The sequence below is a fragment of the Diabrotica undecimpunctata genome, chromosome 5, assembly GCF_040954645.1.
Source record: "Diabrotica undecimpunctata isolate CICGRU chromosome 5, icDiaUnde3, whole genome shotgun sequence".
In the NCBI taxonomy this organism is placed as follows: Eukaryota; Metazoa; Arthropoda; class Insecta; order Coleoptera; family Chrysomelidae; genus Diabrotica; species Diabrotica undecimpunctata.
In genome coordinates, this window is record NC_092807.1 from 11419320 (window position 1) to 11666572 (window position 247253).

General features: G+C 33.3%; 5 protein-coding genes across 9 annotated transcripts; 3 read left to right on the forward strand and 2 right to left on the reverse strand.

The window, feature by feature from the left end:
- Window positions 1-75807: 75807 nt before the first annotated feature.
- On the reverse strand, window positions 75808-168378 carry Nep3 (M13 family metallopeptidase neprilysin 3). Of its 5 annotated transcripts, none has more exons than XM_072531464.1 (13): window positions 168230-168378; window positions 112631-112867; window positions 106887-107118; window positions 105602-105823; window positions 101525-101688; window positions 97087-97257; window positions 95826-95974; window positions 94226-94392; window positions 93960-94142; window positions 92732-92893; window positions 88414-88686; window positions 88081-88268; window positions 75808-81399 (listed from the first exon to the last, which is right to left on the reverse strand). In XM_072531464.1, exons 1-13 carry the CDS (start codon window positions 168239-168241, stop codon window positions 81223-81225), a joined length of 2337 nt encoding a protein of 778 aa, XP_072387565.1. In that variant the 5' UTR covers window positions 168242-168378; the 3' UTR covers window positions 75808-81222. The 5 variants fall into 5 exon arrangements, with proteins under 5 accessions (XP_072387565.1, XP_072387563.1, XP_072387564.1 ...); XM_072531462.1 differs by lacking the exon at window positions 168230-168378 and adding an exon at window positions 159793-160054; XM_072531463.1 differs by lacking the exon at window positions 168230-168378 and adding an exon at window positions 140963-141087.
- A 5776-nt stretch (window positions 168379-174154) lies between these two features.
- Window positions 174155-192380, forward strand: LOC140441050 (15-hydroxyprostaglandin dehydrogenase [NAD(+)]-like). The gene is made up of 5 exons (XM_072531467.1): window positions 174155-174309; window positions 182148-182274; window positions 182324-182430; window positions 185952-186289; window positions 192105-192380. Exons 1-5 carry the CDS (start codon window positions 174211-174213, stop codon window positions 192253-192255), a joined length of 822 nt encoding a protein of 273 aa, XP_072387568.1. The 5' UTR covers window positions 174155-174210; the 3' UTR covers window positions 192256-192380.
- Window positions 192381-192604: 224 nt separating this feature from the next.
- Window positions 192605-234115, forward strand: LOC140442082 (uncharacterized). The gene is made up of 11 exons (XM_072533154.1): window positions 192605-192791; window positions 198454-198580; window positions 198630-198736; window positions 199851-200188; window positions 203480-203626; window positions 208704-208844; window positions 214842-214944; window positions 220945-221071; window positions 221136-221242; window positions 230153-230487; window positions 233902-234115. Exons 1-11 carry the CDS (start codon window positions 192693-192695, stop codon window positions 234041-234043), a joined length of 1773 nt encoding a protein of 590 aa, XP_072389255.1. The 5' UTR covers window positions 192605-192692; the 3' UTR covers window positions 234044-234115.
- On the reverse strand, window positions 209527-212038 carry Sirt4 (Sirtuin 4). The gene is made up of 4 exons (XM_072531466.1): window positions 211810-212038; window positions 210722-210924; window positions 210304-210522; window positions 209527-209909 (listed from the first exon to the last, which is right to left on the reverse strand). The coding sequence occupies exons 1-4, from the start codon at window positions 211982-211984 to the stop codon at window positions 209598-209600; spliced, it is 909 nt and encodes a 302-aa protein (XP_072387567.1). The 5' UTR covers window positions 211985-212038; the 3' UTR covers window positions 209527-209597.
- Window positions 234116-241231: 7116 nt separating the features above from the next.
- LOC140442083 (uncharacterized) lies at window positions 241232-241963 on the forward strand. Its single transcript, XM_072533156.1, has one exon. It carries the CDS (start codon window positions 241232-241234, stop codon window positions 241961-241963), a length of 732 nt encoding a protein of 243 aa, XP_072389257.1.
- The last annotated feature ends 5290 nt before the right edge of the window (window positions 241964-247253 follow it).

Below are 247253 nucleotides of genomic sequence, written 5' to 3' on the forward strand. Positions count from 1 at the left end.
CCGCCAGGTAAAAAAAATTAACAAAAAAATTTATTACAACAAAACTAAAGCCTTTTTGGCATTTAGAAGTGCGTTAGTTAGGTAGTTGTGTGTTAGTTAGAAAAAAATTAATTTATTTATTATAATAAAATTAAAACATATTTGGAATTTGATAATTCGCTATTTAGCTGGCTCTACTCAAGTTACTTTGAATTAAAAAAAAAATGAAGAAAATTGCTCAATTGGAAGCTGAGAAAATGCATTTTTTTATGTATACCGATTTTTAACTTTGAAGTTAAACTTTCTTCAACCTATTTTTTTTTAATTTTTGGTATTTTTATACCAAATAATCGCTCAATACCGATTGTTTTTTGTTGTGTACTGTGTATATAGTGTAGAATGAAATATATATATTATTTAAAAAATACTTTATTTTAATATGTAAGTACAATACTAAAAACTATGAATCTTAACCCTCAACCTTCTGCCATCCGGTTCTCTCCTTCTTTTCTTTTCTGTTACCATCTGTAATACAAACTTAAATATATGCATCAAATATAACATTTTCTTCCTTAACAATGAATTTCTTTACAAATTCATTTTTACAATAGGTTTACTACATATTCTTGGAGATCTACGTAAGGTAGGTATAACTTTGGTATCAGAAATTGAAAATTGTCCAATAGATTTATCAAATAAATTTTTATATTGTGTAAACAATTGTTGTAACTCCTTTTGTAACCTGTATCGGTTTGTTATTTACTTTCAAACTAATAATAAATTTATCTTTTGAATTAGTTGAATGTACATTTAAAATTTCCTCAACAGCACTTATGTTTTTAGTTTTCAAACAAACTTTTTGTAAATGTCCTCTTTTCTTACAAAAATTACATACCAAATTGTTCTTTTTACATTGAGTGGCTAAATGAGAAGCATCCCCACAACGATAACATTTACCTGTTTTAGTGTTTGAACTAGAATGTGTAATATTTGTACTTGAATTTACATTTTAACTTGTATTAGTATGTTTTTTACTTTTGAGTTTTGAATATTTTGAGCAATGTGATCTAGATTTATTAGATTGTAAAAAATTAATTGAATTATTGTAATTTAATTGATTACTGTTCTTTTCTGATCGTTTCCAAACTACTGGCAATCTCTACCGCTCGATCCAAGTCTAGATTCCTTGTAGGATTGTAGACCTTCTTGAAAACAAGGAAACTGTCTTTTTCAGGTTCCAAAATAGCTTTTCTACAATACAATATTTCTTGTTCTTATATGTGCACTATTGTATCTATTTTCTTGATCATTACCTAAAAATATACATATATACATCTAGTGCACTGATTCTAAACATGCCAGTGGGGGATGGCTTCTATGCATTGTATTATAATCAGTGTATAAGAGAGAAAGTTTTTAAGTTCAACAACAATACCCATAATCTCCCTTCTATGACCAGAAAGAGCTACAATTCATTTAATGGAGCCTGAATAATGAAAATAAGTCTATACCTGTACATTTGAAAAATGGGCAATCCCATAAAAACTGCTTATATTCTTATAAAGTAGCATACAATATTTTTTGTTTAAGTTAATGCACTGAAGAAATATTGTAAAATTCGATTGGATTTTAGATATAATTTTATCACGAATATATGGCTTTCATATACGTTCCAGACGATTTTCTTCTACAATGTGATAAATAAACTCTAAAAATTCTTCAACTTCTTCATAACAGTCTAACATTTTTTTATTGTAATTAGAAAAACTTAATAATATATATTGGAAGTGAATTGGAAAAAATTATTATTCAAACATAAACCACAGTATAATACTGTGCATAAACAAACAAAATTAGGTTAGAATCGATATGTGAGGTTGTCCAATACTGATTACTGGATTACCGCAAGGCCGAGACAAGCAACCAAAAAAGAAGATATATTTGGTGACTTTTCTAGTAACTTTCTTGGGTGTGAACCTGTCTTTTTAGTTTACTCCTCCTGGTTAAAAAACAGAGTATAGACTTAAACAAGGGTGTGGGTCGGTATAATCATGGAATAAATTCTTATACTAAGTATAAATTATATCTAAGTTATTCCATATTTATTATTAGTGATTTTGCCTATACCTGATTTATTCTGAGTATAAGTTTTATACTTGGTTTATTAGTTATGCTGTAAAATTCGATATGTAAATATCTTTCCCGCATGTTTTTTCTTTCAAAGGTAGCACTGTTAATAATTTTTCTTTAGCCAACATATCAAGGAATATAATCCGGATGAAAATACTTAACTGGGCACTATCAATCATATCGATGGAGTCTTGATAGCAGATTCCGTTCTCTTTAGAACAGATTCCTCTTTTCCAAAGGGCACTAGATGGCGCCAGATAGGGGGACAGGGAATGTCTTTATAGTAGGTTTGCTCATAGTTAAACTAGATTACATTAGTCAGTGAATAACTAACGGGTTTTGTATTAACCACCATCTGAAGAGTGAAAAATAGCGAAAAACGTGTCATAATGACAGATTTGACGGGATATAAATATTCGTATCGTATAATTATAATAATAATCGTATATTATTTTCAAATAAAAATATATACTTATTTGGATCCTTTTATAAACGTACTGACACGTATTAAAGATTGTATTGGCCAAACCTCGTACAATGAAACGTTGATTTATTTTAGTAACACCAATAAACCTAAGTTAATTTTTGTGCTGTTATCATAAATTTCTTCGAAAAATTCTTGACTCTTGGTCACGTATTTTTAGTGCAACGGGAAAATAATTTAAACCATAAATTCCACTAGTAAAGAATATCTACGCTTGGTACAATGGATAGGGACTTCATTTCAACTGAATTATTTTGGAAATGAGACTGGGATAATCTATAAAGTTGGTAGCCATTCTCTCTCAATATCTCATCTGCGAAATTCGCCCTATCGATTGTCCGAAATGGTTCTATTAAGTCTCCACATTTGTTTAATTGAAAAGTTATGTATTAGACTAAAAGGATTAAATTCGTAACTGTTTGGAAATTTCGGAGTTTGTGTTTGGGAAAAAATGGAATTGCGAAAATCGGTGGAAAATTGAAATCGGGGCAAGAAGTGGGGATGGTTAAAAATGTCGTTTTTGAAATAAATTTCGATGAATGTTTAGCTTGGAAAATTAATCGTAATGAGTAGTAAAACATAATTGTAAAATTAAAAGTTGTGTAAAGACTTAAAAATATGAAAACAAGGCAGACAAAGATGAAAGGAATTGCTTCTTCCACGAAAAGCAGAGCAATACCAAAGAAATTAGGCTGCGTTCTGTAAAATATTATTATTACATGTATAAAGCAGTAAAACAACCTTCTTCTTATTGCGCCTTCTCCTTTCGAAGGTGAGCGATCCAAATGGTAATTGTAGCTTTTAAAAAGATGAGCTATCAAATCATCTCCTCAGGTTTTTCAGCCACTAATTCTGGAGTCTTCCTACTGAACTTTTGCCCTGTACGGTATCTTTTAGTATGATTTGGAGTAATTCATATCTTTCACCTCTCAACACATGACCAAGTATAGTAATTTGCTGTCTTTAATTAGTCTAGTAATTCTTTCTCTTTACTCAAGCGCCGAACTACCTCACCGTTGGTAACTTTTTGTATCTATTAAATTCTCAGCATCTATCTGTATATGTACATCCCAAAGGCATCTATTCTTTTTTCTGTTTCAGAGTCCATTGTCTAACTTTCACAGCCATACAGCAAAACAGAAAACGTAACATCTGATCATTTGGATTCTGTGCTCTATACTAAGATCTGATCTTATCAAAAATGGTTTAATGTTCATGAATGTTTTCCTGGTTTGTTCGATTCTTAATAGAATTTCTTTTTTGGTTTACACTGACTAATGATATTTGCTCCCTCATATTTTATGAAAGTTATCTGTTTGTTGTTAAATTTGAAAATACTAAAATTTTAGTTTTGGAAACATCTAGACGTAAACCGAACATTTCACTATGACGAACTACTGCATTTATTAATTTTGCAGTTCTTTCGCGATGCTTGCTATTAGGACGGTATCTTGATTTTACCTTGGACCTCGTCTAATGCTTCTTTGAATATAAATTTCGAATACAGATTAAATAATAGCGGTGATAAAATGAAACCTTGTCGCGCCCATCGTCGGATTTGAATATCTTCGAATGTTGTATGCTATATTTCCATTGTTGCTGTTTACCATTCAATTACTATGGCATAACAGAGAAAAAAGGAATTAAGAGAAAGACAATAAATATCTATACTGGTAGAGGCATCTGGCAATGTAAACAAACAATTGGATTATGTACTTTTACTCGAAGAGACACTCAATTGTTTTTTTTTTCGCGTAGTTCCGTAAACTTACTTTGTACCTCTAGGTACTCACATAACGAGCGAAAACGTTAATACTCACAAAAAAGGTAGCGAATAAGATTCGTGTGACTCAGATGGCCATGGAGCGCCAGATGTTGGATGTCTCACTAAGAGACTGAATTCCAGACGAAAAAATACGTCGTATAACAAAAACAATAGACACCATCGAAAAAATCGCGTCGCTAAAATGGAATTGGGCAGGACATATCGCCAGATTATCAGATAACCGATAGACAAAACGTATTGTCGAGTGGAGACCAAGACAAGTAGGAGATGGAGCAGAGGACGCCCACCAACCAGATGAACTGACGACCTGAAGCAGTAACTGCTTGGCAGATGGGAAGAGCTGAGGGAGACTTATGTCCAGCAGTGAACGCATACAGGTTGATCATGGTGTTGATGACTTTTATACTTAAACTGACATTCAAAAGTAATTAGTCGTCCAAAAAGTAAAGAACGTTTTAGTATAAAAAAATTAAAAACAATATCAAAACAAAACTTTATTTACAAAGTCACAGTACCTTAGGCTACTTTCAATGTAGGTGCCTTGGTTGTCAAGGCATTTATTGTATCGTGGAATCAGCTTTTCGATGCTAGTGTTGTAGTCTTTCACCGCTAAACGTCTGAGCCAGGATACCACTTCATCTTTGAGCTTATTGTCATTTCCAAACTCCTTTCCACCCAATAATTTCTTTAGTTTTGTAAACAGATGATAATCGGAAGGCCCGAGGTGTGGGCTGTATGGAAGGTGCTCAAAATTTTTCTATTTACCAAATCTCGCAAATTTATTGTTTCTCCAATAAAACTCTACGTGGCATAAACTCTACACGGAAACATTTTGCGCATTCAAAAATAGAATCAGACTTGGCTACGACTGGCTAATAGGACTTAGCTCACACTGCTGCGACAGACAAGGTGACTGGCGCGCAAGAAGTTGCTAAGGTGGGGGAAAGGAGCAGCGCGTGATGCGCAATCGGTTTTTACGTTCTGGACGACCTTCCTATTATGATGGTTATTCGTTTTTATCCTTTTTTGCTACAGATAATAAAAAAATCGTCATTTTGGAACTTATTTTGTTAAATATTATTTTTATGCGACTAAATCACAATTGATTGTTATGAGAATTACACTGTAAAGTTATTCACAGAGCCTTCTTTCAGTGCGTCACAGTTTTTCGATATCTTTTTAATGCATTAAGTTAGATATGACGGAAAAAGCGGTAGTTTTCTATAGCCAATCAATTACGCGAATTACGAGCATTTCACGTAAAACTGTATCTATGTTGGCCATCCTTTCGAAATGTCAAAGAGTGAAGTGATCGTTGTCATTCAGGTCAGTATTTGACATTATTTCACAGCGATGTGCATTATTTTGTGTTTTGGATTATTTATTTTTTCATTATATTTTCAAAATATGTTAAAAATGCCAAGATATACGGAAAAGGAACAAGTACTGATACTCGAATTACCTAACTATTTTCAATTAGAATAGGAAGCTGGACAAACTTTATTACCAATTTCTGCTGCTCGTTAAGTAAGTTTAAAATTACGCTGAAAATAAAATTGTTTTACCTACTGTTTATTTCAACGTGTTGCTGTGGCGTTGGAATTTCTTTGCCAACTATAAGACTGTAAATGAAGGTATCCAAAAAGATTCTGATTATTCCATTACAATGAGCGAATCGTCATCACAATGAGCGTCTAGACACAATGAGACGACTTAACGCCTTTGAAATGTGGACCTATAGAAGAATTATGAGGGTTTCCTGGGTAATTAGAGTTACGAACAATGAAGTACTGAGAAGAATAGGTAAAGAGAAGGAAGTTGAACTAACAATTAAAGAAAGAAAGCTACAGTATCTCGGACATGTGATGAGGGGCGAGAAGTATGGCTTCCTGCGACTCATAATGCAAGGAAAGATAGATGGCAGAAGAAGCATCGGAAGAAGATGAATTTCATGACTTTTAGACCCCATATATCATACTCTTCAATTAATTTTCGTGCCATATAGTTTAAATCGTCATAATCTTGAGCCATTATTACTTGATCGTCTGCAAAGTTAAGCGTATATACCATAGTATTGGTGAGCGGTATCCCCATTGTCCTGCATTTTTATTTCCATCTTTTTAAAGCACTTTCGAGGTATATTTTAAATAAAGTGGGAGACAAGCAACATCCTTGCTTTAATCCTTTTGATGTTATAAATCCTGTTGTTATTTGTGTCCCTGCTTTTATCTTTGTTATTGGTTGGTTGTATAGCACTTCGACGGCTTTTATTAATTCTATATTAATATTCGTGCTTTCCATTGATTGCCACAGCTTCTTCAGTGGAATACTGTCGTAGGCTTTCCGCAGGTCGACGAACAACATATGAATCTCTTGATTCCTTGCCATCTTTTTTTCTATTTTCTGGGTTAAGGAGAAAATGTGGTCAATAGTGGAAAGTCAAAAGAGAAGGAAGTTGAACTAACAATTAAAGAAAGAAAGCTACAGTATCTCGGACATGTGATGAGGGGCGAGAAGTATGGCATCCTGCGACTCATAATGCAAGGAAAGATAGATGGCAGAAGAAGCATCGGAAGAAGACGAATTTCATGGCTCAAGAACCTGAGAGAATGGTTTGGATGCAGCTCAAAACAACTTTTTAGAGCTACCGCCTCAAAAATTAAAATAGCTATGATGATTGCCAACCTCCGTAGAGGAGATGGTACCTGAAGAAGAAGAAGTCTTGAACCCAAATTGATAATAAATAAATACCAACATGCCATCAGGCATATTGTAAAAGCATTACAATAGGTTAGTTAAAATATTTTATCATATTTCTGAAAGAAAGGACATTTCTTTTAAAAAATTGTTACTGACAGCTAGTTGCATATATAAAATTATGTAGAAGTGAAAAGTGATTATAAAAAGAATACTACTGAATTAAGTGCCAAACTTAACGAGGTGGGTTAACTTATTTATAACATTGTAATAAAAATTTAAGAATCTAGTACTGTGACATATAGCGTTAGACAAATTCCTAATACCAAAAGTTAATACAAAAGTGTCTTAACACTTTTTCTTTGATCGTTTTAGGTGAGCATGTGACTTTCAATACCCTGAAAGAAAAGCTAGAGGAAGTGGATGAGATTCAACGTAGAGTTTTAAAAAAATTAAAATTCAGATGGGTAAATTATAGTATTTCTAACAGAAAAAATTTAATGGAACAACTACATGTGACCTTAAAAAGACTCTAGTTTTTAAAAGCCCACAAATAGAATGGAAGCGATTTATATCCCTTAAAATCACGGCAAATTATTTAATTGTATAACTAGAAAACGAACTAACCATGCTTGTATTATATACTATTATAAAAAAAAATAAGTGGATCGTTTTGTTCATATTTTAAATATTTCCATATTTATAAATTTAATAAACAATTTTGTTTACCATTAAGTCCATCTTGCATTAAAAGTACTAGTTTAATTAATGCCATAAGCTTTTAACCTCTGGCTAAGTACGATCCTGACATTTGTCAGATTCGACAATAATTACATGAAATAATTCTCGAAACATCCAATACATTATGTGACGTCATAATTAATGACGCACTGAAAGAAGGCTCTGAGAAGGACCATACATTTTTTGACTACACGTTTTCAAAAAATATTATAAATTAAGAAATATGTTAACTTATAGATATTTATCTATTGGCGCATTAGCGTTTTAGCAGCCAATTTGAAATTTTTGCCATGTTTTGAGTGGAATTTTGAGAGGAAGATAAATATCAAATTCTGATCTTTCTATGCTTACGTAATTAATTATAAATGATGTATTAATAAGAATATACCAACATAAACGAGTTAATAGCAAGTCAGAGGCACAGTTCTGGCATTGAGGTTTATTTCCTTTCTTCTACATTTGCTGCATAATGTCAAATGACCACTGCTCTTGTATTTGTTCTTATATCCATATTAGGGTTTTCAGATAATAAATTCCCCACAGACCAGGTACTCAAATTATTTAATAATGTGGCTGCGATTGCATCTGAAACTGCACTTCATAGCTGGGGTTTTAGAAATGGTGTTTCAGTGTGTAATACATTGTTTTGCTTGGATACTCTTAATCTACTTATATTTTTTTCTCCTCCAGTGCACGGAGATGAATTACCTCAAAGTTATATCATAGAATAACCGAACACACATAAAAGCGACACAACGGTCCAAAAGCGTGTAGCATTTTTGTATACGCATGCCCGATTCTGGTTGTTTAACTGTCAAAAACACGTGCTTATTCTTTAATTCTGGTTGTTTTCGATAGTCCGTAGGCGTCTATGGTAAATACTCGACACAACAAGTGCATTTGACCATTTATATAATTTATTTATAGTTAAAAGGTTATAGTTAAATATATAAGTTTATAGTTATAATTTATAGTTAAAAGTTTAATTTATATTTAAAATGTCTGGATATATTTGTGCGATTCGCGGATGTTCATCTGTGACAGGAAAAGGAATAAGTTTATTTAGATTTCCTAAGAATAATAACAGATAATTACTATTGCTTTGTAATTATTATTAGTTATTACATAATAGTATTGGTTTGACTTTCGAACAGTAAGCTGACGCCGACGTGTCTGTCCGAGCTATAAAAAATAAACTTTGATCTGCCAAGGGATAGTTCAAAATGAAAACATTAAATTTGGTGTCAGTGCTATTTCTTTTATTGAAAGACGCAAGTCTCCGAAGGCTAAGGTCAAAAAATCAACAGATGGTGGCCGGGTGTCAGCGCGCTCGAAGACAACAATACGAATATAGTATTTTTAGGAAATAAAAATATATAGAGGGTTTTATACACGAGAATATTTGATTTAAGAGCGTAGGCGCAAAATTTCGGGCAAATTTTTTTTAAATGTATTCATTTTTTTCGAATCCTGAAAAAACTAATAAGTATTTTTGAAAAATTTAAACGCAGAATGAAAGACCACATTATTACTGAGGGCCAAAAGTCCCCGAAAACTTCTATAATGTTTATTTTAATAAGTTACAGGGGTGAAAAAAAAAAAGAGAAAATTTAGTGTGATTTTTAATTTCAAATATCTCATTCAAAAAAACTTTTTGTTTATTCTAAGGGACTTTCGGTTCTCGGTAATAATGTAATCTTTCATTCTGTGGTTAAATTTTTCAAAAATATTTGTTAGTTTTCTCAGGATTCCAAAAAAAATGTTAAAAAGCATTGGCCCGAAATTTTGCGCCTACGCTCTTAAACGAAACAAAGAAATTACTAAAATGCTCAAACTAAAAATTGTTGGAAACATAATTAGACCGATAATTGGGAAAATCTTAAAATTATTACAACAGAACAAGACTTCAAAATTCCAAAAACATGGTTGCAAATAAACAAACTTACATTAAATTATGAAAAAACTAAATAGGTACTCATCTACTTTTTGCTATATACAAAAGTTTTCTGCCAATTTTTAATTCGTTAAATATAAATAAAAAAGATCAAATATATGGATCGAAGTACATAAAATATTTAGGAGTTTTAAATGGGAATTACAAATAAAAAATATTAAAACTTTATTTGTTGCTTATCTCAATATTTAGTGACATTTTTGTGACTTGGGAGAAAACTGTAAATTTATTAAGATTAGATATTGACAAAAGTTAAATATTTCATTACTTACAATATACTTAGAATATACTAATACTCTTATAGTTGTAAGTAATAAAGTATTATTTATAAATACAGAAAAAGTTCTTTGTTTAAAATTTGTTCTGTTAAAAATTTGTAGTGCCAAAGTGTGGATAGAAGCTTGCAGACGAGAAGATTTGTTATTCAAAATGGATTCACTTTATAATAATTATAGGATTTGTGAACTGCATTTTGAAGATAATGTTATTGTAAAAGGAAATAAAAGAAAAACATTGGCGCATGACGCAGTACCTTCAATGATCTTTGTTATTTATATTTAACGAATTAAAAATTGGCAGCCAACTTTTGTATATAGCAAAAAGTAGATGAGTACCTAATTAGTTTTTTCATAATTTAATGTAAGTTTGTTTATTTGCAACCATGTTTTTGCAATTTTGAATTCTTGTTCTGTTGTAATTTTAAGATTTTTAGTAATTTCTTTGTTTCGCTTAAGAGCGTAGGCGCAAAATTTCGGGCCAATGCTTTTTAAATACAATCATTTTTTTCGAATCCTGAGAAAACTAACAAATATTTTTGAAAAATTTAAACACAGAATGAAAGATTACATTATTACCGAGGGCCGAAAGTCCCTTAGAATAAACAAAAAGTTTTTTTGAATGAGATATTTGAAATTAAAAATCACACTAAATTTTCTCTTTTTTTTTTTCACCCCTGTAACTTATTAAAATAAACATTATAGAAGTTTTCAGGGACTTTCGACCCTCAGTAATAATGTAGTCTTTCATTCTGCGTTTAAATTTTTCAAAAATACTTATTAGTTTTTTCAGGATTCGAAAAAAATGAATGCATTTAAAAAACATTGGCCCGAAATTTTGCGCCTCTCTGTGTTCGGTTGTTCTCTGGTTATATCTTTATAAATGGATCGATACCAAAAAATAAACTCAAAAATGAAAAACAATTACATTTAATATTTTAAAACCTATCCATTCAGTGTACTTGTGTTTCTAAATAAACTACTTTTCGAATATTCTGTGGTTAAACAATTTTCGATTCAGTGGATCCGACTCACCATTACCGTCCCACCGATAATCATTTCTAATAAAAACGTCCAAAAAAGCTCCGTCTCCAAAATGTTATGTGCACCCTAAAAGCAATTCTCCTTTTTTCTATTTTCGCCTGAGTCGTCGAAGAAGGAACTCGGACCTGTTGAGGAATTGAGGATCGTGTCTAAGTGGCCGTTAACGAGACTTTTCGCGTTCGACAAACTTCAAACGGAATCACGGGTGACGTCGAAGATCGGCAACAGTGTAAGCGAAAAGAGGCGGCGTGACAATTTTACAACTGGGTAAAATAACACCACTTGAGATTTTTGGGATTTTCAAATACAAAATATTGTACATTTATAAAGAGTTATAAAGAGAGTTTATAAACATTAACAATCTTAAAGAAAATAAAATGCTCTAAAATGCTTTTGAGCACTTTTGATAACATATAAGAAACGTTTCATTCGTTTGTCCTCAACTAAAGCATCTTTTGGAAAATATTTTCTATTTGACTGCATGGTACCACAACCAAAAAGTTTCACTGATAACAATCTTTTTAGCAATGGAAGAGTGGTAAAAAATCTATCAAAGAATAAACAATACTCAAACCCCCGAAACTTCCGAGAAGACTTAAACAACGCTTTCTCCCAAAGTTACTTCACTACTTTTTTTTACTTTTCCCCTGATAGATTTCAAATCCCAAAAAAAAATCCGGTAACAACACAGTTATTGACCCACAGTTTAAAATCTTGTTTGATTATTTTCAAAGGCATGTACTGTTTTAAACTGCTTCTGCCCTTGAAATCAATCATGCTGTTCCGAAAGCGCGTGATTTTAAGTTGAAATTAATTATTAGCGCGCGAAATAATAAATAAGCTGGTAAATTATGTCCACGTTTATCAGCAGAGCGGGAAGACATTGTTTTCATCCCTTCCTTAAAATATTCAGTACCTTGGTTTGAGTTGTACACACGTGTGTTGCAAAATTTGACATGTAAAAAATTTGTAATTTGATTTGAATAAGTATTGGTTAAAATAATTGTACCTTACCTCCTTTGATTTATATAGCAGTGAGTTAGAAAATTGTCACCCAATTGTATAATTTAGCATAGATCATTGGGGTCTATTTTGTAGTCTATTTTGTAGTTTGGGCTAGTGAGGCGTTGCCCAAAGTTTCAAGACCAGCAGATTTGCTTCAAGTTCGAGTTATTGAGAAGTTCTAGGAATACCTAGTGATCACCAGTCATCATGGTATACATTAGGACTGGTAGATATAACAGAACTTTTTAATAAACATTTTCAAAAAGTTTTACATCCATAGACTTTCGATTTATCTGATAATCAATAGACTTCTAATTTATCTAAGTTAGTAGAATTTCTTAATTAAGCATTTAGGTTCTCTTTTTTAGTTTAATTTTTTAAATTTTGTATGTTTGTTATTTTGGGATAATTAAACCTGTACTTAATCAACTCATCTACTATTTTAATCTTACTTAAAGGATTAGATAAACTTTTTACCACCTATATGGGGTGTGATATTCAACAAAAGCGTTGGTGAATAATTACAGTCCACAAAGTTCATTGGGAACATTCTATTTATCAACAAATTGTAAATTTAACCCCAATTTGTCCACATGCTTTCATCTATTGACAAATTTTGACTGGAGAATAAGGCTTCGTGGTAACTTTTATTCAAAGCATCTATCAGAGGTCTAACCTTACATAATTTATCAAAATGTGCCTCGCCTTTTTTGGCATTTGGCTTTCAAAAATCTCATAATTTGTAAAAAAAAGAGATTTGCAATCCTCGAAACAAAAAAAATTTCATCTGTTGACCAGTATAAACGAATTGATGGTAAAATATGAATTCTTGTCAATATCAAAATTCCAAGAAATGCTTTTAATTCTTCTTCATACAAACAAAGTTAAAGATCATTTTTTATGCAGCGTATAAATTTGACTGCTTTACAATGACTGCAAATATTGGACCTAAGAAATTTAGAAATATTTTTATGGTGAAGATAATTTCTTTTTACCCAATCAAGTACCTTCTGAAAAAATTGTGCTACTAGTTAGCGATGCCGCTTCCTACATGGTTAAATCTGTTACTAGTTTTAAGACTTTTTTTCCGAATTTGATTCATTGTACATGCTTAGCGCATGGTTTAAACAGGGTGGCAGAGAAAGTTAGACTCGAGTTTCCAAATGTAAACACTTAATTCAACAATGTAAAGAAAGTATTTTTAAAAGCACCATTGCGAGTAGAAGTATATAGGGAGATGCTTCCCGATATCCCTTTGCCACCGGAACCAGTGTTGACTAGATGGGGGACGTGGTTGAATAGTGCCATATTTCTTGCAAATAATTATATTGATATCAAAAATGTTATATCAAATTTTGATCCTTCCGGTTGTATTGCTGTTCAGAAATATCAAAATATTTTTAGTGAGAATTCTGTTCAGAATGAATTGTCCTATATAAAAGCAAATTTTGACATAATTGTAAACTCTACTACAAAACTAGAGAGTCAAAAATTATCTTTAAATGATAGTATTTGCATTGTTGGTTCTGTCAAAGAAAGAATAGTTAACCTTTCAGGGACAATTGGAAAAAAAAATTATGATAAATTTAGTGAAGTTTTAAACCGGAATGAAGGCTTTTCTTTATTGCAATCAATAAATAACATAATCAATGGAAGCTTTAACGAAGTTATTAATATGGATCCCTCGCTAGTGTCAAATTTTAGAAATCTACCTCAACTGTAGTTCCAAAAGGTTTATTAAAATGAAATGTAGACATCAGCATAGGGTTTTTTTCTAGTTTTGGTGAAACGAAAATCGTAATTTTTGTCATTGTCTTTTGAATAAGAGCTACTTGTATCAGCGCTATCAAAATTTGCGTGTACATATCATTTTTCTGTTATATTTTCGGGTAAAGCGCGCTGTTGTAAGCGCTGTTTTCAGATCTATTGAATAAGTGCTCGCGCATTTAGACACAAAACGTTTACAATATCTGACTTCCGCAATAAGGTTTATTTAACATAAGGAATACAGACATTGTCATCTTTAAAGTACGTGGTTACATATTTAACCAGAAAGAGTTTGCTAAAATGTTAACAATTCTTGTCTGACTGTTAAAGGGTTAATCCATATTCCCCATCTTGTAATTACGGGTTCTGGAGGCAAACTTACATCTGGTAATTTTTCTGCTAATTTATTCTTCTTCTTAGAGTGCCTGTCCGTTCCGAACGTTGGCGATTATTCTGGCTATGATGACTTTGTTGGTTGCTATACGGAATAGCTGTGTTGAGGTCTTTCTATACCATGCTCTCGGATATTCTTCTTCGTCCTGGGGCCCTTTTTCCTTTAATTTTACCCAGAATGCATTGGAGTAGCTCAAAAGTCCCAAGTACTGCAGCTTGCGGCCCTTCACGATGTTGACCAAATCCGCGGTTGTGTTCATCTTCCGTAGTACTTCTTAATTGGCGACTTTGTCTCTCTATGGTATCGTCAGGATCCTTCTGTATAACCATAGCTCAAAAGCCTGAAGTTTTGATAGAGATTCCGCCATCAATGTTCACGTTTCTACTCCGTACAGAAGCAATGAGTACACGTAACATTTAAGGAGCCCTATTTTTGTTTCTAGGGTGAGGTCATGGCTCTTGAACACAGAGCTCATAGTCAAGAATGCACTTTTTGCCTTTCCGAAGCAACATTTAATCTCTTGGGTATTGTTTCACGACTCACTATATAGTGAGTTCCACTTGTTTCCGTTGTTTTGTTCATTCAGTTTTGCAGCCCTTCTATGGTATTGGAAAACACTATTGTATCATCTGCATACTGCAGGTTTAGACTCCAGAGTTTTAGCAGACTCCATTTATTGAGATGCCTTCATTAATATCTTTTAGAGCCTCTTCAAAAATGTGCTCCGAGTACAGATTGAATATAAGTGGTGAAATTATGCACCCTTGTCTCACTTCCTTTAAGATTTTGAGCTGATCTGTATATTCTCCATCTATTCGGAGCAACGCTGATTGATTCCAATATAGGTTAGCTATTATTTTTAGGTCTCTTCCGTCAATCCCTGTCCTCTTTAGCACTTCATTCATCATTTGTTCATGCCTGACTCTATCGAAAGCCTTCTTGTAGTCAATAAGGCATGCAAAAACATCACAGCTGACATCTCTACATTTCTGAAACAATACCTGCACGTTAAATAAAGCTTCCCTCGTACCAATGGCGTTCACAAATCCAAACTGATTGGGCGCAATTTGTTCCTCGTATTTCCGGTAAATTTTTTTGTGGATGACCTTTAAAAACAGCTTCAGCAGATGGCTCATCAGGCTTATGGTAATTTATTGACTAAATTAAATTCACTTCTGCTACGCTGTTTATGCCATGTAGAAGGCAAGTGACGTGTACCAGATTTGGATAAAATATTTTCAAATTTTGTCCTACCTTTACCATATACGGAGCAGCACCTGATAAAAATATTAAAAAACTTTTATTTCCTTTGGCAAAAAGAAAACAGTGAATGTTTACTGAATGAAACAGCTTACAGCTTTGGTTTTCTCCAGTTGTTTTACAGCAATTAAATAAGGTTGTCCTGGTTCATCCTCTTTTAAGGCGCCAACTATAAGATGCACCATATATCGACCACATGCATCTGTACTTTCATCGACAATTACGTAAAATTTGTTATCGCTTAAGGAAGCTTTAATTTCCTCAATTACTCCGTCATACAATACATTCACATAGCCCTTTCTTAGTGTTGCCTCGTTAGAAATAGTGATGTTACAATATTTTTTGCAGAAATTGTCTAAAAATGTGTATTTTTCAATTATTTTAACGGAATGTTTACTACTAACAGAGCTTTATTCTTGTTCAGTAAAAATATATAGTGCTTGTTACCTTGAGTTGGAATCGACATATTAACAATGGAATTTTGTATTGCCTTCTTACTTGATTCCTCGAAATAAACGTTGTGGCGTACGCCTTTGGCAAATAACAAGGTTACGAGTAGGGCTGCCTGGGACCGCGCGGGGCTGGATTACCCCTTAGGTTGTGATAAGACCCACATTATGCCTCCTCCGACTACTACTAGCGAAGAGGAATCGATATCAGACGTTACACGATGCGAAAATCGTTTTTCCCTTTTTCCTTACGGGCTAGAGGAATGAGAAAATTGAGGAAAATGAAAAAGTAAGCAGGCGCCTATCTACAAGAGTGCCAAAGTTAAACGAACTAACCAAATAAAAAATAAGACTTCAGAGTGTTCACTCGACACGAAAAAGTTTAGATGAGCTTGTAGCAAACTCTCAAATTTTAGTAATGGTGTTCTCGTGATATTCTAGAAGTCAATCTCTTTTTATATTTTACGTAATTCGACGAGGTTTGTTGTTTATACGTCACTGAGTTCTAAAAGATTTGAAGTAATTCAATATAAAATCAAACCTTTTTTGTTGTGGATTTCAGTTGTTTATTTTTTTTGGTGGTTAATCTATTAAAAAACTAGTTTCATCCTTGATGTAGAAATAACCGAATATAGGTAAAGAGAAAAATATACCCACGTTGAAATGAAAAAAATATATGGAAGAGCTCTTCGACGACGAAAGAGGAAACCTACAAGACATATCTTTCGAGGACAGAGAAACAAATATAGAAATTACAAAGGAAGAAATATTGTATGCACTAAAGAGCTCCAGAAACGGAAAAAGTCCGAGGCCACATCAACTGCCTATTGATATCATTAAAATAATAGAAAATGAGTACATGAGTACATGAAATTACAAAGGAAGAAATATTGTATGCACTAAAGAGCTCCAGAAACGGAAAAAGTCCGAGGCCACATTAACTGCCTATTGATATCATTAAAATAATAGAAAATGAGTACATGTATGTTCTCTTAAAGCTCTTTAATGAAATTTATTAGTCGGGTGACATACCTAATGATTGGTTCACCTCAACATTTATTTATCTGGCAAAAAGAGAAATGTTAGGGAATGCACCGACCACCGCACCATAAGCCTGATGTCCCACACACTTAAAATGTTTTTAAAGATCATCCATAAAGGCATTTATCAAATACTTGATATGGATATTGAAGAAACCCAATTTGGATTCCATAGAGGCGTAGATACCCGTGAAGCTCTCTTTGCATTCAACGTACTAATCCAGAGATGCTTGTATGTGACCAAGATATGTACGCCTGTTTCATAGATTATAACAAGGCTTTCGATAAAGTCCGCCACAAAGAGCTAATGGGCGGCCTCAAAGCAAAACAATTACAATACAATGACCTTCGAATTATAACAAATCTACATTATAAATAGCAGGCACACATACGCATTAATGAACACACATCAGAAGAGTTCGAAATTAAAAGAGGAGTGCGACAGAGGTGTGTAATGTCACCACTGCTGTTCATTGCATACTCTGAAGAAATTATGAAAAGAGCTTTTGAGGGAGAAACAGCAGGAATAAAAGTCAATGGAACCCCAATTAACAACATTAGATATGCGGACGATACTCTCATAATAGCAGACAACCTCCAAAACCTCCAAAAGCTAATGAACAAGATACTTGAGTATGGAGTAGAATATGGATTATCAATAAACATAAAAAAACTCAAATTAATGATGAAAGCCTGACAATTAACGGTAAAACTTTAGAACAAGTTGAAAACTACGATTATCTTGGCACAATAATTAATCACACAAACGATTAATCCAAAGAAATCAAAGTTCGAATAGAGGAAGCACTAACAAACTTCAATAAAATGAGAAAGGTACTTTGTGCAAGAGAACTAAAATTAGACTTGAGAGTTAGGCAAAAAGTTGGAAGCATTTGACTGTGATTATACAAGGGAAAATCCAGGGCAAGAGAAGTGTAGTAAGGAGAAGAATCTCATGGATGTGTAACTTGAGGGAATGGTACGGATGAACATCAATCGAACTATTCAGAGCGGTAGCATCTAAGATCAGAATAGCCATGATGATTGCCAATCTCCATCGCGGAGATGGCACGTAAAGAAGAAGAAGATGTGATCTAGATTACTAATAAGTAAACTTATAGCCCTGATACACTATGCTCGTAGGTACCGTTGCGCAGTCCTGGTAGATTAATGAGCGAGGTCGTTCATAGAGGTGCGAAACACAAGAAAAATAGATACAAAAGACCAAAAAGAACTAGGGAAGAGAGCAACTCTTCCAACAAATGGATGCCACTGTTTTTAAATGTTTGAATCCCAAAAAACAGAAATGGGATATTCACAAAACAAAGAGAAAATTGCAAATATCTTTAAAATAAAAGATACTAAAATTCACTATATCAAACTATATTCAAAAATATTAAAATTACAATATTAAAATTAAGTAAATAAATGTCATATGTATAAAGCATATATAATATCAATAAAGTTATACATCATAAACAACAACTGTCTTACTAAACTCTGACTATTTATCTGCTGTCTTCTCGTTAATGGATTAACCCTGTTGAAAAATGTAATTAAATTTAAATATGCAAAAAGAACCAAAAATTTACTGTCTGGTTAATCCACCTTGGTCACCTCAAAATAGCTCGGTGGGTGGTCTGAATAGACAGTCAAAAAATTGTCGTTGTGAGACAATTTTTATAAAAATTAGAATCATATACTGAATGTTCTTCAATCTTTGATATCTTGTACCAATTAGACCACCGTTTTTTTTGGTTTTACAATCCTTCTTAGCATAAACAGAAAGAAACATACCAATCAATATTATCCTCCTCCTCAGACCTAATTCCTTTTGGTATGTGGTGACACCATCAGGTCTTTACAGTTTTTTCATGATTTCCTTCCATCCTTCCCTGTCCTGGGCTAGTTGTTCGGCTTCAATCTGGAAGAACAAACACCTAAGGCAAGACACAAAAACAAGAATCTATAAAGCAGCATATAGACCTATATTAACATACACGGCGCGCGGCGGAGACAAGACCTGTCACATCTAAAACGAGACGACTGCTAGAAACAACAGAGATAAAAATACTTCGTCGAATATCAGGGAAAAGTCTGTCGGACAGGGAGATAAGCGAAAACATAAGAAGAGCATGCAATATAGAAGGATAGAAGACATAAATTGAAACAGGGTTGGAACAAACACATTAGTAGAATGGCAGAAGATAGGATAGTACGAATAGCACGAGCTAAGTCACCAAATGGACGAAGAAGTATTGGCAGACCAAGAAAAAGATGGTGCGATAATTTAAACAATTTAGGAGGCTAATAATGAAGAAGGAACGGCTTTAAAGCCTACATATAAGAAGGAAGAAAAAGACAATGCTTCCTATTCCTATTGACAATTTGGCCCGTAAATTTTCATTTTATATCTTATCAGTACCCCTTCCGTAGGGTGTATAAAGACCATTATAATATTCTGCCATAAACAAGCTATATTCCAAGTAATCTACATAAATATAGGCAGTGTTTTGGAAAATTTGTTTAAAATACCCCAACATAGAAGAATTTAATTCACATTTCTTTATAAATAACACAACCTCTTTTATATTATTTTATCCTATTTTTCAAATCGAAAAAATCCGTATCCATACCGCCATCACAGTTTGTTTCACCTATATTCGACAGGTGGCTCCTTAAACATCCATTAATAATCCCCGAAACTTTTTCTTTTCCTTTTCTCACATTTACAAATCACCTTTCAAGCTTCATTTCTCCAGCGAGACGTTTGGACCCTTCCCCGTTTTTCGAGCAATGTTAAATTAAATAACGAAATTTAATAAAGCTTTTTCTCTTTGCGAGAGAAAGGTTCCTTCGACACGACACTCGGATCATTTATGAACTGAAAGTCTAAAAACGGGGAACGAGAGATTTAAATAAAAACAAGAAATTTCACATTTCAAGAGTTCTTATATAAATGACAAATGAAACCGATTTAGATTTTGTCAAAATCTAAATATTATCTGTTTACGTTATAATATATTGAGTTACATATTTATAAAAAAAATATCAAAATATGCCATGCGCAGATCAAAATAAGTTGTAAAATAATTAATTAGTATAAAAACAATTATTAATTACTACAGATTTGTTCTTAATGTCCGTTGAAAGGCGTATTATTTTCATATAATAAAACGTATTATGGATTGCCTATGTGTGGGTGCAATAAAAGATACGAACGGACAAGAACAAATAGGTAGAGCAAAATAAAAAAACATTAATCCGTATGCAATTAGCAAATGAGGTAATTAAGGCAATACAATTAATACTTCTAAGCCTCCACATTTATGTTAAAATCTGTCACATTTTAATACCCACTCGTCATTCGTAAGTTTCAAGATCTTTAATTTCTCCTGTTACCTTTGTAAGTAATGTAAAATGTTATATTTCCGTTAAATATGACGTATGAACCTTTCAAAACAAACTGCTTTTAAATTTTCTTATGTGTTCACATAATCTGTGTTTATAGATAATAAAATTTAATGTCATTACTTGGACTAATGCCCAAAAAAATTGTTTTTATTGTTGATCAAGTAGTATGATATTATTTGACAGTACTTTTAAAATGTGTCAAAAGTATTAAAATTGCATAAAAATAATTATGACAAGTAGACGAAAAGCATTTCTCCTGACCCGAAAACCTTTACAACGGATACCTTCTCTAAAAAATTCAGATCTAAACGACTGCAACCCAAGACGATATATATGTGGTATCGAAGACGATGATTTTATATTTTCGAAGAAGATAAGGGCTAGTGATTTCATCGATCAAAAATATTGGACGAAGGAAGATATTTGTTGCGGGTATATTTATAGAGGAAGATATGACGAGGTGCTTGTTGATAGAAGATATCTTCGACCATGCTTAGCAAGAAAACTAACCTCACTCAAGGCTCGAATGAAAGAAATACAATTTAGTAAAATATTATACTGAGTTTGTTTTTATGTTCATGTTAAAATTTAAGTTGATTAAAATAATACAATAAAGTTTTACTTGTGTTAATACTTTAATATAAACTATTTTTTTTGTTATTTATCTCACTTTTGTTCTCATTCGACTAGTTCATTCTTCTACTTTTCCCTGCCTTATTTATAAATGATTATTTCTTAAAGATTAATGAGAAAGGTGTGTTTTAACAAATTTTTTTTTAAATTGAAATAAGGGTCATGGAATTACTTAATTTGAATTTAAAAGATGTTAATATATTTAATATATTTTGAATTTAATATATTTTGAAATATCTGTTACAATTTTTATTTTAAATCTTTTTTCTACATCGTACAGATTGTAAGAGGGAGGATTTTAGGGGAAAACTGAGGGGTAGGAGTGATAAACCTTTTTTATCTCCTTTTGTGGAGCCACAATTGACATTCTTAGCAAAATTCAGTTGTTCGTCTCATTTTTGAGAGATCAAATCTCTTACTACTGGACTAAATTTTTTACAGAGTAAAGAAATTTAATTTAATGTCTAATCGAAGAATAATTTTACAATAAACGAAATGCCATATTAGATATACAGGGTGTTTCAAAAAGGTATGTCATAAATTAAATCACGCATTCCGGGGACAAAAATAAATTGATTGAATCCAACTTACCTTTGTACAAAAGTGTACACAAAAAAAATTGTAGCCCTTTGAAGTTACAAAATAAAAATTGTTTTTTTGCGTTATCTCCTAAACTACTTGACATTTTGTAATAAAAATGGTCATGTTACTTTCTTGTTCTGAAAGCATTTTTCATACAAAAGAAACAACAAAATCTAAGAGCACAGAAAAATTTTAAGGGGGGTGTGTAGCCCTAAATCCCACCAAACTTTTGAGTACGTTCAAATCAAATGAATTTTGTGGCATCATTAGTTTAACACATTATTTTTAAAACTTTTTGCCTTTCCACTTCCACATCATTTTTCCGAAAAACTAGTTTTTTCCTAGTTGGCCATAAAATTGCAATTGGTTTCTACGGATAAAATAATTACAAACAGTTCCATCAATAATAGTTAATAATTTGAAGCTATCATTTATTGTGTGAATAAGATTAATATTAAAAATTTTGATATTACGATGGCCTACACATTTCAGGAAATGGCAGATATGCATTTAACTTTGGGTAAGTTGGATCAGATTAAATTATGATTTCAATAAACTATTGGGAATATCGTAGGTGAATGTCAAGGAAATAGTGCAGCATCCGCAAGGCGTTATGCAGTAAAATACCCCAATCGAAATACACCCGATAGACGATTATTTCCGACCATTACATTACCGAAACAAGTACATTCCAACCCCAAGTTGCTGGCAATAGTGGTCGTCCAATAATGGATGCAACTGATGAAGATATTTTAGAAATCATTGAAGAAGTCCCTGGAACAAGTACAAGGGTAATAGCTGCCCAACTAAATGTTCCTCGCGTAAGGGTTTGTAGGCGTTTGAAGGATCAGCTGCTTAAACCCTATCACTTAACAACGGTTCAAGAGTTATTGATTGAAGATTATCCTAAAAGAATTGGATTTTACGATTGGTTGTTAATGGAAAAAACTCGAAATGTTAATTTTATTTAATATTTTGTTTACCGACGAGGCTACCTTCAGTAGAAATGGAATAACAAACCATCATAACGAGCACATTTGGGCCGACGAAAATCCTCACGATAAAAAAACGACTCATCACCAAAAGACTTTCAAAGTTAATGTTTGGGCAGGAATTGTGGGTAACAATCTAATAGACCCGGTATTTCTTACCAACAATTTAAATGGTGATAATTATTTGCAGTTCTTGGCAAACGATTTACAAGAGTATTAGGAAGAAGTGAATATTGCAATAAGGCAAAATATGTGGTTTCTACAAGATGGCGCTCCACCGCATTACAGTAATGAAGTCCGGGAATACCTTTGCAGGCAGTATCCTGGTCGGTGGATTGGAAGGGGTCGTGACGCACCTATTTTTTGGCCACCCAGAAGTCCAGGTCTTAATCGCATGGAATTTTGCTTTTTGGGGTTTATGAAAGAGAAAGTGTATTCTGTAACAATAGAGGACGAACAACAATTGAGGGTTAGAATAAGTGAAGCTGTAAATCAATTTCGTCATGATTTTCGTCAAAAATATGATTTTTCAGCTCATTCGGTTTTTCTTACTAAAACGATACCGAATGTGTATTGAAGAAAATGGGGATCATTTTGAACATTTATTGTTATATCATATTTATAGAGATTGTAGGCATTTTTTGTACTTGTTAATTCATTTAAGCCATTTATTTAGTTGCACGTAATTTTTTATGATTTTTATAGGTAATGAAAATGGCCGTAACTCAATAAAAACTGTTTTTTGACAAAAGTGATAAGAGGCAAAAAAATTTTAAAAATAACGTGTTAAACTAATGATGCTACAAAATTCATTTGATTTAAACTTACTCAAAAGTTTGGGGGGATTTAGGGCTGCACACCCCCCTTAAAATTTTGCTGTGCGCTTAGATTTTGTTGTTTCTTTTCTATGAAAAATACTTTCGGAACAAGAAAGTGACGTGTCCATTTTTATCACAAAATGTCAAGTAGTTTAGGAGATAATGCAAAAAAACAATTTTTATTTTGTAACTTCAAAGGGCTATAACTTTTTTTGTGTACATTTTTGTACTAAGGTAAGTTGGATTGCGTGATTTAATTTATGACATACAATGCAAACAAAATATTCCTCCTACTTTCTCCTGACTGGCCTACTTCTGACGTCATTTAAATCCCCATTTTGTGCAATGTGATTCATCGATGTTAATGTCTGACACCGAAGGAGAATTGAAAAACCTAATAACTATTTGAGAGATGATCGCCAGGCATTAAAATTTTATGGAACGAACAAATTAAGAGGAAATTGAATCTACTGACATTTGATACCATTTAACGCGACAGGCGTGATTTACTTTTCTAATAAAACTGTTTTATGTAATGAGATATTTTAATGTCTCCAAAAGGACTGAAATTGGAAAAGGTATTTGAATGTTTGGACAAAGATGAAATCTTCTGAGGTTTTCTGATGGCATTGTTTAATCACAGGCTATTACAAGATACAAAGTTTGTGTGTGGCCTTACGACTTAGTCACAAAAAAATTGGATTAAGGATAATTTTTGGATGAATTGGAAAAAATATTACAAAACACACTAGTAGATAAAATTAGAGAAACAAATCAAAGAGTACTAATAGCAGGAGACTGGAAAGTTAGAATATTAAATGGTATAAACAGAGAACCGGAATACATGGTAGAACACGGAGAAATGGAAAGAAACGGAGATAGAATTATCCAAATCTGTATTGTCAATAATAAGAAAATAGGAAGCAGCCTATGGGAACAACTAATAAATCAAAGATATACCTTTATAGCTGAGGAAAGAGGAGCATGAAGCATCATAGATTACATAACATATTCACAAGAGCTGAAAACGATAATAATCGAAAGAAAAGTAATAAATGAAGCAGTACTGAATACACAATATAGACTAGTAATAGCGAAAATAATAAAAACACCAGATATTCAAGTAGAGAACATACAGTATAGCAAAGGAAACTAAATATAAACAAAATAAGGGACATCTACCAAAATAAAATAAATAAGACACTACAGACATACGAAAAGATTAAAAAGAGGGCTTGCTAGCCCTCTTTTTAATCTTTTGGTATCTCTGTAATCTAATCATTTCTAAAAATGGAAAAAATTAAACGAAGTAATAATGAAAAACAATAACGAACCAAATGGTGGATAAACTTAGTAAACGTGCAAAAGAAGCAAGGAAAAGATAAGTACAAACAGAGGACTCAAAGGACAAAAGACTATATAGCAATCAAAATAAAATTGCCAAAAGACACGAAGATGCAGAGAGAGAAACAAAAATCCTGGTAGGAATTTGGAAACAGCTTAAATAAAAGTTATAAAAATGACAGTAGACACTTTTGGAATAAGATCAAATCAAAAAAGAACAGAAGTTACGATATAAAAGATAAAAATAACCAAATACAACACAAACCACAAGAAATGGTAAGCCTGAAAAGAGGATTTAACCTGTAAATTTCAATTAGAAAAACATAAACATAAGCCTGAATTCAAATGACAAATAAAGCACAAGGAAAGAAGAAAACAGGACATGGAGAATAGAGAAAGAAGAAGTCATCGAAGTAACAAAAAGAATTAAAAACGGAAATTCTGGAGCAGAATTTGAAATAGAACCAGAAATAATGAAATAGATGGGCGAGGAAGCCATAGACTTGTTCTGGATCATATGTAATGAAACATTCAAGCAAAATAAGATATCAGAACATTGGCAAAATACTCTTATTTTACCAATTTATAAGAAAGGGGACAGAACTAACACCGGGAGAAATATAGAGCAAACTGCAGTTGCAACCTAAGGACCGGATAGAGGCTACTTCTCAGAGCCAGCAACCACAATTGGGAGTCTTACATTGCCATAAAGTCAATCTGTTTAAAACTTTAACATTATATAAATTTATCAGCAAATATATATATATATATATATATATATATATATATATATATATATATATATATATATATATATATATATATATATATATATATATATATATATATATATATATATATATATATATAAGAATAAGAAAAAAGAAGTACTTGTGACTCGTTTGGAACAAATATATAACTGTTTTGGATGGGTTGGAGTCAATAATAGGGCTATTGGTTAACTATTTTTTTATTCTCGAGCTTTCAATTGTGTTTACAATTATTATCAAGAGCTAAAAAACAAAATACTTACAAGGTTGAACTAAAAAGAAAAAACAATTTTTGTTAACTTACCAAATAAAAATTAGTTTGGTAAGTAAAAATCACTGCTTACATGTTCAAAATATTTAATACAAAAATGTTTTTATCTAATAAATGTTTCTCTGAAAAAATTTTTATAATTTTGAAAACATTTTTTTTAATATAAGAATAATTGAATTTATAAATAAGTTCAAATAGCAACCAATTACAAATAGCCTCAATGTCATAAATGCCAACATAAAATTTTTATTTTTGACAATTATATTGCCAAAAGTAAAACTTCGTTTAAACATTCTTTTTTGTTTAGTAACAAAAAGAAGAAGATTTATTCACCCTTGACAGATGTCTGAAAGAATGTGATAGATATATGGAGAATTAAATATGACATTTTACAAGTTTTATATATAAATCATAAAGAAAGAATATAATTATAAATTTTGCTTAAATTTTGAATTTCAGATCTTTTGTTTAAACTCATCATTTTTGCTAATACAAACCATTTCCAAAAAAGTCCTTTTAAATTTATTACTTTCACTACATAAAATTTTAATGTTATCAAAATCCATAATATGGTCTTTATCGATTACATGTTCTGCCAAAGCACAAGATGGTTTTTTAATTCTGCAATCACTTTTGTGAGAAATAATGCGATTTGAAAGATTTCTTCCGGTCTCACCAACATATTCAGCCTCACACTGAGTACAACTAATGCTGTATACTAAATTCGTTTTTTCAAATTTGTCTATAGGATATTTAGTTTTAGAATATAAAGATGAAATAGTTTTGATGTTCTTTGTTGCTATTTTTATATTGTCAATAACCTTTAGTGTTTGTATTAATTTAGGTGTTAATGATGGTATAAAAGGTAGTGAATGATAATAGATGTTCTGATTGTTAGATACAATGTTTTGAGATTGAGCAAAAAATGGTGTTAAATTATTTATATTACCAATATTAGAAAAAAGCATCCTATGTAGCATATCTGGAGGATAAGAGTTTTCAATTAGAATATTTTTTAATAACTGAAGATCTTCCTGTAGATAATCTGGATGAGAAAGTTTTAAAACACGTTCTTTTAATCATGTTATAAGGTTCATTTTCATCTTATTTGGATGGTGAGAGTAATAGCTTATAAATCTATTACTACATATGGGTTTTCTGAACCATCTGGTTTTCAACATATTGTCTGTATTTCTTACAATTCTCATGTCAAGGAATGGTAGAGAATTATCTACCTCTTCCTCAACTGTGAATTGTATATGTTGATTATTACTGTTGAAAATGTTGACTGTTTCATGAATTTTGTGTTTAGGAAGTGCCAAAACTAAATCATCTACATATCTCTTAATAAAAGGAATGAAAAAAGTGCAATTACTGATACAATCACTGATAACATCATCCATGACATAGCTACTTAGAATGGGTGAAAGACTAGATCCCATAGGACTACCAAAAATTTGTTTATAAAATACACCATTAAATATAAAAATATTAGAATCAAAAACAAAGTTGATAAGTGTTTTGAAATGTAATAAGTCAATATTAGTGTGTTGTGAAATCTCATTCCAATGTTTTTCAACACTACTTATGATTAAATCTAAAGGCAAATTAGTAAAAAGAGATGTTACATCAAAACTAACTAAAACATAATTTTGTGGTAATTGGAAATTATTAATGAAAGAACTAAAATCAAATGAATCTTTAATGTAAAAATTGTTGTTTAAATTATAAGCATTAGTTAAGATGTCAGTGAGGAGCTGTGCTATTGGTCCATTAGGAGGGCATAAAGATGAAACAATTGGTCTCATAGATAAAGTTGGTTTATGTATTTTTGGCAGAGCATAGAACCGTGGAGCAATAGAATTATAAATTTTGAGCTCTTTTGCTTTTTTATTATCAATAAATTTCTTTATGTTTAATTTAGATACTAGACAATTTGCTTTTTGTTGCAAAGTACAAACAGGACTCCTTCTAAGTGTAGTGTAATACTTAGTATCATTTAAGAGTTCTCCAGTTTTTTGTAGATAATCCTCTTTGTACATTACAACAGTTACGTTACCTTTATCGCTTTTAACAATATAAATTTCAGGATGGTTTTTAAGAAAAAGTTTAGTTTGCATATAGTATTTATTTAAAAAATGATCTTTGACTTCTTTATGCAAAAAGTTTGTAATAACGTTTGTACATTTAGATCTAACAACATCCTTTTGACTATCATTAAGTGGTCTGATTATTGATTCAATATCAGAAAGTAAATTAGGAACTCTAATATCAGATTTGGAAGGACATAAAGAAAATTTAGGTCCTAATGCTAAAAATTTTTTAATTTCAAAAGGAAAATGAATAGATGTTAGATTTTTAAACCATTTTTCTTGAAATTTTATCTTATCAAAAGCTTCTATTTTTAATTTATTGAACTTATTAATTTGTATTTTTTTGATTTTATGAAATTCTGTGTTGTATTTAATTCTTTGTCTACGATTAAATTCATTAAATGTGTGGAAATTTAAGATATTGTAGGCCTTGGTACGTAACTCATGTAATTTTCTTTCAAAAAAGTTTATATCAGCAAAAGCGATTTTAATTTCTAAATTAATAATATTTCTTCCAAACCTGTCACATAATTTCCAAGCATCATGGTGAATATTCCCAGTCCGATGATGTAAAAGGGAATTTACATTAACTAGGTTTTTTTTTTTATTTTTTTTATAGTTTTTTGATTTTTACTTACCAAACTAATTTTTATTTGGTAAGTTAACAAAAATTGTTTTTTCTTTTTAGTTCAACCTTGTAAGTATTTTGTTTTTTAGCTCTTGATAATAATTGTAAACACAATTGAAAGCTCGAGAAAAAAAATAGTTAACCAATAGCCCTATTATTGACTCCAACCCATCCAAAACAGTTATATATTTATATATATATATATATATATATATATATATATATATATATATATATATATATATATATATATATAATAAATTGTCTTTATTTAGTCTGTAAAAATTTACAAAAACGAGATACATGAGGCGAAATCTAGCTAGAGCTACTCCACTTAACTTCAAGTTTACAAAGTTAGTTTGAAGGAAGTAGAAAATGAAAAAAGTGATTTATAATTTGACGTAAATAATAATATAATATTGAAATGATAGAAATAGTCATGTTAATACTAGAAAAATAATATAAAGAAAATAATTTGTGATGTTATGTGATAAATAATATGAATGGTAAAAATTCAAAAATATCTAATGGTATCAATAACAACAACAATATACTATATAACAATAATAACGTTACTGCGATTGTAGTAAAAATTTCTTATAATGCCGCTTCATGAAATCAAGAAATTTACCTCTTAAAGGCTATAGCGGGATAAGATGGTCAAAAGTGCCCCCGCACCGATCAGCACCGCGACTTGTGTTTTCAATAAACCATATAAAACATGACTTCATACAAATTTTTATCTTCCCAGTGCCCATAGAACTTCTTAAATCTAAAAAAGAAGCTTTTTTCGACTTTACTTTTTTCTGGACGCAATTTTGCTTTAAAAAAATCTGAAAAAATTTATGAGGATGAATCTTTTGAATACAAAATAGCCTGATTTTTTTCAAATTTTTATCTTGAAAATTTAGCTCAGGAAAAATCATTGAAATTTTCAATCATTTTTTAGGTTATGGTTATAATTTTTGGCTAACTTTTAAATAGTAATTTTTTATGTATTTTTTTTTCGTTCTTTTAAATGGCCGAGGCAGAATTTTCAATTTCTAAGCGGAAAGCATCGAAAAATCAAAAAAACCGTTTTTTATTTATTTGCACATAACCTCAAAACTCAGTTGATAATTCAAAATTTTTTCCTTCAAAATAATAATAATATTCTTGTAATATCGAGGTGATCCTAGAGATATATCACTTTATGCAATTAACAAGTCAAAAATAGAAATAATGCTTAGAAACAGTTTTTTAAATTTTTGACTATTTAAGAAAAAAAGACAAGCGGTATAACAAAATTGAAGGGTGTGATCAAAAATACGCGGAAATATGATCATTAAGCTACTAGATTTTAAGGTTGTGAGCCAATTAAGTAAGATAATATTAAAAAAACACGATTTTTTCGCAATTTTAGAATTTATAAGTTAAAAATGATTATTTTAACAATGATGATTTATAGCCCATAAGAAAATAGATGAAAAAGCATACATCTAACTATTTGATTTTGAGGTAAGGTAAAAAAAAGTGCGAAAAGGATAAAAATCGTGGTATTTTCGAATTTTATCTTTATGAAAAAGTTAAATGGAGACTTTTACAAAAGAATGTGATAATGTGGAGGAAAAAATGTTGAATTATCAACTGAGTTTTGAGGCTATGTGCAAATAAATGAATGAATAAAAAATTTAAAAGTTAGCCAAAAATTATTAACGTAACCTAAGAAATTATTGAAAATTTTAATGATTTTTCCTGAGCTCAATTTTCAATATAAAAATTTGAAAAAAAATCAGGCTATTTTGTATTCAAAAGATACATCCTCATACATTTTTTCAGATTTTTTAAAGCAAAATTTAGCCCAGAAAAAAATAAAGTTGAAAAAGGCTTTTTTTTGATTTAAGAGGTTCTATAGGCTCTGGGAAGCTAAAAATTCGTATGAAGTCATGTTTTTATATGCTTTATTGAAAGCACAAGTCGCGGTGCTGACCGGTGCGGGGGCACTTTTGACCATCTTATATAGCTATAGCCTTTATTGTTAAACTATTAAACACTAAAACAGCATTTTAAGTAAACGATCGCTGGAAAATAGCTAGTCTATATCTTGGCAGCATAAGACTATGAGGATATCTTAGATCCAGATTATGAACATCTCCACGAAATACTAATTTGTTCCTTAAATAAATAGGATTTGACGACAAAATAATTCGATATATAAATGAAGCGAGGTGATATTTGTATAAATTATCTATGGTTAACCATTGAAGTTCTTTTATATATATATATATATATATATATATATATATATATATATATATATATATATATATATATATATATATATATATATATATTATGTATAATTTTGTAGTGAATTAGCTGATATGCGGTCTGTTATATATAATTTGTAAATAAAACTCCTTTACGTCACGTCTCTATATTACAATAATTGTTTGTTAGCTTCATCAGGAAAAAAGAATTAGGAGTATTTTTAACATTTTCTTGTTCAAAACAGTACTGTTCTGTGCAGTGTGTTCCTGAAAACGGGCATGGCACTGAAAGAAGAACTTTGTTTTATTTAATTCAAGATAACGGGGCTAGGACATCGCTGTATCATCGCTGTAAGCTGATATTATACCAATACAATATTTCAAAATATTTCAGAAAATATAAGTAAATCGCTTTTGTTATTTTGATATTTTTTGCCTCTGGACGTGTAGAAACCGCAGTCACGAAACCATCAACATCAACCCGTCTCCCGAAACAAACTTGCAACTTTGTAATCCTAAAGAAAACCTTCTTCCGACGGGAAAACTGACAAGAGATGATGCAATGCAACCGAAAAGTGCAGCATCATCCGTAAAAGATGTCACTCATCTAGTTAGACCGACGAGTCGTTGATTTGAATACTTGTGTGCGGCAACCGTAACAGCGTTCCCTGATGGAAAACACGTGTCAGGGAGTACACGGAATATGAAAAATACAAAAGAGTTGAAACAAGATGAAAAGATGTATGAAAAGCCAAGTATGAAAGTAGTGAAAAGTTCTCTCTGCCGTTTCTTAATAAGAATATATTTCTCGACAAAATTATTGCACCAATAGCATTACCTTAGTATTCGTGATAATATTTAAAAATGTAGCTTTTATAGATATAGAATTTTTTGACGATCGATAATTCCGTTAAAGCATACTTATATTTTTATTACTTTTCATTAATACTGCAAGATTAGCTACAAGAGCGGTTTCGCTACAAGAGAAGTGTTATTTGACATCCAGGTTAGTACACAGACATGTCGAGATGTAAATGTTGATGTATATGCCTGAATTAATTGCTATTTTGAATGACATATGTCTGGATGGATGAAATTAAGTTTCGGCCATTATGAGACGGTTCGACAGGGATGTGTGCTCTCTCCGCTTTTGTTTAATTTGTATGCAAAAAAGATTTTAAGAGAAACTCTGGAAGATAGAGCAGAATGTATAATTGCCAACGGAGTAGTGATCAATAACTTATGAGACAGTTTTGTTGTGATTGTAAAACATTTGCTGATGACACAGTTTTGCTAACAACGGATAAAGATGATTTACAGATACTTCTGTCAGCGATAACAGATCGTAGTAAATACAACCGAAAAAATGTAAGATTACCCATGAAGGATCATATCAATGACTCATTTTGTATTTGCTGCCTTTTTCTATAAATAACAAATGTTTGTTATAGAAAACGACAGCAAATACAAAATAAGTGATTGATATGACCGTTTATGGGTAATCTTTCATTTTTCCGACTGTAAGTGGGCTTGAAAGTTAATGCACAGAAGAACAAAGGGATAGTCATCAGCAATAGCTGATACAGCGTATATTCAAATAGCGTCTGGTTTGCTCTAAATAGTTGGACAAGTTCTTCCCCTGAATTATTTCATTATCCTTATTAATGACCTGGGTTTCCTTGTAGAAAATAACGATCAGTACACAAGTCTAAATCCAGTCAAAACCAGAGTGACTCAGGGTAGCGTACTTGGACCTGTTCTCTACTTAATTTATACAGGTGACCTTCTGGTGTGCAATAACATCATTACAGCAATGTACGCAGAACGGCTTCGGACCAACCTTAACAGGATACAAATTTGGCTAAATAGGAATAGAGAATTAAAGTATACGAGGGCAAGTCAGTTCTTATAATAATATAAAGTTCTCAGCAATTGCAACAAAATGATCATGTCAAATATCTAGGCGTGTATTTCGACCTATAATTATTGTGAAAGGAACACAGAAAATTAAACGGAAACAATTGGGTCTCAAGCGAGCTCAGTAGCGTCTACTGGTTAATAGGTAAAAGAACACAACTCACTCTTCAAAACAAAATCTTAGTTTTACAAATCAGTTATAAAGCTGGTGTGGAGATAAGCGTGAAAGTTCAATATAGATATTTTGGAGGGATTCCAATCAAAATTTCTCCGCATCATTACAAATGGACCTTGGCATATACCTAATTCTGTCATTACTCCTGACCTTCAAATGAAAGTTGTTACGAAAAGATTATATCAATAATGATATAGTTATTGATTTATGCATTTGTTTTATTTTAATTAGGTAAATGTTTATTCCATTTTTTATAGGTACATCCCAAGCTCATAAATAATTTTTGTTAAAATTGTGAAATTATGTGAAATTGTCATACGACACTTGGGAGACCTGAAAAACTCTAATTTTAGGTCGCATGACGACAATATGTTTTTAGATCGACAATTTAATTTTATTATACAGATCACGACATTGTTTTATTGACCATACAACACAATGGCAATCGCTGTGACATGCTACACGTTTCCACCTCTATATTCATTTCACAGTAGGTACGAATTGTCGTAATTGTCACATTCACATTAAAAATTTCAAACGAAGTTCTGAAAAAATAAACAAATAATTAATAAAATGCCTATTACGTTGTATACCGTCCAAGAAAAAGTGCAATTTATAACATGGTACTTTCAGGATCATTCGACACGCGAAAGTAATGAACCACGTGTTAGACCTGTCGATGAGGAGCGTCATAACAGGGATATTGATATTTGTGCTTTTGTGGAAGTTAGTAAACCCTGCAATAGTGTACAAATTGCTAGGGAAGTTAACGTGAATGCTCGAACTGTCCAGCGAGTTCTCAAAAGGAATGGTCATCACTGTTTTAAGATACAACCAATGCAAGAACTGTTTCCAGAAGATAACTTTAGGCGGATGGAGTTTTGTGAATTTATGTTAGATAAACAGAGTGAAAATGTACACTTTTTAAAAAATATTTTATTTTCTGACGAATCTTCATTTTCATTACATAAAAAAACACAATCCATCCGTTGCAAGGTATTATTCTCGTAAAAATAAGCACCTCAGTGTTACAGTGTGAATGCATCCGCAAAAGTTAAATGTTTGGACTGGGATGTTGGTAAAAAAAAACAAATCGATATTTTGGACTTAAGACCTTTTTACTTATCAGTACAGAATTGATATAGGTATGGGTTATATTAAATTTTACAGAAACAAAATACAATTCATACAAAACAGATCTACTTAAAAAATAGTTTTAATATTTACTTTGTATCTCAGTGTAACTATAACTTTACTACTGTTTTGAACTTCCTCATTATTTTTCTTAGTGTACTAAGTAGTGTAACTGTCATTCTCCCTCCGAAATTTCTGTCCTACAACTACTACTACTATCGGTTTACAGCGTTCTCCGACGCCTTCCGACTCCTATCCGCCATTCTTCTCTATTTAACCATAGGCCTAGAGGGATTTCTCTTTCCTCTAGTTCTTTTTCAATGCTCTCTCTCCAGCTTCTTCTCGGCCTTCCTCTTTTTCTTCTCTCTTGTGGTGTCCACGTCATAATCTGTTTCGGAATCCTGTCATCTGGCATTCTCTGTACATGGCCGTACCATATTAACTGTTTTGTTTTTATGTCATCAACTATTGTATGCTTGACTCCCATCATTTCTCGTATTCTCTCATTTGTTATCCGATCTCTTCTTGATTTGCCTGCTGCTCTTCCCCAGAAGTCCATTTCTGTTGCTAGTAACACTTTCTCTGTTTTTTGTTTCATTTGCCAAACTTCACTGCCATATGTGATTACACTTTTAAGTATGGTGTTTTATATAAGTTGTTTGTTCGCTTTAGATATTGTTTGGTCCCACAAAATGCCATTCATCATGGATATGGCTTTTCTACCCTGTATGTTTCTGTCTTTTATAGCAGCATCGAGTGTTCCATCTTGAGTTATCTTCATACCCAAGTACTTGTATTCATCACAGTGTCTAATTTCTACCTCATCGTCTAATATAATGGACTGCTTTGTCCCCCCAATACACATGGTTTCAGTTTTCTTAATGTTGACTTCGAGACCCCATTTGTTATATTCTTCTATTAGCTTTTGAGTCATGTAACTCACGTCGTCATGATCCTGAGCAATCAGTGTTTGGCCATAAGCGAAACATAAGTTGTACAGTGTAGTCCTGTCATTGAGATGCCATTACATTTTCTTTTCTACAGCTTTAGTGCTTGTTCCAGATAAATTTTGAAAAGGGTAGGCGAAATACAACAACTCTGCTTTAGTCCTTTCGTGACCTTAAATCCTTCAGATATCCTTGATCCAGTTCTAATTTTTGTAGTCGTTAAATTATACAGACTTTGAACTGCTTTGATAAGACCATGATTAATGTTGGTTTGCTGTAGGGTTGACCATAGTTTACTGAGGGGTACACTGTCGTATGCTTTTTGTAAGTCTACGTACACCAGGTGAACTTCTTTATTGACGGCTGTTTTTTTCTCAATAACTTGCGTAATAGAGTACAAGTGGTCTACTGTGGATCGCCCAGCTCTAAAACCAGCTTGCTCCTCTGCTTCGTAATCTTTATAGTCATTTTCTATTTTGTTCTTAATACGTTTCCCATACATCCTACTTAATGTGCTGTTTACCGCAATTCCTCTGTAATTTTCACACTGATCCTTGCTGCCTTTTTTGTGGATAGTTGACATGATACATAATTTCCATTTTTTTGGTAATTCGGCCCCATTCAAGCAGTCTTGAAAGAGTTTTCTTAACTGTTCCTGGAGTTTGTCCGTGCCGACTTTTACTAATTCTGCAGGGATGTCACCGAAATTTCTGTCCTACGAACATCAAATATACCGACAAAGCTTTCGCTTCTTCTTGGGTGGTGTATTTTGTGTTTTTACCATTCTTCTGACAATTTGACTGACTGGCCAGTTGGTTGTTAAAACTAGTGCCAATAAAATACACACACACACACACACACACACACACACACACACACACTCATACAATTTCATCATATGTTCTTACATTTTGAACCTTCCTTGGACCTCTACAAATATTTCATAATTAAAATTAGCCAAATCGATCCAGTCGTTCTCGAGTTGTTACAAAAAGTTATAAAAAAATTAAATGACGTTTGTTAAACGTCATTTTATTTTGATAATAAGTGTATATGTGTGTATATTAAGGTATACCGCAAGGTTGCTGCACGGATCTCGATATTACGCCTCACGCTTGATATTATTTCGGGCACGTTCAAAAACATATAGGCATTCCTATCTATAAGAAGTATTCATTTCAATACAGTGATTAACACATAGTAAAACTAGATACTGGATACAACTGAAAAGTTTGACAAACAACATATTAAAAATAAGTCACTTCGCCAATAAGATCGGAAAAAGCTTTTGCCGGTCGCTAACGTCCATTTTACGATATTAAACAACAAAATCTGATTTTCTGGAAAAAAATTGGTCGTTCTTAAAAAACATTTTTCGTATACTAGAGAATTTTTAATAATACTGAATTATTTTCACCTATATTCAGTTATATGTATATTCGAACAACAACGCTCTTTACCAGACAGCTGTTCTTTTTCTTAACGTTCCTTTTCCTGTTCGAGGTTGGAAATTATTATGCCTATTCTCGGTATATTTACAGACGTTCTTAAATATTTAATTGGGGCTCATATTAAAACATTCCGTTACATTGCCAAACCGAGAAATTCTCCTTCCCCAATTTTCTTTGAATTATTAGTCTTAACATTGCAGTGATTATTTGATTTATTAGCAAAAGTACTTTGTAGGGGCAACAAGAATGGGACATAAGGACTGATTTAAGATTCTGAAAATATAAGAGCCTTCTGAAATGAATTTTCTACTGCTATTTTAATAGCTTGTGCTTCTGCAGAAATATGAAGCAGAAGTCAGGGATACAATGTCGTTCTATACATTTATTAATTACCATAAAAATGTAGACCAGGGGAATCTTGCGTTTATCTGATTCTTTCAATTTGGATTTCATTATAGCGTTATTTAAAACTGAACGATTTTTATACTTGGGAAAAATAGGAGCTGGTTTTAACTTAAGTGACAAATGAAGGATATTTTTATGTGTGCTAACGATATCATGTTTGTAATCTTCGGTGTTCAGATTCAGCCATGAGAGGAAAACTTTTTCTTTTTCAGAATGATTTCGTTAGATTTTCTGGACGAAGCTGGATATATGATCGATCAAAAGCATATTAAATAATTCAAATTTTATATATATATATATATATATATATATATATATATATATATATATATATATATATATATATATATATATATATATATATTGTTGTACTTTTGAATGTCCATAAGCAATAAAAAACCGATATACAAATTTTATTACTTAAATAAAAATTAAAATTGTTGATATTTCATAAAGACACGGGCATATAAATTTTCAAACATCCTGTATAAGACAAAATATGTATTTTAAGTTGTTCGAAGAATTGTTCATTAGGCCTCAGAGACAAGACTTTCAAATATTATCGATAAGAAATTTAAATAAGTCGGTTATTGTGGAATGGATTTACCCGGAATAAAAGTGTATATAGAAAGTGTTGGAACAATAGACCGGGATTTGCGGGGGTTTTTCTCCCCGAAAGATTATATCGGTAAAAGTTTATTAACAAAAGACATTGAATTGAGAAACAGGTATCGTTTGTAGCTATTAGTAAGAAATATTTGTAAAGCAGATAGATTTAGTTAGAATAATTAAAGAAGGTTGTTTTCTGGAATTACCCGAATGACGTTTTATAGAGAGAGTTGTTTGGTAATGATATACGTCACAGAGGTGGATGATTTTTATTGGTCAAGTTTTGAATGCAAGGAGGTGGCGGTTTTTGGCTATGAGAGAGGAGAGAGAAAAAAAAGTTGGTTAGTCAGTTTTAGTCGTCCAAGAAGGAAGGAGCTTTGTGATTTGTGTTTGTTTGAAGTTACGAAGACGAAATTTACCGGGTGTGTTTATTTGCTGTGTAAAAGCTGACCAGTGTGAGGAACGGGGTACAGAGAGATAGAAAACCAAAGGGTATAAGAATTTTAATAGCAGACGAAGCCGGAAACATTTGGAGTTGTAAACAGGCGCGGAGATTGGCTCAAAGGGAGGCTACATAGACTAACACGAGTTGTTGGGTTGCAGATACAGTGACAGATAGGAGAAAGGTGTACGTCATCTGGACCACAATAGGAGCAGAAGCAGAGAAAGGATTTTTTTGTTGTGGCGTGGCCATAGAATTGCAACGGCAGAGAAGGAAAGGTCAGTCAATTAAATTGAATAAATAATAGAGACAGTTAATTTTGCGATCACTTAAAAAAAAAAGAATTATAAAAAGAGCTTAGTTATAACACATATTAAAAATCAATGTAAAATAACATTTGGGTCCATGATAGAAAACAACTTCTCATATATTTAAAGTTAGTATATTGCAAATATTACAGGATTGATTGTTATATAAAATTTCATTAAAATAAAGGACATCTAACATATAGTTCAGTTGAAATTCTATGTATTTTATTCAGGTCATATTACCTATCCCGATTAGGAAGCCAATTGGAAAATATTTTGAATCCACGATCAAAGGTAAATAGTACAATTTAAATAGCCTGAGATTGTAATTAATTAATGCTGATTTATTGTGATTAATTGGAGATTAGATCATTTAATAAATGTAGACAGGATTTTCCCTAAGTAAGCAATATAATACAATTTAAATAGCATAACAATATATATATATATATATATATATATATATATATATATATATATATTTATTCAGGGATTCTACAGTATTCACTGCCTTCCCTCGCTCAACCGTTTCCATCTCTCTCTGTTGTTCCATTCTCCTTCTCCAACGTTTAGGCCTCTCTTACTCATGGCGTCGTCTACTTCGTTCCTTCAGGATTTTCGAGGTCGTCCTCTTTTCCTCCTTCCTATGAGGCTCCATTCAGTTATTCTCCTTATCCATCTGCTGTCACTAGTTCTTCTTACATGTCCATACCACTTTAGTCTTTTTTGTTCTATATATGTTAGTGTGTATGTTTCTATTGATGTTCTTTGCTTTATTTCGTCATTACTTCTTCTATCCATTCTTATTACTCTGCAGCATCTTCGCAGGCATTCCATCTCTGTTGCTACTATCTTACTGCTGTTTTTCTTGTTTATGATCAAATTTTCAGCCTCATATGTCATAATACTTCGCACTAATGTTTTATAAATCTGTGTTTTTGTCTTCATATTTAGGTGTCTATCCCAGCATACTGAGTTAAGTTGTCGGATTGCTGTTCTTATTTGTCCTAATCTTTGTGTAATTTCTTCCTCTGTTGCCTTTTTCGTGATTATAAACCCCAAGTATTTGAATTTATCCTTTCTTTTGATTGTTACGTTGTCATCAATCTGTAGATCTTCTATGTCTTCTTCACTTGTAGATAGGTACTCTGTTTTCGCGAGGTTAATATCTAGGCCAGCCTTGGTATATTCTTCTTGTAGTTTCTTCATCATGTAGCTGAGGTCGTCTTGGTCTTGTGCAATCACTACTTGATCGTCTGCAAAGCTTAACGTATATAGGTATTCGTTCCGTACCGGTACTCCCATGCCTTCGCATTTTCTTTTCCATGTAGTTAAGGCTTTCTCTAAGTATATTTTGAATAGGGTTGGAGATGTGGAACAACCCTGCAGGAGCCCTTTTGTTGTGGTGAAGTCTCCTATGATTCTTGTTCCCATTTTAATGGAAACTTTATTTTCTTTATACAGAGCTTTTGTAGCTTCTATGAGTTCCGTCTGTATTTCTAATTTGTACATTGCCTCCCATAGTTCTGACTTCAAATTTAACCATATGTTTTAAGGTCAAAAACTTCCTCCGAAGGAATAGGAGGTTCTTGAGCTTCGGTCAAAATGACAAACTTTTCTAAGTTTGCAGGTACAGCAAGCACTAAGTGATATTGGGCGATAGGAATTTTGATCGTCTTTTTTTTATTATATTTAGGGATTGGAATGTGGCCTTCTTGGCCAGGCCAAGAGCAGACAAACGTAATAGAGGAAGACCACCTACACGTTGGGCTGACGACATTAGGCGTATCACCAAAAATTGGCTACAAAGAGCACAAAATCGTAAAGAATGAAGGAGTTTAAGGGAGGCATATGTCCAGCAGTGGACGTGATAAATGAAGGCTGGATGATGATGAAGGATTGGAATTATAGTTGCCTGCGACTATAGATCAGGAAACTCATGGTGAATAAAAATATTGTTAAAAATATCAATATTAGTTTTGCATTCAGAGGAAGAAAAGAGGGTGGATGTGGATTATAAGGTCGTTTGCTACGTGTTGATATACAGGATAATTCTCAAAATTAGACTGAATCCCTATTTTTTGTGTTTGTGTTTGAAATTATTGGGTTCTTTGTTGGCATGGAATTGCAGCAGAAGAGATCAAGTTCAATAGGAAGTTTGTTAGAATTTTTACAACCGATAATTTGTTGATTATTAAAAATATGTCTCAAAGCGGATTAAAAAATACACCAATTTAATAGAACAATCATCGCGTAATTTATGCACATATATGGCCATATTTTTTTACGTAAAATAATGATATCACAAGATTGATTACTTAAAAAAATTGTTTAAACTAACTAAAGTTTTACCTTATTTTATTTTACCTTATTGATCTGCAATTCCACATAGAAACATTTTTATGTTATTTTTAGCATCACTAATTGAATTAATTGTTAATTATTAATGTCTAAAACAATATTTGTTCTTTTCAATGTTCGATTTTCATCATTTTCTAGAAATTATCATTGACCTATTCTCGACAACTTTGTAATGGGTATACAGATGCGTTCAGTGTTAGATATGCACCAAATAACAGTTTTTAGAGTCACAACAAACAAAGAGAATGTACAGTTATCGTCTAAATGGTCATTTTCCCATGACGACTACACATTGTACTGTGTATGGAAATCTCTCTTTTTAAGGTAAACACAAATTAATACACATGTACCTACTTAAATAGGTACTTTTTTTATTTTAGACCGTCTTGTTACACGGAATGGCGATATTTTTAAAACGCCAAGCTTACTGTACAGTTTATGTTGTCCTGGGTACCATTTTAGAATGGGAGAATCGGTTAAATAAACTGAAGACCATATTTGATTTTTAAATTCGCAAACATTGGAGCTGGGATGGTTGGTTATTATTAGACTTCGGCAAATATGCAAATAAAAATGTAGGAAATATGCGCATAAATATGCACGTGTTTACCCGAAAATATGCAAATATTTTACAAAATATGCATACAAATAAATAAAAAAATCGTAAAATAGTAACAATTCTATTTAAAAAAAAAGTGTACATAACTAAATATTTCCTACTATTCATTAAGACTTACATTTATTTTAAGTAACTACATCATTTTTAAGTATGAATAAACTTATTTAGAATTATGGTAACAATAAATGACCAAGTGGTGTCCAAATTTTCTAACAAAAACTTGTGGCTTCTGTCTGAGTACATATATTTATATATGGAAAAACTTCGTTCAACATCAACTGATGTAACCGGAGCATTTTTCAAATTAACCAAAACATTTTGTTCTAAATTAATTGTTTCCGAAATATTTCCAGCTAGAACACTGACTACTTCAGAAAGAATATGGTAACCTTTATTTTTTTCCATAGTAGCTTCAAATTTTTTTAAAATATCTTTTCCAATATTACCTCTAACGTTCCGATAACATGACGCAAATTCTTTTATTAATGCTGTACTTTCGAACAATGACAGTTTTGGTGATTCTAACTGAGTAATTGTTTTTTGAACAAAACTAAAATTTGATTTTATAAATGAAAGTTCTTGTTGAAGCAAGTTACTCTGAAAAGTTTGTTTAGAATCCAAAAGAGATTGGGAACTTTCATCTGTTAACGTATCAATTATGTTCTTTATTTTAACAAAATGATCTGCATAAAAATTAGCTGCTTCTAACCGTGTTCCCCATCGCGTTAAAATAGGTTGTGGTGGAAGAGGAATGTTAGGTAGCATTTCTTTATAAAGTTGAATTCTTATAGGAGATTTAAGAAATACTTTTTTGACACTGGATATCATGGTATTTACAAGAGGAAACTTTTTTCGTATTTCCTCTGCAAATCTGTTTAATCCATGCGCTACACAAGTAACATGTATTAAATCTGGGAAAAATATTTTTAAATTTTGTCCTGCTTTCACCATATAAGGAGCAGCATCCGATAAAATAAGCAGTAATTTATTAGAAGGAATAGTTGTCGGAAGAAAAAAAGTTGCTAATGTTTCTTGTATAAAACGCGAAATTGTTAAAGCATTTGTTTTCTCAAGTTGCTGGCATGAAATAAGATGAGATTTTGGTAAGGTATCTTCTTTAAGAACACCAATCAATAAATGAGCAATATACTTTCCTGAGGAATCAGTGGTTTCGTCTACAGATATGTAAAAATAATTATCTGCAATTTCTTCCTTAATATTAATTAACACCGACGAGTATAGCCCGTTCACATTATTTCTTCTTAGAGACCGTTCACTTGGAACATTAAGTTTGCAATATTTTTTTAGAAACGAACTAAAATTTACATTTGCTAATTTTGAAAGCGGTATGTTTGCAGACACTAATGCGCGACACAAGTCTTCATTAAAAGTTTCTTGCTCATCTAATTTTTTTGAAGTAGATTGGAAACATTTAGCCATTGAAGTTTGATGTTTTCCTCATATTTTTCCTTTTTTTGCAATGTGTGAAGCAGTTCTCACATGTTGGTCTATCTGAAATTTCTTCTCACATGCTATCTATAAATAAAAATAAAAACCTTTATTTTAACCCAACCTTTAAAATATAAAAATATACAAGGTGTTTTTGGTTAATCAAATAACTGGTTTGAAAAAAAAAACACTCGCTAAGTGTTTTAAATGCAGTATTAATCCACAAATTAGTTTTTGTTACTAACCATTAGTACATCATATAACTTATTTTAAAATTCAACAAAAGTTTTTTTTTTTTAATTCAATTACAATAAAAATAATTGTGTTTTAGAATAGCTGACTTCATAAAAAAAGTAAAGGTGAAAAATTTTTCTAAATACACACCATTGTATTGTACCATGGACAATTTTTTCTCACTAAAGGAAGCTATTTTTCATTTAAAGACAACCTACGAGTACTAAATTTCAAGTAAATACATTTATTGGTTTTAAAGTTATTGTTGTTATTAACTAAAAGAATTTATTTTTTTTTAATTTTAACACCCTGTATCTCGAAAAGTAAATAAGTTTGACCCCTCATTAACTATATCGTTTTGTTTAATTTTTCTAGAAGTATCTACAGTCAAACGTTGTAAGTGTCATTTGGAAACACCCTGTATGTATGAAATATTAGATATTTAATAGAAAATATTAGATACTTACAATTTTGCCACAGACTGAACAGTAGATTTTTCCCATATCCATAGACAGCTCTTTATAAGGTTTAATCCAAGTTGAAGCACTGGATGTTTTAGGCATTATAAAATCACAATCATCCTTTTTGTTACGCACAACGAGTGTTTACGCTTTGAATATCAAAACAAAAATGATTTACAAATCTGAGCATCAAATTAGAAATGTTTAGGTACATAATTCAATAAACTGGGAGATTTTGGAAAATCCCTAAATTAGGAACAAAACTATTAGCCGTTTATCTGCTGTTAAGATACAATAAATTGTAGATAGATTTGGGGATACTTTGAAATTGTAAATGTTTTGTACCTGTAGAGATTACGTACTTAGATCATTTCTTGATTAAAATGACTACAAAATTTTATACAAGAATTGAAATAAATTGGTATGTTTAAAAATTTTCAAATACAGTATAAAAATCTGAACTTTTATGCACTTTATGCAAACTTTTATACAAATATGCCAAAATGTAAAATATTTGCATAAAATATGCACAATATGCAAAATATGCAATATGCATATTTGCCGAAGTCTAGTTATTATAATACAGGGTGTGGCAAACATAAACAGATTCGTTAAATGATTGCAATATTCATAAAATTATATATTTCGTTCAAATCGATGAACATCAGTTCTTAGTGTATTTGCAGAATTTACAAAAAATTGACTTGCAATTTAAATTAAGAATAATAACGAGTGCCTCCCTAAATTAGCTTTCTAAACCATCCAACTTCTCCAGTCGACGGACTTTCCCCGTTCCTTTCATCTCCGTCTTGTTTGTACTAAACAAAAAGTTTGCGATTTTAAAGTATATAAAAACACTCATCGTTTTCTCATTAAAATTCGAAATTTTTAATTAGTTTTTTTGATTTGTTGTTTCAGGTGCTGTCTTAACTGAGCGCATCCAATTACAAGTGGCGAAAAGAGCGATCTAAAAAAATCCTGCGGCTGACGAGAATGGACGTCTCGACGCCAATTTGTGGAGCGTTGAAGGGAAACATCAACGTTACGAAGCTCGAGGCAGATTTTTGGCAGGCTTGAAATTTTGCCCTCCCGTTTTTTGTACTGGGTGAGCAAAGTTTCAGGTGTGTTAAAGGTGTGCTCTGTGTCTACTGTAGGAAAGCTTTGTCGATTTGTGAGTATAAAAGGATAGTATCTTTTAGAGGACATCAACCGGATGCTTCCAATTTTAACATAAGCAAACATATCAATGGTTAATTCGTTTTTCCACTTAGTTAATCAACTTTAGATGTCTCTAATCTAAGACATTTTGGGTTGTAGGTAATGGTTAGGATAGGTCTGTTATTCAGGTTTCGGTAAAATTATACAGAATTATAAAGGCTGAATTTATTTGCTGTTTTGATATTGATTGTATTTTTGTATTTACAAGTGGTAGAAGTCGAAACTGGTTAGGATCGAGAATAATTGCTAAAATTTAACTGTAGAGGTAGGCGCGGCGCTTGTCGAGATCCGTAACCGTTACTTATAATATTTATATTTATAAATACTTTAATTATTTGAATAAGAAGAAAGATGGCGGATGGTAAGGTTGATGAAGATGGTAAACGAAAAACAAAGAGGAGATAGACATATTTAGTAGGAGCAGAAAAGTGAGCCGAACGCCAGACAGGTCGAAACCAACAACGAATGAAACCAGCAGCCAGAACGAAATGATGGAACTAATGAGACAAATAGCAAGCGATAATAAAAAGAAAAACAGGGATCTGGAAGAGATAAAAAATACAATGGGTAATATGATTGAGGAACTAAAAGAAATTAGGAAGGAAAATAGTGAATACAAATTGCAAATGGAAGAAATAATAAGAGAAAATAAAAATCTAAAGAAAGAAATGACAACGATGAAACAAAAAATAGATAAAATAGAAATAGAATCGGAAGCATGTCAGAAAGAAAAGAAGAAAAATAACCTAATAATGAGAGGCTTACCAATAGACACAATAGAAGTAGAGCAACTGGAGAACTTGATAGAAACAAAAATGGGCGTAAAATCGGAAATAAATAGGGTACAAAAGATAAATGAAACAATGTGTGTTATCGAATGTAAAAAATTCGAAGATAAAATGAAAATACTGAAAGCCAAGGGTAAACTAATAAACTATAAGCAACATAGAGTATATATAGAATGTGACCTAACATTAAAAGAGATAGAGATACAAAGAAATCTTAGGAAGATAGCAGCAGATGAAAAGACTAATGGGAAAAGGACAAAAATTGGATATGGTTTCATAATTATAGAAGGCATTAAGTGGAAATGGAATCAAAAAACAAGCCGGATAGAAAAAATAACATACAATACAGAACCAACTGGTTCAAAAAACTAGCTGAAGAAAACACAATGACGGACCGAGAAACAAAACAGGCACAGAACAGGGACATGAGCAGATCTAAAGATAATAACACAAACGGAAGTAAAAACAAATTGAAGTACAACTTAAACACAGAAAAGAACAAAACAATTTGGAAAATGGCATCATGGAATGTGAGAGGTATAAATGGGAAGGAAATAGAACTGGGGGAAGAAATTAGAGATAAGAACATTGAAATAGTAGCTATAACAGAGACAAAGAAAAAAGTAAAAGGATCAATAATATTAGAAAACGGAATGTTACTAATATACAGTGGAGTGGAAGAAACGAAGAGAGCTCAGGCAGGAGTAGCGTGCATGATAAAGAAGGAGAGTATCAACAAAATAAAAAATTGGATATATTACAACGAACGTATACTAAGAGTAGACATTGATATGGATACAGAGGAAACCAATACAAACCTAATCATATGTTATGGACCAGATGAAGACGCAACAAAAAACGAAAAGAATGAATTCTGGGACAAATTACAAGAAGTGATTAATGATTGTACAGAGAAAATTGTTATCACAGGAGACATGAACAGCAGAGTGGGGAAAGAAACAGAAAAATGGAACAATGTCATCGGACCTTATGGGGAGGACAAACTAAACAAAAATGGAAAATTACTACTCGAATTCTGTCTAGACAATAACCTGGTGATTATGAACACACACTTCCAACATAAAAGGATACACAACATCACAAGAGAAGTCAAATCAAGAGACGAACAATCAATTATAGACTATACTATAATGCAAAAAACAGAGAAGAACTGGATAAGAGACGTAAGGGTAAAAAGGAGTTATGAAATTGGTAGTGACCACTATCTACTAGAAACCACATTCAAAAGCAAAAGAAAAGAAATAAAAAGAAATGAGAACATAAACAGAAAACACAAAGAAATAATAAAAATTTATAGCCTAAGGGAAGAAACAACGAGAATAAGATACTCAGAAGGACTAGAGAAAGAGATGGACAATGAACATGAAATAACAGAAACAATAGAAGAAGAATGGGGAAAATTTAAAAATGCGATGATAAAAACAGCTAAATCAATATGTGGAACCACAAGAAATAACAACAGAAGGAAACGAACATCTTGGTGGAACGATGAAGTGAAAAGAGAAATAAAAGAAAAGAAGAAATTATGGAAAGAATACATCCAAGACAAAACACAACAAAAATATGAAAATTATAAGAGACAAAGAACAAAAGTTAAAGAGATAGTTAAGAAAGAGAAAAAGAAAAGTTGGGAAAAATTCGGGGAAAAGACGGAAGAAAACAGCAAAGAAAACGTAAAATTATTTTACAGAACACTGAAAAACCTAAGAAGCAACAAAGAAACGAAACTGAAGCAAATAATGAACAAGGAAGGAACAATAATAAACGACGATAAGACAATAATGGAAAGATGGAGGGAACATTTTCAGCTGATACTGAATGGAAATCAAGCGAATACAATGGAGAAGGAAAGCCACAACAGGAGAGTATCCATGAGAAACACGGAAAATCCAGAAACTATAGAAAAAGAAGAACTGGAAGAAGCAATAAGAAAGAAAGATTGGAAAAGCACCAGGAAGCGATGAAGTAGCACCAGAAATGATGAAATATATAGGAGTAAAAGCAAAAGAAAAATTGTTATACATATATAACCTAATAAATAATTAAATACATTTAAATACACAGTTTTATGTTAGACATATCGCTCTATAGTTCTCCCAGTTGGTTTTGTCCCCTTTCTCATAAATTGGTAGAGAATAAAATTATTTTCCCAATCTTTTATTATTTTATTTTGTTTCAATGCCTCATTACATAATATGATCCAGACCCAGTCTATGGCTTCCTCACTCATCCATTTTATCATTTCCTGTTCTACTATTCCATCTTGCTTCCTTCTTTCTCTATTCTCCATGTCCTGATCGGTTCTTTCATTGAACTTGATGTGTCATTTTAGTTCAAGTTATCCCCTTTTTATGGATCGGTGTAATCCATCCTTCTTTCCAGCTTTCAGGTATATTATTTCCATTTAGATATATATTAAAAAGTTCTGGCAGCATATTAACAAACGTTGTTATTGCATTTTTCAAGAGTTCAGCGGGGATTTCTTCTGGTTTATTGGCTTTTTTCTTTATGGTTTTTATAAGTTTGGGGGCTGGGCACTCTCCGATGTTTATTTTGGTTCCTTGGATTTGATATCTTCTGGGCGTTTGTTGGAAACATTCAGGCCTAGACTCTTGTAGTTCTTTTGTGCAGGGGCTTTTAAATACATTGATGCTGATGGTTTCTATGTCTGTGGTATTTATGTCCTCCCTCCTTAGGTTTCGTATGAATCCCCAAGCCTACGAAGACTTGCTTCCACCTAGACATGATCCTACTTCCCTGCGTTTTCGTTCCCATGTTTGATTTTTATATCTTATAACCATTCATTTAAAAATTCTTTGTTTATTGCGGTATTGGTTTTTGTTATCTACTTCTTGGGGGATGAGCCATTTGTGATACGCTCGTTGCTTTATCTGTTAATGTTGTTCTAGTTCATCACTTCTCAATATGCTCTTTTTTGTTTCTGTAGGTTTGATAAAGCGCTCCTTTTGCGCACAGATGCTATTTTGGGCTCAATCTCCTCCTTAAATCCACAATTATATCGAGAAATACAAAACTAAAACTATAAAACAATAATACGCCCAGTCCTAACATATGGTTCAGAGACCTGAACTCTAACAAAAAGTACTTAATAAAACCTGATAACTTGTTAAGCTGTTTGTCCGGGCTGATAGGTCGTTGTCTTCTGAGATTAGTTCTCAACGTTTCGCCAACACTACGTGTTGGCTTCTTCTGGAGAGGTTACTGCTTCGCTTGTAAGCTGAAACTGACGCCGCGTTGTGACCCATTGTTCGGTTTGTCGTATGTTGGATGTCTTCGTTTTGGATGCTTTTGTTGTCCTGCTTTAGGCTTTTGCCTCTTCAGGACGTGGTTTGTTTTTTGTTTTTTGTATTGGCACTGGCGTGTTCGTGGAATCCCTGGTGTTTGTGTTGCGGTGACCTGGTCGTCGGAGGAGCGCCTGGACAATCAGAGGTGAAAGGCAATGGTAAAACGGTTCTTTTCAGAATTTTTTTGATCTAAAAAAAATAATTAGTATATATGTGAATTTGAATTTACTGAGTTTATTAATTGGTAAATTAGTAACTGTATGAACGCGGTGCGAGAGGGCAGCTGTGGCTGGTACCTCTGCAAATAGACAGGTATCGTTGTGCAATGGGATCGGGAAACCACAGAAAACTGGTCCCCCCTGTCTAGAGCAAGCTCGAAGTGAGGTGGCGACGGCGATAGTAGAGGTATCAATGTATTCATCAGAGAGTTCGTTGCTGGCGAGTGCCAGTAAAATAGCGAGTAGGAAAGGGAGTTTGGGTTTATGTCTTCTGCTGAATACATTGCCGATGGATGAGCAGGTATTTTTTAGGATGCTTTGGACTCTGGAGGTTTTGGCCCCGGATGGTGCTGATTGTGTAACTCCTGCTCAGAGAGCGGAGCCTCTCATTGATGGGATGGATATTCGACAGGTGATGTATTAGGGCGGATGGGTAATCGTGTCGCTTGTAGTTTGCTCTACGCAGGATTCTCCTCTCCAAAGCAAGCAATCTTTTTGTGTTGTGGTCGGACAACATAGTATAGATATTGGATCTATACTCGATGACCGGCCTGATAAAGGTTTTGTATGTGTGTATGAGTGAACGTGTATGTGTTCTTCCGAATTTACCACAACGAGCATTGAGTAGTCCGAGTCAGCTCCTGGCCTTGTTACAGGCTTTGTCCAGATCGATTCCGTCGGTTAGATTCCAGTATATATCGAGTAAGCCGTGTTGTACTACGGAGGCCATATTTATATTTTCTACTCGCCTCCTTTTCACTGGTTTCGGCGCGAGGGAGCGTTTTGTCGTTCGTAGCTTTTATTTTTTCGTGTTCTGCGGGAAGGGTGTTTGTGGATCTTAATATTGGTATCCATGTTTTGTTAATTTTTAGTCCTTCTATCCGATTAAAATCATTTGAATGCTTATATATTTCCACCGCTTCCCGATATAACGTGGGTAGTCTTGTGATGTTTTATCCAGCATCTACGTTTCTTCAAAGAGTATCCGATGTTCTCCGCTTCCCAAAGCGTGTTCGGCAACGGCAGATTTTTCGATATGTCCTAAACGACAATGGCTTTTATGTTCGTTTATCCTTGTGTTTGTGTGTCTTTTCGTGGTTCCCACATATACCATTCCACATGTGCATGGTATTCGGTATACTCCGGCCGTTGCTAATGGGTCGCGTTTGTCCTTCCCGATCTTAAACAGTCCTTGATTTTCTTTGTAGGCTTGAAAATGTCTTTACATTGGCTTTTTTAAGTATTCGCCCAATTATGTCTATTACACCCGATATATAGGGCAAGAACGCTTTGCCTATACATGCTTTTTCTTCGTCCTTTCTTCTAGAAACGTTGTTATTCGCTTTATGTATTACTTTTCTGGTATAACCATTAGAGGTGAGCGTTTTTTCAATATGAAGAAGTTCACTTTGCAGATGCTTTGGTTCACAAATTCTCTTCGCCCTCTCCGCCAGAGTTTTGATGATATCTTGTTTTTGGCCTGGATGATGATTTGAGTTCCTGTTTAGGTATCTGTCCGTGTCCGTATCATTTACTAATACATCTAGGAATGCTAGTTGTTAATCGTTCTCTGTTTCCATCGTAAATTGAATATTTGGATGTAGTGTGTTTATATAAGACAGGAAATCGTTTTTCTACTTCGTGACCCCAAATCACAAAAGTGTCATCGACGTATCTAAACCATACCCTTGGCTTGTATGCTGCCTCCATTACCCTCTTCTCTAGATGCTCCATGAAAAGGTTGGCTACGACCCGGCTTAGTGGGCTTCCCATTGCTACTCCATCTATCTGTTCATAAATCTGGTCTTCCCATGAAAAGTAGGTGGTAGTGAGGCAAATACGGTATAATTCCACCATATCCTTGGAAACTAGTCCCTTAATTAAATTCAGAACATCTTCTAGTGGAACTCTTGTAAATAGGGAAACAACATCAAAGCTAACAAGAATGTCACGTTCCTGTAAAATTATTCCTTTGATCTTCTCGATAAAATGGGCGGAGTCTTTTACAAAGGAATCGTTTTTCTTATGTGTGCTATCAGATATTTAGCCAGGCTGTAAGACGGAGACCGTATGGAGCTCACAATAGGGCGTAGAGGTACATCGTCTTTGTGTATTTTCGGTAAGCCATACAAGCGTTGTGAGACTGCTTCGCTGTTGCATATTCTTGGCTTTGTATCCTCTGGTATGGACGAAGATTTTATAAGTCTATTGATTTTCCATAGGGTGACTGCTGTGGGATCTTTTTTAAGTCTTTTATATACCGCAGAATCTAGAAGATTTCGTACTTTCGTTTTGTAGTCGGTTGTCTTCATTACGACGGTGGCGTTTACCTTGTCTGCTGGTAAAATTACCAACATTTTTCTCTGCGTTTAACGATTTGATGGCATGGATTTCTTGGTGACTCAGGTAATTTTTCGGTGTCTTAGCTTTAAATTGATATAAGGTTGAATGCTCGAATAAATTAACTTTGAAAATTAAAGCCAAATATCGAGCACAATTTTAATAATCAAATCTTGCCCAAGTACTTTGGCTTTCTACAGCATCATCAGGGGCATTTCGTCAAATTTGGGCTATCCAGAAAGCGCAGAATGTAATAAACATGAAATTAAACATAAATTGTACATAACACTACACTAAAACTGTTTGTCCTTGTTTTCAAAAACATTTAGTTCCAGAGGGATATTGTATAATTTTGTAAATTTTGTGTAGTCCAGAACGACTCACGTTCAATAATTCACGAACATCACCATCGTTAGTTAAATAGCGTGACGTAACTTGTGTATATAGATGTACATATACGCTGCTCTATTGTTCTTATCGAGCTTTCATCAATCATCCGATGAAAAGTGGAAAATGATTGATTGTAGCCAATATTTACACATTTTAGTATTAGTGCATGATGAATAAATGCTTTTTATTATTCTTCAAGGTCGATAACAAAGATTGATTTAAAACGTATAACGTACAAGAGTTTTTGAACAATTTATCATTGGATAATGATCATTTTTCAACATTAGGATCTTCAACGTCGCTGTTTCTGCAAACTAATGGCGTTAGTTTTGTTCGTTAAGTAACGTAGAAACGTTGATATGGAAAAGCATCATTCAATAATAAAATAATGAGTAATAAAGCTCGAAATCTTGTACAGAATAAGCTCCATTATTATGGATATATATATATATATATATATATATATATATATATATATATATATATATATATATATATATATATATATATATATATTAAACCTAGAGCTAAGATTAATATTATTACAGGAATTAACCCTTCGGTATACTGGTGATACTTTGATACACGTAAGAATGGGTTGGGTCTGAGAAGCCCAAAAATTAAACTAAGAATTTTTTATGTTTAATTTTGTAACGTCAGATTTGCGTTGCATATATTAGAACTACTACTAAAGACAACTTACATACATTAAAAGAAAATGAACTTCTATTATAATATAATATATATTATATATAATACTAAAATTAAAACTATAAAAGAAATTACGTAGGACAATATGGCCGATGTTTAAAAAACACTTTGTATATAACTTATTCAGTCATTTTATGAATGCATATGCGACAAACAGGTACGGTATGTTCCAAGCAAATACATTTTTACAATAGTGACACATGTATCGAGTTTTACGATCTCTACAAAAAGCACAACGCCCCCTTTTATTTTGCAATTCCGCAGGTGCTTGTACTGGTCCAACACCACTGAGTTTAGCAGCAAGCTCTCTTATATCTCGTGCCAAATGAGGAGATTGAGCTCTTTCTTTTATTTTCTCCATTACTAACTGAAGACCTAGTTCTTTTAAAAAAAATCTTCTAATTTTGCTTGTGTTTAGATCCAGTTTGTTAGTTCTCTGTATCACAAATGCATTTATTTCAGCAACATCTAGCAATCCATAAAAGATGACCATGGGCCAACGTTTTGTATTTCTTGCGACAGTATAGGAACCTCGAAGTTAATCAACCGTGTCCACACCACCTTTTGTAGAGTTATAGAATGTTATTACTTCAGGTTTACGTTCGTCACCCGTTGTCGGATTGATTTGGTCATACATGTTTTTTTGGATTTGGTATATAAGACAATATCGTCATATCTATGGTAAATCCAAACATAGTTGATTTTGGCGGTCTATTGTTCAATAAAAATTCGGTTGGGATATACCTTTTGTTTTTCCGTAGTATGCCTACAATTGTTAGACTATGATTTGTCAGTAAGTTTTGTGCAACTTCAATTGATGTAAACCAATTGTCCATTGTGACATTCCGGTTGGATTTGGAGATGGTTTGCAAAGCTGCTCAACCACATCGTAGGCTGCAGAACTGATAAAATATGGACATGGTGGTTGTGTACCGGCATAGATTTCTAATTGATAAGTATAGAAAGTGCGAGAATCCACCAAAGAATATACCTTCAGACCGTATCGGTCCGGTTTGTTTGGAAGGTATATTCTAAAACTACAGCGACCTCTAAAGCCTAAAAGCATTTCATCGATAGTGACATATTAGCCAATGGTATAATATTTTTGAAAATTTTCAACTACATCCTCGAATACCACTCTAACTGCTGCAAGCTTGTCTACTTGTTTCCGTTAGTCCCTTGTACGAATATAATCTAGGCGTAAGCACTTCATAAGAAATCTAAATCTGCGGAGAGCCATCGTTGCCGGAAATATGTCACTGCCCATACTATTTTTTTCCCAAAACTCAAAAATTGAAGTTTTACCTCCACGGTAAACTCCAGCTAAGTAAAGCAGGCCAATCAGAGCTTTTAGTTATAATTTTGTCATTAAAAAACAGTTTCCAACATTGCGTTTCAGTTATGCAACTTTTCGCTTCGCGAATAACTCCAGGAAGTTTTGTGATGATATTTTCTCGTCTAGTTATAACATTTCGTGATCCGCATGTCTTATTCCATTTCATTCCATCTTTGGTATTGTAATAAAGGTGTTGGTTTGACCCACCTTGTGGAATACATTCTTGTAAGTTTAGTTCGGTGTCTGATAAATAGAATTCAGACTTTGAGTTATGATTACCATCTTCATTTTCTAATTTTCCAACAATAGACTCATCGGAATCTGAATCTTCATAATTTTCTTCCTCGACTTCCTCGTAGAGACATTGCAAACGTTTTACCTCTCCTTCGTAAGAATACATTGTTTTGCTAAGCTCTAAAAACAATGCACTGCAAATTTTGTTTTGTACTTTCATAAAAAAATACTTACATTAAGTAACGGGTTTGGTCTGAGAGAACGAAAACAGATATAACATCGACACTATCGCTTCAATACGCATTAGTAACTGAGGGATTATAGCTGGCCATGACGTCGAAAGGTACCTAGACCGCCAGGAGCGTACTTAGACTCGCTGACCGAATAGAGATATTAGAAAAACTGAATGGGCCCGACAGACCCAACCCGTGCACCACATGGTTAATATTAAACTCAACAGACTTCCGGGTTGAACCGCGTCGATTATCATTACGCCGAGCTTTCGACATCACCTTCGATATCTTCTTCAGGGGTTCCGAGGTCTCAGTCTCCCGAGCCCTCAGACACTACTACACTAATCAATAAATCAGTGCATATGGAAACCCACCTTTAGACTCAAGGTGAACTTATCAACGTAAATGTACCAACGAAAGAGATAATCACTGATCAGTAATGCACTGATTATATTGGCGATAGTTTAGTGGCACGTGAAAACAATTCGTATAACTGGCGCCAGTAAAAGGGCGCCAGTAATCCATGCGCCAGGAAAGCAAAAATCAGTTGTACTTATTGGCGCCAGTTCGCGTTTTTAAAGCGTAGTTTTTGTAATCTCCACTACAACGTCAAAATTTAAATGCTCGAAAGTATCAAGAAAATGGTCGACAAAGGAAATAAAGTTTTTAGAGGTGTAGAAAGAATATAATAGAGGAATAGAAGCCAAAAATGTTAATATCACTTAGAATTTTACACGAGGTGGTATGGCATCTCTGGAATCATTCTCAGATGATTCAAATATGCTTCCGGATCTTCATGAGCTAAACTCTTTTATTAAACTATTAACTGCCCCTAACGTACTTCGAGGTGATATCCATGGACAGACCTCATGGTCATGGATCCTTCGGTTGTATGACCCAATCATGGGTCCTTGCTTAAAAAGGTTCGCAAATGCTTGCATAATATTCATTTAATGTACTAATTAACTGAATAACGTCTTGACCTGTTGGCTTTCTGTTATTTCTAAACTTTTAATACTTTTGTTTTTAATTTTTATGGAGTTGGCACCACTAGTTCAGATATGGCAACACTGCCGATTTAATGTTATATGAGTTCAAAATATTTAGTCATAAGACTGCAGAAAACATCGATGTTGTTCATGAAATACGACTGTAGTTCCCCAAATATAGAACTCACCCAGTATTGTCAAATTATCAAACAAAATCAAAACAAATGAAACGCTTGCTTAGCAATACCATCGAATTGATTAAATCGTTTTTTAAGTTCCCGGCAAAGTAACTGTGCATTAGATAGTTTGCGGTGATCCACTGAATCAAAATCGGCCAAAAAAACTGTCCACAATTTATAATACTAAATCGAGTGGTTGGGTTCCGCACCGTGAAACCATTATTCAACAAAAACGACGGAAATTCACACGAGAATAGATATTATATACCGGGTGCCAAAAACGTAAAACTAATCATTTATCAATTACAATTTAATTTTACAAATAATTTTAAAAACAGTCAGATTACAGCTCGAGGCGTAGTTAGAGACCAGCTTCTTTTTCTTAGGGTAGCGTCTTCTTTTGAAGACTGCTCTTTCTTTTACAACTGCTCTAAAAAGTTGATTTGAAGAACAATTGAAATATTCTTCCAGATTATAGAGCCAAGGCATTCGTCTTGCTTCAACTAACATCACTATGTTTTCCTAAAGTCTTTCACTAAATTATAACTTACAGAAGCTGATATTTTGTCCCCCTGATGACATAAAACTAGAGACCAGAGACCAACAACACACAGCTTTTCCAACGATAAAAACATACATATTTCACTGTATTTTCTTTTAGAAACGGTATATTTTAACATAACGCATATGAGCACCATCCATAAAAAGGGAGATAAATCGAAACCTGAAAACTATAGAAGAATTGCAGTTACTAGTAGTATTAGCAGAATATATGAGAAAATAATAAAAAATCGAATAGAAGAAGAATACCAAGATATGGAAGCCAAAAAAACAGGCTGGTTTTCGTGCAGGTCGATCTACAATAGACCATGTCTTCTCTATTACTCAGATAATTGAAAAGAAAGTTGCTCGTGGCCAAGAAGTCCATCTGACGTTCGTAGACCTTAGGAAAGCATATGATAGTATCCCGCTTGATAAATTATGGGAGGCACTGGGGAAAACCAATATAAATATAGAATTGATTGAAGCAGTAAAAACGTTGTACTACCAACAAACAATAAGAATTAAAACAGGAAATCTGATAACACCGGGATTCAAAGTGACTAAAGGACTAAGACAAGGATGCTGTATATCCCCAACATTATTCAAAATATACCTCGAAGCAGCACTCAACAAATGGAAGAAAAAATGCACAAATATGGGCATACCACTAATAGACTTAACTTTGTACACTCTGTGCTTTGCGGATGACCAGGTCATCATCGCAGAGGACTCTGAAGACCTTAGTTACATGATGCGAAAACTATTAGAAGAGTTTACAGAGTGGGGTTTGGAAGTGAATATGGAAAAAACTGAGTACATGAGTATCGGAGGAGATCAACATAACCTTCTCGTAGAGGAAAATCAAGAGATCAAACTATGTGATAACTACAAATACCTAGGAGTAAAGATCACTCAAGACGAAAAATTAGATGCAGCCATTAAGGAACGAAATACACAGGAAAGGAAAGGCATAGCCTTACTAAACAGCGTACTGTGGGATAAAAACATCTCTAAAGGCAATAAAAGAAGAATATACAACACCATAATAAAAAGTATCACAACATATGGATGCGAAGTGTGGCCCCTAAAAGACAGATCAGAGAAAATGCTTAGAGCAAAAGAAATGGACTTCTGGCGCCGCTCGGCGGGAATCTCCAGACGCGACAGAATAACAAACGAGAGAGTCCGAGAAATCATGGGGGTTACACATAATATTGTTAATGACATCAAAACGACACAACTCAGATGGTACGGACACGTAAGGAGAATGCCGGAGAATAGAATACCAAGACAAATTCTTGAATGGCAACCAAGAGGTAGGCGAAGACCAGGAAGGCCTAGAAGAAGTTGGAGAGAAGGAGTTGATAAAGAAATCAGAGAAAGAGAACTGGAGGACGATCTATGGAACGATAGAATGAGATGGAGATTGGAAATCGGAAGACGTCGAAGAACGTTGTAAACCGAAATTATATATATATATATATATATATATATATATATATATATATATATATATATATATATTTTAACATTTTCTTCTGTTCTCCATTCACAGTTTAGACTAGAGGCAGTTCTGTCTTCAAAGGTTAGGTGTTATCCAAATTTTTGTTAGTCTCGCTAGACTTTTAGGTTTGTACAGTAAATTTGCCACTGTAAAAGTTGTTTCCATTTTTTATAGTTTCTTATACAGGGTGTTTACACAATCACAGAATTACACATATTTACACAAATTACAATCACAGAACTATACAGGGATAGCACTACTTACCTAAAAAAATTGGAAATAGACTATCAGAGCCAATAAAAGTAACTAAAGGACTAATACCAGGATGCAGTATGGAAAAGCCACTGCCAGGGAATGAGAATACCCATAGAAAATGACGTACTCGTCTCGTCGAAGGTTTGAAGTGTTGCTAGACGATGATGTGGAAATCAAACAAGTGGAAAAATTTAAATATTTAGGTGCACTCGTTAATAAGAACGGCTTGGGACAAACCGAAATTAAACACCGAATTAATCAGGGACGTAAAATTGTAGGACGTGAGAACTCCTTATGGTGAAATCGCAACATTTCCAAAAGGAACAAAAAAAGAATAGGGCAAACCATGCTTGAATCAGTTCTTTGTTATGGCTCTGAAGTATGGACAATTAATGTAGACTTAAAGAGAAGATTGTTGGCAGTTGAAATGGATTATTTGAGAAGAAGTGCTCGAACATTAAGGCTGGAAAGGAAGACCAATGAATCTATAAGAAATAACATGAATGCTACAGAATCGAAGTCATTGACAGAATAGAGAGAAGAGGTTTAAATGGTTTAGACATCTATTGAGAATGCCTGACGAACGTTGGCCCCAAAAACTTCACACATGGAAGCCCTCTGGAAGAAGAAAAAGAGGTAGACCTCGACGCTCATGGAATGAAGGAATTAGAAGAGCGATGGAATTGAGAGGTTTGGAGGAGGAACATGCCTTGGACCGGGAGGATTGGTGGAGGAGAACGGAAATACGGCGATAGCTGTCTCCAAAACGGAGAAATTTGCATCAATAAATGAATAGACAATTTAAGCCTAACAGTGATGTGGAGCGATCTAAAATTTTAACAGTTAATCAGTAGGATGAAAGTTTAGTTCGAGTTGCTATTAATTCTGAACTAGTGGAGCCACAAAAATGGATGAGCGCTACAAATAGCAAATGATGCCAAAATCAGAAAGTTTGTTATTGCTGCGTTGCAAGTTTTTGAAGACAGTGAGACAGGAAGACCAATGAAGACTTAGTGGGAAATGTTAAACCAGGATATGTCTTTGAAGGAAGTTGATCTTGTGGAGAGACAAGATATAAACTTTTGGATACATGTAATTAGGGACGAAACCAAAGATAATGATAGTGTTCCATGTAACTTTTTATCTATTTCTAGTTTTTTTTAATGAAAAAGGTTTCGGATGAAATGAAGTATTTGAAAAAAATAAAAATTGTTTTACGAATAGACAAATTGAGAAATGAAATACCTAAATATTATATTAATGAGACAGTTTATAGACAGCACAGTAAAATACTTATTAAGTGAACATGGGAAGCAAGATTAGGGAAAAAAAACAAGGCGGTTGAGAAAACATTGAAGTCGAAGGGCAAAGGGCTTCAAGCTAAAGAACTAGCGGAAAACGGAGAAGATATTTGATATTCTAGTTAATTTTATACAATTGTCTACAGACAATTTAAAACTATTCCCTATCGGTGAAAAAGATTGTTATATGTTTTGTGTTTTTAGACGTAAAAAAAGAATTTGAATTTACAGACTCAGTTTTTTATCAAACTGTTAATCCCCTCATCATAAATACTCCTATTAATATCTCTTTTCCATCGAAACCATTTGCTTAACTATATTTTACAGAATTTCCTCCCTAATAGGAGGAATAATATTAATTTTTACTATTATAGAAATGTTTTCCGCTCTTCAAGCCTATTAAACATTCATCCGTCGGATATTGTACGGTCGTCGCTGCATCAATTCGCGTTATAGACGAAACAATCATTTTAAAATAAAATCCGATATCCCTTCTCAACATTACGACCGTCTACCAAGTCTCTTTTCTTCTTCTTTTTCCTTTTATTTTCATCGGCCGATTGCCAGCCGCAATGTCGAACCGCCCTTCAGACCATCAGGGGCGCTACTAGAAAGATAAAAAAGGGTAATTAAATATGAAGAAGGAAAATATGTATCTTTAACTTCTTATTTATTAGTTATTTAAGATTATTTATTTAAGATTAGTTATTTAAGGCGCTTAAAGAATGCAGGCTAGATTATAGATATACTAAATTATTATACAAAATATACCTGCAGGCAACAACCACTGTCAGATTACATACTAACAGTAATCGCATAAAAATAGAACGGGGGGTTAGACAAGGAGACCCAATGTCACCTAAACCTTTTAATACGGTGCTAGAACATGCTTTGAAGAATTTGGATTGGATGACAAAGGGAATAAAAATAGATGGAGAATATCTAACCAACTTACGTTTCGCCGATGATATACTTATAATAGCTGAAGATCTAGGTATGGCAAGAGAGATGGTACAGGAACTCGTTGTGGCTACAGAAATTGTAGGTTTAAATATAAATATCTCGAAAACAAAAATCATGACCAATTTGGTACCCAACCAGAACATCAGTATTGGTGGGAAAGAAATAGAACTCGTAGATAGATATAAATACCTGGGACATGAAATTATGCTTGGCAGGGATAACCAGACTCATGAACTGAAGAGAAGAATCGGCCTTGGGTGGGCAGCATTTGGAAAACTGAGAGAAACTTTTAAAAGTGAGCTGCCCACATGCCTAAAGAGAAAGGTATTTGATCAGTGCGTCCTCCCAGTCTTGACGTACGGAGCAGAAACACTTACCTTAACAAAAGCAGCAGCTACCAAACTGAGAGTCACGCAGAGAAGAATGGAGCGGTCCATGTTGGGAATAACTCTGCGAGACAGAATAACCAACGAAGACATCAGGAGAAGAACCGGAGTGACTGACATCATCGAGAAGATAGTAAGACTAAAATGGAGATGGGCAGGACACATAGCCAGAATGACAGATAGGCGATGGACAAAGAGGTTATTGGAATGGAGGCCAAGGGAAGACAAGAGAAGCGTCGGTCGACCACCTACAAGATGGACTGACGATTTAAGATGACTCAATAAAAACTGGATAAGAGCGGCGCAAGATAGACGGGGTTGGAAACATGAGGAAGAGGCCTATGTTCAGCAGTGGACTCTTGCGGCTGGATGATGATAAGATTATTTAATCGATGTTGGCGTTTTTTTTAAATATTTAGACGTTTTTTCCCTATGTTCTTTGGTGTGTAACTGTTTTCACTCTAAGGATTTTTAAATTGTCGCTTGAAGTGAGCGTCTTAGTCTTTGCCTGTACTATAAAACTAATAATATCTTTCAGTGTTAGCTAAATGTTGCTATAAAGGAACATGGGTGTGCCGTTTTCCTAGAATGTATATTTATCTTTAAACAGTTTGTGTGTATGGGTATCCTTTAGTTGGCATGACGAGTTGGGTCAATACATTTAACTACTAGATCTTTTTTTGCTTAGCGACACGGTCATATTTGCTCTATAGTAGAAGCCACAGTTAGAATTTAGTGCAGGTAAGATAGGCAATGTGTTTCTTACGAGAGAACGGCTGACCACGTTGCCGGTTTGCCTTGAGCGGCACATTAGGATCGGATTTAAAAATCATAGCACTGGAATATACGCGCACACAACAACGGTTGTATACGGTTGTATAAATGATTATCATTATTGTTTCAACTAAAGCATGATTCAATCATCGATGTATAAATAAGAGAGTTACATTGTCGAACTAAACAATAACATGAAGAAAAATACTATAAAAAAAAGTAAAATATATCAAACACTCACTGTCAATATTTATCAATTTTCAATAGCTTCCATTGTGAACACATTCTTTGCGAAATAAAGATCATTATAAAATTATTAGGAGAAGCGAATCAGTTTTAATTTCCATTATCCACGCAAAGCAAACATGTCTCTTTGTCGATTTGAGTACTGGTCATTAGACCAAAAACTTGTTGGGAAAACTATGGAAGCTCAGTTCTATTTCATTTTCGCAAGCGAAAAGAAGCCGTTGCCAGTATCTGTCGTGAATTTCAAATAGAGTATGACTCTTAGTGTGCAAGTAAAACGTGTGGTGTTAAATGTATTGAACTATCATCTGAACTTAAAAAATGGTGTCAGCTTGACTATTACTGTGGAAAAAGTTTCGAAAATGTGCGGTGTGAGGGTTCGCAAAATTTATGACATCCGCGAAGAGTCCCAGCAAGGCGAACTGAAACCGGTCAAAAAAGGAAGAAAAGTAGTTTCCAGTCCAATTCACCTGAAAATAGTTACGATGAAGGAGTGAAATCTCAAATAAGGAAAATTGTCCATGATTTTTTTTGTCGACAGCATAATGAACAGAGTGAAGGATGATGAGGACCTACCAGCTTTTTCAAAAACCAAATTTCGTAGGCTACTAAATGACAGAGGTTTTGAATATGGTAAGTGGTCGAGATTCGATAATGATGAAAAGAAAAGATATCATATCCGGGAGACACAAGTACCTCAGACAAATAAAAACGTTGAGGAAAAAGAATGATGCAAACCTTGTTTATACCGATGAGTCTTGGACTAACATGGGTCCTTCAGTTAAAAAAGAATGGAGGGACACAACGATCAAGAATCCACAAAATGCCTTCTTAAAAGGGCTTTCTACTGAACTGAAAGATCCAACCCAAAGAGATCCTCGGTTTATTCTTCTTCATGCTGGAAGCGAAACTTGGCATGGTCCAAATTATCTTTCTTGGTCAAGAAGGGAAACGTAGCTGATTACCACGACGAAATAAATGGGGATCTATATGAAGAATGGTTTGAGAAGACGTTAATTCCAACCTTGCCGAAAGACAAAGAAAATATTGTCGTTTTGGATAACGCGTTACCACTCCCAACATTTTCTTCGAGGAAAATTACCTAAAAAGTAAATTACTGGATACTGCGGCCGCATCATGTATAATGTTTTGTGAGACTATATTTCTTCTCGTCTGTATCATTATTTTTGTTTTTTCTGTGTTAATTTCCAGACCTAGTTTTTTTTATTTGCATTTTTAACTCTGCGTATGTTTCCTGTGCTCCCGTTGATGTTTTACTCATACTATTAATATCATCGGCATAAGCAGTAGGTCAGTAAGTTTCCTCGTCCAGTTTGAATTTGCCTAACCGCATACTCCAGTGCCAGGTTAAACGAAGTTGGGGCCAGCCTATCTCCCTGCTGTAGTCCCTGCGAAATTTTTAAAAAGTCTGTCCGGTGTTTTGTATTCGTACACATACCTGAGTTTCATCCATTGTGGAGTTTGTTCCTTTTGACTGAGTCGTATGCCTGTTTGAAGTCTACAAACACGTTGTGAACATCAATGTCATGTTCCCATGATTTACTCAAGATCTTTTGACTGTAAATATTTGATCCAGTCTCGATCTTCCCCGTCTGAAGATCGTCTGATACTCTCCAATAATATTTTCTGCTAGTAGTTGGAGCCGCAGGTTTTAATATACGTGAGGAGTTTATATGCTGTACATAGTAGAAAAATTCCACGGTAGGTTTTGCACTGGAGTTTGTCTCCTTTTTATAGATCGGGCATACTATACTTTTCTTCCAGTCGTCGGGTATGTTCTCATCTTGCCATAGATCTTTGATGAACGCGTGGATGTGACTTGCTAGGTGGTCGCCACCTACCTTATACAATTCTGCTGGTATTTCGTCAACTTCTGGGGCTTTATTGTTTTTCTGGGCCCTAATAGCTTTGAGAACTTCCTCTATGGTTGGAGCTTCTACTCCATTCTCTACTTCATTCTCTTCTACGAAGTTCGTATCCATTTCATCTTTCATGTCTACTTGTGTACCAAGTAGGGTCTGAAAATAATGCTTCCAGGTTTCTGTGACTTTCTGTTGGTCACTGATTATTTGCCAACTTTCTTCTTTACATAGATTTGTTTGAGGTTTTTTTCCACTTTTTTCCCTCTAATTTCGTTGTTTTTGAAATTACCTTTACTATTTTTTCTTTTTGTCCATTTTCATAGGCTTTTTTTTATTTCTACATATCTTGTCTGCTTTGCGTCTGCGTCTTCAAATAATGTTCATCTTTCCCGTGTTCTTGTTATATACATTTTGTGTGCTTCATTTCTTTCCTCTATTGCTTGTCTGCACTCGTTATCAAACCACGCTCCTCTTCTCGCCATTTCTGCCAGTACTGCTGTTTTGATATTATTCCATTTGCCCTTTATGGAGTGCAGTTGTAGCGTCCTTAACTCATTTGTGACTTATTCTTCAAACTTCTCTTTACATTCCTGAGTCTTCAGTTTTTCCAGGTCCAGTTTGTTATTTCTTTAATGTCTTTGGTTTCTTTCTTTGTTAACTATGCATCTAAATTTAGTTTGGAGTAAAAGATGATCTGATCCACAGAATGCTCCTCGTCGTCTTCTGACATCTGAGATACTACTGGCTGCCCTTTTGTATATCAACATATGGTTGATTTGATTGGTTCCATCTGGTGAAATCCATGTCACTTTGTGTGTGTCTTTATGTGGGAAGCATGTGGAACATATATCCATGTTTTTACTGGTGGCAAAATTTATCAAAAACTCCCCATTCTCCCTTGTTTCATTGTGCAGTAGGTGTTTCCCTGTTTTGCTTTAGCATTCATTCATATCACCCATTATAATATTGATGTCATTTTTGGGCGCATTGTCATACACTATCTCCAGCTGTTAGATAGAAGCTTTCCTTTGAATGTTGTTCTAGTTCTTATGTTGGATAGTTAATGTTTATTACTGTTAGGTTGAAGAAGTGAGTGCAAATTCTTAACTAGCATTTCCTTTCATTGACTGCCTGGAAGTCTATGATTTTTGACTTAAAATCATTATCCACCACAAATGCAACTCCACATTCTTTGCTTTCTTGTTCCTTCCCACTATATAGAATTGTGTACGTTTTAGTGTCCCTAACATCTTTCCCCAGCCATTTTGTCTTCTGAAGAGCAGTAATCATGAGCTTATATCTTTTTAGTTCTTGCAGAAGTGTTTTTTGAGCTCCTGGTTTATTTAGTGTCCTCACACTCCAGTTTCCAAATATATAGTCGATGTTTCGTAGTTTGAGTCGTTTCCGAAAGTTCCGTCCTGTATTCCGAGGCAAATGATCATGTTTCGTAACAGTGTGTTTTCAGTGGGTTGTCAGCCCACTGCCCAACCTTCCTCCTTTACCCGGAGTTAGGACCGGCAGAGGTGACTCCTGAGTCCTGAGCTACTCGATCCACCCATTTGTCACCACAGGCGGAGTACGACAAGTGAAACAATTGCGGAAAAATATGGCATTAAGATTTTGAGACTGCCGCCTTACCATTGCGGGCTGAACCCGATCGAGTCAAGTTCAGTTATGATCTTCTCGTGTATTTTATATTTATTTATTTATCGTGTCGTATAGGGTAAACTACTTGCATTTTTTTCCACATATAAGTATTAGATATTTTATGTATACAGACATTTTTTATAGAATTAATTTGTTTTTTTTTTGTTTCTTCTCTTATTTAACTCAGTTAAATTAGAGACAATTAATTTTAGTGGATATAATGTTAGTGTAACACAAATACACGGTATCGAGTAGGCTTGTTCCCGGTTAGCCTGACTTCTCAATGTTCTACTGTATTATGTATTTAATAATACCAAGAACTGGGCCCATATAATGTAACTCAACACCTACAAGCATACTTACAAATGTCTATTTTAAATATTTTATGTCTTACTCGTTGTTTTGTTTTGACTTCCAGTCTTTATTACCTATAACCCACAAGCAACTTGAGCACCCTGCCAATCAGCATCTCCTCCGCCGTTGGTCTGCCATTATTTTTTTCGGCTCTTTGCTCGCTTTTATTCTCCGGACGTGACTGAAAATGAAAACTACAAATTAACGATCGAATATTTCATACGAAATTTTGAGTAATGAGCTATAAATAAACGAAAACGAGAGAGAAGCAACAGTGAGAGGGTTTTAGGAGACTTTGAGACTTGCCTTTGCGGTTGTGATCGATTTTTAGTTTGACACTGACGAAATCGAATGGTACATTTTGTAGAATAATAACAACAGTCACTGAGTTTTTTCAGTGACATAAAAAAAAATAGATTTATTTTTATTATTATTTGTAATGTCTAATTAATTAGATTTTGACATTATTAGGAATTACTGCGACATGATATTACTTTTCGTAAGATGCTCCGATGTTTTGGATTCTCCTTGAAATATCAGTTTTTTTTTGTACATCATTTCAAATTAAATTTGTAACTTCCTGCTGGATTTATGGCGCCTTGCTTTACCTTTACTTGCAAAACCTAGCTTCCGAGTTGGAAGATATTTCCATAAGACCCTTGGACACAAATGAAAAAAAGTTTATCCTTTTGTTTTAAAATGTTTCACACTGTCAACTGACCGATACCATACTGAATGCACAGCAGACCACAGAAGAGGTCGGCAGATGATATCAAACAAGTCGCGGGCAAGCAGTGGATGAGAATTGCCAAGAGTAGAAATCAATGGGAGAAAATGGAAGAGGCTTATGTCCAGCAGTGGACGAATACAGGCTGAAAAAGAAGAATAACAAAACAATAAAAAATTTAGCATTGCTTAAAATAAAACACTGCCTTACAATACAGGATTAATTCAATGCACTGCGGACTAAGGCTACGTCACAACACGAGCAGGTTAACCACTCGCTTTCATCACTATATTAAATAATCTACATGCAGCTATGAGACGGAACAGCTACCTCAACAGCAAGCTTGACGTTAACACATCTGTAACTTCTGCAATATACCACCACCTTTGATCCATATCTTTTTCCCTGAAGTATATTTCTGGGATAACTCACAATGGGATCATTGTCAGGAGATAAAAACTAGAATAGGGAAGGCTAGGATTGCATTCATTCATAGTAAGGCTGCTACGATGCTATATATTTTCAATACTACTCTATGGAGTTGAATCCTGGACACTTACTGAGGCGATGGAGAGGAAATTCGAAGTCTTCGAAATGTGGCTATACAGGCAAATCCTAAGAATATTATGGACTGACAAGATAACAAGACCGTAATACGAAGAATGGAGAAAGAAAGGGAAGTGATGTACACGATTAAAAGGAAGAAAGCTAGAATATCTTGGACATACAATGAGAAACGGCACCAAATATAGGTTAGTAAAAATAATCTTCCAAGGTTAAGTTTTCGGAAAACGAGCAATTGGGAGAAGAAGAATATCTTGGTTGAAGAACCTTAGGAAATAGTTCTCCTCAACAACTAATCTATTTAAAGCAACACTTAATAAACTTATTATAGCCAGCTAATTTTCAAAACTAATAGGCAACAAAAGAAGAAGATATTTCTATTAGAGTTTTGCAAACAGACTAGTCGCTGAGGGCCAGGTCTGAAGAATATGGTGGACGGGGAAGCAATTTCAGTGCAATGTCTTCTTTTTAGAGTGCCGTCTCCCTACGGAGGTTAACAATCATAATGGCTATTTTTATTTTTGAACTTGCTGCTCTAAACAAATCAATCGGTCTGCATTGATACCAATCACGTAGATTCTTCAACCATGAATTCTGCCTTCGGCCAACAGATCTTTTGCTTGAATCTTTCCCTGTATTATGAGTCTCAAAATTTCATATTTTGGTCTCCTCATCACGTGGCCTAAGTATTCCAGTTTTCTGGTTTGTATAGTGGTGATTAGTTCTTTTTCTTTACCAACCCTCCCCAGTACTTCTTTATTTGTAATTCTATCAGTCCATGATATTTTTAATACTCTGCGGTATAACCAGAGTTCGAAAGCCTCGATTCTTTTTAAATTGCATTTTTTTAATGTCCAAGTCTCAGCTGCATATAATAATATTGAAAATATATAACAGCGAATGGTACGTAGTCTGATCTCCAAATTTAGATTTTTGCACGATAGGAGTGGCTTCATTCGTATAAATGCTGATCTAGCAATCTGTATTCGCCTGTTTATTTCTGCAGTATGATCATTGGTTTCATTGATCAAAGTTCCCAAGTACTGATATTTTTCTACTTGTTCTAGTTACCATTGATTGTCAATAGGTGATGTATATTTTGTGGTCTTTTTGTAATTAGCATGTACTTCGCTTTTTTAGCGTTTATAGTAATTCCCATCTCAGCACTATTCATACTTAAGCTTTCGATAATATGTTGTAGATCTTCTATACTCGTTGCTATGATCACAGTGTCGTCTGCATATCGTAAGTTGTTATTTAATTTTCCGTTAACGGTAACTCCCGCTTAGATATTATTGAGCGTGTTTTGGAAAATTTCTTCAGAATATAAGTTAAACAAGAGTGGCAATAAAACACATCCCTGTTTAACTCCTCTACAGATCTTCATTTCTTCTGAGTGTTACCCATCAATTTGAACTATGGCACTTTGATTCCAATATAATGTTTGCACCATATTTATGATTTTACTGTCAATGCGCTTGTTCATAAGTATTGATATTAGTTTTTCATGTCTTACTTTATCAAAAGCTTTTTCGTAGTCAACAAAGTACAAGTGTAGATCAACGTTTACATCCCGACATCGCTGAATCAATATGTTGATGGCAAATAGTCCTTCTTGAGTACCCATTTTATTTCGGAACCCGAACTGCGTCTCGCTAATATCCTCCTCCAGCGTTTCGTATATTCTCTTATTTATTACTTTCAGCAGTACTTCTAAAGTACTTTTTAGGGATGGATATAAATGCTGACTTCAGCCACTCTTGTGGTATTATTCCCGTATCGTACACTGTGTTGAATAAATCTGCCAATACTTCCAAGTTATCCTCTTCGACTAGTTTTAACAGTTCTACTGGTATTTCATCTAATCCAGCTGCCTTATTGTCTTTAGAGTTTTTGATAACATATTTGATTTCATCTATCGTGATCTTCTGTCTCTCTAAAGGATTTAATTCTTGTATTTTCTGTATTTCACCTCTTCCATCTTGGAAAAGTTCTCTAACGTACTCCTCCCATCGTCTTAATTTCTCTGGTAAATCTATTAGTAGTACTCCTTTTTTGTCTTTTATGTGTCCTTGCATTTCGACCCATTCCAGTCACTTCTCTTATTTTTTGTGCATATTTCTCATATCATATTTTGTTTCTAGTTTTTCTATCTCTTTACATTGTTTCATCAAATAGACTTCCTTAGCTGCTTTGATTTTTTCCTTAAAAATTCGTTGTATTTCTTTATACTTCTGTAGATCTTCCTTTGCTTTATATTTCCTTCTTTCTTCCATCTGTAATAGTATTTCTTCTGTCATCCACTGTTTTGTAGCCTCTGACCTATGTTGTATCAAACTTTCTTGAGTAATGTGTCTTATTTCAGTAATGTGTTTTTTATATTATACCACTTTTTATTTACGTCCATCATTTGTCAGTAAGTGTTTTTTGCATATTAACATTCACATTATTTTTTAATTCGTTTTTCATTTCTTCGTTTTTTAGCATTCTTACATTAATTTTTGGTTGTTGTTTTCTGAGTTCAATTCTTTTTAATTTTATTTTCACGTCAGCAACTAATGGATTGTGGTCTGAGTTAACATCTGCTCCAGGATAAGTTTTAACTGAGGTTATAGAGTTTTTATATCTGCTATTTACGAGTATAAAATCTATCTGGTTTCTGACAATGTGGTTTTCTGCATGTGAAGGAGACGTCCATGTATATAGTCTTCTCTTAGGAAGCCGAAATTTAGTGCAATTTAGCTACGATTAAATAGTATCTATGGATGGTTCTTCCTTTCTCAAGGAATTGGTGAGCAAATTATCCCGCGCCTCCGAAAATATGGAAGCCAAAACCTGCTGCTGTCCACTCAATGTCAGACCAATCACCTTCGGACTAAAACGATGGACCGATAGATTTCATTTGTTGTTACATAAAATATTGATACAAAAACTTGTGTTTACTCTCCTGAAACAACTGCAAATAACGCGCTGAATCGTCGAATTAAATTTATGATCGTTTGTGAACAAACCAGCTGCTTACAACATAGTTTTTTCGTTGATAAATGTTCATGCCAAATGATGAATAAACTGAGTTGTGATTCTGAAACTACTTTATTGTGACATGTAAAGTTAAATATAATGTTTTTTGTGGATTAATGCCATAAACACATAATATTTGATTTATGATATTTTCAATTTCTCCATGATCTCATATAATTTTAATGTACCATGATCAAAACGATTTCGTGAACCTATAAGCTAATGATCCGATTAAACCCAAATTTGACAAGTAACGTTTAAAGCTTGACAATTTTTAGATTATAGTTTTGTTAGTAGTGGCGACATTTAGTCAGAAAAAACTTGTTTAGTAAATTAAGATCATGACACATTCAAAAAATTACAGTGTGACAATACACTAATATAGCGCATTTGCATTTTTAATTGAAATTTCTAAAATTTATCAATTTAATTTTTTTATGTAAATTATATTTTATTACTTATATATCTACTACGGAGATATTTCCTTACGGTTTTAGATTACAAGAAAGAAGATAGAAAGCATTCAAGAAGATCGTGACTTAATCTTAAATTGGTACGCTTGAACTTTGTTTTTCCTGTGTCATTAAACTAGGTGAGCAAAGATTCAGGTGTATCGGTTGAGATTTTTCAACAAAATAAGAAGAACACACCTTACTGGAAATTTATTATCGTAGGTGGAGTAGATACTAGGTAAAGTGATATATTTGTAAACTGTTTCTTTAGTTTTAGTAATAATAAATACATGTTTTGCTGTTTCTCTTACCTCGTTCCCTTTAATATCAGGTATCAGACGTCATACCGGAGGAATTTTTTAAATTTTCTTCTCAGTGATTTATGAAGTTCTAATAAATAAATATAAATACGAATGTATATGACTTAATAATTGACTATATACTAATTGAAAGCAATGATAGAATAAAAGTAATGGGTATAAAAGTATACAGAGGATCCGAAATAGGCAGCAACCATTACATGGTAGTAACAAAGATATGAGAAGAAATAAAAAGAAGAAAAAGACTAGTACAGAAAAAGAAAAACTAATTATAAAAAACAAGATAAAAACTTATAATCTAAGAAATAAAATGGCAAAAATATTTGAGAAAAAAGTAAACAAAAAACTTGGAACAATAAAAGCAACAGACGACAATAATAGTTTTGTTCGCGGAGAGAGTCCCTGACTAGTTTTCGACAAGTTTCGGACCAGTTAGGGATTATTGTTGTGCACTGGCGCGATTAGTTATTAATTGCAAACTTTAAATTCTCCGCGAACGATTTTCGGACATTTCTTACTATTTCTAACCTCAAAACAGACCAAACTTTCCTTAACCCTTAACCGAAAAGATCAAATTTTTGAAAACAAATGAAAAGGTCTCGTTTCTCAGATGGTTGTGTAAATATAATCCCTATATATTTTTGTCATTTTAATGTAAGATATTAACATTTAACAAAAAAATAACCTTATTTAACATTCTAAATGTGGTAAATAACTTGTCCATTCTTAAAATGCCTTTAATTTATCAAAAAAGATTGTTAAAATTTAAATATTTTAAAAGATTGTTAAAAATTGTATAAAAAAAACTAAAAGTTAAACCAAGTTTTGAGTAGTAAATAACTGTTGAATTAAAAAAGGCAACTACATATAAAATATTAAAAAAACATTAAGATTGTGTTCTGCAATAATCATCGACTTTCCTCATGCTCTTGTTTTCTTGTTTATTTGAAGAATTGTCGTTATTGTTATGTTTTCTTGTACTAAACCTAATCCACAAACCCAATGGACCCGATTCTGACTGATCATGAACCAATCAAAAAAACTCAACGAACATCAAACTTTCTGTCAAAGTCCCGGATTTTTAATACTGCGAACGCTCAAAACGAAATTGCGCATGAGAAAACGGTTAGAAACCAGTCATGGATTGTCCCTACGAACAAAGCTATTGATATAAACAATATGCATGAAATATACAGCATTAAAAATAAAAATGGAGAATTAATAACAGAAACAAAAGAAATAGTTGAAAGATGGAAACAACACTTCGAAGAAATCCTAACGGATATAAACCAAGAGGACATACATGAAGAACAAGGAGAAGCAATAAAAACGTTGAAGTATGTAAAAACTCCTGGAGTAGATAGAATAACAACAGAAATTATAAAAAACATGGTTAAAATTGGAGAACAAATATCACTAAAAATAATAATTAAAATATGAAAAATTGAACATATACCGAAAGATTGGAAAGTGTCACCAATAGTATCCATATACAAAAAAGGAGCTAGGAGAGAATGTATTAACTACAGAGGACTGACGTTGCTTTGTACATGTATGAAAAAATAATAAACAAACGATTAAGAACAATGACAGAATGACAGAACATACATTAGACGAAGTACAAAGTGGATTTAGAAGTGGTAGGAATATATAGGATCATATATTTACTTTAAAACAGATACCTAACACAAAAAGCGTTGCAAAGGAAAAAGAAAATATACTTAGCATTCTTTGACATAGAAAAAGCCTTCGATAAAATACCAAGACAAAAACTATGGAAAATGTTAAGAGAAAAATTAATAGGCAACATGTTACTAATAATGATACAAAAAATTTACAATCAGAACAACAATGCCGTAATTAACACACTGTTTATAATATTTATGGACGAAATTATAAAGACATGCACAACTAGAAGTAACAAACTGAATGTAGAGTTTAGAAATATGCAAAGAGTAGAAATCTCAGAAGGAATATTTGCTGACGATTTAGTTCTAACTGCAAAAACTAAAAAAGAACTCTTCAGAATAATTTAGAAATTTGGAAAGAAGTAGGTATTCACTAAAAACGGAATGAAGAGAAATATTAACAAAACAAAAGTTATGCAGATAGGAGAAACAAAAAGAACTTAATATAGAAATTGAAGGAACAAAAATGGAACAAATTAAAACTTTTACATACTTAATAGTAAATAGAAGAAACAGGATCTCTAGGAGCAAAAATCAATAGCAGAATAGAGAAAATGGTACAACTGTATACTTCATCTAAGTTACTTAACATTTCACGTCATCCGTGTCATACTCTGTGAGGTCACATGATACCAACACGAAATATTTAGGCGGTAGGTGTGTTCTTTTTTAGAATCACTTCACACAGAATCAGTCAGAATTTCACAGAATCACAATAAACTGGAATTTTATTATATACGCGTAGAAATAATATTTAAAGGTTTCTATTAATCACGAAACGAAATCCGAAGATTGCTAATTGTCGAAACCAAATTCAGATTTCTGCTTTAATCTGTGCCTTCTAAGAATTGCAAGGCAAAACAGACGTTGATAAAGATGTAATTAGAGACATGCGGAATCTAAAATTGCATTCCACAACATATCTCCCCAACTAAGCAAAAATCCTTAGTGAATTGGTTTCTAGTAGGTACTCATAAACAGTACTTGAAATGAGGATTTTTATTGTTAACAAAATAAATCTAAATCGATTAAGACAAAGGTTCAAATATTTATTTTTTTAAATGTTATAGTCTTAATAGTATTTAATATAAAACACATTGATTTAATATTATTTAACAAATAATTTTGGAATTTGAAATTTTAGGATAATTAGTAATAATTTAATGTTACGACAGTGGCAATTTCGGTGAGAGCGGTTTTGTCAGTTTAAAATTTGGCGAAGTTTTTTAAACATTTAAGTACTACTTACCAGATCTATACACATTTTAGTGTATTACTAATTGCATAGCTACTAGGACATTGCATGTATAAAATGTTGGGACAGTCTCTAAGTCTAAAACGTTTTAAAAAGAAATATTATTTATAAACGAATATTATAATATCATTGTTTCAAATTAGTTATATTCTAATTTTACTTAATAATTAATCCTACAATTCAATTGTGACATCTATCAACAGACTAGTACAGAACAAAACTAATTTTTATTTAAATTCAGATATTACTCGCTAGATGTCAAACAAAGGTAGCAGATATAACTGGTTGCCTAATTATTAGTATTCATACTGCAACATCAATTAAAAGGTAATAAAATAAATTATTTCAATCATATGTATAGATAACACAAATAAACTATTAAATTTATTAAGTAAATACCTATAGTTAAAATAAAACCATACTTTAATAAAATGGGATTTGTTTTTTTTTTTACATTTAATAGTTTAATTTTATATTTTCTGACGTCTATAAAATGATTTATCTGTTTTTAATACAACCAGTGATATATTAAGTTTCTTAGTTCGGCAGCAGTTTGGTCGAATTTGTAAAAAGTTTAGCATTCGCCAAAATTTTCTGGCTAAAATTCCAAGGTCGTTTTTATAAAACATAAAATTTAAAGCAAAAAGTAAAAATCTGAAGAGTTCTGCTTGTTCGAAACCAAAATTCAGACTTAAATATAATTGAAAGTTTATTTTGGGTGTTGCAAATAAAACATCTAATATTGAGTGATTTCAAAATAAGATTCAAAGTAATTTCAACATAAGCTGTAGTAAGAGCACAGACATGTTAAATATTAGAACTCAGCGCAAGCAGGAATGCGATTCGGCCGGTAGAAATATTTATTATTTAAGGGCCTATATAAAATCCATCAAGTGGGTATAGAGTACATAAAACTACTTTTACTTTACGATATGATGCTACGAATGTACGAATCCCACTTGCAATTTCTAATACTGAGTGTCTTCATTAATTTGTTTGATCTCTGAGGTATAATTTTCTTCTATCACTGTGTAAACAGCTGTCAGAGATTTAAGTAAATGTGAGAAGAAGATGTGATTGGTATTTTTACCAAGAAGATAAAGAATGTTTATGAAAGAGTATATGTTTTTATCTAAAAATATTCTGATTGTACAAAATTCTTTTTTAATTGCTCTTTTATTAATTACAGATAAAGAGGAAGTAGTCATCAAGTACCTACCAGAAACATCTTGCCTCGACTAAAAGATAGAGAAAAATTCACACAAATTTGATTAAAAGGGCTTTATCTAATATGAAATTATAAATTTGTAAAACAATATTGTTCCTAATAAATGTGTCATAAATTATTGGTATTATTATTCCTATCAAAAGACATCATTCAATAATTTTAAATCAGTTCAAAATTCGGATGAAGAAGCGAATTATTTTTTCTATACCTATCTTGAAAGAGAAATTATCACTAAAAATATTGAAATATTAAAAACATTTTTAAAGGTTTTACATGCAAGAATACTCAGAAAGTGTGAAGCGGATATGAGTACTAGACATTTTATGTTGTGAAATATTTTTATAATAGACATTTTAGAAGTAGTAATATGATATATCGGGACAAAATATAATATATTTAGGACCAACGAACCCTTGAACTTGAAAATCCTTGAATTTCGTTGAACTCTTTTATTGCTTTTAGGCAAAAATTTCCCTGATCATATTAAAACATACACTAATCCAGTAGATGACAACCCGTTTTGTAGGCGAGTCTTATTACTACTTCCATGGTGTGTGGTACATTTGGCATGTTTATAGGCGGGAAAAGGTTATTCATTTCTTTTAGGTTTAAAAATAGAATAAATATAGAGAATGACAGAGAAATGAAAAAAAAAATGGTCCAATTTGTTTTTTAGCTTCTAGTGAAGAGGAAAAGGCGAATTAGAATATTGTAGAGGGAATATTAAATAATGCACATGCTTTATTCAAAATTAGCTATTGACAAGTTGGCTAGGAAGGCACATCCCGTTATTTTACGTTTCTTATTTTTATCCTCTGTTAGCCATAATATGTACCTAATATTACAATAAATTTATGATAATCAAATTAATTGGTATTATTTGCTATTACTTTACCAGTTTCTTCATAAAAAAAATAATAGTTGTTTATCATTTTTCATAGTAATTGTAACTTGAAAGTTACAATTTTTGTTCTCTCCTTATTCCTTTATGCATTTATAAATACAACTAGGTGGATTATTGTTTGCCTACATAGCCGCATAAAATAAATTTACGAACTTAACGTCTATCCGGTGTATTAATGGTTGCCTATACCTCAGACTGTTTAAACTTTAATATTTGTTTCCATTAGAATCAATAATAATTAAAGCAGTTCATTAACATTTTACAAAATACGCGTTTTTATAAAAATATATCTATAATACGTATCTGTGATACCCATATTATCTTATATTTTTTATTTATTTAACACAAAGTAGTTATAAATAATTACTTCAGCAGGAGACACAACTAAATAACAGAAGAATGACAACAGAACTGTTCTGATGATGATATGAATATACCTCTTTCAAAATACAACAGGAATAGAATAACCGAGGAGGTAGTAGTAGAACTTTATGTTTATTAAAATGAAACTACTTTTATTTTAAATATTTACATATATTGTATCACAGTAAAAAATATACACAGTTTACACAAATGTTCATCTGTTTTTTCCTAAAACTGAAAAAATATAAATACCTATTTAAAGAAAAATTAACTAAATAGATGATATGACGTTTTAAATAGATTCAACAGCTTTAAAAAACTAACAGACATCCAAAAAACTTTAAAAACGACCTCATGTAGAGGTTTTTGCTAAACTATTTAAAACAAACTAGGTACTACTGAGCACTGGGGTTTTCTTTGAGGAGTCATACAGGTTGTTTCTTAAATAGAGATATTTGTTCGACAGAGATAGCCGAGTCTAAGGTTTGCAATATTTGTTTCAAAGTGGTAATGTTTTCTATCTTCTTTATAATATACCATATCCAATTAAAATTGAGAATGAGTAAAATGGAATCAAAATATGGGCAAACATGGAGAATCGTTCGTACTCGAGAACTCCGAAAAATTAATTAAATTCAAATCGAAGTGAACAAAACGTAGGTATGACCAAAATCTTGGATGTAAGAAGAGATTTATCTTTAAGAATAATATATAAGAACAGTCAATGGCAGTATATAGGCTTCAATATAGATGAAGAAATATTGAATCATATGAGAACTGACAACTTACAATGTCTGTCTGAAAAAGTGGGATTAAAGATAAAATATAACTATTGGCAATATATCCCTACACTATATAGCAAACAGATACTGGTACACGAGATAAAATAAACAGAAAAAATGAAACACATGAAATACAACAACGAATAGGCCTGACGTGGGCAGCATAATATGGTGAACTAAGCTCTATTCTAAGAAGTTAACTTCCCAGGTGTTCCAAACAAAAGGTTTATATTATGAAGTACAGACTTTAACACCGGTTTAAAGATCAGCAAAAAAAGTTAAACAACGAGCCATGGAAGTGTAATTTTGGACGTGAGGTTTCTAGAAAAAATAACAAAGCAACAAATCCGACAAGGATTCAGGCATTCAAGACGCCATTAAAAGAATTAAGACGCTAAAAGGTAATTGTGTAGAAAACATTGGAAAATAATGAGAATGATGTCCATGAGTGGACGCAATTGGCTGGATGATGATGATAAAGAAAAAATTTTTGAGTATTAAAAAATAGATTGTAAATCTCAGTTGTTTGAGAAATTGGAATCCAATCGTAACCAAATAATGTACCTACTAAATGCACCATAATACTGTTTACTATGAATACGCTTGAGCTCTAAGTAAAGAAACAACCTGTGCATATAAAATAACTAATTATTTAACGAATATTTTAACGATACTAGGGATATTTAGTTCATATATAGATTATTAAAGACTGTAAAAACTTTCAAAGCTTTAAAAAACTAATTACACCAATTAATACTGATAGGTTAAATAAATTTGATAAAAACTGGCATATTTCTTTAATATTCTAAATATGATTATCATTCCGGATATCATTTTTTAATTAGATTAATTCCTAGTGATTGGTCAATTTGGATATCGTACAGTTCGTTTCAAATTGATAGAGAAAATATTTGGCTGCACAATTGTACACAGTCTCTAAATTTTAATTTGTGAATTCCTACTTCCAATAAAACGATAGTTAGATGAAAAGTTTTCGACCTAGCCAATAGAGGGCGCTGGCTACAATTGAATGGCTGTTTTGTCATATCGGTACACAAGTTACAAGTTTTTAAAATTGGCGGACAGTTAATCTCCTGATCTAGTCGATCGATTTTAATAAACCTTGATGCATTTGGTTTGTCTTAGTTTACTCTATGATAGTTTATCACAATTTGACAAAAAAACTAATAAAATTTTTGTGACTGAATGTCTGCCAATTTTTTCAAATGTCCATTTCATTTTGAAGAATTTTCAATTGTTCTGGTAAAATGAAAAAGACAGCAAAGATTTGATTTCACGCACAAAGCGTCTATGTATCTGTTGATACGTATTTCGACTTAATAAGTCTCATCAGAACAGTTATTCATAGGCGTTCTGTTTCGAAACTATTTTACCGATTGTTCTGGTAAACTATCATGTAAGGGCACTTTTTTGAAAACCCTCTCGAATTTTATATTACAGTTTTGACGTTAAAGATATTAACTGTCCGCCATAGAACAGTCATTGTTGGACGAAACATTTTTGACACCATCTTTAAAATACAGAAACAATGAAAAAAAAAAAAAGAAAAAATAATGTTTAGTAATCTTCAAAAGTTGTATAAGAATGTAAAAAAGATTGAATTGCCATATACAGTGCTAGTCAAAAGTCCGTTCCCCTCCTCGTATCTTTTGAACGGTTATACTTACAATAGTGAAATTTGGAGGGAGGTAATAAACAGACGTAGGCTTCTTAAATAGTCATAACAAGTGGCGTAATAGTGACAGCGCGACTGTGACAGATGATTTTAAATAGGAAGTTATGGCAAGTGATACCTATTCAACCATACTAATTTTATTTGAGTTTAAGCTCATTTTAATGAATAAACTAAATAAATACTAAAATTGTAGCTTCGCATTTAATTAATAAATATTAATACCCCCGCTTGTGGTTACTTGTCAAAAAGTTGACGTTTTGTCTCTTATTGTTTTTACGTCAACGTCAACTTTTTTGACAATTGACCAGAGCCGAACGTTACAATATTTATTAATTAAATGCGAAACTACAATTATTTTAATATACCTATTCAATCATACTAATTTTGTTTTGATTTAAGATGATTTTCACGAATAAATTAAATAAATACTAAAATTCTAGTTTGTCATTTAAATAATAAAAATTCTAACATCGGCCTTTGGTTATTTGGTCAAAAAAGTTGACGTTTGTCAATTCTCTAGTTATTTTTAATTTGCAAACGTGTTTATACCTGAATATTTAGTTTCTGTTTAGTCAAGTTGTTTTTAGTTAATATTTAGTTTAATTATTGTTAGCGAGACGTTTAAATTTTTAAAAAGGCAGAATGGTACGTACTGTAGCCGACAAAGTAGCAACTGTGTTAATAATTCCATTGCTGCACACCATTATGGTGCAGTAAGACGTTACCTAGATGATGATTATCGTGGTAGATGGATTGGATGACGAGATACGATAGAATGGCCAGCTCGGTCACCAGACCTCACATCATTAGATTTTTTTGTTGGGATACGCTACAGTATCCGACAATCACCCCTATTCTGTAACTACAAATCGAATAGAAATGAGTCAAATCGAATAGAGGTCAGCAAGTCGGATCGGAATTGTAGGAATCGGTATTCTGTAACTCATCTCGACCTCTACTATCGGAATGTTGTGTAGAAATTGATTTCGACTAGACAAGCCCTGTCGAGATCAAGTTTCGACATCGAAATTGGTCTTGACGTTTGTTTTGACATTAATTTGTTGACTTTTTTAGTCTGACATTTTTTAGTCTGTGGTGTTATTTATTTAGAAAAAGTTTACTAAATAATTTAACGGCTCAGCAGATGTCTTTTTCTTTGGTGTTCCGCTTGCCATTTTGTATTCTTGTAACGAACTTTTTAAACTTAACCAAAACAAATCAACCGAATAGCAATCATGATTGCCAAACTCCGTAGCGGAGAGGGCACTTAAAGAAGAAGAAAACAAATCAAAACTACTTGACGACAAGCTTGAAATATAATCTTCTTTTTTGATAAATTTTTCGCGCGCACTAGCCTTTCCAGTAACATAACGTCACAGAACACTTATTTCTCTTTTTAGTGCGGGGTTGCCATCAACTTTTGAGCGCGTCAAGTAGAAGTTGACGTTTTCGATTTACACCGATAACGATGTGAATTACAGAATGCCAATCCAAACACAAAAACGACGCGATAGATATCCAACATTCCGATTTCAGGTAATTACGATTCGACTTGGTCATTTCTATTCGATTTGTTAAAAGTTACAGAATAGATCTGAATATTGATATTTTGAAACAACGAATTGTTGAAGAGTGTAGGGCAATTTCCCCCCGACACATTTGAACGAACACGGCAAGAGTTTAGAAATAGGATGCATTACTGTCAGGAAATAGATAGAGCACATTTTGAACACTTACTATAAGAACTGGTTGTTAAATATTTATTAATTAAATGAGAAGCTACAATTTTAGTATTTATTTAATTTATTCATCAAAATGAGCTTAAACTCAAACAAATTATTATGACTAAATAGGTGTTGTCAATACCTTTCAAACGATGTATCACTTGCCATAAGGTCCCATTTAAAATTATCTGTCACAGTGGCGCTGTAACGTCATCTGTCACTATTACGTCACCTGTTATGACTAGTTGAGAAGCCTACGTCTGTTTATTACCTCTCTACAAATTTCACTATTATAACAATAACCGTTCAAAAGATACGAGGGGGGAACGGACTTCTGACTAGCACTGTATAGTAAATAAGGGACAAAAAAATATTACAAATGTGTGATTTTTTTAGCATTCTAGATGGTAATTATTACGTAAGCCTGAAAGGGCGAATATCCGGAAAATATTTGGTTTCAAACGAAGAGACTGAATTTATTTATTATTAGAACCCTGTACAAACTACATTAAACTTAATAGTGACATATATGTATTTACAAAGCGGTACATTTGTTCAAATATATGCAAATGTATCGTACAAAATACACAAAAAATAAAAACACATTTTTTTTTGCTACTAGGCCGAGAATTTTTATCTTTTCCTCGTATACTAATTAGAAATAATTAAGAATCAATTCTCATAGAGTCCAATTTGAGCAATGAGTCTGTAAACATTGACGCATATCATAAAAATGCTATACAGGGACGCATAAGCAATATTAAACTATAACTTTGAGACTCAAATGAAATGTACAATGTTTGTAATCTTAGATATTAAAGAGTTAAAGTCACAGATATCTAATAATATTCAGTTAAAGTTAGACGTATGTAACATTCAATGTGTTGGAGTTGCGGTTAAAAAAGACTATGATGCTAAGTCCATTTTCCCGAATAATTCTAATAGTTTGATCGATGGACTTTAACTCTCTATTAACTAAACTTTTATTGGTAATTCTGAACTGTAATTTTGCAAAATAAATCGCCAAAATTATGATAATAACAATATTAATCCTAAAATAAAATATCCAAAATCTATATTTAAAATTACGCCTAAAAATAATTTGATTAGAATGATTTCAAGTTCAGTGGCAATTTATATAAATACCATTGAAAAAAGCCTTTGCATATGCTTTGGATAGATTTAAAAGGACCAGCTCTTGAGCTTCATTCAGTAGAACCGAGCAGATATGGATATTTATCGTTCATACATCACTTTGGCAGTAAGAGAAAATAGTATATACGTAAGCCTTTCTGCTCTCCAGATCTCGATCGACTTGACCTCAGTTTCATTATCTTGATAAGACAATTTTATTCTGATTGTACTTAAGTTACCATACTTCACATTTGTTTGTGGGGTTCATTTTGGAGCCTGGCTTGCACTGGAACTCTTCGCTGAATTCTTTGAGGTTGCTCAATGCTCCTATGACTCTGAATTGGGCTGGCGAGTGAGAATCTTTTTCTATTTGAAGCAGTGTGGCTTCTTTAGTTGCGGCTGAACACCAAACCTAGAACATATTTTTGATACTTGATGAATATCGTCTCCAAGGCCAATTATAAAAAATATAAAAGAAAAGGAAAACTTATGAACACGGTATACGGGAAGAATTTGGTTGAAGAGATAAAACCAAACTATAAAATACTAGAAAATCCTGAATAATACAAGAAAATGTTCAGATATTTTATTGGTTGGCATTTAGAACATGTCTGTTCATAACCAATCAAATCGTGTCAATATTTGAATTAGAAACTGCCGTTACGTGCTATCTTCTAGACGCGCAATATCAAAGTTCGTGAGTCCGTGAATCGAGAAAAAATTATTTGTCCTTGGTGTTTTAAAATACTTCAATTATTTCGCGTTTAAAACGTGGTGATCATATTCTAGATAAATTTATTTACAGAGTTTAAAAGTATTCTAACAGAAATAGTAAAAAATAATGTATTTCAAAAAAAAACTGAAAGTAAAAGTGGAAGAAGAACTAACCGACTCTATTGAAGCTGTCAATGGGGTAAGACAAAGAGATTCCTCCAAAAGAGTATACCAAATGGGAGAGAAACAACTTAAAATAATCTGCTATGCAGATGACGCAGTACTACTCTCTCAATGTGAAGACGATTTATAACGTATGCTGCACCAATTTAATATAACCGCCAGAAAATTTAACATCTTATTTTCTCAAAAAAAGACAAAATGCATGGTTACAACAGCAAATTTACTAAAATGTAAATTGTGATGGAGTTTAAATATCTAGGCATCACATTATCTAGCTACGGAAAGCTCGAAACTGAAGTAGAAGATCAAGTGAATAGAGCAAATAGACCAGCAGGCTGCCTGAATGAAACAATATGGAGAAATAAAAATGTCAGGAAAGAAATTAACAAGAGAGGTACAGAGAGGACAAAAAGGATGTTAGAAACAGCAGAGATGGCAAAACAGCAAGAAGGATTAGAAAAATTGATGGCAAGACACTATAGAACGATCATATAAGCCGAATGACAAGTAAAGACGGCAAGAGACGATTTGCCAATAGGAAAAAGATTTGGAAGGCCATCAGGAAATTAAAACAAGCCCAGTAAACTCATCCTAGCATTAAGACGCCCAGATGGCTTATCGGCGAGAACAGATCAAGAAAAAGCAGAGACATTCGGAAAGTATCGTGAAGAAGTTTTTCAACCTCTACACTCTGTCAGTGCAAAAGAAGACAAAGTTATTTACGAAAGTCTAGCAACAATCAATAACAACAACAACAAGCAACAATATTATTCAGGTCTATGCTCCAACAAGTGACAATTCAGACGAAGAAATCGAAAAATTTTATAACAACATAGATGAAATATATATATATATATATACATACAATCTACGAAAACATACCCTGGAGCTGATATACATAGCGATCACAATCCAGTTATAATGGATTTTAGATTAAAAAGATTTCTCAAATTCAAAAAGAAAACAGTGACAAAAAAAATAGACATCTCACAACTGAAGAACCCTGAACAGAAAAAAGAAATAAGTATCAAGCTTGAGGAAGAAATAAAAACGATCGAAAACTTGGTACAGACAGACATTGAAGTAACATGGACTGCTCTAAAAACAAAAATAACAAAGATACAAGAAGAAGACATCGGGTTCATAAAACACAACAAAAAACAAGAATGGATAACGCAAGAGATCATGGACCTCATGGACGTAAGACGAAAACAATATAGCCTAGAATACAAGCGAATCAACAAAATCGTTAGAAAAAAGTGCAGGGAGGCGAAAGAAAACTGGTTGTCAACAAAATGCCTAGAAATCGAACAACTTCAGGAAAAATACGACACCTTTAATATCCATAAAAAAGTAAAAGAAATGACAGGTAGACACAAAAAGAGACAAGCAACAATATTAAAAAATGATAATAACGAAATAATTATGGGTACAGAAGACAAACTAGAGAGATGGAAAGAACACATACAAACTCTTTTTGATGACGATAGACCTTGTTCTCCACCATCCACAGACAATCGAATAAATGAAAAAGGCCCAGAAATAACCAAAGAAGAAGTGATTCATGCAGTAAAATCTCAGAAAGATGGAAAAGCCACCGGTCCAGACAATATCAATGTCGAAATACTTAAACTAATTGCAGATAACGAAAGTAAAAGCCTAGATTTAATAACAGCACTATTCAATATGATATATGACACAAGTAAAATACCAACAGACTGGCTAAAATCAACATTCGTAGCATTACCAAAAAAATCGAATTCCTCACAATGCGATGATTATCGAATATTAAGCTTGATGTCTTATGTCCTTAAAACTTTTCTCAGAATTATCCATACACGAATTTACAAGAAGTGCGAGTTCCAGATGAGTGACACTCAATTCGGATTTCGAAACGGATTGGGAACACGAGAGGCTCTTTTTGCTTTAAATGTGTTAACGCAACGATGCAGAGACATGAATGTAGATGTATATGCATGTTTTATTGACTATCGAAAAGCATTTGACTGCGTTAACCATCAAAAGATGATCGAAATTCTGAGAACAACTGGAGTTGACCAAGAAGACTTGCGAATTATCTCAGAACTATACTGGCATCAAACGGCAACAATTGAAATAGAGCACACAACATCCGAAGACATACAAATCCGACGAGGAGTGAGACAGGGTTGCGTCTTATCACCGCTACTCTTTAATTTGTATTCGGAGTCTATATTCAGAGAAGCATTAGACGAGGTCCAAGGCGGAATTAAGATTAACGGAATCAGCATAGACAACATCAGATATGCTGATGATACCGTCTTAATAGCAAGCAACGCACAAGAACTACAAAATATAATAAATGCGGTAGTTCACCACAGCGAAATGTTCGGTTTACATCTAAACGTTTCCAAAACTAAAACTTTAGTATTTTCAAAGACACCAATAAACGTACAGGTGTATCCTATCAAGAATCGAACAAGCAAGGAAAACATTCATGAGCATTAAAACATTTTTTACAAGATCAGACCTTAGTCTACAGCTTAGAATCCGAATGATCAGATGTTACGTTTTTTCTGTCTTACTGTATGGCTGTGAAAGTTGGACAATGGACTCTGAAATAGAAAAAAGAATAGATGCCTTTGAGATGTATATATAGAGACGAATGTTAAGGATTCCATGGGTACAAAGAGTTACTAATGTTGAGGTACTTCGTCGCATGTGTAAACAAAAAGAATTACTAAAAATAATCAAAGAGAGGAAAATGCAATACTTGGGTCATGTGCTGAGAGGCGAAAGATATGAATTACTTCAAGTTATACTGGAAGGAAAAGTACAGGGCAAAAGATCAGTAGGAAGACGCCAGAACTCGTGGCTGAAAGACCTGAGGAGATGGTTCGACCGCTCATCCGCAGAGATCTTTCGCGCAGCAGTTTCCAAAACTACAATTACCATTTGGATCGCCAACCTTCGAAAGGAGACGGCGCAATGAGAAGAAGAAGCAACAATCCAACAGCCAGGTGAGCAAATTAAACCAGTTACAAAAAGAGAAGTAAAAGGTGTCATTAAATATAGATTAAAAACTAAAAAAGCTCCAGGTTAGGACCTTATAACAGGAACTATCTTAAAAGAGTTACCCAAAAAAGGAATAGTTACATTAACACAACTTTTCAAGGCCTTACTAATGCTCAAGATAGTACCAACTCAATGGAAAATTGCTGATATAATAATGATCCATAAACCTGGTAAACCGCCTGACGATCATACCTCTTATCGTCTTATTAGTATCTTACCGGTAATTGCTAAACTATTTGAGAGGCTAATAGCGATAAGACTTATGAGGATAATAACTGGTAATAATCTTTTCCCGAATCATCAGTTTGGTTTCAGAGAGAAGCATTTATTAATAGAACAAGTACATAAAGTCGTTGATGTAGTGAATAAAACTTTTGAGAAAAAAAATACTGTTCTGCACTTTTTCTTGACGTCAGTCAAGCTTTTGCTTTTGATAAAATCTGGCATGAAGGGTTGCTCTTCTAAATATAAATGAACGCTCAAGAGTTAATGTTTACTTTACTAAAATAATATTTAGAGGTAAGATCCTACCGTGTTAAGTATGAATCAGAAACATAAAAAATCTACCCTATACGATCTGAACGCTCAAGGTAGTGTTCTGGGTTTGACATACCAACAAACGAAAATGTAACGATTACAACAGTCGCAGACGACACTGCTATGTTAGTCACAGATAATAATTCTGCAATAGGTATAGAATATATTCAAATGCATATTAGGAACATTGAAAAGTGGACAAAGAGCATAAAGATCAATGAATCTAAATCACAACATATTATCTTTACAAAATGTTTCAAAATATTGCCTAGTATAGGAATAAATAACAAAGCAATTCCACAAGCTGACAGCATGAAATACCTTGAAATGCACTTGGACAAAACTGTGACATGGAAAACCCATATATGGAAAAAGCGCCAACAGTTGAACTTAAAATTTCGTAAACATTATTGGATATTGGATTATTGGATCCCTAAATACTCTATTCGAAGGCCATTCTCTTAATATTATTTACTGTTACAATTATGTCCTTTTGGTAGATACACTTCCTCATTTCCTACAATTTTGAATGAGTGGAAGAATCGCTAGAAGTTATTTTAAGAGGTACAAGAGCCATATCTTGCTATCTGTTGTCCATGTGAACAACACATGTGGTTTCAATCTTCAAGAATTCGAAAGAGAGAATCATATTACAGACATGACCGTGCATAAAGGGAATATTGAAAATATTTCGATCTTTGTTACATAAAATACCCTTTAAATAATCGTAAATATAGTCGGTTCGCTATATTTACGCGGGTTACGGATTAACAAAATTATGCTAATGACTCATTGATAACCAGTTGCTGTAAAAGACTTCCCAGAAAATTAGGTAAAAACTGCATTAATGGTCATATTTTAAAATACATTAAAATAACATTAGGGTAGGTATAAATTTGTTACAATATTGCAGTTGAATTGATTCTTTGCCACTGTTGACATTGTATGTTTGGTGGAAATATTTAAAAATGCCTAGACGTGTGTTAGATGTAGATAGTCTAATTTGTAGTGTACATAAGTATTTTACGGATGAAAAAGAAAATGGCGGTCCTTTAAAATCGGTAATGTCTGTTCAACAACGCGTATGTGATGTTCTAGGAATTAGTGAAACCAAACTAAAAGGAGTATTACAAAATCGCAATAATGAACGGCCGAAAGAAGATCACCGAAAAACTCGCCTATCATTGAAAACGAAAGATATTCCAGATGGAAAAAAATTTGAAATTCGTGATACCATTTATCGAATGCGAGCCAACAAGGAACATGTGACCTTAAATACAATTCTCTCGGAATTAAAAGATAGAAAATTTGACGAAATTGGCAGAATAAATCTATGGCAAGTGATACATAATTTGGGTTTCAAATTTCAAAAGGAGGATAACAGAAAAGTCCTTTGCGAAAGAAGTTCTATTGTGCATAAAAGAATTAACTTTCTAAGAAAATATTCTAAATTAAAAGAAGAAAGGGCAAATTTTATATATTTAGACGAAACATGGATATTTTCTAGGGGTGCAACCAAGAGAATATGACAAGATGATAACGTAAAGTCTATCAAACATACTGATGGAGAAGGGAAGCGACACATAATTTTACATGCAGGAGGGAAATCGGGTTTTATAAAAGGTGCTGATTTAATATTTTCATCTAAATCAAAATCAAGTGACTATCACGATAATATGAACACAGAAATGTTTGTAAAATGGTTACATGAAAAACTTCTCTCAGGTTTAAGTGAGCCCAGCGTAATTATTTTAGACAATGCACCTTACCATTCTGAAGTATTAAACAAAAGTCCAACGAATTCTTGGACGTTAATAAAATTAAAGAATGGTTGACAAAGGAACATATACCATTTACACAACATATTTTAAAATCAGAATTATTACGCTTGGCAAATATCCACGCAAAACCAAAAACCTTTGTTGTGGATCAGATTATTGAAAGTTTCGGTCATCAAGTTTTACGTCTGCCACCGTATCATTGCCAGTTTAATCCCATCGAATATATATGGGGAATAAAAAAACAATATTATGACAACCATATTGGGCCTAACGGTTATAGCGACGACGCAGTTCGGGAAACTTGGCCAAAGGCACTTTCAATTGTAACTCCAGAAGTGTGCGAGAAACTAATAGAAGATTGGTGGACTCGTGAAAATAAAATAAACGAAATAAGTCCAATCATAATAACAATTAATGGTGATGACAGTGATGATGATGACGATTATGATATTTTTGATGATAATGACTGATTTTCATTTTTGTTGGCAAGTTAAATTTTTTTATTTTTCATTAGAAATTCTCTCCATGGAACAAATATACATAGACCATATTTTCTGTGTGAAGTGTAATATAAAATTATTATTAGGTTTATATTAGCCACATTAGACTCCATTAATGAAGTTATTCTCCTTATTATACTGTCAATTATATAAAAGATTTTCCATTATTATTTAATTAAAAAAAGTTATGGATTATTTTTTATTTCATTTGACCAGTTGATATTTCCCCAAAGAGCAGGTAATTAAAACTGGGTACTTACAATAAAATTTTTAATCCGAAACCCGCGTAAATATAGCGAACCGACTATAATTAATAAACATTACCTGAGCGAAAGCCACAAAGAAGAGTTGTTTGTGATTGAGCAAAAGTCCCGGAAGCTCTTGTGGTTCAGGTTGATTTTCCATTAATCGTAAGTATGCGTGATAAGCTGCCTTTAATCCGCCGTTATCGGCTATATTTTCTCCAAGTGTTTGATTTCCGTTAATGTTTTTCCCATTTACTTGGTATTTGTCTACAAAAAGATAATAATTTGCTCCAAAAAATTAAATAATAAAGCAATAAACTAACATGCAGAAATGGGAAGGTTTTATAAAATACAGAAATTCAGGAAGATGATGTGGCTCGATGCTGTCTAGTTTCAAAAAGAGAATACTTACTATACTGATCTACAACGCATTTTGTCCTTTGTTTAAACTTTTCAATTGTCTTATTTTTCCACCAATGATTGAGGTTACCAAATTTATCAAACTCTCTGCCTTGGTCATCGAAACCGTGAGTTAGCTCGTGTCCCATGACTACTCCCATACCCCCGTAGTTCAAACTTGGAGGAAAAGAAGAGTCGTAAAAGGGGTTCTGTAGAATTCCAGCTGGAAAGACCATTTGGTTTTTGGTAGGGGTGTAGTATGCGTTTACGGTAGATGGAGGCATGCCTGAAAATTGAGAAATTGATAAAAGTATTTCTTTCGTTTTTAAATATATTAACAAAATAGTAAATTCTACAATAAATATGGAACGTTCCCCACGTTCCGTCTTCAAGAAAATATTGGTTATAGATTGAGTTGTATGGGCTTTAACATTAAAAAAGTGATTTAAATACAAAAAACCACAAAAAAAATGAAATTCCTGTAGTTGTCTGTATACCATAGAGCACAAAAGTTTTATTTAAAAATCCTTAATAAAAGGTATATAATTAAAAGACCCTTTCGAGCTACATCACAGAACGTTTTCGGACTATAACAAGTCCATCATTAGTGTATGTACCAGGTGTATATGAGTCAAGTCACTAAATATCTGGGTAAAAACCTTTAAAATGATACAACATTTGTTATTTGTATCATTTTTGTTAAAAAGATGGTGTGATGTTAAAGTTTTTAACAGATACCCTGTATGGCAACGCAAGACTCCCAAGGGGGGTTGCTGCTGACCCTAAAACAATGTCTCTGTATAGACTGTAGATGGGAACTGATTAAAAGGACAACATTTCTTCTTCTCTTCTCATAACGCCGTCTCCTTTCGAAGGTTGGCGATCCAAATGGCAATTGCAGTTTTGCAAACTGCTGCGCGAAAGATTTCTGCGGATGAGCGGTCGGACCATCTCCTCAGGTCTTTCAGCCACGAGTTCTGGCGTCTTCCTACTCATCTTTTGCCCTCTACTTTTCCTTCCAGTATACCTTGAAGTAATTCGTATCTTTCGCCTGTCAACACATGACCCAAGTATTGCATTTTCCTCTCTTTGATTATTCTTAGTAATTCTTTTTGTTTACACATGCGAAAAGTACCTCAACATTAGTAACTCTTTGTACCAATGGAATTCCCAACATTCGTCTGTATATATACATCTCAAAGGCATCTATTCTTTTCTCTATTTCAGAGTCCATTGTCCAACTTTCACAGCCATACAGTAAGACAAAAAAAACGTAACAGCTGATCATTCGGATTCTATGCTGCAGACTAAGGTCTGATCACAACATTCACAACATTTATTGGACGGATGTATTATCGGACGGATGCATATCGGATTTATTATTCCGAAAACATTCTGTGATGTAGCCCGAAAGGGTCCTTTTAACTATATATCCTTTTAACACCTTGACCGCCACGCCAAATCAGTGCAGAGTTCCGTTGGGCCACGACTTTTTTGTTTAAACTATCTTTAGAGAATGGGAAATGTCTCTAATCGCCACGTGTATACATTTATATACACGTTTAAGAGGGAAGTTACCACGTCTAACCTTGACGAAACGATCAGTAACTCGAGAACACGAGAATATCAGCTGTAAAGAATCATTCACAACGTGCTTTAATACATTAATTATTGTGCATAATATCTTAGGAGAAAAAACAACGGTTTGCAGAGTTTATGGGATGACAATATGAGCGATGATACCGAGGATCTATATCACAACGACTCAGATAATGATTCTGTGTACAAACAAGATAGATCGAGTGCTGGCAGTAGTGTATTGACTTTCAGCGAACCTAGGGTAAAAAGACGTAGGATTGAGGAGCTGGACCTTGAAGGTTTGTAATTTTTTCTGTTGCATATTGCATAAAATGTGAGATTTTATTCACCAAGTGTTTCAAATCATCACTCATGGAATTTTATTATTTACCAAAGTTATAACACCAAAAAGAAACTCAAGATTGTTTCTCAATAGGTAATAAAAGTTTAGTAGGTATTAAAAATTAAAAAAAAAATCATAATAATAATTGTGGTATGAATGAATCGTCAAATATTTCTGCAATTTTTTTGCGACCAACACTAACACAAGAAATATGAACTAGCGTAAAACTTTCCTAACCATATTTTTTTTCAGTCTTCTTACAAGTCTCTCTGATGACGGGTAGACCCAGAAATACGTGTAAGAGAATGATAAGAGACTCGAATTAAAAACAAACGCAACCGTCTATATATATATTTATTTCATATTTTTTTGTTTCAGAATCTGAAGGTTCTGAAACAAATGGTTCGTCAAATGCTATAGAGCAAGGTGTTGTGTCGGATTGGGGCGTATTTGTTGGAGATCTCAAAGCCTTTGATATTCATGGGGACATTGGTTTGGTCAAAGAAGTACAAGATATGAAAGGTGAGGATATATTTGCCTACTATAAATTATTTCTTGATGAGAAGCTAATAAATACTTTAGTAACCGAAACCAATTTGTACGCGGAACAAATCATAATAAAAGCCATTACGGAAGAGACCCTCATGCCGTCCTCTAGACTAAGTAAATGGACCAACGTGACTCGCGAAGAAATGTATTGTTTTTGGGTTTTCTGCTATAGATGGATTTAGGCAAAAAACGGAAAATCACAGATTATTGAAAAAATTCTGAAATTTATTGGTCTGAAGCGGCAAATCGACTGTCTCGAAACCGCTTTGAATATATTCTAAGAATGTGGTATTTCGCTAACAATAAACAATGCAAAGAAGGAGACAGACTCAGCAAAATTCGATTCCTGGTTGACTCCCTAAATAAGAAGTTCAAGCAAGTTGGGCCTTCCTGGCGAAAATGTCTGTATAGACGAAACAATGGTACCCTTCCGAGGGAGCTTAATTTTTCGACAATTTTTCAAAGAAAAACGGCATAAATTCGGAATTAAGCTTTTTAAACTACATATATCTCCCTGGAGGGTATGGTTAACATTCTAAAATATATTGCAGAACAGAAAAATTAAATGATATGCTGGTAGCCACAAAGATTGTTTTTTAACTTATGGGTGGGTGTCTTGATAAAGGCATGACTCTGTATACCGATAACTGGTATACCAGCACCTAGTTAGCACAAAAATTAGTTAAAATAAAATCCTATCTTGTCGATACACTAAAAAAAATAGGAAAGGAATTCCAAAAAAAAATTTGTCAACAAAATTGAAAAAAGACGAAATTATATGCAGAAAGAAAGATGGCATAGTTCTATTCAAATGGAGAGATAAAATGGACGTGTTAATGCTCACAACAAAACATGATGAAACGCTAGTTGAAGTTCCAGGCAGAATCAATAAATTTAAAACCAAGGCAGTTGTTGATTATAACAAAACGAAAACGTTTATTGATTTATCTGAACAGATGTCGTCATATTCAACTTATGTAAGACGAAATCTTAAATGGTACCGTAAACTTGCAGTAGAATTGCTTACTGGAACTTGTGTCTTAAATGCTTGTTATTTATTCAATAAAAACAATAACAAAGTAGATCAAAAACAAATAACAGAATTCCGAAAAGCTTTATGTTTCAAGATGCCTTGCTTTTGGAAAAAAAAAGAAAATCCTTTAGGCTTTTAACTGCAAGCACGACTAAAATACAGATTCATCCAAACCTAGAAAAATGGACGTTGTGCTATATGCTACAAAAAATATAAGGATGCCAATGGGCGTGCATAGGTAAAAAAAAAACAAATGTGAAACTTGTGAGGAACATTTTCTGTATCTGGAATGCTTTTTTGACCATCATATTTGTAATAGAAAATGTTTTTTGTTATTTTTTTCTTTCTTTTATTACGTAGAATTTTTTGTTAACTCTTTTTACTTGTTCGAAAAACTATTGTAATTAATAGCTTATTTTTAGTTACTTTTTGCCATTTGAATAATCAAGGTTGCTGTGTTACTGTGATAAATAGTATAAAACGGTATAGCTAATAAAGTCGTGATAAAATATGAAAACTTTTTAATTTCCTACTGCTAAGTATATTTTGATGAAGCCTCCGGCCACGTCAGTTACCTACCCATATGAAATACATAGGTATTGCGCTCTTTGAATATACCCATGGCTCCAACCAAAACTTTACATGTGTATCTAAAAGCATACACGCAGCGATTTTGATCCTCGCGTGTGTATACTTTTGGATACCAACGACGGTCAAAGTGTGAAATAAATTTTTTTTAAATACAAAAACGTTTTAGAGCTTTTTAAAATAAAGTTCCCACTTCAAATTAATGCCATATTATTAGTTTTTACTAAAGTTATTACTTACTCCAAGTAGTTTTGTTGACAGGTTCATTTATTTTCTCCAAATTTTTCTTTAAGTTGAAATAACTTATCTGAATATTATTTTCGAAGTAGGTGTTGTTCCTTATTGTAAGTTTTTCAAATCTTTCGTCCAGCAAGTTCATATCTTTCACAAATTCCGGATAACCTAAAAAATTACCAAATAAAGCATTTGTAACATTTTAAAAGTAAAAGCTATAGGAGAGAAAGGGGAATAATGGTCACTTAAAGGAAAAATACTGTGAGCGATATGTTAAATCATATTTTATTGAGGTTTCTAGTGAAATGAGTTCGTTTGTTATTTGACTGTTATATTTTAATTGGGTTCGTAAAGCGCTAATGATTTATTTTTTTAGCTCAATAAGATAGCTCGATAAGCTCAATAGCTCAATAAGAACAATGATACATTAAATTTCATTTATTATTCGAGTTATTAAGTTTTCCCAAAATGTCATGTTTACTGATGAAACTCATATCATCTACTTTTGAGAAAACAAATCTGTGCCCTTGACCTCTATATGCAAGCATAAACTTTTCGGAAATAGAGTTCTTCCTCAGTTTAACCACTTCAGCCGGAAAATTCTTTTTTGCTTTTTCATTTGAAACTATCACAAGAAGAAAATCACCTACGTTAATTTGTTGTCGTAGTTCTTCTAGGCCAAACCTTTTGGGTTGACTATCTTCAAGTTCGCAGTCATCGACGTACACTTAGTCCACCACAGAATCAGATGAATCAAATACTTTTGTTTTGTCCTAATCCCCAACTTGAAGAGCACGTTTTTTCAAATTTTGTTCTCGTTCTTTCAATTTTAAGCGCTCTTCACGTTTTTCATTCTTTTTTTCTATCTTATCTTTAAATGGTGTTGACGTCAAAATTTGTAAGTTACGTACCTATATTGCCATAATAATAAGGTAAGATCGGGTAATTACGAAATTCACAGAACGACCAAGGCACTAACATGATAGAATTAATTTATTATAAAATAATTCAATTCTAAAAAAAAATAATGAAATAACCACGCCGCTGGAATTGTATGATATCCTAACAGGTGGCATTGACGTCAGCAGCGGGCTTAAGAAAGCGCGGTTGCCACAATTACCTCAATGTATATTACCTATGACCAGCTGAAAGATTTACGCACTGTATATATATATATATATATATATATATATATATATATATATATATATATAAATTAAACTAAATTACCAACCTATCATATCGGAAATGGCATCTGCTTTATCAATAGCAACATTTCTGGTGTCATTATCCATCCACTTCAAATTTTTGAAATTCATCTTAAAGGCGTTCCTTACATTATTGATCATATCTTCAGCTTGAGTTTTTGAGTTCTGATCGAATACCTCCCTTACAAATATTGCTCCAATGGCAAAACCTAAAATACGTACCCAAAAGACGTATCAGATAGACACATTTAATCATTCACTTTGATTACTGTCTAGGTTGGTTGCTGCTTACCTAATACAGAATTGGTATCTTGGATACAATACCTCCACTGTGGCTCCTCACCACCTTCTTGTCCCATTAATGCAGTTCTGAGGCCTTTGTATGCATCTCTAAACGCTTTAGAAAGACATACAGTGAAAACGCGTACAGTTTGCCATACCATGTAGTTATTGAGAACACTGCAAATCAAAACATTATTAGTTATTTTATTAAAATATTTATCCGCTCTTATAATATTAGAGAAATACTCCAAATATAATTTAGGTGAACGAGTTGTTTGATCTTTGACAGAAGCAGACTGGGAAAAAAAAATTTTTTTTGATAACTTTTACACCACTGTAAAATTACTGTAGAAACTGAAAGCTGAAACTTCTTTAGCCTGTGGTACGATCCGAGCTAATAGAAAGGATTGTTTACGCCATCATAATATGGATTAAGTTGATTTCATGCATTTTTCTCGATACGGCACGTAGCAGTCTCTGCAGATATAATATGTTACATGCGAAGATTAAGACGAGTCACGAAAAGAATAGCAAGGAGACAACAGGTACACAAGAGACGAGAACGGGACCGGCGAAGTGCGAAGCGAAACATAATACAAATTAGCGGGAGGACGCCAACCGTCATATATTCATGTATTGCGTTAATTCAAATAAAAATAAAGTTCTTTTTCACACGAAGTTTTTTGACTATTTACCAGCGGCACATTCGAAGTGCAAATAAAGTAACATTCAAGAATCGCCCTAAAAACCTTAGAAGATAAAAACTTGCTAGAGGTGACTTTGACTACCGTATTTCTAATACAGAGATTTCCTTTTTTAAGTGGAAGGATAATTGTATAGTCACCACTGCTTCCAACTTTCACGGGAGTAAATCAACCATATTGAAACGAAAACAACGTGATGGCAAAAATATCAACATCCCAACACCCTAAATAATAAAAGATCCATCACGACCAACTAATCCAATGTTACGGTTTGGACAGAAGATCCAATAAATGGTGGCATCGACTTTTTTGGGCATGCCTGGAAATAAACTTTGTAAATAGTTTTGTTACAGCTAAAAAAGTATTAGAGCCACCTCCAAAAAATTTGTTGGGATTTTCGAAGAGACCTTACTAGTAGCTTCTGTTTTGATTAGCCAACTCTATTGATTAGCTCCTGCAGATCGTCGATGTTTTCAGCTAGAATCATAGTTGGAAATAGCGCCCAGTAATTTGACGATTTTTCGGCTTCGCTTCCTGGGGTAATACCCGATTTGGTTATGCAGATATCACAGAACAATATACATAAAAAGCAAATGAGCAAGCCTTACGAAATGTAGATTTTAATTAAAATGATTAAAAATTGGATAATATTTTATACCTGATAAGATTAATTACCCATATTATTGGTTTATTAAAATTATAACAACTATTCTGTTAATTGTGATTACATTAAAAAACTGTGCTATCAATCATTTTCAAACAGAGTATAATTTAATCTAACTTATCTAACTAATCTAACTAATCAAACTGATCTAACTAATCTAACTCTAATATAACTAATCTGACCCAATCTGACCTAACTTAATACAGTTTCTTCCAAATACTATACAAAATATTTTTACTTACATCTTTCCTTCAACGGTTTTATTATACTCTTTAATTAATTTTGTTAAATTTCCTAAATATTCTGGGGCGTAAACTACTACTTCTTCCTTATTAGTCACTTTTTTGTTAACTATTCTCATCGCATCTTCGAAAAATTTTCTCCAGTCTATCTGTAAATAATGCAAAGAGTTTTTTATAAAAGCAAAAAAAGTATACACTTTTTCTATCAAATTTCTCACTACCTCAACTTTAACTTCATTTCGAGTTATTTAAATGTTTTAAAAATTGTACCTAGGTAATACGTTTATGATACCGTTCAGTACGAGACTAAGATTCAATTTACCCGCTCCAACAATGGATAAAACAAAAGAAAGCTTCTCTCAGTAGATAATAAAATATCTAAAAGTGAATCAAAAATTAACTTGAAAAAATCAGTCGCATTAAGAAAATTATTCTCGACATTCCCATACTAGCCTAGAGTCCATCTTAGGACTTCTAAGGGTCTCCATGAAAACTAAACTACTATGTGTATATAGTATAAATGTGTATATATTAAAAGTTTGAAAGCTCTCATGTTAATTTCGTTTGCAGAATTCAAGATTGTGTTTATCTCTGCCTGAAATGCAGAGATATATTCTCCTACTCCTCCTGACTATTCCAATACACCACCCTTCTGCAGTTTTGATCGATCTGTCTACCAAGTATAACCTTGCAGCCCGAGTTGTATGTTTCGTCAACCTCATCCCTCTTGTGGGAATATGAGCTCTTAAAAGAGTCCTGTAGACCTATAGCTGGATACCATATGGTCAAAAGTCATCATATATTATAGGCCAGGGAAATAAGCAAAAAAAGTACCCTGTTTGTTACAATGAACAGGCTAGGCAAACGACAGTTATTTCGAGTAGTATGGACATCTGCAACATTTCTTGCAATATTTTCCTAACCTAACCTAACCGAACCTATGTTTCCTGCAGTTGATTTTTTGGACTTAATTAGTTATTAACGAATTAAGGTCAAAAACGGTAAATTTTTACTTTTTTCGTCTATCAGCAAAAGGTGAAGCATTTAAAACAAATTTAAGTGTAATAAAAGTTTTTATCCTTGTGTTGTTTAGAAAGTTGAAAAATAAGTCAGAAATTTCGGTTCTTTATAAATATTAAACATTAGTGATGTTTGTATTTTGAAAACGATTTCCGATTCAATTCCGATTTCAATTGTGGCTTATTCTCATTTTAAATAGTAATTATTCATGAAATACTCTCAGAATTTAAAATGTACTTACAAATGGAGCTTTAATTTGCAAATCCCCAATTTTCATTAGATTGTAGAGTTTCTCTTCATCTCTTCGCAATTCTCCGGGTATCGTTATATTGGCAAGTTTGGTTTCGAACTTTATAATGGCATCCATTTGTTTTCTGGTCGAGTTCGGCTCACCTCCCAATAAAACTCCAACCTAAAAAAATGACGCTAAATTTTGTACTAATAAACCTTTGTAAAGATATTTGAAAAAAAAAAATTTATATAAAAATAATAATGAAACACTAAAAATTAGTTTTCTAATTTCAATATACAGGGTGTAACAAAAAGGTTAAAAATTAATTAAATTGCATATTCTGGGACCAAAAATAGTTCGATTGAACCTAACCTACCTTAGTAGAAATGTGCACATAAAAAAAGTTACTGCTCTTTAAAGTTAGAAAATAAAAAATTGATTTTTTCCAATATATCGAAAACTGTTAGAGATTTTATATTGAAAATAGACATGTGGCTTTTATATGGCAAGAATATCTTAAAAAAAATAACAGTGAAATTTGTACACCCCATAAAATTTTTATGGGGGTTTTGTTCCCTTAAACTCCCCCAAATGTTTGTATATGATCAAATTAAAATATTATTGTGGTATCATTAGTTAAACACAATGTTTTTAAAACTGTTTTGGCTCTTAGTACTTTTTCGATAAACCAGTTTTTATTGAGATACGGCTTCTTTTCTGAGTACCTAACAAAATGTAATATAAATATACACTCATGGACAAAAATATCGAATATTTTGGAATTTTCAAATTTTTGGTTTTTCAAAATAAATTCTGGTTAATCAAGTTGATTATTGTAAAATAGAGTTTATTTTAACACTGTTTAATGAATAATTTTAGGTTTTTATGCGGAGAAAATTGTGAAAAAAATAAATGTTTAATATTGGGTAAATACAGTTATTTACTCTAAACTTAAATGATAATTTAAATTACTTAAACAAGTCGTTTTAACTGAAAGAAGTGCATAATCAGTAACGAGTATTCCCCCTCTAGCTGTTATTACTGCTTGATCTTTCTCAGCATGCTTGCAAGTATATTTTGGACATATCCTTGGGAAATTGCATTACATTCATCCTGTGCAGCAAACCGAAGTTGCTCGTAATACGTTATCGTATTTGAAACGGGATTTCTTTGTCGTATGCTGCGTTTTAGGTGATCCCACATGTGCTCTATTGGATTTATATCCGGGCTAAACGGTGGCCAATGCAATCTTCGAATTTGGACCTCATCAAGATAATTTTACTCACTATGGCAGCGGCATGTTGTCGAGCATTATCGTGCATTAACGTGAATCTTTCATATCCAATGTAACCAACATATGACAAAACATGATCTTGCAGGATGTTTTAAACGAAAGAATTACCAGTCATCTGTCCAATCACTTCCACAAGTGCGGTACGTACCTCCCAACTAATACCTTCCCAAATAATTATGCCATCAACTTCAAAACTAACGGTCTGGGCGAGACTGCAGCTGGCGAATCGTTCTCCAACTCTTCTGTAGACGTAGTTTTGACCATCTGGCTTTCATAATAGGATTCTGGTCTCATCAGTGAAAAGAACGTTTTTCCAGTTGTCGATATTCCACTAAATACGTGTTCTTGCAAATTCCAAACGACGAGCTTTATGATTTTGGAGAAGACGTGGAACTTTAAGTTTGCTTCTTTTGATCTTCGTCTAACTGTTTGTGAACTCACATTAACTTGTCTAACATTTAATAGCTCATTTCTGAGGTGCATCGATGTCAATGAACGATTTCATGTAGAATTAAGAACCAAAAAACGGTCATCAATTGCGGTTGTGCACCTTGGGTGTCCTTGACCAGGCCTTCGTACAAAATTTCCTGTTTCGCGGTAACTTTTTAGAGTATTCGAAACTATAGATTCAGTTCTGCTGAGACGTCGTGCGATACCTTTTTGTGCATATCCTTCCTCGTACAAAATTACAATATGTGCTACTTGGACTTCATCGCAGTGTCGAATTGGTGGGTTACTTGTTTTAAACTTAGTTAAATCAAAACAATATTAATAAATTAAACTAAAAATAACCGAATTAGTATGATTTTTCCTTTACGTGAAGAAGGATTTTTATGATAAAATGTACGAATGACACTAACCACTGAATAAACGTCAAAATAAACATCAAAATATTTCAAACCAGTTGAGTACATCAGCCTACTATATGAGTATTATCAGTAATCTAAAATTATTTTGGAATAATGATGACTACAGAAAAAATTGGAAAATTCCAAAATATTCAATATTTTTGTCCATGAGTGTATTTTCATATTATTACCAGGTCTGTATATTCTTACTTAACCATTTACAAATATGTGGTGGATTTTGCAAATGTTCAAAATGACCTCCAATGTTTTGAATACACATTCGACACCGTTTTAAAAAGGTAAATCGAATATTTTGGAAAATCATGGGCTTTTGACGAAATCGATTTGCACCTTACTTGACTCTATTCCTTAGTTATTGTTCGTTCATAATTGGTACGGAATATACATACCCATTCATAAAACCCCAGAAGCCAAAGTCAATTGGGTTGAGATCTGCACCTCTGGGTGGCCAAGAAATAGGCGCATCAAAACCCTTTTCCAATCCAACGTCCAGGATACTGATCGAAAAGATATTCTCTTTCATCATGGTAGTACACTGGAGCCCCATCGTGTAAAAACCACATATTTTTCCTGACTGCGAGATTGGCCTCGTCTAAAGTCTGGCCCATTTTCACTGGCCCTATTAGGTTATTATCCACAATTTCTGCCCAAACATTGACTTAAAAATTTCTTTGGCAATGAGTGACTTTTCTTTGCGTGGAGGTTTTCTTCGGCCAAGATGTGCGGGTTATGATGGTTCGTAATGCCATTTCTGTTCAAGGTAGCTTCGTCGGTAAACAAAACACGATTAATAAAATGGACATTTTGTGTGTGTCCCATTAAAAACCAATCGCAAAACCCCATTCTTTTAGGATAATCTTCATCCAGTAATTCTTGAACGGGCGTTAAATGGTAAGGATAAAATTGCTGTTCCTTGAATCTCCTCCAGATCATTATGTGAGAAACATTTAATTGAGCCGCTACTACTCTTGTACTGCTTCCAGGGATTTCTTCAATTTTCTATCAGGGGTTTCTATCTTTTTGGTCGACCATTACTACTAAGTTGCGGTCGCAATGTGCCTGTCTCTCGTAAACGACGATCAATGGAAAGAAATAATCGTCTGCCTGGTGTATTAAGATTAGGATATTTCTCTGCATAACGCCTTGCAGCTGCTGCACTATTCCCTTGGCATTCACCTGCAATTACCAAACTACCAATAATTATCTAAAACCCTAATTTAGCCTGCTCAAACTTACCTAGAATTAAATGCATATCTGCCATTACTGAAAACGTGTACACCATTGTAATAGAAAATTTAGTTTTTTTTTTTAAATCTTAAATGCACAATAATTGGAATATTTATTACTGACAATATGTATTGTTGATGTTAGTATTTAATACATAGTGACCATAGCAACAAGTGTTATACAGCGGAGTGGAGAATTTTTAAAACATAATAAAAAGGCTAAAAAAAATATTTTGATAAAAACTGGCTTATCGACAAAGTAGCTAAGAGGCAAAAAAGTTTTAAAAACATTGTGTTTAACTATTGGTACCACAATATTAGTTTAATTGGAACGTATACAAACATGGGGGGGGGGGTTTAAGGGAATAAAACCTCCATCAAATTATTATGGGCTGTACAAATTTTACTGTTATTTTTTTTTAAGATACTCCTGCTATTAGAAAGCCACATGTTCATTTTTAATATAAAATCTCTAACAGTTTTCGATATTCTGCAAAAAATCGATTTTCATTTTGTAACATCAAAGGGCTGTAATTTTTTTTATATGCACATTTGTATTAAAGGAAAATAGGTTCAATCGGACTATTTTTGGTCCCAGCAATTTATGACCTAGCTTTTTGTTGCACCCTGTATAGTACCCGTCAAAGAGAGCTTTACTCGTAGCGATTTTGCAATCTGCGTAGAATGCGCTATCTCTCCTCGCCTTGTTGGTAGATTCTATGTAACAAGTTTATAGAATGTAAGCTTGATTTGTAAAAAAACTTAAATGCAACAATTTTTCAAATTAAATATTTGTTGTAGCAAAAAGATAAGTATTTATTTGTAAAATATGTTGAGATGAAGACAGTTTGGCAATTATTATTCTATAACAATAAAGTTATCAATAAATATGAGGTAATACACATTTTTCTAAATGTAAAAACGTGCGTCCTAACTATTTCTTTAATAAATATTACTTTGGAAAAAATTAATTTATTAACCTTGTTATTAATAACAAGGTTTTTGTTTTAATTTACACAAACAATAGTTTTTAAATTCTCTTTTGAAACAAAACCTACCTTTGTCATGTACTCTAGGTAGGCATCAAGAACTTTAATATGATCCTTGGTCTTGTTCAAATAGTTATCTCTCGTTGGAAGCGTCAGACCACTTTGATCGATTTGTAAAACGTGCCTAGTTGAGTTTTTATCATCTTCTCCCACAGCATATGAAAAAAGGCCGCCTAAAAACCACAGATATATTAGCCAATACATTAAACTGTAAAAAAAACAGAGGAATTACGATTGCGGGTAGTTGCAGTTAATTAAAAATCCAATAAAGCAAAAAATCTTATCTTAACTGAATCAGGATTAACTCGAGTTAAGGAAAACTCTAAACTTAATAATTTAATTGAAATCTTATACTATAGTTAACAATTGACGATATTTAAACAATTACTCTAACATAGTAAAAATAAAAAAACTCTTTGTAGCAAACAAAAATCAAATCAAACTGTAGTTTATCAAATTCAATTCGCGCTGCGTTTATTAAGAGGTAACTGAAGAAAGATGTAAAGTAAACTATACTCTAGTAAACTGAAGTTTGAGTAACCTTGGTGTGTTTAATTACTGAGGTAACAGATAACAACATCTGTGTCACCTGTTTAATTACTTAGTAATTAAACAGGTGACCTGTTTAATTACTTAGTAATTAAACAGGTGACACAGATATGATCTCGTACTTGCCAAAGATTCAGCAATTCTCAAACTTTTCAAAGGTAATATAAGTCATTTACAGTAGTTCATAGTCTGTATGCTTCATGAAAATTCACTGACTCAGCTGATTACTAATTCAACTATTCAACTATTACTGAGAATAAATTATGTATTTATCTTAGCGATAGATAGGATATTCATCATCATTCTGGATTTACAACCCTGGTGGATCCTAGCCTCCTCATCCATCGCATTTCTCCGCCAAGTACGTATTCCCATATTTCTCATGTCTTCATCGATGTTGTCAAGGAACCTTGTTCTGGGTCTTCCTCTTCTTCTCTGACGAATGGGTCTATCAAGGAGCGTTTTTCTAGCTGGGTTGTTTTGTTTCATCTGCATTACATGCCCTATCCACCTTAGATATATTATCTTAATAAGTTTTATGATATCAGGTTCCTGGTATATTCTATAAAGTTCAAAGTTGTATCGTCTTCACTACACTCCATTGTCAATCACTGCTTCATATATTCGCCTGGGTTGCAACCTGATGAATTGTCGATTTACCGCCTCTGAAACCAGCCTGGTATTTTCCTACTATCCATTCTGCCACATCTCAAATGCTTCCAGTTTTCTGCACTTTGAAGCACTTGAGATGTGGCTATATCGGAGTAAGCTTAAGATCCCATGGGCTGACCGAGTCACAAATGAGGAGGTCCTCAGAAGAATGAATAAGAACCGAGAGGTACCGACCACCATCAAATCTCGAAAGTTACAGTTTTTCAGACATATTATGCGAAATGAATCCAGATATGCTCTCCTTCAAGCCATCCTGCAAGGAAAAATATTTAGAGAACGAGGTCCAGGAAGAAGAAGAACATCTTGGTTAAAGAACCTCAGAATCTGGTTCAATACAACATATGTGCAGCTTTTCCGCGCTGCTGCAGATAAGATAAACATTGCCATGATGATAGCCAACATTCGTAACGGATAGGCACTTCAAGAAGAAGAAGAATCCATTTTGCATATGGTGTCATACGGTGTCATAGTACTGTGGAAAATATTTTATAAGCTGCGTTAAGAAGCGTAATTCCTCTGTGGTTAGAGCATTCAAAGATATCTCATTTTTGTGTATGGTGCAAAGTTTTCCAATATTCCAATCATTGGGGAGAGATTTCTGTGTCCATATTTCTTTTATAAGCTGCTGTAATGCCATTATAGTATCATGGCCACCTTCATTATATAGCTCAACTGGGAGATTATCTATTCCGGGTGATTTGTTTCTTGCTAGTTTTTTAGTTGCATCTTTAACTTCAAGAATCGTTAGTGGTTCCTCTTCCTTCTCGTCTATTCCCCTTACCTCATCTCTTTCGCCTTCCAGGTTTTCTTCTTCCTCTATATTAAGTGTCTGATTAAAGGATTCCACCTATCTATTCAATACATCTTTCCTTGTTGATAATAGTCGCGATCCAGATTCGGCGAGGCGCTAGACAAGGATGTATACTTTCACCTATATTATTCAAACTATATTCAGAGGAAATATTTAGTGAAGCCTTGAAAAATTGCAAACATGGAATCCCTTTAAATGGAGAACGCCTAAACAACATCCGCTATGCAGATGACACCGTTATTTTTGCAGACAGTTTAAACAGTTTACAGCAACTAATAAACAAGTAAATCTTCTTCTTTGTCAACCATTTTCCATCCACTCCTGAATGTAGGTCTCTCCCAATTGCTTCCATCTTTCTCTATCTTGCGCCAATCTAATCCACTGTTTGCCTGCCACTGTTCTTATGTCATCTACCCATCTTATGTAGTGAACAAAACAAGTAAATAAAGTAACTGAAAGATTTGGACTACAAGTAAACATATCAAAAACTAAATTTATAGTTATCAGCAAAAATAAAATTAGAGACAACTGCTTATCAAGAATACACCAGTGGACCGAGTAAAACAGTTTACCTATCTTGGAACAATATTAAACGAACGATGGGATCACTCACAAGAAGGAAAATGTAGAATAGAGAAGGCTAGAAGGGCATTCAACAACATAGCCAAACTCTTTAAAAGCCACAACCTTAATCTGGATATAAAAGTAAGGCTCCTGCGATGTTATGTCTTCTCGATATTATACTACTGAGTTGAATCCTGGACACTCACTGAAGCGTTATAGTTCTCCATAACAACAACTAATCTATTTAAAGCATTAGTTAATAAAATAATTATAGCCAGAATAATAGCCAATATTCAAAACAAATAGGCACTACCAAAAGAAGAATAGGTCGCCATTTTGCGACTTCTGCATTGTCTTGTGGTTGCCTTAAATACTTTTCAGTTGATGTTAACTTTCTTATAGAATTCTTTCTCTTCGTTGAAGTTTTTTATATATTTAAGTTCCTTATTTAAGTGGTTTCATTTTTTTCTTGTGTGTATTCTCTTTTATTTTCTTCTCTTTGTCTGGTAATTCTCTACAGTTGTTCTAGTTCGTTGGGCAAGCATCTTCATTTTTTCCTTTTGTTTCATTCTTGCATTCATCATCAAACTAATGATTTGTATGGGCACAAATTTCTGTTCCTATTTCATCTTTCGCTGCTGCTTCAATGTCTTCCTGTAGATAGGATATTATTATCACTATATATCCGTAAATAGAATACTATATAGGTAAGAGAAATAAAATAAGACTTGCATTCAATTTAATTTTACTACCAAAACGACCGGTTTCGCTTTCTACACTTTGCAAAGCATCTTCAGGTCAAACGGTACAAAGTAAATTAAATGATATAATATAAAATAAAAATAAAATAAAATCCTATATATTGTTGTAATGAGATTGCCGGACTTAACAAAAACGAAACATATCACGAGAGAAAGCTAGGTCCTCACCCTAGAACGACGCCACCAGAAGTGTCTACCTCTACCTTTCCTTCAGAAAATTACCAGCCCTCCTTATAAATTACCAGTGACATACGGTCAAACTTTTTCTACCCATCGAAGTCTATTAATTTAGAAAGAGGCAATAGAATTTGTCGGTGTAAGAGGGTTGCAATTGCAATTTTTATAGTACTCATTCACGGACGGAAATTCATGTTACGTTTTCACAATTCAGCAACAAGCAGTTGAAAAATTGAAAACACATAGACCTCAGTAGCGTATCAGTGGTAAGTTGCATGAAAAAAATTAAATGAAATTAAAAAAAAGTTACAGTAGTATTCGTCAAACCAGCACTTATAGTACTACCTTTTGATTTTGGATGTGGATTCAAAATATGAATGTACAATTTGAGTGTTAAATTCAGACGTTAATTATTATCTCGAGCTATCGAAAACCTTCTTAAGCATCGCTGTCGTGTCTTCACAGCTGACATCGCACATGTAGCAGAAAGATAAGACCATAAAAGCCTATAGATAGATAGATAATATATATTATTGAAGTAAAATAACTTACCTATATTATACTTATTTTGAATTATCTGCGTAATATTCTGTAAGGTCCAAGAGTTCACATCAAAACCCGTATTGGTGATGTTCCAACCACCTAGTTTTTCTATTAATGCTATCATAGGTTTTGCTCCTAATGCTTCTACAGTCTCGTTTACGTCCAGGCAAGATTCGTAATACATTTTTGCCTTTTGTTCAGCCTTTGACTTCAACGTATCTATCGGTTGTTCTAAAAATAACAAATCAATTACAGTATAACAATAAAACACTGAAAACTTTTTTTCAAAACTTCCACAAAATTTATTATAAAATCTTATCACTATAGCTGTTTCGGCAGAGTGCCTTTCTCAAGTAATCTATTTTTGGCATGGGTTTACACTTTATAGTCACTAATGAAATAGGTTGAGGAGGGGAGAACTGTTTGTCTCAAGTTGGTCATTCATAGATTCTAATAAAGATAGCTTAAGGCCTTTATTTTGGATATGAAGAATTTGAAATTCGTCATTAAAAGAATGATTATGATCTAGAAGGTGAAGTGCGTATGTAGAATGTGATTTTCTATTACCGAAAGCCCTTTTATGTTCTGCTATACGTTTGTTAAAAGTTCTACCAATTTGACCGATGTAAGCTTTTTATTGCTTTTTATTTTGGCTCTTTCTGTTTTTAATATATCTGCCTAAGTTGTTGTTTATTCTAAAAGCTGGTGTTATTTCTTACTTTTTTATATGTTTGGCTATTTTTGTTGATATTTTGAATATATATGTAATCGAGCAGAAGGTACTGGCTTTTTTTTTTGGTGGTGGAAATACTAACTCTCCTACTACAAGTTATCAGCCATCTTATGAGTTGAGCCGTGGTCATTCTTCAACATTTTGTCCGTTCGTGTATATTGTTTTGTCAATATGTCTTAATTTTCTTTGTGTATTTGTGATTGACCTCGTAGTGGGCCCTTTTCAACCAGTACTGGAAACCTGGGGTTTTCTGCGCAGTATGGGTATGCTATTACGGCACAAATTTCGAGACTTCGCACAATATGGCTACGCTATAATCTATAAAATCATGTCGCGAAAATGTTTTTATTGAAACTGAATTGAATTGAAAACTAAATTAATGTTTTCAAATACTCATTCACCTACTTTTGTTGTATATAAATTCTTTCTCCATACTAATGAATGAATAATTTATAGTCACTGTTTTAATTATCGAAAGTACCAGCATCGTACTTGAAATCGATCAGCATTACTAAAACACACCATTTAAATGTAAAACAGTATTTGTTAATAAATACGTACCTAAAACTCTTTTAATAACCAGTTGGTTTTGTTGTTCCAACTTCATGAATGTCCCCCACGTGGTTTTGGCGTCGGGAATAGGGTTGGCTTTTACCCAACCATTACAAGCGTATTCATAGAAATCGTCACAAGGATCCAAGGTAGTGTCCATGGCTTCTAATATAGAATTAGCTATTCTAATGCAGGATTTATTCAAGCAGGGCCCTGGTGTCCCCGAAGGAATTATAATCATCTAAAATAATAATAAATCGCGATTAAGCAGATTTTTCTAGTAAAATAAATAGTTTTATTGTATATTTGAACAGGTTTTGCATGGGTTTTCGATAACTAAAGGATTACATCAGTGGTGCCCCATTTAGTTCACCTTAAACCTACAATCTTTTTCCAACATTTTATAACAAAAAAAATGTAACATATGTACTTATTTTCGAAATTAACTAAAAATGTACTACTTCTCCTGGTATCACTCCCATCGAAGTGGATATTGTAATAACTAGTATACCTTTACAAACTACTCTCATGAAAACTCCACTTACGGTTTATACTCCTTTTCCCCTTTATTTTAGGTAGCATATTTTTAATAGTGAATATATTTTCTTCTTTGTCTCAAATACTAAAAATCTCTTCTTTTTACTATTGTCAATACCTCACAAACTCTTTAAATCTGTAAAGTACCTCTTTATTTTTAACTAGTGATTTTGCCCATAGCGTGTATGTCACGTCGTTTGATTTAACGTGCCATATGCTAGGATTCGCCTAGTTGTTTAATTTGTACTGTCAGAGGAAGGTTAGTAAAGCAAATTTATATTATAGTGTGCCTATAATCATCCATAGTAACATGTGATATTTCGTGTGTCGCTATACGTGCATTAATAATGAAGATACTGTGTAGTGCCCTTCTGGTAGTCACCTTGTTTATTTTTTTTTTATCTTAATATATTCGTTATATCCTCCACTTTCATTTAACACATCATACGCTCCAATCGAACCAATAACAGGGGATATATGATGTTATACCCTTTTGGCAATGCTGAAATGTGTGTTTTTTCTATCTCAACAAATTTAATAGCCATATTTTTTCTAATGACGTATAATACGTCATGGCTCGTTGAACTATTCTACCCTCGCCATAAAACGCTCAAAAAATAAACCGAATGAATCTTAGCGGTTTCTTATGGGATTTTATATGGGAAAAAAGGAAAAAAACGGTATAGTCTGTTAACTTCTAATATTAAGCTTTAAATTATTTTGCTAAATAAATCTTACCTTGCAATTACAGTAACCTATATTTTTAGCAATTTTACGAGAAAAAGTTAATTATTGATGAAGTAGTAAAATTTCCGAGTAAGGATATATGAATCATCAATTTGTAGAATTAATTAGCAATAAATTAACCGTCAATCAATCGAGCAACACCTCTGTAATTTTCAAATGCCGATCGATCTAAAATATTTGGCAGGAGAGGACCGGGACGCCGTCGTATCTCGCGGTTAAAAAACCTCCGACAATGGTTTGGGATGACCTCTGCGGAGCTGTTTCGCGGAGCAGTCAACAAAACCATGATAGCCTTGATGATTGCCAACATCCGGACCGGATAAGGCACTGAAGAAGAAGATCTATCCCCCTTTTTATATATGGGGCATAATAAAGTTTTGGTCTAATCTTTGGGTTATTTTCCTCTTCCCATATGCTCTTATTAAGACTATAAATCTTTTTCGCAGTTCTTCCCCTCCATTCTTCAGTATTACCGCAGCTATTTCGTTTTTTTCGGGTCGTTCGTTATTGTTGAACCCATTAATTATATTTTCAATCTCTCCTTCACTAGGCAGTTCTATTATTATGCCATTATCCTGTATTATCGTTTCGAAAAAACAAAATATGATTGAAATGTCAGTTGGTAGTTCAGATGTCTCTCCTAGGTGGCGCTAGCCTTTTATATAGATACATAGATTCTATTCATTCAATATTAAGAAACAATAATAACGAAATAATTATAGATGCAAAAGACAAACTGGCGAGATGGAAAGAATACATTTAGACACTTTTGACGACGATGGACCTTGTGCTCCACTTTCCATAGATAATTAAATAAATGAAAAAGTTCCAGAAATAACTAAAGAAGTTATTCATGCAGTACTTAAATGCTCAGAAAAGCATAAACACCACCGGTTTAGATAATACCAATGTCGAAGTACCTAAATTAATTATAGACAATTCTTCGCCCTTCTTCTATCTAGGCTTTAAAGCCTGTTTCTTTTTCTTTGATACATTTCTCTTTCGTCGTTCCACAGTAATTCTACATTGAATTTTTCTTCGATGATTTCTTGTAGAAAATGTTTTGGTGTTATTTTCATTCTTATTGTTGCTAGTACTAGTTTGTGTTCACTCCCTGCGTCTGCTAAGTTTAAAGTTCAGATATCTAGAATCTGCTTTGGATGGATTTTTCTATTAGTGACCATAAAATCAATCATAGATTTGTGCCCCTTGGAGTTTTCAAATGTATATTTATACTGCAGCTTATAGTCGAAAAATGTATTATTGATTTTTAGTTCGTTAAAAGCACAGAGATTAGCCATGAGTTCTCCATTTCCGTTTCAATTTCAGGCAATGTTTGCAATTTCAGGCAATGATGGTAAAAACCTAGACTTAATAACAGAACTGTTCTTGTTGAAAAATTCTGAAATATCTTCAAAATACAGACTCAATTTATCACCTGCATTCTTCTTCTTCAAGTTCCGCTCCTATCGGAGATTGGAAATTATTCTGGCAATTATAATTTTATTGATTACGCGCCTGAATAGTTCAATTGAACTGCATATAAACCATTCACGGAGATTGCGTAGCCACGAGATTTTACGTCTTCCTACGCTTCTTCTGCCTTTGATTTTACCCTGCATTATATTCCTTAGTAGTTCGTATTTTTCACCTCTCATGATGTGCCCCAAATATTCCAATTTTCTGATTTTTATGGAATTTAAAACTTCGCATTGTTTTCCTAGTTGTTCGCGAACTTGTTCGTTTGTTTTGCGATCCATCCATGATATTTTCAAAATACGTCGGTAACACCACATTTCGAATGCTTCTAGGTTTTTAATCCAAGCTTCAACTCCATACAAAACTGTAGAGAAAATATAACATCGAAGCATTCTTATTTGAAGCGATATATTGATATCGCGATTACAAAAAAGTTTTCTCATTCTATTAAAAGTTGACCATGCAATTTCAATGCGGCATCTTATTTCTTCTGTGATCCATGCTCCAAGGTATTTGTACGAAGATTTGTTCAATTTCTGTATTATCTAGTACTAGCTTAACCTTGATGTTTTGTGCTTTTGTAAATACCATGAACTTGTTTTCTTTATTTATTTTTAGTCCATAATCGTTGCAATATATATTTAGTTGTTCAGCAAGGTGTTCAGCTATGTAATGTCACCTGCATGATCCTCCCTAAATAATTCAGTCCATGTTTTCAGTCTTTTAAATTCATTGTCATATATTGGAAAGATATGCCACTTCCTGTTAAAGCATTAACATTACTGTGATAATATGTTTGTTCTTAACATTGACCCTCACACTGTCATGAAAATTTAAAAAATCCAATCACGTCCATGAACTTACGCCATACCAACCAGTGTTGTGATCATTATTAAAAAACAAAACTACAACTATTTTTGTAAGTAATTAGCAACTTAGGCTGTTTCTTAAGGCTCAAAGTATTTTCCTTAGAAACGAGGTAGGTACTAAGTAATTTCGAATTTTAACTAGAGTGTTAATTATTTACACTGATATGGTAAAATGTGCTAATAATCGATACAAAGCCAGTGAAAACGAAAACCACAAAAAATTTAAGTTATGGAATCAGATTACCAAGTTTATTGTTAGTGGATTTTTTTTCTCAATTTATTTTGGTAGTTCGTTCCTTGTGATTGAAACAAAAAACTGTGACTAAACAATTTAGTTCGCCAAGGAACAACCTCCAACGAAATTGTCCTTTAAATGATCTTAAATCTCGTGTTTATAAAAACAGTTCTTTGCATATTTCTGAGACTATTTTCTTGTTGAATTTTTGTTCCGTACAATATTTCTTCTTCTTCGTCATTATAAGCGATTCTGCTTGTTCAATGACGGAATAATACCTTTATAGAAGGTTATCACTCCGTCTTTTGCGCGGTCGTCCGATACTTCTGCCAATTGGTGACTTATCTCTTGCTATTTTGACGACACGGGTCTCCTCCATTCTTTTTTTCTATTTTACACTGTACGTTACATTTTCTTCTAATGTCTTCACTTCTCTTTCGATCTATCAGCGTATTTTCTGTAATTCTTCTCGGTACTCATCTCATCTCTGCCGTTTCAAGTAGCCTTTGCGTTGTGGCTGTGTAGGGTCTTGTTTCTGAGGCATATCTCATTTTTGGTCTTACACTGGCTTTATAAATTCTTGACTTCCTCTCAGTGTTAAGGTGTTTATTTCCCATATAGTGTTATTAAGGCATCCCGCCAGTCTATTTGCTTTTTTGTACTTGATCTCTCACTTCTTTGTCCAGGTCTCCATAGCTAGACAGTGTAATTCCCAGGTATTTTACTTCCATTACTTGTTCAATACTGATGCCATCAATTTCTATTTTACATCTAGTTGGTACTTTGCTAACTACTATTGTTTTAGTTTTCTGAAATGTCATATTAAATTATTTTACTCTTATGTTAAATCTGTGGACCAGTCTTTGTAGATTATCTTCATCTTCGCTATTAATATTGCGTCGTCTGCGTAACAGAGTATTTTTATTTCTTTGTTTCCCATTCTGTATCCTCTTCCTATGTTAACGCTTTTGATGATTTCATCCATGATTAAATTGAAGAACATGGGGCTCAATGAATCCCCTTGTCTTATTCCGCTGCCTATTTCTATAGGCTCTGTAAGATGTTGTTTTGGTAGAAGTTTTCGATAGTTTTTATAATATTTAGGGGAATTTCTCTTTTATACAGAAGATAGATTACATATTTGAGTCTTACTCTATCAAACGCTTTCGTTAAACAGGCGAATAGTGATTGCCAGATCAGCATTTATACGAATGAAGCCACTCCTGACGTCTAGGACTATCATCAGACTACGGAGACTACTATGTACCATTCGCTGTTATATATTTTCAATATTATTATATGGAGCTGAGACTTGGACATTAAAAAAATGCAATTTAAATGTCCTCTTCTCTCCTTCGTTGTCCTACCATGTTTAATAGTGAAAATTTAAAAAAATGCATATTTTATAAAATGTCTTAGACTCAGCCACTTTCTTAGGGAAAGAAAGATAAATCTTAGGAAAGGAAAATAAAATAAGGGAAAAATGTATATGACATAAAATGTTTATCGTCTCGTTCGGTATAAAGTTTTAATTCACGTATTTAAAATTCCATTCTGTATAAGATATGTAACATTCGAATAACATTTCAAAAATCTGGGAAGCAGAACTTTTTAGTGTCTCTTCGAATATAGTAAATCATATTTAAATGTTTATTTTACTCAACCAAATTGCCTCTTATCAAAGTTTTCAATCAAGATAGATGTGAGACTCGAAGGAAATAGCGCTCCGAAAACATTTTACTGAAAATAATTTGTAAAAAATACGGTAGTAAACCTGGCGTTACCTGTTGGAGATCTACAAAAACTGAATTTTTTTACGCAGGTACAATCAATAATACAATACGAAAATTTAAAATACATGCAGACAAATAAAACGTTGTACTAACCTTAGTTTCTTCTAATCTATGCTCAGTAACATGTAAAATTATGGCTAAAATAAATATCGTGAACAAAAGTATGCCCACTAAGAGCAACAGCACTTTTTCCAACGGCGATCTCATCTTCCAGATAGTACTACCGGCGTGATACCGTATGTGAGTGGTGCTACTGCTAATGCCTTCATTTAACTGAACACTGTTAACACTATCGTCATCTGCAAAGTCTGCATTTGTGTACCTCGTCATCTGCAACAAAAGAAAAGAAAGCGTTTATAACTCTCCACGTATAAGGAATATCCCTCCACGTATTGGATAATTATTTGCTATGCACATAGCCACATAAAGGATAGTGATAAGCGATAAGATTAATTCAAGCAGGATGCTTCGATTTAGCTGGGAATGGTATCTTTTGTGTTTTATATAGAATAACAACCTTCTTAAGCATTGACAGAGTGCAATTTAGCAACGTATAACGTTTATTATAGGCAGGAGTGGAAATACTAATCAAAAATAAGTGGAAGAACAGGGCTAGAACATGGGAGACAATCAACGAGAGGATTATTAAAATGCATATAGACATATACGGTAAAGAGACAGTGATACTGGGAGTGTCTGCACCAACAGACGATTCCCCGAGAATAGAAAAAGAAAATTTCACGGAACAACTTCAACACCAAAAAGAGCTAATCAAGAAGAACGTGGAGATAATTATAACAGGAGACCTTAACGCCAGAACCGGAAGGAAAGAAAACGATAAAGTAGTGGGGAGATTCGGAGAGTATGAACAAAACAATAACAAAACGTCTGATTAAATTATGCGAACTAAACAACCTAAAAATCACCAACGGATTCTTCAGACATAAAAATATTCATAAATATACATGGACGCAAAAAACACGAAAGCTGAAATCGATAATAGAATACGTAATAGTCAAACAAGATACCACAATAAAGATAAAAGATGTGAGAGTCAGAAGAGGAGCAAAATTGACTATAAACTACTGACAGCAAAAATGGGCATTAATTGGAAACATAACAAGACCCCGTCTATAGAAGAACCGTTGAACACTATAAGAGAAAAACAATACAATATAGAACTACTCCAAGAACAATCAATAAGAGAACTATACAAACAACGTCTAGACCAAAAATTAATAGAATTCAGATACGACAATATCGATGAAATTTACGAGCATATTAAGGTGAGTATAAAACAAGCAGCTTTGAAGCCCTTGGAGAGAAAGAACATATAACACATAAACAGCACTATGAAATAAATAAACCAACAAAAAAAATAATTGAAGAAAAAAAAGCAACTACACAGAAAATGGCTGACTACAAACAACGATGAAGTTTATAAAGAATATAGAGAAAAAGATAGAGAAGTAAAAAACAAATAACACAACAAAAGAATGAAGAATGGGAAAGAACCTGCTTAAATATTGAAACAAACATAGGAGGTACAAGAACTTCAGAGTCATGTAAAGTACTAAAAGGATTGAAACAAAACTCAAAAGAAAAAATTAAATTGGGAAATATACAGGTCAAAGAATGGATGGACCGAAGGAGCTATTAACCGAACAAAGACCACAATTCATTGGAAAAGAAAACAGGCAAAGACGAAGCAGATCTCCACAACAAGAAATAGAATTAACAGATAGGGAAATGAGAACGGCCATAAAAGCAATCAACATAGTGACCACAATCGTACCATACTTTTTTTGGTTTCCTCAGGACTAATCAACAAAATCTAATTGTATTCTTTGTTTTTTTTATATTTATGTTATCTGTAAAATCAACCATTGCTAATAACCCTTGTGGTTGAAGCAGTTTCAAATAAAAAAAAATTACTAATAAAATCCAGTTTGAACGAAAAGAAACTTACTTGCCAAATAACAAATAACCAAGAAATACTGTATTGGACAATTGTTTAAATAAAATAAAGTAACTATTTACTTAAAACATTTTCATAACTTGCTATTCACAATACACATATATTATATTTTATTTAAAGATTTTTGACGTCAGTCAAAATAAACAAGCCACAAAACAAATATAAAAAATTCAAATACAATATTTGCAAGTACATAAGTCTGAATTCATTTAAATGTTTTACAAACTTTTTATTTTAAAAATAGGTTGAATACTAATGGGTATTACTAAAAAAATACGAACAAAGTTATATTACGTTTATCAGATAGTGTTGCACACATTAGTTGTACGAACGAGTTGTATTAATAAAGAAAATCTTTAATTTTATTTATTTCAGGAATTAATCGTAGTTCGTAAGTAAAAAATGGGTTGAGTGCCAAAAATCGATAATTTTTTTAGTACTTAAGTGTGCTATGTGCTTAACCCAATGTTGTATAAAGTGAGCTAACTTTACAGCTACTTAGAAGTAGATCTAAAGAATGTCATATGTTGTGGTAACTATTTAATAGAAAACTGAATCTTGAATTCTTCCAGTTACTTGTTGATTAATATTATTAGGACTTCTCATGGTTTTAGTAAAGAACTCAAGACCGTAAATGAAACTGCTTAATACTTATATGTAAACGTAAACGTCAAAATTTAAAGAAACTTAATTGTTTGTAATAATGAAATAAAAATCAATGTTACAAATATATTAATGAAATTATAATGAAATATTATTGAAAAAGAATGTCCTTGCCGGAGGAGGGTTGATTTCAGCCAGATACCCGTTATCAGGTACATTCGCGACAAGCTGTTTCCGGGATCAAATCATCATCAGGTCATTTAGGTTTTAACACCATATGATCGTATGTGTGTCAAGTTTAAGGCATGATTCACAACTTTTTTTAGTTTTCACAAAACTAACATTTTGGCACTTAGCCCGGATTTTACTTATGTGCTACATTTATTAGCAGCATTACTAATTTTGTAGTATATTGTATATTATATACACTTCTCCAAGAAATTAACGCACCACTTTGAAATATTAAAATATTTTATTAGCGTTAATAAAAATTTCCATTGTAACGTTATATTTTGCAAGCCCCTTGTATATGCTATTTGTACACTCTATATTTATTGACTGTGTTTTATCGCTATATTTTTTTTGCAACAAAACAAAAAGAAGCAAAAAATGTACTAATTCTATAAATATACTAATTTCCAAGTGTTCACGAATTTTATTCGGCTACTGTTTAATTGTTGATTATTGTTAATTGTGTTTATTATGGAGCGTCAATCACGTAATTTAACCCGAGATTAATGTGCCCAAGCAGTGATACTGTCGGAAGAAGGTTGGAGTTACCGAAGAATTGGTAGTCGGTTTAATGTGTCCCACACATCCGTCTCACGGATGTTAGAAAGATTCCTCATACTCGCAGACCAGGGCAAGGACGAAACCGGGTAACTACCCCTATTCATGAGCGATTTTTAAGAATTTCTGCTCTTCGACAACATTTTGTAACACATCGAAGTCTACGAGACGTGCATGCTATACAAATTAGTATTGAAACTATTTGCCAGCAACTTAGGGAATACAACTTAACACCTAGGATTGCCGCCCGAGGTCCTCTATTAACTGCAGAGCATCGAAGGGGAAGACTATATTTTGCCAGAGAACACGTTAATTGGTTAGAGGTTGACTGGGAACGAGTGCTATTTACTGATGAATCCCGATTTTGCTTGTACAATAACGACAGACGTGTTCGTGTGTTGTGACGACCCAACGAAGATATGCTCATTGTGACTTCTCACACACCACATTTTTTGGTGGAGGATCAGTTATGTTGTGGTGTGGTATTTCTTTGACCGCACGTACGGACCTAGTGGTCATACAAAATGGAACTGTTGCAGCTGAAAGGTACATATTGGAGATCCTGGAGCAACATGTAGTACCATTTGCTTCTTATATCGGTGAAAATTTCTTACTAATTCAAGATAATGCCAGACCTCCCGTTGCACAGATCGTCAGAAATTATCTAGAAGAGGTAGAAATTAACACTATGGAATTGCCAGCACATAGTTTGGATTTAAATCTAATTGAAAATCTCTGGGATATCCTTGGTAGGCGATTAAGAGCGACACCGATCCAACCAAACAACTTACAGGAAGTGGGAGAGAGGTTGATCCAGATTTGGAGAGAACTAGACCAAAATGAAATACGGTAATTAATTTTAAGTATGGGCCAACGATGTGAGACTGTTATACGTAGTAGAGGTAGAAACACTCGTTATTAAGACTTTTTTCGTATTTTAGTTTACTTTTCTTATCATTATTTTTTTAGAATTTTCTGTTTTATTTTTTTTTCTCCTGTATTCCAACATTTTCTGATGATTAGACAAATTGTTATAATTACTAATAAAATCTGGTAGAATAAATCTGGTGAAGTTTTATTTTTTATTCTTTGCCTGTTTAAAAATAAAATTGATGTATTGAAGTGGTGCGTTAATTTCTTGGAGAAGTGTATATTGCATTCAATAGAATGCAACCTTTGTTAATTGACAATAGAATGTCACCTTTTTGAAACAGTGATATTATCTTCTTCTTCTTGTAGTGCCTATCTGTTTCGGATGTTGGCGACCATCTTGGCCATCTGTATTTTGCAAACTGCGGCTCTGAAAAGATTTGTGGTCGTTGTGTTGAACCACGTACGTAGATTTTTAAGCCAGGAAATCCTTCGCCTTCCTGGTCCACGTTTTCCTTCTACTTTTCCTTTTTTATTGTGGTCAACAACTCTTTTCCTTTTTGTATTCTTAATAAAACGTCCTGGTTAGTAACCTGGTCGGTATAGAATATTTTCAGGATTCAAACACACACTTCGAAAGCCTCAATTTTCTTACACGTAGCGTTTGGGAGGAACAGACAAGAACTCCCTGGTCGTTAACCGGCGAAACCCTTGTCAAACATCGAAATAAGACAAACTAAAATTATCAAAAGTAAAAATAGGTACGTGGAACGTCAAAAGCATGTATCATCCTGGTAAAATGCATAAAATTCTTAAAAAAATGAGAAGAATGAATATAAATATATTAGGTGTAAGCGAATTATGGTGGCCTAACTCAGGATACGTTTCGACAGAAACCGGTACCTAATATTACTCGGGAAACATTGATAACCAGCATAGATGTGGAGTAGCAATTATTTTCAATACAGAGATCAAAAAGTCAATGGAGAGTTTTGTCTCAATCTCAGAAAGAGTGATGCTACTACAAAATTGCAAAAAAGTATATGCGCCAACGACGGATGCAACAGAAGATAAAGTAGAAACATTCTACCAACAAATTAAAGATGCACTGAAAATAAAAAAAGAGCAGGGAAATCACGGTAGTTATGGGCGATTTCAATGCAAAAGTCGGCAAGAGAAGAACTGGAATAATAATGGGAGATCAAGGACTAGGGGAACGTAACGATAGAGGAGATCGTCTAATACAATTCTGCCAAGAACAAAGTCTAATAATCACAAACACGTTCTTTAAATTTTCTATGAGATGGTTATATACATGGCGCTCACCAGCAGATAAACTGGAAAAAGTGGTAAGAAACCAAATCAATTATATAATGATTACAGAGAGATATCGTAACACCATCAAATCAGTTAAAACATATCCAGGGGCACATGTCACATCAAACCATAACCCATTAATCGCTAATGTCACACTTAAGCTTAAACGTACTAGAAAACCACAAAGAACTCCAAAATTAGATGTTATTAAAATTAGAAAACTGAAAGAAGCTGATATAAAAAACAAACTCCACCAGAAAATATACGAAAACTTTGATAAATTAGATACTAACACCTACGAGATAAACCAATAATGGAACACATTAAAAAACTGCCTCCTCGTTCCATGCAAAGAGATATTAAAAGAACCGATAAGAAACAGAGACAACTGAATGACCGACGAAATACTCGGCAGGATGGACCAAAGAAGACAAGCCAAGAACAAAGACAGTCATAATTACAAAATCATTAACAATGAAATCAGAAAAATGATAGGAGAGGCAAAACTAACTTACTATAAGGAAAAATGTAAAGAGATAGATCTTCAGAACAAATACAACATATTTAACCTACATAAAAAGCTTTAAAAAATGACAGGGCTGCATAAAAGAAACCACAACACAACTCTTTTATATAAAAATGAAAATACTATGATAACGACTGACGAAAAGCTAAAACGATGAAAAGAATATATGGAATCGTCGACGAAAGAAAAAACCTACTAGACATATCTTGTACCGATCAACTGCCTATTGATATCATTAAAATAATAGAAAATTTGTACATGCATGACGTCCTCTTAAACCTCTTTAATCAAATTTATCATTCATGTGACATACCCAATGAATGGTTGACCTCAACATTTATTTGTCTTCCCGAAAAGAAAAATGCTAGAGAATGCACCGACCACCGCACCATAAGCCTGATGTCTCACACACTTAAAATGTTTTTAAAGATCATCAATCAAAGCATTTATCAAATACTTGATATGGATATTGAAGACACCCAATTTGGATTCCGTAGAGGCGTAGGCACCCGTGAAGCTCTCTTTGCATTTAACGTACTAATCCAGAGATGCTTGGATGTGAACCAATATATGTACGTCTGTTTCATAGATTACAACAAGGCTTTCGATAAACTTCACCACGCAGAGCTAGTGGACGTCCTCAAAGCAAAACAATTACAATAAGATGACTTTCGAATTATAATAAATCTATATTATAAACAGTAGGCACACATACGCATTAATGAACACACATCAGAAGAGTTCGAAATTAAAAGAGGAGTGCGACAGGGGTGTGTATTATCACCACTACTATTCAATGCATACTCTGAAGAAATTATGAAAAGAGCTCTTGAGGGAGAAACAGCAGGAATAAAGGTCAATAGAACCCCAATTAACAACATTAGATATGCGGACGATACTATCATAATAGCAGACAACCTCCAAGACCACCAAAAGCTAATGAACAAGATAGTTGACTATGTAGAAGAATATGGATTATCAATAAACATCAAGACAACTAAATTTATGAGGGTGTCAAAAACCCAAAATAATGATGAAACCGGACAATTAACAGTAAAACTTTAGAACAAGTTGAAAACTACAATTATCTTGGCACAATAATTAATCACACAAACGATTACTCCAAAGAAATGAAATTTCGAATGTAGAAAGCACGAACAAACTTCAATAAAATGAGAAAGGTACTTTGTGCAAGGGAACTGAAATTAGAATTGAGAGTTAGGCTGGCAAGGTGTTATATTTTCTCGACTCTGCTTTACGAGATAGAAGCATGGACACTTAACGCGACGACTACTAGAAAATTGGAAGCATTTGAACTGTGGGTATATAGAAGAATTCTAAATATATCATGGACCGAGCATGTAACAAACAACGAAGTCATGAGAAGAGTCAACAAAAGAATGGAAATATTGGAAACCATTAAGATAGATAGATAGCTCCGTCGCGGAGATGGCACGTAAAGAAGAAGAAGCGTCTGTGAGAGTCCATGACTCAACTCCGTGCAACAGTATAGGAAAGATATAACATCGTAATAAACTGATTTTTGTGGTTACTGATAAATCATGGCATTTGAATAGATTAGCCATTTTTTGAAATGCAGATCTTGCTTTCTCTATCCTACATTTTATTTCTAGTGAATGGTAACAATTTTTATTCACGTTCGTACCAAAGTAGGTGTATCTTTTTACTCTTTCTATTGATTGGCCATTCATACTGATTCTTTTAATTTGCTGTTCCTTCTTAAAGATCATCATACATTTTGTTTTCTTAATGTTCAGTGAAAGTCCATATCTCTGACTCACTTCTGTGATTCCTATCATTAATTCCCGGAAGGCTTCATAACTATCAGCGAATACCACCGTTTCATCCGCATATCTGAAGTTATTGATACATTCTCCGTTATTTCGAACTCCGGTTTCAACGTCCTCTACTGCTTCTTGAAAGATTTCCTTAGAGTATATGCTAAACAGCAAGGTTGATAGTATACATTCCTGTCGGACCCCAAGTTTGATTTTGATATTCTTCTTCTCCTATCAAAGAGTTCTATGTATTTAGTCCATACGCATATTTCTTGATTTTTATCTGTGATGATGCTCCCCTGTTGATTTTGCAGTTTGCTAGTTGTGTTAGATTTTTGAAGACCAGCTGCTTGTTTTACCTTTTTAAGCATATTAAATGTATCGTATTTTTCTTCACACTGTGTTTTAACCAATTTTCTTTGGCCTTTCGTATTTTGGTTCTTATTTGTCTCTGAATAATTTTGTACATTCTTTTGTTATTCTTTGATTTTCTTCTTTCTTCCAAGAGCTGCAGTATATTGTCATTCATCTAATTTTTCCTCTTCTCTTTATTTTCTATTAGATGTTCTTCTCTTATCTTATTAAAGATTTCACAGTGATATAACTTGTGCTTATGTTTGGTGCTTGCGACTGATGTCCTTAAAACTTTTTTCAGAATTATCCATACATGAATTTACAAGAAGTGTTAGTTTCAGATGAGTGACACTGTATTCGGATTTCGAAAAGGATTGGGAACACGACAAGCCCTTTTTGCCTTAAATGTGTTAACACAACGATGCAGAGATATAAATGTAGATGTATATGTAGGTTTTATTGATTATATAAAAGCATTTGACTGCGCGAACCTTTATAAAATAAACGAAATTTTTATAACATAGATAGATAGGTGATTAAGAAAAAACAGAAACATATTTCCCTGAAGAGTATATCTTGTGTTTTACTGTTTTATTACGAATAAAACTAAATCGTACAAATTTGGACTATTTTGAACAGTTGCCAAGGTCATTAAGAATACTCACGCAAAACATTTTAATTCAATAAACTTATTTATGAACTCGCAAAAAAAAACAGGGACATTATTAATAAATGTGTGGCAGATGGTGATATTAATAAATAATAGTACATGAATTCATATCAATTTAATTAGTATTTTTCAGGGAACCTTGTTTGCTACCAAAATAAAAATAGAAATAAAAATTAATTACGTTTGACACGCGATGTTGATATGCAGTTTATTTACCTCTAAATAGATTACTGATGTGTTTGACTTTGAACTTAAAATAAAAATTTTTCCAGAAGTATAGTCGGCAAACAGAATTCGGCTAAATAAGCTACATACAGAATTGGAAAGTATGTCCAAGTAAATATCTTTCACTAAATATCTGTCCAAGTAAATGTCTTTTATACATTTTATGCCATATTTTTTGTTATTATTCTACTTCCGGTTTCACCGCAAGTGTCCTCAACTTTTAGTTTAAAGTGTACAAAGTGTGGTAAAAAAGTTTTTTGAAACGAGAAATAAATCAAGCTTCCAAGACTTTTCGGCGCACTAAATCACATTTATCAATAAATCTTTGTTTCAAATCCTGCCAGAATGTTGGCCGTCTACACGGCCAACAATTTGATTTAGCCAAAATAATTTGGTTATTTAGTAAATCTAAATACTTGTCACCAGTCAAATTTCCGTCAAAGCTTACACATTGTCATGAAGGAAACTGCGAGCATTTTAAACATTTGAAGTGATTTTTTTTAAGTATTCTCATTCACAACTGAGAAAATGAAAAAGCTCTCTCGGAGATGAAAAACAATAAATCACCTGGAGAAGATAGGATAGTTATAGAAAAAATCAAAGAAGAAGAAGAAACGTTAATGTTTGAGAATATTTTAAAAAAGTTTTGTTTTTTGCATTAATTGTTTTCTGCAAAGTTTCTTGACAAAAATATATTTGCTATTGATACCACGGCCGAACTGAGATAAGGCCGAACAAATATTGAAATCAGCACAACACGGAAAAGCCCTGGTCCAGATGATAGTCACGTTGAACTGTTGACGGTACTTGCAGAAGAGTGAATTATCAGCCTACTACTGACTAGATTTAGTACTGACGAAATCGTAATTTACTATTAATTAATAAAATTAAACAAAATATTACTGAAAAACGAATATTAAGACGCAGATGGCAGCTGGCGAGAGCACTACAACACAAAACCAATCTATTGAATAGAGCTGCACCACAGTTAAGAGCGTTATAAAATAACCATAAAAACAATGGTATATATTCTTATCTAAAGGCGCGTTTTCACGGGTCGATTTAGGTTGAACGATTTGGATCGTTCGAGCATAATTCGATCTGTGTGGAAAGCAAAAAGGTTTACACGACAGGCGATGAATGTTAAATTAATTGTGGTACAAAATGACGTCACGTGAAATGATTAATGTAGGTGTGCAATTAATTTGTTGTGCAATTTGGGAAGAAATCGCTAAATCAAACAAAAAGAAAAAAAAACGAACGTGGTGGACCCAACCGTGGATTGTGAGACGAAATACACATGGTGCATCACAAATCCTGCTCCAAGAAATGGTTGTGGAAGATCCAGAGGCTTATAGAAATCATTTAAGAATGGATAATGCTCATTTTAGAGAACTTTTAGAAAAAAACTGCTAAGACAAGTCAAAAAACGATACAAATATGCGTGAAGCATTACCAGCAGGGCTGAAATTGCAAATAGTTCGTCGATTTCTAGCCACTGGAGACAGCTGTGTGTAAATGATTTATTAAGGACTAGTACAACAAAATGAATGTTTTTAAAAATAAAAAGCCAAATTAGAACCAATAAGTCATTAGGTCCAGAGCCACTCTTTAGTGATTTCAATACTTTGCTCAATTCACGATTGTATGTTGTTCTAATATATTTTATTTTATTTTTCAAGTTATTTTCAGACATATTGAGTTTATTCATATGTTGTAGAATTGCTTGCAATGCCTCTCGCCTCGCTTGTAGATTGCGATAAAGCTCGGTTTGTGGATTCCATAATACGTTATAGTTTTGATAAGCATCCAAAAATCTTGCCATGTCTGCATCTGATCATTTTTTAGTCATTTTTTCCGAAAATTACAGCTTTTCGTACTAAAAACAACAACTTTATACACGCCAGAAGTACTTTACTCGGCTTTCGGTACGTTGTGTTTCCGTTCGACCAGGTGTTTACACATTCGATTCCAGTCGTTCGACATCGATTCGGCGGCAATCGCCCGTCAAAAGTAGACAGTCTTTCTACTTCCGTCGAATCGACTCACTCCGCCGAACGGCCAAGTCGATTTAAGGTTTACATATTCAATTTGCTTTTGATTTTATAATCGACCTAAATCGTTCAATCCAGATCGACCCGTGAAAACGCGCCTTTAGACATCTTTTACCTACAAAAGCTACCGAGTATGCACTCTGGAAAACCCACATGCAAATAAGTGAAATGTAAAAAAAAGTTGTTAACTATCATTGAATAGATAGTTGTAGCATGGAAAAATATTTCATCTTTGATTATAAAAAACGTTTCCAAAAGGCAGGATTTATGGAAGCGATCCAAGACAATTTGGGACGTTTGAAGGAAAATACGACATTTTAGTGAGTCGATCACACTCCTTTTTACCCTTTCGGCCCTGACGGTGGCAATTACGAAGGTATAATTCGGCACAGATATCTGTGATATGACTTATTTTATTTCAACATAATTCTAATAGAGGGCGGCTACAGTTCCTATATAAATGATTTATATGTATTTGTGTCATTTGGAATGTAAACAAGTTTTGTTGGTCTACTTGAAGTAATGGCTGGTGAATGTGATCCTTTTTCACTTGGTAAGTATTTGTTTTTTTTGTTCTAATACTGCTATTGTGTTAAAAAAAAATTAATGAAGCTGTTGGTATTTACTAACTAACAATATGAAAACTTCATTTAAGAATAAATTGTAATTGTTTTTGCATTTGCTAATATTTGGTATGATCCTATAAAAGGCGTACGCAAATGCCACCAGTAGGTGTTAACGGTTACAAAAGTGGATTAAATAGATTAGAATTTATGACAAGATTTTAAACAATGAATTATTTTCAGATGAGGTTCCTACAATTGTATTTTACGGTAAAGGGAAAACTGAAGTTAACGTGACCCTTTTTCAAGCAGAAGAAGCATTAGCTGTTCTGAATGATGACTGTTCTGATATAGAAGATGATGGAGATCCAGATCATAAAATGGCTGATATGTCAACATCAGATGAGGATGAAGTAGCATTAGAAAAAGAAGAAATTCTTCAAAGACTAAAAAAATGGAAAAACAAAAAACTGTCTGGAAGACTGGAAAAGTTGTACCTCCAAATGGTATTTATCTCCAGAAGACCATTCAGCATTTGATTATTTTTCGCGTTATTTTCCACCCGAAATATTCAAGGAGTTATCTGAACAAACAACCTGGTTGCCCTGTACGTTGTAATGGGAATTATTATTTTTCCGAGGCTAATACTTTATTGGGCTCCCCGTACACAATTCCGTTTGATCAAAGATATCGGTATATCCCGAAACCGATTTGAAAGTTTACGTAATCATTTACATATCTCAGATGTCAACATCGACGAGAATACCAATGATAAACTTTGGAAAGTGTAAAAAATAATTACCAGCTTTGAAAAACGTTGCAAAGAATTATACTGCCAACCAAAGAAAATAACATGATGAGACAATTATAACATTCAAGGGGCAATTTTCTCTAAAACAGTATATAAGATGCAAACCAAATCCTTGGGGCACAAAAGTCTTTAATTTTTATGGTGAATTAGGAATAATATACCGATCGGTAGTTTATCAAGGCTCAACTACATTACCTATGTCTGTAGAAATGAACCACAATGCTACAACTTCACTTGTTCTGTATTTATCACAAAGATTGCCAAATAATTCGGGATATAAGCTCTACTTTGATAATTCCTCACTAACCAATTCCTATAAAAGGTCACGAACAGCGTCGTGGTTTTCAAGGATGCAGCGGAAGATCGCGCACGATGTGTGAAAAGTGTAAGGTCTTTCTGTGCTTGTTGAAAGATAGACATTGTTTTAAAATTTATCATACAAGACAAGTCAATAAAACATAATACATTTCTATACATGCTTTTTCTATAATTAAATACTATATATAATTTTATGTTCATTTATGCCTTAATAACCTCTTGGTGGCAGTTGCCACCAATTTGTAAAATGAAAAGTGGTGTGTCAAAAATTTTATAAAACATATTTTCAGTATTATTTAGGTGTTCAATTAAAGAAAATATCAACAGAAAAATTTTACCTTTAAAAAAAATTCAGGGCTAAAAGGGTTAAGAAGTGTCCAGTTAATCTAGATTTAGCACAATATCCCTTAGTGGTTTTAAATTAAAGTCTTAACAAAAACCTCAGATTTGAATTTGCAAGATATAAATAATTCAGGATAAATAAAATAATTACCTTGGCGGGCATCAGCAAGTCGTTTACGATTTTTTTGTATTTTGTAGACCAAGACTTCATATTTATTTAACTTAAAATGTCACTCTAAGTATTTTATATATTTTTATACACTTCACTGTATTTTACTATAATTTTTATTATAATAATGCTATTGTTAAGGCTCGATATGTTGGTAAATTATTAAGAAAAATAAAAAATGAAACGGTAAAATGGAGTTTTTTTAGAAGAACAAGGAGAATATCAAAACTGAGTATAGAAGAAAAAAAAAATGTTAAGACTACAAAAGAAAGTAACAGAGTTGATCACCGACAAAATATTGACCCGTACCATACGGTAGGAATTCGTGGAAAGAATAAATCAAAAAGACAGCTAATTCTCTCTTAAAAGGGATGGTCCAAATTGTATAAAAACCGGAATTATTATGTAATATGGTGATATTTTATTTTAAAATTATTTAATTAATATTTTAACATTATTAAATTGTTATTTGTTAATAAACAATTTTTTCATATAATCTTTTGTACAAATCAGTTTTTTAGTATTAAAAAAATATTTTCAGAAAAAAAAGTATATATATAATATTATATTGAAAGAAATTATAACTTCTTCAATACCTCATATGTGGATTCGACAATGTATAGGTTTGTATACAGGGAGTGACAGATAAACGGCGGCCAATTAGAAATATATCGAGAACTAAACGTAAGTAAATCATAAAAATTGGAACGAAAGGGGTTATGAAGAGTGATAAACCTATTTAATGAAAATATTTTTATCTTTTTGCTATTTCCGGTTATATTGGAGGTTGTTTATAACTTTGTTTTTTAATGGGACACTCTGTATATTTTTTAATTTTAGATATATTCGCGTTATTCTGAACATTTTTTGTTAATACCTCCCTATACCTATTGTGAACTGTTTTCGAGTTATAATGGTTTTTATATGAAAATTACACTTTCTATCATGTATATAAAGGTCAATATCCTCTGCTGTAATTTGAATAAAAGTTTAAATTCCTTATAAACTTATTAAACAGATACAGCATTATCGTTTACAGTGTAAAGTTGCCTTTTTCATTATACAGAGTGCGGTCAGAATTTGCATAAAACCGGCAGCCTAAATTTGCGCCTAATTCCTTTTTTTTAATGGGACACCCTGTATGCGATTCATTATTTTAGAACAATATATTTTTTACTATCGATCTGTATTAGTATTTCCTATACCTATATCTTGCAATTTTCAAATAAATTAACTTTATACATTTTTGTCACAAAATAAAATTTTTCGTACACTATGTCGTGTTAATTTACAATTTTCATACTGTAAGTTAAAGATTAAATAAATAAATAAATGCTATCAAAGGAAATAGGTACTAGCTTATTATTGTAATAAATATTCAAAATGTTACTCTATTTCGTTAAGAACTTTATTTATTATAGCTTCCTCAGTAGTAACAGGTTCAGAGAACATCTTATTTTTAACATATCTCCAAACTTAGTAATCTAACGGTGGCAACAGGATCTTGGTGATCAAAGAAACGGATCTTTATTAGCTATTCATCGTATATCCATAGCTATCCTCGAATATTGTGAGCCGGTGCTCCATCCTGTTGAAACCAAGCCTCGTTAGCCTTATTATTATGTAAAGCGTGCAGTGCTGCTACAGTTACTTGCCGTAAAATGTTGCAATAACGCTCTTCATTTAAATTTTCGTCATAAATCATGAGAGCGACTATCTTTTATTTTTCACAGCACAAAAAACATTGAACGAAAAGAATGCTGGAAATTTACTATCCTACCTGAGCTGCGGATTTTCGTCAGTCCAGAAGTGACTGGTATTGCGGTTAAACATACCATTTTTTGTAAACTTCGATTCATCACACCAAATATTTTTTTTTGTAAAATCTTGATCATGGCATTTAATTAAAACACATTCAAAAAATTCTACACGTCTTACATAATCTCCAGGATGTAAATGTTGAGCTAGTGTATACGAATAAAGTGTCCAATGATGTTTTTTAAAATTTTGTGAATTGTTCGAGTCGATAAATGTAACAATTGCTCACATTAACGTAAAGATATAAGACTGTAAGTCTTTACTATCGACGTGGGTCCTTTTACTTATAAACTGACCAAACTGGAAATAGTCGTTCAAAGAACGTTTTACAGTTTTATGATTTGGTCGAGGCTTCTCAGGATATCTCTCGGCAAAAACACGGCCAGTTCTGGATACTATTCTGTTACACTCACCCTAAATTTTAATTAAATTTAAAAAATCATCATTTTTATTTTAACGGGAGATTTTAACGCAAAGGTTGGCAGAGGCAAGGTGAATGAGATCGTGGGTAACTTCGGCCTAGGAGAGAGAAACGATAGAGGTGATAGACTTATATGCTTCTGCCAGGAATATAACCTGCTATTAAGTAATACACTCTTCAAGCTCCCCAAACGTCGACTTTACACATGGAAATCCCCCGCTGACTCACCTGACAACATCATAAGGAATCAGATAGATTATATAGCAGTACCAACAAGATATAAAAACATGATAAAATCGTCAAAAACGTACCCAGGTGCCGATGTTCCTACGGACCACAATCTGTTGGTATGCAGAATGGTCATGAGAGTAAAACGGCTCGAGAAAAGATCTAATTTAAACACAATTGATATTAAGAAACTCACTAACCCAAAAACCGAAATAAAAGTACGAGAACAACTAGGAAAGAAAATAAACGACATTAACGAGAACACGTCGGACATAATAGAGAGATGGGATAAATCGAGGGAAGCAATCCAAACAACATGTGCGACTCTATTAAAGCGTGACAGACGGAAGAAGAAAGAATGGATGTCTGATCAGATAATGGATATGATGGATGAAAGACGTAAATTCAAGAATAAAAATGAAGAAAAATACCAGCAGATCCACAAAATCATAAGAACGAAAATTCGAGAAGCCAAAGAAAAATGGTTTTCCAACGAATGCAGGGAAATAGAACAATACGAACGAAAATAAGACAGTTACAATATGCACAAAAAAATAAAATCAATGACAAACAAGAGGAAATTCAATAAGTCACCCAACAGCATAAAAGATGGCGATGGAAATCATATCTCGAAGCCATCAACGATCTTAGAAACATGGAAATCATAGAAAAATTATTTGCATCTGACAGGACTGATGATCACCTATATGGAGAAGGAGAAACAGGACCTTCAATCCTTAAATCGAAGATAGAAGATGCCATTGCAGCACTAAAAAACAATAAGTCAGCAGGTCCGGACAATGTACCATGCGAAATATTAAAGATCCTATGTAAATCAGACAAACAGTTCCTTGATAATCTAGTTGAACTTTTTAACAACATATATATAATAGCGGTAAAATCCCGGAGAACTGGCTGCAGTCAACATTTATTACAATCCCGAAGAAACCAAATGCCCAGATCTGTGATGACTACCGGCTTATAAGCTTGATTAATCATGTCACTAAAGCGTTCACTAAGATCATTCATAGAAGAATATATGATAAATGTGAGTCAAATATTGATAGATCGCAGTTTGGCTTTCGGAAAGCACTTGGAACTAGAGAAGCAATTTTCGCTCTCCAGGTGCTTATACAGCGGTGTAGTGACGTTGATAAGGACGTGTATTTGTGCTTTGTGGATTTTAGAAAAGCATTTGACAATGTCAATCATGAACAATTGATAGATATTCTGCGAAAGACAGGTATTGACGACAAGGACATTCGAATTGTGGCAAACCTATACTGGGGTCAAACAGCAAGAGCAAAAATTGGCAACGAACTCACTAAAAGTGTGCAGATCAAAAGAGGTGTCCGTCAGGGTTGTATATTATCCCCACTCCTATTCAATATTTATTCCGAAGAAATATTTAATAAATGTATGGAAAATGCAAATGAGGGCATAAAAATAAACGGCGAGTTAACGAACAATATAAGATATGCCGACGACACGATGATCCTTGCCAGTACCATAGACGAATTACAGCAGGTAATGGAAAGAGTTTATTCAGTTAGTGAGGAATACGGCCTGAGCCTCAACTTCAAGGAGACAAAGTGGATGCTGATAAGCAGGAAGCAACAGCCTGCTCGACAGTTACGGATAGGTAACATACTAATTGATCATGTAGAATCTTATGTGTACCTTGGCACCAACGTAAATGCAAAATGGGAACCAGGGAACAGGCCACAGAAATTAAGGCGAGAATAGAACGAGCCAGAGCAGCATTTAGCAATATGAAAAAGCTCCTCATAAGCAGGGATTTGTCTCTTTCCCTAAAACTACGTCTAGTTAAATGCTGCATTTTTCCGATCTTACTGTATGGTGTGGAGGCCTGGACGCTGACGGAGACGCTCACGAGAAAACTAGAAGCATTCGAAATGTGGGTGTACCGACGCATTCTTCGTATATCCTGGACCGAACATGTCACCAACACAGAGGTAATCCAAAGAATCGGAAAGGAGAAAGAAATCGTGAATACAATTAAACAAAGAAAGCTTGAATATCTAGGCCACATATTGAGACACGATAAGTACCGTCTACTGCAATTGATTGTCCAGGGAAAAATAGACAGTAAGCTAGGGCCAGGCATTAGAAGACACTCGTGGCTACAAAATCTGAGGAAGTGGTTCGGGCTCACATCGGTCGAACTATTCAGAAGCGCCGCAAATAAGATCAGAATTGCCATGTTAATAGCCAACGTTCGCAACGGACAGGGCACTTGAAGAAGAAGAAGAAGTAATAAGCCATTATTATTTTTTCAAAAATATTAGGCAAATTATTATTATAACTGTCACCCAATAGCACACAACAAGGTTACTATTAAACATTAATAATAACTGATATTTTTGTCAGAATATTCCATAGGCTACTTGATAAATAAATTTTTTGTGACAAAATGTTAATTTAGTTAAAAACTGCAAGAGATATTTTAGAAAAACATGTTTTTCTAAAATAATGAGTTACATATAGGATGTCCCATCTGAAAAAAAAAAGGAATTAGGGGGAAATTTAGGATGCCGGTTTTATGCCAATTTTTACAGCACCCTGTATAATGAAAAAGCCAACTTAACACTGTAAACGATAATGCTGTATATGTTTAATAAGTTTATAAGGAATTTAAACTTTTATTCAATTACTTTAGATGATATTGAACTTTATATACATGGTAGAGAAGTGTAATTTTCGTAAAATTACACTTCTACTCCAATTAAAAAACCAATATTCAAAAACGGTTCACGATAGGTATGGGGAAGCATTAAAAAAAATATTCATAATAACGTGAATATTTCCAAAATTAAAAAATATATAAGGTGTCCCATTAAAAAAAAAACGAAGTTATAAGCAAGTTCTGGTATAACCGAATATTTTTTTGACATATTTAATTTGATCTAAATTCTAGGGAGTCTTAAAAAGTTCTTTTTATTATTAAATCATTTTGTGTGCATAAGTGTAATTTTTTTAAACTACTTTTTCTATAGGATATTAGTATACGTCTTAAAGAAGAAAATAAGCCCCAGATTATTTATTGAGATCCATTCAGTCAAATAATCTGAACCAGCCTTAGAAATTAGTTAATTTTTCAAAAAATCTTATAAACAAATTAAATTTCGCAAACACTATTTTAACCGATTTGGCTCAACTTTTGCACATAATTCAAACATGATAAGACCCTCAAGATCAGGTACATTTAACCTTTGTGTGCATACCCAACTTTACCAACGTTGTTACATACCCGTGTACTCCGTTGCTCACCTCTCATTTTTTCGATTTTTTCGTTATTTATGCAATTGAAATGGTTTCCTCAAACTCAAACCATGGAGGAGAAAGTGCGAAGGAATGGGCATACCAGTAAGAGACGAATACCTATACACCTTAAGTTTTGCCGACGATCAAGTAGTCATCGCACAAGATGAAGAAGATCTCAGCTTTATGCTCAGAAAACTAGAAGAAGAATATAAAAACAACGGAATGGAAATAAACTTAGAGAAAACCGAATACCTAACAACAGAAAACAAGGATATGAGAAACCTAGAGATAGACGAGGGAAGACAAATAAATGGAACAGATAAATTCAAGTATTTAGGAACCATAATATCGAACCAGGGAACAACAGAAGAAGATATAAACAACAGACTGAGACAAACAAGAAACTGTATAAGACAACTAAACTCAGTGTTGTGGGATAAGAACATTACGATAAAGACAAAAAAGAGAATATATAATACCCTGACAAGAAGTATCCTGACATATGGGTCCGAAAACTGGACAATAAACAAGAGAAATAGAGGTAGAATAAGAGCAGTAGAAATGGAGTTCCTGAGGAGAAGCTGTAGACTTACAAAAAGAGACAGAATTGAAAACGCAGAGATTAAGCGGAGAATGGGAGTGCAATCAGACATAATCGACTATATAGAGGAGAAGAGACTATCCTGGTACGGCCACGTCAGAAGAGCGGACAGAGGACGCTGGATAAACAAAATCACAGAATGGAGCCCGATTGGAAGAAGAAAGAGAGGAAGACCCCGAAGGTCATTCAGAGATGAAATCGACGAGGCTATGGAGAAAAGAACCCTGCGAGATGGAGACTGGAATGACAGGGAAAATTGGAGAAAACGGTTGAGTGAAGGAAGACAGTGAAAACTGTGGAAATCCTTAGTAGTAGTAGTAAATGGTTTCCTTAACGTTTATCTCAGTAAATAAACATAAAAAATGAGTATCGGAAGCAGTTGTAAATGAATTGGCATGCTATAGCTCGTGGAGGTAATGGATTTTGATAAGAGCTATGATCTTGTAAATAACAGGTAAACTTGTGTACTGCATCTGCATGACTCATAGCTCTTGTCAAAATCCATTACCGCTACAAAGGGTAGCGGTAATGGAGATTTTCAAGGGGGTCACCCGGTCCTCACAGACTTTCTTTGTTATCAGTGTTATCACCTACGACGCTATCGCAACAGTAGACGTGAGTCAGTGTCAATAGTGTTCTTCGTTAGTACGAAAGTGAATATATCTGCTATAGTTAGTGGAGTTTTGGCTAATCTACGCAGTATACTTTAGCGTTATGGAGGAATTATCGAGGACTGAATTCGCAAGGGTTTTTTTAGTGCTTCATTTGAAAATTTCTTTATGGTGTTCTATTGAAAAAGTGAATAATGCATGAATTTTGTCTCAGATTGAATGCCACGGAAAGAGAAGCTTATTTGACCGCATTATTAGGAGATTGTGATAATGAGTCAAACAGGGAGTCTGACAGCGATGACAATGACTGGCTATCAGATGGTATTTTGCTTGAACGTGAGGCTCTTGATAGCGATGAATGTAGTGTAGATAATCAAGAAATACCAGTAGCACTAGAAATCGATACATCTATCGAAGAAGGTAAATATATAAAATTGCTATACATTGTTGCCGCGCAAAATAAAAAATTGTAGAGAAAAGATGATTTTTTTTATTTTTAGATGACGAAGAAGACTAGTACGTCGAAGAAGAGAGAGACGAAGAAGGACAAAGTGATAGAGAGGATCAAGCTGCAGCAATGGAAACACCATGCAAAACACCATGCACTTACATAGCCAAAGATAAAACTGTATGGAATAAAACGCCACTTCATCAACATCAAACCGCATCTCATAATCTATTGCGTCAGCAAAGTGGTCCTCATCGAAGTACCGTAACACTTTCAATAAGCGACACTTTCAAGAAGATATTTACCATAAATATGGTAGATATTATCGTTCGACATACAAATAAAAAGCTTTGTCAGTGTACGCAGCATTCAACGCATTGCATCCAGATTCGAAGCGAGAGTGAAAAAATGTTACTGTACAAGAAATATACTCATTCATGGCTATTTTGATTTGCTCTGGTGTAAATATTTCTAACATCGATCATACAAGTAATATGTGGCATTCAAATTTATATCCACTCTATCGAGCGACAATGGGGATCTGTAGGTTTCGAAACATTATGCGGTTTATTAGATTTGATGACGCTAATACACACCAGCAACACGCAAAAGAAAATAAAGCAGCTCCGATCCGTGATCTCTGGACAATGCTCAACGCAAATTTATCGCAGATGTATAAGCCGACGGAGAATTTAACGATCGATAAACAATTTTATCCTTTTCGCGGTCGCACAAAGTTTACGCAGTATATTCCTTCAAAGCCAGCCAAATATGAATTCAAGATTTGGTGGATTTGCGACACTGAAAATGCTTATTCCTTACACGGCATCATTTACACAGGCAAAACAAGTAATGTTCGGGAGAAAAATCAAGGAAAAAGAGTGGTGAAAGAGCTTGCAGCTGCGTACCGGGGCAGTGGTAGAAATATTACCATGGATAATTACTTTACAACATTATATCTTGCCAAACACCTACGTTAATGGAAGTTAACTTTAGTTGGCACTTTGAAGAAAAATACAACTTACGTTCCAAGTGTGATGACTCCGAATAAATCAAGAGAAGTATGCTCTATTGTCTTTGAATTTCATAAAAAGTAACAATGTGCTCCTACGTACCGAAAAAAAAAATAAAGCAGTTATACTGCTATCAACGATGCATTCCAACATAGCAGTGAACGATGATGCTAAAAAGAAACCCCATATTATCACAGATTACAATAAATATAAAGCTGGCGTCGACATTATGGACCAATTGATCAGTAGATATACTACACAACGTCGCACTTTGAGATGGCCAGTAGTCATGTTTTTTAACATGCTAGACGTTGGCTCACTCGCTTCATACCTCATTTATTATGAAAATACTTATGAAAAGACCCATTTAGCGAAGTTACGGCAGAGATAGGGGAGAGACTACAGCAAACACTAAGTGCCTCCAGACAACAACGGTGGAGCGAGACTTTAAGTAAAATGGATATGACGCACAGTAGTAAGCAGGCTTGGAATATGATCAAAAAACTTAATGGTGATCCCACAGAAATGAAAGAGCTATGTACAATAACACCAAATCAGATAGCCCACCAACTGCTTCTGAATGGCAAAACAAACAATCGTTGCAAAACGCCAAAGATTATAAGAACTCAAGACCAGGAAACAACTCTCTTGCGAAACCCATTTACCATCGAAGAGCTCAAAAATGGTATTGACTGTATGAAAAATGGAAAATCACCTGGAGTGGACGAAATCCTAACAGAGCAGATAAAACACCTCGGGCAAAAAGCGAGACAATGGGTGCTCGATCTATTTAACATCTGTCGCTCTACCTACCAGATTCCAAAACTGTGGCGTAAATCAAAAGTAGTAGCCCTTCTGAAACCTGGGAAAGACCCTGAACTACCGAGTAGCTACCGTCCGATATCCCTGCTATGCCATTTGTATAAACTGTATGAACGTCTCATTTTAAACCGCATCCAGGAAAAATTAGATGCAAAATTAATCCCACAACAAGCAGGCTTCAGACCAGGTAAATCATGCACAGGCCAAGTGCTGAACTTAACAGAATACATAGAGGAGGGATTTGAGCAGAAAGACATAGTGGGAGTAGCCTTGATAGACCTCACAGCGGCCTATGATACGATAAACCACAGAACCCTGCTAACTAAGATCTATAACACTGTGCTTGACTACGACCTGGTAAATATCATTAGATCACTGTTGTGTAATAGACGTTTCTACGTTTTGCTAAATGGAAAGAAGAGCAGATGGAGAACCCAAAAAAATAGCCTACCTCAAGGAAGCGTTCTGGCGCCGTCCTTATTTAACATCTACACCAACGACCAACCAATGCACCCTCAGACTGAGAGTTTTGTCTACGCTGATGACCTTGGTATAGCCGTAAAGGGGAAAACACTCACACAAGTAGAGTCGACAATGGAAGAGGCTTTAAACATGATGTCAACTTACTACAAACAAAACTCATTAAAGCCAAACCCTACTAAAACCCAAGTATGTGCATTCCATCTCAACAACCAACTGGCGCATGTAAAGCTGAATGTTTCTTGGGAGGGACAACGCTTGAAACATACTGATAAGCCCAAATATCTTGGAGTAGTACTAGACCGGTCACTAACGTATAAATTCCACTGTCAGAACACAAGACAAAAGGTTTCTACGAGAAACAACCTTCTCCGGAAACTTGTAGGGAGCAAGTGGGGTGCAAACCCCCAGGTCTTGAAGACAACAGCTGAGGCCTTATGTTTCTCAACAGGGGAATATGCTTGTCCCGTCTGGGGTAGATCTAGACACGCCCAACAATTCACCACGGCGTTAAATGAAACATGCAGAATAATTACCGGTTGTATGAAGCCTACCCCCTACCCCTACTGTACCGGGTAGCTGGATTCTCATCACCAGATGACCGTAGATGCGCCTCACAATATGTGGAGAAGTTCAGGCAAACTTTCGATGAAAGGCACTAATTATACGGGTTTGACGAACCACCAGGAATCAGCCGACTTAAATCAAGGAAAAGGTTTATGAGAAATGTCAGCGTCGAACCACCCGAACTGTTCCCCCTACATCCAGAACGACCTAATGGAATGAACCTGGACTGGAGAACCTGGCGGACACTGAATCGCATACGCACAGGTGTTGCCCCTGTAAAACAGAACCTGATTAAATGGGGCATCAAGACAGACAGCGACGCACTTTGTGAATGTGGGGAAATACAGAACATGGAGCACCTGAGAGTATGCAGACTTTGCCCATCACAGTGCACCCTCGATGATTTATGGCTCGCAAATACAAAGGGTGTAGACGTAGCCCGATATTGGGCAGAAAAACTGTAGTCGGATCCAGACACGAAAAAGTAAAGTAAGTATGAAAATACTAAGATGTTGCCAAAAAAGCAACCAGCGACGGCTATTTATACGTAAATTGAGCGAAGAGCTTGCAACGCCAACAATTGAAGATCGATATGGTAACATTCAAATAATGAGAAATTATAGCACCAAGATCGCTATTGAAAGTGTTATCGGTCTACCAGTAAATCCTCTGGAGGCTGCTCCAGGTCCGGCGATTCAAAGAGATGCATCAGGAAGAAAGAAAGTCATCGGTTCCTGCAATATTTATTGCAAACAAACAATCAAGAAGAGAAGAAAAACATGAAAGGCTTGCTTCGAATGGGAAAATACATGCGATGAGCATGCAGTAACTTTTGCTTGCATAAATTTTCATTATTATTAACCAAATAATTTATTCAAAATGAAATTTGTCTATGGTACCAGGGTACCCAGGTACCCGTCATATGTATAATTTGAACTTAATTATTTGTGCTTAAAAAGATTCTTAAAATGCACCATTGCCTTACAATTGAGTTAAAAAACGACGATTCGGTTCAAAGTGAAATTTTAATTTTCAATCAACTTACAGGAAAAAATGTGTCATGGTGGGCACCCAGGTAACCGGGTATGCACACAAGGGTTAAACAAATTTTAATAAATAAAAAGAAGTTATTAACAATATTCCAAAACAGCGATTTTGCTGTTCAACTTTTTTGTTTATTAACCGATTTTAATTTTTACTAAATTGATTGGCAAATAATAATAATTCTTGTTAAATAATATATGACATATTAACAAAAACTTCTTTTTTGGAAATCTATTAGAAACCGTAGATTTTACAAAATTAAGTAACTTTTGTACACAATGTATAAATTATATTGTCGAATTAATAATAACTGAACTATACCACACCGAACTATACATAACTCAGTAATTAAAAAAGATTAATATCTGCACTATGCGCGGCTTGTTATGTAACGAACGTACGGTGCTCAACTATTTCCATGAGAGCAATATTTCAGCATGGATACAAAAACGATGGCGCCGTGATAATGTTAATGTGGTCACGTCGCGCGTCGTTCATTATTAATCCGGAAAATTAAATGAAGCTCGACGTTTATCGAAAAACAATTAATTACGAAAACAAACAAGTGCGAATCGATGAAAAGTTGTTTTTCACCAATAGAGCAATTTCGCTACAAAGCGTGGCGACGTAAATCAGTGTGTGAACAAAACAAAAAATAATATTGCAATATACTCAATACTTAAAAATGATGGTATATTGGATGGTAGGATGGATTTCATAAACCTTTTCTATGCCCCTTCTTCTTCTTCAAGTGCCATTTCCGCGGCGGAGGTCGGCAATCATCATAGCTATTCGGACTTTTGAGACTGCTGCTCTGAAAAGTTCATTTGATGTATTCCGTACCACTCTCTCAGGTTGCGCACCCATGACATTCTACGCCTCCCTATACTTCTCTTTCCTTGGACCTCTCCCTGCATAATCAGTTGGAATAAGGTGTATTTCTCTCCACGTGTAATATGTCCGAGATATTCCAATTTTCTTGTTCTAATTATATTTAAAACTTCTATTTCTTTATTCATCCTTCTCAGAACCTTTTTGTTTGTGATGTGTTCTGTCCACGATATTTTCATAATTCTTCGATACACCCACAGCTCGAATGATTCCAGTTTTTTCATTGATTCGCATTCAAGGTCCAAGATTCCATTCCATAAAATAAAGTCGAAAAAACATAGCACCTCGCCAACCTAACTCTTAGTTCCAATTTTAAATCCCTTGTACATAGCATGTACAACTCAAGACATCTTTAAGCGATATACCAAATTCTTTATAACGTAAAACATTTGACCAATGTGAGCCTGAAAGGTTAATGCTGAGTATATCGCGTCGTGACCGAGTTAAAAATGAGTACTTAAGACGAAGAACAGGAGTTACCGATGTAATTTCCCAAATTGCCAGACTAAAATGGAACTGGGCCGTACACGTCGCCCGAATCAGTGATGAAAAGTGGACGAAGAGATTGCTTGAGTGGAGGCCGAGGTTAGACGAAAGAAATAGACAAAGACTCCCTACTCGTTGGTCTGACGATTTCAAGAAAATGTCAAGAAATTGGATGAAAAGTGCTCAATATAGAGCAGAATGGACAAAAATAAGGGAGGCCTATGTCCAGCAGTGGATGCAAAGGGCTGGGTGATGATAATATTAGGGAAAGTCTAAGTGTGGACCAATTGATGCCAAAATGAATGAGAAGAGCACTAAGATGGTTCGCGCATATTCAACGTCAAGACATGATTCATCCAATATGAAGAATTGTTGATCTGAAAATTCCTGGGAATAGTAGAAAAAGGATATCCAAAGAGACCTGGGGGAGACGCTTATGCAGGACATGACCGTACAGGAGAAAAGAATTTAAAACTTAAGTTATGCTAATTTCTTATTATTTATTACTTTCTCATACAAAAAGATGGAGTATGGTGGACAGCTTTTATTTTTGGTTGACGACATTGATTCTTTAACCAGCATTATATAAACATTTTTTGTCATGAATAGGTAAGAACTGTCTAGATAGTCTGCTAATTAAACTAAATCGGTAAATAATGCGGATTGTTATCAATCAGTTGTTGGTGTGTTGTCAATTTACATTAAAATAATAAATTCCTTATTAAAAGCTAATTTCTTGCAGAAATAAAAATGAAATATTTAACTGAGACCCACCGAATTGAGATTTTAATGATGATCGGTTACGTGATTAAGTCAAGTTGAAGTAGCAAACTTATTTAATCAGAGGTATCCTCAATTGCCTAATATTGCACAAAGAACTGTGTCTAAAATTTAAGCACAATTCAAAGAGCTTGGACATGTCAAACCATTAAAAAGAAAACCGAACTTCATTGAAGATGAAGTGAAAGTGGATATTTTGTTAAGTGTCACAGAGAATCCAACGTCAAATTCAAGTCAAATTGCACGTCAAAATAATGTGAGTCACACAACTATCCTAAGGTGTCTTCATGAAGAAAAACTTCATCCATATAAATTAACTTTTGTGCAGGAGCTAACAGAAGACGATCCAGATCGTAGAATGGATTTCTGAGAAAGAATGATGGATAAAATTAACAAGAATGAAGTAACTCTTTTTCTGATGAATTAACATTTACATTGAACGGAGAGGTAAACCGACAAAACTGTAGATATTGGTCAGCGGAGAATTCTCACTAGATGCGTGAGACACACACTCAGTATCCTCAAAAGTTGAATGTTTGGGCAGGTATTATAGGAGATCATATTATTGGTCCTATATTTGTAGATGGTAATTTGACAGCGGAAAAATATTTAAGCATGCTAAGAGACGATGTTCTTCCTCAGTTGGCTAACTTATATCCCAATCCAATAGATCCGACCCTACCTCATGAAACTGTCTGGTTCCAGAAGGACGGTGCAACACCCCATTATGCTTTAATGATAAGAAATTACTTCTTCAATAAATGGATTGGACGAAGGGGTACTATTGAGTGGCTAGCTAGGACGTCAGATCTTACGCCTTTGGATTTTTTTCTGTGGTGTTATCTCAAGAACAAAGTATATGCAACACGACTAACTAGCATTGAAGGATAACTCAATACCAACCTCAACCTCAAAAAAAGGATAACTACAGAAATACGGAATATTTCACCTCAAACTTTAAACAAAGTTCGGGACGAGTTTTATAGGAGACTATGTTATTGCCAACAACAAGGTGGAGAACATTTTGAGCATTTATTCTAATGTAATCCAATCAATTACCTCGGGTATTTTATGAATTAATTGTCTTGCAGAAAATTATACTTAACTTCAACATTTCACCTTGTATTATTCATAATAGACCCTACATGATATAGTTCGTTGAGATCAGGTTGTTAAGGAGCTTTTAAAAACATAAAAATATGCAGGGTGTTTCGTTTAAAATACAGATTATGGACTATGCCAGACTTGCGTGGATCACCCTGTACATTCAAATTTATGTTTAAAAAGCGCACATTTAAATTTTAAAGTTAAGGTATCTCAACGTTTTTTATTATTTTCTAAAATAAGGACACAAACAATTTTATTCCATAAGTGGTTTCCACACTGTATATACGACTCAATTTAGTAAAACATTTAACATTAAAATACATTAAAATTTACAAGCGAAATATAATTAATAGCAAAGCGGATACATAATTCCACGATTTAAGCTATGTACACTTTTTCCACAAAAAACAACAGCCAAGATCAAAAGTAACTTACGACGTCTCTATTTATGATCCTCCCAAAAAAACTCATTTTTGATTCATTTGCGGACTGCTGTATCTGCGAAACAAAACGATCACTCGCAAATGCGAAACACGACTATCTTATCTTTCGGTAAATATGTACATATTTCAATAGAGAGGATTCTATTTTGCTGTCAAATGGAGAAGTTAAAAATTGTTTATTGTAGTTAGTGATACACTTATATAAACACTGCTACCATAAAATCGATATGTAACATATTCCAGAGATTAGTTAATTGAGTTTATAAAACCAGATGCGTTTTTTAAATTAGTATTTGATACAGTGGAGGTTAAAAAGTGTTTTGTATCCTAGTTCCGTATATAAATTTAATCATGCCCATTTGGTATATGTTATATTTTTTACTATTTATGTTAAAAATTTAGTTGGAACATACTTTGTACGTTTTAACATTCAAATAGACCGACATGGTCAGAAATGGAATAAAAACATCCTGAATTACTAAAATAAGAATCTTCTAAACTATGTATTAATAATGCTGAAAAAAATGTTATACAATGATTTTTGGAGAAATTGTAGCAGATAAACGTACTATCATATCATCATCATCATCAATCAGCCCTGAGTTGTCCATTGTTGAACATAGGCCTCCTCTAGACTTCTCCATCTGCTTCTGTTCTGCGCCTCTGCTATCCAATCGGTCACGATTCTTTTGAGGTCGTCGGTCCATCGCGTTGGGGGTCTTCCTAGGCTTCGCTTGTCAGCCCGTGGTCTCCACTCAAGCAATTTTTTTGTCCAACTGTCGTCTTTCATTCTTGCAACATGTCCTGCCCATCTCCATTTTTGCCTTGTAATATGTTCGATAATGTCTTCCACTTCGGTTCGTCTACGAACTTCCTCGTTTCTTATTCTATTTCTTAAGCTTATTCCAAGCATTGATCTCTCCATCTTTCGTTGTGTCCTTCTCAATTTTTCGGCTGATGTTTTTGTGAGAGTTAAGGTTTCTGCTCCGTATGTGAGGACTGGTAGAACGCACTGGTTAAAAGCTTTTCTTTTTAAATCGGTATATTTGTTTTAAATACGTCTCTCATTTTTCCGAATGCAGCCCAACCCGGACTTATTCTTCTGAGTAGCTCGCATGTTTGGTTATCTCGCGTTAACCTTATTTCGTGACCCAAATACACATATTTTTCCACAAGTTCTATGGGCGACTTTTCGATTTCTATTAGATCATTGGGGACGAGATTGGTCATCATTTTTGTTTTTCCATAGTTTATTTTTAAACCGACTTTCTGGGTTACTTGCTGTAGTTGTTGTAGCATAACTCTGGCTTCTCCTAAGTTGTCTGTTATGAGAACAATATCATCGGCATATCTGAGATGATTGAATATCTTTCCATCGATGCTAATACGCTTTGATTCCCACTCTAGCCGTTTAAATGCGTACTCAATAACTGTTATAAATAGTTTTGGCGACAAGGTATCTCCCTGCCGCACCCCTCTGCCAATTTTTATCTTCTCAGTCGTGCAATGGAGGTTAACGGTTGTTGTCGCATTTTCGTATATACTTCGAATAATATTTGCATACCTGTGATCTAGTCTGCATTTTGATAGTGCTTTTAAGATAGCAACTGTTTCGACTGTGTCAAATGCTTTGTGGAAGTCGACAAAGATAAGAGCAAGGGGTCTGTTATATTCGATAGACTTTTCAACTAGAGTTTTAAGGCATTGCAAATGGTCGTTTGTTCCTTGTCCCGCTCGAAATCCTGCCTGTTCTTCTGATTGATAGAAATCGAGTTTTGCTTCTAATCTGTTTGTCAGTATTCGAGTAAAGAGCTTGTATAGGTGGTTAAGCAAACTAATTGGCCTATAGTTTTCGAGATCTGATTTATCCCCTTTTTTGTAGAGGAGGATTGTAACCGAATTCTTCCATTTACTTTTCACTATGCAGACATAGATTAAAAAGTGTTTGGATTCGGGACATCAAAAGTGGACCTCCTAGTTTAATTGTCTCAATGACTACACCATCTTCCCCCGGAGCTCTATTATTTTTAATATTTTTGAGGGCATGTTGAATTTCCTCTCGTGATATATCTGGTATATCCTCCGATCCTACATTATGTACCTTTTGTATTGGTTGTTCGATGAGCTCTGGAATAACTTGACTTTTATATAATGTTTCATAGAAACTTTCCACTATATGTAATATGCTTGGTCTATCTGAGATATTTCCATTTTTATATACTATCATATACAGTTCATATCGTATCATATACAAAAATTGCTTAGATTTAGTGTAAAGTATTAACAATTTTAACTCCGATTGTGGTGACAAATGGGTGGATCGAGTTGCTCAGGAGTCACCACTGCCGGTTCTAAGCCCGGGTAAAGGATGAAGGTTGGGCAGTGGGCTGACAACCTACTCCCAGAAAAAACAAACTGATACGAAACCTGAACATTTGTCTCGGAATACAGGACGGAACTTTCGGAAATGACTCAAGCTACGAAACATGGACTATATATTTGGAAACTGGAATGTGAGGACACTAAATAAACCAGGAGCTCAAACCGCACTTCTGCAGGAACTTAAAAGATATAAGCTCATGATTACTGCGATATTTGGAAACTGGAATGTGAGGACACTAAATAAACCAGGAGCTCAAACCGCACTTCTGCAGGAACTTAAAAGATATAAGCTCATGATTACTGCTCTTCAGGAGACAAGATAGATGAAGAAAGGTGTCAGGGACACTAAACCGCACACAATTCTATATAGTGGGAAGGAACAAGGAAGCAAAGAATGTGGAGTTGCATTTGTGATGCATAATGATTTTAAGTCAAAAATCATAGACTTCCAGGCAGTCAGTGAAAGGATATGCAAGTTAAGAATTTGCACCCACTTCTTTAACCTAACAATAATAAACATTCACTGCCCAACAGAAAAACAAGAACAACATACAAAGGAAAGCTTCTACCAACAGCTGGAGATAGTATATGACAATGCGCCCAAAAATGACATCAAGATTATAATGGGTGATATGAATGCTAAAATATGCAAGGAGCCACAGTTCTATGGCACAATAGGAAAACACCCACTGCACAATGAAACAAGCGAAAATGGGGAATTTTTGATAAATTTTGCCACCAGTAAATACATGGTTATAAGTTCCACATGCTTCCCACATATGGACACACAAAATGACATGGATGTCACCAGATGAAACCCCAACCAATCAAATCGACCATATGCTGATAGACAAAAGGGCAGCCAGTAGTATCTCAGATGTGAGAACACGACGAAGAGCATGCTGTAGAGACGGACGTAACAGCTGTAACACGGAAAAAACAAAAATAATGGTACAGACGAGAAGCAATATAGTCCCACAAAACATTATAAATGAATATGACATTGAAATGGTTGGAAAGTTTACATACCTGGAAGGAGAAATATATCCAGACGGATCAGAAGATGGAGAAATACGGAAAAGAATAACGCAGGCAAGCAGAGCTTATTTTGCCCTCTCTCATATATTTCGGTATAAAAATGTCCACCGAAATACAAAGATGAGAATCTATAAAACCTTAATTCGACCAATAGCATGCTATGGCAGTGAAACATGAGTCCTGAAAGAAACATCCAAAAGCAAACTCGATACATTCGAAAGGAAAGTACTGAAGAGAATACTAGGATCTGTGAGGGTGAGGAAAAACGGAATCTTCAGAAGTCAATACAATAACGAGCTTTATCAACTTTATAAGGAAGCACCACTGTCAGATTTCATTAGAATACAAAGATTGCAATGGGCTGGACATGTGATAAGAATGGGAGAGGATAGGCTACCGAAAAGAGCACTGAATGCTAAAATGCACTCAGTGCATTTTAGCGGAAAAAGACCAGTTGGAAAGCTAAGAAAGCGCTGGGAAGACACAGTAAACAGCGACGCACAAGCCCTTTTAGTTTATTTGCTTTTTATTGGAAGGTTTACACTTAATCCAAGAAAATTCGATTTACAGTGTGTTAAAATTTTATTGTGTATTATAAAATATAATAATCATCTAGCTTTCTACGTTCACAGAAGTGCTGAATATACCCAGATACTTCCCAATAAGATACGTATTTAGGGATTCACGATGAAAGAGAATTCTGAAAACAATGGACTAAAGAGCCCATGAGATATTTAACAATCTCAGGAACCATCCGAAAAGACTATTAAGACAGTTGACAGACAATGACGAAAACCAAAGACGGCCTAGACAGCAGCAAAAAACACAAAAAAATGAGCACAGCTCACCAAAAAAAAAAACATATTTTGTTCAGTTATTTTTATTTTTACTAACCATTTACTCTATATAACAAAAATCTATATACACGGGGTTTGTGAGAATCGTATACACCTGGGAATACACACCGCACTCATTACTACTTTCCTTCTAGTATTATTTTATCTTAACCCTTAACTAGAAGAGGAAAAGGTGCACTTTCGACCAATTTGCCTTCTTAGTTCGGTAGCTAAATTGTATAAACTGTTTATGAAAGGCCGCCTTGAGTGAGAGCCGGAAGAAAAGCATGCGTTAAGCGACCGCCAATATGATTTTATGGCAAAAAGATCCTCCTTAGATGCATTTACAGAAGTGACCTCTTTTGTCACGAAAGATACAAAGAAATGGATGGGTCTCATCCTGCTTGACGTCAAGAATGCCTTTAACACGGCATCATGGGAAAAATCATGTCCAGGCTGAGATAATTGGGCGTTCTGTTCATGACAGATACTTAACTGACAGGTCCATAAGTGAAAAATATACCAGTATCAGTTTGTCGCAGGGTGTTCCGCAGGGTTAGGTACTAGATTCTATCCTGTGGAATGTCCTGTATAGCGGGGTGCTAAGACTACAGATGCCAAGGGTATCCATTGTTGTAGCTTATGCCGATGATGAAGGCGAGTCAGAAAACGGACAGGTATGGCTAATGCCGAATATTGGAGGCACAGATAGCACCAAAAGAAGAGTTCTAAATGGAGTTTGCCAGTACGTGTAGCGTGCTAAACACTGCAAAATACGCCAAGCTGAAGGAGAGTTCGCAAAGGCGAATGCTCCTCAGGGTATCTAGCACCTACAAGACAGCTTCAAATGAAGCTCTGTATGCAATTGGAGCAGTGGTATGTGTTGTGCTATCTTGCTTGATAACATAAGGTGTCTAAAAAAGACTTTTAGATCTATTATTTTTTCAAATGAAGCAACATTCTCATCAAATCGGACACTTTCTAGCCAAAACTGCCGTTGGTGGAGTGATACGAATCCGTGATGCGGAATGTTGCGTCTGAACGCTGAAAATTGCTAAATCGAAATGTAAGTTTAGAGGATATTGAGTCGATTTTTAATAATATATTCACGTTTTTGGTCTTCCAAACTCTATAATTTCGAACATTTGATTCAATGCCAATGGACATGCATCGATAAACAAGATTTTAAAAAAAATTAGCCTTCTCTAAAATTTCGTAACAAAATTACGCTCAATTGTTTTTATCGCATTATCTAAGTTTTTGATAACATTGAAATTTATACGACTGTAGCTTATTATTAATTTTGAAGGTTTTCAATTTACTACTGTTAACCTATTTTTAGTAATATTGCTGTATTTTTTCCATACGCGGATTTGCAATTTTTTTTATTACATTTTGCTTGTTTATGGTGGTATTTATAACATTATTAAATTGTTTAGCAATTAATCTCCAACATGTTTTTTTAACTTTATACAAAATTTAATCGGTAATCCATGCTTAAACGATTAGTTTTAAAAAATTTTGTTTATGGTGTTTAGGATTCGAATGTTTATATTTCAGAAATAAATTAAAAGTAAACAATAAACTATTTATATACGCATATACCAGAGGCGTACAATCCTGAATTATTCAATATATTTTTTGATTATTTTGTTTGAAATGTAACAAAATACAGAAAAAGATGAAGATTATAGAAATAAGATTACAGTATGAAAAAAAAAATGCATAGTCTATGTATTTCAATCTTCACGGTATTGTCAATTTCTGGTTTTTCTGGATTAGCTCATTAATAGACATTTCATTGGAATATGTCCACTGTCCTATAACTGGTGCCTGTGTATATCATTATTTTACTTCATTATTTTGTACGTTTTTCCTTCTAGATATTTTACTTCTCTTATCATATATCTATTGCTGCGCATATATCATTCAGAGCTCATATAACATTATGTAAACTACTAATTTTTTTTGAAGACTTACTGTAAATACGAGAAAATATTTGACTGTTCGCAATATTTATTCTGAACATCACCTTTGGGCTTAAGTTGTTTAAGGAAATGATTATAACTACGGTTAATCTACTACTCGACTAAAAAGGCTAAAATCGCACAAACTGATCTTTTTCTTTTTGCCTTGAAAATTGTAGAAGCCATAGATTTGGGTATTAATCTGAAATTGGATTCGAACACTTAGAAATCTACGGTTTTCTAGACTTTATTCTTAGATGGAGTCTGTATGTATTCTATACCGTCTGTATGAAGTTCACATTCAGGATCAGTCGCTCTGATGAGTGTTATTAAGACGAAATACTTACAAGCGAATAGTAGAGGCACTATATGTGAAATAAAATCTTAACTATATTTTCTATGATTTTTTTCTATTGATTAAATATACATTAACGCACTTTAGAAAATATGCAGTTACCTTCTCACCATCTTGTTCTAAGACAAAATTACTCCAAATCTTACGCTGATGACTCTACGCGAGGGTAATCTAAATTAATTAATTAGCATACATATCTCGTTTTTTCTAGCGTTTATAGTAATTCCCATCTCAGCACTATTTATACTTAAGCTTTCGATTAGATGTTTTAGGTCTTCTTTGCTCGTTGCAATGATCACGGTGTTATATGACATCTGCATATCGTAAGTTGTTGCCTTATTTTCTGTCAGCGGTAACTTCCACTTTGATTTGAGCGGGTTTTTGAAAATTTCTTCGGAATATAAGTTAAACAAAAGTAGCGATAACGTGCATCCCTGTCTAACACCTCTACATATCTTTATTTCTTCTGATTGTTGAAACCCGAACTGCGTTTCACTAATCTTTTCCTCTAACTTTTAACTTTTTCAAGTCCAAGCTTTAGTTCCATATAATAACAAGCAGTTTCAAAATTTAAATACATAAACAATTAATCGAGATAATTGAATAAACTCTAATTTGTGCTCTTCTTCTTAACATGCCATACACCAAAGTGAGTAGGCGACTATCTCATTACTAGAATTCTGTTCTTGGCGGCGTGACACAGCTCGCCTGTATTGTGTATTCCTGTCCATTCTTTAATATTCCTTAACCAGGATAATTGTTTGCGGCCGGCTCCTCTCCTCCTTCGATCTTCCCTTGTAGGATTAACTGTGGTATTTCATATTTTGCTCCTCTCAATATGTGCCCAAGGTAACCAATCTTGCGTTTTTTAATTAATTCAAAGAGTTCTCTTTCCACGCCGGCTCTCTTAAGGACGTCATCGTTTCGAACTCTATCGACCCAAGGTATGCGCATCATTCTTCTCAATGACCACATTTCAAATGCTTCAAGTTTGTTGATAGATGTTTTTTTCAAAGTCCACGTTTCCATGTCATAAAGCAAGATGGACCATATGTAGCACTTGGCCATTCTGTAGCGTATTTCGAAATTTAGGTTTTGATTACATAGGAGCGGTCTGAATTTCACAAAAGCTTGTCTTGCCATTTGTATTCGGGTTTTTATCTCTTGATGTGGATCCGATTGGTCATTGATTGTGGTGCCAAGGTATTTAAAAGTTTTCACGCGTTTTATGCGATCGTCACCTATGCATATTATCGGGTTTTCTGGAGGGTTTCTGCTAATGACCATATATTTCGTTTTCAAAATGTTGATTTTGAGGCCATATTTTTTACCTATGCTATTCACCCTATCAAGTAATAACTGCTGATCTTCCAAATTATCAGTTATAATCACTGTGTCGTCCGCATAGCGTAGGTTGCTAATTGGTATGCCGTTCACCTTAATGCCTAATTCCGTGTCTTCTAATGCTTCCGCAAATATATTTTCAACATATAAATTAAAAAGCATCGGAGAGAGTATGCAGCCTTGGCGGACACCTTTCCGGATTTCAAATTCATCCGTATATTGGTCTTGATCAATCCTCACCTTTGCCATTTGGTTCCAGTATAGATTCTGAATAATTCTGATCTCCTTTTGGTCAATGTTGGCCCTATGTAGTAGTTCCATCATGATATCATGTTTAACATTGTCAAATGCCTTCTCGTAGTCGATGAAGGTGAGGTAGACATCTTTTCGTTGATCTAAACAGTTTTGTATTAAGGTATTCAAACATAAAATTGCCTCTCTTGTTCCTAGTCCTCCCTTAAAACCGAATTGTGTTGACCCGCTAAGTTCTTCTAGTATCTTGTACATTTTTGAGTGTAATATCCTAAGGAAGAGTTTCAGCAAGTGACTCATTAAACTGATTAAGCGGTGTTCATTGCATTTTGTGGCATTAGCTGTTTTTGGGATCATCACAAAGGATGACTGCAGCCATTCTCGCGGAATGTAACCAGTATCATAAATTGTATTGAACAGCTTTACCAAGATTTCGATATTCTCCTCGTCTAGTAGTTTTATTGCTTCTATATTAATTTCATCTGGACCTGTTGCTTTATGCATCTTTGTGGTTCTAACTGCATATTCTATTTCACTTCGCATTATTGATGGCCCTGATAAGTTTTCGGAAGGAAGTTTGCGCGTTGGTTGTGTTGGTCTTTCGTCATTAAAAAGTCTTTCTGCGTATTCTTTCCACGCCATTGCTATCTCCTCTTCTGACTCTATGTATTCGTTTCTGTCGTTGCGTATTCTTGTTCTGTGGTGGCTTTTGTGTATATTCGATATTTCTTTGATCTTCTTATGTAGTCCAAAACTATCTCCTTTTTCCTGCAATTGTTCTATTTCGTAGCACCTTTCCACCATCCAACGTTCTTTTGCTTTCTTAATTTTCTGGCGAATTTCTTTTTGTATCTGTTTGTATTTGTCTTGATTACGTTGTTGTTTATGTTGCCTTTGCTTTTCCATTAGATCCATAAAATTTCGTCCGTCATCCATTCGTTATGCTTTCTCTTTCTGATCTGTGTTTTAACTTCCCTGTTTACTGCCAGAATCGTTCCTTTAATATCATTGACCATCTCTTCGATATCATCAATCTAATTTGTGCACTAATTTATAAACGTTATTAACTTTTTTGAATAATGACATGTAATAAAGCTATTTGAAATTATGAAGTGTCAGTTAGATCGACCAAATAGTTTGTAAGTTATTCAATTTGTTTATCCCGGAGAGCGAATATTTAAACAACTATACTTTCTAGAAACAATGACTCTATAGGTATTTAGCAGATCCCAATCGATTCTTTGACGCTTCAATTTTAAGAGATATAAAAAATTTTTAACATTTTATGAAAAAAGAAAAGACAGTTAAGTTAATTACATGTTTATCAACGTCTTTTTTGACTTGCAATTCTTAGAAGGCACAGATTAAAGCAAAAATCTGAATTTGCTTTCGACAATTAGAAATCTTCGAATTTCGTTTAGTGATTTATTATCAGATGTCGCTATTGCGTCCTTATCGAAACCATTTTAGCGTTGCTTCTACTACGATCGGAAAGATTGTTTTCACGTTCAGAGCATCTGTAAATAGTTGCTCCGAAGATTCCTTTTAGGATGAACTAAGTATAAGCGGATATACAGATGCACTATACATGAAATCAAATCTTAACTGCCTTTGCTTTTATTTCGGTGTACTTTTTATGAGTACTAGAAACCAATTCGCCAAGGATTTTTACTTAGTTGAGGAGATATGTTGTGGAATGCAATTTTAGATTCCCCATTTTTCTAATTACATCTTTATCAACGTCTGTTTTGCCTTGCAAGTCTTAGAAGGAATAGATTAAAGCAAAAATCTGAATTTGGTTTCGACAATTAGAAATCTTCTGATTTCGGTTCATGATTTTATGAAAACTTTTAACTGTTTGAAAAGTGGCTGACTTTTTAGCTTATAAACATTTATAATAACTTTGATATTTTTTATGCCACGCTCTTGTATGTAGCCTTACTGAAAAGATGGTGAAAAACACAATCTTAAAAAAAAAGAACCTTCTATCACCAATAGGAACCAACATAGAATTTTTTTCTTAAAGTAATATTTTCATTGTTTATTAACATTAAGAGCTGAAAATTAAACATAATAATGAAATTATATAAATTATATTATATTAATAAAAAATGATATATGATAAATACGTACAAATTCTCAAAAAACTTTCAATTTCATGCCTGTCATTTGAAACTTGTCAGGATCTAACGGGTACTGTATTATTTCTTTTCCGAGGAGATAATGTCCTAAGGTTGATGTGACCTGTTTCATGAACCTCTGATATTTCTTTGGGTTTAATTTTTTTCATATTTCGGTTAGCCTTTTTAAGATTTTTGTCTATTTAAGTGCCTAAGATGTTCTTCAAGGGTATTATTGTTAATATTCACTCGGTCTATCAAAATCAGGCAAGTAGTCCAATCTAGTTTTTGAAGAAATGTTGTCATAACTCATTTCTTCTCCAACTGTAAAGTACTTCTCTGGAATCAATTATGAAGAAACTAGTATTATAGTTATTAAAATCACCACTAAATACTAAATTTAATTAACTTCTTCAATCTTTCAAAAATTCTCGCTGGTCAAGAGACTCTCTTTAGATTAGTCTATCCGGCCTGTGACATCGTTTTGACTAACCCTTAAAATTACACATAGGACAAAATATATCTATGTGTATGTGTTTTCTTCTCATTGTGTTATAAGTACGGTATTATTATTTCTAATATTAAATGAGTTTGGACGCAACCTGACGTAAGTTGAATTAGTAGATGTTTGTAGATCAATAGTATGGCGATGATAAATACAATGCGTATGTTGCTCGGCTGTTTTAGATAAAAATGATGTTCGCCTAGAGAAAACTAAAGACAGATATTGTACCGTGTGTTTAAAACTTTTTAATAATTATCTCATCCATGCAAAAATATTTCTGAAAGCAGTTCCAACGAATACAAACTTTGACTGATTTTATTGTAAAGTATCTCTTTGAGGGCCAAATATTATTTTGAGAACCTTTCTTTCAAATACTAGAAGCTTATTGATTTCCCGCTGGTTGAGAGTCCATGTTTCACTGCCATATGTAATAATTGGGCGAATAATCGACTTGTACAGTGTTAATTTATATTTTCTTTTTAGCAGCTTCGATCTTAATAATGTTGAAAGGGAGTATAATGCTCCATTTCTCGCAGCTATCCTTGCTGACACCTCTTTTTCTATGTGGTTGTCCGCTGTGATTATCGCCCAAAGGTATTGAAACTCCTATACTACTTCGAAGTTGTAATCATTAATACTGAAGTTCTGCCTAACTCTTGGTCTTGGATTTTTGGTTACTACCATGTATTTCGTCTTTTCTTCATTTATTCGGAGACCCAGAATACCTGTTTCCTCCTTGAGCTGTGAAAACACCTCTCTCTCAATGCGTGACTGCATCTATATCATCAGCAAAGGCCAGCAACAGTTTTGATCCTTGATCAGCAAATCCTTCTGTCAGCTCAGACGATATTTTACTTATTGTATGTTCTAAAGCAAAATTGAACAGCAACGGTGACAAGGGGTCCCCCTGCCTAAGTCCTGAATTTTTATCAAATATCATCGATGTTCTGCTTCCTATCTTTACTTGCGCATATGAGTCTGCCACGCACATTTGCGTTAATTCAACTAATTTTCTTGGTATTCCCATTTCTAACATTACCATCCATAATTTGCTTCTTTTTATGGAATCATATGCTTGTTGGAAATCTATGAAAATTTGGTGCACATCGCGGTTGAATTCCCAGTTTTTCTCTAATATTGGTCGGATGGTAAAGTGTCTTCACACATAATTGTAAAGTGGCTTAACACACTATTTTTTATAATGAATATTTTATTATGATTTGTCTATATCAAAACTTGAGTATCTATGTTTGTCAATTAAATTTATAACGTAAAGAATGAATCATCTTCACCACAAATTATATTTAATTTCCTCCTGATACGCCACTGAAATACTATTCGCTATTTTTAATTAAATTATAAATGAATAATTGTTTGTTTTTACTATTAAAATCGACATTGAAAATTGTTAGAAATTTATTACAGATCAAAGGCCGACTTGGTGTAAATCTCGCATTGGCTGAATTAAGATAGTTTCGCCAGTTAGATTAAAATTTGTACGGGGTAAATAAAAAATTGCAACAATCCGATTTTACAAAAAAAATCAGAACAAAAATATTTTTTTTTTAATTTCTTTGGAATATCGTCAAACATGACAGCATATAACAGCTTCTTCAAAAGAGAAATTTTAAACTAGCAATAATGTGTACAAACAATTATTATTTTTAATACCATTTTTTTACGTACACTAAATTGACGTTGGTTTTAAAAACTTTCTCAATACATGTTTGTTCCGTGGTAATTAAGTTTAAAAATAATTCAAAATACTTCGTTGAGTCACACAGCTTTTATTTTTGGCTTCTCGGACGAGCTAACAATAATCAAAACGCAAAAATGAAACTTCCACTTATCACAAAGAAAATAAAAGAAGATGTAGAAAAATGTAGTCAGGAAATAAACAAATAAAATCTCTCTCCATATCTCCCTGTTGTCCCATTCTCCATCGCTTTGACTATAACCTACTTTGCTCCATTTAAATCTCCAGGGTAGGACGAAATATTTCGTCCTCAAACACAAAAAGGATTGGACATCTTATTGAAAATTCTAGCAAATACCTTTAAGGCTAACATAACACTAGGGTATAAACCAAAGACTTACACAACTGTAAGGGTGGTGTACATACACAAAATAGGACGATAAGACAACGCCCTACCTAAATCTTACGGGCTCATTAGATTTACATAATTTCTATTTAAGCCAATAGAAAAATTCTTGATAGACTTATTAAGGAGGGACCATTGGGGGATCGTCCTTTCAATGGCAATCAGCATGCATATCAAGAAGGAAAATCAACAGAAACAGCACTAGACGAAATAGGTTAGAAAATCAGACACTTCATTAATAATGTAGAGATTACATTAACCGCTTTTCCAGATATAGAAGGCACATTTAATAATGCACTATCAAGTTTTCTTTATAATGCAGCAGCATTAAAATGGCTAGGATAGTCTGAGAATACAATATTCGCTACCGTATGCAACTGGATCAAAGCAATAATGAAAAATAAACTTGCAAGGATAGGATATTGTGACCAAAACAGCTAAAGGGTGCCCACAGGGGGAGTTTTTTCTCCCTTCCTGTGAGCACTTCTAGTGGATCATTTGATCTCGCTCGTTGACGCACAGAGGATAAAACTGCGAGCCTATGCAGATGAGATGTAGTAACTATTACGAGAAAAATATGATAATGTTTTATCCAGCACACTCCAAAGAACATTAAATATCCTTAGTAAGCAGGCGGTGTGACAGGTAAAATTATGTCAATCCTAGTAAAACAGCAGTAATCAGTTTCACAAGGAGACGGAACCTAAATAACTTCTGGATGCCGACTCTGTATGAAGAAACTGTCAAAGAGGCGAATGAGGTCAAATATATAGGAGTAATAGTAGACAAACGGCCATTTATAAACAACAACTAGCAAAACAAAGCTTTACCTTTGTACATGTCGAGGGATGTGGAAAAATATGGGGTATGAAAACCACACAGATGTATTGGCTATATATGATTGTAGTTAGGCTTATGATTACGTATAACACACTAATTTGGTGGTCGAAATGTCAACTTCTTCTTCTTCAAGTGCCATCTTCGTTCCGAAGGTTGGCGATCATCAGGGCTATACGTATTTTCGAAACTGCTGACCGAAACAATTCGTTGCTGCTACAGCTATACCATTCCCGTAGATTCTTTAGCCAGGAGTTTCGTCTTCTTCCTATGGACCTTTTTCCTGCTATTTTCCCTTGCATAATTATTCGAAGCAGTTCATATCTTTCGCCTCTTGTAATGTGTCCCAAGTATTGCAGTTTTCGTTTTTTGATCGTAAATATGACTTCCTTTTCTTTATTCATTCTTCTCAAGACCTCGACATTTGTGACTCTCTGTCAACAAAAGACCACAAAAGAGAAGCTGAATAAGCTTCAACGATACGCATGCTTAATCATAACAGGAGCGATTTCGACTATCTCAACTGCCTCCATGCAGATTATACTTGATCTCTCTCCTATGACTATAATCTATTTCATAAACGGATGGAGAATGAGGCGAAGGTATGAGCACACGGAAAGCGGATGAGACGCCAGAAAGCAGGGCAAAAGGATACCGGGATTAAATCTGTAGAGATAATTAAAAATTACCCAGATACCGACTGGATGCAACCTAATAAAGGAGATAAATAAAAAGAATCTTATAATGGCAGATCAGTGTTGGTGTACAGATGACTGTAAAACCGATGAAGGTGTTGGAGAGAAAAATAAAGAGTTTCTGCAGAAGGAATACCAATATAACCTATTTTTTGTGAAGTATAACCTACATAGAGTAAATATTTTAATATCTATGGTTATATATAGATATAGTAATGTTCCAGCCTTTAATTTTTTTCTCTTGTATTTCAGATTTCAGTGATGGATCCTTATCTGAAAGAAATTCAAATGAATTATGATGAAGTAGAAGAAGAAAATATTGATTTGGAAAACGAGCCAGAATCATACAGGTGTGAAGAAAGTGATCACAACACAGACACAGAAGAAGAATGGGAGGAAGAATTGGAAAGATTGGGGAGGAACCTGCAACTTTGCACCCTCTTTAATGACAGATTAGAGGTTACACAAAGAACGGTACTAGGCTAGGGCTTTAGTCTGGTAGAGGTATCTTGGTCAGGGCTCTTATTACAGCTCAAATATAAAGAATCAGTTAAAGAAGTATTGAAGATACAGGGACGAGAAGTTAGAAGATAAAGAGAAGAGAAGTTAGAAGATAAAGAGAAGGGAAATATTTGGGTACCACCCTATTTTTAGAGGAACAGGGAAACCTTAAGATATATAGAATAAGATAACAAGAAAGGTAAGGTACAGTAAAGATAATCACGCGAGAATAAAGTAAACCGTGAGAGAAAAGGTATTATGATTGTGCGGTACACATTTAATATTTCGACACATATACACTAGTTATATAATAAAACAAATAATAATATAAATCAATAAAAATGCCTGAAAGAGATACACCATGCACAAAAATATAAATTGATATCATAACAAAAAAATAAAAGGCAAATAGTTCGTTAAAAAAGTTATATTGTAGTATAGTAGTCAAAAAAATGCACTATAACAATTTTTACTGCACAGTTAAATGGTACGAGATATGTGATTGCACCATTTATTATCGAAGACAACAAAAAATATCTTTTTTGAAAAATAATTCTAAATAATGTAGTATTCTCAAGAATAGAATAAAAACAAGGAATATTATAATTGTCAATATTCGTCAAATAAGTTATTATTATGCCTTGAGAATACGTAAACATTTACTAAATTTTTTTTGAACGTGATCACCTCAAATCTATTCATAAAATTTATCATAAATATAACCTAAATTAATATAAAACAAATGGTTCGTAATTTATACGTATATATTATATCGTAAGTTTATACTGATAGATAGTTCGTTTGGAGTTAAAGTAAACGTCCATAAATAAGTAAGGTACATTGAACTGAATAAGTCGTAAATGACTTCCATACGATTTAGGTAAAAATTGTCGACACTCACAATACAGTAGGCAACAGGTGGACACAGGTAGTGACGTTCGTTTATAGAACGCTCTCAATAAAGACACTTGATACGTTGTCCTCGCAACAGGTACTTGAGACGGCAGGTACGGTAACGAATTACGGTCTTCAATCCGTAATCTCTCAAATTGGTTTAGGCAGACAAAAAGAGAAGCAGCTGGACAGGAACAGCACAGGTAGTATTAAGTAGTAGAGATAAACGAAAAGACGTAAGAACGTAGAGATGAATGATCGTAGAGATAAATGAAGGCGTCGAAGAGCAGAGACGAATGAAGGTAGAGATGAATGATAGCGTCTAACAGCAGAGACGAATGATGGTAGAGATGAATGAACGTAGAGACAAATGATCGGGAAACAGAAGTGACTTGGTTCCTTCGAATTGGAAGACGTCTGTTTGACAAAAGAGAAAATAGTTAATATAGGAATCACTGTGTGAAGATAAATATAGATAAGAGTGAATTGAAAATACACTTACCGCCGTTTGATGGAGACAAACCGCTTGCCACAGGAACCAACTCGAAAATGAATTCGAATTCTGTTTATAGCCAAGCTACGGATAAAATAAGAGTGGGAGTATTGGCTGAAGAGTGCCACGCAAAAATGATATTTAAATGGCAAGGCTAGTGTGGTCATTTTTGTAACCTAACCACTATATCCCGACAGGAATTATACTTTCACCGCAAACCAACTCTTCTGCTTTTCTGAGAAGATAGACCGGGTATTTCACAATAGGCACTGATTCCTTTGTTACTATTAAAGATTCCTATTTAGCAAAGGATAGATAAAAATAACAGGGAACATTTGGCGAAATTTTTCATTGTTAAAAAAAAGCGTAACAAATCGCTCGTTGCTGTTGGATTATTTTTAAGGCTTTTAACAAAATATATAGACATAGGCGGCGTGAAAGTAATTTTCTAAGAGGAATAATTTAAAGAAATTTTAAACATGCTTCAACTTTAAAATATTTTGAAACAAATACGGAAAACCGGCGGCTCTTTTATTATGCAAAAGATGGGGTATCCTGGAGAAAACATGCTCCTACAAAAAATGTTAGGACAAGAAGTTCTAATTTAATTTCATAATTACCAGGTTAAAAACGAAATGCTCGTCAAGCAGTTGATCTTTATATTTATTTCTAAACTAAGAAACAATTATGCAGATCCGAATGAAGCCCGACCTACAGAAACTGTGGAAATAAAGACGTTAATTGGTCTATTATACCTAGCTGGGGGTTTCAAAGCAAGCCGCCGAAATTGCAACGAATTTTGGGCTACTGATGGAACGGACGAAGAGTTGTTTCGAGCTGTTACGGCTCATAGGCGATTTGTATTTTTGCTACGTTACTTGCGTTTTGATGACGTAAATACTAGAGAAGAAAGAAGAACCATAGTCAAACTTGCACCAATAAGAAACGTTTTTGACCAATTTAATTAGAAATGCAAACTTAATTACGTTCCTGGATCTTACTTAACATTAGACGAGATGCTTTTTGTATTCCGTGGACGTTGCGGATTCCGCATGTACATCTCGAATAAGCCAGCCAAATATGGCATTAAAGTATTTTCCTTAGTGAACGCCAAATATTTTTACACAGTAAATACGGAAGTATATATTGCAGCTCAGCTTCCATGGCTATTTCGCGTTAGTACTAAAACCACCGATTTAGTGGAAAGAATATGTAAGCCTGTGTTTGGATCGTCTAGAAATAAAATCATAGATCATTGGTGTACAAGTTACGAAATTGTAAAACGCATGCTGGAGCAACACAAAATTACAATTGTTGGAACAATTTGAAAAAATAAAAGGGAGATTCCAAATGAATTTCTTGGTCCCAGCAGACCACCGTATGTTTGCATTTTCCAAATCCATTACTTTGGTGTCCTATATCACAAAGAAAAAAAAGTCGTGACGCTGTTATCATCTTTTTACTATGATGACTCAATTAATGAAGATTCTGGAGATGCTTGTAAGCCTAATATTATTACTTTTTATAACATTACAAAATCGGGCGTTGACTCAGTCGATCAGAAATGTGCGGCTTATAACGTAAGCAGAAACTCCCGAAGATAGCCAATGATCATTTTTTATAATTTACTCAACATTACAGGCATAAACTCATACATAATAACTCTATATAAATGTAATGCAAATGAAAACGACCTAATTTCGTAACGAAGATTGTTTATGAAATCAATTGACTTAGCCTTGACAAGAGAGAACATGCTAACCAGAGCAAGAGACCCTCATTTACACAAGGATATCAGAAATATGGCTCTAAAATTAAGCGGAGTACATGCTACATGTAGATCCAGCGCACACCGCGTCCAAATACACGAGGTCGTTGCGCCTATTGTCCAAATCGTAAAACACGATATTTTTGTATCAAATGCCAAAAATGGCTATGATTAGAGCATGTTAAACCGATTTGCGAAGACTGCAATGAAAATTGAAATTAGGATTAGAATTTTGTTTATTAAATGTAAGAGTAGTACATTTTTGTTAATTTTTTTTTGTATTTTCTTAAAGATGTTTATGTTTATTTTATAATTAGGTTGTACATATATCAAATAGTTTTACTTTAATCTGTTCTAATGTATTGTGTAAAATAAAAACAGGGCCTCACAGACCTCGCCCGACCATTCATGTAATTTGCATGTACCCGATTACTCAAGGGTTAAGAATGTTTTAAGAGCTCCAATTAGTTCAATTGTAAGTTTAAACGCAATGCATTGTTTACGCTCAAGCTAATTAGAACTTGGTAATTTATATTATTTCCAAACATATATTTGAAAAACCAATAAACCGCAATGAAACGACTATAATATATTATTATATTTTTGATGATTCTTCAAAATAAAGCATATTATTATTATTATACAACTCTTAGGAGAGTATTCTGTAGAATGTTTTTTTTTCATTGTTTCATAATTTAAATTATTGTAGCAAGAAAATGACAATTGAAAATACCTGCGAAGGACGACGGTTGGAACTCGACCCCCCTGAAGAATTCATCGGTAATTTCAGTCACGCAATATCGACATCATCAATAATTCCCGAACGGCTAAACAAAACAAACCAAACTCGCGTGTACTACAAACACTACGTATCACCGAGAAAAACAATGCAAAGAAAACTGCGACATTGCACATTAACCTAAATTATGATTTGGGATAACTGCTGCTCAATTGTCTAAACACCGCAACTTGATCTTCCCGCGACCTACTAATATTATTAAATTGTTAGATTGGACAAAATTGTCAACAAACATTAGGCCTGTTCTGGACAGTTTTGCGCGAGATGTAGGTACCTGCGTTAGTGTATATTTAGGTTGGAATGAAGTGAATTTGGTTGTGGCGGTCTTAGTATTTAATTTTAGACTTCCTTTGACATAGTTAATTAATTGCAGGTTCAGTTGTATCTTGAAATTACTTGAATATAATACAAGGATACTCAATTTTTCGTAACATCAACGTTAAAAGCGATAATATTTCAGCACTTACTAATATAGTTTTCTTGTATCAAAAGTGTAAAAGGAATTAAGACCGAAGAAAAATATGCCGCTTAAGTGACAATTAGTAAAACAGAAAAACAAAATGGACGTGCAAAACAGGCAAAGGAAGACAAGACAAAAAAGCAGCTTTCACTCAAAAAGAAAATCAAACTTATTCCTATAAAACAATACGAACTCAGGAGGCTCCTGGAGGAGGTTTTGACATAACGTATTTTTGTGCGTGACAAGACATCAAGAATCGAACAAGATGATTCGAATGATCAGATGTTACGTTTTTTCTGTCTTACTGTATGGCTGTGAAAGTTGGACAATGAACTCTGAAATAGAAAAAAGAATAGATGCCTTTGAGATGTATATATACAGACGAATGTTGAGGATTCCATGGGTACAAAGAGTTACTAATGTTGAGGTACTTTTCGCATGTGTAAACAAAAAGAATTACTAAGAATAATCAAAGAGAGGAAAATGCAATACTTGGGTCATGTGTTGAGAGGCGAAAGATATAAATTACTTCAAGTTATACTGGAAGGAAAAGTACAGGGCAAAAGATCAGTAGAAAGATGCCAGAACTCGTGGCTGAACGACCTGAGGGGATGGTTCGACCGCTTATCCGCAGAGATCTTTCGCGCAGCAGTTTCCAAAACTACAATTGCCATTTGGATCGCCAACCTTCGAAAGGAGACGGCGCAAAGAGAAGAAGACAAGACATGGTAAGGCGACAGTGGGTAACCCCACAAATGATAATGGACAACGCCGTTAATTCGTAACGATGACATTTAGTAACATCGACAGTTCGTGACTTATTTTATTTATTTTTATTACCGTGGAAACCAATTTTTATTACAGTTGCAATTAAAATTAGGGGTAATTCCGCGCAATGGGTAACTGTACGCAATAAAATAACTAGTAAACTGTTAAATATTATAATAAACTGTACAATCCCATCTCTACTAAGCATGACGTCCTGCTGTCTTCATTCTACGGAAAACATTTTTGTTATATGCGGAGAATTTGGTAAAGACTATGAACTATGGTACCAATATACGTTGTATTCTGGTTTTCGTTCATGGCCAACAAAGAAGGTGGCACCTCTGTAAGCTAACAATCGCAGTGGTATAGTTTTAGGAGACATTCGTTGGACTTTCCGAGTTTGAATTTGTATCAGACTGAGTGTCTGATGAACAGGGATGCTGAAATGAGTCATAACACTCTATTGATACCGATTCGAGCACGGGAAGTTTAACAAATTCGACCTCCTAGGCCATATATTTGGTCTCTTGGTTTCATCCTTTAGTTAAAAGATTTAATCTTTTACACATTTCGTATAGCGTAGATAACAGAAATATATATATATATATATATATATATATATATATATATATATATATATAATATATATATATATATAATATATATATATATATATATATATATATATATATATTATATGTATAAAATAAAGTTTTATTTTGGGGTTGCAATAATACCTAACTACTTTATTATATATATATATATATATATATATATATATATATACATATATATATATATATATATATTATATATATATATTGTATATATATATAAATATATATATATATATATATATATATATATATATATATATATATATATATATATATATATAAACGATTAAATATTTTTGCAAAAGGCTTTGTTGGATTGAATCGCCAAATAAATGGCCTAGGAGGACAAATTCGTTAAACTTCTCGTGCTCGAATTGATATCGATAGAGTGTTATGATTCATTTCAGCATCCCTGCTTCATCAGACACTCGGGCTGATACAAATTCAAACTCGGAAAGTCCAACGAATTTCTCCTAAAACTATGGTGTACAAATATTCTTGAGGTTGCGATCAAAAGTCCCAGTGATTCAAACACTAACAAATGTATACTTTTTTTTTTTTGAAAGTCAAGCTTTCGAAATTATTCTAAATGATTTCTTTATCTAGACAATAAATGTTAAGATTAGAATAGTCCGCAAGCCATGTTAAAATGAAAAGAAATAACACATAATTGTAAAATACAAATATTGAAACACATAATACACAATTTGACATTAAGTCAAAAACATTTTTCTTGACTTATGTCAAAAATGTGTTCACTCTGAACACATCTCGAAAATTTGGCACAATATGACATCAATGTTGGATATAAATCGTCAAAAACTTCTGAAACTATTTTGCAAAATTTAAACCCAATGTTAATAAAGATCATCAGTCGGATGCTGTTTTTAAAATAAATTGTAAAGACTGCAACTCAACATATATTGGGCAAACACACCAATATCTCCATAGAAGGGTTGTTACACACAAACATAGTGCAAAACCAAAAATTAAATATTACAGCCTTAGCTAAGCATTCTCTAGAAGATGGCCATTCTTTTGATTTTGAAAATGTACAGATTTTGAAAAAAGAACAGAACTACAACAAAACATGTATATCAGAGATGAATCACATAAAGAAAGATCAAAATGCTACCAATAACAAGAAAAATATAAAGGTCTCTTTAATATATGTCATAATTTAATAAACTGAGTTTGTTTCGTAAATGAACAAGGGGCAGATGTTTTAAATACGATCCTGAACTGGTCGTAATTTTAAAGTACTTGCCATGTGGCTTTAGAATCAAATATTTCTTTTGCATTCCATCGCAAAATGAACATATAAATATATGTGTATATAATTAAAGTGTTCTTGCAGTCTAAGGTTAGAATCTTGGAATCAATACTAGTCGGTATGATTAATCCATTGTAATTTTGGTTATTTTGTCTTTTAAAGATACCAAAATTTACTCAGGATCGCTATCTAAATGATCTGGTAAATGTTTGGACTTTCAAGTTTTTCGAAAGTTTTCTAGCTCGAAAGAGTTTAGGATATCGATTCTTTGTGTTTCTCGTGTAGGCGAATCCAGATGTTCATTAATAAAAGTTGGTAGTCACTTACACTGTCTGCATGATCTGGACTTCGGTTATTTCCTCGTATTGATAAAATTATTGTTGGATCGTATTGCACATAGAAATCCACAAGACGATTTTCCCTTTCGTTTCTTTGTCTTAGTCCAAAATTTACAAAACCCTAGAGACGTCCGTAGAGACAATTGATGTCGGAGCGTATTCCTGACTAATATGCAAAACTTAACAAAAAATAATAAAATGTTATTCTCTCTGCAACCGTGTAGTATCTAATTACTTCTTCTTCTTTTTCTTTTTCTTATGTAGACATGACTCTGTCTGTTTTTCAATGTGCCTCCATCTCTCACCATCTTTACTTCTCTATTTGCTGTCATTCTGCTTATATGATCGTTCCATTCAACTTTTCTCTTTCTTTTCCAATCTCCACTTTGCATCTCCATCGTATATTTGTACTTCTACCTTTGTTATAGTGTGTTATAGTGTGTTACCATCAATTTGTCTAAGTGATTTCATCTTTACTGTTTCTAGAATTTATTTTGTCCGTTCTGTGTCATTTATTTCTTTCCAGAAATTCTTATTCGTTCATTCTCCATTTTATTCAGGTATCCTGTAGCTCTGTTTGCTATATTCACTTGATCTTCCACTTATTTTCGAGCTGTCCGTAGTTAGATAGAGTGATGCACAGATATTTAATATTTATCACTTCTATTATCTGACCCTCCAGCTTTAATTTAATCTTAGCAAATTTGCTGCTGTAGCCATCCATGTTGTGTTTTTTGGTGAAATTATCCCATTACATTTTCATTACATTGATGTATTCAATTACTGATTCTATTATATTACTGATACAATACTATTAAAAATATTGGAAGAATCTGCCCATTCTAAATTCACTATTAATACGAAGATGATAAAATAGGCGATGAAATCGTTCAAACTTGGCTAACCAATATTTTTAGTATCAAAAATAATTAATATAACAAAAACAAATACAATAAATTCATCAACGAGTTCAAAAAGCTTGTAAGACTTCGTCTGAAATAATAAATATATCTGCCAACTAAATGAGAATTTACAAATTTTCTACAAAACGATTATATGTTATCGCTTTGAAAGTATAAACAAAAATTTCCATAAAAATTTAAAGTATTACCATTAAAGAGTAAACTATTATTATAAAATACAGGTCCGATCCGTAAAAGGAAATAACAGAAGTAAAGAATGGCTCAAAGACTTACAAGTCGTTCTTCTACGTCCTATACTAGATCGACAGAATACATGGTCCACGGCACAGGTCAAACGAGGTCATTTTTACGTTGATAACTCTAGACTTCAAATTATACTGTTATAGTAATACCATCTTTCTAAGAAACTCATTAATATTTAGCTCAGCTGGCTGATATTTTTCACCCCCGCTGAATGTTAAAGTACATCAACAAGAGATTATTATTTATTTAATCCCGCACCTCCAACAATAACACCCCGCTGAGCTGAATATTAATGAGTATCTTAGAAAGACGGTAGTACTATATTCTAGAAATTATAGTTCTAACAATTGGATAAACTGTAGTAAATAAATATTTTTTAAAATCTTTTTTTTTGTGCCGAAATATAAGTGGCGTAGTCAGTAAAATTGTCAAACGGGCATTAGTGAATATAATTACCGGTACCTTTATATGTTTTATTAATAATTCGAGCAATTTTTCTCCGCGAAAAAGTTACAATTAGATGAATTGAGTAGCTTAACCTCTCCGAGGCACCTAGTGCCCAGGACGGAACCCGTCTCCTGGATTTTTATGGAAATTCGATACAAAATCAGTACAAACTCGGTATTCGAGGGTTTTTGGGGCCGCTGAACACTAATATATAAATAAACTTCGAAGCAGTCAAAGAGTTCGTATATCTAGGGACATCGGTTAACCCCAATAATAACACATCTGAGGAAATAAAAAGGCGAATAATAATTGCAAACAGGTGTTATCATGGTCTATCAAAGTACTTAGCTAACAAACGTCTGTCTCAAAAAACTCGTATATGGCTGTATAGAACACTGATAGTCCCCGTTCTCACATATGGATCAGAGGCATGGACGCTAACGAAAACAGATGAATCCGCTCTATCCATTTTTGAAAGAAAGGTGCTACGCAAGATATTCGGAGCGGTCTGTGAGAACGGAGTATGGAGGCGTAGATATAACTTTGAACTGCAGAATATCTCCAAGCATACGTTTGGTGGTAAAGATATTACCACTATAATTAAGCGAAACCGCCTGCAGTGGGCAGGACATGTAGCCCGGGCCCCTGAGTCAAACATGATAAAAAAGATTCTAACAGCGCAACCCGTAGGAATGAGAAGACGGGGTAGACCAAAGCTAAGGTGGATGGACGGGGTAACACAAGATGCCGAGAAGATCGGAGTCGGCAACTGGAAAATGCAAGCGAGGGACAGAATAGAATGGCGTAGAAAGCTTGAGAAGGTCGAGGCCCTCTAAGGGCTGTAGCACCAAGATGATGATGATGAACACTAATATTATGTCAGCGATGGTCTTTGAGGCACCTGGTGCCCAGAACGGTCCTTGTCTCCTGGAGTGTTATAGAAATTTGATACAAAATCAGTTCTTTCTTGATACTAGGTGCCTCTTAGATCATCACAGATATGATATTCGTCTTTAGCCATCGTAAAAACCCCTGACTAATGAGTTTGCACTGATTTTGTATCGAATTTTCACTAAACCCCACGAGACGTGGTTGGTCCAGTGTACCAGACGCCTTGGAGACCATCGCCTTTATAATATTTGTGTACAGAGACCCCAAAAAACCCCGAGTACTGAGTTTGCTCTTATGTATCGAATTTTTATAAAACTCCTGAAAATGAGGCCCATATTACCAACAGGAACATCCAGGTATAGTATGAAAATGAATAAACATCCAAACAATAAATTCTCGCAGGAGTGTCCCAAATAAGCGTCGTAGATCACAAATTATACGTTATATTCCTATATATAGGAGTAAAAAAGAATTAGAAAAAATAGCTAAGAACCTTCTAGAGGCCGCAGGAAATATGGGATTACAGATAAATATAAATAAAACAAAATACATGAAGCTGAAGAATAAGCAAAAGAAAAGCAGAAAACTAAATATGGAAATTGTATTAGGGAGAGAAATTCTGGAAATTGAAGAGGTGGAGAATTACGTGTATCTGGGAGTTCTTGTGACAAATAAATGCGAAGAAGAAAAGGAAATAGATCTACAAATAGAAAAAGGAAACAGGTGTACAGGCAGTTTGCAAAGAATAATAAAATCGAAAGAGGTATAGAGAAATACAAAAATAAGTCTGTATACAACTATCCTGCGACCTACTCTACCCTATGGGTGCGAGACATGGGTGTTAACAAAGAAACTACAACAGAAAATTAAAATATGGAAAAGAAAAATATTAAGAAGAATTTTTTGAGGAAAGTTGACAGAAATAGGATGGGAGCGAAGAACAAATGCTGAAATTTATGAAATGTTCGGCGAAGGGAGAATAAGCGATTTTGTCAAAGCTAGAAGATTGCAGTGGCTAGGTCATCTTATTAGAATGGAGGACGTAGTGAGGTAAAGAACATAGCATGGAGAACACCGGAAGATAAAAGGAAAAGAGGCAGATGGAGAAGAAGATGGAGGGATATCAACTAAAAATATAATATTAATCTACAAAACCATCCTGAAACAATTTGGACTTCCAAACCAACCACCGCACATTTCAATATTGAAATAATACAAAGATTTCAATCCAAAATTTTAAGACCAATACTAGGAGGTTCATAAACAGTGAAGCCATCCATCAAGGCACCGAACTAACATAAGTTAAAGATGATATCAAAAAGTACACGAAAAAAACGTACAGAGAAATGCAGTTCGAAGTTTAAACCGATTAAAGTTTCGTTAGAGTTAATTGATTAATACTAAATGTATATAAAATATGTGTCAAATAAAGTCAATATTGAAGACTAAGTTTAAAAAAGGATGCGTCTTTGCATGTCATAATACTTGAATTGTCAGCCCTATTTCTTGCTGTCTATTATCTACCTAAACATTTAAATTGAGATTAAATAGAAAGATTGAAATAAAAGTAGGGTTAATTAAAAAAGAATCATCAAATAGAATCAAATACAGAATCGTCAAAAAACATTAAAGAAAGATTTTTAAAAAGCTTGGTACGGCATGTATCAAATTAATTATAGCTCATTTTAAAATCATATTTTTTATTAGCTTAACTTACAAGTCAAAGTCGATGATGAATAATCTCATTACAATGAAATAACGGCACAGAAAAATGTGCTTAAACCATTGTTTTATTTAAAACATTCGCTCCTGAGAAGTGATATCTGAACGTCATGTAGATCGCAGCTATCCATTGAAAATAAAAGGAATATACCATACTAACACCAATCTGGACATATAGCATAAAACTATGGGAGTGCAGCAAACACAAAGATCTTTTAAATATTCTAATCTAAAATGCTCAAAAGGATCATTTTAATAGATTTATAATGATCCAGTGATGGATGGTACCTGAATCAAGCCTTTTTACTTCATATTTATTAATTATGTTATGTATTTATTGATTAGATTGTAAATTGCAATAAATAAATAAATATATAGTATAATAACATTATATTCGAAAACAAATGTGCCTTATTTAGGTTGTCATATGCCAAGTTGACTGTTGACATAAACAAATCATTTCTTTTGAAAATTGAAACAATCATCTAATATCAATGAACGTAAAGTTACAAATCTAATGTTCTCAAAACTTATTTTCTGTGATGACTATAATATTTCACTGCTAATGTAAAACTGCAGATACATGGTTTAATATTAATTTAAATCTCGCCTTCTGGACGGGCCTAATTTTTCTTTGACGTAGTAATAATAGCTATTTGCAAATAAAATTATAGCATCTAGTATCTTACCTTGACACTCATGGTAACACTGTTGCGACGTCAATTCGATGGTGGGTGTAGAAGCGAGAATTTTTGCATGAAAAACAATCAACGACCGGCTGTTTTCCCGGTATTGTGTGTCGACGCCCTGTAAAAAGACGGCGCTTGGCCTCTCGACGCACTTGACGTTGATGTCGTCTCTTCTCCGTCGTCTCTTTCTATTGGCAAAATGCACATATTGATTGCGTTGTTCAGGAGGACGTCGTTACGGATTTGGTGTTCAGTTGAGCTATGAAAGCGTAAATTTCTGATGTATTCTTCTTCTAATATCTTACATGAAAATGAAGGTGATCACAATTATTCTATATTATATATCGACAGAAGTAAAAACACTTTGATAGTTAAAGAACATGGTGAAGCCAGTTATAAGCGTATTACGGTATCAGCCGATTCAATTATACGGGGCCCCCTACATGTCGAAACAAAAATTCATTAAAAAAACTGAAAAATGATTCCACAATTTCACTATTAAGTCGTATAGTCAATCTTCTAAAGGTTTTCCAACAGCAATAAATTTGGTGGCCGCTTGTCAGGCGCTTAATTGCAATACAAAAACTAATTTTACTGCTTCAATAATATTCTTATTCGATTTGGTTTGGACGACTATACCGAGAAATGAGAACGCCTTATAGATTTATTACAGAAGATGTCTAAATCCTGGCAATAAACTCTACCCAGCAGTCCGTGCAGCCTGAATAATTAGCGGGTTCTTCCCTGGTTTTTCCCTTTTTTGAAAAAAAAAAGAAAAAAAACTAACTTTTTTACCAGTTCCTCTCCTTACAAGTGATGTATACCATTAAGTGCCCCCCTTTTTAAATTAATGTCTGTTTTATTTTTTTGATTGTGTTCTGTTTGTCCCTAAGTGTCTTTGATTGTCTTTATTTGTTTTATTTTAATATATTTGACATCACAATTTTCTGCCAAAACAGGGACCAAATTAATCTGTCGCAATTTGATAATTACAATTTAGAGTTATTTCACACCCACCTTCATTTATTGTCATATAGCTATCCTTTTAATATGCAATTTAATAAATTAACACACATTTCTAAAATATACCTTTTGAATATATGTAAATAATTTTGAATAATATAAAACATCACTTTCTCTTTTTTAACAAACACTTACACAATACCTACATCCTATTTCATTTATTAATATCTCTCCCCTCAAGAACTTCCCATCTAATTGTCAAACAATTACAATAGAACTGATGATTACCCATCACCAGCAATCCAGGATAGTTTGAACTATGTTATACAAATCACCAATTAATAATTCTTGTACCGGCATCATTTAATTTACTAGGTACCGTTAGACCTGAAGATGCATAGCAAATTGTAGTATGCGAAACTGGTCGTTGGTGGTGTAATTAAATTGATTGTGAGTAAGTCTTATTTTATTTCTTTTTACCTATTTGAAATGGACTCACACAGGCAACACATTCCTGATTTGTTATAAACAGTCTTAATTTTTTTTATGGTTTTTTGTAATTGATAATTGGACTTCGTCAGTCCTAGGTTTTCACTCAACGTAACCAAAAGTAGAACCGGAAAGATATTTGAACTCTTCGTTTAATTTTGGAACGATCGATACACGATTTTACTAATTTTGAGTCATGTTTGCCAAACTTCAGGTCATAACATAACCGAAAATACCATCAAAACCAGAACTACATATTTAAGCTAGGCTTTTCAATACGCGTCGACTGATAGGGGAAGGTGAGGTAAAACGGGATACTTAACGTTTGAGGCTGTATAACACCGAAACTCTGTATTGGAGGCTACTCATATTTTGGCACAGTGAAAACTCATTATTTTTGTATCAAAAGCACAAAAAAAGATTTTTGTTTATAAATGTATAAAAAAGTTATATGCAAAAATTTGACACCAATACAATTTCCCATTTTACCCCCACTGTGTGAGTAAAACGGGATACACCGTGGGAGTAAAATGGGATAAGATTTTTCTGTTATTTTAATTAATTTTCTCTTTTTTTTAAGTTTAATTTTTTTTTATTTTTATGCAAAATACAACAACTTAAACTCAAAAATTCAAAAGGAACGAAGAAGAGCAATTAACTAAATAAGAAATAACGATGGGTTAAAGCCAAAAAACCCAATATTAATAGGAATAATAATACAGAACATTTTTTTTAAATATTAATAGGAATAATAATAACGAACATTTTGCTTAAATATTAATAGGAATATTAATACCGATGATTTTGCTTAAATATTAATAGGAATAATAATGCCGAACATTTTTCTCAACTTAATCATATCTGCTGCAATATTCGCAAATAAATACATCATCATCGCTGTCAGCTCCTGCACAAGCCTCATGTCTCCATTTTTTACAATTGCAGCATTATATCCAGCCTTTTCCTTTTTTGTCTGAAGAATATCTATTGTTGCAATAGAAGCATTAAAAATCTGCACTACTGTCACTGTTTTTAATCTTCTTGGAAGTATTTTCTTTTTTTACGGTTTTCTGCTTTAGTGACTTAATCTTGGTCTTTGAGTTAACATTTTTAACATTAACTTTTAGTTTTCTGGTAGCTAGAGATGTCTCCAATTCTTATTTATAAGGGGTGCTTGTTAATATGACAGTTTTACCTTTATTTTTACTCTGTTGCTTAATATGTTTTTGCGGTGCTTTTGGATAGGGAACAACTTGTTCCGGAGAAAATAGACCTTAACCAGTGCTTGTTGAGGACATGTCCATAAGCAAATCTTTAGAAGATTCATTATTTTGTCTTTCTGGGGTAACTTGTTCTTCGACAGGCTGGTCATTTTTGGATTGACTTTTTACGGAGATGGATATGTTTTCTTCAATATTTGGCTCATGATCAGTAGGCAAAGCTGCAGCGAACATCTCTTCGGTAAAAACAGTACGATTCAGTGGGAAAATTCCTGTTTTTTGGAAACCATTAATGGCATTTAATGGAGTAGATGCTCGTAGGTAAGCTTTTCCAAATAGGTGAGGTACCTCTGAGATAGTTACACATCGCCCTGGATATAAAATGTACTTAACGGATACATTAAGGAAACATCCAATGGCTGCATCCTATGGCTCGTATGAGGAGGGAGGCAAATTATTGTCACTCCATTTTCACGTGCTTTATCAATAATAGCAATGTTTTGTGTATGGGTTTTATGGCCATCCAAGATTAAGAGAGATGGGTTTTCTTTTGATGATTGAGTGTGATAAAGAAAATGGTCAAACCATTGTTCAAACAAGTTAAACTGCATCCAACCAGATTTATCAGTAACGACTAAGGTTCCTGGCGGTGCACCCTCCGAGAACTGCGGCTTCATACGAACTCTGGGAATTACGATCATAGGAGGAACAAATATTCCACTGGCACTCATGCATATTACAGCAGTAGAAAGCTCCACTCGTTCTGCAGATGTTAGGGTGCCGACCTGTTTTCTACCCTTGACAGCAATCACTTTTGATGGACGACCTTGAACTGTTGTAATCCCGGTTTCGTCAACGTTAAAAATACGGGAGGGTGGAAAGTTCATTTTTTCCTGAAGAGGCTCCAAAAGGTCAAAAAATGATGAAACTGCTTCCTTGTTAAAGCCTCGAGCACATGCAGCTGATGTTCCTTTAGGCAAACGGAGCGAAAGTTTATTCCGTTTCAAAAAAGCGCGAAGCCATTCCCACCCAGCCAACTTGGTGTTTTTGTTGAAATGATGTTTGATGTTGTTTTTCTCTGCCATCTGATATGCCAAGCTACGGATGGAACGAGTTGTAAGACCGAACATCATAGTTTCCATATTCTTTGCATATGTTACCAATTGCTGCTCCAACTCTAGAGGAAATGTAGGCAGTCGGCTCCCAAGTAATTTAGAATGACCTGTTGCGGATTTATTCCTTTCTTTGAACCTTCCTTTCCAATGTTGATTTTGGAACTCCATATTTTTTGGATGCTTTTAGAAATCCACAAGTTCCTTTTCTAATGCTTCCAGAGCGCTGGCCATAGATTTTTCAGACCATTTTTGGTTTTTTCGTTGGTAATTTCTAGGCATCTGAAACAAAAACAATTCTTCTAAGTTTATTCTTATATTACCCTAAACAAACTTGAATATTTTTTGCTTTTAAAAGTGTTTTAACTATAGAATTTTCACATAAGGAGTAAAACGGGATATCCCATTTTACCCCACCCGGTTATTTCCCGTTTTACCCCACATGCTGTTTAAAAAGAAAAACTTACCTTGTATGCTCAATATGAATTGGTTCACTCAAAAAACCTATTCACATTATGCGCAGGGCACTACACATCATCTGAGTTCAAAAATTATTTCAAAAACTTGTTTAAAACAAAAGTTACAGCTTAAAACGTGGGACCCAAAAATTACATCAGGCACCTGTCAAAACACATATTTTGGTCTGAGCACGAGGTCGGGTGTTTGAACTACGGCACTTTCGAACTACAAGCCAAGGCGCATTAGACGAATGTTGTATTTTTCACCGCGGCTGACGTCATAGGTAGGCCGCTAGAGGCACTATCCCGTTTTACCCAAGTATCCCATTTTACCTCACCTTCCCCTATATAGCATTTTTCATATAAAAATGCTTGCACGTCATAATTTATATAAAGTGACGTCACTTATATTTAAAATTTCCAGAACGTCAACCTTAGAGTTCAAATTTTCCTAACACAGCTAATAATACGAAACCCATACGGAACTGCTCGATCTTTCATAGGCGTCAACATGGTGTAATAATCAGAAAAATAAAATCATAATAATATTGGAAACTTTAGAATTATATTGAATAAATAACCAAAAATATTTGTTATTATTAATAATATAAATTTTATGAAATAAATCTTTAAGTCTAATATTCCACAAAATAATAATTTTAATTAAATAGATTAGACAATTGTACGCAACTGATACAGGTACATTTCAAATTTTATTGACAGTTCAGTGTGTGGCAAAAGTGTATAATGTGTTGCCGGTTTTTTAGAGTAAGAGTTTTGTTTATGTTTTGATTTCTTGCACAATTTGATCATAATATAATATATATTAATAAATTGTATTTATAAATACATATTAAATTTAGATTAATAGTTTTAAAAACTAATTATTGTTGTGTGTTGTGATTGTGCTATGCCAACACAATTAAATAGTCCGTAGAAAGTTGATAGATAAGCTTTCATATAAGATAGATTATTTTGAACAAGAAATAATGACGAGGCGTTTTTACTATTAAAGCCCCAAAAATGTTTTCTAATGGATTTTAGTGTGTTACAGCAGTCTTAAAACTAAGTGTATTTACTGTTAATATAATAGTTTGACAACTAGTTGACATTTTAAAAATTCCTCACTTACTAACTATTCTCATGTTTTGGCAACGCTTTGGGGTTCTGATGTCGTAAATCTTTAATGACGTGCAAGCATTTTTATATGAAAAATGCTATATATCACTATACTATTTTGGTGACTTTAAAACAGTACTTCCTGTTGCAATTACCAAATTCCGAGGTCGAATTTATCACCTTTAATATGTACCTCTCATTGGACACCTCATTTGTCATTCTATCTATTCTAGTAACGGAGGAGCTGTGTTCTTTAACGGACAGACGGTCAGACAGACATGAACAATTTAAGGTATTCACCATGTTTTTAATGTTCTAAAATAAGCGAAAACAAAAATAAAATGTAATATGCGGAAAGATATTACGATTTATTTAACAGTTTAAGGTTTGTTTAAATATTTTATTGACCACATTTTTTAAGTTTTTTATAATTTGCAGATTTATACTTAATTACATTATTAACACTTAATCAATGCTTTCAAAACTTGGTTTATATTTAAATCTAATGCAAGTAAAATCGAAAACAAAAACAAGTTTTTTTTACGCAGAGGTTAAGGTTGAATTCATCTCATTTTGAATGTGACCAGAGATAAAATTGTTGCAGCAGTGATCTAGTAGAAATGGTTTTCGAAATCAAGAATAAAGTGGCTATTGTTACTGGTGGTGCGTCTGGAATTGGACTAGAATTCGTTAAACAATTCTTACAATGTGGAGTTAGGGTATATGATCTTTTTTTTTATTATTTAATCATGTCACATAATTGGTACATTTAATATACAGTAAGGGTACATAAAAAGGCTCCGGCCATAACTATCTTCTTCTTCTTAACATGCCATACACCAAAGTGTGTAGGCGACTATCTCATTACTAGAATTCTGTTCTTGGCAGCGTGACACAACTCGCCTGTATTGTGTATTCCTGTCCATTCTTTAATATTTCTTAACCAGGATAATTGTTTGCGGCCGGCTCCTCTCCTACCTTCGATCTTCCCTTGTAGGATTAACTGTGGTATTTCATATTTTGCTCCTCTCAATATGTGCCAAAGGTAACCAATCTTGCGTTTTTTAATTAATTTAAAGAGTTCTCTTTCCACGCCGGCTCTCTTAAGGACGTCATCGTTTCGAACTCTATCCACCCAAGGTATGCGCATCATTCTTCTTAATGACCACATTTCAAATGCTTCAAGTTTGTTGATAGATGTTTTTTTCAAAGTCCACGTTTCCATGCCATAAAGCAAGATGGACCATATGTAGCGTATTTCGAAATGTAGGTTTTGATTACATAGGAGCGGTCTGAATTTCACAAAAGCTTGTCTTGCCATTTGTATTCGGGTTTTTATCTCTTGTTGTGGATCCGATTGGTCATTGATTGACGTGCCAAGGTATTTAAAAGTTTTCACGCGTTTTATGCGATCGTCACCTATGCATATTATCGGGTTTTCTGGAGGGTTTCTGCTAATGACCATATATTTCGTTTTCAAAATGTTGATTTTGAGGCCATATTTTTACCTATGCTATTCACCCTATCAAGTAATAACTGCTGATCTTCCAAATTATCAGTTATAATCACTGTGTCGTCCGCATAGCGTAGGTTGCTAATTGGTATGCCGTTCACCTTAATGCCTAATTCCGTGTCTTCTGATACTTCCGCAAATATATTTTCAACATATAAATTAAAAAGCATCGGAGAGAGTATGCAGCCTTGGCGGACACCTTTCCGGATTTCAAATTCATCCGTATATTGGTCTTGATCAATCCTCACCTTTGCCATTTGGTTCCAGTATTCAATGTTGATCCTATGTAGTAGTTCCATCATGATATCATGTTTAACATTGTCAAATGCCTTCTCATAGTCGTTGAAGGTGAGGTAGACATCTTTTCGTTGATCTAAACAGTTTTGTATTAAAGTGTTCAAACATAAAATTGCCTCTCTTGTTCCTAGTCCTCCCTTAAAACCGAATTGTGTTGACCAGCTAAGTTCTTCTAGTATCTTGTACATTCTTGAGTGTAATATCCTAAGGAAGAGTTTCAGCAAGTGACTCATTAAACTGATTAAGCGGTGTTCATTGCATTTTGTGGCATTAGCTGTTTTTGGGATCATCACAAAGGATGACTGCAGCCATTCTCGCGGAATGTAACCAGTATCATAAATTGTATTGAACAGCTTTACCAAGATTTCGATATTCTCCTCGTCTAGTAGTTTTATTGCTTCTATATTAATTTCATCTGGACCTGTTGCTTTATGCATCTTTGTGGTTCTAACTGCATATTTTATTTCACTTCGCATTATTGATGGCCCTGATAAGTTTTCGGAAGGAAGTTTGCGCGTTGGTTGTGTTGGTCTTTCGTCATTAAAAAGTCTTTCTGCGTATTCTTTCCACGCCATTGCTATCTCCTCTTCTGACTCTATGTATTCGTTTCTGTCGTTGCGTATTCTTGTTCTGTGGTGGCTTTTGTGTATATTCGATATTTCTTTGATCTTCTTATGTATTCCAAAACTATCTCCTTTTTCCTGCAATTGTTCTATTTCGTTGCACCTTTCCACCATCCAACGTTCTTTTGCTTTCTTAATTTTCTGGCGAATTTCTAACTATCTGGGACATGCAAATAAAGTAAAAGTAAAGGTAAATATTCAAAAAGTCAAAGAAAGTTAGCATCTTTAACATACACTTGGTTACAATGGTTTTGTAGAATAAAAAAACCATCTTGTCCTTTGGCAGAGCATGTAATCGACAAAGACCATATTATGGTTTTTCATAACAGTAAAATTCTGTGTAATGAAGGTAATAAATTCAAAAGGACCTTTTTAGAAATGGTTTAGATTAGCAAGAGTGATAATAATTTAAACAAAAAATCAGAAATTCAAAATCTAAGTAAAATTTATAATTATGTTATTTCTTTATAATTCATTTATAAAACCAACAATATATCACATTTTTAATTTAATTTTCCATATACATATACTTGTTACAGTTTTTCAGGTATCTGTGAATAATAAATTAATTCTTATTAATTTTTTCTCTTATTAAATAATAGTTATTTATTGTACAAGACGATAAAATTGTACTTTATCTTCGAGAGCGTTTTTTAGCGTCGAGACGTCAGTCGAGACGCTAATTATGCTCGAGAAGATAATGTGATTTTATCGTCGTGTGCAATACAACATTTTTTTCTATAGCAAGACTTCAAGTTCAGGTGAAAAATAGAATTTCAAAGAAAATTGTAATTTTTAGCACAAAAATCGCAATTGTGTTACTCCGTTGCTAGAGATATGAATTACTCTGTCAACAAATGTCAAACAAATGTTACGTTTTGGTTGTTTGGAGCTGATCTAGTAAAAGTTAAACGTTTAAGTGGATGGAAATCGTCATCTGTTGCAGAATCTTACATTGAAGAGTCAATAAGCAATAAAATTGCTGTATCCAAGTGTATATTTGGCGGACCAGAAAATCAATCCAGTACCTCGAATCAAGTGTTTAAGCAAACGAGTACAAGTTGTGATGCTCCAAAAATAGATGTTTCTAATAATTTTAATTGTAAAATTTCGGTTGTTTTTAATCCCTAATGTGTTTGAATTTGTAAATTTAATTTAATAAAAAAAAGTTAAAACATTTTATCTACTCTTGCTGTTAAAGTGTCACTTTATCTACCCTTGCGGTTAAAGTGATACTTTATCTACTCAAAACAGTTGTTATAGCAACACTTTAACCTTAGCTATGGAAAAAAAAATAATATTTAACAAAATTTTTATGTTGACAATATAATTTTCAAAAATAAATTAAAATACAAACTATAAGTTGGCATTCATGACATTGAGAGTTATTTGTAATTTTCTATTCGTTGCTATTCTAATTTATATCTAACAAACCTAATTTTATTTGGGGAGTTACTACATTTTTGCAATTATTCGTTTTATTATTATTAGTTTTATTTTGTATTTTTATTTTAGCTCATGAAAATAATTGTAAAAACAATGGAAAACTCAGGAAAAAAAGCAAGGACTAATTATATAATAGCCCTTTTTTATTGACTCAAACCCATTTAAACATGTTCATAACATGTCTTTCCAACAAAGAATATGTTGGAATGTTCTTTTGCAATTGGTTCTAAATCGCTAAAAGAGCTACATGTCATAAGCAACTCGGTTGCATAACTTCTCAGGAACGCGGTACATTAATTACTATGGCTCTGGTAGTATCTGCAACAGGAAACTCTATTCCACCTTTCTTTATTTTCCCACGAGTTAATTATAAAGAGCATTTTTTGACATCTGGATCAGCTGAAACTGCAAATCTTTCAGGAGTTGATGACCAGGGAACACTTTCTACAATTTTCTAGACATTTTGTTATATATGTTGGTTGTTCCTTAGACAGGCCATCACTTTTATTATTGGACAAGCGTGATTCTTATATGGGGTTCACAGTCATTCCTATCCCATTGTTCTCATAAACTGCAGCCCCTCGATCGCTCCGTCTATGGACCGTTCAAGAAATACGTTAATTCAGCTTGTAACTCGTGGAGTACTAACAATCCTGGACGCACTATGACTATATATGACATTCCGACAGTAGTTTGAGAAGCATTGCCATTATCAGGTACACAAAAAAATATTATGTCAGGATTTCGAGTCCCTGGAATTTCTTTATTTAACAGAGATATCTTTGAAGACCACGAGTTTTCGCCAGGATATGCTACTGATCTGATCTACTAAAATTGAAATATTCCACCAATCAAGATAATTCTAAAAAGCAGTCAGATTTGTCAATTGCATCGAATCTGACCGACAAGCCGTTGTGTCAAAATCAGTCGCGGCGGGGGGGTTTAAAGGAACCTAATGACCTTTCTTTTTGAAAATAAACCTGACTGTCAAATGAACTGTTCTAATAGTTCCATTCAAGAGGAAAATGAGAACTCCGCTCCTACCACTCCATTAAAATTAAAGCCTACAAAAATGCTCTTGCGGAAGAATAAAAGAATGAAAAAACTGCCAAAAGAAGAATTTGTTCAAAAAAAGAACCAGGTACAAAGATTAAAACAAAAAAAAATGAAGGAAATTGATAATGATTGTGTTGATTCAGAGGAAAAGAACTGCTTTTGCCTCTGTTGTATGAATAACTACAAAAATGATGCTTTAAGTGAAAACTGGATACAATGCACAAATTGCAAAATGTGGGCGCATGAGCCTTGTGCTGACCATCCTGTTATTTTTTTTTGTTTGTGTGAATTGTGAAAGCACTTATGTTTTTTTTACACTTAAGTACTTTCATGTTGTTGTACATATATGTTACATTTTAAATTAATGTATTTAGTTACTTAGATTTATGCCTTTATGTTTTTATAAGTTTTTTTGATAAAATATTTTTACATTTTAAGTAAAAATGTGTTTTACTTTTTTTGTTTGCGTCAACCAACCACAGATAGTGCGTTAACTAACTCCGACCTAAGGCTACTTGGCGCATACTGAGATATATTTTAAAAAAATATTCTACATCCAAATGAACGGCTTTAACATTTTTTTTTTTTTTTTTTTTTTAGTCCTTTTCTTTTCAATTTATACACATACCATTTTCAGTAGACATAATATTCCCAATATCGAAACATTTATAGTAAAACAGCGAGAAATTCCTTTTAAAAAGGTAATTAAATATTTGGGCATTATACTGGATCACAAGCTCACATGGAAATTTCACATAGAATATATGTTAAATAGATGTGAAAAAGGCCTAAACTTTCTGAAAATGACAACTAAAACTTAGTGGGGAACAGATGTTCAGACTTCCTTACTTTTTTATAGAACTTACATTCGCTCTATCATAGATTATGGATGTTGGTTATATGGATCTGCCAGCAAGAACTTACTAAACAAATTAAACATATTTATAAACCAGTGTTTGCGTATCTGTATTGGTGCCATGAAGACAACTCCTATTGAGCCCCTTTATGTTGAAGCACGTGAGCCTCCAATTTCTCTTAGAAGACATTTCTTGGCCGAAAAATTTTTACTGAAAATTAAACACCAGAACACTTTCCTTTATACCGAATTAACAAATTTAAACAATTATGATTTAACGAATAAATATTGGATTAAGAAAAATTCTCCAACCCTATGTGAAGCTCTTAGAGAAAACACAGTTTGTGCTGATGAAGCTATTAATTTAAAATCACACACAGATATAAACGATTTTGAAGCTCTTTTTTATAGCGTTAAATTTATTAAACCAAATTATGTTAACACTGGAAGAGCAAATAACAACAATATAACAAGCATCTTATCCAATTGGGATCACTACAGTACTATCTACACGGATGCCTCCAAATCAGAAGACGGTACAGGATGTGCCTTTTACATCCCCATGGAGAAGGTAGAAAAAATGTTCAAATTAAAAGCAAATATTTCCATATTTAGTGCGGAAGCAATTGCCATATATCAAGCCCTACTTTTTGTTTCTAACAGAGATTCCTCCGTTATTATTGTTTCAGATTCCATGTCAGTTCTCACAGCCATTAACCAACCTTTTGTTCCAACCTCATACTCCAATCCCTACATAATATTAATTAAAAAATTAGTTAAACACTTTAAGGAAAATAAAAAAAAATGTGATATTTATATGGGCCAAAGCACACAGTGGAATTAAACATAATGAACATGTGGACCAACTAGCCAAATTAAGTATTTATTCAGTGGATACCACAGAATTTCTACCCAGTATTTCTGATTTGGTTGCTTCACTAAAGGCAGTTTTAAAATATAAATGGAGTGACCTATGGTCTGAGTTTTGTTTTACCAACCCAAATAGATACACTTCTTTACACACAACTGTCCCTGTTGCACATTGGCACAGAACTTATAATGTCCCTAGGCGTTATATAACAACCATATCTAGGCTTAAATTTGGACATGCTTGTTTTCCTGCTCATCTTGCAAGGATTCATGTGATCGAGAGTAAAAACTGTTTGGAATGTGGAGTAGAAGGTGACCTAGATCATGTAATTTTTGGTTGTGCCAAATATAATTTGGAATCCACCTTATTATATAATAATATAGTTCGTATTACCGGTAAATCTCCGTTTAACGTTTTATCTGCCCTAGCGACTCAAAATAGATTAATTTACGATTGCATAATCGATTTTTTGACCAAATGTAATATTTTTCTTTAGTTAAAAAAAAAATTGGTTTTTACTTTTTACCTTTGTTTTCTCTCCTTTATATGTTTAATCCTATTTACCGTGGCCTAGTTCTCCTGTGTATGTTATATATTATAATGTCCTGATGGTCCCCTGGACGTGAAACGAGTGAACCATGTTAATTGTATATGTTTATGGATATATATGTGTATGTATTATTTATATTTTTTCTCTTCTTTTTGTTAAATGTTGTTAATTTATCTATTTTAGTCTATTCGATTGCAAATAACTCAAAAACTTTTTACTGTACCTAATGAGATTAAAAGATCATGTAACTGGCTGTATGGCAAACTGCCGAAGCCATAAAAATAAAATAATAAAATAAAAAAAAAACATTTTTTTTTTCATTTTCATAAATAGAGATAGGCAAAACATGAAACTATTCTGTTTTGCAAAAAATTTACGTCAAAATGTTTTAATTTATAGTTTAACGTCTAAAATTTAAAAATTCTGTCAACCAGCCACGGTCTCCCATGCAAAAGATGGTGTGTTATAAGAATAAACTGTAGATGTATTGTCGAAAAAGTTATTCTTAATAACGACCAATGGCGTCCGGTAAGCTTGGATTATCAGTTCATCTGCCGACTTCTTATTGCTTCATATAGAGGTTACTAATAGCGTACACAATGTAGCAACGTACAGAGAATATAATACAGAGAACTTTCAAAGACAATAAGGAAAAATATTAAGGAGGACATAGGCTACAAGAAAAAAGAAAAGAATTAACCATTGGGAAAAATTAAATCGTTACTATAACAAATGAAAATACCAGGATAACAGACAGATATAAAATAATACCACTCCTGCAACAACGGTGAACTATACAAGGCTTCTAAAGCACTTGAAGCCGCAACCAGTAACCAAGAAGTAACAAAAATGAAAAGCGGCGAAGCAGCTGGAATATATGGTAAAACTGCTGAAATAAGCTGGCAAAAAAACCTGGAAAATCTTAGCAGATATATTTACGAACTGCCTAAGATCAATATGCGTACCAGATCACTGGAATACAGCAAACATATTTATTATTCATAATAAATGTAGCATAAGACTTATAAGTCTACTAACAATCATATACAAGGTATTCACAAAGACCATCAACAAAAGCATTGGATACTGAACAGCCAAGAGAGCAAGCTGGCTTTAGAAGTGGATTCAGTACCCTAGATCATATCCATAGTCTTCGAGAATTAATGAGTAAAGCTAAACGATATGAATTACCACTAGTGTTAATATTTATAGACTTCGAGAAGGTTTTATATAGAGAAGTCTCAGGTCTTTATTTGAAACCAAATAAAAAGAAAACTTTCAATTGGTACCAACTATTTTATGTTTTGTGAGTTAAACAATATCTAAACATCTTCATTTGTTTTAGGGTGTTGTCATAGCCGATATTAATGCAGAGGCCGGTAAAAAAATTTCTGAAGAATTAAACAAAGAATTTGGCGTAGAAAAAGTGGTATTTGTTCAAACCGACGTTCGCGATCAAAAAAGTCTAGAAAGTAAACATTCATTTTCATAGTTTTCCTTGTTTAATATAGTTTGTTTTAGATGCTTTTGTTACTACTTTAAACCATTTCAAATATATTGATATCCTTATTAATAACGCTGGAGTTTGTATGGAGAATCAGTGGGAAACAGCAGTTGATATTAATTTGGTATGTAGATCTTTATAATAATAATACTTATTTATATGCTTATATACGCTACAAATATGTGTGTATTGTGCGAGACATATATGAGGGAGCAACAATTAGTGTTAGGAAAGGTGTGGGTGAATCAAAATGTAATTCCGTAGAGGTTGAAACAAATTTTATATCAAAGTTTAGGTGAAAACAAAAGATATTTTTAAAAAAGTTTATGATTTATATAACGGAATCATACATCGGGGTTTTTATGAAGGGTTTTACGATTTTTTCTGCAAAGTTGAAGGAAAAAGCTTTCATTAAAGACTTGATAAATTAAATTTGACTCTTAATTGATTTAAATAATTATAAATAAAGCTTGAAAAAGAAATTTGCGAAAAAATATTATTTGTATTATAAATAAGCACTATTAATATTTAATTTTGCAAGAAATTGCGTTACCAATATACAGCAAACAAAATTGGTTTAAAAAATATTCAAGAGTTTATGAGATATTTAATTTGTTTCTCGTCGACCATCCATTTATGATCAATTTTAACACCCTCAAAATCATTGATTAATAACCTCTATTAATAAATGATTTTCTATTAATGAACGATTTCATTATAGGCAACACAACATACATTACTTGCATAAATTAATTAAACGCTCTGTGATTGGCAGTGACCTGTGGTGTAGGCAACCAAACATATACCTATTTATATTCCCACTAAAAAATTTAAAATTAAGTAGCCGCTGTCAGTACTATCTGTCATTGTATGTCATTATTTACTTTATTGTTTAAAATTCTGTGTATTTGAAAAATCAAAAGATGGATATTGACGAAAAGTTTAATTTAATTCTACCAGAAGTGGCAGACACTGCAAATGAAATATCTTTAAGTTTACTTAAAAGTGTATATTATTTCATTAAAGTTAATGAAAGCTGAAAAAAATTGTTGTTTATCGTTAAGTAAATAAAAATTTAGACTAAGATATCTTTATTTCTGAGAAGTACGGTCGACGGAAAAGTTTTGTAACGAACTCGTGAATTAAAATGGCGATTAACAATCTCGAACATTAACGCGTGAGCGAAGCGAGAAACGAAAATATCTCAATTGTTAATCGCCCTTATTAATACACTTGTTGGTTAAATAACTATTATTAAATGGTTCTATTTTTTCACTTAAAAAATGCAGTTGTTGTCGATAGACTTTATACTTTTATAATGTCTCATTTTTTTTATGTATATTTACAAGCTACTGAAATGTTAAGCGAACGGGGAAAACCCATGCTAGTGGCGAACAATTTTAAATATAATTTTCACAAGGTATTGTCGGGAGAGACGGCATTCTGCACACGAAAGATGTAAGGCATAGCTTCCATTGCAGCTTCGTCAAGAGCTTTCATAATTTCGTTGTACGTATTAATTGGTGAGGAGTAACAAACATCGTGCAATTTCAGATTCAACCTCATTCGATACAGAAACTGGGTGGACTCATTTTCAAAACCTTGTAGATTATATCTCTTTGTTGAAATGTCTTGCAGCATCATTGAACTTTAGTTTTCATTTTGTCGTTGGCTTTCTTTAAATGTAAATAGTAGTAACGCTTTAAGCAAATGGTGATCAGATCCACATTCTGCTCCTCGATGGACTCTAACGTTATTAACCTTTATTGTGGAGTTTTCTTTGCATATACAATAACCGATTATTAATTTCAAATTCCTCGTTGGCTGAATCCACGTGAATTTATGAATATCCTTGTGCTGATAATATCCATTCATTATCTTTAAATTCATGTGATCGCAGAAACTTATTAATCTCTCACCGTTTTTATTTATTTTTTCTTCTCCAAATGGACCGACCACTTTGCTATTTACTTTTCTTCCGGTCATAGCATTTCTTCTACAACTTTATCATTACAAAAAAGAACATATCCAGAAACACTCTTTCTGTCATTACCATCGCTCGCAAAATCTGAGTCAGCATATGCATGAAGAAGCTTAACTCATTTTTCTAAATTAAATTTAGAATCCAGTGGAATTTTACTAATCTTATAATTTACCATGTTAACACAATTAACAATTTTTGTAACTAAATTTTTCTGGCTGACAACTAAAGTCTTATCTTTTCTTTCAATTTCTAATCCTAAAAAGACAATTTTTGTTTCATTTAATAAATCACTTAATTCTAAAATTTTCTCTAAATTTGATTTTAAAAATTTGACATCATCTTCAGAAATTTAAATAACAAAAATATTATCCAAGTTTTTCAATTAAAATACAAGCAAGGGTCAACCTTAGATCTTTTAAATCCTAAATTACATAAATGCTTATTAATAGTTGTATTCCAACATTTAGGGCTTTCTCGTAAACCATATAAAGCTTTTACCAACTTACATACTACACGATTTAACGCTAAGGCCATACGGTGGCTTTAAAAACACATCACTAGACACTGGACTTTTCAAAAAAGCACTTTTGACATTAACTTGATGAATATACATATCAGGATCTACAGCACTGGCTCACAGTACCCTCAGGGTCGTTAATCTAGCTACTGGTGCATACACGTCTTCGTTGTCCAATGCTGGCTGCTGATAGCCTCTGGCCACTAATCTAGCTCTTTTTTCTAACTGACTATCAACAGTTTTCTCAACAAAAACTCATCGTGAATCAATGATTACATCATCAGCCTTAGGTTCTACCAAAGTCCAGGTACTGCTGCTTTCTAACGCCAAAAGTTCTTTATCTATGGCCTTCTTCCATCCATTCCCCATCGAAACAGCTTCAGTATAGTTTTTAGGTTATTCAGAAGATAGACAGCCAGAAGATAAAGCCATCATCATACTCACGTCATAGTCATCGAACATTGTTAATCTCAATTAACTCTCAACTTAAAATATCTCAATTGTTAATCGCCCTTATTAATACACTTGTTGGTTAAATAACTATTATGAAATGGTTCTATTTTTTCACTTAAAAATGCAGTTGTTGTCGATAGACTTTATACTTTTATAATGTCTCATTTTTTTTATGTATATTTACAAGCTAATGAAATGTTAAGCGAACGGGGAAAACCCATGCTAGTGGCGAACAGTTTTAAATATAATTTTCACAGGGTATTGTCGGGAGAGACGGCATTCTGCACACGAAAGATGTAAGGCATATGTGAAAACGGAAAGTTCCGCACAGTACACAGAGCTCGACTTCGGTGGTGAACACAACCATGAGAGCAGCAGTCTTGGAAAAGCTAAACCGCCAAAAACTCAACAATTCATTGAAGAATAAGGCTGTTCTGGCATTAAAACGCTTACTGTGATTGATTTACATCTGATAAGGAACTGCATCAACTGCAGTCAAAGAAAGGTATTACCGAAACTACTTAACAAGTGTTAAGAAAGTCCATGAAGTGCAAAATACAATTGAAATAACTCCAAATGAAGGAGAGCTGTTCTTGTTAAAGATCGATTTGGACTCCAATTTCCTGGTGTTTTCTTGTACTTCTTTTGTACTTTGAATATTTGTAGTGTTAATATTTAATTTTTTTTGTAGAAAGGAATTATTGGAGGAATGGTTCTTGGTATGGAAAAATATTTAAGATATCACAAAGAAGGAGATGAAGCAGTAATTCTAAATCTTTCCTCTCTAAGTGTTACAGAAAATCTATGTATTATGCCTGTCTATGTAGCTACAAAATATGGCGTGATAGGTTTGACTAGAAATTGGGGTGATTCCTCTCACTATAACAGAACTAAAGTAAGAGTTTTGGCTATATGCCCGGGTATGACAGATACTTGCTTTTTGGAGAATTTAAGACATCGTCTCCTTAATGAAGAATATACTGCAATGTATGATGAAGTTGTTAGCAAGTTTGAAGTATTCCTTCAACCGTAAGTTGTTACTTATATCTAGATTTATATATAACCTATAACATATACATTTAGGTTTTTTCATTATTTATCTCCATTCTCTCTACCCTTACACTTTATTTCCCATAATTCTTATTTATATCTGTTCTATGTCGTCTACCACCTCGACTTTTTATCATAGTGTCTATTTTTTACCTAATAGTACATTTTTTCTATTATTAGTTGATATAACAAAACACGTCTGATTTCCTCATTGATTTGTTGATTATATCTGTTTACGCAGGTTAATAATAACACTATTATTATATTTAATTAGAAAAGAAATAAGTTTTATTATTTTACAAGTACGTACAAGTATAAGGTGTACAGACCAGTGACAAGTGACATGTAAGTCATCAGACATCAATAAAAATAAAACGTCTTGCCAACATACATAAAATAATTATAGTACGGAATTGTACACTGTACAGCAACACCTCCTCTCAATTCTACAAAAGTACATGAATTTAGTACAAACTGCAAACAAAATTACAATTAACTAATAAACAGTATAATTATTAAACATTAGTTTTAGAAACATTCAAACAATTTCTCAATAATTCAAATTGAGTAACAGGCAATGCCTTGGTCATAATATCAGCTGTTTGTTTGTAGGAACATTACCCAATAACAAAATTTCCTTTATTTACATCATAAACATATTGATGTTTTACATCAATATGTTTTTAGTGGTTGGTCTCATAAGTTTGTTATTTATATGCAATTTTGGTTGTCCTCAAAAATTTTAATAGGATATTGAAAATCAAAAAGGTCTTTCAAAAGTTGACCTAAAAACAAACACTCAGTCATATACGCGGACAGAGGCAAATATTCGGTTTCACTGCTACTAAGAGCAACTACAGATTGCTTTTTAGAACACTAGTTATAAGAACATATATAGAAACATATATAGAACACTACTTCTACAACTTTATATATATACATATATATATATATATATATATATATATATATATATATATATATATATATATATATATATATATATATATATATATATATATATAACGAGTTTATTACAGCTGCCGCCGTTTCTCGCAACCTAGCTTTCAACGCTTGCGATCGTTCCAGTCATCTACTTGTAGACCCCTATCTTCCATTGCACCTTTTACTTCTTCTCTCCACGATCTTCTTGGTCTTCCCTTTTTCCTGCGGTTGGTGGGGATCCACTGTAATATTCTCTTTGGCCATCGTTGATCATTCATCCTTTCTACATGGCCATACCATTTCAGCCTTTTGCATTCTATAGTTTCCAGGACGTCAATGTCTGTGTCCATACGCTCTCTGATTTCAGTATTCCTTACTCTATCTCTTCTAGTGAGTTGGCAACATCTTTTTCAATAATTCATTTCCATTGCTTTTATTTTGGATGCGTCATTTTTATTTATTACCCAAAGCTCTGAACCATATGTAGCAATGCTTTCTATGATACTTTTGTATATCCTAATTTTTGTGTTTCTGGTGATGTGGTTATTCCAAAGTATACTATTCAGTTGACATATTGCTGAATTTCCTTGACCAATTCTAGTAGCTCTTTCTTTTGTATTCCGACCATTGTTTGTAATGTTTACACCGAGATATTTATAGCTATCAGTATTTTGAATTTGTTTGCTTCCTAGTTCTAAGTGCTTTCCTTCACCTCCCACTACTACGTACTCTGTTTTTGATGGATTAATTGATAAGCCCCACTTAGTATATTCTTCATCTATTTTTCGTAACATGTAGTGGATATCATCTTGATCTTCTGCAAGTATTACTTGGTCATCAGCAAAATGCAAGCTGTACAGTGTATGGTCTCCAATTTTAACACCCATAGGTTCACATTTTCTTTTCCAAATATCCAAAACCCCCTCCAAATAAATCTTAAAGAGTGTAGGTGCAATGCAGCAGCTTTGGCGAAGTCCTTTGGTCACTTTTATCTTTTTTGTCACTTTTTGTCCAATCTTTATTACACTCGTCATATCATCGTACAACTCCCTTACAGCATTAATGTAAATCGGTGGAATATTCTTGTCTTCTAGCACCTGCCATAGCTTGGCTAATGGGACACTGTCATACGCTTTTTGAAGATGAATAAATACCATGTGTGTCTCCATATTATGTTCCAAACGCTTTTCTATTGTTTGTTTTAGGCAGAACACATTGTCTATACAAGAACGACCAGCACGAAAGCCACTCTGATCTTCAGCAATCTTCAATTCGGCTTTTAATTATCCTCCCGTAGACTCTATAGATTAAGTTAGTTACACTAAGCCCTCGGTAGTTCTTACAATCTTTTCTGTCGCCTTTATTTTTGTATAGATAGCTGATATATGCAGTTTTCCATTCTGGGGGTAGCTCTTCTCCTCTCAAGAATAAATTAAAAGTATAAGCCAATAGCTGAAATAGTTTGTCAGGGCCATACTTAATCAGTTCAATGGGTACTCCCCCCGGTCCTGGAGCCTTTCCATTTTTCATAGCGTTGGCGTGTTTTTTAATTTCTTCTGGTGTTATTTCAGTTTCTTCGCGGTAGGAAATATCATATTTTTGGTAGCCAATATCTTGGAATTCTGTTTGATCTTCGGTCAGCATTTGTTCATAATATTGGACCCATAATTTTGGGGCTATTAGAGTTAACCTACTGCATTCTTTTCTATCTGTTCTACTACCTCTAATTGTTTTCCAGGCTTCTTTACTTCTTGCTGTACCCATAAAATTTTCTACGTTATCGCAGGCTTTATTCCACATCTCATTTTTGGCTTTATTTACCTCTTTTTTTACTTCTTTGTTTAAGCTGTTGTACTGTTGTCGATAGTAAGGGTCCTTTGTTGCTAGCCATTTGTTATACATATTCTTCTTCTTCCCCACAAGATCTTTTATTTCTTTATTCCACCATTCATTTCTATTTTTTATGCTATCCACTTCTCCAATAGCTTCCATTGCAGCTTCGTCAAGAGCTTTCATAATTTCGTTGTACGTTTTAATTGGTGAGGAGTAACAAACATCGTGCAATTTCAGATTCAACCTCATTCGATACAGAAACTGGGTAGACTCATTTTCAAAACCTTGTAGATTATATCTCTTTGTTGAAATATCTTGCAGTATCATTGAACTTTTGTTTTCATTTTGTCGTTGGCTTCCTTTAAATGTAAATAGTAGTGACGCTTTAAGCAAATGGTGATCAGATCCACATTCTGCTCCTCAATGGACTCTAACGTTATTAACCTTTATTGTGGAGTTTTCTTTGCATATACAGTAATCGATTATTGATTTCAAATTCCTCGTTGGCTGAATCCACGTGAATTTATGAATATCCTTGTGCTGATAATATTCATTCATTATCTTTAAATTCATATAATCGCAGAAACTTATTAATCTCTCACCGTTTTTATTTATTTTTTCTTCTCCAAATGGATCGACCACTTTGCTATTTACTTTTCTTCCGATTCTAGCATTTCTTCTACAACTTTATCATTACAAAAAAGAATATACCCAGAAACACTCTTTCTGTCATTACCATCGCTCGCAAAGTCAGCATATGCATGAAGAAGCTTAACTCATTTTTCTAAATTAAATTTAGAATCCATTGGAATTTTACTAATCTTATAATTTACCATGTTAACACGATTAACAATTTTTGTAACTAAATTTTTCTGGCTGACAACTAAAGTCTTATCTTTTCTTTCAATTTCTAATCCTAAAAAGACAATTTTTGTTTCATTTAATAAATCACTTAATTCTAAAATTTTCTCTAAATTTGATTTTAAAAATTTGACATCTTCAGAAATTTAAATAACAAAAATATTATCCAAGTTTTTCAATTGAAATACAAGCAAGGGTCAACCTTAGATCTTTTAAATCCTAAATTACATAAATGCTTATTAATAGTTGTATTCCAACATTTAGGGCTTTCTCGTAAACCATATAAAGCTTTTACCAACTTATATACTACACCAGATTTAACGCTAAGGCCATACGGTGGTTTTAAAAACACATCACTAGACACTGGACTTTAAAAAAAAGCACTTTTGACATTAACTTGATGAATATCCATATTACGATCTACAGCACTGGCTAACAGTACCCTCAGGGTGGTTAATCTAGCTACTGGTGCATAAACGTCTTCGTTGTCCAATGCTGGCTGCTGATAGCCTCTGGCCACTAATCTAGCTCTTTTTTCTGACTATCAACAGTTTTCTCAACAAAAACTCATCGTGAATCAATGATTACATCATCAGCCTTAGGTTCTACCAAAGTCCAGGTACTGCTGCTTTCTAACGCCAAAAGTTCTTTATCTATGGCCTTCTTCCATCCATTCCCCATCGAAACAGCTGCAGTATAGTTTTTAGGTTATTCAGAAGATAGACAGCCAGAAGATAAAGCCATCATCATACTCACGTCATAGTCATCAAGATAAAAAGGTATACGTCTATCGTATCTCGTATTCTTGACTACTATCAGGTTTTATTACCTCCGGTTCAATTTTAACAGGTTCAGTAATAGTTTGCCCATCCACACCTCTATGTCTCATCATATGTACTGGAGATTCACTTTCACAAGTTTCATCAAATCTAAATGAACGAGATGTACACAATTGCAATTCTATTAAATACAAATTACTAATCAATTTTCCAGTAATAATTGCAGTATCACCCCTCATGATTTTTACTTCCTTATTTTCAAAAATTACACGAAAACCTTTTTTTTTCAATTTGTCTTACTAATAATAACTTGTAATAAAAATTGTAACAAACAAAAACATCATTCAAAGTAACTGAAAATCCTTCTTTCGATATAGCTGAGAAACTACCTTGAAATTTTGCTACTAAAGTTTCACCAACCTTTGCTACATTTATTTGTCTATCCACTGCTTTGGAACTAGTCAAAAATTGAATGTATTTTGACATAAACAGGTGATTTGTACAACCACTATCCACAACCAGATGTACACTATTCATTACATTTGAATTACAGCTGACTGCAACTTCCTGTTTTGTGTGACTACCAAGAAATGCAATTTCTTTATTTTCAACATTACAGTTTCACGATTTTTAGACAATTTTTTGGACATTTCGAGCGAATATGCCCCATTTCATGACAGTGATAACAACAACAGTGATAGCAAAAAGTATTTTTGCTTTCACGTTAATATTTATCATGACCAACAAAGCCATGCGAAGGAACAACTACACTCGTAACCTCTTTTGTTTTTAAATGGCATCTTCTGCGAATAAACTATTTTTCACAAAATCTATAGTTACTTTGGTTGGATCAGAACGAAATAAAATATCAATGGGTATTACAACTGAAGTAAATCTGTCAGGCATTGCAGATAAAAGTGTAGTGATCTTTCCACTATCGTCTATTTACCTTCTGCATCCTTAAGGTTTTATCAAAATTCACCCAAGTTGCCGTCTTCTTTAATTACTAAGTTGCGCAACTTTTTCTGGATTTTTGCTCGAGACTAAAGTCCTGTCTTTTCGTAAACAGCTGTAAGAGATTCCATCATTCCCATCGAAGTTTCTTGGGTTTTAATTATCCCCAAAACATTATCCCCAACTAACTGAGGAATAATATCCTTTGCAGTCGAATCACTTTTAACAAAGTTTTTGTACTTATAGTCAGTCCTAGCAGGTTTCTCTTGAGAAATGACATCAAGAACACCATGTCTTTCCAATCGAAATATCCAATCAAAACCGGCAAAACCTTTAACAGCTATTGTAACATACGAACTATGCTCTCATTTTTATTAAGTCTTAAGTACTGATCAATTTTATTAATCATTGTTAATTTTTAGTGCTGATCATGTCGCTAAAGTGTCTATGTCATTGTTGGAACACGCACCAAGTGGATCTGCATGGATAATAGAAGGTAGCGAAGCTCCATACGAATTGAAGCATTTAGACAAAAGTGTATTCAAAGATAATTTGTTAAAAATAGATACTTAGTTAATGATGTGGTATTTATATGTCAGTTCACTATAAAACTGCAGGATTTGGTACCTTGAAAACCTTTCAAATTTATTTTGTACAATTTACTACCATTAAAAATAAAAAGATGAAAATGGAATAAATATAAAATTATGACTGTTTTATGTTTTAAAAAAGATATTAAGATTTATTAAGAGTTTAAGGTTTGTTTAACGCAGTAAATAAAAAATTAATATCTCATTGTCCACATTTTTTTATTTTTTTTATAATTTGCAGATTTATACTTAATTACATTATTAACACTTAATTAATGCTATCAAAACTTAGTTTATATTTAAATCTGATTCAAGTAAAATCGAAAACAAAAACAATTTTTTACGTAGAGATTAAGGTTGAATTCAACTCATTTTGAATGTGTTCAGTGATAAAATTGTCGTAGCAGTGATCTAGTAAAAATGGTTTTCGAAATTAAGAATAAAGTTTCCATTGTTACTGGTGGTGCGTCTGGAATTGGACTAGCATTCGTTAAACAATTCTTACAATGTGGAATCAAGGTAGATGATCATTTTATTATTATTTAATTATGTCACATAATTGGTACATTTAATATACAGTAAGGGTAAATAAAAAGGCTCCAGCCATAACTCTGGGACGTGCAAATAAAATAAGAGTAAAATCAAATTGTAAATATTCAAAAAGTCAAAGAAAGTTAGTATATTTAACTTACACTTGTTATAATGGTTTTGTAGAATAAAAAAAAATATCTTGTGCTTTGGCAGAGTATGTAATCGACAAAGGCCATGTTATGAATTTGGATAACATTGAAATTTTGTGTAATAAAGGTAATACATTCAAAAGGACCTTTTTAGAAATGGTTTGTATTAGCAAGAGTGATAATAATTTAAACAAAAGATCAGAAATTTAAAATCTAAGTAAAATTTATAATTATATTATTTCTTTATAATTCATTTACAAAGCCAACAAAATATCAATAATTTTTTTAGGTATCTATGAATAATAAACTAATTCTTTTTTTTTTCTTATTAAATAAAAAAGAATATTTAACAAAATTTTCATGTTGGCAGTATAATTGTCAAAAATAAGTTGGCATTCATGACATTGAGGGTTATTTGTAATTTTCTATTGGTTGCTATTCTAATTTATTTATAATTTATCAAAATTTATTTTTTTTCTTGTTTAAATATTTTTTTCAAGATTACCTTTCTAAAGCAATTCAAAAAAGAAAGGGAAACATGTATTAGATCAAGGATTTTTTATAATAATTTTTTTTTGGATGTGTAGCAGTAAAAGTTAACAAACCTAATTTTATTTGGTGAGTTACTATTATCTAATAGCCCCTTTATATTGACTTCAACCCATCCAAACATAGTTATATATATTGTCATACTTCTTCTTTCCCAACCAAAGAAAAATAAATAAAAAGATCCATCGGAATAAAATTTTAAGGTATCATTATAAACAAATTGTATATAGTAATTTAAGATAAGATTTAGTGTAGATAAGAATAGAAATTTGTTTGGCAAACGACCTTTTCCGTTTCCAACAAAATTATCAAAAAACCCCTTTGTGTAGAATTAGAAGACATTTTACCTGTAAGTTAATCTTGTCATTGTTTGTGTATTAAATGACCATATTCTAATCTTTGGAAACAGGTATAGATTGTGTATTAACAGACTGAGGATAGAAAAATCAATTTTTATTTATTCTTTCTCTGAAACAGTAATTTGGTTCTCTCTGAAACAGTAATTCCCAAATGATACACAGAATTTTTAGAACAAGCATTAAAAGTAGTAAACAAGATTTGAGCTTTTGATTGGATAGTCGTTTTTGAATAGTAATGGGGTTAGCCTGATTAGGAGACGGGGAGAGGCAGTTGTAATTTGGCCATCGAAGGAGACAGTCGTTTGTTAGAAGATAGGGTGTGGTTCGTGAGTTTGGATACCGGCATTGTGGAAAGAAGTGAATAGTTTTGCAGAAGGAGATAACAAGTAGATTAAAAGAGGTCCTTGTATCTACCGTGGGTATTTTGTGAAGTATATGTGAAAGTAGTTTTACGGCATCAAGTTGACAAAAGGAGGTCCTTGTGTCATAAATAAGTAGCTGAGTTTTTGAAGAAGTGAATTAGGTGTTTTTTGTGTAGTCTGCAGGAGGTTTGCAGAGACGTTAGGAAGGAGCCGAGGTGCCAAAGAGGAGAGATCACATCGTTGAGGAGACTGGACTTTTCTGGGTATGTGCCAACATACAATTCAATAAGAAAAAAAAAGCTGTAAGTGTTTTGTACAATTGAAATTGGCACCTGTGAAGGATCTGTGTTGACATCATGGTCATTATCATTCAATTTTAAAGAATTGAGTTTTGTTTGACTAATCAAAAGTTACAGTTTTGTTGTTTTTTGTTTCAAGTAAAGGAAAGTTAAAGTAAAATTGGTTTTCACTTATTATAAATTTATGTAGATTTAAAATCTTATTATTATAAAAATTTCATTTATTTTCTTGTATGCTGATTAATAAGATAACGGCAGAAGTTCAAAATTGTTTTATTCTTTTTTTATATAAAATAAAGAATACTTAATTTTTGTAATATACTATTTTTTTTTATTATTATCCTTCTTCTCTATCTCGATAAAAGACAACTAGAAAATCTTTGAATCCATCAAACACAGGTAATAATAAGGAGTCTTATTTTACATTTGATAACAATTAAATTATAATTTTTTTATTGGCTCATTAAATTAAAATCAAAGTCAAAATAAACAATCATAACAATATATATATATATATATATATATATATATATATATATATATATTATATATATAACTATGGATTTTAAAATTTGGAGTATGCCCAAATTTTAAAATTAAAATTTCCTGATCTCGGAATCAAAACCAAATAGCTGGTGCAGATTGGATTACGGCGTACCTAAAACTACACAACACTCTTGCAATAAGAACCCCTGAAACAACGAGCTTAGCGCGCTACAACAAAGAATATGTTGGAAAGTTCTTTAACAATTTACAATCGGTTCTAAATCGCTAAAAAAGCTACCCGTCAGAAGCAAGTGAGTCGCATAACTTCTCAGGAATGCGGTACATTAATTACTATGGCTCTGATAGTATCTGCAACAGAAAACTCTATTCCACCTTTCTTTATTTTCCCACGGGTTAATTATAAAGAGCATTTTCTAACTTTTGGGTCAATTAGAGCTGCAAATCCTTTAGGGGGGATGACAAAGGAACAGTTTCTACAATTTTGTAGACATTTTGTTAAACATGTTGGTTGCTCCTTAGACATCAGACCATCACTTTGATTATTAGTCAACCATGATTCCCATCTGTCTTTTGCCTTTCTTAAATTATTTACAACATTAGATATGCCGACTACGCAGTAGTTTTTGCAGATAGTCTGGACGGTTTGCAAAGAATAATGTCGCGTATATCAGATATAAGTAGAGAACACGGACTTGATCTTAATACGAAGAAAACAAAGTACATGGTAGTCAGTAAGCGCGAAATATTAAATACACAGCTTTTGGTTAACCAACATTCAATTGACAGAGTGGACAGCTACACATACCTTGGTACTAACATTAACAGCCAATGGGATCACTCCAGTGAAATAAAACTGGAAAAGGAAAAGCGAGATCGGCGTTCATAATGATGAAGTCTCTTTTCAGAAGTGACGATTTACCACTTGCTACCAAAATCTCTCTCATTAGATGCTATGTATTTTCTACGTTATTATACGGAGTAGAGGCCTGGACACTTTCCGAAGCTTCTTTAAGAAAACTCGAGGCATTCGAGATGTGGTGTTACAGACGTATTTTAAGAATTTCATGGGTGGATCGTGTGACTAATGTTGACGTCCTACGTAGAATAGGCAAGGAATGCGAGATTATTAACACCACCAAAGAGCGCAAACTAGAATATCTTGGCCATGTTATGAGGAATGAACAGAGATACGGCTTGTTGCAACTCATTCTTCAGGGCAAGGTATTTGGAAAGAGAGGACCAGGGAGAAGAAGAATATCTTGGCTTCAAAACCTGAGAAAGTGGTTTAATACATCGACAACCAGACTATTCAGAATAGCAGCAAGCAAAGTTAGGATAGCCATGTCGATCGCCAACATCCGGAACGGATAGGCATCGTAAGAAGAAGAAATTATTTAAAAAATAATGGGGAGAAACATTGCCATTATCAGGTACACCAAAAAATATTATGTCATAATTTCGAGTCTCTGGAATTTCTTCATTTAACAGAGATATCTTTGAGATATCTTTGAAGATCACGAGTTTTCGTCAGGATATGCTACTGATCGACCTGAGCCACTAAAATTAAAAAATTCCACCAATCAAGATAATTCTAAAGAGCAGTTAGCAATTGTCAATTGCATCGAATCTGCCCGACAAGCCGTTGGGTCACAATCAACCGCAGCCGGGATATTCAAAATAACCTGATAACGCTTTTCTTTTTGAAAATAAACCTGATTGTCAAATGAATTGTACTAAAAGTTCCATTTAAGAGGAGAATGAGAACTCCGCTCCTATCACTCCATTAGAATTAAAGCTTTTACTACAAGTTCTAGCTAGAAATCAACAACCTAAATGTAACAAAAGAAAGCATCATACTGCAATATTGACGGATACACCTATAAAAATGCTCTTGAGAAAGAACAAACGAATGGAAAAACTGCTAAAAGAAGAATTTGATCAAAAAAAGGACCAGGTACAAAGATTAAAAACAAAAAAATGAAGGAAATTGATAATGATTGTATTGATTCAGAGGAAGAGGATTGCTTTTGCTTCTGTTGTATGGATAAATACAAAAATGATACTTCAAATGAAAACTGGATACAATGCACAAATTGCAAAATGTGGGCGCATGAGGCTTGTGCTGATCATCCTGTTATTTTTTTCTGTTTGTGTGAATTGTGAAAGCAATTAATGTTTTTCTTACACTTAAATACTTTCATGTTGTTGTACATATATGTTACATTTTAAATTAATGTATTTAATTACTTAGATTTATGCCTTTATGTTTTTATAAGTTTTTTTGATAAAATATTTTACATTTTAAGTAAAAATGTGTTTTACTTTTTTTGTTTGCGTTAACCAACCACATATAGTGCGTTAACTAACTTCGACCTAAGGCTACTTGGCGCATACTGAGATATATTTTTAAAAAATATTCTACATGCAAATGAACGGCTTTAACATTTTTTTTACATAAATAGAGATAGGCAAAACATAAAACTATTCTGTTCAGTTCTGATCAAAATATCAAGCCACGGTCTCCCATGCAAAAGTTGGTGTGTTATAAGAATAAACTGTAGATGTATTGTCGAAAAAGTTATTCTTAACAACGACCAATGGCGTCCGGTAAGCTTGGATTAGCAGTTCATCTACCGACTTCTTGTTGCTTCATATAGAGGTTACTAATAGCGTACACCATGTAGCAACGTACAGAGAATATAATACAGACAACTTTCAAAGACAATAAGGAAAATATTAAGGAGGATATAGGCTACAAGAAAAAAGAGAAGAATTAACCATCGGGAAAAATTAAATCGTTACTATAACAAATGAAAACACCAGGATATCAGACAGATATAAAATAATACAATTCGTGCGCCAACTGCGAACTATACAAGTCTTCCAAAACACTTGAAGCAGCAACCAGTAACCAAGAAGTATTAAAAATGAAAAACGGTGAAGCAGCTGGAGTATATGGTAGAACTGCTGAAATAAACTGGCAAATAAACCTAGAAAATTGTAGCAGGTATATTTACGAACTGTCTAAGATCAATATGCGTACCAGATCACTGGAATACAGCAAACATATTTCTTATTTATAATAAAGGTAGCAAATAGGATATCAAAATATACAGACTTATAAGTCTACTACCAATTATATACAAGTTAATCACAAAGATCATCAACAACAAATTAACAATAGGATTAGATACTGAACAGCCAAGAGAGCAAGCTGGCTTCAGAACTGGATTCATTTAATGCTCAACAATATGCATTACCGCTAGTCTTATTCTTTATAGACTTCTAACAAGCTTTATATAGAGAAGTCTCGGGTCTTTATTTGAAACAAAATAAAAAGAAAACAAAAGAAAACCTTTCAATTGGTACCAACTATTTTATGTTTTGTGAGTTAAACAATATCTAAACATCTTCATTTGTTTTAGGGTGTTGTCATAGCCGATATTAATGCAGAAGCAGGTAAAAAAGTTTCTGAAGAATTAAACAAAGAATTTGGCGTAGAAAAGGTGGTATTTGTTCAAACTGATGTTCGCGATCAAAAAAGTCTAGAAAGTAAACCTCTATTTTCACATTTTTCCTTGTTTAATATAGTTTGTTTTAGATGCTTTCGTTATCACTTTGAACCATTACAAACATATCGATATCCTTATTAATAACGCTGGAGTTTGTATGGAAAATCAGTGGGAAAGGACAGTTGATATTAATTTGGTATGTAGATCTTTATAATTAAAATACAATATTATAATATATATTTAGAATTTCTATAAATATACAATACGCTACAAATATGTGAAAATTGTGGAAGACATGTATGAGGAGTAACAACTGGTGTTAGGACAGCTGTGGGGGAATCAAAATGTAATTCGGTACAGATTGAAACAAATTTTATATAAAAGTTAAGGTAAAAACAAAAGATATTTTCAAGAAAGTTTATGATTTCTATAACTGAATCATCCATCGGGGTTTTTATGAAAGTATTTACGATTTTTTTCTGCATAGTTGAAGGAAGTAGCTTTCATTTAAGACTTGCTTAATTAAATTTTACTCTAATACCCAACACACAGCTACTGTCAGAAAATGTCACCACACAGTCGCCGGGTAAATTAATTTAAATAATTATAAATAAACCTTGAAAAACAAATTTGCAAAAAATTATTATTTGTATTTTAAATAAGCACTATTAATATTTTATTTTGCAGTAAAAATTGCATTACCAATATATAGCAAAAAAATGGCTGAAAAATATTCCAGAGTTTATGAGATATTTAATTTGTTTAATAAATGTTACTATTGTTTCAATTACAAAACTGCGGTTGTTATCAATAGAGTTTACACTTTTATAATGTCTCATTTTTTTGTTTTTATGTATACTTGCAAGCTACTGAAATGTTAAGCGAACAGGGAAAACCCATGCTAATGGCGAACAGTTTTAAATATAATTTTCACAAGGTATTGTCAGGAGAATTGAAGTGATGGCATTGTGCACACGGAAGATGTAAGATGTAAGGCATATGTGAAAACGGAAAGTTCCGCACAGTACACAGTGCTCGACTTTGGTGGTGAACACAACCATGAGAGCAGCAGTTTTGGAAAAGGTAAACCGCCAAAAACTAAACAATTCATTGAAGAGAAAGGCCGTTAAAGATATTTGTGAGAAGTCCATTAAACTTCTTCACACAGAGGTACTACAAATGAAGGAGAGCAGTTCTTATTAAAGATCGATTTGGACGCCAATTTCGTGGTGTTTTCTTGTGAGACAAATTTAAAATTTTTGTACTTAGAATATTTGTAGTGTTACTACATATTTAATTTTTTTTTGTAGAAAGGCGTTATTGGAGGAATGGTCCTTGGTATGGAAAAATATTTAAGATATCACAAAGAAGGTGATGAAGCAGTAATTCTAAATCTTTCCTCTATAAGTGTTACAGAACAAGTATATATTATGCCTGTCTATGTAGCTACAAAGTGCGGCGTGATAGGTTTGACTAGAAATTGGGGTGATCCCTTTCACTACAACAGAACTAAAGTAAGGGTTTTGGCTATTTGCCCGGGTATGACAGAGACTCCCATTTTGGACAATTTAAGACATCGTCTCCTTAATGAAGAATACACTGCAATGTATGATAAAGTTATTAGCGAGTTTGAAGTCTTGCAGCAACCGTAAGTTGTTACTTCTATCTAGACTAGTAACCTAGATCCCATCAATTATCATCTACAGTCAGTCATTAAATTTTAAAAATAATAAACTTTTTGCATATAATCCAAGTTATAAAGTATCATCTGGTGCACTTCTGACTCAAGATCATCATTTTTTACCATACCCTGTATATATATATATATATATATATATATATATATATATATATATATATATATACGTTCCACCATCAATGGGGTGCCGATGAAAGTGTACTACTCAAAATATATCGAGCTAAAGTTCATTCGTTTACCAAATTCCCATCAGTAAACATGAGCACGTGTTGATATTTGCCGTCTCATTCGTCAAGAGGCTATTAAATATAATTTATTACCTTAAGCGAGACATATTCTCATGTTACAGATCCCAACTTGCCAGCATTTTAAATTCAAATTGTATCGTGTTGATTTTTAAGTTAATATATTGTGTTATATTTATGTTATAGTAATTGTTAAGTTATTTACTGGTCGTGTTATTTTTTAGAGTTTAGTTTAATTGTGATATAATGATTAAATTTCAAGAAATTCTTACACTAACAGTTTCAAAAGTAAATATTTTTAAAAATCATATGATACATAGGTCGTACATCAGTACGACCCTGTTTGGCTTACACGTGGTTCTATTGACGATTGGGAATTTGTAAAATGAATAGGGTTTATAATCCGATCCAAATTAGACTATGGTTGTATAGTTTACTTGACTGCATCCAATAATTTATTACAATAGCAATAATTTATACAGTCCCGCTGAAAGTCTCTATTGTGAATCTCATGAACCTCCCTTTACCTTCTGAGGCAGCAAATACTCCTATCTTATGCTAGCAGAATGTCATCGAATCCGACTAACCCTGTATTTAATCTTCTGTCTTCTACAAGACCTGGACTCGTAAACTCGCCTAGATGTATAATTTCAATCCTACAGATCCTACAACCCTTGTGCCAAGACACAAAATTATCTCAAACACTTGCATCTATCAAATTAGAATCCCTTCCATGGCCTAAACCACCACCTTTTATAAACACTTCACTCTGTATATTTAATAAGCAACAAACAAATAATATCATTTTTCGACAAGCTTTCAAGAATATTGTGAATACATCCCACTATGATAAGGTGCTTTATAGCGATGCATCCCGAAAAGCAGATGGAGTTAGCTGATCTGTGACTACAGTATTAGGACAATACCGAATATCCAACGAATGTAACGTGTTTTCAGGAGAACTCTTCAGTATTTCAAAAGCTCTCGAGTTCCCTTTTGGCAATCATCAAAGTGTAGCTCTGTGCACCCATTCCTTATCCGCAATTCATTCGTTAAAAAATATTTACAATTAACATGACCTAGTGCAAAAAATACTAGAACCGATCCATCTCCACACTTCCCGAGAGACTTCAATAACAGTTATGCTCCCACTGCAACGGTATTCCTAGTACTGTTAAGCACATCCTCAAAGAATGTCAACACTACCAGGCCACTTGCATTGCCAACAATATAACCCACACTTTAAAAGAACTTCTGAACTGTTCAAGTGGACTCAAGAGCCTAATAGACTTCTTGAAGACTACACAGTTGTTTAACAAAATATAATTTACATAATATTGTTATTCTTTACTATTGAAAACTGTGTATTATAACTCTGTAGCTACTATTGTAAACTGTTGCTCCCGTGTCATTGACCATAGAAATTCAATTGTTATATTCTATAACAGAATATTTTCTGGTTGTGTGGGTCATCTCTCCTATCGCCACCATATTAATGCCTAAATGGATTAACGATACTTCTTAGGCAACTACATCTTTCTAACATTGAGAATATTAACAAAACATGTAACAGTTGACAAGAAGTTACATAACCTAAAAACAAAATTCTTCTCTTGTCAAATCTTTAATATTAAATTATTTTAGGAGCTTACTCTAACAAATATTAACAAAACACGGCTCAACTTAAATACGAGTAACGAATGAATGAATAATGTGTAATAATAATGACCGAGTACTGGTCTGTTTACCTATTCCTATTATATATCATCGAGCTGTGACGCTTTGGGTTCTCATTATTTAGTTCAAAATAACAATCAATATTGCTGAACTAGTTTCTATATAGTGCAAGGTTACCTATACTGTACTACGGGAACCGACTAAATACACGTAACCTTTTTCGGCATTCGCTGCGGAAACCGTATGAATCAGATACTGCTTACGTATTGTATGTTGCCTATAGAAAGAAGTTAAGCATGTAAAAATTTTATGTTTCACTGCGGGAGCCGTACAAATCCGCACCTTTTTACACAGGCACGCACTACAGGGATTTACTTGTAAAATCTTAGGATTCCCTTTCGCCGTATTTATGTACGATAGTTTTTAGCAGCTTATTTCAATTTATTTTGTTTAAGAATTTATCTGATATTCAAAGAAGACGGAAACTACAGGAAGACAAAAATTGGGTAAACCGACTAAATCAACAAGTCAAACAGAACATAGAAGCCAAAAGCACTACGTAAAAGAAATTGAGGAGGGTGGTCAAAACATGCAAGTAATATGGAGGCTTCAAAGAACTCTAAGAAACGTTAGAAAACTAATTCTACCACAGAGAAAACGGAATCGTGTATTCTGTGGAAGAGAAAGCCGAGGTGATGAGAAGGACACTTGAGAGAGAGAGAGAGAGAGAGAGAGAGAGAGAGTGTGTGTGTATACACTGAATTATCAACCAAGAAGAAGAGGAAGACATAGACCTTATCGAAAAAGTCTAAGTAACAAAACTAGAAACGCTCGACGAACAAGAAAAAATAATAAATCCCACATAACTGAAAGAAATAAGTGAACTAATCAGAAAAAGTTTACAAGGAAAGCACCTGGTCCAGACGAAATCACTACGAACACATAAGTGTTCAGAAGTATCTTCCTTCGGAAGCAATTGTATATTTAAGAACACAACAAACGCAATACTAAGATACAGGCTCTTCCTAAACCGATGGAAGGAAGTCCATGTAATCATGCTACTGAACCCAGGAAAAAAAACACACATTTCCGCAGGCAGGCTAGCATTCTGGCATGTCTGTTAATACTGGTTATATTCGCCCAACTTCTTTTTATCTTCCAACACATTTTTTCTACTATTTTGCTTTGAATAGATTTTCTTTCTCATCTTTTAACATCTCTTTTTAACCTTTAACAGCTATTATTACTCTTTACTATGTTCTCATTTTAATTAAATCTTAAGTACTGATCAATTTTATTAATCATTGTTAATTTTTAGTGCTGATCATGTCGCTGAAGTGTCTATGTCATTGTTGGAACACGCACCAAGTGGTTCTGTATGGATAATAGAAGGTAGCGAAGCTCCATACGAATTAAAGCATTTGGACAAAAGTTTATTCAAAGATAACTTGTTAAAGATAGATACTTAGGCAATGATGTAGTATTTATATGTCAGTTCACTATAAAACTGCAGGATTTGGTATCTTAAACACCTTTCAAATTTATTTTGTACAATTTACTACCATTAAAACAAAAAAAATGAAAATGGAATAAATAAATATAAAATTATTACTGTTTTAATCATGTTCTAAATGAGTCTTTATATTTAATCAGCTTTGATTAATTTTTATTTGGCAATTATAAATGCAGCAAGAAAAACTTTATTAGCCTTTTAGCATGCCAGTGATTTAGTTGTTTATATTAAAAGAAAGGCCGTCACACTTATGTACTCGATTTTGTAGACTTTTTAATGTAACTCACATAACAATTTCATGTTCTTACTAGAACAATTATCATCATCATCATCCAGCCTTCATTTATCACGTCCACTGCTGGACATAGGCCTCCCTTAAACTCCTACATTTTTTTTTCTTTGAAAGAAAAAGAAAGAAGAATTATGGAACATTACTTTTCAGAAAAAGTAATGTTGAAAATATCCATAATTACCATTGAGAATGTAGTTTATTTGTATACTTAGAATGTACTAGCGCACATCTTTTCAGTATATGCCTTTTAAAAACATGATCTTCTTTAACCCGTTTTGGAGACATAATATTATATATTGTACCCCTGCGTATCAAAATAAAAATACTGAATCTATAATACCTAACTAACATTTACAAATAGGGGAACACAGGGCGAAATGGACCGGCGGTGCAGAATGAAATTTGTACTTTTTCACGCGGGTATTATGCTGCCATCTAAGCTGTTTGAGAGTAAAGTGGGTGATCGACGAGCGAGCCATAATACCGCGGTTTTAAGAACGACGGTTTTACTCGCGGCTCGTTAGTGCTGATCCATGGTACAATGAATACACATGTGTATTCATTGTACCATGGTGCTGATCGACCAGCGAGCAAAACAGTCATTGTCAACCGTCCACAGCTAACATGTCGTGTTCAACTGAAAGTGAAGTTTTATGTAACCTCGCTATAGCATACTACGAAATTACAAAAAAAAAGCGGAAATGTCCTAGACGTTGGGTATTTAAAAGTTTAACATATACGTTAAGTCGAGTTGTTTTGTTTTTGTATTCTGGCGATCTACATTTCCATAAACAAACATATTCTCGTAAACAATATATAAATTCTAATAAAAAGTCGTGGCTGAGAGTACGCATATCCATGATTAAAAACTGATCTTTTCACTTCAACGGTCGCTGAAAACTGCCGGTTTTGCTCACCAGTAGTGATACACGCGCGGTTTTAAATGACGAGCCAAGTAAAAAATAAAACAAACTGACGAGCCGCGAACCAGGCTCGTCGGTATATAAAACCGCGGTATTGCAATGATACACTGACGAGCTTTACCGACGAGCCACAAAACCGCAGTTTTACTCGCCTGTCGATCATGGCCATAAGTTACGCTCCGATGAGTAGTTCGGTAACTGGAAGTCGGTTGTAGACATTGTTAACTGCGAAGCAAAGGTTATATTGTACTTGTGATTGTTGCCTTTTCTGTCCATTTCAGATCTGAAGGTAAGTGACTTTTGAGAGGAATTTTTGTTATTGCTTATTCAGCATTAAGTACCTACTATTGAAATAGATATTGTAGCTTTCTTTAAACCCCCATAGATCTTTAGACTTTTGTTATATAACCACACAAAAGTTTAAAATTCAAAATTACGAACTTTATTTTATGTCTTACTATGTTAGAAAAACAGAGAGACCAAGTTGGTCCGTGGATTCTATGGAACAAGTAATTTCAACAGTAATATAGGTTTAAACAAAGTCTCGTCTTTGTTTAAACCTATTTTGGTACACATGCGGTGTACTAAAATGAACATTAGCTAGATATGTTAAGAAAAACTAGGACAGTCCGGAATTCCGTATTAACAAAAAGTCAGGAAAATTTATGTGTATTTTCAATTAACATCAGAAGTTAGATCTTGCTACTTACGTCAAAGACATGGAAAAATATTGTTTAGCTCATCCATGAAACATTCGCGTAGGCTGGCGTATCAGTTAGCAGACCGCAATAGAATTATTCATAACTTTAACCAAAGTAATGAAACGGCAGGACAAGATTGGATTAATGGCTTTTTTAAGTGGAATCCCGATTTAAGTTTAAGAAAACCTGAGGCAACCTCTGGAGAACGTGCATTGGGCTTCAATCAGGTAGCTGTAGCACAATTCCAATCACTGTTAAAAGAATGTATTGATAAATAGAAATTGACATCAACTCATATCTTTAATTGTGATGAGACCAGCATTAGCGTGAATCCAGAAGGATATTTTAAAATCATAGCAACGAAAGGGAAACATCAGGCAAACATCTTAGATAGGTGAAACTGTAACTGTGCAGTTATGTTTTTCTGTCAGTGGATCTTAAACGCCCTCTATGTTATTTTTCCCCAGGAAACGAAAGCAGCAAGATTTCGAGTTGGGTCTGCCACCTGGAGGGTGGGCAGAAGGCTCTAACTCTCCGATGGCTTACAACCAAAACATTAAATTTGTTTAAAAAATTTATATATTTTTTAAGGCCACAAAAGATGCTTCTGTTCGACGGAGATTCAACACATAAAAAAACCTCAAACTCATTGATCTTGCTCAAGATAACGAAATTGTTCTGCTTTCCTCCCCGCTGTTCGCACCATCTTCAGCCTTTAGACGTTTCACTCATGAAGCCTATTAGTGTTTATTACGAAGAGGAAGTAGAAGATGGTTAAAGATGTTACATTTATTAATTCAGCTACAATGAAAACACCATTGAGGGCTTAAGGAAAACAGGAATATGGCCTCTAGAGGTTAATGCTTTTACTAAAGACGATTTCTTTCCATCTGCTCCAAAAGGTATTCAAATAGATGATAATTTAAAGCCGCGTAACGCCAATGATTTGTCAACGACAAATGAAATAGCTGAGGAGGAACAAATTATTGAACTAGAAGCCTCTAGTTTCAAATAATCTATTGCAATAACTTCCTAGTTCAAATTATATTTGTGTAAGCGTCTAGGTTCAGTTACTAAGTGCAATTCAATGACTTTTTGATGAATTGGTGTTTTATTGGCAACTCTTAAACTGAGGACCAGTTCAGTTTTACACAGTTCAAGTGATTTGATTTGAAAACGGCTTTATTTTTTAATATCAGGGGTCTCTTCTAACCGACACTACGAATCCCGAAGCTGAGGGCTACGTATTAATAGATCGCAGCGTGGAAACTGCTCTACCAGGTACAATACCCTGTCAGGTACGTAAGTCGTCTACAGACAATTCCGAGTTCCAACATCGAAAAGATTATAATACCCATGTTCGTCCGTCTAAAGATCTGGTCTACTGGCAAGGATCGATCCCACCGTAAACCGATAATCTCAACGGAAATAAGGGCTCGTGCGACAATCTTAGCGAACTACGATTGCCTAGTAAAGACACATTGTTTTGAGCCTTTCGACCCTCGGAACTAGAAGAGATATCGTTGCAACCTTTGACTAGAAAGGATACGGCCTTAAAAGACGTTCAGTAATCCCACGGATGGTAGCTTTGCACCATTACCAGCTCGAGTAACTGAGTCAACCAAATGTCCGAACCTGCGGTTCCTCTCGTACTGAGCAGGATTACTATCGCAACGACGAGTCATCAGTAGGATAAAACTAACCTGTCTTGCGACGGTCTAACCCCAGCTCACGTTCCATGTCAATAGGTGAACAATCTAACGTTTGACCGTCACAAGCCAGTTATCCCTGTGGTAACTTTTCTGACAACAAACGGATATATCTGGCAAATAGAGCCTATTATGGATTAAAAAAAATTTTAACAACAAGCCTAGTTACAAAAAAGCGAAACTAGTGATATACAGAACTCTTATCAAGCCCATCCTCACCTACGCATCGGAAACATGGACGATGAAGAACGTTTAAGATGCTTTGAACGTAAAATCCTCCGGCATATCTATGGAGGAGTACATGAGGGCGAATTATGGGGTAGACGCTATAATTTCGAACTTTACCGCCTGTATGACATACCTGATATTATTAGGTCCATCAAAATAAACCGGCTGCTGTGGTTAGGTCACATAGAGAGAATGAATGAGATGGAGCCGCCAAAACATATTTATAAACAAAGCATAGATGGGGTGAGAAGGAGAGGAAGACCCAGAGCACGGTTTAAGGATCAGGTGGAGAAAGACTTGAGAACGTTGGCAGTACGAAACTAGAAAGCCAAGGCGAAGAATAGAAGAGAATGGAGACTTATCCTTAAGCAGGCCAAGACCCACCATAGTTTGTGGAGCCAATGATGATGATGAACTTTTCTGACACCTCTTGCTGACTCTTCAATCCAAAAGGATCAGTCCCTATGCATACTGAACATTAGGATCAAGTTTTGGTGCTTTTGCTCTATGCGAGGTTTCTGTCCTTAGGACATGTGCGTTATTCTTTGACAGATGTACTGCCCCAGTCAAACTCCCTGCCTGGGAGTGTCCTCAAATCGAATCAGGCTGAGGCTACACGAATGCTAGCCGGGTATCCGAAAGGCAAGCCTTATCGGAACCACCAAACCGACGAACGCTACAAAGCAACAAACGTCATTCCGTGACCAAGAATACCGTGACAGTCGCCGTCTCGTGAACAAACGACGCACGCGTTTCGCCTTACCGAGAAGATAAAGAACGATCTCTTATTGTATTAAATGTACTTCTCTAAACTTTAATTCCCTAAGGGCCGTTTGTTCGAACGCTAATCAAAACTTGATTGTGATCAAATATTTAATTACAAGTAAATACTCACAGCAGCTGTCAAAATTATTAAAAATTGCTTAGTATTATTATTGATTTGTTAATAAAAACATGAAATTAACATCAGAAAGAGTTTAATTATGGTTTATTTTAAATTAAAACGCAAAATAATAAAATTGAATAAAATAAATCGGTTAACATAACCTCAAAATGTGACGTATTTGATTTAAATTAAATATTTGATTACAATCAAGTTTTGATTAGCGTTCGAACAACCGGCCTTAAAACTATAAACAGTTTCGTTAGCTGAATTTATACATTTATATTTTGCAGTCCAGATCATCTTGCCAAGGAAACTATGCCTGTATTAGAAAAGGCACCAAATGGAACTGTCTGGGTTATCGAAAACAGCCAATCACCAATTGAATACACCATTTTACATCACGCTGATACATTATCCAATAATATTTTACAGTAATGAGGTAATTGATTTGTAAATATAATGTTTGAATGTGAAAATATTTTATGTATATTGTGTAAAATAAAGACATGATTTTTAATTAATTAATAAACCATGGGAAAAACTTCAATAACCTCCAGATAGAACACGTAAAATTTTTGGTTAAAGGCTTTTTTTTCAACCTCTTAGGTTACACAGAAAAGATAATCTGTCATAGATTTTTCTGCTCTAAAGCTTGCCTGTTCCTCGACTTTCATATCTCTATACTCATGGATATAGATTACAGAAATTAAAAATAGACACAAAAAGCCAAAGAAATACAAAAAAAAATTAAGGAACAACAAAAAATATATCCGAGGGGTATGCGGACTCTATACACCTGGGAATACATACCTCACCGCAACATTTACTAATAAGTTTCGATTACAGATAGTTTCCATTCTATAATTAATTCCTCAATGTCAACTTTGCTTACCAACAGCCACAGACTCGGTGACCAAAGCCTCCGGCAACGAGAACAAACATCCAAGATAAATCCAAAACTACTGTGTGTGTGCACGTGCGTGCTTCAAAGATAACAACATACTATTAGCTTTGTACAGTCAAGTTAAAAAACATTACCCGAATAACGTTAATGCCACAGCAATTCTTCTTAAACTCGTAAGGGCATAGGAATTGTAAAAAAAAACAAAAACATAACAAGTAACATATTTATATTACATATTAATACTTACTGTACAAGTTTCTAATGTTTTTTAAATCAATTATTAACAGACCATTGGCAAAATATGCCCACATCTGCCAGATATTTTTAAATCCACCAAGTGATCACCTCTCGTTTGACCAATATTAACAATTGCTATCTTTTTCTTTTCTTCGACTGCCTGTAAAACAATCCTATAACTTGAAAATACTGTCAAGCTAGTTCCTAAGACTAACACAGAATCGCTATTATTAACAGCTTGCTTCACAGCTTTTACTCGTTCTAGGGGAACATTGTCTCCAAAGAATACAATGTCTGGTTTTAAAATGCCTTTACAGGTAACACAGATTGGTTGTTTAAATATATCAATGGCTTCCTAAAAACAAACATGTCATAATTATGTATGGTTGGTCCTTTTGTTCTTTGCAGAATATGTTGATAATAAAGGACATTGATTCAGGATAATGAAGGAGTTTCATGTTTTGTTTCAGTCAAATTCAGTCAAATTAATGATGGCGCATGTGCAAAGACTTACCGTAACCGAATATAATATATTATATTGTAATGTTATGTTATATGTTATACAACATTTGACAATTTTTTTTATTTTATTTATTTAATGTTAATGTTTATTCTGTTTATGTTAATTATAAAATATACCATTAGTTTCTACTGTTAGTGTTAATTGTAGAATATGAAAAAAGTGGTGCTTTTGCATTTCACTCAAAATGGTTTTATCCAACAAATCAAATCTAACAAAATTTCATTACCTGTGGAATATCAACATCTCCATCTGGCCTAATCATTGTTGTAGTTTCTGGCATGTGTGGATTTAGTTTCCTTAATTCTTGCTGGATGTCATGTCTATTGTAGTTAGCTTTACAGCCTAAACATATTACTCTATAACCACTTCCATGCAATTCTATCACTTTTTCACTTCCAGCTTTGTAATGTAAGTTGTCTACATTCTGAGTAACAACACTAGATACCTAAAATTTTCCATGTTTAAGTAAGTATGATCAATTTAGTTTTACTAAACTATATAAGGAATAGCTTGGAAAAAGAGGTTAAAATAAGAACAAAAGGAAATGATCATACATTCTGCAAGATCCTTCTGCTCACCTCTGTAGACCATCTAAGGATCTATTGGTTAATAACAATAAAGATTGAAAGATTTCAAATGCCTACCTTCTTCAAATCATGTTCCAAGTTTCTAATTGAATAATGTATAACATTTGGTTGTCGCTGTGAAAAATTATCCCATCCCACAAAGTTTCTGGCCCAATACCTTTTTCTAGAAGAAGCATTTTTTATAAACTCTTGGTACTGAATAGGCTTGTGATTTGTTCTTGCATATAAACCAACATCTTCAGATCGATAATCTGGTATACCTAGAATAGAATATAGAAAATTTAGGTAAAATTGATATTTTGTAATATAGAACTCAGACTAAATTTAAAATGAAATTGTTAGTTTTATAGCATCAGATTAATTTATAGGAAAAACATGCAAATTAACAATTAAAAATAGAGTAATTGTAAAAAACGGACCTATCAAAAGGACTTGCAAAATAACAGAAAAACAAAAAAATAAACAGAATTGAAGCAATGCAAACAAATCAGCAATCATGAGGAGAAAAGTTTATTTGTCACAAATAAACACACACAAATAAAAAGTTTATTTGTACACAAAACAAAATTTTGCTTACAAATGATAAAACAACCAAATAAAACAGGAAAATATACCCTCTACTTAAAACTTAGAAGTCATTGAGGAACAGCAGTAGATGCAACAGTGTGAGAATATGTGGTATAAACAAAGAATATAGAGGCATCTGCCTCTATATTCTTTGGTATAACTCTAGCAGTTGTGTAGAAAAGCACATAGAAGAACAAACTTAATATGAAATTGACCATTTAACAATGCAATAACTTAATGTGATGATCACAATAGAAAAACAACAGGAGCGAATCAAATATCCATGGAACTTCTAAGATATAGAGGTTTCTAGCTACACTTATCACATCTTATAAAACAATGTTGGTCGGAATACAAAATACCTGAGACGTGACAAAAGTATTATTTTTTAAAAAAGACGATACGTGCAATATTTAGAAAACCGTCGAATTCTATTTTGAATAATGAATTTCATTAATATGTTAGCTAAAAATCATATAGATCAAGCAAGACTGCAACGAGGAACTGTAAGTTGCCTACATTTGGCGCATCATGAAATGACCAAGCACCAAAGATCAAGGAAATATGAGGAGACGAACCTGATTCTGTTGATATGCCAGCTCCAGTAAGGACTAGCAGTTTTTTAGAATTGTCTATAAAATTTCTTAAAGCGTTGATATCATCTTGTGACACTGCACTACATTTGGGAACAAATTTTAACAGCTCAGTTGAAAATTTTCTTAATTTCAATTGATTTAACCTAAAAATAGACATTTGTGACAATTTGTGTCATTACTCATTACACTCTTCTTTGTAAAACAGACTGTCTTGTCTGTTTCTTCATACTTATTCAGGTAGCGTTTTACATAAATAATTGTGAATGTAAGCACAATTAGCAATATGTATTATCAAGAAGAATTTATTACTGTACCATCGAACCATAAAATACACCAATCCAACTGGGTTGGTGTATTCTGTGGTATAATTATTAGTTCGATTACTAGCGCCTTTGTAAAGTTGTAGAGAAATAAGAATAGAATAATAATTCGCAATAAAAGTTCATTTGATAGTGTTAATTTATTCTCCTAGACATATAACTCAAGTAATAATTAACTTCACCACAGAATAAATAAGGTCCATTCGCTTAACTCGGACACATTTTGACAGATTCATAGTCGGAAACCAACAACACAAAAATTTCTACCTCTCAGACTCTCAGTATTAATAGCTCAAATATACTATTACAGACTTCTTCCTTTAAAAAAAGAAGAATTATTCTAAATAGTGGAAGTGTATACTAAACCCATAACATTTTCCCTGTATATTTAAAATATAATATTTGAGTTGTTACAATTTAACATATTGTAGTAAATATTTGTGTTATTCGCGTTGTTTATTTTAGTTAATATAGATTTATTGTTCTATTATTTTAGTTTAATTCTTTGTTAGTTCTATTTAGTTAATTAGTTAGTTCCATTTTAAATTTTATTATTATGGATAGTCAAAGTTTTCCACTTGTTCCATAAGCTAATGCGTTGGTAAGTTTTTCTTAAATAAATATGATAAATGTTCTTTAAAAGTCAATATTTTTAGAGGAGTAAGTATGCTGTTAAATTAGAAGGTAATGATACTTCACAAAGGTTTATTCAAAATACCTACCATTATTGTGTAAATAATTTGCCGAATAAAACCCTGTTGAGATAAGTTGATCATTAATAGTTATTTAACCAACAAGTTTATTTATAAGGGCGATTAACAATTGAGATATTTTAACGTTAATGTTCGAGATTCTTAATCGCCATTTTAATTCACGAGTTCGTTACAAAACTTTTTCCGTCTACCGTACTTTTCAGAAATAAAGATATCTTAGTTTAAATTTTTATTTACTTAACGATAAACAACATTTTTTTTATTTTTTCAGGCAGTAAACATACAAGATATTTCATTTGCAGTTTCTGCCACTTCTGGTGGAGTTAAATTAAACTCTTCATCAATATCCATCTTTTGATTTTTCAAATACATAGAATTTTAAACAATAAAGTAAATAATGACATACAATGACAGATAGTACTAACAGCGGCTACTTAATTTTAAATTTTTTAGTGGGAATATAAATAGGTATATGTTTGGTTGCCTACACCACAGGTCACTGCCAATCACAGAGCGTTTAATCAATTTATGCAAGCAATGTATGTTGTGTTGCCTACAATGGAATCGTTCATTAATGGAAAATCATTAATAATTCAGGTCCATTCGCTTAACTCGGGAATATTTTGACAGATTCATAGCTGGAAACCTACAACACAAAAAGTATGGTTTGTTTTTTTAACCAGGAGGAGTAAACTAAAAAGACAGATTCACACCCAAGAAAGTTACTAGAAAAGTCACCAAATACATCTTCTTTTTTGGTTGATTATCTCGGCCTTGCGGTATATGCTTTTAATTTTGAAATTTAGATCATTTTGTCCTAATAGATCACCATCGTGTGGTCATATAACTTTTAAAATATGTACTTCAATATTATCAATATTAAAGTCAGGTTTGATGCAGAATATAGCCGAAATAGAAGGCTAAGAAATTTGAGTTAATATAAGAATAAATGGGATTCAGAGCCTCGATGTCAGGTTTACACTCATATATTCAGTCTGCAGTTGCCAAATACGGCATCTCTAAAGATCTAGTAGCTTTTAAGTAACGCTGTAGACAAAAAGACGTAAAATTCTTCCAAATTCATTCAAAACTGACACATTACATTGAGTATAATTCACTTTTTCACAACAAATTTGCCGGTTCCTTCCGACTAACTACGCCGCGTGTTGTCTCTTCAAAAATTTCTTCCAAACCTTTAAAACTGCTCATAAATCTGCTCACTGCTACTATAATACACATTTTCCCATGATAAAGGATAAAAAACAAAAAAATTACGAATTTGAAGAAAAATTCGGACTCCAATAAAACTAAACGCCCTTAACAGTGGCCGGCCTTACCGGAGAGTGATGTAATTCTCTTCCCCGCAATACTTTCTCATCGATCTAAGTGGATGTTTATTTGAAGCGCAATATTAAGCGGAAACGATCAAAGAAAATACCAAAGAAATACTCGTCCGTGATATATAAACAAACAAATGGTCGATCTTCCTTTTTAAAAATGTGTTTATTCTCAATTCCAGCGATGCAAAAGGATTGAAAATCCTAACACATACGGGGTGATTTCAATACATTTGAAAGAAAAAAAAATGCTACAAGCAAAAGAAATTAAAGTTTTTTCTACTTTTAAGGACAAAAAAGCAAGTTCATTAGCGGAAACGAATTTAAAATTATTCTGCACATTATATTTAAAGCATTATTTGGTTAAAAAATCTCATTTTTGGTGGAAAAAAATATCTTAATTTGTCTGGACTAAAGGTGGTATTTGTTTGAATTTGATGGCGGACGATACATAGATGGAGGCAACTTTAACTAATTTGAATTCACTTTTAATTTATTGTATCATATCGCTCATTTAATTCAATAACAAAAATAAAAGTACTTAAGTGTTGTTTTTTAAAATTCAAATAAGATAATGCGATAATAATTAGCAAATATAACCAATATACTTCACCTAATACACTCAGTGATTGTGTGCACTAATTAAAAATGGTATTTAATTTAAAGGATAAAGTTGCCATCGTCACTGGGGGAGCTGATGGTATAGGTTTGGCTCTTGTAAAACAGCTGCTAATCAATAAAATTAAGGTAAAATCATTTCCAAAACAATAATAATAATAATATATTCCATGATTATTGTACCTATATATTACCTATTTACTGTTTCTCTCTACATGGAATTTAAAGCGACAGGTTTTGAAAGCCACGGTTTTGCTGTGTAAAAATAATATTATCATTGTATTTGCCATTGTCATTTAATTTGATAAATAAGACTTCATTGACTAAAGATATGTCTTAATTCTCTTCTAATTTCTTCTTCTTCTTCTTGTAACATGTTCTTGGTTGTACTTGGAGGTTGTTTGTACTGTACAAACCATTTATACAGTGCCGTTTTCGGCTCTTTAAAATATTGCGGCTACATCTCTGACATTACATCAGTCCCTTATGTTTCCCAGCCACAAATGTTATTTTCTTCCTGGGCCTTGGCTCTTCTGTATCTTTTCTTGTAAGATTAATTTGGAATATTTGCTTCTTCCAAGGATATGGTCAAAGTAGTAAATTTTTCTTTCCTTAACTATGTTGAGAATTTTTCGTTCGCAACCTGCTCTTCTTAAAATTGTTTAATTCATAGCATGTACGGTCCATGGCAATCGTAATAGTCTACGTAAAGTCCACATTTCAATGTTTTAATACAATTCAGTTAACTAACCCTAAGAGACCAAGCCTCTGCGCTATAAAGTAAAATAAAGTACCATTTCAAAACACTAAATGGCACACAGCGTAAATGGTAAACTTCGAGCTAATAGGAAATTTTTAAGCTTGACAAATGTTGTTCTTGCATAGTTGATTATTAGTTTAACTGAGACCTCTATTTGCAAAACAACCAATCTCCACCCTGGCAAAATTGCCGTAAATCTTTTACCGTGGACATATTTGTAAAACCTGGAGCCACAAAATTCGTTATCCATAAACTTTGATCTCTCAAAATTAGTTTTTCGTTACTAGTTTCTTGGTTGTTATTAAAATACTCTTATAATTCTTCTCTTCTTTAGGTGCCGTCTTCTTAGCGAAGGTTGGCGATGACCTCTGCAAAGTCTTCCCTATTTTGGGCTTTCCTTATTAAACTTTGAAAGTCTAATCCTGTCCAATCTTTGATGTTGCGCAGCCAGGTCATTTGACGTCTACCCGGGCCGCGTCTGCCTTCTATTTTCCCTTCTATAATAAGCTGAAGGAAGTTATACCTGTCGTGTCTAAATATGTGTCCAAGATAAGACGTTTTACGCTTCTTGATAATTTCTGTGGGTTCACGTTCTCTATTCATACTCTTATAATTAAAGAAAAATATTTGGAGATTAGCTACTTTGCAAGTAACAAGTGGATATTGACTATTTTGAAATGAGCAAACCAGGAGATTGGTTATTTTGTAGTAAAAACACAAATGTTTAATAACAGTACTTAATACATTAAAATAATTATTAATACCAAAATTCTATATTCTTAAGACTTCTTCGTCGTTGTCATTATCTAGTGGTTCGTAATAAACGTCGTCTCCTTCAGGGACGCTTGTAACATTTTCGTAATGTTTTTTTTTTTTTTTTTTTTGGACTGAGGTGGAAAGGTTCTAAACCGACTAGGGAAGATGTCCCTAGTCCTGTTGGATTCGATCCGGAAAGGAGCACATGCTAGGACATAGCATCCAAAGTATGGATTATATGCGCCACATGCACCCCTGACCAGTCGCCTACCAACTAAAAACCACCCCTTCTTCGGACAAGGCACCCCCGGACGAGTTCAATCGGTGAACGAAACATTGAGATGCCTTGTGCAGTCTGAAAATTTGGGAGAAAATTGTAAAAGTATTCTTACCTAACAACGATAAGAACCACTTAAAATGATATGCAGAGACGGTATTGTGGGGAAACAAAATATGGGTTCATAAAAAGTGCAGGTGTGTTCAGCCTGACAAGGAAGGAATGTGAATTAAAAGAGGCATGAGGTCGTGAAAAAAACGCACGTAATATAATTACAGATCTGGCTGTAAAGGTGCCGTCTATTCCGTCGTGCAGCCGAGCTGTAAAGAACTCATGACAGCGTATTATGTAATTTGTTACCTCAACCACCTTGTTCCTGTCTCGCTCTTTCTAGCGTCTCCTTTTTCTTTATCATTTGCGTAATTATGTCGATAGTAACATCGTAGGATTCTTTGTTTTGCGTCGCTTTTTGTATCAGATTGTTGGGCGTTATCGCTCCTAGCCTTGATATTAGATTTTCGTAATGTAGGACGTTTTTGAAATAAGCCGGTTTTTAGATCATTTTGCCATTCTTCGCCGTAGTGACTTTTCAGTAGCTTCCTTACGTCCTTCAATTACTCTTTGATAAAGTTTTCCAAGTCGACTCCTATTTCATTTGGATTTATGTTAATGGTCGATCTTCCTTTTTTTAAAATACTTCTCAACAAACCGATGCTTGAGTTATAGCTTTCCTCCTCTTTAACCAATACGACGTTATTTTGTTTTTTGTTGATCTTGCCAAACAAATCCTTTTTATTTTCGATATCTGAAAGTGCCAACTCTACAGTGCTTTGAATGTAGACAATGCTTCGGTTTCCTAATAGTGGTAAAATCCATATTGGGGTGCTGCAAAGTTGTACTTACAGATATTAACTTTGAAAAATTAAAGGCAAATATCCAGCACAATTTTAATAATCAAATCTTGCCCAAGTACTTTTGCTTTCTACAGCATCATCAAGCGAAAGTACTTGGCAAGATTTGACTATTAAAATTGTGCTCGATATTTGACTTTAATTTTTCAAAGTTCATTTATTCGAGTATTCAACCTTATATCAATTTACAGATATTATTTTAAAATAGTCCTCAGGTGTTGAAATAACTTACATTTTTTTAAGTTTTTTCTCGATCCCCAAACACCCTGTCCGACGGCAAGCATGAATGCCCTCGAACGGGATACACTATTTCAATATATTTTATGTTTTTTGGAGCTTGTATCAGCCAGCGACTTGCCATGGATAAAATTATTTGGTTCTTATTCTGGCCTCCACATCTGTCACACATTAATCTTACGACAGCCTGTGATACATTGCCGAAGCCACTTGATTAGAGCCCTTGCCATACTCATCCTCTGATCATACATAGCTAAAACAATTTTCCTTCGTTAATGGGGCTTTAGAATGTCCCACTACGATTGTCAAGTTATGTACATATAGCTGTCTGCTGTATTACGCTGCTTGATCCGGAACTTTAGACAGCGGAAGGTTTTTTTGCAGTTCGAAAGATAAAGTTAATAATTCAGCCTTAGATTTCTTCAATAATGCAAAAAAGAATTTCGATCTAAGCTTGTGAATTCTTTTAGCGGCCATGAGGGATTGCTTCACCGATGGTGTCGTTTCCTTTGAGATTTTTTCAGTGAGTAAAAGACATGTCGATCACATGTCCGTCTGTGGCGCCTTCAATGAAATATTAAATTTTCTATTAAAAATCTATTAAAAATAAAAGTTTGTTAATACTCAGATCACCTGATGCATACCTGCGCTCAATTAGACCCCTACAGTAATGAGATTCCACGCCTTTTATACTTTTAGTAAATTCGACTACGCTCCTCTGTTTCACTTTACATAAATGCGTTCGTTTGTCTTTTCCCCTTTTCTCACATGGAAGATTACTTTCCTCTCTAAAATTGTTCATTATAGTTCGGAGTCGGCCTCTCGTGATCCTTAAGGTATTAGAGTGAAAGTCTTTTGGCAAATGGGTAACTTGCCACCTGGACCTTTTATGAAACACTTGCATGTAGTCGTCTTGACTCCAGTTTTTGGACGACGTCTGCGAACAGGGTTTAACTCTAGGAATTGCAGTATAGTGTCTTGTTTAACTTTCTCTTCATATTTATGAAAAGTTTTATAAAATGCCATCACATCCGCAATATTGAATTTTGTGCACTGGTAGGCTCTCCCGTCGTGCTTGCATGTTGACATTTTAGGCGCCTTCGTTTGCGCATACCTACAAATAAATTAAATTCACATTCTATTTTAGATATCTAGTAATTATATGTAAATTATTTTTTGAATATAAAAAACAATGAAAATTATACATTTTAACCTGTATTTTAGCAAAACTGCCAAGTAGGTTGCACTCACCACATATGATATTTTTTCTTCTATATAGATCTAAAAATATATTAACCCCAGCCGTTTTCTTAAATTTCTCGCCCATTTCTCTGTCTGTGCGACTCTTTTTCTACACTTTGTGACGTTAATACTTCTAGTGTTGTCTCAAATTATTACTAAATTCAAAAACTTTAGAGAATAATGTTCCTTTTTTCAGCCTTGACACTAGTATGACCGCCATCTTAAAAATCACCGACCACGTGATACAATCTAGCGCTCTGATTAGTGCAGAGGGATATTGGTTTTTAACTCGGCCTAAGAGGAATTGAAAGATTATTTTTCGGTATTTTAACTTGTACGAAAGGAGAGATAAATACACTGAAATTACTCTTCGGTGTTTTAGTACATATACGAGGGGGTTTCAATATATACCAAGGAATTTTAAAATGCTACAAAGTCCTACTCGTAATTCTCAACAGAAAGTTAGTTTACTTACTATCCTGGTACATATTATATATTGTATTTCGAAATACCATTTTATTGCCCTCAGGTAAATCAGTAGTTTTCGTTTTTAAACGTGGTATGCTTTGTTCCGGAGAAGATAAATTAGGATTTTTTTCTTTTCTTTTTTGCATATTGTATACTGTTTTTCTCGCCAATTTAAGTGCAGATCCTGCCCTCTAAAAAAAGTTAAAAAATTATTCATATTTTTAATTGAAATTGTGAAAAAACCAGAAATAAAAAGTTCTTAATTATAAATATTTTGTTATGTAATAATGTTGGCAAATAAATATAATTAATAATATGTCTGCTTGTCATCATTAAAGCCTTATAATAGTGCACATTTGAAAATTGTATTTTTTGTACTTCTTGAACAGATGACAACGGTTTCAACGGTTCCCCATTTCTTTTTTCTATTTCACAATACTCGATTAAATTTAAAATGAGTTCTTGTGCTTGTGGGGTAGGAGTTTTTCCAGAAATAATCTAAAAAAAATTAATAAAATATTTTCTTTTTTAAAGTAAAAGGGGAAATTCCTAGTAGTTGGCTGTTTAATATAGTTTTTAAAAACTTACAAAGAAGTAAAAACTTCTGGTATATAATGGTATATTGTTTTATTAAAAATAAATAAAATATATCCAAGAGGACTACAGTTATTCCAAAACGCTTTCGGCCTATCCGGACCATCATTCGGTAGAGTCGGACCATCATTAGCGAAACATAAAATGTTTTACTGATGATGGAAATGACAACGTTTTGGTATAATTGTAGTCCTTTTGGATACACCAGAAGTTTCTACTTCTTTGTAAATTTTCTTTTTGTCACTTCTTTCACTTTTGCGGAAACTTAAACAAAACCATTTCTTAACTGAGCGAATGAGGTTAACTTTGTATGTAAATTAATGGAAAAAAATACATTTACCCTAAAATTTCAAACTTCAATATATAATTAGTTGTGAAAACAACTGTTTGTGTAATATAAATAACTTCTAATGCAAAAACAGTACAAAAAACAGCCAAAAAACAACAAACTGACAGCCACAAGTAAACAAACCAGAAACATCACAAATTTTACTTAAACATGTGTACTGATTCTAGAGCGTTCATAAAAATAACATGTGTCTTTACTTAATAACAGGCCGTAGCTGGTTTGTCTTTAGTTTCATGCATAAAAGACAATACGCTAGATAAAAAGTATGTCTTTTATCTCGCTAGATATTACTGACGCACGGGTAAAGAACTATGGACTTAACTGCATTGTCCGTACCTGATACCTGAGGATGCATAGTAAATTGTAGTATGTGAAACCTTTTTAATCCTACTTCTGATTTCAACGAAGCTATAGTTGTTTTATAGATAACAGTCCTATACCTACCAGTAAATATACCCTAAACATAGTTAGGTATATTTTCTTAAAGTTCGGTTGTGTATTTTTGTATATTAATAAACAGTACAAATTTTTTTAGGGAATAGTAATTGCCGATATAAACGAAGAAAATGGTAAAATTAAGTCAAAAGAGCTTAGAGATGAATATGGTTCGGAACGGGTAGTTTTTGTTAAAGTGGATGTAGCAGATTCGAAAGCATTGGAGAGTAAGTTAACTTATACTACATGTTTCTACTCTCTCTACTCTGCTACTAATTATTTCATTTTTAGATGCATTCGATATGGCTCTTAAGCATTTCAAAAATGTCGATATTCTTGTTAATAACGCAGGCGTTGGAAACGATAGACAATGGGAGAGAGAAGTTGACATAAATTTGGTAATTATTATTCAAATCTTAAAAAATTAATTAATGTGTGATTTTAATGGTATTCTTTCAAATTTGCTACAACTTTCACTCTGTTAATAGTTACATGACAAAAATAATTGAAATTAAAATTAAATTAAACATAAACAAACCTAACATATTGACGTCAATGTGTCTTATATGTCTTACATAGAAGTTTTTCATTTTATTAAGCCAATAAAACAAACTACGTTATGTTATAGGTGATTTTACATAAATATTCTAGAGCAGCGTTACTCAAAATGTGCTCCGTGAAGCCTCTGGTATGATTCCGCCAGTAGCCATGATAAAATTTGTTCTGGTGTTAAAGTGAAACCTAAAAAATAAAGGTACCTAAGATAACTAACAAAACTACGCCTATTTAAAGGTTTAAAGGTACATACCTAAATTTATTAATTTAATATATCGTTAAGTAAGCGCCTGGCCTATTACATCGAAATGTTGCACATTCGCTACCATTCGCTACCGGACTATACGGACGAACCGAGGCCACCGAATGACTTTGATTCGTCGCGCCAATTCTCGTTGACACATAGTTCGGAGAAAATTGTCTGGCTGCACGAAGTTTCTGAGGAATTCGAGATGATTCGAAGGTTGCATAATATAAAATGCAAATCAAGGTGATTTGACGGTATCAAGTTCTAGTTTTATGGTTTTAAGTTCAAGTAGTAAAACATCCGATGATACTGAAGGCGAAAACAAAAATATGACGAATAATTAGGTAATGTCGGATTTGTTGTGCAGTAAATTCCTTCCTAATAGTACTATGGTACTTGCTAAGATGCGCCAATATTTATAAACTGTGCATCCCCACTTCAAAGACAAGAGTAAAGAATTTTTTGTACGTTAAAAAGAACAACTATTAAGAAGCCAAAAAAGTATGACGTATGAAAGTAGGACTGTAAATGAACATGCCACGTAGACGTCATATTTGGTTAGAACCGTTATTCTAAAGAAAATACCTAGCTCCATTTAGTAACTCTCAAAGGAAAATTCAGAGAATATAATTCGATAGCGTATTTCAAAGATGCGATACAATGTACGAAGGGTACGGCCATGAAACCTACATGAGAATTTTGTTGATAACGTTACCGCTCTTCTCGGCAGCAGTCGTAGGAACAACATACAGTCAAAGAATCTCAACAATTCCGTCACAAAATTAGATTTTAGTAAATATTAGAAGAAATGGAATTTTAGTAATTACATGGATAATTTCTTTGATTGTTAAAAAAGAAACAATTTCTTTTTACTAACTGCCATAATGAATAATGGTATTTTAATAGGTTCATAATTACTTATTAGGAATAGAAAACATATTTAATACCGTTTTCCATAATGAACTATATATATAATTTAGCTCTCCAGGCCTAGAAGGCCCATGGCTTGGGTTACTATTATTTTCCATTCTTTTCTGTTTGTTGCTTTATTTTTCCAGTTTGGTATTTTAAGTTTTTCTATGTCTTTTTCAACATCCTTCTTCCACCTGGTTTTCGGTCTGCCTTTCTTCCTTTTCCCTCCTATTCCTCCCATTAGCATTCTTTTTGACAGTCTCGTGTTTTCCATCCTTTGGTTGTGTCCCAACCATCTCAGTCTTTGTGACTTTATGATCCCTACGATATTCGGTTCTCCATACATCTCCTCTAATTCCATATTTGGTCTTTTTATGCATATACCATTCCATCATTTACTTCTGTGCTAGGGTTATTAGTCACTGCGTCACGGGTGCAGTTGTGCGAAAACTCTACTCAATTCAAATTTCCGCCCACACCCGCGCTGGCTGCGTCCAATACTCCAACACTTTTATTCCTAAAACTCAGAAGCCGGCCCTGACTATATGTTTATATTGTTTGTATCAAGGCTACTATTATTACTATTAAAACTAAAATTCTGCTTACTTACGATTTCCTGTTGTATTGTTTACTTAATTATCTGACTAATGATCTTAAAAACCAACCGATAAATATTTCTTATCTTTTTGTCACTTTGCCGAAATCTAATTTCTTTATCAATGCTACTTTCACTATTTTAATTAAATTACGTTTTTTTTTCAAAGTAGACGAATCGAAAGTTCTTTTTTATAAACACTTATTATCTATGTATATTTTACTTTAATTACTTGTATTTATTATTTGACGTCCGACACCGTGAAAAGGTCCGATATGCGAATTTATTTTCGTCGATGTCGTTGTCTGCAGGTGTGTTCGCTTTGGCTGCTAAACCCAAACTCATCCCATAATGAACTTATTAATGTTAAAATCTAAAGGGTTGCAGTAACTTTGAAAATTACTATTATTTCTATAGTGTCGGTTATGTTATTTTTTACGAGATTGGATCAATTTAGTAACGTCGCACGTAACTGTTCCACGGAAACGCGGGCTACATTTTAGTGTTTCAGAAAAGTAGATAATCATTAATCTTACGAACTATCATTTTGATCGCCGTGGTAATGATTCATTATCAAATATAATAACGCTTGTGTCCGAAATGAGTGGTGTTCACCTGCTGGTCTCCAACAACCGAAGAAATGCCTGAAATCGGTAAAATTTTATCATATCGTGAAAATAAATACGATGAGACAGAAAAGAGCGGTATCCGTAAGATAGCGCTCCAATTCTTTAGGGAGAATAGACCACCGACAATCTGCATACAGTAAAAGCTGCGGAGCATTTGCTCAATTTTTCAAGAAGCACACTATATCGTTTGTTGTGCGTTATCGGGTTTAAGTTTGAAAAACGCTATAGAAACTCGATTTTAATTGAGAAACAGAAGATAAATTCTTGACGTCGTCGTTACCTGCTACGATTCATTTGTCGATACCGCGAAAAAGGCTACAATATCGTCTATTCAGATGAGTTATGGGTAAACGTAGTCCACATCGTATCAAAAGAATGGGTAAACACGCCCATTTAATCCCCTGGCCACAGGTTTAAAAGCTCCTGCAGCTCGTGATCCTCGTTTTGTCCTTTTATACGCAGAATGTAAAAGTGACTGTGTTAATGGAGCAGAACTTACTTTTCCGACAAAGAAAAACACATAAGATTACCAGGACTAAATGAATGGGCCACTCTTTGAAAATTGGTTCAAACACAAGTATATATTTTGTGAAGAAAATTATTTAAAAACAGAACTGTTGGAAGTTGTTAACAGGTATAGATCAAATTACGATCTAGACATAATTGAAGATATTGCACAACAACACAATTTGAAAATTCTTCGCCTTCCTCCTTATCACTGTAAGCTAAACCCCATAGAGTTGGAATGGAAAGAAGTGATATATTGCCACACACAACAAAACTTTTAAAGAAGAAGAAGCTCGAAATTTAATTATAGAAGCGCACTCACAAGTTACCCAAGAAAATGGAAAAATTATATAAAACAGGTAATAGGAGAAGAAATGGATATGTGGAGACACGGCAACATGATGGATGATGATATTCAACCAATTATTATAAGCACTAGTAGGACAAACAGTGACGGTGATTTTATTTGTAGTGACACGGACGATTTACCCTTTACTTTTATTTATTAAAAAAAATCGGTTGCCTGTAAAGTCGGTTTTACGGGCGAAGATTTTACGTGACAACGTCTTTTTCTCGGTAGAATATTTATTGATATAAATATTATTAAATTGCACAATAGGAACAAGGAATTGCCGCTATAAACTCAGTTTCTCAACTTTTGTGTCAATCTAACAATTAATCAATCAATCATAGTTTACGATAATGAAATATTAGTGTACAATTATTTACCTTTATTGTTGTAGTTGTTGTAAATGACGAATCTACTCACGAATTGAAGACAAATCTCACGATCTCACGATTAAGGTCTTACATCTTACGATTTTTAAATTTTTTTTAAATTTCAAGTGTTTCTAATAAAATGCATGGGAGGAAATCAGCTTTTTTTAGATTGTCACCTTGAAATATCCATAAATTGACTGTATTTTTGTATCAAAGTGGGCTACTCCAATTAACTCAATTAATATACACAAAATAATATAAACAAAGCTTAAAAGGTTCTTTATGCTTTGAAAGTGGTTTATAAACAACTGAATTGTAATGTATATTTTACCGCCTTTAATAAATATGAAGTATAGACTAAATTTTGTGTAAAGAACAAACATTCAACAGACCTAATAGTAAAAACATATTGATTTAAGTGTGAATTTGAGATAATGTGCTGACAAAATGTTAAATCCTAAGAAAACAAAAATATGTTTTTATGTATATTCATTATACTTAATACTCTTGGGTAAAATACCTCATATCATATATGTCTTTAGACACAGTTAATAATTTTCATTGAAGTTTAAACTATAAAGAATGTTTACAATCATTGCTCAATATTAAATGGATAAATCCATAGCAATATTATAAAAGAATATAGGTCCCTAGGTAATTTCCTAAAATTATATCTGATACTGGTGGTTCCCCCTAAAATAGAACACTGTAAGCACTCCACATTTTCACTACAGACACAGCTGACGATACTTTCAACGATTTTCAACTTTAGCGATTCAACGCGCCTAATTCTCTAGTGCCGCGCGCAGCGGACCGATCATGTTTGAGTGGGAGAGAGACGCAAGGCATTCGCCGGTCCGGCGGGCCTCTCTCTCGTTCGGTGACTCACTGTAACAGACGTGAGCGGGCGTTACACTTTTTCTTAAATTACTCCGAGCCACAACCTAATTTAAGACGTTGTCACGTCAAAATAGTTCCTATTTTCCCATTATATTATAAAACAAATGCAACAAAGAATTTCTGTAAAATTTTTTATATTAGCTACGTATAAATAAAAAACATTTATAATGTTGACGTTTTGGGTTATTTTATTATTATTCAATTTTCAAAACAATAATTCAACCTCGCAAGGGTTTTAATAAATTATGTTAATAAAAAGCATTTATAGTGTTGAAGTTTCAGACTATTTTATGTTAGTCTATTTTGAAAACAATAACATACGATGTAAAAATCTTAACCATATAAAAACATATATGGTTAAGATTTTTACATCGTATGTTATTGTTTTCAAAATAGCCTAACATAAAATAGTCTGAAACTATAACACTATAAATGTTTGTTATCAACATAATTTTTTGTTGACCGTTCACGAGTAAATTGAAAGAAAAAATAATTATTCAGTACCGTCAGAAAATTATTAATTGTTTGATGACCGCTGAGAAAGAGAAGCAAATGAAAGTATTAAGGTGAGTGCACATATGCTCCGAATACCGTCTCGAACGCCGTCGCGTACATCGACGCGATCAACAGAAGTTTCCGACGTTATTACAGGGAACATTGAAATAAGTAACGAATCGAACACCGTTTCGTACTTCGTACCAAACATTTTGGCGTTCCATCAGTAATAATCCGCATCTACAAGAGATTGCTCCAGTAGCCTACTTCTTATTCATCAGTTAATAGAAGGAATACTCTAATTAGAATATATACTCGTGAAAGGTGGTGGCAAACACAAGTATAAAAGTAGGGAAACATATGGTGGCCATCACTTATTTTTTGAATTTGAAATTTCGGTCGATCAGTGGATTATATAAAAATTTCACAATTATGTCGCCTTCCGACTTTAAATTTTTGATCACATTAGTGGGTCCAAAAATAGGTCGAAAAGATAGAAAATCGCGAAAAGCTCTCTCTGTTCAAGAACGGTTGGCTGTCACGATCCGTTTTTAGGCGACTGGAGATTCTTTCGCTAGTTTACAATACCTTTTTAAAATCTCGAAACAATCTATAAGTGTAATAATTCCGGAAGTATGTAGAGCTGTATTCCAAGGATTGAAAAAAACATTCAGATTGTTATACGTCTCATATATATATATATTCGAATTTTATTTATAATTATGTTCAGGACTGATTTAATTCAAGTCCAAACTGGGCTATCTATAAAGAATATGGTTGGGAAAATTGTATTGAAATTATTGGCTTGGGACTATTTTCTTCCGTCCATTCCATTTTGATAAACTTAATTTTAAAAACCTTTAAAATAACAGACTGAAATGACTGGAAATTTGATAGAAGATTCGCAAGAGAGTCCAGACATGAATTCATGGTGTATAGTTTGTTTTACAAAAAATGCTTAATGGTTACCTGAGTTGATCCTATTGTGTATACAAGAGTCTCTCAATAAACTACCGAAGTACACAGGGTCGCACTTCAGAAAGTTTGTTATTTAATATATTTTATTGGTAGCTGTGTAATACACGATTATAAAAATTTATTAAATTATTTCATATGGTATTTTCAGGTTGTTCAAGTGAATATACTTGATAATTGAACAATTTTTAACATGAAGAAAGTAGTTTAAAAATGTACAGTAATAATAGTTCTATTTACAGTATATACATACAAACGAATACATAATGTACAAAAAATAGATGAATTGAAAAAAAAATATAGAAAAATATATACAAGTTAATATTTGCAAAAAAAATACCCAAAATAACCAAAATATATTTATGAATTCCTAAATACCTAATTCTGTTTCGCTGTCGCTATCCTCTTCAAGATTAATAACAATCGGTTTAATTATGTGATTCAAAGTAACATATGAACTTTCTACGTTCATTACATGGCGTACTAAATTTTTCCAACTTTCTGGGGAGATATCATCAACACATTTCCATATTAATTCAACTACACTACTTTTTAAAGTCGGAGAAACATTTTGTGACCTAACATTTGACTTTAGTTGGTGCCACATATGCTCTATGGGATTAAATAAACAATAGTAGGGTGGAAGCCGTAACACTGTATGTTACATGTCCTCGGCCAATGCGTCACAAACATATACTTTTTTATTAAAAAATGATTTTAACACTTCTAACAGTTCATTTTTTAAATAACTTTCTTCAAAATATATATCGTTTTCTAACAGGTAGTTTTGAATTTCAATTTTCGTGTTATTTGCACTTGGAGACTTATGTAATTGACGACTGTGGTAACTTGCATTGTCCATAGTACTATCACACTATTTTGAGGAAGATTAGGTATAAGACAATTCTTAAACCATTGCTCAAAAAGCTCTGCCGTTGTATCCTCATGGTAGTCCACGCAGGAGTCTTTAATGTTCTTTGCAGAAAGCCATAAGGTATTTGGGACCCAACCATTTTCTGATCCTGCATGTAAAATTGTTATTCTTTTCCCTTTGTTTGATGGAGCTTTTGTTTGACACCTGTTGGAAGAATCGGACCATCCTTTGGATGGTGTTTCATGAGTGTCAAACCATGTCTCGTCCAGATAAATTATTGGTCGATCTTCTGTACGGTACTTTCTTATGGAAGTTATATATTCAGTACGCCACTTTTGTAAACGATGGGACTCCATAAGCACTTGCCTTTTGTCAATTGTACGATATCTGAAGCCCATTTTAGACAAAATCCTCCAAAGACTAATGCGGCTACAGTTTATTTGTGTATCATCATTAGTAAGCCGTTGTTTTAAAGCATCTAATGTAGGTATCCGTTGCTCTTCATACACTGTGTAAATTTTTCGTCTTATTAAGTCCTTATCACTTTCGTCAATACATTTGGTAGAACCGGAATCCTTACGCTTCCTTCTTGACTTAATGGGATTTGATGTAATTCTTTTCACTGTGATTAGAGGTATATTTCACTGGCAGCAGTATTAGCAGTAAGTCCTCTTGTAAGTAAAGAACTATATATTGTTTTTACGATTTCTCTAGCGTCAGCAGATAAATGCTTTTTCTTTGCTGAAACACTTAAAGAAGCACCATCAATGATTTTCCACGGATGCCACATAATGCTGTTTTATAGGTATAAATAGGTATAATACTGGTAACACTTGTAACACTTTCAACTAAATGAAACAAAATGTGTATTTAAAAATTTCTCATCGGTTTTATATACTTTTACAAATTATACAGAATAGAGGGAACCTGTATAATTATTCCAGGAAATACTTAACGATCAACAAATTTATTGTGGTGATTAAAAGATCAACCATTGATAGTGAAACTCACTGTTAAAATGTTTACAACTTTATGAAATAAAATGTATTCTAATCGTTTTTATAATTTTATACGATTTTTTAATTATTTTTATATTACCAGGAATTTATTATACAAACAAGATAACGACACTCCACAGTAGCTTCAATTTTACCTGAATACTTACCTGCTCAACTAATATTGACTAAGCTGGGGTACTTGCGGTCGGGTTTTATTGCAATCATTAAGCACTCAACCATTTTTCGTGAAATAAACTATACATCAGTGTACATTTACGGTGTATATCGTCGCGCTCACGTTTCTTTTGATGCGAAGGCATTTTACCGACAGCCAGTGAAACGCTTCGACTTACGTCGTTGACGCGTCGAGGTACGGTACGCGGTTACATGACTCCGTCCACACTTAAGAACGCGACGGGATTCAAGACGGTATTCGGATCGGAACATATGTGGACCCACCTTTAGGCAGATACTTGTAGAGGATTACCGCTGTTAACTGTTGTTGAATACAAAAGAAGTATTTATTTATGATAATTCACAGAATGGGCGAAGTATGGCAAACCCGCTTGCAATTTAAAACCACACTGATTCTAACGTTTGAAACGCAGTACAATAGTACTTGATCCCATTGCGGAACGATACAAATAAGTGAAATTAAGCATTTCATTAATAAAACACAATTATAAAACCAAACGATAGATCTTTAAGACTAAGGAACCACAAGTTTTCAACAAATTTCAATTATAATCCTAAATACAACATAAAAATTCAATAAAATTATAATGTAGTGTTGTTAATATTATATAAAAGCAGAACCAGTTGTGAAAGCTTTTTTTTGCTTGTTTGAAAATCAACGATATATCCTATAACATTTAAATATATTATGGGTGTTATTTTTTAGAAGGGAACTATAAATGGCATGGTCTTGGGTATTGAAAACTATTTAAAAAATCACAAACAAGGGAATGAAGCCGTAATAATGAACCTGTCATCGATTACTGTTCTACAACCTCTTCCTATGTTTCCAGTATACGTCGGAACGAAACATGCAATTGTTGGATTAACGAGGAATTGGGGTCATCACTTACATTATAATCGAACCAAAGTTAGAGTTGTTGCTATTTGTCCAGGAGTGACTGATACTCCGGCTATGAGGGCAGATATATCGAAATTGTGTTTTAATGAAGATTATCAATATTTGCAACAACAGGTGATTGAGAACTTCACTGTTCAAAGGTATGGTCTTAAAAACTGCATAAAAAGTCGTAAGACTCATGAGGCTAAAATTTCTGTCGAGAGTATGATACTATAGACTATGTAGAGCCATCCAAAAAACACTAGTATAGTGCTTTAAAGTATCTATAGCCCAGTCTGGTTAAAAAAAGGTCGAAAATTTTTTCGCAGATATCTAAAGCTTTTAAGACATAGGTGGGGGTTACTAGATGAGGAATAGATGAAAAATACTCGTATTACGAGTACTTTTACTTTTACTTTTAGTGTATTACATACACTAATTTAAAAATTTTAAGTTTTTTATTAACAAAATAAAATGTTATTAATACATTTGAATATCGAGGAATTACCGTCTTTTAAATTTTTGCGAAATTTTCCCCCGATCGGTCAAATATTTTAAAAGTTATTTAATTTGTTTATCGCTGAATCTAAATATTTAAACTATTGAACTTGCTCTATTAATAATGCTAGACACATTTAGCAAATTTCATAGGATTCTTTAAGACTTAAAGTATCTCAGAAGTTAAATGCATATTGCGTTTTCATCGAAATTATTTACAAAATAAACGTTTGAAAAAGGGGTAGGTTTTTTACTTATAAGCAATTGTAATAACTTCTATATTTTTCAAGCTACAGACTTGTACGTACAACCATTGGATAGCTCCTAAAAAACCCACATTAAAAAAACCTTCTATGACCAATAGGAACGAAGGTAGGGGCTATTTTTTAAAAAATCGTATCTCCATTGTTTATAAACATTAAGAATTAAAATTTGCACAAATTTTGAATGAAAATCTAAACTTTATATTGAAACTTATAGCTATAAAATTCATCCCATTTTTCGAAACTTACAGCCCTTCGAAACGAAGGTACTTTCGAAAGATCGACATAAGAAAGTGGAAGGGATAACTGTTTCAGCTCCGTTTTTTTTTCGAGATCGGAACTTCAAATTGAAACACGTAGGAAAAATTTACATTATCTTGGCTTCCATTGCAGCTGGAAGCCTCTTTTTTTTAATCTGGGGTAGCTCGTCGAAATATGAATAACTACATACTTTTCACTGGTCGGGAAATATGAGAAACCTCGGAAAAATTGAGTCTTGAAATTCACCGTAAAAACTTACTTTTTTTCTTTTTTTTTTTAAATTTGGCGCTGGAATAGTCTGTCGCAATATTAATAATGTTAATAATGATTACAAAGTTTTCAGCCTAAGTATGGTCGTATTATTCGATGCTGAAGCGTACTTTGTTGGTGAATGAAAATTGTGACATTTCTAAATTCAGCAAGTTAACCACCTTACTAAAAAACCTGAGTAGAGGATACAAAGCTAAAAAGTCCAAAATCCTGGAGTCAGATGACATTATTAAATTTCTGACAGAAGCTCCTGATGACGCCTATTTGTTGATGGTTATTGCTATTTTTGGTGTGCATGGAGCGACTAGGTCCGATGAATTGTACAAGTTAGAAGTGTTTAACGTGGACGACAGAAAATCGGTGATAATCGTTTCATTTGCAAAGGTCGTTTTGTATTACTGACAAGAAAAGTGGACTGAGTTTCTTGGAAATTGTGAGAAAGTATATTGCCTTGCGCCCCAAAAACGTACCTCACAGTAAGTTTTTTGTAAATTACTGACAGCAAAAGTGCACTACTCAACCGGTGGGGATTAACACGATATATAATATTCCCAAGAAGATTGCAGATTTTTTGAAACTTGCAAATTCAGAAATGTACACGGGGCATTGTTTCCGTCGTTCTTCAGCTACTATCTTCGCAAATTCTGGAGCTGATCTAGTAAAAGTTAAACGTTTAGGTGGATGGAAATCGTCATTTGTTGCAGAATCTTACATTGAAGAGTCAATAAGCAATAAGATTGCTGTATCCAAGTGTATACTTGGCGGACCAGAAAATCAATCCAGTACCTCGAATCAAGTGTTTAAGCAAACGATTACAAGTTGTGATGCTCCAAAAATAGATATTTCTAATAATGTAAATTGTAAAATTTCAGTTATTTTTAATCCTTAATGTGTATGAATGTGTAAATCCTTGAATTTGTAAATTTTATTGAATAAAAAAAAGTTAAAACATTTTATCTACTCTTGCCGTTAAAGTGTCACTTTATCTACCCTTGGGGTTAAAGTGATACTTTATCTACTCAAAACAGTTGTTATAGCAACACTTTAACATTAGCTATGGAAAATTTTTTATAAATTAGTGCAAAAATCTGCATTTTTGAAAATATATCCGTAAATAATTTATCAATTTTAACTTAAAAATCGGAAAAACAAAGATATTCGTCATATAAAAAAAATTATATAAATATTGTTTATGTAAAATATAAAGATAAAAAGTTATAGACAAAAAATCAATTGTGACCATAAATTGTTTTAAAAAAACGCAAGGTAAAAATAAGAGTACTTTTTTTATCTATTCGTCATCTAGTAACCACCATCTATGTCTTAAATGCTTCAGATATATATGCGAAAAATTTTGCCGTGAAATCGATTATTTTTGCATAACCAGACTGGGCTACTATGATATACATTATCTTTTAAAGCCGATAAATGCCGAAAAGCATTTATTTAAATACACAACGAGGGTTTCATCCAGACTTTGGACTGACTGAACTGTTTATAATAATTAATGCCGGTATTTTACCATTGTCTATTGAAGTTAAAAACATTGACATACATTATATTTACATATTTACAAAAATTCTAAAAGCTGGTATTATATACCATTGTCAACCGAATTTAAAAATATATTTACCTAAATTACATACAATTTAATTAATTGTATACTTAAAAAGGCCTATATTTCCTATTAACAAATATTTTTGAGACTATAAAGTAAAAACATATTACTTCCCTTGTTAGTTCGAATTATTTTTTGAACATTTCCAACAACTTAATTGTATTAATTTTAATTAAACAAAGAAAACACAGTCAGTATGTGTGTAAAGATTAAATAGTAACGATCCTTTAAAACGGTTTTCTACTTGATTGTTTCTTCTATTTAAGATTCTTCAGATGAATAAGCCACAATTAAAGGTTAAAGTACGTTTATTGACGTTTCAATTTCCACTTCGGAAATCGTTCTCAAAATACAAACATTAGTGTTTTGTATTTTGTAAAACTAATGTTTGTATTTTGAGAGCGATTTCCGAAGTGGAAATTGAAACGTCAATAAACGTACCTTAACCTTTAATTGTGGCTTATTCCCATTTAAATAGTAATTACTTTAAAATGCCACAAGAAAATAGCTTCAGAACAATATTCTTCAGAGGGTTTAAAAGATATTATATCTGTGTCTTCTATTGGAAATATTTCAAGGGTAAAATTTACTTATGCGATCCTGTATACACAATACATATTTATTAATGTTATTACCTAATTATAATAAATTTTGTATATTTTCAGTGCTGATCATGTTGCCAAAGAAGCCATGAAAGTTCTAGAAAAAGCTGAAACTGGAACTGTGTGGGTTATCGAAGACAGTAAACCTTTATATGAGTACAAAGCTCCAGACAGCGAAGAGTTTAAAAAGAATACACTAGTATAGTAAACATGTAATAATAAAAAATATATAAAACTAATGAAAGTTGTACTAACACTCTCCAAGAACCATTTGACATTAATTTATAAATTACACCTTTAAATGATTTTACTTCTTCTAGTCATCTTCATTCTGGCTGTCATCTTCTTCTAGTCTAAAATTTGGCAAATATTACATGAAACTATAAATAAAAAATCACGAGCCGTTAGTGGTCAAATGTAGCCGAAATCACGTGCTCTTCATGAATTCTAGGAAATTTTGAATTCGATCATTAGCGGCGCGTAAGAAAAAGTGTTTCCTTGCGGTCAAAATAAGTTAATAAAATAAAGAAACAACAGATAAATCAGCACTGAAAGAATACTGAAAATTCCGCCAAATGAAGAATTGGAATACAGTTCACGTTGTAAATATAAAACAGGAATAATAACACCTCCCAACAAAATGAAAAAATTTGGTGTGTGAGAAATAACGAATTTTAAATATTTTTTTTAAAGTCTCTTTTTTTTTCATAGTTTTTTTTTTAATTGATTGTATAATTTTAACTTAGCTTGGAAATATATACACAAAGGCACCTGGAAATCACCAAGACAGACTTACAGTAAAAATAATAGATCATGTTATTGTAGACTCTATTCGCTAATTGTACAATATTCGCTTGCAATTAGATTTATTATACCTAGTAATATATTATAATATTTTTTGCTTATATTAGTACTTACATTAAATAATTTTCACAGTTTAATACAGTCCATCTAATTTACTTACCGTTGCACGTCATTATCATTGACAGAGATCGAAGTTAACATAGTTGCCAAAGTATAAAAAAATCCTGAATCCATTTTAAATCAAATAGGTCACATAATTACTGCAAAAGTGGATTATACAACAAAACAAATTAATATTTAATTTAAATAAATAGAAACAAAACAAGAGTTGAAAAATAATCTTGTTAAAAACTATTTGAGTCGCTTGTATGCGTCGTACAAATATTTAAAATGGAATACTTGAACAAAAACAACACTTTTTTCATTACTTATTAATATTAGTCAACACCGCAACTGTCAAATAAGTGTTACCAATTTATGCCAAAATATCACCTTCGTTCGATTACAGTTACAGTGTGTTCCGAACAAAAAATGTTCTTCATAAAAACGCTTTATAATGCATTTATACAAATTAAATGAAACATATTATTGTATATTTCTTTAAGTTAACATTAATAGCTAATGCTATTGTGGGCATATGTCTAGCTAGTGGCTGTAATGCCAGTGTACTCGTCAAAATGATTCTAAAAAAGAACACACCTACCGCCTAAATATTTCGTGTTGGTATCATGTGACCTCAGGGGCTATGACGCGGATGACGTGCAGCGGTAAGTAAATTAGATGAAGTATATGTCTATTAAAGGGAGATTATCATTACTCTCACTACCACCGCTGTTGTCGCCTGTTAACGTAATCACTACGGATCCGATTATAGTATCAACATGAACATCTAACTCCCACATTCGTTTTTCAACCTTCCGTACAAGGGAAATAGCATTCTGCCATGCTAATGGCGTAACCTCAATAATGGTAGTATTTAGCAGACGCCTCACATGGTAATTTCAAAAAAACACACACCAGTTATAAACATACTAGTCAACAACAATCTAGTTAAACAAGTGAAAAAGTTTAAGTATCTAGGCTGTTGGATACATGAAACCTTAGACCAAGACCAAGAGGTTAAATGTAGAATAGAACAGGTAAGAAACACCTTCTTAAAGATGCGACAGTTACTCACTACCCGTAATCTTGATTTGTCCCTACGATACCGCATGACACAGTGTTATGTATATAGTGTACTATTACACGGCGTGGAAGCTTGGACGTTAACAGTCAGCTCACAGAAATTGTCAAGAAGCGTAAAACGTCTTATCTTGGATACATATTTAGACACGACAGATATAACTTCCTTCAGCTTATTATAGAAGGGAAAATAGAAGGCAGACGCGGCCCGGGTAGACGACAAATGACCTGGGTGCGCAACATCAAAGATTGGACCGGATTAGACTTTCAAAGTTCAATAAGGAAAGCCCAAAATAGGGAAGACTTTGCAGAGGTCATCGCAAACCTTCGCTAAGAAGACGGCACCTAAAGAAGAAGAATATACACAAATGCCCCTGTATATTTCTAACATACAATGTACTTATAACTCTGAGAAAACTAAATATATACTGACTATATACGCACCCTTTCTCCGCTACTGACACGCTTCCTGGTAACATTCATTGCGATAGCTAAAGTCCTACTAGAGATCTAAGAGAGTCATAAATATTTATTATCGATAAGTGTCTGATCATGCTCATCAGAACGATGACAACCAATTGCATAATCTTCATTTTGTCTCCTGCGTTCGGAACAATGATCAGGGCCTAGTAGGAAAATAAACAACAAACTCAAATATTTACATATATAATTTATTTTATTAAATTATTGACAATAAAATATAGAAGAATTTAACGTTATAATAAAAGTGTTAAATATAATTAACCATGATATAAATATATTACCACGAATATGAGTTTTATAAATAAGTTCTGTTCGTAAATACAGAAATGATATTCATACGATTATTTTATCAAACATTTTATACACATAAATAAATATTTTACAATCTGTCAGACAATATCAAACATAAATAGATATCGTTATATGTTTTTGTATTTATATCGTATTCAAAATAGATGTGCAGTTCATCACATACATTTATGGAATCATATCTACTATTCATCACATTATTTTTAGGACCTAGTAGTAGAACTCAACTACTTAACTATACAGGTTGTCCATTGAACAGCAAACATTCGCGTGATTGTAAAAGGTAAATAATATATGCAGATATATGTACAGGATGTTTAATTAATATACTGAAGAAATATTGTATACCCAATCTTGCTATAACCAGAGGCATGTGCATACGGAGCAGTATCTGCCAAGACTCTGGGAGTCTTCACCGGGTGCACGTGAAGAAATGGAGACATAAAAGTATAATGTGGTCGAAGTGAATCTGAGAAGCTAGATGGTCTGAGGGTAACGGCGTTTTTAACATTTCCTGACGAAGATACTCAGAGGATATGGCTGTTTCAGGGCATACATTGTATAAGAAGGGTAGAAAATGACAAATGCTTTTTCTTCTTCTTCTTGTAGGACATGCTTCTACATGCTCATTGTGATGTTAAGGTCCAGCTCTCATAACACCTCTTCGGGAGTCTTCTTAGCGGTCTTTTTGTATTAGGTTTATGTGTTTTTGGCCATTTTACCATTCTTTCTGAATCCACTCTATCGACATGATCTTTCCATTTGCGACGTTCACCTCACCACATATTGTACTCCAGTTTCTTTTGTTATATCCTCATTCCTCATTGTCTGAGAGAAATTCATCTTATTAATAATTATTAATGTTTTGTATTTTTAGAACGATTTTCGAAGTAGAAATCAAAACTCATTTTTGTCAAAACTTAAATTGTGGCTTATTCCGAACTAAAATAGTAATTACGTTAAAATGCAACAAGAAAATAGCTTCAGAACAATAATAGAATAGTATCCAGAAACTTGCCGTGTTTCTGGGATATTTTGCAACTAACACAAATTCATCCTTACGGCGATGTGAGCAATTGTTACAGAACAATTAACAGAATTTAAAAACAAATCATTGGACCACTTATTGGTATACACTAGCTCAACATTTACATCCTAGAGATTATGTAAGACGTAGAATTTTGTGAATGGAATGCCAAGATCAATATTTTACAAAAAAATCGTATGTTTAACCGCCATAATAGTCACTCCTAGAGTGACAAAAATCCTCAGCTCACGTGGGAGAGTCAATTTCAAACGTCCTTTTCGTTTAATGTTTTTTGTCTTGCGAAAAAGAATAAGATATTCGTTCTCATGATTTATGACGAAAATTTAAACGGAGAGCATTACTGAAATATTTACGGCAAATAATTGTACCAGTACTGCACGCTTCACATAATAATGGGGCTAATGGGGCTTGGTTTCAATAAGATAGAGCACCGGCTCACAATATTTGAGGAGTCAGCACAACGGTAGATGGATAGATAATAAAGATTCGTTTCTCTTGTCACCAAGATCCCCACAATTGTTACGGGTAGATATTTGGAGATGTGTTAAAAATAAGGTGTTCTCTAAACCTGTCACTAACAAGGAAGATGTGATAAATAAAGTACTTCAAGTTTTTAAATAAATAGATGAAGAATCAATATCAAGAGCTACTAATAAAAATCTGATTAAAAGAGTTCATTCATGTTTGGAAGTTGGGGGGCAATATTTTGCACATTTATTCCATTAATAAGTTAGTTCCTATTGTCTTTGATAGCATTTTTTCAATTGTTCAATGTTTAACTTGCAATATGAAAGTTGTAAATTAACACAACACGGTCAAAAAAAATTTTTTTTTGTGGCAAAAATGTATAAAGTGAATTTAATTTAAAACTGCAAGAGATAGGTACAAAAAATATTGATACAGATAGATAGTGAGAAACGTATTCTTCTAATGAATCACATACAGAATAACGTAAATTTTTTAAATTTAAAAAATAAACAGGATGTCCTGTTAAAAAAAAAAAAAGTTATAAGCAACGTCTAGTATAACCAAAAGTAGAAAATAGATGAAAATATTTTCATTAAACAGTTCACTCTTCAAAACCACTTCATTCCAAATTTCATGATTCAGTTATCTTTAGTTCTCGAGATATTTCTAATTGGCCGTTTATCTGCAGCACCCTGTATATATATATATATATATATATATATATATATATATATATATATTATATATATATATATATATATATATATATATATAACAAACTCTGCTTAATAGTCACTAGTCACCTTCTACTGTAGTATGCAAATAATAGTTGTCCATATACAAATTGATATTAAAATAATTGTAGTTAGAACCTAATAAGAGCTGGACGACCTGTATATTATACAACCATATTAATTTGTATTACAATATATAAATTTGAGGATTTATTATAATTAGGGTATGCAATTTCTATAGTATGTCTACGTTTTTTATCTAACACAATGGGTCGTATCTAGACGAGATACAAAATGTTCCTTTACTATAAACATAGAATTAAAACAATCACAATAAACTGAGAGTTTATAGTTTAAATCATTTAAAAATCTACTATTTTTGGTACATTTACTTTATAAAAAAAATTTAATACTAAAAGTTGAAATTGTATAAATTTCACACGTGTATAAAAAACACGAACACAGCTAATGCCATAGTACACTTTCTGATATCAGAACTGTTTCAAATGATTGCATCATTATTATCGTTTAACCGCAAATAGCCCTCCTCGCTATGTTTCCAATCCCATCTGTATTGCGCCACTTTGATCCTGTTTTTCTTATTCTACCACAATTTGGTGATCGTTTCATACCTCTCTTGTTTTTACCCTTTCTCTCCAGACATATACGAATTTTTTAAAGTTTCTTAGTTTCTCATATGCCCATCTTAGACATATTCGATTTGATTTTTGTCGTGTTAAGCCCGCCACTCACGTTCCAACGGCGCAGTACGATTTTGTCGAATGCAATTGCAGTACAAAAATGTTGAAAATCGGATGGGAACACACACGTACCGATATAGAAGTATGAGTTTTACTTTCAAATCAGAAACATGTCAAATAAGGATATACTTTTAGCGGCTCTTGCTCTTTGTACAAACGAAAAAATACAAGAAACGTAGGTGGCGCTGCAAAGATTGGTTGCTGAAAAGTTATACATACTGCCACGTACATTTATTAGAAGAATTGCGATTATATCAAGATAATTTTAATTCTCTTTTGTAACATTTTCGAAAATTATTAAATTTCTTTGTTACCAACTCTTCATTAGATTCCGCTTTCACTTCTTAAAATTTAGCAACCAAAATATTCACAGCTTCTTTCTAGCAGTTTTATGATGATATGATGTCGATTTTATTTTCCATATACAATAATTTAAATAACAATTTTTAAAATAATCTTACTATTGCGTTAAAAAACTAAAACCCATATTTAATCAATATGTAAAAAACTTTATGCACAGAGTGTTTTGAGTTTTGTATTGACATTTCAATGAAAAGAAAATTCAGTTTAAAAATGGTATTCGATATCAAGCTAGAATGCTCTGATTAAAAGTAAACAATGTGACTAAGTATAATGGTTTTAGTAAATCGTGATAATTCAAAATATCCCTCCATTCTGATGCAGTGGTTTTCCAAATTTTATCATAGTGAGAATGAATAGCAAATGTTGTTTCTACTTTAGTAAGTATAGTTTTGGAACATACTGTATCTTATACATTTATGTTTATTTAAAAATCTATTTTTATGATTATATGTAGTGCTGTAAAAAAATGTACGTAGCTGTGAGTGAATATGTGATAAATTGGACTATATATTAATTTTACATAAATATTTTACAGATTTTTATGTATACAATAGCACCGTATTTGTTTAAGATAGAACTTATTATATGGAGTAGAAAATGTAAGGAGGATATTATAATCATTTATTTTCATAAATTTACTTCGACTTTGACTTCTTTTATTTGTTTAATAACGCATCGACCATGCAGGGTCATTATCTTGTATTAGATTAATCTGATAGTTGATTTCAATAATGTATATAGGTACATAAGTTTATAACCTATGTATTACAATGTGTATTTTTTAGATCTTTTGAAGTAATTGACATAAGAAAATATCTTTTGAGTATCTGTATTTTTTTCTACGGCATTTTTTAGGGAGTTGGCTAGGTTACTTTCCGTCGTTCACTGTGTTATGTTATGTGAACCTACCTTAATATTTGTAAACCTACCTTAACATGAGTGACAGGTGAAGGCGATGGACAGCGGACAAGAGGGGGCAAAATATGGCTCGTTAGATATAATCATGTATTAAGTTTAGTTGGTCTTTAATAAAAGATATTAAAAAGAAACTGGTCGTCAATATTATTAAAAGCCCACAGAGACAACGTAACATGGTGTCAGAAGTAAAAATTCAGGTCAGATTATAGCAACGAGTATTATAATAGTCATACAAAAGTCGAAACATGGTCTAACAGCACGTGGTGGTCTGGTTGGTTTTAAAAGAAATTTAATTTAAAACGGTCAAAAGATAAAGTTCAACCATGTCGGAACAAGATTCTATAGAGCAGAATCAACCTGTCGTTGTAAAAATAAAAAGTAAAGTAATAGGAAATGAAATCCAACCATTGTCAATGCAAGGAAATTTGGCACACAACTGGGGAGAGTGGAGCATAAATTTCAAAATATTTTTGAGGGCCACAGGTTTAGAGGAAGAAAACGATGCGAGAAAAGTAGCTTTATTATTGCACTATATTGGTATAGATGCAAGAAATATTTACAAGTCATTTGAGGTTAACATGGATACTGTAACATTTCAAGAAGTTGTAGGGAAATTTGAAAAATACTGTAACCCGAAGAAAAATTTAACAGTAGAAAGACATTATTTTCTTACTAGAGTACAGAAAGATGGTGAAACCATTGAAGATTTCATGACTAGTCTAAAGAATTTGAGTTTAACATGTGAATTAGGAATTTTAAAAGAAAGTTTGGTGTGTGACATGTTCATTATTGGTTTAAATCATAAATACCATTCAATTAAGCAAAAACTATTGCAAGAAGTAGATCTGAAGACAGAAAAGGTATTACAAACTGCTCAAAATATAATTACAACTCAAATGCAAGCACAACAGTTAAATAAACATTCAGAAGCAGTGGTATACAAAGTAGAGAAGAATATCATGATAAGTCAGCTAGAAACTTACCGAATCTGTTTGTTGGAGAAAATGTATTTTATAAAAAGGTTCCATCATCACCGTGGTTACCAGCTACTGTGATAGAAATAGGTCCTTTTCCAAGATCATATGTCGTCAGAACACCTGAAGGTGTACATTATCGTAGGAACAGACAACACATATTAAAGCCTACAATTTGTAGACAAAATAGTGAGGTGATAGTGAAGCATGAAAATAATACAGCAGCTAGTTCCAATTTGTATGAGGCTCCAAATATGAACAACGATACATCAATTTCAAATCAAAGTTATGACAATTTAAATGTTAGCTTAAATAGGTCACATAGACTAAATGTAAGTAATCAATTTTGTACCAGGAGTGGTCGAATTGTAAATAGACCAAAAAGGTTTTCATTTTCAGAAGAGTAATGCGGCAGTGTAGTGTTGCGGGTAGATTTAGGTTGTTGGGATAGTTTAGTTTTTTTTGTAAAAAAAAAGGGGCATGTTATGTAATGTGAACCTACCTTAATATTTGTAAACCTACCTTAACATGAGTGACAGGTGAAGGCGATGGACAGCGGACAAGAAGGGGCAAAAGATGGCTCGTTAGATATAATCATGTATTAAGTTTAGTTGGTCTTTAATAAAAGATATTAAAAAGAAACTGGTCGTCAATATTATTAAAAGCCCACAGAGACAACGTAACACATTGTTACTCCACAGAATAATAAACAATCAGAATGCTCACTCTGCTTAAAAAATAAATAAGTACGCGCATCTCGTTCGCGCAGACGGAATCAGCCATGTTTTAGTCGGAACTAGTGCTGTTCAGTGACATTTTATCTGGTGTGCATAGACAAATTAACCCGGTTTAATTAATTTACGGCAACTACAGACATAATATGCACTATTTTATTCGTAATAGATTAAATAATTTCAAATGTACTAAATTATTAATCTCTAAAAATTTAAATTACAGTTCTGTCGTAGCTTGTCACAAATTTCTCAATTCGAGTCTATGTTTCCGTCTAAAACATGGCGTTCGCGTGATGACAAACTTCAAAGGCGGCATCTGAGAGTGGGCATTCTGATTATTATTTATTCTGTGGTTACGCTAGGCGCACACATCACATACATCGATTTTGGACGGTCGATGAAAGTTCAATCGAACAAAAATTCTTTTGGTGGCGGGAAGAAACCTTAGATTAGACCATTCAAGCTTATAGACACGTGGTATGCTATACCCCCCGTTTGGAAGAGTGAAGCAAACATAAATAGCTAATTTTATTAGGGCTTTTCGAAAAATCCAATCTAACGTTAGAGTTCTTGCCATATTGTGACGTCACTTGCGCAGAAGATGTTTGCTTTAACGATTCGGTACAAAGCGTGTCTATAAGTTTTAATGGTCGTAACATCGACGGCTGCGCCGTGATCGTTGCCATCCTTCCAAGGTTAACGGTACCAAATCATGATACTATAACAAACAAGATATGCTCACTTGTCGTTCTAATTTTAATCGACTTTGCGCATGACGTCATAGCGAGACAAAGCCAGGGAAATTGTGTGTATCTTATTTTAACGATGCATCATATGGCAACGTTGTTCCATTACTGTAATGGACAACTTCGAAACTTAAACTGTTAACGGTAAGTATACCTCGATGCCATATCTTGCACTAAAAAGTCATAACTAGTTACTTTTTGTGAAATCTTGGTTTGAAAATTAATAAGTAATTTGTAAAATTAATTAAAGAAATATATGAATCTACGATTTGATTGTGTGTATTACAAACAAAATAAATACTGCTACAATATATAAATTAAATATAAAAGGCCGGTAAAATGTAAAGAATTTGAACCATAAAGGAAAAGCGGGTCATACTTGAGACTTTATGAATATCATTTAGACATTTATTTTACAATCTTTGTGATTTTTCTCTTGCGGATATTGTAATTGTCTTTAATATTTTTATTTAGAATTCGTATTTTAAAATACATTTTACATCTAAAACAAGTAATTTTACATCTTCGCTAACATGTACATATTTTGCAGCTTCTATTAAGTTTTTTAAATAATTTTTTGTTAGTTTTAATGTGTCTCCATTATAACTACGAAAAATATGTTCCAGTTCACTACATTTAGTTACAAATTCCAGTGTTGGTTTGAGTAAACCACCCTTAGTAACGTGGTTTACCCAAGTAAACGATTTATCGTTAGCGTCCGGAATATATCCAAGTATTTCTTTTTTTTGTAACTTAAATGCAATGAAACCGGCTAAATTTTGCAATCCATCCCATCCAGGTCTTTTATATTCGAATTAATAAAATCTTGATGACTGTCAATTAAATCTTTAGGGTTAATTTCTGTATCACCACTAGGAAGGTTTAGCGAGGAAAAGATCTCTTCAGTGACAATTTCATAATTAATTATACTATTAGTAGTAATATTCCATTGTTTGTCAGGCAATCTCAATAGTTTTTCTTTTAATCAATAGTCAGCTTCTGCAAAATGTTTTGATCATATTCTCGCGGTTTCTACATTAAATTTGTCTCGCTGACAACACTTGAAGTCCCATACTTTACGCATTATTTGTTTGTCTCTAGGAGACACAAAAAACGACATTTCGAAAAAGTTTTACTTTTTTTATTATAATTGTTTAAACAATCCACCACTGCACAATACATTATGGCAACCAAATAATTAGTCTTCTTTATAAAGTAGCTACAGGTAGTCGAGAGGAAGTTGCGTACGATAAATAAATTAGGTGACATTAACACAGTAAACTGAATGTTTTCACCACAAAATTTATATAACAATATAATATACAAAGTCTTTACTACATCAATGAATAAATAAAAATATCATTCACTACGTTTTGAAGCACAGAGGATAGCAACAGATAGAGCATTTAACTTGGCATCAATAAAGTTGTCTCGGGCTTACGTCACAGGTGTGCGAGAGAGATGCAAGAACATGCGCGTTGACTTATCTTGTTAGTTATAGTATCATGGTACCAAATGAAAGCGCGCAAACACATCGACCTTTGTCGACCAACAAGAGAACCAGTTGCGTTTTTTGGACTTTGGACCTAGTGAAGCAGAATTTTCAGAATTTGAATAGTTATTAAAATGTCTAGTGGACATATACTCCGAATCCAAAATACTAAAACAATTATAATCCTACTTTTTTCCATCTAAATATATCTTTAGCTCCAATGACATCTAACTGAACTGTACGATTTCATAGTATGAACAAAGACTGACTTTTAACGAGAAAATGCAGGCACTCATACCTTTTGGTGTATAATATGCCGCCATCTATAACACGGATTAACTAAATTTATTTCTGGAAGACAGAGGTATTTAAAAAAATATTGAAAATATAGTTATAGTATTAGTAACAATATTAATCTAATAATAAAAGCAAAAATATTGTCCTTACATTTTCATAACTTTATAAAAGAAAGTATAATATAGAGTAGCAAAAAGTCTGATAACAAGCTGTTATCTTATCGCCAGGTGTTATAGTAGCAACCTAAACGTTGCTATTTAAAAAATACAAGATATCCGTAAAGGAAACGGTTATATCATACAAACTTTAAAGATCCTCCAAAAAGTGCATAATATAATATCATTTCGTATCCCAAAATTTCATAATTGTTTATTCATTGCAAACATAGCAGCTTAGTAGACTGCATATGTATGTCCTGGGTCATTTTTCAATGTAGCAGCTGTGACGTCATCAGAATTCAAGCTCACGTATGCTAGTGTCTCAAAGTCTTACTCACATCACGTGGCTACGCCTACATAATCAATAGACCAATAGAAACAATAGATTTTTAGAAACATTTACAATCTAATTGACCAATAGAAATAATGGTCACACCCACTGAAAAATGCAAAAAAAATCAAACTAATAGAAACATAGTCATAATAATAATAGACTAGGCATTGTCGTACTTAATCGAAATATGTATCGACTCGTCTTCTTATTGTCGTTCTTGTCTGAAAAAAATATTAACTCTGACTTGTCCTATGCTCTTGATATAGTGACTAAAAAATATATTACCAGAAATATTTATGGAATGAAAGACTTATCTTCTTTCGATGTAATATGCTGTGGTCATTTTTGTGCATTATTTCTATTGGTCAATTACGTCGTTGGACACAGTTTGTGCACATATGAGCGCCATCTACTGGGCATAAGTGTGTTTGGCAACATAGTGGACGTGACGCTGCCATCTTTAAAAATGATCCAGAACATACATATACACTCTACTCAGTTTGTTGTCAGACTTTTTCGCAACCCTAAATATTTTCAGTACACTGAGTTAAAACATATTTGATTACAATAGTATTCATTGTATTTTAACTTAATTGTATATTTGATAACTTTTTCACCATTTACTAATAAACTTACGACAGGTACTTCCATTAAATGACTTGATACCCAAACAATTTTCGAGAGTTAGTTGGAAAAATTCACATTTTGTGAATTTTTTAGTGTAGTATCCGTCATACCCATCTATTATATAAAATTTCATATATTTTATTTATTTTGTGCATCTTTATTCCTAATATATTATTTTTGAATAGACCCAATGTATCTACATTTATTTTTTTCTAATTTGGTTACAGTTTCTAGTCTTATCTTCATATTATTTTTATTTGGCACAATTTTTCGTATATATTTATTATAATTTATTTTATAAAAACCTAAAGAGGTAGTTAGTGTTGGTTAAAATGATAGTCAGTTTTTTCAGAAATACAGCTCTTTTTCTGGTCTCTTAATACATTTTTAGATATGGCTTCAGATTAACAATATTAAAAATGCTGATAATGTTATTTTAAATTTTATTATTGTGCTATTTAAGACGGCCCAAAAGTTAATGAAATATTGATAAATATTTTAAGATATGTCGATGACACAGTTATAATTGCAGACATTCGGGGTGCTTTCAACGTTTACCTCACAAAATATCAGCAAACGTAGATCTATTGGGCTTAAAAATTAATACTAAAAAAACAATGATCATCATCGAGGCTATCAATCTTGATGGAACGTTTGCCGCCCTTACTTAGAGCTCTTATTTCGCTTATCGCGAATTACTGAATTACTCCGCATTCTTTTTGTATATTGTTAGAGTTTGTTGTATGTCTTGGCTTTCCTTACAATTTTATTCCACACGTTTCGATCTGTGAAAGGTCCCTCCAGTTTCTCACTCTCAGAATTTTGATGTCTCTTATGAGCTGGTCGTCCTGTCTCTCTCTGGGTCTTTCCATCAGTCTTTTAGTTTCTGACTTTCATCTGGTGACCTCCTGAACTAGGTCGTTTTTTCATCTTTTCTACGTTTTCCGTTTTTATTGGGCTCATAGTTCTTCTTAGGATTTTCA

Bases quoted from the DNA above. Each gene is read 5' to 3' on its own strand.
- Sirt4 (XM_072531466.1), bottom strand. From the start codon at position 211,984: ATGTCTATTTTTAGGTTAAATCAATTGAAATTAAGAAAATTTTCAACT. The intron at 210,523-210,721 runs GTAGGCATTTGA...GGAAAATTTTAG, and splicing joins TGGAACATGATTTGAAGAAG to GTATCTAGTGTTGTTACTCA. The intron at 209,910-210,303 runs GTAATGAAATTT...GTTTGTTTTTAG, and splicing joins GAGATGTTGATATTCCACAG to GAAGCCATTGATATATTTAA.
- Nep3 (XM_072531461.1), bottom strand. From the start codon at position 125,967: ATGAAGTCTTGGTCTACAAAATACAAAAAAATCGTAAACGACTTGCTG. The intron at 101,689-105,601 runs GTAAGTTATTTT...TGTGGTTTTTAG, and splicing joins TCAAAATAAGTATAATATAG to GCGGCCTTTTTTCATATGCT. The intron at 92,894-93,959 runs GTTGGTAATTTA...GTAATTTTTTAG, and splicing joins TGCCATTTCCGATATGATAG to GTTATCCGGAATTTGTGAAA.
- LOC140441050 (XM_072531467.1), top strand. From the start codon at position 174,211: ATGGTTTTCGAAATCAAGAATAAAGTGGCTATTGTTACTGGTGGTGCG. The intron at 182,275-182,323 runs GTAAACATTCAT...AGTTTGTTTTAG, and splicing joins CGATCAAAAAAGTCTAGAAA to ATGCTTTTGTTACTACTTTA. The intron at 182,431-185,951 runs GTATGTAGATCT...TTTTTTTTGTAG, and splicing joins CAGCAGTTGATATTAATTTG to AAAGGAATTATTGGAGGAAT.
- LOC140442082 (XM_072533154.1), top strand. From the start codon at position 192,693: ATGGTTTTCGAAATTAAGAATAAAGTTTCCATTGTTACTGGTGGTGCG. The intron at 203,627-208,703 runs TTAGGCAATGAT...TATATTTTGCAG, and splicing joins AACTTGTTAAAGATAGATAC to TCCAGATCATCTTGCCAAGG. The intron at 221,243-230,152 runs GTAATTATTATT...GTTATTTTTTAG, and splicing joins GAGAAGTTGACATAAATTTG to AAGGGAACTATAAATGGCAT.
- LOC140442083 (XM_072533156.1), top strand. From the start codon at position 241,232: ATGTCGGAACAAGATTCTATAGAGCAGAATCAACCTGTCGTTGTAAAA.